The following is a 214,288-nucleotide window of genomic DNA, read 5'->3' as shown; positions in this document are numbered from 1 at the left end:
CTAAGATTCCAGAGAGTGCAAGGGTCAGCCCATCACTGTGATAAACTACCCTGCCCACCCACTGCTGCCATGGTGGTACCAAGGCTGCACAGAGGTTGGCAGCATAAGGGGCAGTTCTGAACTTGCCGTCTTTTCTTCTTGTCAACTTTCAGCATGGAAATATACCCCCCAGACTGGGCAGCTTGTAAACAAAGGGAGCCGGGGAGGTTGAACGTTAGAGGCTGCTCTTTGCGTCTGCTGCATTGCCCAGCATCACAACCCAATCAGATCCCTCTTATTACCTTTTACCTCCCAACCTTACTCACCCTAAGCCCTCTTTACTCCTGTTTGCTCCCAACCGTCCCAAAAAGTGGGGCTAACTGCTCGCCCTCTTCAGGTCTCTGAGTGCAGCAGTAAAACAGAACGCCCCAGGCCAGACTGGAATGCAGGCGTGTGACTGATAAAGTGTTGCGATCCCCAAGGTCTCTTGTAACAGACAGATGTTGGTATGAGATACAGAGAGTTAACTTGCTTTGCAGGTTTTTGTCTGTTTGTTTCTAACAGCTGCCTCCACCTCTCGAATCTGGGGCGGTGTAGGAGGAGGGCGAGGGAAGGGATCTTCAAAGACATCCTGGAGACCTCTGACCAGGGAATGGCAGTGCTGTGGCAGCAGGAGAGGGATGACTGAAAGCAGTTGAGAGATGAGAGGCACAGCTTGAGGGCAGCACAGATCCATCTCGGGCCAAGCCACTGATGGACTAGTCTGGTCACTAGAAGAGGCAACGGGGTTAATATGCGCCATAGCCCAGGCCAATAAGCGGCAATGGGAAAATTTACCCCATCTTCAAAGCCAACCTAAATCCGCTGCCAATACCCCTCAGCGCACCCCACTGCACAACCTGCCCCAGCGTGTTGTCTCCCTGGCCCCACTCCCCTTCCCAAACCACTCAACCCCCCGCCCACCACAGCTTTGAGCAGGGAGACAGCTGTGATCCTTCACCTCTTCCCTCTCTTTCCAGTACCACCAACCCTTACCCCATTGTTGCTGAGTTTTAAGTTTGCACAGCTGGGTTAAAGAAGACAGCAGCCTGTATTCAGTACCTTTATTCTTAAAACTAGTTTGGGGAGCACAAGCAACAGGCTCCGGGAGGTGAGGGGTGTCACCCAACCTCACCTACCCACAAATCCCACAATAATCTGTGTTCATCGTTGGTAAAGTGGTCCTCCATACCTCCATGATATTAATGACTGCTTTATGGGCTGCCTTGACATCATGAGCCCCTGGCTGTTCAAATGCCAATGTCCTTCTCTTTGAATCTTTCGTTATCACCCGTGTCTCACATCCGTACAACGTGCTGCTGGATACACACGTTTTCAAGATGCTCGGCGTCATTCCTAAACTAATCGCTTTGCTTCTCCAGATCTTATCCATCGCCTTCAAACTCGCTCTTGCTGTTGCTATTCTAGTCTCTATTTCCTTCTTACAGTCTAGATCATATGTCATGGTGCTCCCCAGATACACGAACTTCTCTGTGTTCTCTATTTCGATCTCATCTGCACTGATCTTCCTTCCTATTTCCTTATCTCCAGATACCATTGTCTTCATTTTATTGGTGTTTCTACTGCTTCTTTGCCTCATTTAGCACCTGCACCATTCTCGCTAGCTTCTTTTCATCTTCTTCAGTGATAACTATATCTTCCGCAAACCTCAAGTTGTTAATTCTTATCCTGTGCACAGCTATCCCTTCTGCCTTTTTGCTGATCTTGTCCATCCCTCTCTCTCAATGCATAAGATGTTCACCTTGTCTCGTATCTCTACTCATTCTAAACCAACTTCCCAACTCTCCGCATGTTCTCACCACTGCCTCCGCATTGTCAGTGATATCCTTCAACGCCCGGATCAGTCTGCTATGCGCTCTGTACAACTCCAACACCGCCCAAGTCATTTTCTGATATATGCTGTCAAATGCCTTCTGAAAATTGACGAAGCAATTATAGATGTTCTTGTTCTTTTGCCAAGCTTTCTCCACTATCAATCTGAGTGCCTATTTCTGCTGTGTGGTATTTCTATCTTTCCTGAATCCTGCTTGCTCGTCTGCTAGATGTTCTTCTATCTGTGATCTCAGTCTTTCCCTCAGTATCATCTAAAGCACCTTGCCTAGATGACTCATTAGGGCAATCGTGTTGTAGTTCTTGCACTCCAATGCGCTTCCTTTCAAGTGTATTGTTACTAGCACAGATTTTGTCCATTCCTTAGGTTCCTTCCCTTCTTTCCACGCTCTGTGACGTAGTCGGTGTATTTCCTGAATCATACTTTCTCCACCGTATTTGATCATCTCTCATGTGATCTGATCATTTCCAGGGCTCTCGTTTTTCAGTCATTTCACTGCGCTTTCTGTTTCTTTCTTCAAGATACCGGCCTCAGCCTTGATGCTCGGTGGTGATATATCAGTTCTTTGATTGGTCTCTCTGAGATGCTTGGGTCCAACTGTGCTTTGTATAGATCAGTGCAATATCTTGTCCGTCGCTGCACAGCCTTCTCTTGTTCATGAGCACCTTGTCATTCTCATCTTTGATCACCATCTGCTTCAGCTGCCACGTCACATTAGTATTCCTGATCATCTTTTACACCTCCCTGGTCTTACGTTCACTGTAATAGCCTCTCTATAGCTTCACATTGCTCCTCTAACCATTTCGCCTTATCCATTCTGCCTGCTTTTCTTACCTCATTACATTTCACTCTGCATTGCTGTTCCGCCCTCTCGGAAGCATCCCTTCTGATCTTCAACACTCTCTTCTCTTGGACCAGCTAAAGAGTTTCCTTCGTAGTCTACTTCTTATTGATCCTCTCTTCTTCTGGAACTGTCTGCTCAATTGACTTTTCTATCACCATGGTTCTCCCTTCGGCTCTCTTATCTAGCTCTTTTTCTGTGCCCACATGCCCTAGTTTTTCCTCACCTAGCTTTGCCATGTCTCTTTGTTTCTTGAACTGTGTCTTATTTCACTTGAGTTTCATCTTGATGTTCGCAATCACTAGACTGTGGTCCAAGTTCATAGCTGCTTGTTGGAAAGTTTGGCACTGTTGTATTGATGTTGCCCATCTTATTATCAAAATCTTACCTATCATGTTCTTGGACTTCCCAGCATTCGATCACGATGTCCACTTCCTACAGTCCTTGTATTGTAATCCCATATTGCAGATCACTATCTCGTACACCCGCAGCAAACACTAGTAGTTTCTCACCTGGTTCGTTTCTTTCTCTGTATCCAAACCTTCCCATGACTCTCCCCCAACCTCCATTATCTTTTCTGACCTTCGTGTTCCGATCTCCTCCAGCGTCTTTGTAAAGCCTGTACAAAATAGTTGGATCTCTTCCTCCGTGCCATCCGACATGGGTGCGTACACCTGAATGACCAAGGTGTTGAACGGTTTCACTTCGAATATCGCTACCATCATTCTCACACCCACTGGTTTGTATCCTAACGATGCTCCTCTAACTCTTTTGCTAAGAAGAAATCCAACTCCTGCCTCATACTTCATTTCATTCCCTGACCAAATGACTTCGCAATTGCACATCTCTCCCGATGCCATCCAACGCATCTCCACCAGTCCAAGTATATCGCATCAGTATCTGTCCATCTCCTTTCGAAGCAGCTCTAACCTTCCAGTCACCCACAGCATACGGACATTTCACATTCCTACTGATAGTATATGTGTTAGTTGTAATTCTCTTTTGGTAGCCAACTTACTGACCCAACCCCGATCGCGATTGGTGTCACAGACCTTGTTTAGCCGGGCGATGTCCAAACCAACATCTGTTATCAGTTAGTCGTACTGGTAACAGATTTTATTTGTGTTGTTTTATGATCAACTCGTCGACACTCATCTGACCAGTCCTCCTCCTTTATCCAGACTTGGGCCTGGCATGGAGAAACAGGTGCATGAGCATAATCTAAATGAGGGGTCCCTAGTGTGGCAGATTGGCTTTTCAGGAGCAGGGAGAGGTCTGTATGTGGCTGATGACACCGAGGAAGAAAATTGTCTCCTGCTGAAAGGTGTAGGGCTCTGTTTCCTATCCCATATGCTGGGCCTTGATAGGTTGTCACTGCCGGTTGGGCCACAGACTTTCCGTAGCTCCCGAATACCTTCAGTTTCAGCTCATGAATCGGGAGTGGAGCCTGTGTTAGAACAAAGTCTGAACACCGTGTATGAAGCAAGCAGGGGGATTTATTACACACAGCGCTGGTGGAGTGCCACTTTGCCAATCAGGACTCAGTGAAGCACTGTCAGACAATAGATTACAATTGATTAAAGAGATTATTGGTGGGCGGGGGGGAAACTACGACAGGGGTGTCACCCACGCCTGGAGAGGTTCTAGCAGCAAGACGAGATGAGCACAGTAAGGCAATAATCTAAAAGGGTTACAGAGTATCCCTGCCCATAGCTTATAGAACATCTTATCTCTAGTACAGGTAGTTTCCTCTTCATGTTAAACAAAACAGGTACACAATGACCAGTTCATGTCAAGATAGGATAGGGGATGTGGCAATACCTCCACACTGGTGCATCCAGGGAGTTTACCTAGAAGATTTAAAGCACAAATCACTAACAGCACTAACAATTGGTTTCCACCTGCAGGGCCTCTCCTGGGAGTGTAGTTGCTGAGGCAGCTTTCTCCCATCAGACTTCAAGGCCCTTCCTGCCCTTCTCTGGGTACTGTGAGGGAGATGAGGGAGAAGGGGGCCCAGCGAGGTATCTGGTGAGAAATAAGGAGAAGGGGTCCCAACAAGGTATTTTCCACTCATGCTAGCTGGGTGTCTATATTATAGGCCTACTCCAGCCTTTGAGAATTGAATAGGGGGTCTTTAGTACAAACCACAGCCTGCCTGAGGAATTTTCTCCCTACAGCCTGCAAGAGTCCTGTAATTAGCAGGCCCACAAGGACGTAGGAAGGAGGAGTAAGTGGGGTGACTTTATTAGTCCTGTTGTATTCAAAGATCTCTGTTCTTAGCCCACCAGCCTGCACTGTGCGGAGGAGAAAGCCCCAGGTGAAGGTGGAGCTGTGCGTGTTGATCCCTGGAGAGTGATAGTTCCAGAGTCAACATTTTTCTTGCCTCTGTTGAGAAATATTCCTGTATTACCCAATGCCACTTCCAGGGCTTTTTGTGCTTGAAGCCCTCAGGCTTTCCCTCCAATACCAGAGCCACAGTGAGCAGCTTGTCACCTCTGTTTCTCTGTAGTACCGGCGGCAGTTGTCTGCTGAAAGGCGCTGTGGCGAAGTGGCAAATGGAGCCTTTGTGAGATTGTATCTAGGCTTGGCAGTATTGTGTGTGTGTTTTTAATGTGGGCAATTAATGTAGGTTTTTAAGGGTTTTTTTTTTTTTTTTTTTTTTTTCCAGTTTTTAACTGTTTTTCACAGTTCTTGGAAATTAATGGGGATCTGGGGTGGAATACAGCAGGGCTGCAGCAGGCTCCCTGCCCTGCCGAGGGGCCCAAGATACCCAGGGGCAGGGTTGAGAAGAAGCTGCCTGGTAGAGTAGAGATCCCCCCCCGGATCAGGGCCACAAGACCCCCAGGAGAGATGGAGGCTGCCCTGCTGGTGAGCGGTTCCCACTCGGGGATGGCCAGCATGCGGCCAGTCTGTGAGACATTGGCGCTGAGGAGCGCTCTCCGTACAGCCCTGGGGCTAGTGACAGTGCTTGCCGGCTGTTATTGACGAGTATCGTTCCTCAAGTTCTGTCTGTCAGTGAAACTAACTTCTGTCAGTGACTCAGCATTTAAATTTAATCCTGCCAAGTTACGTGTTGAACACGCTGTGGGTCCTCTCCTCAGGTGAGTGTCTCCATTCTGTCACTGTGAACTCTCTGGCTAATATTTTCTGTTCCTTTACTAATGCTTCCCACAGACACAAGGCTGTCCAGGATGTTACTTGCTCTTCTGGAAGGCGATTAGCTGTCCGCCACTCTCCTGGCACTTGACACTGACCCAACAGGCAGCCTCCCAGATGCAGAGAGCCCTGCTTACCATGGCGGGGTGCTGAGGGATGAGCTGCTGACTCGGGCGTGCGTCTCTGCAGGACACAGGCTGGTGTCTGTTGTGCATGAGTTTTATAGACAAGCTCCTGTTGCAAGAAGGATGGGAAACTGCAGTGCCCTGCTGGCTGGCTGAAGAGGGTTTAGTTAGAGCTGAGCCAGTCACTGGTGTTTTGGTTCATTGTTGAACCAAACACACCCACCCACCCACACCCCCCTGAAATGGAAACGTTACGTTTGTCTCACCAAAAGAAAAACCAAAATGAGACAATGCCCTAGTATTCCCCCCGCCCTCGGTGTGTTTCTGAAACACTTCGAGTTGCGTGTGCGAGAGAGACGCTGGTGCAGTGGGACGGGCACAGAGGGCACGGGCCAGTTCACGCCTATTGCCCTTTGGAGGAGGGGGCGTAATTTCAGGGCGTGTGCATGGTGGAGTCATTGGCTGCGGCAGGTTCTCCCGGAGGCACAGTGGGGCTGAGATTCCCTCTGCGGTGGAGCTGTAGGTTTATTCCCTGGCGTTTGTCACCGCTCACAGGGACAGCGGATAATCAGGGTGATGGGCACCGAATTACAAGCAGTGGGTGCGGCTGTGTGAGGGTTTTAAACTGAAGTGCTAGGGTAGAACTGCAGGGGGCTGAGTCTGGCATCTAGCCTGCCCCCTGCCACAGGCTCACTGCCACCCTGCCTTTCTCAGGATGCACCGCCTTAGTCTGACAGCAATCAGCCAGCTCCCTTGGAAGCAGTAGCCTGGCCACCCTGCACGCCTGATTTGCTCCTGAGACGTTGGATCCTTTCCAGCGAGTGCCCGGAGCACCCGGCGGTAAACACAGCAGCTGGCCTGCCCTGCTTTGGCTTTGTGGGCTGGCCATGTCCACGGGGGTGAGGTGGGCAAGATGAAGCTGGCATGAAAGATCTGACTTGGTTGGTTTGGTTTTAGCTGAGCCCACATCAGTCTCTTCCCACCGAAGCAGACCTGTGCAGTGAAACGGAGGTGCTAGGCAGTGATTTGGGTGTGTAGCCGGTGGGGGCTGTGCAGAGATTTGGGGGTGCCAGAGGTGGGAGCTGTGCAGAGATTTGGTGCAACAGTTGAGCAGACTGCAGAGATTTGGGGGTGCACGAGGGGGGCTCTGCAGAGATTTGGGGCTGCAACAGTTGAGCAGGTTGTGCAGAGATTTGGGGGTCGAACAGGAGCAGGCTGCAGTGATTTGGAGGTGCAGCAGTTGAGTGGACTGCAGTGATTTGGGGGTGCAGCAGGTGGGGGGCTGTGCAGTAATTTGGGGGTGCAGCAGTGAGATGGAGGTGCTATGCAGCAGGTGGGTTCATGTCCTGAGAGGTTGGGGGGGTGCTCCCAGCAGAGGGCTGCAAACCCAGCTAACGGGCACAGCAGCAGGCTGGTCTGTGCAGCCTGCCAGGGCCCAGAAGAGCATCCCATTGGGCAGTGGGAAGAGAGTGTGTGACAGCCAGCCTGGCCTGCTGTCAGCGCCATGCCAGCTACACTGCTTTGTGGCCGTGGCGGGTGTCATCTTACACTTCCCTGGCACGCCACCTTCCTGCCAAGCTCCGCTCGGCCCTGTGGGCAGGTGGCCTGGGCTGCGTAGGGCAGGGCTGCCCAGCAAACAAAGGCTGGCTGCAGTGAGCCTCGGAGCCAGGCTGACACAGCGGGGCAGAGGGTTGGGTTTGGGCAGCAGCCCAAGCTCTGAGCCCCTCCCCACTTGCCAGGTTTCCGATGTCGCACTCGTGTGTTGCCAACAGAACAAATACGCACAGAAGTGCAGCCTGGTAACTCACGACGGTTCGTGTGCCACGAACCCCTGCAGATGCAGGTCAGCGTTCCTGGGGGTAGCACTGGGAGGGTGGCCACCTTCTGCAGCTGCTCTACCAAATGCCAGGGTTCACCCCGGGGTGGCGATCAGGGGAATCCAACTGGCTGTATGCGTAAGCGTGACTGCTCTGGCTGGTGGACAAAGAGACCTGCAGGCAGCTGGCACGCAGAGGCAACCACGCCCTGGCTAATTACCCTCAGGAAGCAGGGCTCAGGTCAGCAAGTCTGAGCACTGGACCCCTGGAACAGCCCCGACGGGGCTAGCAGTGAGCGGGGGGCGTGTCAGGATCCGGCCTTTTTCTGCAGCCCTGGTGTGTGGCCTGTAACCTCTTAAGGCCTGCGCCCTTTGTCTGCGGCCAGACGGAAATGCAGCGGCTGATAATTGTAAAGCAGGGAGTCCGTCACCGCCGTACGTCCCGCCTACCTGGCATTAAAACGGTGTAAGGCCAGGCTGCCCAGGAGACGCCATCCTCACAGCCGCCACTGCCGCCAGGGGCAGAATCAGCCTTTCCAGACATTTGAAGAAAAGGTGGTTTGACAGCGTTTTGTCAGGCGGGATCTCCTTAGCAACAGTCAGGGCTGTGAAATCCTCCCTCCTTTATTCTATTACCCTTCCCGCTGGGCCCTGCCGTTGGCCTGCGTAATCTGTCTGGTTTTCACTGGCTTCTGTCAGCTGTGTTAGTTAAGCTGGCTAGGTGGAACTCAGTGAGGTGCTGGCAGTGTTACCCGCGCAAATTTCTCATCCCTTCCGCACTCAGGCACGCACGCACCTTTACCCAATCCGTAGGGCTCAAGGCGTGACCCTGTAAATCAGGCAAGCAGACTTCCACTGTTGGGACAGGCAAAGTCACTCTCTGCTTGCTGGTTGCTGCAGCTCAGGGTCTTGGGGGTGAGTCCTTTAGTTGTTCCTTCTTCCCTCCTGTTGGATCTTCTGTTCTTTTTCCCCCTTTGATGTTCTGTTCCTCTTTTTCCCCCTTTTCCTGATCAGGCAGGCAGGCTCCCACTGGTGGGACAGACAGCAGGTTGAACTGGTGAGGTAATTCTGTGGTAGTGGGTTAGGGCTGATCTTAGAAATGATGGGCTATGGCCCAGCTAAGCAGGACTCAAGCTGCACTCTATAACCTGGGGTGCACAAGGAGGTTCTTTGGGAACCCCATCCAGGACCCACCTCCAAGCCCAGAGCTGCCAGTCACCATCCCTGTGCCATTGACACTGCAAAAACTGGAGTCCCCCAAGTGGGCCTGATCCCAACGGGCCATCAAGACAAGTTCCTCTCAGTTGGAGCGGTGCGTGTTGTGAGCTTAGCATGGCTTCGGTGATTGTTGACAGCCAGAGGGTGACGTAGGCTAGTGCTGTGTAAGGCCCTTTCGCTGGTAGAAGGCCCCCCCCCCCCCCCAAAGTGCAAAGGTCATGCCTGAGCTCTAGAAATGGGTGACAGCGGGCGCCCCTAGAGTGTGGGAGTGACAGAGAATTTTGTACGGGTCACAGTCAGCTGAGCTGGGTCAAGCAGCTGAGTAGAAGGTTGGACATGGGCAGGAATCTGGACTCTGAGCCCCTCCGTACTTGCCAGGTTCCAAGCCCAGCTGTTTTTTCGAGCCTACCAGCCTGAGCCAGGTGAGCTGGGCTCTCTGACTCCTTTTTGCTGCATAGATAAAAATTCAGAGCTGCTCCCTGTGGCACTTCACCCACCTGTGAGCCGGGCCACTTGCAAGCTGCTCCTTTTGGGCCAGAACTTCTAAGGGCTCCCAACTTCATGAAACCAATGGGAGTTACGCACCTAAACCCCTTGGAGGATTACAGAACACTAGAAATGGAAGAGACCTCAAGAGATCATCAGGTGCAGTCCCAGCACCAGCAATATCGTCCCTGTTAGATATTTATCCCACCTGTTCTTACATATCTCCAATGATGGAGATTCCACAACCACCGTAGGCAGCTTATTCCAGTAATTAACTGTTGACCGGAAATTTTCTTAATGTCCAACCTAAACCTCCTTTGCGGCAGTTTAAGCCCATTGCTTCTTGTCCTAGCAGCAGCAGCTGAGGAGAATAATTTTTCTCCCTCCTCCTTGTATGCACTTTTTTAGGTACTAAAAAGCTGCTTGCATGTCCCCTCTCAGCCTTTTCCTTTCCAAACTAAACAAACCCAACTCTTTTTATCACCCCTCATGGCTCATACTTTCTAGACCTTTCATCATTTTAGTTGCTGTTCTCTGACCCCTCCCGAATTTGTCCTCATTCTTCCTAAAATGGACACAGAACACGCAAGGGAACTATAGGCGGGTCAGTCTGACATCAGTCCCTGGGAAAATCATGGAGGGGCTCCTCAAGGAAGTCATTTGAGGCACTTGGAGAAGGAGAAAGTGATCAGGAATAGTCAGCATGGATTCATGAAGGCCAAGTCATGCCTGACCAATCTGATTAGTTTCTACGATGAGATAACTGGCTCTGTGGATGGGGAAGATCAATGGATGTGATTTATCTTGACTTTAGCAAAGCTTTTGATACAGTCTCCCACAATGTTGTCGGCAAGTTAAAGGAATGTGGATTGGATAAATGGACAGTAAGATGGATAGAAAGCTGGCTAGAAGGTCATATCCTGCGAGTAGTGATCAAGGGCTCGATGTTGGGATGGCAGTCAGTTTCCAGTGGAGTGCCCCAAGGTTCAGTTCTGGGTCCTGTTCTGTTCAACATCTTTATCGGTGACCTTTGTGAGGGGTTGTTTTGCACCCGCAGCAAGTTTGCGGATGACACTAAGCTAGGGGGAGAGGTAGATATGCTGGAGGATAGGGACAGAGTCCAGAGTGACTTAGACAAAATGGAATACCGGACCACAAGAAATCTGATGAGGTTCAATAAGGACAAGTGCAGAGTCCTGCACTTGGGCCGGAAGAATCCCAAGCATTGTTACAGGCTGGGGTTCGACTGGCTTAGTAGTAGTTCTGCAGAAAAGGACCTGGGAGTTGTAGTGGACAAGAAGCTGGACATGAGTCAACAGTGCGCCGTTGTGGCCGAGAAGGCTAATGGCATATTAGGTTGCATCAAGAGGAGTGTTGCCAGTAGATCCAGCAAAGTGATTGCTCCTCTTTATTCGGCTTTGGTGAGGCCGCATCTGGAGCACTGTGTCCAGTTCTGGGCCCCCAATTATAGGAAGGATGTGGACACACTGGAGAGGGTCCAGCAGAACCTGAAGCAAATCCTAACCAGCAACCATACACCGCACCACAGTCACTCTAACTCAGGGACCCATCCATGTAAGAAACCTCGTTGCCAGCTCTGCCCACATATCTACACCAGCAACACCATTACAGGACTTAACCAGATCAGCCACGCCATCGTGGGTTCATTCCGCTGCACATCTACCAATATAATTTATGCCATCATGTGCCAGCAATGCCCCTCTGCTATATACATCGGACAAACTGGACAGTCTCTACGTAAGAGAATAAACGCACACAAATCAGATATCAGAAATGGCAATATACAAAAACCCGCAGGAGAGCACTTCAATCTCCCAGGCCACACAGTAGCAGACTTAAAAGTAGCTATCCTACAGCAAAGAAATTTCAGGGCCAGACTACAAAGAGAAATTTCTGAGCTACAATTCATCTGCAAATTCGACGCCCTCAGCTCAGGCTTAAACAAAGACGGCGAATGGCTGGCTAAATACAAAAGCAGCTTCCCCTCCCTTGGTGTTCACACCTCCAGATCAACTGCTGGTAGTAAGCCTCGTCCTTGCTGACTGAGCTAACCTTGTTATCCCCACCCTTGCTCTGGCTTATTTATACCTGGCCCTGCAGATTTCCAAGACCAGCATCTGATGAAGTGAGTCTGTGCTCATGAAAGCTCATGCTCAGAACTTTTCTGTTAGTCTGTAAGGTGCCACAGGACCCTTCGTTGCTGTTGCAGATCCAGACTAACACGGCTACCCCTCCAATGCAAAATAATTAGGGGGCTGGAGCGTATGACCTATGAAGAAAGGTTGAGGGAATTGGGTCTGTTTAGTCTGCAGAAGAGAAGACTGAGGGGGGATTTGATAACAGCCTTCAACTTACTGAAGGGAGGCTGCAAAGAGGCTGGAGAGAGGCTGTTCACAGTGGTCACGGATGGCAGAACACAGAGCAATGGTCTCAAGCTGCGGTTGGAAAGGTCCAGGTTGAACATTAGGAAAAACTTTTTCACTAGGAGGGTGGGGAAGCATTGGAATGGTCTACCCAGGGAAGTCGTGGAGTCTCCATCCCTGGAGGTGTTTAAGTCTCGGCTCGACAAAGCCCTGGCTGGGCTGATCTGATGGGGTTTGGTCCTGCCTTGGGCAGGGGGCTGGACTTGATGGCTTCTTAGGTCTCTTCCAGCTCTATTGTTCTTTGATTCTATGAAAACCACCTGAGGCCTGATCAGCGCAGAGCAGAGTGGAAGAATGACGTCTCACATCTGACTCAGAACGCTTCTGAGAATCAGAATGCATCCCAGAATCAGGTTTCCTCTTTTTGCCAGTGTCATGCTGTTGACTTAGACTCAGCTTGTGGTCCACCATGACCCTTGGATCCCTTTCTGCGGACGCCTTCCTAGAGCATCACGTCCCATTCTGTATGTGTGACACTGACCGTTCCTCCCTAAGGGCAGAGCTTTGCATTTCTCTTCATCCTGTTTTCCTCAGACCATTTCTCCAGTCTGGCCAGATCTTTTTGAATTCTGACCCGACCCTCCAAAGCACTTGTAACCCCTCCCAGCTTGGGATCATCTGGGCCTGGTGCTTTCGTTCTTGTTGTCGCGAGTTAGTCTGAATTGGACTCTGCCTTCCTGCGGTGCTGTCCCGGGGGGGCGTTCTGCCTGGCTACTGCACCGCCTCTGGTGAGCGAAGGGCAGCTTAGCCCCACCTGCAGGAAGGACTCCCGGTGCTTTTAGAGACTGGGTTGTGCTGCCCGTCTGCACAGGAGGGGTGTGGGAGAAATGGGACTCTCTAGCCACATTCAGTGCAGAAGAAATAGGGAGGGATGAACTCAAACATCTGATGAGCAGCTGGAGGGTGGGGATCAGACTTGCCCCTGTGGTGTGAATTGTCCCTGTGAGGCCAGCACTGGACGGGGGCTGTGAGGTCGTCCCAGTGCCACCGGCAGAGCAATCCAGCTCAGTCTCTGGCCGCTGTTCCAGGGCCCACGCGCTCTGCACCGTGGCTGACGCTGGCGCAGGTGCAGCTCCATCAGTCCCAGGGACTCTCCCTGCCCTTTTGGGCCAGGCCATAGTGCAGGTCACCCGGAGACAGGGGCTCCTGGCCGATGTTCAGTGCCATGGACGGAACTGGCAGGTCTGAGGCAGGAGTGCAGGTGGCCCCCGGCTCAGGCTGCAACAGGCCGAAGGGGACGGCCAGAGCCCTGCTGCAGCCCCGAGGTGGCCGTTGCAGCCATGTGATGGCAGAGGTAAGTGAAACGACCCTGCGCAGCTGAGAGCAGGAGCCCTGGAGCAAAACAGAAATCCACACCAGTAGCCTCACGCCCCACCTCCGCGCCGGTAACTGGAACCCCAGACAGCGCCGTGTCCTTGCGCAAGGCCCCAGCAGTTTGTCTTGCTGCCTTGCCTAGACACGCCTGCGAGCACTGGCTCCTGGCTGCACGGGGGCCCGGAAGGGGCAGGAGGGTTTGTGGCCTCGGTGGCCCACTTAGCTTTGCTTTCCAGCCTGCTGGGCCGGGGGCATTTCTGGGCATTAGGACGGGCTGCAGGGCACATGCTGGTTTTCCATAGCTTCAGCCGATGCTCTTGCAGCTCTCACCCACACCTGGGCACAAAACAGTCACTGAGAGGCATGAGCCCGAGACCCAGCTGTGGCCCCCTTTATGAGATTTCATGTCCTCCCCTAGGCTGAGATGTGCCCCGGTGAAATACGGTCAGCTCACATCCGGCACTGACAGCAGAGCACAAGCACAGCCCCGCTACTGAATCCAGGAAGTCCCGACCCGCCCAGCGGCAGAGCAGGTGGCTGCTCAGGGCTGAATGTGACGTTCAAAGCAGACGAGCGCGAGAGCAGCCGCCGAGCCTTTCCCGGTGAGTCGCAAGTCCCGGAGCGAGGCCCTGCCGGGCGGTGGCGCCATGCCAGTCACAGCTGGCACTGGGCAGGGGGGCAGAGGACCTGAGCACTCAGCCACCCGAGCACTCTGATTCCCGTCCTTGGTGGGGACCATGCAAGGTCACCGCTGGGCAGCACGAGCCGCAGAGAGGCTGCGTCTGCGCACTGGGAAGTGGGGAGAGCTGGGGTCCCTGCCCCTCCATCGGGTGGCTGAGGCGTAGGGGGAGCTTGGCTGCAGCAAACCTTGCCGGAGGCAGGGGAGCTGCTGCTGCTTGTGTCTGGCTTTGAGGGCAGGGTTGGCTCAGAGGCGGGTTGTCTACAGCACGTAACGCGGCGGTTGTAGGTGGGAGCTCGATGAGGCACGTGGCGCGAAGCCCTCGGAGAGTCTGTCCTTACGGGGGTGGGCCAGGCCCGGCCCACCCTGCTCTGTGCGGCCGTCAGTGCCGTCTGCCGGGGGTTTCTCTTCCGTAGCTCGGGGTGGGCGCCGCTGCAGTGCGAGCTGTCAGGATGAGCGGGGTGGGGCGGCACCGCCCCAGCGGAAGCCCTGCTCCACACAGAGCAGCGAAGCTGCCCCCCATGCAGGCTGCTGGCACAGGCTGTGTCTGCAGGAGAGGGCTGTGCCGCCAGCGTGCCAGCCAAGCGCCCGCCAGGTGCAGCGGCAGAGCACCCCCGAGGGGGGAGAGGAGGGCGGGCAGCCAGCCCAGGCTGAGTCCAGCGAGCATCGCGGTCCGGCCCGCACCAGGAGGCCAGCGGGGTGCGTGGGCCGGGCTCTGCTCCTGGGCTGGCGTGTGGTCTAAGCTGGGTCCCTCCAGCGCCAGGAGATTCGCGGCCAAGGCCACGGACACGTTCCGGCTTGTGGTGGGGCCACGGCCGTGGTGCGGCCTGTGAACACGCCGCTGCCCTCAAGCGACGCCCGTCACGACCGCCGGGCTGGGGCGGCAGGCGAGCCGCTCTTCGGTCCCCCGGCAGCTCGGAGCATCCACGCCAGTGGCACAGCCCAAGCAGCAAGCGGGACCCGACGGTGCCTGGGACACAACCTCGCCGGGCAGAGGGTCACCCTCCTCCCACAGCCTGCTGGGTGGCTACGTGCAGCCTGGGCCCCTGTCCGGCTAAGCCTCTCTCCTTTCGTCCAAGAGCAGGGGCCTGGGTTTGCTGGGTGGGGCAGCCGACCCCAAGGCTGTGTGCACGAAGCCCTGGCTCCCCTCCGTCTGCGCACAGCCCTTGCGCTCAGACACTCCCCTAGGATGGGCCGGGAGCCAGGGCTCTGGGTGGGGCTTGTGCTGGATGAAAGCACGGGCACCGAGCACAGGAGAGCAAACGGGTGAGCAGGACGCACTGCTGAGGAGCAGCAGCCTCCAGCAGCCTCCATCCCCGGGCGAGGAGCCAGCGCAGCCGGTCGAGTGAGTCCTTCGCTGGGGCTGTGTCACGGGGCGCTGCCTGGGAGACCCCCGCCAGGAGGGGCCCAGGCCCTGGAGGAGGGAGCGGTCTGGCCCATGCCCCACGCGGCCCCACCACGCAGGGTTTGCTCGCCTTCCCCACCCCTGGAACAGGTGAGCGTTGCCGTGCCAAGCGAACGGGGCCCCTGGAGCCAGTCACCGCAGGCGGGGTAGGCCACGGGGGAAGCTGTGGCAGACGTCACTCGGGGGTGTGAGCGCTGCCCCCCCGCCCAGCAGTGCGAGCGTCGCCCCAGCCGAAGGGGAGCAATCGCGCCGGAGAGCGGGACGTGCTGCGGCGGCATGGACGGCGCGAGGCTGCTCTGCCCAGCGTCCATCGGCTCTGCTGCCTGATTGTCCCGACGGTCTGTTTGCGGCGTGAACAGGCTGTGGGTTTGCTGGGGGTTAGGCGGCAGCAGCAGCAGGTCGCTGCTGGGTGCATGTCACATACTACGATTGCCCCCTTTTGGGGCCATGCCTTGGGGGACCCCCCTGCTCCCCCCACCTCTGCACGCTCCGCCTCGTGGTGCGCTCCTGCGCCAGGAGGTGGGAGGAAGGCGCCTGCAGAGGGAGAGGGTGGTGGTGTGGAATTTGGGGAGTCCCCCCAACGCATAAGGGTCCCCACAAGCACGCTGCAGCTATGCCAGGGACTCCTCCAGCACTGGGGTGCGAGTGTACTGCACAGAAAACAGGCTCCTGGGGCAGAGAAGGGCCCTGAGGGCACTGCACCCAGCTCTGGGTTATGAATGGGCTCTGACAGGCTACTCCATGCAGAGAAGGGGCTCGCTCAGCCCCAGGCCTCCCTGGTGTTGGTACCTGCCTGTTTCCCTGTCTCTCGCCTGCCTGTTGCTGTGAAAGTGACACCCCTGCAACAGGGCTGGAATAGACTGGCCATCCAGCAGGGGAAACCGAGGCAGGCTCGGCACCCGGGGTTGCCAACAGCCCTTTGGGCAGGGTACGCCTGGTGTTGGTGGCACCAGGGTGCGTGATGCCCCTTTAAAGTAGCTGAGCTCCCTGAGGTCGGCCCATCTGGGGAGCGAACCCCCTGAGCTTTGCTAACCACTGCCCCAGCGCCTGCCTCAGCCCTCTGACTAGCTCCTCCCACTCTCAGCTCATTCGTGAGGGGGTCGATCCACTTGCCAGCAGGGCTGCCCCCCTCCAACACGGCTGCCAATGCCCAAGGAGTTCCTGGCAGCTCACCTGCAGTGCCGTGCCCCAAGGGAAGGTGGCAGAGCAGGAACCGAACCCGTAGCCTCTGGCTCTGCCCTAGGAGCTGTGGCCGAGGAGCCAGCTGTCGGCCTTGGCTGTGTGCGCTCACACCCCTGGCGGGGAGCACAGTGCCTGCGGGTTACACCTGGCAGCGCTTCTGGGCTTCAGCTCCTGGAGCCGCGTGGTTACCAGACCGTAGCTTCTGCTTTCAGAGATGTCACTTGCTCAAACTCCAGGGTGTGGTGAGAAGCCTGGTAAGGGGAGTGCAGAGCCAGAGAGCACCCAACACGTACTGGGCTGGGCTGTGCAACCGGCTGCTTTTTGTGGCGAGGCACATCCTTCCTGGGGACTGTGACTCTGAGGTTAACTGCTCATTAATAGCAAGAAGAGTGAGCTGGGCATGGGCTTTGCTGCTGCAGCCTGCTCCCTGCTCGCCTCTCCCGGCAATGGCTCTCAGCCCCTTTCCAAACCTCCCCCAGAGGTGGTGCAGGCAGCATTGGCTGGCCAGGGCAGCCTGTGGCTGAGAGGTTAGGTGACTTGCCCAAGGCCTGAAAGGCAGTCAGTGCCACTGCTGGATTTGGCCTAGGGCCGCTGCTGCACTCACCCACTAACTTCGCTCCCACCCTTTGCTTACTTCTGACACCCCATCAAGGCGAAGAGCTGCAGACAGCCCCTGTTGCTAGAAAACGGTCCCCACCCACCCAGCTTCCTGCCTGCAGCCAGATATTGCCGCCGCCTTTCCCAGGCAGCAAGGCAGAGTCTGCATCATTTCCTCCAGCTCTTGGGGGGGCAGGGGCCTGCAGCCAGCTTTAGGTATGCTGGGAGCTGGGCGTGATGGCACAGACCCGCTTGTGTCTTCTACTTAATGGCCCCCTGCCCCTGCAGCACCCCCAGGCCTCCTTCTGCCTGTTTCCAGCTCCCCCGCATCTGGGCTGACCTGTCTTTGGCGTCTCCCAGCTCTGCCTGGGTCCTCAGCGCCTCCCACGCGTCCCTGGCACAGCAGCCGCAGCACCTCCTCTGCACCCTGCTCGCCACTGCCTCCTGCCTCTCAGCTGCTCTTTCCTGCGCCCTTCCCCGCTACCTTGGCCAAAAGCAGGAAACAAGCCCTCAGCCGTCTCCTGGCCATCCTTCCTGGCTGCCCAAGGGCTGGCTCGCAGCCCAGCCCTTGTTTGTTCCCGCACTGCCCCCCAGCGAAAAGTGACTTCCTCCTCCAGGCCTCCTCTCCAGCCCTGGCTGCCAGGTGCCAGGCACTCTCTGGCATTCTTTGACCCAGGCCTGTCCTTGAGGCCCGTGCGTACAGCCCCGCTGGCTGCCAGCACCATCTGGCACAAGGGCCCTTCCCTCGGGGCCTGGCTGATAGCTGCTGGATGACGTCAGGACGGTGGCCCCGAGTCACCCAGCAGTCGTGTGCCCAGCTCCCATGGATTGAAACGGGACGTCACTGGGCCCAAGGCGTTTTCTCCACCACGGCAGGCGAGGCCTCCGAGCCAGAGCTCCTGGGCAATGTGCGTTCAGCAGAGCAGCCGCCCGCTGAGCTCTCTGAGTCCCACTTCCCTCTAGGCTCCAGATACGCACCTGAGCCTTCCCAACCCCCTAGCCTATTGCAATCAAGAGCAAGAGGGTCCACAGGCGGGGCCAGGGGGAGCCGTCAGCGGCTCAGCCACACCATGCTGCAATGAAACCCCTGCAGCACGGCCAGGGCAGGTGTGGAGTGGCTGCTTGGCCTGCAGAGCTATGGCTCCAGGGTAAAGATACAGGCTCAGGCTGAGCCCAGGTGCTGAAACCCCTCAAGGGGGGAGGCTCTCAGCTCCCACCTGAGCCTGTGGTCAGCACCACTGTTCCGAGTCCTGCAGCCAAGCCCTGGGACCCATCTGTTATGCAGGCTGCGCATCGCAGTCAAACCCCTAATCCAACCTCTGCTGCAGCCTGGGCCCCAGATCTTCCCAAGGAATTCCCAATCCTGCCTGGATTGCAACCCCCCCCGTGACAGTGAGCCTACTGCGCCTGGGGGCAGCTGTTCCAACAGGTTCCTGCAATCCCGGGTCAATATTTCCACCTCCATTTCCAATCTGCACCTTCACCTTCCAGCCCCGGGGTCACGTCGGCCCTTCCTCTGCTTGTTCCCCGAGACCCCACCGCACTGGGCACACCACCAGGGTCTTGCATGAGCATCTCATGCCTCCTCTCTGGCCTTCTCCTGCGCGTCTAGGCTGTCCAACCAAACCGCAGACGGGGCAGGTGTCACGCAGCCAGACGGGGTCCCTGGTTCAGCCCCCCCAGGTATCTCAGCTGCTGGTGCTGCTAGCACAGGAGACGAGAGTCCTGGGGACATGCATGCTGGGGTTCCGGGGTGCTTGTTTAATGGGGTCTGTTGCCTGCTGGTTTACACCGGGGGTTGCCCACTGCGCTTCTCGTCCTCTGCAGTGGCTGGAGAAGTCCAGTAGCACTGGCCCCAGGGCGCTGGTGGCACCTGGTAACCGTTAGCTGGTCTGTGCGGCACCAGTAGCAAAATGCTGCCGGCTGCGGGCAAATCAGCTAGATTGCACCTGACTCTCCCGAACAGCTGCCCAAGCGCTCAGCTTCCGGGGAGCGCTGGTCTCAGTTAAACCAGGACCTTTTTATTTTCTTCCCACAATTCACGCCTGAGAAGGAGCTTCCAGGGGGCCAAGGCAGCTAGATTAAGGCAACTGCTGGGCTGGGTGACAGCTGCCCCTTTCCCACTGGGACCCGACACTGAAGTTTGTGCGCTGGTCGATCCGGGCTGATTTGAACTTGCTGTTGCCCAAGATTGTTTGGTCATTGTAGGGGCTTGACCACCCCACCGTCGGGTGCTCCTGGAGGTAGTTTTCCCTGGGCTTAAGGATTTGTTTAGGAAGCCGTATTCGAAACCAAGCAGCCGTGCCAGGTGGCGGCTTCGGGGGAGAGAGCTGCTGCAGAGGTGATGTTTTTCTAAAGCGCACGTGCCGGAGCGGCACTGCAGCCTGGTAACCATTGCTTGAGAGCCCTAGTTAGGCCCTGCGCGGCGGGGAGAAGGGAATGGGAAGGGCGGAGGAGGACTCTGCCCCGGGCTGTGGGGTTTTATTGCGCTGCCGTCGCTAATGCAAGGCCATAGGAGCCGTGTGTCATGTGCTGGCAGGGCTGGTGGTGCGTTACGGGAGACGCCGTGGGAGTTCTGAGGGCGTGTGACTGGCAGGACTGGGTGTTCAGCTTTCACGTACCCTGACGCTTCTGGCTATTGTGAGCCGGAGTCAAAGCCTGCTGAGTTTCCCATTGAGCTTTGGGTGAGGCCTGACGTTCCCTGGGTGGTTGTTTCTTCGTCAGCCACCCTAGGAGAAGTCCCCAGCGGATACCCTGGACCTCCTAGCGTCCGTGGGCGCTTGGCACTGGCCTTCAGCGGGCTCAGCCGGAGCCGGGCGTTGTCTGGGGCAGGTGCTGTCTGTCCCCACGGATCAAGGGCAGCAAAGAGCAGCCACGGCAGCAGCTGCCACTTGGCTCTGCTGCTGCTGCCGCTTGCGGGAAGCTGCTCCCGCAGGCACGCCAGCAGGACTAGGGAGGCCGGCCGCCCGTGAGTGCCAGAGCTGGGCTGGTAGGGGGGGCGCGGCTGAGCGGTGAATCAGGGAACTTCGAGGAAATACCCGGGGGTGGGGGGGTCGTGCTACCCCCTGCAGCTCAGGCCTTCCCTCAGGGCCTGCAAGGCGCTGCCCAACCCGGGGCAGTCAGAGGCAGACAGCGGCAGAGGGGAGGCACACCCACGCTGGCTTTGCACTGGCGAGCTCCAGGAGCAGCGAGGCCCGAGGTCCTGCTGCCAAGGCTCATTCCCGAATGCTCCAGTGCCACCAACACACAGCCCTGCCCTGCCCTGCTGCAAATACCAGCAGGCAGGGCTAAGAGCCTTCCCTGCCCAGGTCCTTCAATAATACATGAACGCTGTAACAGCAGCCAGTCTGGAGAACTGCAGCGGTGACCGGATAGAGCCAGGGATCCTGGAGCACAGGAGGAGCCTCGGTTAACCCTGCAGAGCCCTTCTGAGCATCGCCGCGTCCTGGGCCTCTCGGGCAGCCTGGTTCTGCTGCTGCAGGGAATTCCTGGCATGGTGAGTGGAGGGGGCCTGGTTAGGCCCTGCTGTGTGGGTACTGCCCTGGCCTGTGGGCCCTTTGGCACTGAACAAGAAGTTCAGGCTCTGTTTGTGAAGGGGCTTTTTGAGCCGCCTGCGTTGTTAGCCGAACCTGAAATTCAGGTTCCTGTCGGCTCCCTTGGCCGACTGCACCTTCCAGGCGGCCACTGGAAGGGAAGTTACTTGGTCAGCGGGTGAGGTCGGTTCGATAATCCTTCCTCTTGTAGGCGTATGTCTGGCTGCAAAGATAGTCTCAGTCGTGACGGACGGCAGAACAAGGAGCTTCAGAGCAAGAGAAGTTGCAGAGGGGGAGGAGGAGGTTGGATATTAGCAAAAACTTTCCCCAGGAGGGAGGTGGAGCACTGGAATGCGTTACCGAGAGAGGTGGTGGAATCTCCATCCCTAGCGTCTTCTACGTCCTGGCTTGACACAGCCCTGGCTGGGACGATTTAGTTGGGGTTGGTCCTGCTTTTGGCAGGGGGCTGGACTCAATGACTCCTGAGGTCCCTTCCAGCCCTCGGATTCTGTGACCTTGTAGGTCTCGGGGGGCAGCAACGTTTCCCAGGCGGGGAACCCAGCTGTGACCTCCATGCACAGTCCGAGTGCCGGTGAGACTTTTTAAAGTCGCTAGTAGCCCAGCTTGCAACAGCTCCATGAACAAAGACGTGAAGACGCCGAGCTTCACCAGTCAGGTGGAGGCTGGCAGCAGTGGCTGGTCCCGGCTGCACGGGGAGGAGAGGCGGGTCTGGGCTCCCCAGCTAGTTCCTGTAACCCGAGGAGAGCCTTTGGCTCTAGGGAGCCCAACATCGCAGATATGGAATTGGAGACGCTTCCGCCATGGGGCGTTTGAGAGCACGGCTCTCGCTCCCCCTGCTAGGCGGGCTGGGCTGCTCTCCCCGGGGGAGCTGGTGTATGGGGCCAGACGCCCAGACCCTCCATTGCCTGGCAGCCAAGCCCCTAGCTGACAGCCCCAGTTCACGCCATGATGCTGGGGCAGAGCTGGGGATTACACCCTGGTCTCCCACGTGCCACACTAGAGCCCTGACCACCGGGCCATCCTGCCGTCTCTGCCTGGGCTCGGCCTTGGGGCTGTCCTCGGCACCGGCTTGGGGGCGGCTCCCAGCAAACGGCCCAGGTCCCATCCCGGGAGCTGCCGTGGAGTCCTGGGGGTGGCACACGGAGAACCCCCCACAGGGCCTACTGGCAGCGGGGCGGGTGGGTGGGCAGGAGGCCACTGCACTGCCGGTGCCCATGGGGCACTGGCAATCACCCAGGAGCAGCAGGCGGGCTGGGGGACACCGGGGGGGGGGACATGGGAGCAGCACATGGAGACCTCCTGCCCCAGCCCCCAGGAGCTGCTGCCACGGGGGGGGGCATTTAAGCAGAGCACCCCTCACCCCGTCTTCCTTGCACACTTTCCTCCCAGAGCCTGCGCCCCACCCCCGTCCCCCCTTCCCTGCCCCAGGCTGGAGCCTGCGCCCCACCCCCGTCCCCCCTTCCCTGCCCCAGGCCGGAGCCCGTGCCCCACCCCTGGCCCCCCTTCCCCGCCCCAGGCTGGAGCCTGCACCCCCCTTCCCCGTCCCCCTTCCCTGCCCCAGGCCAGAGTGCGCCCCCCCACCCCCGTCCCCCTTCCCTGCTCCAGGCCAGAGCCCGTGCCCCCACCCTCCTTCCCCGCCCCAGGCCAGAGCCTGCGCCCCCCACCATGGCACCCTGCCCCTACCCCCCACCCCAACTCCCCAGGGCTGCGGGCCGGCAGCCTTGCACAGGGGAGGGTGCGGGCTCTGGGCAGTCAGGGGGTGCCTCATTCCCTGCGAGTGGCCAGCCCTGCCCGGCTCACTGGCGTCTCTCCCTCAGAGCGGCCAGGCGTAGGCTGCTGCCCGCGAGCTGCTGCCATGAGATGCTCACCGAGGCGCTCGGTCACCACCGCCCTGGTGCTCCTGCTACTGCCGCTGCTGCTGATGTACCTGCTCGTCCCCAGCCGACAGCACCCCGAGGACCCACTGGGGGTGAGTACCAGGCGCCTCTGCTCCCCAGCAGCTGCCCGCACCCCTTCCCTCTCCTGCCCCCAGGCCCCCCAGCTCTGGCCCTCTCTGGGGGCTGTGCTCCCCGGCTGCTCGAGGGCTGCCATGCATCCATACCCCACTCCTCCCCTGGCCCTGCCTCGGGGCTGGCTGGGATCCTCTGCGGTCCTGGAACCCCACCTCCCCTCCTTGACTCTGGGCTCCCTTGTCACAATCGGGGGTGGGGAGGCACGAGCGGCGGGTGGGGGGTTCTCCAGCCAGACCCCCTTGTGCAAAGGGGGGCCCAGGGCAGAGCTGCACTGCTGGGGGCGGTTCTCCAGCTAGACCCTCTTGTGCAGAGGGGGGCCCAGGGCAGAGCTGCACTGCTGGGGGGTTCTCCAGTCAGACCCTCTTGTGCAGAGGGGGGCCCAGGGCAGAGCTGCACTGCTGGGGGGGGGTTCTCCAGCTAGACCCTCTTGTGCAGAGGGGGGCCCAGGGCAGAACTGCACTGCTGGGGGGTTCTCCAGTCAGACCCTCTTGTGCAGAGGGGGGCCCAGGGCAGAGCTGCACTGCTGGGGGTGGTTCCCCAGCCAGACCCCCTTGTGCAATAGGGGGCCCAAGGCAGAGCTGCACTGCTGGGGGGGACCCCCTTGTGCAATAGGGGACCCAAGGCAGAGCTGACTTCACCTGGTCCCCAGGCACACGTGGTGCTACGGGCCACCCCAGGGCAGCTAATGCCGGCGTTTCTGTGGCCCCTAGGACGAGGTGAAGCGCTGGGCTCAGGAGGTGGTGCTGCAGCAGCTTCAGTCCGACGGGAACCTGCGCAGCCCCCTGGAGCTGTGGAATTCCTCCGCCTCCCGGAGCAGCCCCCGCTGCTGCCTCGCCGGCTCCCCCCCAGCCAGCAAGAGTGAGTACCCTGGGGCCAGCCTGCCCCGGCGCAGCAGGGTGGGCCAGAGCCGAGGGGCTCCCCACCGGTACCAGGGACGGGCTTGTTCCCTGTGGGGAGACCTCACCCCAGCCCCGGTCTGGGCAGCGGCTTCCCACCGTTTTGAGCCGGGGACCCCTTCTGGCAGTCCTGTAAGACTTTGTGACCCGAGGCAACTCAAAACCAGGGGGTGGGGTGGGGAAGGTTCTCCCCTGAGAAAAATGCTCCCCCCGTCCCCACCAGCTTAAACCCCTGGCAGCCCCAACCCCTCCACCGCCATGCACAGCCACTTCGGCTCCTTCTCTGAGCCGCTGCTGCCTCCTCTGCGTGGCTCTCCCCAGGCCTCCTACTCCCTTTCCCCACCTGCAGTGTGGAAGTTCCCTGCCCTGCCCTGCGGAAATGGGACTCAGGGTAACTGGTTTCATGGCTGGATCCCTCCTGCCAGCAATGAAACCAATGACATCGAGTTCCATTTAAGGGCAGCAGGGCAGAGACTGGGAGCCAGAGGAGTGAGCCACAAATGGTTCCTTAAGGAGCCACGTGCATCCCAGAGCCACCCAGCCGGTGACCCGTAGATGGCGACCCATGACTGGTCTAGAGGCACTGGCCGGAGCCAAGACACTTTTGGGACCTATTCCTGCAACGGCTGCGATGGTGCCGATACAGAACGGAGGGAGGTGGATACAGGACTGGCAGCTGGACCAAGGGGCTTGCGGAGTCGCAGCCACAGCACGAGTCTCACAGAGCAAGCGCCAGGTCAGGCTGGGTGAAGAGAGGCGCAGTGTGCAAGGCGTGCGGTGAGGGTGCCGCTCTGCTCGGCGGTGGTGAGGCCTCGCTGGCAGTGTGCATCCAGCTTCGCTCACCAAGGTGTAGAAAGGGGGGTAGGGAACCTGGACAGGGCCCCAAGGGGAGTGACAAGGAGGCGCCCAGGGCTGGAACCGTATGAGCCCAGGCTGCAGGGCCCGGGTGCTGTCAGTCTGGAAAGAGGAGACCCCAGAGGGCCCTGACACCAGGCTGGGGTCCATCTTGGGCTCTCCCCAAGACAGTGTGATGCGGTTCCGTGGTCCGGCTGCAGGCAGGAGTGACTCTCACTCAGCAGGGAGAACGGGAAGTTTATTCAGTGACAGAGGCCCAGCTCAGCACAGAGGTGTCAGTGCAGCCGGCAGAGACAGTCATTCCAACCCGTCCTGGGGAGAGGAGCCCGAGGGGTGCCCCTCTGGGGTGTAGCTTCCCACCACTGCCTGGCTGGCTGCCTTCCAGCTCCCTCTCCCCCAGCTTCTAACTGCCGTCTCCAATTCCAACCCAGCTCGGCTCCTCCCTTCTCTATGTTCAGGACAGAGGTGTTACCTGCCAGCCTAGGTTCCAGCCCCAGGGGTCATCCTTAGCCACTGGGAGCTGCTCTGCCTGTCACACACAGCCAGCCTGAGTCTCACACATGCACTCCCCCCACTCCATCACAGATGGATGGTACCGACGGCTGGGTCCTGTGCTGACCAGTCTGTGCTACGCTGCGTCCCTGTCGCCTCACAACCTCCTGTTCTCCCTGTGGAGTGAGTCATGTCTGACTGCGGGTGGGGGGCAGGGCCTGGGACCCCCCCCCCACTCCATCACACTTGTCCTGTCTCATGTGTTTGTGGAGAGGTTGTGCTGAAGTTCTGAGCACATGTGTTCTGACATGTGAAGTTCTGACCACAAGTTCTCATGTGCATCAGTTTGGCAGTGCGGTGGGAGCGGTTGGGTCATCCGGGACCGAGGGGGATGGGAACTATTTCACTCTGCTTAGCCACGTAGGGGTGGAGCTGTGCTGTGAGAGAGATTAGGTCGGAAACAAAGGGGGGATTAACAAGAAAACATGATAAACAAGCCAGGGCTGGCAGACACCCACATTTCTCCTGCCACTACCAGAGTCGTTAAACAGGTTGCATTTACCAGTGAGCTAACTGGGGTGGTGAGAGGTGTGCCTGACTCCTGAAGCCGCAGTGCAGAAGACAGACGCGCAGCTGAGGACGGGAAAGCGCTGGGGAGCTAAACCCTGGAGAAATGAAGGGCCAGACGTTCAAGCCAGCTCAATGTGCTGGGCACTGAGCGTCCTGTGACAATCTGGCTCTTAGTTCGGTGCCTAACTAGCCGCTGCGTTTTGCTGAGAACTTGCTGCAGTCTAACGTCAGGCAGGAAATGTGTGTCACAGCCAGGAATGGACCCAAATCTCCTGAGTTCCAGCCATGGGCTGTAGCTCACAAGACCTGTCAAAGAGGATCCAATAATGCCCCCGTGGCTGAAGAGAGTAAGGGAGTGGGTGGAGACAGTAGCCCATCTTTGAAGTCAGATTCTCCTGGGGGGCGTTGGCAGAGCACTGGGTCCTCTCTTACAAAAAAGGCACTGGTTGAAACTGTTGCGAAGAACAGAATGCCCAGTCAGTTAGACGAATACGCTGGGTTTGGTAAGAGCCAGCCACAGGGAAATCACGCATCGCCACCCTATTATAACTCTCTGAAATGCTCAATGTATGTGGGTGATAGTGATCCAATACATAACTTTTCAAGAAAGGCACATGCACCCTGGCCAGTCCAGTGTAAAAGTACAGGTAAGCAACCCCCTAAAGAATTTAAAGACCAGCGAGCAAAACCCACAGAAACAAACAGCACTTTTTTAAAAGTAACAGAGGGGAAGCAGTGCTAGTCTATACACTATCAAAACAAAAAGTAGTCAAGTAGCACTTTAAAGACTAGCAAAATGGTTTATTAGGTGAGCTTTCGTGGGACAGACCCACTTCTTCAGACCATAGCCAGACCAGAACAGACTCAGTATTTAAGGCACAGAGTTACGATCCAGTTACGTGGACTCCCTCCTCAAACCCTATGCCACCAACGGTCCCAGCTATATCCGAGATACCACCGACTTCCTGAGCAAATCACAGAACATCGGAAAAGTTCCTGATAACGCCATCCTTGCCACAATGGATGTAGAGGCTCTGTACACTAATATTCCACATAAAGATGGATTACAAGCAATCAGGAACACCATCCCTGATGCCACCACAGCCAATCTGGTGTCTGACCTCTGTAACTTTGTTCTCACATACAGTTATTTCCGTTTTGGGGACAATTTATACCTCCAGATTAGTGGAACTGCTATGGGCACCCGCGTGGCCCCACAATATGCTAATATATTTATGGCTGACATGGAACAACGATTCCTCAGCTCTCGTACCCGATTACCACTCCTCTACTTAAGATACATTGATGACATCTTTATGATTTGGACCCATGGTACAGAGGCTCTAGAGGAATTCCACAGAGACTTTAACAATCTACACCCCACCATCAACTTATGCCTCGATTACAACATGCAAGAGATACGTTTCCTGGACACTACAGTACAAATCAAGGATGGCCTGATCAGTACCACACTGTACCGAAAACCTACCGATCGCTATACTTATCTACACCCTTCTAGTTTCCATCCTGCACACGTGACTAGATCCATTGTTTACAGTCAAGCTGTTACGTACAATCGCATTTGCTCTGATCCAACTGACAGAGACCAAAAACTACAAGAACTTTACCAAATATTCATAAACCTGAATTACCCACCAGGAGAAGTAAAAAAACAAATCGACAGGGCCAGACACATACCCAGAGACCAGCTACTCCAAGATCGGCCCAAAAAAGCCAAGAACAGAACACCACTGGTCATCACCTACAGCCCCCAACTCAGACTTCTCTGTGCCTTAAATATTGAGTCAGTTCTGGTCTGGCTATGGTCTGAAGAAGTGGGTCCGTCCCACGAAAGCTCACCTAATAAACCGTTTTGCTAGTCTTTAAAGTGCTACTTGACTGCTTTTTGTTTTGACACTTTTTTAAAAGAATGTCAGAAGCAGGAAACTGCCAAACTATTAACATGGCGATTGCAGGATCTGGGTGGTGAAGGAGCACTCAGGGACGATGAGGCCACTGCAGAGAAGTAAATGAATTCTTTAAAACAGTCGTCACTGCAGAGGGTGTGAGGGAGATACCTGCACCTGGGCTGTTGTTTTTAGGTGACAAAGCTGAGGAACTGTCTCAGACTGAGGAGTCAATAGAGTTGTGTTTTGAACAAAGGTATAAATTAACAGTCACTGGAATCAGTTGGTGGTCACCCTGAGGTGCTGAAGGAACTCAGATAGAAAATTGCAGAACCACTAACTCGGGTATGTAACCTATTGCTGAAATCAACCTTTGCACGAGATGGCTGGAAGATAGATAATGTAATGCATGTTTAACAAAAAAAGGCTGCAGAGGGGATCCTGGCAATTACAGATTAGTAAGCCTAACTGCAGGCAAACTGGTCGAAACTAGTGGGTTTTTTTTGTGCTGGTACCTTGGCAGCCTCAGCCGTGGGATTGGCTGAGGTGTGGGAGCTGGCTGAGTACCAGCTCCTCTTTTTTTTTCCCACAAAAAAGGCACTGGTTGAAACTATTTCAAAGAACAGAATGCCCAGTCATTTAGATACACATGCTAGGTTTGGTAAGAGTCAGTCATAGGGAAACCATACTTCACCAATCTATTATAACTTTTTGAGGTGATCAACATGCATGGGCCATGGTGATCCAATGCATAGGTTTTCTCCAGCGCCAGAGAGATGCATTAGAATTAGAAAAGTGCAGAGAAGAGCAACAAAAATGATTATGGGAGGGGACGGCTTCTGTCAGAGGTGCGATTAAACAGACTGAGACTGTGTAGCTTAGACAAGTGCTGGTTAAGGGAGGGTCTGGTGAAGGGGTGTACACTTGGCAGAACACAGCGTCACCTGGTGACGTTAACAGGAAGCAGGATTAGAACAAGCCACAGGAAATACTTCTTCTGGAACTGTTTGCAAAGGCCGGAAGTGTAACTGGGATAATAAAAAGAGCTATGCATGTCCATGGACAATGGGTCCTTCAGGGGCCATTAGCACGCTCAGGGTGGCCCTAATGCTGTGGGTGTCTCATAGCCTATGACTGCCAGAAGCTGGGAGTGAGCGACAGGGGATGGGTCCCTCGGTAGCTGCCCTGCTCTGTTTGTTTCCTCCGAAACCCCTGGCACCAGCCACTCTAGGAGGACAGGGGGCTGGGTGAGATGGACTGTCGGGCGGACCCTGTCTGGGCATTCCTACGTCTGTAAGACCTTCTGTGGGCGGCTGCCCAGGCTGGGTGGATCCCACCCTGAGAACAGCTGGCCTGTTGCTCGGGACTTCAGCTTTTTAGTTACCACACAGGGCTAACGTAGCACATCAGCCATCCCTGCCCCTACCCTGGGATCTCCTTCAGGGACCTTCCTATTCCCACAGGGCCAACTTACAGGCTACTTGCCTGGGGTCAGATCCTGCCCCAGTGCCTCACCTGAGCCAACCGGCTTCTTCTAGCACCTACCTTGGACCCAGGGCCTTCCTGGAAGTTCTCCCTCCAGCTGCGCCACCTGATGGCTTTGATGATCACCAGATCCCCGTGGATCTGCCTGCGGTGGGATAAAGCTGATCTGTCATACGTGAGGCTGGGCCCAGCTCCCCACAGAGGGTCAGCCACCCCGTGAGACTGTCCTCGAGACTACAGGGCAGGGTGTCCCCCGAGCTCAAACCCACCAAAGTGCAGCTGGCTTCTTGGGAGAGCCGTGAGGCTTGCGTGCACAGGGGTACTCTGGTGCCCGGGTTGCACAGGGAGTTAGGTGCTTACAGACCAGGAGGGGCTGGGCCTTACTGACACGTCAGTGGTGCTCATGGTCTGTCCTTTCATCCCTCCCTGTCCCAGAGTTCCTCACCGTGGGGCTGTCGTCTGTCAAGCGGGAACGAGGCGACTATCTCCTGGACACACTGACATCCGTCTTCAAGCAGTCCACCCCGGAGGAGCTGCAGGAGATGGTGGTGGTGGTGCACCTGGCCGACCTGGACGCAGCATGGAATGCCAGGATGGTGGCGGACATAACCGCGAGCTTCGCTCCCCGACTCCTCTGGGGCCAGCTGCTGGTTATCCACGCCCCTCCGGAGTTCTACCCTCTGCTGCGAGGCCTGAAGAGGAACTACGACGACGCCGAGGATCGAGTGTACTTCAGATCCAAGCAGAACGTGGACTACGCGTATCTCCTCAGCTTCGCTGCCAACCTCTCCTCCTACTACGTCATGATTGAGGATGATGTGCAGTGCTCCAAGTCCTTCTTCACCGCCATCAGGAAGGCCGTGGCCTCCAAGGAGGGCTCCTCCTGGGTGATGCTGGAGTTCTCCAAGCTGGGCTACATTGGCAAACTCTATCACTCCAGTGACCTGCCCCAGCTGGCCCAGTTCCTCTTGCTCTTCTACCAGGAGATGCCATGTGACTGGCTGCTGAGCCACTTCCGCCAGCTGCTCACCCAGAAGGAGGTGATTCGCTTCAAGCCATCCCTCTTCCAGCACATCGGCCTCTATTCCTCCTTCCAGGGGACCGTCAACAACCTGAAAGACGACGACTTCGAGGTGGATTCCTTGGACCTACCGGATAACCCGCCGGCCGCGATGTTCACAGACATGGAGGTCTTTGAGGACTACCGGCCCGACAAGGCCTACAGCACCATGCCGCAGTACTTCTGGGGGAAAGCCCCGTCTGCCGGCAGCCACTTCACCATCGTCTTCCACCAGCCCACCCGTGTCTCGCGGCTCCAGGTCCACACGGGCTCTGAGGGGCGCCACACCGACTATCTATGCGCTGGTTCAGTGGAGCTGGGCAGCCAGCGGCAGGAGGATGGCCGGGGCTGCTCTACCTACGTCTACATCGGAGCCTTTCGGGAGGGGCAGTTTGAACGCCGGGGCTTGGAGAACAGCTTGGCCTCTGCCCCAGAGTGCGTGCGGATCTTGGTGACAGAGAGCCAGAGCGAATGGCTTATCATACGCGACATCAGCATCTGGACCAGCCCCGGGAGCTAAGGGGGGCCCAGGGGGCAGAGCGCTGTCCTCCCTTTCTGGGGGCAACCAGGCCCTCGTAGGGCTTCGGTGCAGAGTGCCGAGGGCAGCTCCGGGCCGGGACACCCTGCCCGCTATTCCGCCCTTCTGACCAAGCCTCTGGGCTCCTGGTTTGCACGGCCCCTCTCCCGGGAGCCGTTCCAGAGGAGGGCAGGCTGCCGGGGCTGTCCAGTGAGTGTGACGGGAGGTGGGTTGTGGTGCAACAGAGGATAACAGAGCGGGTGGCCCAGCCCTCCCTCCAGGCCATGAGCTGGTTCCGGGCAGGGGACGCGCTGTGAGGGCGAGTGGGGAAGGAAGGTGGGGCTGTGGGGTGGGGGAAGGCACTGGCTTGGCAGTGGGGTGGGCTGGTGCGGTAGGACGGGTAAAGGGCGCGGATGCAGCTCGTTCGTACACTGGCCTATCAGGTGCTCCACATCCTCAGACGCGAGCTGCCAGTGTACGCCGGAGCCTGGCCCCCGCCTGGCCCCACAGAGCTGGCCGACTCCTCTGGCCTGCCTCCTGCGGGGCGGGGAGGCCGCTCCAGGGCTGGGGAGGCCCCTGCCTCAGGAGCAAGACCCGGAAGGGTACCCACAGCAGACCCATGGGACTACAGAGAGGCCCGGAGAGACAGCAGCGCCCGGCGCAGGCAGGTTTGTCTACTGGGGAGCGCTAGCCCAGACCTGGGCAAAACCGGTGCCCCTGTGCCCAGGGCAGAGGCGGCCATGGGAGAACCCTCAGCTCGGAGCTGCACTACCCACAACAGCCTGGAGCTGGGCAAGAGCCTCTCCAGCCTGTGAGCCCAACTGGCTCCACTCAAGCAGGGGAGGGACAGGTCCCTTGCAATCACCTTCCTGCTGGCAGTGCCTGGGGCCAACTAGGATCCCGGCCTCGTTGTGCTGGGTGCTGTGCAAGCAGAGCACACACACTGCCTGCCCTCGAGCACCGAGTAACTAGAGCAAAGTGCCTCCTCTCTGCCCCCTCCTTGCCTCTGACTACTTCAGAAACCAAACTGAGCCCCTAGAAGTGGGGCCCTGGGCAACCCCAGCACCAGGATGCCGAATCCAGGGGCCAGATGGCCTCTGTTCTGCAGCAGTGTTAAGATTGTGTGTCCAGGGTTCGAATTCAGCCTTAGACAATCCCAAAATTGGATTACAAGCCATGAGATTTTTACAGAATGAAAAATATTTGTTTCTTGTCACTTGCCTGCTGGTGTCTCAGCTTTGAGGGTCACACTGGGCTCACAGTTTTAAAATTTGCTCCAGCCCCGGAAGGCTAAAACCCCTCATGTCTGTTTTAAATGCCAGCCGAGAGTCTCCGGTGTTCACCTGACTCCAGGACCTGGAGCTTCCGGGAGTATCAAATATCTCGACCCGATAAAAGCATGGGGATTGGCAACATGGTGTGTTCTGTGACCCGCTCTTCACTGCCAGCCCAAGTGCACATGGCTGCCTCACCGGGCGTGGGCTGGGAGCATCCTGCCTCTTCCCCGACTCCTTGCCTACAAGCTAACCTGTTTCCTGACAACCAACCCCCCAGCCTGCTCTCAGAGGCACGTCTGCCCTGCAGTGTGAGTCCAGTATTTGGGGGATTCAGCTCTGGGGACCCTGCAGCATCCACGTGGAAGTATTCAAACCACCTCACTCTAGGCTTCCTAGTGCCCTCTCCAGCTTTGGCTGCTTCAGCCCATGGTGCAGGGTGGGAAAACATGACTGTCACCCTGCACGTGGCAGGAAGTTGGCGTGGCCCACTGAGGTTCCACCAGATCCCACCAACCATCCTTTGTGTCTGTATGGCTACGTCTACATGTGTATGCTACATCAAAATAGCTTATTTCGATGTAGCGACATCGAAGTAAGCTATTTCGATGAATAACGTCTACACGTCCTCCAGGGCTGGTGCCGTTGACGTTCAACGTCGACGTTGGGCAGCATCACATCGAAGTAGGCGCTGCAGGGGAGCATCTACATGCCAAAGCGGCCCACATCGAAATAAGGGTGCCAGGAACAGCTGCAGACAGGGTCACAGGGTGGACTCAACAGCAAGCCGCTCCCTTAAAGGGCCCCTCCCAGACACACTTGCACTAAACAGCACAAGATCCACAGAGCCAACAACTGGTTGCAGACCCTGTGCATGCAGCATGGATCCCCAGCTGCAGCAGCAGCAGCAGCCAGAAGCCCTGGGCTAAGGGCTGCTGCACACGGTGACCATAGAGCCCTGCAGGGGCTGGAGAGAGCATCTCTCAACCCCTCAGCTGATGGCCGCCATGGAGGACCCCGCAATTTCGATGTTGCAGGACGCGAATCGGCTACACGTGCCCTACTTCGACGTTGAACGTCGAAGTAGGGCGCTATTCCCATCTCCTCATGAGGATAGTGGCTTCGACGTCTCGCTGCCTTATGTCGATTTCAACTTCGAAATAGCGCCCGACGCGTGTAGACGTGGCGGGCGCTATTTTGAAGTTGGCGTGGCTACTTCGAAGTAGCCAGAACGTGTAGACGCGGCTTATGTTGCCAGCAGCCAGAGCCAGCAACAGGGACAGGGGCTGTAGCCCAGGGCAGGGATGCCAGCGTGGCAGCCCAGAAGGGGCTGGGAGCCACGCTCAGGGGGCAGCATTCTCTCTAACTTTCTCCATCCGGGGTGTAATAAATTTTGTTAAGTACACCAAGGCGCGTGCAGATGTCACCACCCGTAGAGAGCCACACTGCCGGCGCTCCAGGCGCTCAGCTTCTGGGGAGAACTGGCTAAAGAAGCCCAGTTCCCATCTGCAGATCTCTGGTTGGGCTTTCGCGCCTGTTTCAGTAATGGGCAAGGGAGGGCCAGGCACAGGAATCTGACTGACTTTGGAGGGGCCGTTAACTGTTCACACATTACAGCCCATCGCCACATGCACAGACATCCTATGCATAGAACAAGAGCAGTGGCGTTGCGGTGGTAAGCCGTGTGTTGTGCAGCCAGCTGAATAAATGACCCCGTAGCCTCGTCTGTGTTCATGCTTGACTAAGCCAGTCTCTGCTGCAACAGTTAACAGGTGCTGAAGACGAGTTTCCCTCAGGCAGTTGTGAACTCCATTACAGCTGTGCTTTTCAGCCAGAAACCAGATTCTGCTGTTGCAGCTGGGCTGGGTAGTGGTGTCAAAACCATCAATAGGTTCAACCTCTCAGGGTGCAAAATTCCAGGTCAGATTCTTTCCAAACCTTCCTGAGTTCCGAAAAGGAATTGCCCTCTTGCATCCCTGAGTCTTCGACAGGCTCGGCGTGGTGTACTGAGATATCACATTGCATTGTAGGAACTCTGCATTGCAGGCTGCCTTCAGTTTCACAACTACTCTTTGGGTAGCTTAACATTTTTCCGGTTTTGTGCTGTGAGCCAGGCCATGGCTGAGAGTAGTACTGGGCTGTGCCGATTAAATTGGCAATTGCAGCCTCAGGTGCAGGGAAAAAGAGATGAAGTTTATAGTTGTCTTCTAAAAATTCCACGCTCTTACTGTACGTGGGGAAGAGCCAGGTTTACCTCACCAACAACAAACAGATCTCTGGCTTCTTAGAGACTAACACATTTATGAGGTCATCAGCTTTCGTGCGCAAGACCCACGTTTTCAGATGCTTACTTCCATTTCAAAAACAAAAAGCAGGCCAGTAGCACTTTAAAGACTAACAAAAAAAATAATTTATTAGGTGATGAGCTTTTGTGGGACAGACCCACTTCTTCAGACCAGAGCCAGACCAGAACAGACTCAATATTTAAGGCACAGAGAACCAAAAATAGCAATCGAGGTTGACAAATCAGAAAAATATTACCAAGATGAGCAAATCGGAGAGTAGAGGGGCCGGGGGCTGGGGAGGGGATCAAGAATTAGATTAAGCCAAGTATGCAAAAGAGTCCTTATAATGACCCAGAAAATTCCCATCCCAGTTCAAACCACGTGTTAATGTGTTGAATTTGAATATAAAAGAGAGTTCGGCAGCCTCTCTTTCAAGAGTTTTGTGAAAATTCCCCTTCAGTAAGACGCACACTTTTAAGTCATTAGCAGAATTGGCCCACTCCATTAAAATGCCGACTAACAGGTTTGTGGATCAGGAGTGTTTTTATGTCTGTTTTGTGCCCATTAATTCTTTGTGTAAGAGTGTTTGAAGTCTGTCCAATATACAAAGCATCTGGGCATTGTTGGCACATGATGGCATATATGATGTTAATTGAGGAACACGAGAATGTGCCCGTGATTCTGTGAATAACCTGGTTAGGTCCAGTGATGGTATCACCAGAATAGATATGTGGACAAAGTTGGCAGCGGGCTTTGTTGCAAGGACAAGTTCCAGGAACAGTTGATTTGTCCACCTTGATTACTATTTTTGGTTCTCTGTGCCTTAAATATTGAGTATGGCTGTTCTGGTCTGGCTGTGGTCTGAAGAAGTGGGTCTGTCCCATGAAAGTGCATCACCTAATAAATTATTTTGTTAGTCTTTAAAGTGCTACGTGACTGCTTTTTGTTTTGATGGTATACAGACTAGCCCGGCCTTCTCTCTGTGACTTCAGTTTGTGGCAGCCAGTGAGCGAAAGCACAAAAGTCAGTGAATTCATCTGCAGAAATACATAATTTTTAGATGGATGGGGTGGGCCGGTGCTCCGGCTTTCCCCGATCCCCAGCACACATCCCCTGGTGCATTCCGGTGGCATGCCGAAGGTGCCAGGTGCAGGACACAGGTATGGAAAACTTGGACTGGCTGACGGTGTGTCTTCGAGACGCTGTGCTGGTGGAGTGAGGCCAAATGCATTAACTGGTGGGCTCATGTCACGCAGGCCTAAGGTGACCAGCCGAACATTTATGGGAAGAAATCTGCGTTTCTGGAGCTTTTCCCAACCCATCAGGCTGGGGACACGGGTTCAAGGGCAGCAAGCGCAGAAGCACAGAACACTGGAGGGGACCTCGAGAAGACATTGACTCCATCCCCTGCCCTCCCGGCAGGACCAGCGGCAGAAGTGGTCGCTATAGCTGGCTGGGAGCTGGCTACCCCAGACACCCACAGGGCTGCTGTTAATCAGTTTGGCCTTGGAAAGTGAAGCCGAGCTGAAAGGAAGGGGATGCACCAGGTGAGCAGCTCTAGTGAAATCCATCCGAGCTGCGGCAAAAGCCCAGCAGGGAGCTACCGAAAGAGCTGGCGGGGACCTGGGCTGCAGTGGGGCAGGACCTGTGAGAAACATAAAGTGACTTTCCCCTGTTCACAAGGCAGTCAGGCGGCAGAGGGGACGAATACCCTGCAGGTTCCTTTGTGTGGCATGGGCGTTTGCTAAGCCCCAAACCGCTAAGGGCTAGAAGGCAAACTCCATGCCAGCCCCACGTTACACCTGGCTTCCACTCAAACCCGTAAGGGCTGGGCTCACCCTGACACCCCTGGGCAGAGCCCACTGGGCACAGTGGCCTTCAGCAAGCACTGATCCGAGCCCCGAAGGGGCAGTTAGGAGCTGGATTACACTCAAGGATCGGGGCCCTGATGTTGGAGGGGTGCAGAAGAGCTTCTGGCTTACATCCAGCTGGCTGTGCCAAGCAACCAGTGCTTCACAGCGCCCTGTCCCACAGACTCAGCACCTGGTACCAGCTCTCCCCCTGCAAGCCAAACCTTCAGCACAATAACTCTCCACACCCCAGCGGGTGTCAGGTCCTGGCCCAGAGCTTCCCAGTCTGCTTGGTGCAGAGGTCTGGGGCTGCAGCAGGGCAAGAGCTCTCCCCAAGCCCTGACGCTGCCAGGAACAAGGCGGGGTGGGCACCCCACCAGCAGCATTTCCTGCAAGCTGCCCTGGAGAGGTGCAGGTGCCACCCAGCTGATTACAGAGCACCCACAGCTGCCCACAGAGGGGGGCACTGGCAGGGCCCCCCCACCATTCCCACACCCCCTTCAGCTAGCACGCAGGCAGGCCGAAAGTGCAGCCTGAACGCGTGTGGAGGCTGGGCTGCCAGGAGCTGCCCAGCTCCAAGCAGCAGCTCTTCCACAAGCTTGCATTGCCCCTCTGTGCTTGTGGGGCCAGGACCTTATAAAGACAGTGGAGTTGCCCCATGTTGCACCAGTTCTGCCCAGAGCCTGGTGGAGTGAGAGGCTTTTCATTGTCTTTAATGGGCTGCGTGTATAGAAACAAAGACATTTCTTCTGGACTCCAGGGCTGGGTCTACACTAGGGAGTTTTGTCGATATAAGGGGCCGCCTGGCGACTTAACTCCCGGAACAGGTACACATGCAAAGCATTCTGTCACCAGAGTCTCAACAGAACTCAGCATTTGCCTCGACAGTATCATCCCTCAAAAATTCAAGGCACAACAATCTGTTGACATATTACTGGTGACAGGAGTGCAGCGTAGACAATTCTGTGGACAGAGGGGACTTCCAGTTGCCGGGCAGCCCTCTTTGCGGAGCTGCCAGTCTGCTTTCTGACACCAGAGGGCAGTGCAGTCCGGCGGGGCTCTGTCGACAGAGCAAGTTGGGTGCAGGTGTAGAAGACAGATGCTTCTAGTGTAAACATAGCCCAGGAGCAAAGTGCATTTGGTGCTGTACTCGTTTATTATTTCAACAGGCGTGTCTCACCTTACCTGATAAATAATCAACACCTCCTGCAGCGCTTAACTTTTTCTGAGCCTCCTCCCACCCCGTTACTAAATGTAAACCTGCTTAGCTTACAAGGGCTGAAAAATCTCGAGTAGTGTGGTTACAAAAGGAAGGCACTTTGCATTTAGTAGGAGTTTTGGATGTGCATGAAATAGAGGTCTCTCTTTTCTGCATGGTTACAGAACCGTGCTAAAGTGGAAAAAGTTCCAGCGTTTGTGACTGGAGGCCATCTGGACCCATGCTGTAAGACTGTCGCACATAATGAGGAAAAGTTGAGGTGCCTCTGTAGTTCTTTTAAGAAGAAAACTAAAAATGCTAATGGCTGTTGAAAATAGCAACTCCGGTCCTAGTTAGCTCTGGGAAGAAGCCAGCATTTTTTGCTCAATTTTATCCTATTTTTTTTCCTACAGTAAATTGCAGAAGATGGGTGTCTGATGTGGGAGAAATGATGTGACAGCTGCCCAAACTGAACGTGAGAGCTCCTGAATTCTGAGGCTGTTCAAAGCTGGAAGGCCAATGCTCAACTCCCTTTCTAAGTAGTAGAGAAATCTGGAAAGGAAGAGTCAATTTCTGCTTCCCTGGCTGTGGAAATAGAGTCAAGCCCTCCCGTGTGACAAAGCGGGGTGAGTGAGGATTTTATTCCCTTGGCTCGGGTACATGTGTTTCCCACTGTCCTGTAGCAACCTGAGGTGTGTGACTGTTTCCCTGTGCACCGTGTCAGTGCTTGGAATTTCAGTGGGTTGACTTCTCCCCATGTACACAACGGGCCTCCTTTGTTGTCTGTGACCCGGTGACACCTTTCTTCCCCTGGGGAAATAGGACAAAGGAGGGAGGAGGTGCTTGGCTGCTTTGAAGTGGAATTGGTGGGGAACACAGCTGGCTGGAGAGGAAGGAAGAAAGGCCAGCGACCCAGCTTGGGGCCCCCTCTCCCCAAGACGGGTAGTACTGACGGCTTCTGGTTTCTGTGCTGACCAGTCTGTCCTACGCTGTGTCCCTGTCGCCTGAGCACCTCCCGCTCGCCCTGTGGAGTGAGAGTCACGTCTGCCTGCAGGTGCGAGGCAGGGCCCAGGGACCCCCCACACTCCGTGACATCCTCTCTATGTGGGATTGTAGCTAAGGCTGCCCAGGCCCTCTGGCAGAGCATCCTTCCCATGCACGCCGAGTTACCCTCTCCTGGAGCAGGGATCACATACTGCCCTTGCTAGGCTCAGATCGAGGTGCACTGCCCGCTCTCCACCCCCTGGAGTTGGCCTGCTGGGGTCAGCAGCATCCCTAATCCAGCCTGGGAAGGCCTCTGAGGTGAGATCTGGGCACAGCCGCCTGCGCATGTTTGCTGTTCCCCGCACCCCGCCTTGGTGCAGCTGGCTCTCCGCTCACTGCAGGCTGCTCGGTTCTCCCAGTGACCCCCACTGCCCCCCGTTGCTAGCTGACAAGGGCAGGCTGCGAAATGCCGCCACTTCCCTGCTCTGGGGGCTGGCAGTGCCCTGGGCCAGTGTCATCTCTGATGACTGTCTTGGCTTGGTGTTTCTTCCCCTGGGGCCTTAGAAAAGCCCCAGAGCCACCCCCAGTGACAGCCTCAGGGGCCAGCCCTCTCCAGCATGACCCAGGCCAGTGAGCAGCAGATTGTCCAAGGCCCCCCATTCGCCCCTGCCAGATCTGCCCCTCAGAGCTCACACCACCCCTGTATCCTGCATGGGCTTGTCTGGGTGCAGGGAAGGTTGGAGGAAAGCAAGCCACCGCATCCCCGTCCAAGCTGCTGGCCTCAAGGTGGCCCCCGAGAGCCTCCCTTGCCCTGACAGTGGCTGGCAATGCTCAGACCAGGGTCTCAGAGCTCCCCTGAGATGACTGGGGCGGGGCCAGGGGTGGAATCAATCTTGCTAATTTTACCCCTTTACAGCTGAGCTCAGGCTCCCAGAGCGCCAGCAATGGACAGGAGCAGCTGCAGGGTCTCCCATCCCCCCACTAGTTCACCAGCATGTAGCTGTGGGGTTTTTCAGGGCTGGGTCTCAGTGGGGCAGCTGGCCCCCAGGCTGGGAAGCTTCCAGGGTGGGTGACATGAGCCGCGCAGAAGGGGTGCTCCGAAAGGGACAGGTTGGCCAGGGACTTCCAGCAACAAGGCCAGGCACTGGGGTTCTGTCCTTGACTGGCTGGATGATGTGGGGCCATTCGCCTTGTCATATGGGGCTGAGATTTCATGGCTTGTAAAACAGAAACAGGGATACTTACTTCCTCTGTCAAGTTCTCTCAGAGCAGGGTTAGTAAGTGCTACTGAAGGGCAAGGTACGATTGTCAGCTCTGCTATGGGTTTGGTCTATGATTCTCCAGGCCTCAGTGTTCCCACCTGCAAAATGGGGACAATATGTCTACGCCACCTTTCTGAGGTGCTCCGAAATGTGCAGATATAAGGCTCGCTCTAGGTGCTCACTAATATTATTGATTCATGATTGTAACACATCCAGACTTACAGGCAGTGCGGCAAACTCCAGTATAGGCCTGTTGTACCTCCTCAAGTACATCACTGTTTGTATGTGGATGTTTCCCCTGGTAACACGCAGGCCTAAGACAAGGTACCAGCTGTTTGTGTTAGCAAGTCCAGGATCCTATACAGTGTGAAACTCAGAACACGCCCCGTAGAATCCTCAAAAGGATGGGCTGGCAAGGATGAGTCAGCTAGTCCAGCCCCTGCGCTGCGGCAGGTCCATGTAAAGCTAGTCCAGCCCTGTCGGGGGTTTGTCCAACCTGGTCCAAAGCCTCCAGTGACAGGGATTCTACATCCTCGCTTGGGAGCTTCTTCCAGCATTTAACTGCCCTATGAACGACCTCCGTTCTCTGGCAGCCCTGGGTAACACCCTGTCCACCCAGCCCTGCACCCTGCTGCCCAGGATCATGAATTCTGGACCTGCAGCTGCCCGAGGGGTTCTGCTGGTGGCCCCAGGTCCCACTCGGCTGCTGGCCCCAGGCCTGGGGGCTTTGCTGGTGGCCTGAGGTCCCTCTTGGTCTCTGGACCTGGGAGCTTCACTGCTGGTGCCCAGCTTCCAGCTCTGCTTGCAGGGTCCTGGCCACCAGCTGGTTGCCAGCCTATGGGGCAGGGAGGGGCGCAGGCAGGAGTAAGGGGGGGTACAGCTCAGCACCCCCATTCCAGAACTAGTTGGAGGGAGCATAGGCCACAGGAGATGGGGGCTGCGTTCCTAGCTATGGATGGCGTGAACAACACTGCCGCCACCCCGCCCCACCTTTGCGCCCCCGTGCAGGGTGGCCTGGGGGAGAGGCTGCCAGCTACTGTCGAGGCTCTGAGTTTGGCGTGTGCTAGTCTGAAATCGGTATGTGACCCTGAGCCCACGGAGACTCTCCGGGTTCCCACCCTGGCACAGGGCCCAGGAGATCGGCTACGGCAAGACGCTGGCCCCGATCCAAGTGCCCAACTCACTAAGCTACGTGGTGGGGCTCAGCCCCCAACTCCCTCCATGCCAGGCTGGTTGGGTTCCACGTTCGCTGGGAGCGGGCAGGTCTCCCGTCCGTCCATGCAGCGCCCAGCAGGGAAGGCTCCCTGCACTGCTGGTTAACACCGACATCTGCCTGGGTGGGGAATGTTTGTCCCAACCAACGCAGGGCTGGAGGAGGCCCCAGCAAGCAAACCCTCGTCGGGAGAGGCCATTGCACTGGCTAGGCCGGCTGCATCAGCAGCAGCACCCCGCAGCCCGAGGGAGCACCGTTACACCCTTCCTCATCGGTGCCTGGGCCCCGTTGGGCGACACAGGCGACAGGTGGTGTTTACATAGCCCGAGGAGTCCTTGGGCTGCCTCCGCACAGGAGCCGGGACAGAGCTGAATGGGGCTGATGAGTTTCTCTCCTCCTATTTCCCTCAGGAAGTGGGTCCTTCACCCACTTCCCAACCAGAGCAGTAGCCCGGGAAGCAGTCACCGGCTGGGGCTAAGCTGGGGCCGAAGCAACAGCTGCTGAGGTTCTTTTGCTGTCTCAGGAACTTTGACAGCACCCGGGAGCAGAGATGTGTCTAATTTTAAACTCATGCCTGGTGCCTTTGTGTACGTGAGAGCAACTTCCAGCCCCCCGCCTCCCCCTCTGCACCAAGGAGACTGGCTCAGCAGGAGAAGAGAACCAGAAGGGGCTTCAGCCAGGAGCTGGGGGTCTCAGCCGTGGAAGGAGGGGAGGAGGGGCTGGGGGGAGACCGGCTGGAGGAGGCAGCTAGGGAAGGAAGATCATGGAACCTGCTTCTGCCCAGGATGATCAGAAGAAAAAGCAACAGAAAGAAAAGTCCAAGAAGCCAGTGCCTGCGGCAGCCCCCCGGCCAGCCAGGGCTCTGTTCTGCTTAACCCTGCAGAGCCCCCTGCGGAAAGCCTGCATCAGCATTGTGGAATGGAAGTATCCTTTCTGGCGAGGCAGGGAGGGGAGCCGAGACCCGCGCGGGTGCCTAGACTCAGGGAGACAGACACCCCGGCAGAGGACGGGGGGCTGTTGATCGGGGCGGCGGGAATGCCCTGAAAGAGCGGTGAGCTGGGGATGTGTTTGCCCCAGGCAGGGGGAGAAGGGGCTGAGTGATACGTGTGCGCTGGGTTTACGTTCTGTGAGCGAGAGAGCTGGGTCCTGCAGGGGAGCTGTTTGTGTGGCCCATCTTGCCGGGGAGATGGACAAACGGGGAGGCTAAATATAGAGGGGCCTGATTCGGCAGCGCTCGGTGGCAAGGCTGGCACTGGGGAGGGCAGGGTCTGGCCTGTGCACAGTGGAAGGGGGGATACTTGGTGACAGAAACTGATGAGTTAGGTCCAGGGACCCAGTGGCTTCTGCTCAGGATCTTGGTCATCATGCGAAGACAGTGTCGTGGGTTTCCCTCTCCCACGTGCCTAGTGCAGGCAGGCCAGGGGGGCAGAAGGCGAGATCTGGGCCAGGGACGTTGCTTTCGTTTCGCGAGGGAAGACACCTAAGCCAGGAAAGGCAGAAGCCACCTGGGGGAAGAGGTCCAGGAGCAGCCGCAGGGGCTCGGGGCATGGCGGGCCGATGGCGGGGCTGGGATTGGCGTGTGCGGGGAAGAGGAGGCAGGAAAGAGCAGGAGGAGGCTCGGAGCAAGGCTCTGGGGCCAGAATGCCAGGGCAGGACGAGTAAAGCAGGGGCTTGAGAGACACCAGGAGCTGCTTGGAATAGCTCAGCGCGTGCGTCACCCCTCACCAGCTGCCCACAGCTGCTGTCTGACATCAGACGGATGGCTGCTCTCCCCTCTGCCGGTCCCCTCCTCTCCCTGTCTCTTCCCCACTCTCTCTGCCCAACGCAGGCTCTCTGGCTTTCCCTCCGGCTACTCCCTCTCGCCAGCCAGCACCCCAGGGTCCCTCACTCTGACCCTGGCTTTGCTGTCGTTCAAAGAGCAAAGAGTTCGGGGGCGTCCCATCGCCTGAGTGGTACATGGGCCGGCCCCGACATTCACAACGGGTCCGTCTGCCAATCTATGAATACCTTCCTGTTCTTTCCCTCCATCCTCCCCTCTGTCTCTCTCCCCTTCACTGCCCCGGTCTCTCCGTCGTGCAGCAGCTGGGACAGGCCGGGTGGGTGATGGGCTGGGGTGCCAGCAACCAGCTGTAGTGCGGATTCTGGAGCTGGGGAGCCCAGCTGTGCTCCCTTGCAGCTCGATGGGGACGTTGCCCTGCTCAGCCCCACCGCAGCCGTCCAGCGTCAGCCGCAGTGCAGTGCTTGAACCTACGTCGCTCTCCAGCGGCTGGCTGGCCAGCCCTGTTCCATGAGACCTGCCTGTGCCATAACTAGCTGCCTCCCAGCCAGGAGTGGGGGTGTTGGCTACTGGCATGTGGTGAGAGCCTGAAAAACACGGTCTGAGCGAGCTCAGGACGTGAGAGGGGCCAGGCCTGGAAGTGGGGTCTGGAGGGGGTGAGGAGCAGTCTGGGACAGGAGCTGTAGCCCAGGGCAGGGATGCCAGCGTGGCAGCCCAGGAGGGGCTGGGAGCCACGCTCAGGGGGCAACATTCTCTCTAACTTTCTCCATCCGGGGTGTAATAAATTTTGTTACGTACACCAAGGCACGCGCGGATGTCACCACCCGGAGAGAGCCACACTGCCGGCTGTGGGCACTCCACCAATCAGCTGGGCAGCGCCTGAGTCTCTCCAGGCGCTCAGCTTCCGGGGAGAACTGGCTAAAGAGAAGCCCATGCAGGGTGTATTCGGATTCTTGTTACCGGAGGAGGTGACTTTAGTTAATGACTTGGCTGCGGGGCTGGGTCCCAGCACTACCTCTAGCCTGTGTGGGGAAAGCTGAGGTTGCGGGGGGGTGGGGGTGAGGGCACCTCAGAGGAGGAAACTGAGGCAGAGAGGCCCGCAGTGCTCCAGGGCAGCCGTGCCTGCGCCAATGACCCCCCGTTAAACGAACTGACGGACCGAGGCCCAGAAGTGGGAGGTATTTAGGCACTGCTGTGCTCAGAGTCAGCCTGCACGTCATTTGCAAAAGAGACGTAGGAGCCAAAATCCCATTGGCAGTCAGCAGCATTCTGGCTCCAGCTGTGTCGGGCACTAAACCAGGAGGGCTGGCTTGGCCTTCTCCCTGAGGCTGATGCTCTCAGGGTGACACCAGCCCCATCACAATTACTCCGGTGCCCTCACATTTCCCCACACTCCCTCTGCACCTCCCCAACCGTCATGTGCTCCTGAAGTTGCCAAATCATCTCCCCATGTCTGCTGAGCAGCTTCTCCAGCCCCACACCTGTCCTGGCACCCCGGCTCCCTCTTGCCCCCTGCAGAGGTTGTTTACTAGGCTGGGAGGGAGATGGGGTTAAGTCTTATTGAGGGCACAGGGACAAACCATCCCGATGCGCAGTAAGAAAAGCAAATGTGGAAGGCAACCAGCTTGGCTTAGCAGGGAAATCCTTGGTGAGCTTAAACTCAAAAGGGAAGAGTATAAGAAGTGGAAACGTGGGTAGCTGACTAAGGAGGAGTATAAATATACGGCTGGAGAATGCTGGGGGCAGTCAGGGAGGGAGTGAGGTCATTACTGGAAGTGGGAGGTAACGTGGTGACAGACAATGTGGGAAAAGCTGAAGTACTCAATGCTTTTTTTGCCTCAGTCTTCACGGACAAGGTCAGCTCTAGGCAATGCAGCATGGGAAGGAGGTGGGCAGCCCTCAGTGCGGAAAGAACGGGTTAAGAGCTATTTAGAAAAGCTAGATGCACACAGATCCATGAGTCTGGTTTTAATGCATCCGAGGGCACTGAGGGAATTGCCAGACGTCATTGCCGAGCCTTTGGCCATTATCGTTGAAAACTCCTGGAGCTCGGGAGAGGTCCCGGATGACTGGAAGAAGGCAAATGTAGGGCCTATCTTTAAAAAAGGCAAGAAGGACAATCCAGGGAACTAAAGGCCAGTCAACCTTACCTCAATCCCTGGGAAAATAATGGAGAGGATCCTCAAGGAATCCATTTTGAAGCACTCGGAAGAGGGGAAAGTGATGAAGATTAGTCAGCATGGATTCACCAAGGGCAAGTTGTGACTGACCAATCTGATTAGCTCCTATGACAAGGTAACAGGCTCTGTGGACATGGGGAAGTGAATGGAGGTGATATACCCTGACTTCATCAAAGCTTTTGATCCAGTCTCCCACAGCATTCTTGCTCATAAGTAAAGGAAGTATGGATTGGACACATGGACTGTAAGATGGATAGAAAGCTGGCCAGATGGACAGGTTCAATGGGTAGTGATCAATGGCTCACTGTCTGGCTGGTGGTCGGTGTCCAGCGGAGTGCCCCAAGGATTGGTTCTAGGGTTCAGCATTCTTATTAATGACCTGGATTGCTCCCTCAACAAATCTGTGGATGACACTAAGCTAGGGGAATAGATAGTTACACTGGGGGGCAGGAAAATGGTCTGGAGTGACCTAGACATATTGGAGGATTGGGCCAAAAGAAATCTGATGAGGTTCAACAGGGACAAGTGCAGAGTCCTGCACCTGAAATGGGAGAATCCCAAGCACTGTTACAGGCTGGGGACTGACTGGCTAAGTAACAGTGCAGCAGAAAAGGACCTGGGGATTACAGTGGATGAGAGCCTGGGTGTGAGTCAACAGTGTGCCCTTGTAGCCAAGAAGGATAACAATATATTGGGTGCATTAGGAGATGCATTTCCAGAAGACCAAGCAAAGTTATTACTCCCCTCTACTCGGTGCTGGTGAGGCCACATCTGGAGTATTGCATCCCCCCCAGTAAAGAAAGGATGTGGATGCATTGGAGCAGGTTGAGCAGAGCGCAACAAAAATGATTTGGGGGCTGGAGCACATGACCTATGAGGAGAGGCTGAAGGATTTGGGCTTATTTAGTTTGCAGAAGAGAAGAGTGAGGGGTGATTTGATAGCAGCCTTCAGCTTCCTGAAGGGGGCCTCTAAAGAGGATGGAGAGAGGCTGTTCTCACTGGTGACAGACGGCAGAACAAGGAGCAATGGGCTGAAGTTACAGAGGTTGAACGTATAGGTTGGATATTAGAAAAACCTATTTCCCCAGGAGGGAGGTGAAGCACTGGAATGTGTTACCTAGAGAGGTGGTGGATTCTCCGTCCCTAGAGGTTTTGAAGTCCCGGCTTGAAAAGGTCCTGGCTGGGATGATTTAGTTGGGGTTGACCCTGCTCTAGGCAGGGGGCTGGACTAGATGACCTCCTGAGGTCCCTCCCAGCCCTGGGATTCTACGATTCTATGAAATGGGGCAAGACCCAATGGGAGGGCAGCGTTCCCTGGGAGGTGGGGCGCTGTGACAGGCAACCAATCAGAGGCCGATTTCCCTTGAGACGAAGGGGCTGTGCCCCAGCGCTGTGAAAGGGTCTGAACTGGCGGGAGTGCTGACAGGTCTGATGGAACCAGCGCCTGGTCCCCCCACTCCTGGCTCTGCCCCACCCCTCCCTCCGGAGCTGCCGCCCGCCTCGCTGGCCCATTGCTGTGCACAAACGGCGGGCGTGAGGCGCTGCCAGCACAGGAGGTCGCAACCGCTTCCTGGCTCCATGTGTGTCCTTAACACACCTGCCGGCCCTTCGAGATCATCATCCTGCTGACCATCTTCGCCAACTGCATCGCCCTGGCCGTCTACCTGCCCATGCCAGAGGACGACACCAACGCTTCCAACTCCAGCCTGGTAAGGGACAGCCCCGTGCTCGTGTTCTACCAACCACCCGGCGCGTCTCACTGCCCCGCAGCCCAGCCGGGGTGGCACAGTCCCGGCTTGTGGTATATGATCCCCCAGTGCAGTGCGTTCCACCCCAAGCCCAGCCTGGTGTGGGACAGCCCCTTGCTTGTAGCGTACCAGCCCTGAGTACATCTCGCTCCCGTCCACGTCCCCTTAGCAAACATTTTCTTTCACTCGTGCGCCGGACGCACTCACAAACACGCCGAGCCCTGCGCCCAGTCGTGTTAGCGCCTGCCTGGCACTGAAACGTAGCACAGGGCGAACTCCGTGGGCCACAGCCTTGTATTAGGGAAGGTCTGAGTCTGTGAGCAGGGCAGGCAGCTGGCCGTTCCTTGTGGGGCCGGGGAGCGAGCGGCAGGGCCCACAACGAGCAAGGAAACCCAGCTGACTGTGGCAACATTAAAGCCTTCCGTTATCCCCTGGGCCCCAGTGGCTACTCGCAGCCTGGGGCCCTGCGGTTGTCTTTGTTGCAGTCTTGTGTGTTTGAGCTGCAAAGTTGCACTTCCCTGAACACAGATGGCCCAGACGACAGCAGCAGCCAGCTCGTGGCATCCATGCGGCAAACGCCCCACACGGTCTCCCTAGGCTTCCGCTATGCCGAGGTGCCAGCTGTTTGCCCTGCGTCCCTCTGCCTGTCTTTCCCTGGGTTACTCTCCGTGTCTGACACCCCTGCAAACAGCCCCCTATGCAACCTTTTGCCAGCGTGCGGCTGATTGCAGAGCGGGCCGGCCCCTCCCTTGGGGGGGCAGGGGGGAGGTCTAGGGCTGAATTCATTTTAGATGAAGGCTGGGGGTGAAGTGTGGGACCATTCGGTGCCCTCTGGGGGCTCATGTCAAGTTGCTGGGGTGATGCAGTGGGGGGTGGATGTGTGTGAGACAGACCAAGCAGCTGACAGGATGACCCGCTGCTGTCTGTAACCTTAGCTGGCAGTGACAGCGAGGCAGCTGTGGTCGTCTGTATGCTATCAAAACAAACAAGCCGTCCGGCAGCGTTTTAGAGACCAGCAGTAGTCGGCATCCTTCAGTCTACGTAGACTATGGATCACATTTTTGATTGTCACGTTTGGAAACCTTAAGCCTCGTGCACCCGGTGAGGCAGGTGAACTGTGGCGGGGCAGTACCCTTCTGGCTGGGGGCTGCTCAGCTTGAGGCAAGTGGTGACTGGCCAGTGAGATGCAACGATCTCTCCCACCGTCGGAGGCAACCCCTGGCGCTTGTTCTCTATGCCAGTCAAGCAAGAGCTTGTAACTGGTATCTGTTACCTCCCATGTTGGTTCAACGCTGTTAAGCGATGCTGGAGTACCTCTCCAGGCGCGAGCCTGGGCAATTTCTTTTGGGACCCTGGGCTGCCCAGATGCCAATGTCCCCCTCTCGGCTTTACTAATATCATCCAAAGGAGAGGATAACCTCTATGTCTGGTACCAGCTCAGCTGCAGGAGTTGCCAGGTCAATGCCAGAAGTTGGCACAGAACTGCCTTAGGACTCCCCTCTGGATTTTCTGTCAGGGTTTACTCCCTTAGCCTTGCTCCTTCCCAGGATAACCCACAAGTTAGTTAAAGACTAACAAAATAATGTATTAGGTGGTGAGCTTTCGTGGGACAGACCCACTTCCTCAGACCAGAACAGACTCAATATATAAAGCACCGAGGTCCAAAAATTGTTATCAAGATTGGCAAATTAGAAGAGAAAAGGGGTGGCGGGAGGGGTGTATGTGTGGGGGGGAGTTAAGAGTTAGGTAAATCAAAGTGTGTGAAAGAGTCTGTATAATGGGCCAGTTAATTGCTGTCCCAGTTCAAACCATGCGTTAATGTGTCTAATTTAAATATAAATGACAGTTCTGAGCATTCCCTCTGCAGCCGGTTGTTAAAGTTCCTTTTCAGTAAAACAGACTTTCAGGTTATTAACAGAATATCCTGCTCCATTCACATGCTGGCTGACAGGTTTGCGTGTTTGGAGTTTTTTGATGTCTGTTATGAGACCATTCTTTCTTTGTTGACGAGTGTTTGCAGTCTGTCCTACATGCATAGTGTGTGGGCATTGTTGGCATGTGATGGCATATACGATGTTAGCTGAGGAACAGGAGAATGTGCCCGTGATTCTGTGATTAACATGGCTGGGTCCAGAGATGGTATCTGGTATCTCCAGAATAGAGATGTGGACAAAGTTGGCAACGGGGCTGGTTGCAAGGAAGAGTTCCAGGATTCGTATTATTGTGGTATAGCCTGTGGTTGCTCGAGAATCCTCATAAGGTTGGGAGGTTGGCTATAGGAGAGAACAAGCCTGTCGCCTAGGGCCTTCTGGAGTGTGGCATCCTGATTAAGGATAGGTTGTAGGTCTTTAATAATGCGTTGCAGTGTTTGAGTTGGGGGCTGTAGATAATGACCAGTGATGTTCTGTTCTTGCCGTTTTTGGGCCAATCTTGGAGTAGCTGGTCTCTGGGTATTTGTCTGGCCCTGTTGATTTGTGGGTAATTCAGCTTTATGAATATTTGTTAGAGATCTGGTAGTTTTTGGTCTCTGTCGGTAGGATCAGAGCAGATGCGATTGTATCTACAGGCTTGACTGTGAACGATGGATCATGTTGTGTGTGCAGGATGGAAGCTAGAAGTGTGTAGGTAAGTATAGCCATCAGTGGGTTTCCGGTAGAATGTGGCAGGTAACACCTCTGTCCCTGAACAAAGAGCAGGGAGGAGCCCAGCTGGGGTTGAATCAGAGGCAGCAGTTGGAAGCTGGGGGAGAGTGGAAAGGGAGCTAGCCTGTGTTGAGCGGAAGCTACACCCCAGAGGGGCACCCCTCGGGCTCCTCTCCCCAGGATGGGTTGGAATGACTGTCTCTTCCAGCTGTACTGACACCTCTGTGCTGAGCTGGGCCTCTTCCCATTCTATCAGCTGAGTGAGAGTCACTCCTGCCTGCAACTGGGGGGGGCAGTGCTTGGGGCCCCCTGAACCCCATCACAGCTGGTCACAGCTCCTGTCCCAGCAACCCTCTCTGTCTTTCTCATGTTTATGAGGGACACAAGGGAGGGGCTCTCGGGGTGGGGTTTAAAGGCTTTGAACTGTAAAGGAAGGCTTTCACTTCCCCCATTGCCCACACTCCCGTTAGCTCTAGACCCTTTTCTGGGGGAAAACTCTGCTTGGCAGCCTGTTAGATCCATGGTCCCCAAACCTCTTGGGTCACCCCCCGCCCCAGCCACAATGGAGCCTGTCCATGTCCTGGTCCCAGGAACCAGCACTGAGGCTGAGGCCAGAGCTGCAGCTGGCCAGGTAGGCGATGAGGCCGAGCCATTACCAGATTCTACAATGAACATTCCTGTAACCGCCATCCTAAGTTTGCCCCAAATCTTGTGCCAGGTGGGCCAGATGAGGCGTCTAGTGAAAGCTGGTGAGTCGCTGAATCTGTGTATGCTGCTTAACCATCTACATCCTTTCTCTATGTGGGGTTAGAGGTATTGGCTCTGTGCTGGTAGTTGAGGTGAGTTTTGGAAGGACACAATAGGAGATGGGGCAACCTCCTGGAAAGAATTCCTAGCCGGGTGAAGCAGAATGGATTTTAATTCACATCTCAGGAGCTTAGCTGGGTTGTGTCATCCGGCATGCGGCCAATGGCAGAATGCCCCAAAGGGGACACAGACAGGCAACCTGATCATCTAAACATGCTCCCAACCAGGGAGGAACAACGGATTTCCATCCACATGGGCCAGGGTATAGCGAAGACCGAGATCCCTCCATCTGGTCTGCAATCTCCACCTTGTCTGCAAGTGCCAGTCTGCTGTTTGCAGGAATATTTCTGCTATGAGCGGAGCCTGAATGGGCTGCTGGCCCATCTTGACAAAGGTTGGATTCCAGAGACTATGAAGATAGCCGCCTATTCGCTCTGCTGCGGCCAGCGTCAGGGAACTTGTGATTGACGTATGTAATTTGAGCACTTTAACAACAGTGACTCCCACCTTATTCTTTCTTTTTATTGGGACTGTTTAGCCTGCAGAAGAGAAGACTGAGGGGGCACTTGAGAACAGCCTTCAACTTACTGAAGGGAGGCTGCGAAGAGGCTGGAGAGAGGCTGGTCACAGGTGGCAGAACACGGAACAATGGTCTCAAGTTGCGGTTGGGAAGGTCCAGGTTGAACATTAGGAAAAACATTTTCGCTAGGAGGCTGGTGAAGCATTGGAATGGTCTCCCCAGGGAAGTAGTGGAGTCTCCATCCCTGGAGGTGTTTAAGTCTCACCTCGACAAAGCCCTGGCTGGGCTGATCTGATGGGTTTGGTCCTGCCTTGGGCAGGGGGCTGGACTTGATGGCTTCTTAGGTCTCTTCCAGCTCTATTGTTCTATGATTCTATTAATAAACCTTTAGATTTTAGAGTCTAAAGGATTGGCACAGCATGTTGTTATGGGTAAGATCTACCTATATATTGGAACGGGAATGGGGCTGGTCCTTTGGGACTAGAAGAATCTGTGTGGAACTGATGAGGTTGGTTTTCATAACCTCTCATCTGCGTAAGGAAAGTTACTGATCAGGGCACCAAGGAAGCCGGGTAGCCTGAGGGATTTGCTTTTGTAACCTCCTGCTGGCCAGAGAGGGAGCAGAGGTGCCCTTGGTAACTGGTTTGTTTGCCTCATGGTATAGAAAACCCAGTCGGGGACTGTAAGTGGCCTTGTTTTAATCAATATGCCCAGGGCGTGGCTCTCTTAGCAGTGCCCGGGAAAGCTCCATATATTACAGTGGCGTATTCCTGCTTGGATCCACACAACCAGGTCAACCTAGCGTTGGGTCAGGACCCCATGCTGCTCTGAATTTGAATTTGGGGTTAGAGAGTTGATTGGTTAAAGTGCAGTTGCAATGAGTCAGCAAGAGCGTGAGGAGTCCTGGAGAAGTTGTGCTGTGAGAAAGGAATCACGTTTAGAAACGGAGCTACGAATCAAGACCTGAGGTTTTGTTAGTGGCTGGACATTACACAGAAGGAGTCAAGAGTGGCTGCTGTAATGAAGGCTGAGCTGGAAAGGGAAGGCCACGTTTGGCTCTGTTAGCAGTGCCCAGGAACCCTCATACATTACAACAGGTGTAAGCTAAGAGTACTCTGTGGAAAGCTCTCTGGGAGCACGATGAAGCTGCAGTAGGGTAGCAAAACCTCACTGTAACAGAGGTCCATAGCGGGGTGGCTCTTGCCTCTCCCAACACCCCCATCTGAGCCAGTGTGCGTATTTGCACTGACTCGAGTCAAAAGTCTCTTCAACAGCTCAGCCCACCCAGCTGAGTCACGCAAAGTACCTCCAGGGTATCGGTTTAACAGGGGCCCATGGAAGTGACCTCCCCGCACCCCCGGTAAGGTCCCTGTCTCGTTACTGGATTTTAAAGTCAATACGAAAGCCATGTCTCTTACCAGTGTGTGTAATTGGCACTGAACCTTGTACCAAGTGGCCCCAGTGAGGTGTCTAATGAAAGCTGGTGATGCCCTCAATCTGTCTGTGTTGCTTGTATGTCCGGGCCTTGTTTGCAGGTGAAGTTACAGCTAGTGGCTCTGTAGCTGTATCAGAAGTGTTTTAGAGCCAAGAGTACGTAATGGGAGACGCAAGCTCCTCCCCAGCCAGTATGATGGACTGCAAACAAAGGCTTAGACATGGAATACGCATCTCAGGAATTTGGTACCCATCCTTTGAAATGCAGCCCAGCTGGTCAGGTGATATGGGCTAAGCAATGACATTGAAATCAGATGTCCGAACGTCCATTCCACATCCTGCGTAAATGGGCTGGGACGCGCTGTGGAAACCAGCAACCAATGGCAGTTTGCCACAGAGGCTCGCCTGGGTCACATGACCCTGGCCCGCCAGTGCCTATGGGAAGAAGAAAGGACTTTTTCCCTCCACATGAAAAGCTACAAGAAGACCCTGGCAAGGACCATCTTGTCTCCAGTTCCAGTCTTTAGTTATCCAGTCTCCATGAATTAAGCCAATGTAACCTGGGATCACCGCTCCCTGGGGGTGTGTTTTCAGAGACACTCAAGAAATCAGCAGATAACATCGCTGGCCTGCATCAATAGCTGTAAATGATGTATGTCACGTATCACTTTAACAAATTTTCTCTCTCTCACCTATTCTTTATTTCTCTGTGAATAAACCTTTAGATGTTTAGATTCTAAAGGATTGCCATCGGTGTCTTGTATGGGTAAGATCCAAGTATATATTGACGGAGGACTTTGGCTGGACCCTCTGGGGCCTGGAAGAATATGAGCGGAGTTGGTGAGAGAGATTTAATAACCTCTCACCTGCGAATAGTGGGCTGTTGGTCTGGTCTAGTTTAGCAGCTGGAGAACCTGTGGGTTTGCTTGTGTGGCGTCTGGCTGGCCAGTGGGGCTGGCAGAGGTACTTTTGTGGCTGGTGGGATTTGCCTTAGTGAGAAGGAAATCCCAGCCTGGGCTCAACAAGAAGTCCTGTGGCACCTTATGGACTAACAGATGCCACAGGACTTCTCATTGTTCTCGAAGACACAGACTAGCGGGGCTACATCTCTGATACCAGCCTGGGCTGTAGGTGGCCTGGATTTAAGCAAATATACCCTGGGTTGGTTCCCACAGCTGTGCCCAGAAACCCTCTCTTATTACAGTGTCCCCACACTCTGTTCCCACACTGGGGCAGGGAGTGGGGCCCCAGGGCTCCCCTCCAGGAGGCAGAGTCCTCGAACAGAGATCAGGGCTGTAATGCTGGTGCGCCTACGCCTATCGACAGAGCTGTAGTACTGCCCTTGGAACTCTCCAAGGTGCTGCCACTTGCGCCAGCAGCCAGTCCCATGCGCCCTCTCTCCTGGCGGCCTCCCGCTGCACTGACGTGGCTCTAGACCTGGAGCTCCTCTGATTGGCTACTTCCTCCAACCAACACGCTAGCCTCACTTGGAGGGCTTCTCTATGGTTACAGGGACAAGGCCTAAAATAAGGAGCTGGAGTATAAACAGTGAATTGCCACAACGCGTTCTTTCTGTGGATCAAGTTGTCCAGTGGTTTTTCCATAACGATGTGAACTGTAAAGAACTTGACGCTTAAGGATAGCTTTACAAGAGCAAGCGCTTCCCCGAGCGCAGTGCCCTGGGCACATTTCTCATCCTTAAATGTGACTTTGAAAAACCAATGCCATCACCTTCAAAGTATTTCCAAATAATTGAAACCTTCTTCTGTTGTTGTATAATTCACATAATGACATACGTCCACCCATTATCCAGGAATCACAGCGAATTATTGATCTTTGAAAAACTCTCATAATTGCCAAACTAACTCAATGAATCATTTTTAAATATTCTTCCCGCCTCAGCCTCCCCAGGTCACTCTGCCCCCCCATCATGCTCCAACCCCTCAGTCCAGTCTCCTGAGCCCCATCTCTGCTCCTCCAAGGTTTCTTCACCTGCCTTCCCCAGGCTGGGGTGTTTGGGAGACACCAGGGACTCTTCATCCCTCTCTGCCTCTGCCCAGACCAGGAGCCAGAGTGGGAAAAAGTTCCACCCTGTCTATGATTCTCATAGGACGGGAGGAAGGAGCAGAGCTGGTCATGGCCCTGCTGGCTTCTGGCAGGTCTGAACTTTGCAAGGCATTTGCAGCGTCTTGCCTAAGCCTCAGACAGCTCCAGAACCTCCTGAAATCCCGTCGCCTTCCTATAAAATCACAAGCATTGGCAATTCTGCAATCAACTAACTGCACTTGGCTGAATGGTGGGCTTTGGAGGGTCCCAGGGCTACTGTGTTGTGCCCTGTTGCTATGAGTCTGTAACCCCCCTCACTCACTCACTCCCGCGTGTCCTTGGCCTCTCACAGGAGAAGATAGAGTACATCTTCCTGATCATCTTCACCATTGAAGCCATGCTCAAGATCATTGCCTATGGGTTCCTCCTCCACACGGACGCTTACCTCCGCAACGGCTGGAACGTGCTGGACTTTGCCATCGTCTCCTTGGGGTAAGGGGAGGCTGGCTTGGGGGCAGAGGGCCTGTTAGAAAATTCCCTGGATTTCCCTGGAGCAGGCTGCAAGGCTGAGGCTGGAAATGGGCGGCAGGGAATTGATCACTGGGTGATCACCTGTTCTGTTCATTCCCTCTGGGGCACATGGCATTGGCCATCACCAGAAGACAGGACACTGGGCTTGATGGGTCTATGGTCTGACCCCATGTGGCTGGTCTTGAGCCCAATGCCGACAGTGTGATTCAAAGCCTCGGAAACTAGGGGAGTGTTTCTAGTGACACTGGGGGGACCAGGCTCACTTTTGTGGCTCTTGTGCCTTTTCCCATGTGCCGCCCCTTTGCCTGGTTCAACTTCCCTGAGCTCACCCAAAGCCCCACCCCCTTCTAAGTCCTCCTTCGCAACCCCCGGGCTCTGAACACGGGCTGGGCTTAAATCTGAGCTGCAAGAGTAACCGACCGAAAGGTTCACTGGCCCTACGGAGAAATGGGGGAAAGCCCAGCCAAGGCATTGGGGTTGGGTGTGAAAGGAGCTCAGGGGTTGGCTGTTCTGCTGGGAGTGTGGTGAGAAACTTCCCTGCCCCGAGCCGGAGACTGACTTCCCCAGGTTGTATTGATTTTTTACTGTCTCCTTCCGCCTGTCCCCTCCCCGCCCCACTGTCCCATCCTTCTCTCCCCCCTTTGGCAGGCTGGTCACTGTGATCGTCGAACAGGTCAACGTGATGCAGGGTGCGCCGCAGACGGGGAAGGGCGGCTTTGACGTCAAAGCCCTGCGAGCTTTCCGCGTGCTGAGACCCCTGCGCCTGGTGTCCGGCGTGCCCAGTGGGTGAAAGCGCCCGGATGGGGAGAGCTTGCTGGTGGGCGGCACACTGCCTGCTGGGGTCCCATCCCGCTGGTCTCGGCCAGCCCCAGCTGGATCTCAAGGGAATTCCAGCCAATCAGCACCGTCTAGATAATCCCCGTTCTGGTGGCCCTCGCTGAGGCCTGGTGCCTTGCAGGCTACGGACCCAATTCCCTCAGGCCCAGCATGTGTCAGTCCCACCGTACTGGTGACGGCCGAATGTCATTACCGTGGATCTGGTGGGTCACCCCGTGTCTGGACATTGCCATCCCACTGGTGGGGACTCATCCTTCCCTGGTCCTTTGGGGGCAGCCTGAGGGACACCTGGAGCTGCTGCTGTCTGGACCAGACCCATTTGGCGGGAGTGAGAGGGTTTCAGTCGCTTCAGCAGGGCTTCCCTTCCCGCACGCGCTCCGGGGAGAGTAGTGACCCGTCAGCTCTACGGAGGTTGGTGAGAAAGTACAGCCTAGTAGTTAGGGCTCGTGTAAGAGAGCTGCGACCAGGTCCCTTCCCATGGGCAGCAGCCGTGAAGGAGCGCAGGGTATGCCGGGTGCTGCAGTGATTTGGTGGCAAGGGCCTGACAGTTCCCCTGCCCTTGGCTGCAGGCCTGCAGGTGGTCCTCAACTCCATCATCAAGGCCATGGTGCCCCTGCTGCACATCGCCCTGCTGGTCCTCTTCATGATCATCATCTACGCCATCGTCGGGCAGGAGCTGTTCAAGGGCAAGATGCACAAGACCTGCTACTACATTGGGACAGGTCTGGGACGCAGGGGGTCCGTTCCCTCCCTCCCGCCCCCGCCCCCGCCCCGAGCTGGGGGACAGAATGGGGGAAGGGAAACAGGGCACTTCTGCGGAGGGCAACAAAAACGATTAAGGGGCTGGAGCACGTGACCTAGGGAGAGAGGCTGAGGGATTTGGGCTTGTTTAGTTTGCAGGAGAGAAGAGTGAGGGGTGATTTAATAGCAGCCTTCAGCTTCCTGAAGGGGGACTTTCAAGAGGGTGGAGAGAGGCTGTTCTCAGTGGGGACAGCTGGCAGAACAAGGACAATGGGCTGCAGTTACAGAGCGGGAGGTGTGGGTTGGATATTAGGAAAAACTGTTTCCCCGGGAGGGAGGTGAAGCACTGGAATGTGTTACCTAGAGAGGTGGTGGAATCTCCATCCCTGGAGGTTTTTAAGTCCCGGCTTGACACGGTCCCGGCTGGGCTGGTTTAGTGGGGGTAGATCCTGCCTGAAGCAGGGGGCTGGACCCGATGACCTCCTGCTGCTCTGGGGTGTGTCTGTGGAGAAAGTCCATCGGCGGCCTAGGGAGGCCCAGTTGTGATGGACATCACTGGCTCTGCAGGCGCAGGAACAGGGCATAGGTGTGTGGCGTGGTGGGGGGCGTTACACAGGCTGTATGGCCTGGCGGGGGGGGTGGTATAAGGATATAGGACGTGCCTGGGAGGTCACCAAAGATTTCCTCTGGGCGGGGAGGGAGCAGAGACGCAAGCAGCAGCAGGCAGGTCGTGAGCCTTCTGTCCTCTGCTCAGCCTCCCCCCCGTGCTTTGGTTTCACCCTCAGATATCATTGCCACAGTGGAAATGGAGAAGCCGTCCCCGTGCGCCAGCACCGGCCACGGCCACCACTGCACCCTCAACGGCACGGAGTGCAGGGGCGGGTGGCCGGGGCCCAACCATGGCATCACCCACTTCGACAATTTTGGCTTTGCCATGCTGACCGTGTACCAGTGCATCACCATGGAGGGATGGACGGAGGTGCTCTACTGGGTAGGTGCCGGCCCCAGGCCTGAGTGGGCTGGAGCCACTAGCATTTCCACAGCAGAGCCTCCGACGGTTTGAGCTCTGTCTATGCAAGAGACGGGCTCTGTCCAAGAACAGCTGAGAAGCCCAAACTAATCCCCCTTTGCCTTAAAAGACAGAGGGGCCGGTGGGAGGAAGTTCTCCGACAGCTCCTCCTCTTGGAGTTTAGTTGTAACTGGCCTCAAACTTTCCCTCCGGCCACGATGAATGGCAGCAGAGGAAGGACGGTTGATGGCTCAGTTCCAGTCCCACCTCTGTCTCTGGCAAGCCCTTGGTGTGTTACCCTTCGGGGCGCCCTTTGTTCTCAGGAGCGTGGAAAGAGGGCTGTTTGAGACAAAGGAGCTGCCATCTGATGGATCGGGTGGCTTTTGTAATACCCCCCACTGAGCTCTGATCTGTAGCCCTTCTACCAGCCAGAGTTGTCAGCAGCGAGGGCCAAATTCAGCATCTCCGAGTTCAACAATACAACACAAACCCAGCTTGAGCCTCCACTCAGTGACCTGGGGAAATTACACCCCTCCCACCTCCAAGAGCCAATACTTCCCTTCTCGCAAGCACAGAATATGAGTGTAGCAAAAACAAATAAACAAAATAACAATAAAAGGAGGGAAGTAACCGGGTATTAATTGGGGGAGCTCTGCAAACCGGGTTCATAAACAGAAACTTCCACCCTCAAGGAAACTGGGCAATATTCTTTTTGCCTCCAGTTCTTAAGTCCAGCATCCCAAAAGATCCCTTCACGTGTCCGGCCCTTTTCTGCATCCCATTCACAGTTGCTGTCCTTGGTCAAGGGCAGACCCAGAGTTCAGGGTGCCTCTGCAGAGTTCACCTCCCACCCCAGGTAGGGATGGGGTAAAGAGGCACCTTACTCACTCCACTGCTCGTACATTGTTCTCTGCCCATCTCTGTGGGGCTCTTCTCTGTCACTTGCTGCCAGCCACCTTGCTGGCTGCTCACTGCATCTCTCCATCAGCCGCCGCGCTGGCTGCTCACTGCACCTCTCCATCAGCCGCCCCGCTGGCTGCTCACTGCACCTCTCCGTCAGCCGCCCCGCTGGCTGCTCACTGCATCTCTCCGTCAGCCGCCTTGCTGGCTGCTCACTGCATCTCTCCATCAGCCGCCCCGCTGGCTGCTCACTGCACCTCTCCGTCAGCCGCCCCGCTGGCTGCTCACTGCACCTCTCCGTCAGCTGCCCCGCTGGCTGCTCACTGCATCTCTCCGTCAGCCGCCTTGCTGGCTGCTCACTGCATCTCTCCATCAGCCGCCCCGCTGGCTGCTCACTGCACCTCTCCGTCAGCCGCCCCGCTGGCTGCTCACTGCACCTCTCCGTCAGCCGCCCCGCTGGCTGCTCACTGCATCTCTCCGTCAGCCGCCCTGCTGGCCGCTCACTGCACCTCTCCGTCAGCCGCCCCGCTGGCTGCTCACTGCATCTCTCCGTCAGCCGCCTTGCTGGCTGCTCACTGCATCTCTCCGTCAGCCGCCCCGCTGGCTGCTCACTGCACCTCTCCGTCAGCCGCCCCGCTGGCTGCTCACTGCATCTCTCCGTCAGCCGCCCCGCTGGCTGCTCACTGCATCTCTCCGTCAGCCGCCCCGCTGGCTGCTCACTGCACCTCTCCGTCAGCCGCCCCGCTGGCAGCTCACTGCATCTCTCCGTCAGCCGCCTTGCTGGCCGCTCACTGCACCTCTCCGTCAGCCGCCCCGCTGGCCGCTCACTGCACCTCTCCGTCAGCCGCCCCGCTGGCCGCTCACTGCACCTCTCCGTCAGCCGCCCCGCTGGCCGCTCACTGCACCTCTCCGTCAGCCGCCCCGCTGGCCGCTCCCTGCACCTCTCCGTCAGCCGCCCCGCTGGCCGCTCCCTGCACCTCTCCGTCAGCCGCCCCGCTGGCCGCTCACTGCATCTCTCCGTCAGCCGCCCTGCTGGCCGCTCACTGCACCTCTCCGTCAGCCGCCCTGCTGGCCGCTCACTGCATCTCTCCGTCAGCCGCCCTGCTGGCCGCTCACTGCATCTCTTCGTCAGCCACCCCGCTGGCTGCTCACTGCACCTCTCCGTCAGCCGCCCCGCTGGCCGCTCACTGCACCTCTTCGTCAGCCACCCCGCTGGCTGCTCACTGCACCTCTCCGTCAGCCGCCCTGCTGGCCGCTCACTGCATCTCTCCGTCAGCCGCCCCGCTGGCCGCTCTCTGAGATGGCTTTAAGGTCCACCACTTACCACAGCTCTCAGCGATGGCAGCAGCTAGTGGGGAGTCTCACTGCTCACATGCAAGGGGCAATCTCCTGCATCAGAGACAATGTTCCAAAGCAGGTCCAACCTTCAGGACTAGGAATCTGATGTCAGCTCTGCCGTGTGTAACAAGACTCTCAATTGAGTCTAAATCACGAAATCTTAGGACGAGAAGGGACCAATAGAGGTCTTGGCAGCACAAACTATCACCTAGACCAGAGGTTCTCCAAGGGGGGGCTGCAGACCACTGGCAGTCTGCCAGCTCCGTTCAGGTGATCTGCTGATAGTTCCCAGCCTTGGAAGGCCTTTGGGCTGAAAATGAACTGATTCTGACAAAAAAAGACATCGAAGAGCATCTTGTTGCTCCTAAGCGCAGCTGGAAGATGACTTTCCGGTAGAAAACGAGACAATCTCTCAATGGGGAAATGCCGAGCACAGCTCTGCTGCCTGGATTTGCACAAGGAGAATGAGCCATTACTACTCCTGCCCCAATAAGAAGGAGACTGGGGATCCCAACCAGCCAGGGGTGACCTTTTGGGCGAACTATCGCATCGTGCTGAGCACCTAGGTGGGGTGGGTGCGTCTGTGCAGCTGAGATCAGCTCCTGAAGTCCTTCCTCTGCAGCACCTCACCAGATGTCAGGGGAGAGCCCAGTCGCACTCTGCTTACATCTCTAACGCCCTTTACCAATGGATTTCAAAGCACGTCACTGTCCGTACTCTCACGCCCCACTGGGCGGCAGGGCAGTGCTGTTATCCTCATTGTACACAGGGATTTCCTGGGAGGAAAGCTTGCCCTGACCCATCAGCCAGCCTGAGACCTTTCCCACAGGCTCCCAGCGTAACCTTGGCCAAAGGGTGTCTCAGTTCCCCAGGCGTAAAGACCCGGAGGGGCCTGGCGATTCCGGTACTGGCTTACCTGTGCCAAGTGGATTGGGTTCCTCACCTGCCTCTGTCTTGCTCAGGTGAACGACGCCATCGGGAACGAGTGGCCCTGGATTTACTTCGTCAGCCTCATCCTGCTGGGCTCTTTCTTCGTGCTCAACCTGGTGCTGGGTGTGCTCAGTGGGTAAGGACGCACCTGCTGCTCTGCACCCCCCTTGCTCTCTGACCCCACAGGGACGTCAAGTCTGGGCTTCCCTGAGTGCTGGGGGATGCTCTGGATGGCTCAGGATTGTGGAGGGGGGCTGCTGTCAGCCTAGGGCAGGATTCACAGTAGGGAGAGAGTTTCTCCCCAGTGGTACCAAACCAGACTCTGAACATACTGGAATTATTTGTTTGTAGCCAGGGGGACACCTACCAGCCCCTATCCTGGCCCGGACCCCAAGGTGTTAGCCGCTGGGCGAACGCTGAACAAAGGGGCAGGCTCTGCCCTGATGTGGTTTCCCACAGTCCCTGTAAAATGTCTCTCCCTGCTCAGTGAACCGGGTGTCACGTCCTTGCTCCCTGCAGCAGGGCTGGATTCAAAAGGGGCTTTGGCGGCTGCAGCCCAGAGCCCCAGGCTTGAGAAGATCTCCAGGCCGCCAAAAGGGAGCTTGTTTTCCCAGCCCGGGTTGGGGGTGGTGCGGGTGGGAGGTGAAATGTGAAACAGGGCTCCGCACGCTGCCAGTCCCCATCCGGTCTGCGGCTGCCACCCATGTGTGTCCCTTGCCTGCAGGCTCTGCCCCGGCTGCACCCAGTGGCTGGGAATCGTGGCCATTGGAAGTGCTGGGGGCGGTGCCTGAAGGGGAGCTCTAAAGGGGATGGAGAGAGGCTGTTCTCAGTGGTGACCGATAGCAGAACAAGGAGCAATGGTCTGAAGTGACAGAGGGGGAGGAGTAGGTTGGACATTAGGAAAAGCTACTTCCCCGGGAGGGAGGTGAAGCTGTGGAATGTGTTACCTAGAGAGGTGGTGGAATCTCCATCCCTGGAGGTTTTTAAGTCCCGGTTTGGCACAGCCCTGGCTGGGATGACTTAGTTGGGGCTGGTCCTGCTTTAGGCAGGGGGCTGGACCTGATGACCTCCTGAGGTCCCCTCCAGCCCTGGGATTCTAGGATTCTATGCCCTTTCCCCTCCCAGGGGCCTTTCCACCAAAGGGAGCTGCCCCCAGGTAAGCAACCTTTACCCCAGCCCCCTGCTCCAGCCATCAGTCCCCTCCTGTCTCCTAACTCCTGCCCCGATCCTGCACCTGCCCCCAGCCTCCTGCCTGAGCCCCAGAGCCAGCTCCCACACCTGACCTCCGCCTCAGCCCCCAGTCCCCTCCCTCTCTCAGCCCCCACTTCACCCCCCCCGGAGCCTAGGGCCCCCCCAAAAATCTAACAGCCCCCAACCCCCAGAAGAGTTAATCCAGCCCTGCCCTGCAGTGCCACGAGGCTAGTTCACCAGTCACCCCCAGAGTCTCCCAGCTCAGACCAGACGTGTTACAGGCTTGCTGCACCCCTCTGAGCAGGGGGAGCAAAGGCCCAGCTAAGGTTTCCCTGCACAGGTCATGCGGGAGACAGCCCAGCTGGCAGCCGCTCTGCGCAGTCCGGCTGTGGGAGCTTCCCCTGCAGCTGGGCCATACTGCATGACTTCCTAGGTCGGACGCACCTGGGGCCCTCCCAGCAGCAGTGGGCACAGCCAGGCGTGCTCCTCGCGTTCCAGTCTGCCTGTGGCACTTGGTTTGGTGGTCTCCTGCGACAAGGAGTCCCACAGGGTAACAACAAAATCGAGGAATAGGAAATCAGCTCCTGTATTCCTCTCCTGACCCCCTCCCCTGAATTCGTGAAAGACGGGACTGATCCATTCACTGTCTTTGGCTGTGTGAGGCCAATAGTGGGCAGCAGTAGTAGGCTTTTATCCTTCCTGGGAACTAGCTGCTAAAATGGGAAGCAGCACATGCTCCATGAGCACATCCCATGATCTAGAGAAGTGGTTGTTCCCCTCTATTTGGCACTGCTGAGGCTACATCTGGAATATTGTGTCCAGTTTTGGGCCCCTGGTATAAAAAGGATGTGGATTTGCTGGAGCAGGGTCAGCAGAGGGCAACAAAAATGATTAAGGGGCTGGAGCACAAGACCTATGAGGAGAGGCTGAGGGATTTGGGCTTGTTCAGAAGAGAAGACTGAGGGGTGATTGAATAGCAGCCTTCAACTTCCTGAAGGGGGCTCTAAAGAGGATGGAGAGAGGCTGTTCTCAGGGGTGTCAGATGGCAGAACAAGGAGCAATGGGCTGCAGTTGCAGAGGGAGAGGAGTAGGTTGGGTATTAGGAAAACCTCTTTCCCCAGGAGGGAGGTGAGGCACTGGAATGTGTTACCGAGAGGGGTGGTGGAATCTCCATCCCTAGAGGTTTTTAAGTCCCGGCTTGACAAGGTCCTGGCTGGGATGATTTAGTTGGGGTTGATCCTGCTTTAGGCCGGGGGCTGGACTTGATGACTCCTGAGGTCCCTTCCAGCCCTGTGATTCTATGAGCAAGGTCTGGGCTGGTGCCCCCGCATGGCCGCTCCCTCTGTGCCTCACGCCAGCCATCTGGGTTTCCTCAGGGAGTTCACCAAGGAGCGCGAGAAGGCCAAGTCCCGGGGCACCTTCCAGAAGCTGCGGGAGAAGCAGCAGCTGGAGGAGGATCTGAAGGGCTACATGGACTGGATCACACATGCAGAAGTCATGGACAGCCACCGGGTCAGGGGAGAAGGTACCATACCCCTCTGGGCGAAGCCGGGCAGGACACGACCAGGCCTGGCTTCCGGTTAGATCTTCCACCGGGAGCGGGTGGGAGCTTGTGTGAGGACCATCCAGGGGCTGTGGGGTGGGGCGAGGAATGTAGGTCACTGGCTGAAGGAGGAGGCCCCTCCCTTGCTGTTCAGATTAGAAGTTGTTTAAGACCAGCCAGAGGCGAAGAATGTTTTGGAGGGGAAAAGCAGTCTGATGCCATAGGCCAGGCCAAGGCCTCAGGAAACCTGCTCCTGGCTCTGCCACTGACTAGCTAGGTGACCTCCAGCAAGTCACTTCACCAGTTTGTGCCTCGGTTTCCCCATGTGTGGTGGGATATATAATACTAGCTTCTTTGGGGCTGAATTCACTCCCATTTGCTAAGGGCTTTGAGAGCCTTCCATGGAAGATACTCTAGAAGAGAGTTACCAGCATCCTCGCCTTCCCCTTTCCCTGCTGGTTGAGCCTTTGTGTCCTGGTACCTGCTGTGTTTACTGCGGGAGGTGTTTTGACACAGCCTGGAGCCATATGGAGGGGGACGCTCTGAACTCCATTGCTGGTCCCCGCACTCTTGCCGCCAGTTCTGCTCCCCTAGGCTCCAGTGTCTCCCGTTACAGTGCCAAAAGCTCGTTCTGGCAGGTGAGGCCAGGCCTTTTGCAGAGGGTTCTGGTGTCCCCAGATGGGACCCCTCCGCTGCAGAGCTGCTTCTCAGGGTGTATCTGCAGTCACCCGAAGCTGCCCAGCTCGGTTACCAGAGCAGGTGACGCTACGGCAGCCCCGAGGTCCCTGCCGTCCCCGTACCTGAATTAGCCAGGGAGTGTGCCGACAGCAGCTGCAGTCGCTCCTTCCACCGCAGTGTTGCCAAACCCTTGGAGTGTTCCCTTGCAGAGGGCAGGACAGCTCCCTGCTGGGAGGTCCGGGTGCTTCCCCAGAGCGCTCTCTCTTTCACAGGCATGCTGCCATTGGAGGAAGGGGGCTCCGAGACCGAGAGCCTGTATGAGATTGAAGGCATGAACAAGTGGATTCTCTTCTTGTGAGTTCACACCCCTTGCAGCCTGTCTCTGCTCTCTCCCACCTCACCCGGTCTCTCTGGGGATCCATCCAGGTGCCAGAGACCCAATCAGGGGAGCAGGTGGGGGGGTGGATATGCCACGTGGCTTTGCTATGTCTAGCCAAGGTGGGACCCTGCCCCTTCTCCCAGGGACCAGGCACCAAGCTCCTCTCCCTCCTTCTGCACAATGCAGCCCAGGGCTGCGGGCGCTGCCTCTGGTGTGTTGGGGGTCAAAGATCACGCTGAGCCTGGAGTGAGACGCCAGTGCTCCTTAAGGAGCAGTGTTCTCTCCAGGGTACGCCCAGGACCAGCTCCCCTGCAGCAGGGAAGGCAGCTCATGGATGCTGCCCTAGGCGAGCAGCCAGGACACCTGGGTTCAATTCCTTGGGCACGTACCTCAGTTTTACTATCTCTAAAACGGGGGTAAATGATGCACGTGTCCCAAGGGCTTTGAGACAAGCTGCTCAGTAATGAAGCAGTATTCCTTCTGTTAGCCTGGTTCTGGTGGGGACTTAGACTGGGCTGAAGGAAAGGTGCCAGGGAAGGGCAAAGCAATACCCCTGCCTGCAGAGCCCCCTCCTGTGTGTTTGCATGGGTCCCCGGGGGCTGCTGGGCCAGGCGCTTTGCAACGACTCTGGGGCTGGGCGCTGGGGTGGCAGGGAGCCCCGAAGTCACCCTGCCCGCCCCTCTCTCCAGCCGGCAATGGAGGCGGTGGAACCGCCTGTTCCGCAGGAAGTGCCGCGAGGTGGTGAAGTCCAAGTTTTTCTATTGGCTGGTGATCCTGCTCGTCTCCCTGAACACCCTCGCAATAGCCTCCGAGCACCACCAGCAGCCCGAGTGGCTGACCCGGGTGCAAGGTGAGCAAGGCGGTGCGGTGCTGGGGGAGCACATGAGGGCGCTGCTGGCTCATGCACACTCACGAGCACATGCAGGCAGACACCCGCACAGGCGTGGGAGCCCCCGTGCACATGTCCACGCACACACGTGTGAATCCTCTCACACACCACACACAAGCGTGCACCTAGGCCTGCACCTGTGCACACCCATACATGCAGGCGTGTGTTGTTTCCTCCTGGTCTTGTGTTTGCACTCCAGCTCCTCTGCAGCCCCGTGCGGTGACACTGGGGGTTTTACCAGGCACCGCTGAGAGAGCCAAACCGGGCAAATGGCTTAAAACAGGGCTAGTGACAGCCCCAGACTGGGGGAAGGACCAAACCCATCACGCAGAGCACTTCTGTCGCCACGCTGGCCAGCCAGAAGTCCCACACAATTCCCTCCGACACTCCAGCTCCCCTTGGGCCACAGCCGGTCCCCTCCTCGCGCAGTGAAGAGGTTCTGAGAACCAGTCACACCAAATCCAAACAGGTTGTCCCAGTCCCAAAGGGCCAGCCACACCCCCAGGGCAATGTGTGTAAGGGGGCTCAGGGGTCCCCAAGCTCTGCACCCCGTCTGCTGGCAGGCGTGACTCTCTCTCAGCAGGAGAACAGCGTCGTACAGAGGAGTCAGTGCTGCAGGCAGAGACAGCCAGTCCAATCCATGTTGGGGACAGGGGGCCCCGGAGCCGGGGCCTTGCCCCCTACTTTATCTCTCTCTTTCCCAGCCCAGACTCACTGTTTCCCAACTTCCAGTTCAAATTAAAGCCCCTCAGGCTCCACCTCCTCCTTTGTCTGCAGCCCAGAGGTGTCACCTGGTCACCTCGGTTACCCTCAGCAGGAGCCCCCCACCCTCTGTGAGACACACAGGTATCCCCCACTCCATCACAATGTGCACCTCAGATCGTACCCAACAGAGCACACTGGGCTGGTCTTTTAGCTTCGAACTTCGAAAGGTTTATAGATAGAAAGAAAGAAGAGGGTGAGAGTAGAACCGTGGATGCAAGCCGATCACGCACACCCATCACAAGGTTCTTGGTGCAGGCTGCAGCAGAGGTGGAGTCGAAGTCTCTGGAGCACATCCTTCATTAGGACAGGTCAGCGATCCTTCCAGCTCGGTTCCTAGCCGAGATGCTCCTGAAGTGCTGAGCTGGACTGAAGATGGAGGAACCTCAGGGCCCTCATTGGCCCCTTGCCCCTGTTGGGGGAATTCCATTGTTCTCCCTGTGTGGACGCACGTCTGAGATGGAGCCTGTCACATGAGCAGGTCACTTGTCCAAGTTGTTTCTGCCATTGCCTCTCTGCTGGGTTGCACCTTGCAGCCAGATTCCTCAGATGTGGGCTGGAATCTAATGAGACCCTTTGTCAGGTAGGACTTCACCTGACCAGGCACCTTCACAACAGGTCGCCACACCTCCTCTCGTGGTCTCCCAGAAATTAACACTTCAGCTACCAGCCCAGAGCCAACACTTCCAACTCCCCACACAAAAATGCTACAATCACACGAGCAGAAAAAACAGCTTCAGCGAATCGCCAGCTTTCAGTAAGCACCTCCCTTGGCCCAGGGCCTGGTGCAGACCTAGGCCAGCGGTTGCAACAATGTTTTGCTCCTTCATCCTAAACCCCAAGAGCATCACGCACGCGTCTGGCTGGGGTGGGGGAGAGAGCATCCTGCTGCTGCCGTTCGGGGCTAGGAAGCGGCAGGGGGGGCATGAGCCAGCCCCTGCACCTCCTTGCTGCCCTGCCCTAGGCCGGGGAGAGGCAGGAGGAGGCTGGTCCCCTCCCTCTCCGCCTCCCCCCGTCAGCGCAGAGTCCTGACCGGCCGGATTCACTACTTTCAGACAGCGCCAACCGGGTGCTGCTGTCGCTTTTCGCGGCCGAGATGCTGCTGAAGATGTACGCCCTGGGCGTGCGCCAGTACTTCATGTCCCTCTTCAACCGCTTCGACTGCTTCGTGGTGTGCGTCGGCCTCCTGGAGATCATCCTCGTGGAGCTCCACGTCATGTTGCCGCTGGGCATCTCCGTCCTCCGCTGCATCCGCCTGCTGAGAATCTTCAAAATCACCAGGTGGGGGCACCTCTCCCAGGCCTGGGCCAGGAGCCAGGGCCGGGGCTTGCGCCGGAGGTGGCTGTCCTTAGCCTGCCGAGGCCACAGGCTCTGAGCTCTCTGGCGCCTTAGCTGTGCGGCCAGGGTCTGTTCACAGCTGTGGGTGGGTCCCCAGGGGCGGTGGGGGGCTGGGGGCAAGGAGGCCTGGGCTCTCTCCCCAGCTCCAGGAGGGCAGTGGGGCTGGTGGGTTGGAGTGGGGGGCCGGGAGCCAGGACTCCTGGGCTCCAGGAGGGCAGTGGGGCTGGTGGGTCCCACGCGAGAGGGGACGGGGACACAGAACTCCAGGGCTCTAATCTGACACTGACCCCCTGCCTTCAGCTTCCCCAGCACTCTGCAGGAGGCTGATCGGGCTGCCCTGCACGTTGTGGGGCAGGCAGACCTCCTAGCAGCGCCTGGGGCCCAGCTGGAATGGAGGCAGGGAAGGCGCAGGCGCTGAGTCCGTCTGCCATGAGACAAACCAGCAGCTCAGCTAGGCCCCGCTGCCCGGAACCGGATCCCACTCTGCCCAAGGGCTGCCGGAGACAGGGGAGCCCGGCGCTGAGTGGGCTGTGGGATTCAGGAACTCGCCTCTCCGCGCTGGGAATAATGAAGCTGCGGGGAGCTGGGTGTGGCTGGGGAGGGCTTCTCCCCAGGTCCGTCTGTGCAGGTACTTTCCTGCCTCGACCCGGCCACAGCCGAGCACCCCCAGAACGGCCCCTCTGCCTGGCAGGGCAGCTCTCCTCTCCCTTTGCGACGGAGATGCTGCGCCGTGCCTCCATCGCTCAAGCTGCCTGTGGTGAAAGCAGGAGCCGAGCGCTGGGCTGTGTTACCTAGTGGCTAGCGCACAGCAATGGGAATCGGGAGACCTGGGTTCAAATCCTCACTCTGCCTCTGGGCTGCTGGGGACCTGGGGCAAGTCCTGGCCCCACCCTGTGCCTCGGTTTCCCCTCTTGTGAGAGAGGGACCACGAGCCTGGCCTCCTTTCCAACACACGTTGAGATCTGCAGACGGGAAGCTCTCCAGGAGAGCCAGGCATTGTCAGCTTCATCTCCTGCTTAGCACCCAGCCCCGGGCCCACGCAGGCGACACATGGGGAGCCAAGGGTGTCTCTCAGCAGCACCCACTCCCCCACCCCCTGTTCCTGGTGGCGTGTCCCAGCTGTGCCCCTCCCCATCGGCAGCCGCCTGTGCGCCTCTCCTCACTCCAGGTACTGGTCCTCTCTGAGCAACCTGGTGGCATCCCTCCTGAACTCGGTCCGCTCCATTGCCTCCCTGCTCCTCCTCCTCTTCCTCTTCATCATCATCTTCTCCCTGCTGGGGATGCAGCTCTTTGGGGGCAAGTACGACTTTGAGGACATGGAGGTGCGGCGCAGCACCTTTGATAATTTCCCCCAAGCTCTCATCAGCGTCTTCCAGGTACGGGGGCGGGATGCCGTGGCCAGCAAGCTGCTGCTCTACTGCAGAGAGGAGGGGCTGGAGTCAGGACACCTGGGTTCTTCTGTGGGCTCAGGGAGACAGTGTAAGTTAGTGGTTAGAGCAGGGAGGTTGTGTTCTTGCTGGTCTGATGGAAATGGCCCTGCCCGGCTTGTTCCCTCGCCCTGTCTCCCAGATCCTGACTGGAGAAGAGTGGAACTCGATCATGTACGACGGGATCATGGCTTACGGCGGGCCCTCCTTCCCCGGCATGCTCGTCTGCATTTACTTCATCATCCTCTTTGTCTGTGGGAACTGTATCCTCTTCCTGGCCAGTGGGGCAGTGACAGTGGGGCGTTTTCCTGCCTTGTCCCTGGGGGGGGTTGACGCAGGACACATGGAAGAGGGGCCATGGGGCTGGGTATCTATGTTCAGATATCATAAAACCAGGAGCGGGGGAAATGGTGAAACAGGAGCGGCCTCTGAGAGGGCTGAAAAAATCAGATGGGGGAGCTCTCTTGGTCTTGTGGCTTCGGATCCCACTGCTGGCACCAATAGAGGTTCACTGGGGCAGACAAGAGGCAGCTGTCCTGAGCTTGTGACTGAGCTGGGGCTTTCCCCAGCTGCCTGAGTACATTGCACAGAGTACATAAGCTCATGGTAAGCAGCAATGGAAGGGGCTGTCTCCTCACAAGGGGCAGCCCCCACACATGAGCACGCGCCCTACGCTTCCTTACCTCCGTCCCCTCTCAGATATCCTGCTCAACGTCTTCCTGGCCATTGCCGTGGACAATCTGGCTGAGGCTGAGAGCCTGACATCTGCCCAGAAAGCCAAAGCCGAAGAGAAGAAGCGGCGGAAAATGTCCCGGTGAGTCGTGCTCTCTGCTCTGAGGCCAGGGCTTGCAAATCAGTGAGTGCCTCTGGTCTGGGCATCAGCTCCTCAGCATTCATTGCATCTCTGCCGTAGCCTCACTCCCCGCCTCTCCTCTTTGCTTCTCCCATCCAGCGGTTACCCCGAGAAATCCGAGGAGGACAAGCTCCTGCTGGCCAAGAAGCTGGAGCAGAAAGCCAAGGCCGAAGGGATCCCAACCACAGCCAAGGTCAGTGCTGCAGCTCTGCTGCACTGGCAGACCTGGGGGAGCTGGCAATGCTACAATCCTGCCTGGAAATCCCCACGCCGCTGGGCAGAGCCCTAGGTTGGTGATGACGTGTGACCCGCAAAGGTTAGGGGCAGGCCAGGCCTGGACTTCAGCTGCTTCTCTGGCCTGTCCTCTTGAGCCTGCAGAGTGCAGAGCTGCCTTCCTCGGGGGGCCTCCGGCCTCAGCCATGCGCTCCTCTGGCCACATGTCCAGCGGACCGTTCCCCATCAGCTGAGTGCGTTCCTGATGCGTTCCCATTCTTCAGCCGGTTGTGCATGAAAGATCAATAGCCAAGAGGGCAGGGAGATCCCCCTGGGCCCCCAGAAACTCTCAGGCAGTGCTCAGGGTGCTCAGGGGGCCCAGGATCAAGGGCCCTGTTCCATGGGGCTGCCAGGGGGAGTTTCCACTCAAGATCTTTATACACAGGTGACACCTGCCCCCAGCCTGTCAGGGCTTTGCGCTCCTGGCCAGTGGTCCTGGCTCCTTGCCCACGTTCTTTGTGTCGTGGTCCCGCCGAGGTTGGTGCCCCCTTGCACCAGGCGGCACAAACCCAGGACACAGCGATGGTCCCTGCCTGCAAGGGGCTGCCGCCCCCATGGCGGTCCCTGCCTCCCACCGGGCAGCTGTGGCCCAGTAGGGCTGGAGCACGGCTCCCGAGTCACCTTTTTCTCTCCTCCTCAGCTAAAAGTGGACGAGTTTGAATCCAACGTCAATGAGATCAAAGACCCCTACCCCTCTGCTGACTTCCCAGGTAAGGCTCCTGCCCAGGCCGCCAGAGAGCTACCCACCGGCGCCACTGCCCTCAGAAGGCTCTGGGCCCACGAGCGCAGCCAGCTCGGGGCTGACCCCAGTGCAGAGCTGCCTGGCTGCACCCAGCCAACGCCAGGTTGGAGTCAGCTCTGTGGGTTGTGTGGGGGGCGATCGGGGGGTGCTAGCGCTCCTGTGGGGGGGGGATCCGACGCTGCACTCACCTTGCGTCTCTGAGGCGCAAGGCCCACACCTGCTAGTGGGGTATTAGGAGCCCTGAGATGGGGCCCTCCCCACTCCCTGGGGCAACGGTAGCTGTGGCTGCGGTAGGAGGTTGGAGGTCTGTACTGGAGTGTCGGGTCCCCCCGGGGCTGTGGGTGAAGGGGGGAGCATCCGAAGTACAGCAGCCGCATGCTGCCTGTGGGGCGCAACAGGAAACGCAGCCAAGGGCAGGTGGTCAGCGCTGCCCTGCCGACTCACCCAGCAGCCGGAGGCCTCAGGCATCCACCTGGGTAAGAACCAGCCCCTTGGGCTGCCCAGGAGGGAGCGAGGCGGAGGGAGCCTGCTCCACGCTGAGGTTCAGCTGCTCTGAAGCTGTCTTGGCTCCTGCTGAGCGAAGGCCCCAACGCCCCCGGCTCCGAGCGACTCACCCTGTTCCGCCCTCACTCCCCGTGCTCCGCAGGTGATGATGAGGAAGATGAGCCCGAAATCCCCCTGAGCCCACGGCCGCGCCCTCTGGCAGAGCTGCAGCTGAAGGAGAAAGCCGTGCCCATGCCCGAAGCCAGCGCCTTCTTCATCTTCAGCCCCACCAACAAGTAGGTGCTGTGTCTCCCTGGCCGTGAGCTGCGGGGGCTGAAACACCTCTGGCTCTGCTGGTCACGGCCGGCCGGGCCCACAGGCTGTGCCGGGGTGTTGGAGAATCACCCAGAGCGGCTGTCGCCCCAGCGCTCACGCAGGGATCTGCCAGCTGCTCTGCTCCCCAGCTCTGAGCTGGGCCCTAAGCATCTCCCACGCCCCCTTTGGGGCCCCCTCGCCAGCCCCAGCGCTCCCTCTCTCCCCCAGGATCCGAGTGCTGTGCCACCGAATCGTCAACGCCACCTGGTTCACCAACTTCATCCTGCTCTTCATCCTGCTCAGCAGCATCTCGCTGGCGGCCGAGGACCCCATCCAGCCCGAGTCCTTCCGGAACCAGGTGCCCCGGGGCTGGCGGGGGCCGTTGGTTGGGGAGGGTGGTTTGAGCTCCCAGAAACATGCAGCTGCAGGGGAACTACTTGCCATGCTACGGCCCTGGTAGGGTGGCCCGGGAGTCAGGGCCCCGGCCCTGAGAGGGGAGTGGTGGCTAGTGGTTAGATCAGGGGCTACGGAGACAGACGCCCTGGTTCTAGTCCTGGCGGTGGGAGGGCTCGGCAGACCGCCCTGGGGGAGAACTGGTGAAGGGGGTTGGCTGAGGGTAGGGGATCCCCTGCAGCTGCTGCTGCTGTCGTCCGCCCCTGCCGCCCACTCCATGTGCCAGGTAATCCTCCCTCTCCCATCAATAGGGGGGGAAGCAGCCACTGTGGGTTCCCAGAGTGTGGGTGAATGGCTTAAAACAGGGCTACTGACAGCCCCAGCCTGGGGGTCCCCCACTGTAAGGACCACACCGGTCGCACTGGCCAGCCACAAGTCCCACGCAATTTCCTCCGACACTCCAGCTCCCCTTGGGCCACAGCCGGTCCCCTCCTCGCGCAGTGGAGAGGTTCTGAGAACCAATCGCACCAAATCCAAACAGGTTCTCCCAGTCCCAAAGGGCCAGCCACATCCCCAGGCAATGTGTGTCTCAGATCGTACAACGCTGCACCAGTCCTTGAGAATTTAAAACCCAAAGGGTAACTAGTAACAAGGAAGAAAGAAGAGGGTGAGGGTGGAACTGTGGAAGCAAACCGATCACGCACACCCATCACAAGGTTCCTGGTGCAGCTTGCAGCAGAGGTGGAGTCGAAGTCTCTGGAGTACATCCCCTGTTAGGCCGGGTCAGTGATCCTTCCAGCTCGGTTCCTAGCTGAGATGCTCCTGAAGTGCAGAGCTGGACTGAAGACAAACTGGAGGAACCTCAGGGCCCTCCATCCCCGTGCCGCTGTTGGGGGAATTCATTGTTCTCCCTGTGTGGATGCACATCTGAGCCGGAGCCTGTCACAGGGGCAGGTCACCTGTCCGTGTCCTTTTGAGGCAACAGCCATTGCCTCTCTGCTGGGTTGCACCTTGCAGCCAGGTTCCTCTGTCAAATACAGCTCAGCTTGCCTAGGAAGCTTCCACCATAGGTCACCACGCCTCCCATTGTGGTCTCCCAGAAACTAACATTTCAAGTGTAAACACGGAGCCAATATTTCTAATTCCATATGTAAATATGATACAAACATATGAGCCACATAAATAGATTCAGTGAATCACCAGCTTTCAGTCGATACCTCACTTGGCCCCCTTGCTATAATACAATTTGTTGCAAGCATATTACAGTGGTTGTAGCAACGTTTTACATCTTAAAATCCAATAACGTCGCACTCTAGAAATCTGGAACTTAGACTCCTGCTTCTGCCCCGGTTCTGCCACTGACTGCCTAGGTAATCATTGGCAAATCACTTAACCTACCTCTGTGCCTCAGTTTCACACCTTTAAAGCATCTCGGATGGTAACGTTTTGGATGCATGGGACCTTTTCTCTGAGGACCCCCAAAGCACTGTTGCTTGTGGGGAAACTGAGGCACAAAAAAGAGGCACAATTGCATGACCAAGGTCAGTCATCAGGATGCTGACAGATGTGGGAGAAGAACCTAATAATCCTGACCTGTTAGACCCTGGCTCTGTCCCAGAACCAAGCGCTGAACCCAGGATGTCCAGCTATAAGTCCCCAGTATTAACCACCATCTCTCCCAAAGCTGGCAGAACTAGCACAAGAAGCCCTGGCTCTAGCCATTGGGCTGCTGGTGTCTGCCAGGGACAGCCCTTTCCTTGCTGCTGGGAGGCTGCATGCTTTCGTGTCAGTAGATACGCTGGCATGAAAGAAGCAGGTGCAGTGCAAACATGTCTGAGTTATCGTGGCATTAATTATTTGTACCCGGTGTGCAGTTTCCACTCCTCAGGACAGTGCGCCAAAGCTCCTGCCCGTGCGACGTTCAAGTAGTGTCTTGTCTCTTGCGTCACCAAAACCTCCGCTTGATTTTTGTCTGCAGGTTCTGAGCTATTTTGACATCGGCTTCACCTCCGTGTTCACGGTTGAAATCGTCCTGAAGGTGAGTCACGGCCCTTCTTACGGGTGTGTTAGTTTTGCCAAAAGTGCAATGTTTTGCGACACGCTGTTGGTCTTGACAAAAATTCCAGAAATGCCCCCAAACCATCTCAAAACAAAAATCTAAGGTGAGGTGATTTTCCAAAACGCATTTGGAATGCCAGGTCCTTTCTTTCTCCAACTTTCCCTTGTTCCACAACAGGTTGCAATCGATACAACCAAAATCACTACGGTATCTGCCGGAAAGTCGTCCCATAGCTCGACCTGTTGTCATGATGTGTCAGAATATAACAAACTATCACTTTAGTTTCTTTTCAAACTCCTCCCAGACAGCCGCCCCCCTAGCCCGAACTGAAACATTTTCTCTTCAACTCCTCTTGAGCAAAATGGCTCCTGATTGCACTGCAACAAAGTAGTTTGCTGGTGGATTTGCAAAGCAAACAGGAAACGTTAATCTAGAAGAGAAAAGTTTTCAATCAGTGCCAAGTAGGAGCTGCCCTTCGTGGTTTAAACCGCCACAGGTTCAACGGCTGCGTCTGCAGGGCTCCTGTTGGTGATAAAACTTTAGTCATCTGGGGTGTGAAAAGAACATTCACCCCCTCCCGCTCCCACACACCAAAACTTTCAGAGCTGAAAACTGCCAGGATACAGGGCACTTCATTGCCCTTTCATTCAGGGTGGGGTGTTTTTTCTGCAGGATCTCTCTCCCCCGGTGGAAAAGCAGCAGTCCACTGCCCACGTCACGACCTTCCCGCAGCCACAGAGTAACATGGGCAGTGTAGATGTACTCAGAGATTCCAGGGCCGGCAGAGACCATTACTTGTGACCGTCTGGTTTGACCTGCTATGTGATGCGGGTCACAGAACTTCCCCACAACGGCTTCTAGAGAAAAACCTCCCCTGTTGGGTGACAGGTTGTCCGTCAGAATGCTGCTTGACTTCCCGCAGTGGTGGTGCAAGCTACAGACCTGTGTGAAATAATATAAAATTAAACGTAACTGCAAGACAATAAAATCTGGAACAATTGGCCAGTGTCCCAAATGTGACATTTTCCAAACCTTCCTTCTGCCGGGTATTTGGGGAATGCCGGTTAGGTTCCAATCCGGATCAAACCCAAATGATGAAACGTCCCAGGAAACAGCACTGCTGAGCTTGGGCCAGCTCGGCCCTCGAGCCCTGTGAGATGGCGCCGTTGCCAAGGCTGTGCTGTGGCTGGGTGGCAGCCGTTTGTGGCGCTCAGCCTGGTTCCTCGGCGTCTGTGTCGGCTACCACCATCCGGTTGGTGGCTGGTCCAAGAACAGTCTCTGGAGAGACTCTTGCAGCGCGGGGCTGAGGGCTGGCGGTACGCGATTAGCTTCTCTTGCTGTGCCTACTTTGTGGATCCAAAGAGGGGTTTGGTCTCCAGCGCTCCGGCCTGGCTTCCTGAGCCCAGCAGGCACTGAAAAGAGCATCCGTAAAGTCATTAACCCCCCTCCTCTGCCCTTCAGATGACGGCGTACGGCGCGTTCCTTCACAAGGGCTCCTTCTGCCGGAACTACTTCAACATCCTGGATCTGGTGGTGGTGGCCGTCTCCCTCATCTCCATGGGAATCGAGTAAGCGCCCGCTGGAGCTGCAGGTCTGCCCGTCTGGGACAGGATGGTGCCATCTGAAGGAGCAGCAGGGACAGAGAATGGGTCTGGCCGTTGGTCTGTCCAGCCTGCTACCTTGCCTCCGACAATAGCCAGCACCTGGGCAGAGATGCAAGCTACAGAGGCGGTGTGGGGAGTAACACCGACCTGACACCTCTTGACCATCAGCTGGTGACCAGACACATGCGAGCAGGGGATTCCCCTGGCATTAGCATTCATACACTGCGCAGTGCCCCAGAACCAGCTGGCCACACTGCCAAGAGCAAGGGGACAGCCCCGGGACTGGACAGGAGAGGCATATGCCACAAATTGGCAAGCAAGGGTCTGTGGGCGGGCAAGCACCCACCTCGGGCTGCACTCGCTGTCCCCATCCCCTGCTTCCATCAGGGTGCCGAGGTCCAGCTCCTTGTGGCACTTGGGAGTCTTGCCTAGCGGCTTGTACTCTGGGTGGGGAAATCAGAGGGCCCCTGTGTGGCTGCAGAGGCCAGAATCACTTCCAGTGTTTGAGCCCCTCAGTCACAATAGAGGTATAATCTGAGTACGTATTTTTATTTGACAAATCCTTTTCTAGCCCTTTTCTGTGCCAGGCACTATGAGCGAGGGACGTGCGTCTGAACGAGTTGTGCGAGGCACTGATGAGTGAGGGACGTGCGTCTGAACGAGTTGTGCGAGGCACTGATGAGGGACGTGCGTCTGAACGAGTTGTGCGAGGCACTGATGAGCGAGGGACGTGCGTCTGAATGAGTTGTGCGAGGCCCTGATGAGTGAGGGACGTGCGTCTGAATGAGTTGTGCGAGGCACTGATGAGTGAGGGACGTGCGTCTGAACGAGTTGTGCGAGGCACTAATGAGTGAGGGACGTGTGGCTGAATGAGTTGTGCAAGGCACTAATGAGTGAGGGACGTGCGGCTGAACGAGTTGTGCGAGGCACTGAGTGAGCGACGTGCGGCTGAATGAGTTGTGCGAGGCACTGATGAGCGAGGGACGTAGATCTGAATGAGTTGTGCGAGGCACTGATGAGCGAGGGACGTAGATCTGAATGAGTTGTGCGAAGCACTAATGAGCGAGACGTGCATCTGAACAAGTTGTGCGAGGCACTAATGAGTGAGTGACGTGCGTCTGAGTGAGTTGTGTGAGGCACTAATGAGTGAGGGTTGTGTGTCAAAACAAGTTGCAAAACTTATAACATGCCAAAAATGAACGTGTGTGTAAATCTGAGGCCCCCTTTGAGCTTGAGGCTGAGACCAAATGGCCCTGCTGGGCCCCCTGGTAGGCCCTGACTGCCGGCTCCGTCCAGTAACGTGGGAGGAGCCGCAAAATATGCTGGCAGTGGACAGCGCTGCCCTTGGGACGCTTGGTTAAACTCAGCGGGTTTGCTCCCCTGCCTCTGCTGCAGCATGGCCCCTGGCCAGCCCCCTGCCCCTGCTTCTCTGAACCCACTGCAGCCTGACGCCTCCTCCCCCTGCTAGCGTGCACCCCTGCCTCTCCTCTGCACCGCACCCCACCTGCTTCCTGCAGCCCGCCCCCTCCTGCCCTGGCCAGGTACGGCTCCCCTGCCCATGTTCCAGGGGCAGGGGCGTAGGCTGGCCCCCAGATGAGTCGCTGCAGGCAGGTCTGGCTCTTGACCCTGTGGGGAGCTGATCTGTGGGGCTGTGCCCCAAGCCAGGTGACTCACCCCATCTCTGCCCCCCCCAGGTCCAGCGCCATCTCTGTGGTGAAGATCCTGAGGGTGCTGAGGGTCCTGCGGCCGCTGCGGGCCATTAACAGAGCCAAGGGGCTGAAGGTGAGAGCGGGGCGGGGAGAAAGGTCCCCGGACCAGGGCCCTCTGCCGGGGTAAACACGGCACCCCCAGAGCCGCAGCAAGGATCCAGCCTCTGCCAGACTCCAGCCATCACTGCTAGGCCTGACTTCACTCGGCTGCAAGTGCTTAGCTTGCTCTCTGGGCATCTGGGAGGCAGCATCTCCCGACTGCATCTGAGTCATCCACTTGCCCTGCACGCTGGCGTGGGGCGTCTGGCCCGGCTCCCTGCCCTGCACGCCGGTGTGGGGCGTCTGGCCCGGCTCCCTGCCCTGCACGCCAGCGTGGGGCCTCTGGGCCGGCTCCCTGCCCTGCACGCGGGTGTGGGGATTCTGCGCCGGCTGTTCCGGCATGTACCGCTAGCCGGCTGCGGTGTGGCAGGCCCGGCCCACCTCTGCCTTGGCCTCTCTCCCCAGCACGTGGTCCAGTGCGTGTTCGTGGCCATCAAGACCATCGGGAACATTGTGATCGTCACCACCTTGCTGCAGTTCATGTTTGCCTGCATCGGGGTGCAGCTGTTCAAGGTGAGCGGCCCCAGCCCCATGCTGAGGAGAGCAGGTCCCGGAAGGGGTCCCCTCTGGGAGAGCCTTCTCCTGTGTCACTGACTCGGGGAGGCCATGTCCTGAGAAAGCCCCTCAGATGTACCAGGCAGCCCCGTGGGGCAGGTGGGGCTGGGCTCTAACACCTCTCATGAGGTAGGGCCCAGCCTCCCATGACTGGGACGGGCCATGGAGACAGCTCAGGGCTAAGCCGGGCCAGAGTGTACAGCAGTCACCCTTGATGTTGCTGCCCAGGTCTATGAGTCAGGCCTCCTGCGGCCACAGTAACATCCCTGACTCTTCTGCTCACACTAGGGGAAGTTTAGCAGCTGTACGGACCCATCCAAGATGACGGAAGAGGAATGCAAGTAAGCAACCCCACCCTCACTGCACACACACGGCAGCCGCAGCTCAGGGACCGGGGCGTCCTCGCAGGAGGGGCACTGCTGGGGAAGGTGAAACAGCCCCGGTTTTCTGCCTCTTGCGCTCCCAGCCTGTTCCCCGGATGCTGTGGGGCAGAGGAGCCCGGGCGTGGGTCTCTGTGCAGAGCAAAGCCTGCAGGAGGGGGGCCAGTTTGCTGTACGAGCAGCATGCAGAGGTTAGCAGTGACAGCCAGGGCCAGGGAGGAGCTGGGCTTGTAAACCAGAGGTGAGCTGGGTCAATGGTTAGAGCACTAGCTTGGGGCTGTCCCGCTTTTCCTGGCACAACCTGAAAAAGCTCTTTCAGGTCTTCTTCATTCGTCCCCAAAGCAGGCGCAGGAGACGGCGGCCCCCGGAGTTCTGTGTCCTTTGCGAGTCCCCTCTCAGACAGGGGAGTCGGTGCAGAGCTCTGGAGCAGGCTGGGTGCTGCCTGGGGCAGGAGTCTGCCTGGCTGTGGATGTGCAGTGGCAGTGTGGGGTGGGGTTTGCCAAGCTGCTCCAGCCTGTAGCCCCAGGCTGCCCTGGCTAACCCCAGGTGCCCCAGGGGGAGATGCCCAGCCCCACAGAACATGGCTTGCCGACATCGGGCTGCAGAGTGGCAGGAGAGCCCCGGGCATGGGCCCTGACACCGGCAAACAGGATTGCAAGAAACCACTCAGCACAATGGCCCATTTCCCCAAGGAATGTCTATCTGGCGAGCCACTGAACAGGCTGTATGGGGGAGCAGAGCCCTGGCACCCCCAGGGATCCTTCCTCCGCACGCCCCGACTGCATGAATGGTGAGGCCCGGTACTGTCAGACTCTCATGCTCGGCCATGCTGCTTGCTGTGACCAGCACTGGCCTTGGGCCTCCTGCAGCGGGGAGTTCCGCCGGTTGATTGTGGTGAGACGGCACCGTGCTCTGAGCAGCAGCATGCGCGTGAGGGTCATGGGCAAAGGGTCTGCAGCGTTTCTGGGCCCCGTTCCCCTCTTGCTCGCCCTGGTCCATAAACGCAGCGCCGCTTCCCTTCCCAGAGGCTCCTTCGTCGTATACGTGGACGGCAGCCCCACGCAGCTCGAGCTGCACCCACGCGAGTGGGTGCACAACGACTTCCACTTCGACAACGTCCTCTCCGCCATGATGTCCCTCTTCACCGTCTCCACCTTCGAGGGCTGGCCGCAGTGAGTCAGGCGGGGCAGTGGGGGGGAGATCCCAGCGCCCCCCGGCGCTGCTGCCTGGCTGGAAAATGCCACTTTCCCGGAGGTGGAGGGAAGGGTCAGGCTCCCCTCTCAGGGCGCAAAGAGGCCAGGGCAGTGGAAGGGGCTGCAGCTGCTCTGGGCTCGGCCTGTGTGGATTGGTGACCCGCCGGCTCTCGGCTGCTCCCACAGGCTGCTGTATAAGGCCATTGACACCCACACCGAGGACATGGGCCCCATCTACAACTACCGGGTGGGGATCGCCATCTTCTTCATCGTCTACATCATCCTCATCGCCTTCTTCATGATGAACATCTTCGTCGGCTTCGTCATCGTCACCTTCCAGGAGCAGGGCGAGAGCGAGTACAAGAACTGTGAGCTAGACAAGAACCAGGTACTGCCCAGGGCCCCTGCCACGGACCTCTGACCTCCTGGGCTCTTCCCATCCCAGCTGCCCAACCAGCGCCCTGTGGGGCTGCAAGGGGGGCAGGCTAAGAGCGACTGTGGGGCTGGAACCAAGCGGTCCCTTAGCTCTCAAACGAACTCGCACAGGAAGGTGGGCAAAACCAAAGCCGCCCGGTCAGCTGAGGGTGAGCCCTCACAGCCAGCCCTGCGTCCCTGTCTGCAGAGGGTGCTGTCCTGCATGACTGTCCCGCCGACCAGCCGGGGGTTTCAGTTCCTCCCGCTGCTCAGCGCTAAAGGCGGTGGACTCCTCAGTGGTGCGAGGTGTGTGGCTGGGGACAGCCGTCTGTAAGTGACTGTCGCCGTGGGCAGTCGTGTCTCGTGGGCTGGGAAGGCAAAGGCAGGAAATGAGCCGAGGGTCAGCGCCGGAGGGACGGAAGCCAGTCAGGGGATGTGTGAGCCACACGCAGAGCAGGGGATCGAAGCCGGAAGGGAGCAGGACTCACACTCATGAAGTGCGGCTGCAGGGTGAGCTGCGGTCACTCCACTGTGCGGGTCAGGCTGAGAAGCGGGGCAGCCGAGTCGGCAGTTGCTTGGGCGGTTCCCAGGCAGCAGTGCAAGGGGGGTTTGTCAGGGACCTGGCCAGCGGCTGGTCCTCGCAGGACTCCCTCTCCTTTCCGAGTCCTCTCCCTGGAGCGCTTGGGCAGGGTGGCTGGGGGAGGCCGAGTGGAAGGCGTGCAGGGGAAGCAGAGCATGGCCGTGTTCCAGGGGTTCCCACAGACGCTTCTCTGAGCCAGATCCCTCCTCGTCCCTCAGCGTGTGGAGCCGACCCTGGGCTCGGCAGGAGCCCTGAGCCGCTGGCCCATGCACAGTGAGGGAAGCGAGCCGTGGGCTGGGATTCTCCAGGAAAGGCTTCAGCAGGGAGAAGTGGAACGCAGGTGGGTCTTGAGGGATTCTGGCAGCGGTAGTCAAAGAGCAATGGGGTTACACTGGTCTGTGATTGCAGCTGGCCCTCAGTCACTGACGGACGGATGGTGAACCCCAGGGTTTGGGCAGACAGCTGAGCTCTACCTCCGACCTGGAGGCTGGGGATTGGCCAGGCGCTTGTACTCCATCTTAGCCTCTTCTCCCAGGTACCGGCATCCCTCCGTCGGTGCTGGAGGTCTGCGGCGAGGTCGGCGCGCTGGGCGGGTTTTCAGAGAGCGGGATCCCTGGTTCACAGAGAAAGGGCCTGCTGGGTCAGGGCTGCTGGACTCCCAGGCTAGTTCTAGGTACCAGCCATCGTCCTGGGGTAGCTTAGGAGGTAGAGTCAGGGCTCTCTCTGCCAGACCATCATTGCTCCTAGGGAAGCCGGCGAGGTGCAAGGCTCAGCACCAGAGAGGTGTACAAACTCCTGTCAAAAGCAGGAAATAAATAGGGGCACCGGGTGGGGGCTGCCCTTGCGGGCCGCCTCTGCAGGAAGAAGGGGTTGGCTTTGAGCAGCTGAGATAATGTTATCGGCGGGCTGGAGAAAATGTGCCGCTTTCATCGAGTGGTTGGCAAATGTACTCAGGAGAGGACCTGATGCAGGAGCCCACGTATCCCGGGCCTGGTGTGAGGCCTGAGGCATAGGCAAAGTCAAGGCTTTGCTAATATCACGCAAAATGAAGCTGTGAGCAAGAGGCACGGAGGTTGGCAAGAACAGGGCTGATATTACAGAAACCCTCCCCCCAAGGGGTCCTAGGCACAGGCTGGAAACACATGCCAGAGAGATGGCAACAGAACACCTCCTGAGGGAACATCTCGGTGCTAACACCCACCCAGCTAACAGGAACATCCCAGCCCAGGGTCAGGGCAGGGGCTAAGCTGACAGCAAGGTAGGTAATGACGGGGTCCCTGTGCTCTGCTCACTCTCTGACCTGACTAGGACCTGGGTCTAGGGAGCCCAGGATGACGGCTTTCCCCGCAGGGGCACTGCTTCTATGCACAATCTCCTACCAGAGCGGCTACCTGCTTCTGCTAAGCAATCTGCCCAACCTTGTATACAACAGTGACACCCAGAGGAGCTTTCCAGGCCTGCCGGGGGGGGAGACACTGTGCGTTCAAAAGTCTCTCTCCTTCCTCAGCAGAAGTTGGGCCAGTAAAAGATACCGCTTCCCCACCGTGTCTCTGCTACACTGAGTAGGATCAGGCCAGGCCAGCAGCTGCATGGGGGGGTCACCAGAGGGCTGTGAGTGGGTCCACAGGCAGTGCCCTGACCTGGTGCTGGGGGCACCATGTTGCAGGTATTCCCATGCCCTGACCAACTGGAGATGCTAGCGACCTTGTGGCTCATTGTACTAAAAGGAGGTTGTTAACCCAGGCCACTGGGGCCAGAAGGTACGGAAAGCCCAGGCGATGGCTGCTAACTGCATCCCCAGGGCAGCTGGGGGCAGAAATGTTTCATCATGACCATTTTCCAGGTTGCAATGTTGTCAAAACCGTGTCTGTTCTGATGAAATATTATTTAGAGCTGCCCCCTCAGACATGGCAGCCAACAACCCCACATTTCTGGAAGAGGACGGTTGGGGGGCGTGTTTTGATTTTTCATTCTCAAGCAAACGATCTGTGTGGCTGAAGTCAATGGAAACATCCCTGTTTCCTCAGAACAAAACGTTTCCATTGGCCCCAGACAAAACTCTCCCCGAATTCTGCTTCATGGGAGATTGCAAATTTTTTTGTTTTCAGAACAGGAGAAAACGTTAAAAATCGCAGGAATTCCCGCACACTGGGAAATCTGGGCTTCAGAACCAGGGGGAAAGTGTTCAAAGTCGCAGGAATTCCCGTGCATTGGGAAATCTGGGCTTGAGAACCAGGGGGAAAGTGTTCAAAGTCACAGGAATTCCCACGCAGTGGGAAATCTGGGCTTGGGAACCAGGGGGAAAGTGTTCAAAGTCACAGGAATTCCCACGCGCTGGGAAATCTGGGCTTGGGAACCAGGGGGAAAGTGTTCAAAGTCGCAGGAATTCCCGCGCACTGGGAAATCTGGGCTTGGGAACCAGGGGGAAAGTGTTCAAAGTTGCAGGAATTCCCGTGCACAGGGAAATCTGGGCTTGAGAACCAGGGGGAAAGTGTTCAAAGTCACAGGAATTCCCGTGCATTGGGAAATCTGGGCTTGAGAACCAGGGGGAAAGTGTTCAAAGTCACAGGAATTCCCGCGCAGTGGGATATCTGGGCTTGGGCTGGCTGTGCGGGAGGGCACAGGAAGGGGAGCTGGAGGTTTTACAGCTGGGAGTGTTTCATAATCACCTGCACTCCATGGTCCTCAAAGTACGACACTGTCCTCCTCTCGCCCCCAGCGCCAGTGTGTTCAGTATGCCCTGAAAGCCCGCCCGCTGAGACGCTACATCCCCAAGAACCCCTATCAGTACAAGATCTGGTACGTGGTGACCTCCTCCTACTTCGAGTACCTCATGTTCTTCCTGATCATGTTGAACACCGTCTGCCTGGGCATGCAGGTGAGGATGGGGCAAAGGAAGTGCCGTTGATCAGCTGTCTGTGGGTGTAAAGTTAGAGGTTTTTCTGGCCCAGCTGAGAGGGCCAAAATAGGACAAATAGCCTAAAACAGGGCTACTGACTGGAGTTCCTCCACTATAAGGCACCAAACCCGTCACACAGAACACCTCTGTTGCCACTCTGGCCAGCCAAAAGTCACACAAGCAATTCCCTCCGACGTGCCAGCTTCTCTCATGCCGCAGCTGGTCCCCTCCTCGCACAGATAAGAGGTTATGAAGACTAATCTCACCAAATCCAGACAGGTTCTCCCAGCCTCAAAGGACAAGCCACATTCCTAGGTCCATGTGTGCCTCAGATCTTACCCATAACAGAACTCTGGGCCAGTCCTCTAGAATCTAAAATCTAAAGGTTTATTAATAAAAGAAGAAAGAAATAAGAGGGAGAGAATAGAACTGTGAAAGCATCTGATCACACACACCCATCACAAAGTTCTTGGTGCAGGCTGCAGCAGCGGCAGAGTAGCTGGTATCTTGAAAGCCTCTGGAGCACACCCTTTGTTAGGCCGGGTCAGCCCAAGTTCATAACAGAGCCTGACGTACTTCTGAGGTGGTGAGCTGGAGCGAAGACAAAGAGGGAAGAACTCTCAGGGCTCCCTTGATACCCTTGCCGATGAGGAGGGCGATGGGGCAGGACACAGGGCTGGAAGAGGAAGGGGGCTGAGAGCCCTTGGCCAGGCTGTGTGTGAAACGGGGCAAAGTGTCACAACTTCCGTTCATGTTCTTAGCCTGCCTGAGCTCTCGATTTGTACATTGGTCTTGGGCTCTCACGTCTGGTCCAGCCCCTAGGCCCAGCCCCTGACCTGCTCCCCAAAGCCCGGGGTTAACTTGCACCTGTTCCCATCTCCCCAGCACTACAACCAGTCAGATGAGATGAACCATCTCTCAGACAACCTCAATCTGGCTTTCACCATCCTCTTCACCGTGGAGATGGTCCTCAAGCTCATGGCCTTCAAAGCCAAGGTGGGTGTGGGGTAAAAGTCCGGGGGCGGGCGCCTGGAGAAGGATGCTAGGGAGGACATAACGTGGTCTGGGGGGTGGATCTGGAGGAGATGGGGGTGTGAATCAGGGAAGGGGGGGCTCGCCTCAGGTGGCGCACGCGGCATCTCCTCCCCACGTGGCGTCTCTGAACATCTTGTAGCCTGGGGCACTGCAGAGACCTGCTCATGGTGCTGGGCCCCGTCGCAGGTCTGGGCAATGCCAACCGAAGTTGGCGGTGGGACTAGGCAGCTCCCCTCCCGAGGGGAGGAGCACGGCCAATCCAGCCCACAAGGGGGAGCCCTTCCTCCAGCTGCCTACCCCCCATTGCTGTCCTGGGCATCTCTCCCATGGGGCTGGGGGGCTAAGGGCCCTCCCTGGATCTCTGCTGGCCCCCTGCAAACCAGGGCAAGCGGGCTGTGTGCGCCCAGCCCCCCGGGAGCCCAGAGCCTCGTGAGCCACGTCAGAGGAGGCCGAGCTCCCTTCTCCCTCTGCACCCTGCTGTGCAGCCACGTCCCCGCTGCCCACGGAGAGCCCACCGAGCACCCTCTGGTCCTTGCCACGGGCACTTCTGAGCCGCTGCTCCCACGCTCTGCCCTGCCCTGTTCCCTGACCCCCGTGGCTGCGGGCTCGGCTGGCCGCTCAGCGGTACACACCCCAGGATGTGGCTGATCTCTGGGGACCAGCCCCTCCCTGTCATCTACCTGAGGGCAAGGGGGACTGGTGTGGTCTCCGGTCAGCCACATCCATGGCAGCCCCTCTCAGCCCCCCCAGCAGCCCCCTGCGATCCTAGCCCCACGCGGCCAACACGGCTGCCACCACCCGCACGCAGAGAGATGCGCTGGGCCAGCCACACTGCCGGGGACAGGTCCCCTCGCAGCTCCGTGGCCACGTACCTCCCGCCACGTCTGCCACCCCCTGCCCCGGCACTGCCTCCCTCCAGGCCCAGTCTGACAGCGGTTGGGCCTGCTGGGGCCTTTGGGTGCCCGAGGACCCACCCCAGGCAAGTTGGCACCAGCGAGGCTCGGCAGGTAAGTGGAGGGACGGCACTAGCCCAGGGCCAGACCCCTGCCCGCATGCAAACCTGAGCTCGGCGGTGCTGTGGCGCGCTCGGGCAGGGTGTCCACCTGGCTGACCCTTGGTTCCCCCTGCTTGGCTGCCCCCTCCCCCTGTTCCTCCCTCCTTCCATCTCAGGGCTACTTCGGGGACCCCTGGAACGTCTTCGACTTCCTCATCGTCATCGGCAGCATCATCGATGTGATCCTGAGCGAGATTGATGTAAGTGCTGCCCCAGCCTCCGTGGTGGGGTGTAGGGAGGGGGCCGGGGCCAAGGCCCAGCCCTCCTCGGGGCAGGACACCGGCAGGTGTGGGATGCCACCCCACCCTGGGCTGCAGGAGGAGAATTTGGTATGTTGTGGCTGTGACACGGGAGCGACGGGGTAACCTTCTGTTTAAGAGCTGGTGCTGGGGGGATCTCTCCTCAGCCCTCACACAGTCATGAAGGGCCCCGCGCCCTTGGTGGCCCTCACCCTAGCTCTCCTCCTGAATCTTTCTGGGGTGGTGCCCTGAGGAAAGAGGCCTTCTCCTGGGACACAACCAGACCCTCCAGCGGGCTCGGAAATGCACTGCCAGCTCCCTGGAGGTTTTACCCGCGCTGGGCCCTGCTCATGTTCTTCAAACACTTGCGCAGATGGCGCGCAACCCCCTCGCTGGGCCTGAGATCGCCACAGAGATGGTTGAGGGGTTCCCCTGGCCTCATGGTCCCAGGGGAAGCTCCTGGCCTGGGTTCCATGAGGACCAGGCGGTGTTTCAGTGAGCTGCTGCGTGTGCTTAGTGTGTTAGTGCGTGTGAGGATCGCCATGTATACGCCAGGCCCGCTCCATATATGCGTATGGGTCTAGCCAATATACACTGGGGCATATTTGCTATCTACACCAGTGATTCTTAAACTCCTGGAGACCAGGGGAACACCAAGCGATAATATTTTTAATGCGGAGCACCCAGGAAAATTTTCTTCCAGAAAATTGGCCTCAGACCAAATTAACACGAGCAGCAACGTGCGCAGCAAAAGCGAAAGGAAGGAATTGGGTGTTGTAGCCATGAAGAAGCACCATTCGACCCGGTTTTAATAGTAGAACATATCTCCCGTCGGAGCATTTTTTGCCAGCGCTTGTGGCACACCTGTGAGTTCACGGAAGGCCAGTGTTCCCCAGGACACGGTTTAAGAAACATGGGGCTACCCGCTGCTGCGTTTCTACACGGCGCTGTGTGGACAGAGCAGCCTGCGTACAGCAGCCTTGTTGAAGGGGCATGCTAGGACTGCAGTGAGCATCGCTGGGAGCTGCTAGCATGTGCCATGCAAGCCAGCTCCGTACACACGCCTGGGAGGGCGGTGCCTCTCCTAGTCCCGGCTCCAGTGGAGAATGGGGTTTGTGCATCTTTGCGGTTGAGCCCCATCTGGTAGCCGCTCTCAACCGTCTGGCTCTACCTGCCGTGTTCCAGAGGAGCACGTAGCGTGTGGGGGAACCCTGAGCAGGGAGATGTAGCCTGCAGATTAAATTCGACCCTCGCCTGTCCTTGGGCTCAGCTTCCCAGCCCCAGAGCACGCCAAGCCCACAGGGCAGATTGCTGCCTCCATGGCCCAGCTCCCACCTCCTGGGGTGGCTGCAGGATGGGCTGTTTCCTGGCTGAGCCATGTGCTGAACCCCAGAGAAGGGGAGCCGCCCGACTCGGGGTGTTGGCTCCATTCCCATGTCACCGGCACGGACAGCACCCGAAGGCTGTGTCAGCAGGACGATGCCCTGCAGAGGGGCTGTAATGCATCAGCTGCTCTGCTCTCTCTCCATTGCCCACCAACGTGAGGGGGAAACCTCTTCGGGAGCTGGCGGAGCTCTCCAAAATACCTGCCCATCTGGGCAGTTGCCAGCTGCTGCCAGGAGTTCCAGGCACAGCAGCAGCTCCCGGCCCCTTTCCCAAGCATTGAGCCACCCTACGTCTGGCCCCATGCCCACGGAGCGCTCTCAGTCCGCCCATGGCCCTGAAAGACTCTCTGGGCTGCGGTGCCCTTCCCAGCACCTCTCAGACTCAAGGGCCCCTGGGCTCCAGGGCACGTTATTGCTTGGGAAGGGATCTGCTGGAGCCAGCAGGCTGGAAAGAGTTTTGCAGTCAGCGGCACCAGTGCCGAGGTGCCCAGGTCACCCCACCCCCTCCTCCCACAAGAGAATCAGAACCAGCTTTGTTTTCCCCCAGAGGGTTCACGTGGCCACCTCACATTCCCTGGGACATCAAGTCCACCCTGGCAGCTGCCCATCACCCCCAGCGAGGGCCGGGGAGAGGGGAGATCCTGTCTCTGGCCCCAGGGGCTAAGGCACCCAGGGGACGTGCTGGTGACCTTGGTGAGGAGGCGCTAGGCTTAGTGAAACGGGGCTTTTCGCAGGGGACCAGCTCCACCCAGCAAAGCTTCTCTCTGCCCGGCATCGGGTCCGGGCCGTTGCAAGAGGCAGGGAAGGCAGATGTCAGGGTAGCTGCACCAGCCTCACCCGGCGTCTGTAGCCTTGTCTGCTCGAGCAGCGCTGGCTCTAGGCACTCGCAGACTGCGCGTTGGCTCGGGCCCCCAAGAGCTGATGGGGGTCCCCGTTGTATGGATTGTTTGAGAGGCCCTGGCTCTGCCATGCTGCTTCCCGCTGAAGCGCACAGCCCTGGGGGTGCCGGGTTTTAGGGAGACAGCACTCGCAGGGGATGCCGCGAACTGGGGTCCAGCAGGGCCACCAGGACAGCCGCCTGCCTGCGCAGGGGCAAGATGCGCGATTGCCAGTAACAAGGCGCTCCCGGTGGTGGTTTGCTCCCAGAAAAATCGGACCGCTGGTGTGCAAAGCCTGTCTCGTCTGTCCTCTCTCCGTCCTGGTCCCTTCTCTGCTGTTTCTGTGCACGGCTGTTCGTTGACTTGGGCTGGGTGGGGGGCACCCTTGCTTTCTGAAACCCTTTCCTGAGTCCCTTCGGCCTGACCCAGGGAGACATTGAAGCACATGCAAGAAGCTCCACTGACTTCAGCAGGACTTAAAGTTATGCAACGCTGCTGAATCATGCCCTGCGACCCTCCTCCCAAGCCCCCTAAGATGATTGCAAAACAACTGTTGACACCGCCGCCCATAGGTAGGGCCTTATGAGTGATGGTCCCCTGCACACAAGGCCAGCCTGGCATGACGATAAGGCGCACATGCCTTGCAGCTCTTTTGCTGCCTATGGGGAGACCTGCGCCCACGTGGAGTCACCTCTCCGCGGAATGGGGGTAGCTAGAACCCTGCAAACCTGCTTTGCATCCATGGCACATGGTTGCAGAACAGACACGGATACAGACCTTGTAGCCATGCAAGGCTCCAGGTAAAACTAGTCTAGTAACTAACCGGGTCTGCTCCTTGCATTTAGTCTTGCAAGTGACTAGAAAAATGCTAGGGAATATACAGAGGAACCGACACAAGCCAGGCCTAAGGTAGTTGAGGAAGCATCCGTCACACCTGTGTAAACTGGTGCAGCTTTGTGTGGGCCCTGTTGCGAGAGGAGCCCCCCGAGTCGATCCTGAAAGGTGACAGCCAAGTGCAGGAAAGTTGCCTTTCCGACGACATGGCATGGCAGCTTCAGAGTCCCGCCAGTTCCTTGGGCAGTGGTTTAAAAATCAGTTAAGGGATCCAGTGCAGCCCTCTTCGCGCAGATCTGGTCTGTCCATTTCAGCTGGCGTGCAACAGGTTATCCTGGGCCTGCAACTCAGCTTCAGATCCGATCTTTAGCTCGCCATTTGCATGCAGAGCAGGGCTGACAAGTTCAAAGGCAGCTAAATGACGCAGGAAAGTAAGTCCCATTTTCCAAATGGCTTTGGCACTTGAGAGTCTAAATCCTAGAGACACTGACTGATACTTAGGCTCCTCAGGGTCAGAGTCACAAAGGGATTTAGGCACTTAAAGCTGCTGTGGTTTTTCTATGGAGCTGGCCTGACCTAGGTGTGAGCTCCCATGCTGCAAAGCCAGGCTCGGGTGGGCCCACATACCTGTGCCCACACTGGCCCTGCATTGATAGGGCTTCTGGGGGCACGTCCCAGGGGTCTCAGAGAGAGGCTGAGTCCCTCTATGGTTCTGTCCCAGGGAACTCTGGGAGCACTTGTCTGTCCTTCTGGGCGCATGGCGGGAATTGTGGGACAGCAGTGGAGGACTGTGAGGCCGCCAGGGGGTTAGCCTGCATCCTCATGCACTGTGTGGGGGTTGCCAGCCTGAGCAAGCACAAAACAGTAGCCCAGGACATGCTGGCTGGCCCCGGTGTAGAGCCCTGTTTTTGTGTGTAGCCAGGAGTCATTAGTTTAGACGCCCACGAGCATACGACCTACTCTGCCCTCGCACTGTTCTGTATGGGGGCTAGAGGCATGCATGCCTCACCAAGGCAGTGCAAAGCTCTCCAATTCCCCTCATATACCTGCACAAAGCGCCTTCTATGCCAGTTTAACCATGTCCGCACTGTGGCAGGTCGTATGGCTCCAACTACCCTGGGGAGCTCAAGCAGAAACAGTTTCTAGCGTAGACAAGTCCTATGGCTCATTGACCGTTGCTGGGGGTGTAGGCCTCTGAGTCGTGCTGGCCCCTTGGCAGCTGTTTGCCCTGTCCTAAGGAGGAGGGAGAAAACTTGTTCTTCTTGGCCTCTGAGGATAGAACAAGAGGCAACGGGCTTAAACTGCAGCAAGGGAGGTTTAGGTTGGACATTAGGAAAAAGTTCCTAACTGTCAGGGCGGTCGAACACTGGAATAAGTTGCCCAGGGAGGTTGTGGAATCTCCATCGCTGGAGATATTTAAGGACAGGTTAGATAAACGTCTATCAGGGATGGTTTAGACAGTACTTGGTCCTGCCATTGGGGCAGGGGGCTGGACTTGATGGCTCTCGAGGTCCCTTCCAGTCCTAGTGTTCTATGATTCTGTGCCATTTCCCATCCATTCATAGCCAGTTCCTCCAGATGCCCCCGGGGATGGGCCAGGTCCAGATCTACCTCATTCTCTGCATTGGTGTTTGGGCCATCCTACCCCATCTCCCTTCCGTGTCTCTTTCTCCTTGTTTCCCATCGTCCTCTCCCCTCCCAGTATTTGTGGCTGGTGGCTCCCTCTGTAACCGCCCCCCCCCGCCTCCCCACTTGCCTCTCTGTCAGTTCTTGCCTCTCTGGTCACGACAGTTTCTCTTTGTTGACTCTCTTGTTCTCTTGACAGACGTTTCTTGCTTCCAGCGGCGGACTGTACTGCCTAAGCGGAGGCTGTAATAGCATTGTAAATATCAGCTGCATGTGCTTGCAGTGGGTCTCTTCATTTTCCTTCCCTCCTTACTTCTCCGCTGCACCCAGCTGCTGTGTTTGCGTGGATTGCATGTCGGGGCTCCAGAGAGCTTCTCTGCAAATGCACAAGTGACTCGTCCGCTGGGGGAAGTGGGTGGGAGCTCAAGACACAGATGATCTAGGAGTGAAACAAGCCCAGCTTCTACGAAATCCTCCAGTCTAACCCAACACTGAAGTGTGATCTCCGTCCGTCCGTCCGTCTGTCCCTCCATCCCTCCTCCCACCCAAACCCCTACTGACCTCCAGCCAGGTTTCGTCTACGAAATACAGAAAACTCAGGCGAACCAGAGACTGGGCCAGTTACCTCCGGCTGTTGTAGATTCGGGAAAGAGGCTGCACCTGCTCAGCGTATGAGCCAACTCCCTGTTATTTTGCAGACGGTCTCTCCCCGCAGCTACATGCACACGGCTTCTTACCGTATGACCTTTTCTCTGCAAGTTAGTGTCCCTCCTGGTGTTACAGGGGAGCTCCCACGGACCCTGTTCAGTTGTGCCTGGTACAGAGCCTGGGCTGGTCTCAGTAATAGCTGGTCCCCTGGTGAGGTCCCAGCTGAGGTTGTTTGAGACCCGTAAGCAGCCTCTGATAGCAGGCACCAGGGATGGGTCAGTAGCACTGTCTTGATTGGCTCCGTCCTTCAGCTCCCAGAGGGCGGCTGCCCCACTGGGCTGAGTTTTCATTGGTTTCCCTGCAGTCACCCCCTCTCTGCCATTAGCACACGCGATGCCCCCAGGATGCGCTTGGCACTGGGCTTGACACTCAGCGCAGGGAAGTCTTTCCCCGTCCAGGCTGGGCTGGAGCATCTGGCCCATGTTGGCTTGAAGTGGTACAGAGGGCCTGAGAGAGCAGGCCACACGGGCAGGTTGGACAGCAGGGCAGGCTGGGGCAGGACCTGATACACACCGCTCCTGGACGTGCTCTATGGGTGCAGCATTTCCCCTCTCCCAGACACACTGCCCCAGTAGCCCCTGTGATACAAAGGGCTCTTTTCTTACTGGAGGCCACTCTGAATGCACCCACCCGTGCAAGGTGCCAGCTGGCTTCCCTAGCAGCGCAAGGGTCTGGCTCGCTTCCCGAACCAGCTGAAGGGTTTGACTAAAGGTGGAATTTTCGGAACAGCCAAGGTGACTTAGGAGCATGTGGCACTTGTGCGCCTATGTCACATAGCCCCTTTGCAAAACAAAAGAGCAGCCCGGTAGCACTTGAACGACATAATGGATGAGGTGATGAGCTTTCGTGGGACAGACCCACTACTCCAGACAGGGCTGAAAGTGAACTGGCGCGACGAATATGTAACAGAGAGAGAAAACAAAACCAAAAAAAATTAAATGAAAACTGACAAATCAGCTGGCGGGGGCGGGAGGAGGGGGAAGAAAATTACTTGCTGCAAGTGTCCAGGAAGGGAAGTGTCCTGCCTAAGATCACTGGGAATATCAAAGATTGGGAAGCTGTCTTGCAATGCGTAAGACTATTGCTATCTCTGTTGAGACCAAGGCCGTAGTATTAAAGACCTGAGAATCTGCGTCCTACAGCAAAGAGACTTTAACACCAGGGCCGTGTCTACACGTGCCCCAAACTTCGAAATGGCCACTCAAATGGCCATTTCGAAGTTTACTAATGAAGCCCTGAAATGCATATTCAGCGCTTTATTAGCATGCGGGCGGCAGCGGCGCTTCGAAATTGACGCGGCTCGCCGCCGCGCGGCTCGTCCAGACGGGGCTCCTTTTCGAAAGGACCCCGCCTACTTCGAAGTCCCCTTATTCCCATCAGCTGACTTCGAAGTAGGCGGGGTCCTTTCGAAAAGGAGCCCCGTCTGGACGAGCCACACGGCGGCGAGCCACGTCAATTTCGAAGTGCCGCTGCTGCCCGCATGCTAATGAGGCGCTGAATATGCATTTCAGCGCTTCATTAGTAAACTTCGAAATGGCCATTTGCGTGGCCATTTCGAAGTTTGGGGCACGTGTAGACGTAGGCCAGATTACCAAGGGAGACGTGAACGGGAGTTTATTCTGAAGTTTGGCGCGTTGCGGCTTGGTCTTACCAGAGATGTGAAGAAGTGGGTCTGCCTCACAAAACCTCATCACCTCATAAATTATGTTGTTAGTCTTTAAAGTGCTACAGGGCTGCTTTTTTGTTTTGGGAAGATACAGACTGACATGGCAACCTCTGTGTGACTGTAGCCCCTTTCGCCACCCACCCCGCATGAAGCACTCTTCGGCAGATTTTCCAGCTGCCTCAGAACCTCTCCTCTTACTCCACCCCAACAGCTGAGATTAGCTGTGATGGAATAGGTCTGGGTTGGATATTAGGAAGGTGTCACTAGGATGGTGGTGAAGCACTGGAATGCGTTACCGAGAGAGGTGGTGGAATCTCCATCCCTAGAGGTTTTTAAGTCCAGGCTGGACAAGTCCTGCCTGGGATGATTTAGTTGGAGGTGGATCCTGCTTTGGGAAGAGGCTGGACTCAATGACCTCCTGAGGTCCCTTCCAGCCCTCAGATTCTTTGATTTACTATGACACCCCCAGGCAGCTTCAGTTGTGAACAGGTCCTGGGTGAGGACCCTGTCTCTGCAGTGTCACGCCCGCCCTTGGTACAATAGGGCCCAGGCCTGGTAAGCATTTGCCCATATTCTGTCTAGTTTTCTCTGGGCTTGAGGCAGAGCTGAGCTCTTTTGGGCAGAGGGCGTGGCACTGCGTCGAGTTAATTGTGCAGGTGTTGAGAGCAGCCACACGTTCCCGGAGAGGAGGTGGCAGGCGGTGTTAATGAACGGGGAAGCCAAGAAAGGGGGAAGAGAAAAGGAAAAATAAAGATGGGTGGCGGGAGGGAGATGAAGGCTCAGTGAAGCGGAATGGCACAGGGAGGCAGCTCGAGACAGCAGGGGATGCGGAGGAGAAGGCTCTTGCACCAGCAGATGGGACGGAGGCTGAGGAAGTGCAGATGGAGGGGAACGGAGATTGCCACGTTCCGTCAGTTTGGCTTCAAAGCAGAGCTGGGGTAATGGGCTCCTTCCCAGACCTGGTGCTGAGACTGGTCTGGGCATGCAGGAGCATGAGAGAGCCATGCACTAGCCATGGTTGATGGAGGCTGGGAGCCAAGGAGGGGCCAAAGTGGACCTGGGACAGGGGTGGTGATGGGCTGAGTGGGAACCTTTCCAGAGCAGGAGCCCTTTGGAGAGCAGAACTAGGGGCACCTCACTGAGCTGCCCGGTGCAGATGTCCCTGAAGTGAGCCAGCCCCTGGGCTGTCAGGACAGGCAGCTGGGCTTCTGCATGGCAGCCCACAGTGGTTGACGAGGACCACACTGTTTTTTTAGCTGGACCACTGCCTTTGGCACGGGCACAACTGCGGAGTTAAGGCCTGGCCAGTGAATGTCACACAATCATAAAATCTAGGGCTGGTAGGGACCTCAGGAGGTCATCGGGTCCAGCCCCTTGCCCAAAGCAGGATCAACCCCAACTAAATCATCCCAGCCAGGGCTGTGTCAAGCCAGGACCTAAAGACCACTAAGGACAGAGATGCCACCACCTCCCTAGGTAACACATTCCAGTGCTTCACCACCGTCCTCGGGAAAGAGTTTTTCCTAATATCCAACCTCCATCTCTCCCTCTGTAACTTGAGACCATCACTCCTTGTTCTGTCATCCGCCACTGCTGAGAGCAGCCTCTCTCCATCCCCTCTGGAACCCCCCTTCAGGAAGTTGAAGGCTGCTATCAAATCACCCCTCACTCTTCTCTTCTGTAGACTAAATCAGCCCAAATCCCTCAGCCTCACCTCATAAATCATGAGCTCCAGTCTGATCAGCTTCAGTGCCCTCTTCTGGGCTCTCTCCAATTTGTTCACGTCCTTCCCACAATGGGGGCCCACAGCTGGACACAATATTCCAGATGTGGCCTTACCGGTGCCGAACAGAGGGGAACAACCACTTCTCTGGATCTGCTGGAAATGCTCCTCCTCATGCACCCCAGCATGCTGTTAGCCTCCTTGGCTACAAGGGCACGTGGTTGGCTCATGTCCAGCTTCTCAACCACCGTAATCCCCAGGTCCTTCTCTGCAGAACTGTGGCTTAGCCGGTCGGCCCCCAGCCTGTAGCAGTGCTTGGGGTTCTCCGTCCCAAGTGCAGAGCGCCGCACTTGTCCTTGTCCAACTGTGATGGGGTACTGGGGTCCCCCAAGCTCTGCACCCTGTCCGCAGGCAGGAGAGTCTCTCACTTAGCAGGAGAACAGCGGGTTTATTAGCCGACAGAACACAGCATCGTACAGAGGAGTCAGTGCAGCAGGCAGACACAGCCAGTCCAATTCATGCTGGGGAGAGGAGGCCCCGAGGGGCCCCCAGAGCCGGGGCCTGGCCCCCTCCTTTGTCTCTCTCTCCCTCAGCCCAAACTAACTGCTTCCAACTCCCAGTTCCAATTCAAACCCCTCAGGCTCCACCTCCTCCTTTGTCTGCAGTACAAAGGTGTTACCTGGTTGTCAGGGTTACCCTCAGCAGGAGCCCCACACCCTCTGTGAGCCACACACACACAGGTATCCCCCACTCCATCACATCTCTCCCCCCTTCCAGACCGAACTGAGCGGGGTCACTCAGCCAGTGACCTGGGGAAGTTTGGGGCCCTCCCCTCGTGATTGGGCATCGGCTGCACCCTCAGTGCTCCCCTTGATGTGCACCACCTCCATGTCATAATCCTGCTGGGAGAGGCTCCAACTCAGGAGATTGGTATTGGCCCTTTTCATGTGATGCAGCTGGGCAAGTCCCTTTAGTTCCCTCAGGTTGGTCGGTCTCCCTGCTTCTGTCTCTGGTCCATCAGCCACGTTCTCAAGTCGGGCAGGTAGAGCCCATACAGATGCTGCAGCACCAACAGATCAAATAGTTCTTTTCTGGTCTGGGCCCTGCCCTGTCTGCCCACCAGTCCATACAGCTGCTCCAGCCAATGTTTGGAATTCAGTTACAGTCCAGTAACGGAAGGTACAAATGCTTCCATCCTTGGCATTTAGCCAGACGACCACAATGGCTGTGTGCCTCAGTTTCCCCTTCCATGCCACACAATAGGTTTGGAATGTTCCTTCTCATGTCAGAGGTTGCAAGACTAGTTACAGGGAACAATGGTGACATTTCAGAGTTACAGACTCCTTTAGCATACAATTTATGCTTCTACATCAATGTCATCATGTCACATGGCTCTTTTTAAACATTCAGTGCATGGTACAATTCTACAGCTTTTGGTAGCAGCACCCCTTGGTTACAGCAGTCAGCGTGAGTAACAGAACAAACCCATTGCAACTGCACATTTACGTTGCTCTTTGGTAGACCACAACTTTTGTGTTACCTCCTTGAGAATCTGGTATTTTGGGGATAAATGGCTGAGGCCTTTCTTAGCACCATCAAGTTCTAATCTTCTCTCTTGCCCCCTGGGGTGGAAATTTGATCTCTCTGGCTGTGCCCTCTCTTCTAACAAGAGCTGGGCATTGATGATCTCAGGGAGACGGCCCCCCCCACCAGTCTGGAAATTTGCAAACCAAACTGCTTTCTGAGAGTTGTTTTGTGAGTCCCAGACGCAGAATCCACATGAAGGAATCCCTGTTTATCCCTTACTGGCCCACCAGGCCCAAAGCTCCTTTGTCCTTCCACCTCCAACTACTGCCTCCCCATGGAATCAGAAGTGGAGTCCAGTATAAGAATATAAGTGTTTCCACCATCTGGAGATGGGGAATTGCTGGCGCTCTCCTGCATCCTACAGAGACTGACTGTGCAGCTGTTTTATTTGGTTCTCACAGGGCTGCTCACATTCCCTGATAGTTTTCACTTTACTTGCACCAACTTCCAATTCCTGAGAAAATTTTACACTGCCTGCTTTGGACCCTTCCAGAGCACAGCCAGTGGTTTCATACTCAGGCGGGTCCTAGCCATCAGGAGCTGAAACAAACTTCTCCCCAGGCAAAGGGCTGCTCTGGCTCTTACAGACAAGCACCTTTCCTGTTCACTCTCCTCCACCTCACTCCCATTTTCTGCAGTCCCCACAGACGGGTCAGGAAAAGTTTCAGGGAAATTCTCTTCCTCAAGAGCTCCCCCAAACAACAACTCACCCCTGTTTGGCTCCACAGGGGCACTGCTCACTTGAGCCACAACCAGCTCCTGGGGTTCACCTATACCCAGGATCACTTCTGGCCCATCAGGCAGATTCCCATGTAATCCCCCTCCAGGCAGACAGCCAGTACCACCGTAGAGAAGGTCAGAGTCCCTTTCCTCCCTTCTGCTACCAGCTCCTTTATCTTCATCGCTCAGCATAACTCCATTGCCCGTCTGTTCTTGTGTCCTGGCGAGAGGATGACTCTGGTAGGACAGAGTCCTCTCACCCCCTCCCAGTAACACCTCAGCATCAGGCAAAGAACAAGTACCAGAATCGTCTGGTCTCTGGGATTCCCTGATGATACTAACTGGATTAGACCACGTTAAAGCATCATCCCCCCTGAGAGACACAGAGGCAGGCCCACTTCCCATCTGGGCTTCAGCTGCCCTCAGATCCAGTTCTGGGATCTTGGCTCCATCTCGAGCCCCCACAGGCTCAGGCAAAGGATTCACTTCCCCAGAAGCAGAAGCACTTTTCTTGCACCAAGGACCAGTGTCCTTAGCAGGGATACCACTGCCCATCCCAGAGCCATTCCCTCTGCTCCAGCCCCCATGGCTGGATTCAGAGACACACCTGGAATGCTCTTTCCTGGTGGTTCCCTCTCCAGCCACCCCAGGCTGGTGAATCTTCCTCAGACAATGGGCTAGTTTCCTCATTGGCACCTTTTCCAAACGCAGGCTCTGCTCTCTCCCCAGGCTGCTGCTGCTGTTCAACACAGACAGACAATGGGAGACACTCTCTCCTTTGTCCCAGCCCCCCGGCTGGTCTCCACACACACACAGAAGGTGAAGCAGCTTCTCTCAGAGACAACTTGCCATTCCCAGTGGACAAGCTGCTTTCCTGCACAGACACACAGGCACCTTCCTTGGCCCAGGCCTGGAAAACTCTTCGCAGGTCTGTCTTGGCCACTAGTAGATGATGGGTTGGAATCGCTCCTTCCCTCCTTGAGCTGCGGCAGGCCACTCGGTTCAGAGCTCCATGCAGTCCAGGGTTCCCTGCCCCGATCCAGGCTCACCTCTGCAGGATTCTCCTTAACCCTCAGCTCTGCCACTGCACATCCACGCTGCCTTGTCCAGCTTCTTTAATCTCGATTCGGTTTCCAGGTGCTGCCACTTCACAGCGGAGTTGCTCAGCTTGGTTGCAGGCTCTCAGGCTGATGCCCTCTGCACCCCACAGTTCCTGGAAGAATCCCTTCAGTGTGCCAGGCTCCTTGCGGGTCACAAGCTGCCCGGGGTTAGGCCGTAGGCCCCTCCGCCCTCTGGGACTGACTCCAACAGACTCCCAGCGGAACCCCTTCTTCAGTGTGACACCCGCTCTCAGGGACCATGAGCACACTGTCTTGGGAAGGACTCATTCAGCGTCAGCCTCCTCAGGGGTCACTTGTTCCTGCAGGTTGGGCTCTTGGCCCCTCCACCTTCTGGGACCGACTCCAACAGATTCCCAGGAGTAACCCCTCCTCGGGTGTGACACCCCCTCTCGAGGACCACGACCGCAGTTGCTTGGGTTCGGCCGCAGGCCCCTCCGCCTTGGGGAACTGCACCTTACTGCCCTTCAGCACACCTGGGTCTCGCAGGCCCCTCTTCTTCTTCCGTGGCACCCGTCACTTACTACTAGATGCTCCATCCTCGGGGTGCAGAACATCCCACTCCTGACACCAGTGTGATGGGGTACTGGGGTCCCCCAAGCTCTGCACCCTGTCCGCAGGCAGGAGAGTCTCTCACTTAGCAGGAGAACAGCGGGTTTATTAGCCGACAGAACACAGCATCGTACAGAGGAGTCAGTGCAGCAGGCAGACACAGCCAGTCCAATTCATGCTGGGGAGAGGAGGCCCCGAGGGGCCCCCAGAGCCGGGGCCTGGCCCCCTCCTTTGTCTCTCTCTCCCTCAGCCCAAACTAACTGCTTCCAACTCCCAGTTCCAATTCAAACCCCTCAGGCTCCACCTCCTCCTTTGTCTGCAGTACAAAGGTGTTACCTGGTTGCCAGGGTTACCCTCAGCAGGAGCCCCACACCCTCTGTGAGCCACACACACACAGGTATCCCCCACTCCATCACACCAACATCCTCAGATTTTCGAGTTGCAAGCCCCATTGGGCAGCTGAGGACACTACAGTGCAGAGGGGAACCCTGGTTCACCCCACGGGCACCCAGCAAGTTGCTGGGGGGCTCCGGATCAGAACCCAGCACCTGCAGCTCCTCCCGTCAGGCATCAGATCACAGCTGCCTTGTGGGGTGTTGTGCTCTGATACACTCTCCTGCCTGCGACGTGGGCCTGGCACGTCCCCTGTGCGGGCTCGGCGCTGAGCAGCATTTGGCCGCTCGACTGGGCGTTGGGCTGTCAGTGGTGCGTCCGGGGCGCCTCTCCCCGAGCCCCTCGGCCTCCATACCGTGCTGTAGCTCTGCCCCGTCTGTGCGCAGGGCAGGGCCGTCTCACGGCGTGAGGCGAGCCGGCCTTCCGCCTGGCAGTCAGCTCCAATTTACACCGCTGTGCTGCGGAGCCATCAGGCCCAGGGTGTCTGCAGAGAGCGCCTTTCCCTCACCCGCCACGGTGCCGACTGGCCCTGGGGCCGCAGACCACCCTTGCCAAGAGCTGTCTCAGATCACTTCCTTTGCTGCACGGCCCCCTTTGGGAGGAGGGTCTGAGCCCACTAGGGGCACCGACGTCCTTCCAACGCTCCCCCCTCACCATACCCACCTGTTCCTTCCCTCCCCTCCCCAAGGCCACCCCGGCCTCCCTGCTCCCTGGCTACAGCAGCACCCCGGTGCTAAGCAACCCCATACTGAACCTGCCCAGCCAGCTCAAGCCTCTTTGCCCCAGCATTGACCTGCTGCAGCCAGGTGGCTCTTGGGCCCACGTGCTGGGAGCCAGAGGCGAAGCAAGAGGGCCTGGACTCCATCCTGTGAGCATTGCAGGGGAGAAGTCTCTCACCTGGATCTTCTGGCCGGTATGCCCTGGCTGGGTCGCCCTCCTCTCCGCTCACTGTAGCATGCAGCCCTCCTGAGCGAGCGGGCAGGTTCCTCTAACACATGTAACACCCGTGATCTCGGGCAGCCTGGCTGGGGCGGCAGCCTCAGAAACACCCGGGCTGGAGAGAACAGGGAGGGGACAGCCCGGGTTCTGCACAGTGGTGGCTCCTCCCTGCCACGGGGAGCCCCGAAGCACTCGGCAGGTCACCTGTGCCCGCCCCTGCCTGGGGCTGCTCTTCCCACGGGGTGGCTAAGGGACAGCTTTGCCTGCAGGACTCCACCGACAACTCCCGCGTCTCCATCACCTTCTTCCGACTCTTCCGGGTGATGAGGCTGGTGAAGCTGTTGAGCCGGGGAGAAGGAGTCCGGACCCTGCTCTGGACCTTCATCAAGTCCTTTCAGGTGGGTATGGCCCGAGCTGCAGCCCAGCTGGGCCGCCAGCTCTGAACAGGGGACCTTCAGCTCCAAAGCACAGGTCTCTGCTGCTCCAGAGCCCCAGCGGGCTGTAAACCTCAATAGGGACCAGTCCCGAGCAGGCACACCCTTTACATCGAGGTTGGCTCAGTGGCTGGCTCAGAGGGTCCAGGAAGGGCTTCCCCAAAGCTCATTCTTGCTGATATCAGCATGTCTCAGAGCTGCAGCCGTCCTCTCTTCCCCAGACTGAACCCGTAAGAGCACCCGCCCTCTGGGGCAGTGTCTGCAGCACTGGAGGGGCCCTGGGGGTGTTCTCCAGCTCCTGAGTCGCAGGAACACCCTTGGGCTGGGACGGCAGGTCCCCTTTCCCCGGCCCTCCCGCAGCTGTCCCAGCCCAGAGGCCGGGAGCGCCTTGTGCGGGCTGCATGGGGGGGGACAGTGCAAGGCTGCTGCAGAAAAGGCAGTCAAACGGGCAGCCTCCTGCCCCGGCCAGCAGCAGAGAGCCTCTGTCTTCGGCCAGCCCCCTCCAGAGGGTAACCCCAGCCCAGGCACCTCCTGTGCCTGAAGCAGGTGTGAGCCACAGCGGGGACAGGTCGCCCCCTCTCATCGCCTGCCCCAACGATCCCCGGCTCCTTTGTCTCCCAGGCCCTGCCCTACGTAGCGCTGCTGATCGTGATGCTGTTCTTCATCTATGCTGTGATTGGGATGCAGGTGAGGAGGCGCAGAAAGTGCGGGGCCCAGGTGGCCTGGCATGGGATCGCCAGGGAGGGTGGGTTCTGGGGGGACAGTGCGGGGCCCAGCTGGCCGGGTGTGGGATCGCCAGGGAGGGTGGGTTCTGGGGGGACAGTGCGGGGCCCAGCTGGCCGGGTGTGGGATAGCAAGGGAGGGTGGGTTCTCGGGGGACAATGCGGGGCCCAGCTGGCCGGGTGTGGGATCGCCAGGGAGGGTGGGTTCTCGGGGGACAATGCGGGGCCCAGCTGGCCGGGTGTGGGATCGCCAGGGAGGGTGGGTTCTGGGGGGACAGTGCGGGGCCCAGCTGGCCGGGTGTGGGATCGCCAGGGAGGGTGGGTTCTGGGGGGACAGTGCGGGGCCCAGCTGGCTGGGTGTGGGATAGCCAGGCAGCAGGGTTCTGGGGTCTCCTGCCACATGACAGACACAAGTCTGGAGTCACCCGGGCAGTGGTACGCCCAGGGATGGGCGTGTGGGGTGCAGGGGAGCACAGGAGGCCTGTGCTGGGTGTTTCTCGTCAGGCAGCTGGGACCTGACCATGCCATTCACAGATGTTTGGGAAAATCGCAATGGTGGACGGAACCCAAATCAACCGGAACAACAACTTCCAGACCTTCCCGCAAGCTGTGCTGCTGCTCTTCAGGTCGGTGTCTCTCTCTGTCTCATCAGCCCTTTGCTTTCCTCCCTGGGGCACCGGCACATCCACCCAGAGCCGTTTTTAGCTCCTAGCTGCTGCTGGCAGAAGCTGCCTGAGGCGTGGAGTCCCCCCCCGGCAGTCAGAAACGGGCCTGAGTGCACCAGGGGGTTGGCCTGGATCTCAGCGCACCAGGCCCCAGGGGGGCAACACATAGACCTGGGTCTCTGTACATGGATACCACATCATGGCACTGTCCTCATGGCCCAGGCTCTCCAGCGGGAACACAGAGTGGCACTAACTTGTGCTGCAGGCCTGAGACCGAGACCTCACACCGCCCTGACATCAGTGGCACTGAAATACCCTCAGGTCTGGGCATCAGCGCCTTAGCTGGCAGCTGCCTCAGGCCCTTCTGAGCTGCCAGGGCCCTTGCACAAATGAGGAGGAGTAACTCCCTGGCCAGTGGTTCTGGCTGCAGGGGAAATGCTCTCTGAAGCCAGACTGTGGCCTGCGTGTGCCTCCAGTTCCACATTGGCCCCTGAGAACCGAGAAGCTCACGAGCCCTGTTGGATACATCACGCCCAGGGCTCCCGGAAGCACCGGCCAGAGGGCAGCCGGGCGTGGCGCTGCCGCAGAGCTGGTGGAAAATCTTTGGGTTCCATCCCCAGCTGCTGCCGGGCTGACATGGAGAAGGTTGGCGGGGACATGTTGGTTTCAACCACCTTTCTGATGGCAAATTGTCTGAAAGCCCATTGAATTCCATGCAGGCTGGGGCCCGTTTCACGGCTCTGCGTTACAGAAATCAGCAGAGCGGTCATGCTTGAGATTTCAGAAACGCCACCCTTTGGACCGTCCATTCCCTACTCCATTCCCCACGCGCACTTTTCATCCAGAACTGGCGCCAGTTCCCCGTGGGAAGGAAACTCAGATTCTTCCCGCACTCAGCAGGGGCAGAACAACACGTCTGGTCCCTGGTGATTTTCACTTGAACAAGCTCAGAAGCATTATAACCCTCAGCTCATTAAACCCCTCCCTCTTGCGAGCTGTTATCTGGGAGGTGACTTCCACTGTCGCACGTGAGCCAGGAGCAGGCCTGGTGCTAGAAGCCAGGAGCTCTGATTCCCATCTGTTGTAAGGGCCGGATTTCTCTCCTCTCCCAAATCCAGGTGTCAAACCCAGGGCTGCTGGCAGAGTACCCTGAAGTAACCACTGCCCTGTACTCCCCTGCCCTCCCTGAGCTGGGCCTGGCACTGACTCCTAGTCCCCTGCCCACTGGCATCAATAATATTGAGTCTCAACCCCTGCTGTAACCACTAGATCCTGCTCCCTTCAGCCTAATCTCGTCCTGTATGCGCTGGGCAGGGCAGCCCCTCCCCGCAGAGCTCCTCTGGCATGCTCCCTTTCTCTCTAGGTGTGCGACAGGTGAGGCCTGGCAGGAGATCCTGCTGGCCTGCAGCTATGGGAAGCTGTGTGATCCCAAGTCCGACTACGCCCCAGGGGAGGAATACACCTGTGGCACGGGGTTCGCCTACTTCTACTTCATCAGCTTCTACATGCTCTGTGCCTTCCTGGTACGTGCCCGCATTCCAGGGCCCCCAGCCGGTCGGTGGTTAGTGCCTGGCCCCTCCGTTGCCCATAACTGGAGACGGTGAAAGTTGGGGTTGTAGGGCTGGGCCAGCCAGGGACCAGCCTGGCTGTATCCCATGGGCGCTCTCGCGGCAGTCCCCAAGCAGTCTGGGCAGGACCCGAAGGGCTCAGCATCGGCTGCACGGCGGGGCTGAGAGCACAGCACCGTTCCTTTGCCGGGGCAGGAGCCAGGCTGGGAAGAAGGACGCCAGTGCTGCTCCAGACATCAGCCAGCAGGCGATACCGTCCTGCACGCTCCAGCACCCACCCCGTGGGGAACCTGAGCTGCAGGGAGCTGGGGCCCTGCAAACGGCTGCGACTCTAGTCCCCTGGGGCAGCCTATGGCAGCGCTGTCGAGCCAGAGCCGCGCGGGGAGAGGGTTGAAATGATTGTTCTGCTGTGCAGATTGAGGACAAAAGCCAGCAACCTTCTGGAGGGGCGGGCGAGACCGCCTGGGGCTGTTGCAGGTTTTACCTGCTGCATATGAAACACTTCCCGGTGTCCCCGGCCTGGCCACAGCCTCAGGCTCTGCCAGTATCAGAAAACCCGCCCCCTAGCCCTGCTAGCATGGGGAGTCCCTCACTGCCAAGGCTGTGCCTGGCTGCTGGGCAGGGTCTAGCTCTCCTGTGGATGGGGCTTGGGAGAATCACCCCAGTGTGTTCTCCAGGCAGTAGTGCCACTAAACAGGCCGGCAGAGGTTGGCCGGCTTTGACAGGCTGGCCATCGCATAACAACAGGGGAGCAAAATCCTCCCTAGCCTGTGAGGCAGCCTTGCCCCTCACAGGAGAAGGGAACAGGTGTGCCAGGCTTTCAGGGTGGAGATCTAAGCAGCAGCACAGCAGAAAGGGTCCTCGGGATTATGGTGGACGAAAGGCTGGGTATGAGTAAGCAGTGAGCCCTTGCAGCCAAGAAGGCTAACGGCATATTAGGGTGCATTAGGAGGAGCATTTCGCGCAGATCTAGAGAAGTGGTTGTTCCCCTCTATTCGGCACTGGGGAGGCCACATCTGGAATATTGCATCCAGTTTTCGCCCCCCAGTATAGAAAAGATGTGGATGCATTGGAGAGGGTCCAGCGGAGGTCAGCAAAAATGATTCAGGGGCTGGAGCACAAGACCTGTGAGGAGAGGCTGAGGGATTTGGACTTATTTAGTTTGCAGAAGAGAAGAGTGAGGGGGGATTTAATAGCAGCCTTCAGCTTCCTGAAGGGGGGCCCTAAAGAGGATGGAGAGAGGCTGTTCTCAGGGGTGACGGATGGCAGAACAAGGAGCAATGGGCTGAAGTTACAGAGGGGAGGAGTAGGTTGAATATTAGGAAAAACTCTCCCCAGGAGGGAGGTGAAGCACTGGAATGTGTTACCGAGAGAGGTGGTGGAATCTCCATCCCTGGAGGCTTTTAAGTCCCAGCTTGGCAAGGTCCTGGCTGGGATGACTTAGTTGGGGTTGGTCCTGCTCTGGGCAGGGGGCTGGACCCGATGACCTCCAGAGGTCACTTCCAGCTCTCGGATTCTATGGTACCTATCTAGCAGGAGAGTTTTGTGCTAGGTGTGTCACTTGCCGGAGAAGAACAGCTGCACAGCTTGGGACCCTGTTGTTTTCTAGAGGCTCTTCTCCCTTGGGCCCCCCATGTCCTGCCCTCTCTGGGGCACCGGGGGACAGGCGCCCAGCTGAGTTCACTGGCACTGCTTTGCGCTCACTGAGACTGGCTCCACATCTGGTCCCCTTCACGCACCCTCCTCTCTCCCCAGATTATCAACCTCTTTGTCGCCGTCATCATGGACAACTTCGACTACCTCACACGGGACTGGTCCATCCTGGGGCCGCACCACCTGGACGAGTTCAAACGAATCTGGGCAGAATATGACCCGGAAGCCAAGTGAGTGAACCACACCTGGCCTGGGTCTGAGGGCAGACTGGGAGGCCGGCGGGTTATTCCCTCCAAAACGAGTGAGTGGAGCTAGGAAGGGGAGGTTGGCTGGGTTAACAACCCAAGAACCAACATCCCCTGGCCGTCCGCAGCTCCTAGCAGGGGCAGCGTCACTACCAGCGCCTGGGGCAGATGCTCCGTCCCTGGCTCTTTTCAGTCAAGCCTGCGTGGTTTTAAAGATGTGCTGCTCCCAAGGCCTCATTCAGAGGAAGCACTTTGGGGTCACTCTTCCACCGGAGTGTCAGCTGGCTCTGTGCCCTGCTGCCCCACACGCCCACGTTCGCAGACAGCGCTTGGAGCTGCAGAAGTCGGTTGTTTAGTCCCTGGCGCAGGGAGTGAGCAGTCCGCTGGCACAGGGCACAGGATGGGGTTAAATGCATGTGACCCCCCCACCCCCAGCCTTCAGTGCTTGCGGGAGAGAACAACCATGTTGTAAAGTCACTCGTTAGATCGTGTCCGAATCCTTCCCTGCCGCACGCTGAGGTTACTTCCCTACCCTAGACGGGCACCTCCTGGCATTGCCCAGCCATGTCAGCTGCTCAAGCTGATGGCTCTGGTTTTCACCCAGCTGCCTCCTCCCCGCCAGGCAGTGTCACACTCTGCCTGCTACACACTATGTCCCCGCCGGGGAGCTCAGACAGGGGGATCCCAGGGGCTTCTTTGGCCGCGGGCTCTGTAGCCCGCTGAGATGAGCATCTGCAGCGCTAGTTACAACACAGAAGCCATGAGAAGTCCTGTGGCGCCTAAGAGACGAACACGTATTGGAGCATCAGCTTTCATGGGCAAAGACCCGCTGCTCACGAAGTCTCTGAGGGGCCCCAGGACTTCTTGTTGTTTTTGCAGATACAGACTAACAGGGTCCCCCTCTGAGACTAGTGACAGTGGCGGCTCTAGGAGGCTTGCTAAGACTGGCCTGAGAAACACCAGCTCAGGCCCCCATGCTGCCCCCCTGGATTCCAGACTGGGGAGATGCCCTGTGCCCTGCAGCATCTGGTCCGCGGTGACGTACATCAGGCGCGCACAGCAACCCTGCAGTGGCCTGTGATACAAACCCCATCGACCTCTGTGCCCCCCACACCCGCCGCTGCCTGTCTGCCGACCCCCACACCTCTGTGCCCCCTGCCTCCCGCTGCCTCTCTGCCGACCCCCACACCTCTGTGCCCCCCGTCTCCCGCTGCCTGTCTGCCGACCCCCACACCTCTGTGCCCCCCGCCTCCCACCGCCTCTCTGCCGACCTCCACACCTCTGTGCCCCCCGTCTCCCGCTGCCTCTCTGCCGACCCCCACACCTCTGTGCCCCCTGTCTCCCGCTGCCTGTCTGCCGACCCCCACATCTCTGTGCCCCCCGCCTCCCGCCGCCTCTCTGCCGACCCCCACACCTCTGTGCCCCCCGCCTCCCGCCGCCTCTCTGCCGACCCCCACACCTCTGTGCCCCCCGCCTCCCGCCGCCTCTCTGCCGACCCCCACATCTCTGTGCCCCCCGCCTCCCGCCGCCTCTCTGCCGACCCCCACACCTCTGTGCCCCCCGCCTCCCGCCGCCTCTCTGCCGACCCCCACACCTCTGTGCCCCCTGCCTCCCACCGCCTCTCTGCCGACCCCCAACACCTCTGTGCCCCCCGCCCGCCTGCTCTGTGGGCCTCTCGCACAACAGTAAATTAGTGCAGCAGGGAAGGGCCCTGAGCACTTGCCCTACCCGGCAGGGTTTGGGGTCTCCCTGCTGGCTCAGGGGCGAAGCACATCTGTCTCTCGGCCCTGCAGGGGGAGAATCAAACATCTGGATGTGGTTACGCTGCTGAGACGCATCCAACCTCCCCTGGGCTTTGGGAAGTTCTGCCCACACCGCGTGGCTTGTAAGGTAACGGGCCCTTTGCGAAGGGAAGGGATCTGCCAGGCTCAGCCCCTGGGGTCCCCGACTCCCGCTGGCAGCTGATAGGAAGGGCCTGGGGAGAGATCCAGGGCTGAGAGAACGAGGCAGCGTGGGGCGGGGGGGGCACACGTTGCCTTTCCTCATTTACACCCCCCGGGCACAGCCAGTCCATTTAAACCAGCTGCCGAGTCTGGCCCCTTGGGTGGATTTGCATGTTGGTGAGAGGCCCCGATCCAGAACCCAGAGGGTGGATGGGCTCTCCTGCAGACCCTTTAGCTTCCCTGGCTGGCTGGATTTCACGGCCCCCTCCTGTCCCGGAGAGGTGATGTCTTCCCAATTCTCTCCCCTTCGGCATCGCCACAGCTGCCTATGTGGCTTGCCCCACGCCCCGACCCACCCACGCAGTGAGCAGCTCGAACCTCGGCGCCTCCAAGGGCTGTTGCTCCGGCCAGGGAGTGGCACCTCCTTTGCAGATGTAACCTGAGATGGAGAGAGATCTCCAGGCTCGGGAGCATAGAGGGGAATGGGGCTGCTGGATGCAGACGGACCGGGAGGGCCTCTCCCTCAGGGCTGGGGTGCTCAGTCCCACCCGTGCCTGCTGCCGGCCCGGGGCCTGGGAAGCCTTCTCCTGGCCAGCGGTGAGTGTGGTTGTGTTTGTTGTGCAGAGGCTGGTGTGCATGAATATGCCCTTGAACAGCGATGGTACCGTCACCTTCAACGCCACGCTCTTCGCTCTGGTGAGGACCGCCCTCAAGATCAAGACAGAAGGTGAGAGAAATGCTCTCTCTGCCTGGCCGAGCAGAGCTGCTCTACAGAGACTGCCTCCGGGTTCTCCTCTCCGACCCACCCAGCAGGGCTCCCCTGCCCAGCACCCGTGAGAGACGTGAGCAATCCGCTCTCTTCTCAGTCTCTGCTTCGCACACCTGGGTGCATTTCACCTGAGGACCTAGGGCCAGATCCTCTGCGGCTGCTGTGGTGGGGTTCCGGGGTCCCCAAGCACTGCCCCCCGGCCGCAGGCAGGAGTGATTCTCACTCAGCAGGTAGAACAGGAAGTTTCTTAGGCGAAAGAGACCCAGTTTCTCACAGAAGAGTCAGTGCAGCAATCAGAGACAGTCATTCCAACCCATCCTGGGGAGAGGAGCCCGAGGGGTGCCCCTCTGGGGTGTAGCTTCCCCCTCGCCCGGCTGGCTGCCTTCCAGCTCCCTCTCCCCCAGCTTCTCACTGCCGCCTCCAGTTCAAACCCAGCTCGGCTCCTCCCTCCTCTTTGTTCAGGGCAGAGGTGTTACCTGCCAGCCTAGGTTACAGCCCCAGGGGTCATCCTTCGCTGCTGGGAGCTGCTCTGCTTGTCTCACACACATCCAGCCTGAGTCTCACACATGCACCCCCCCCACTCCATCACAGCTTCAAATCAGCATAACTTGATTTCAGTGGAGATGTGGCCCGTTAGAATTTAGCCTCACGGCCCCCTTGCGTGGGTGAGGATTGTGTCAAGATCATTTCACCCCTCCATGCAATGCAGCCACCTTCTGCGAGTAGGGTGCCGTGGGGTTCACCATGCAGGCCCGCTAGCACCCATGCGCCTCTGACCAGAGATCACAGACTCATGGGGTTGGAAGGGATGGCACTCGGACATCTACATCACCCCCTGCACTCCCTCCAGACATCCACGTGTCCCACACTGCCTGCAGTTCCTTCCCACCCACCTGGCAACTGGAGACAGACATCTATGTTGCCCGCCTCAGCTTTGCTCTAGTGTAGCCTCAAGTTCCAGGGTTGGTGGAGTGTACTTGGCTCTCATTCATTTTATAAATGCCCCTCTGCAGTGAATCTGGGACAGTTCTGGTTAATAGTACCCACCTCTTTGGGTGGGGTTTGCTTTGGGGATCGTCCTCATCCTGATGTGCCGGGATGGCTGGGATTCAGGCACTGCCTCTCCCATGGGGAATCTGCCCCAGCCGGCGAGAGGCTTTCCCACTGTGTCTGCGGTCAGGCAGATGCCTGCCTTGCCAGCTAGCTCCAAGAGCTGATCAGCTTTTAAAAGCAGATCTGAGACTCCCGGAGACTAAACCTGGGCTCCGCGTGATGGAACATGCCTCCCACGTGCCTCGGATCCAGATCTAGGGACCTCCTTTACAGCCACCTCCAAGGAGCACAGGGCCCCTCATCCACCCTGTCCCACTCGCCTACAACTCGGTGGGGAGGAACTCAGAGGGGACTTGTAAGATTCCCATGTGAGATCCTGCTCTTCCAGCCTACTTCAGAAGACTGTCCACCAGGTCTGGCTCTGATGGCAAAGGACGCATACGCCATGTCAGGCCACCCAGCCTTTTCTTGATCGTCTTCCACTGGGGCACCAGGAACTGTCCTAGGCCATCTGAACTCCCAGCAAGGACATTGCTACGATGCAGCCAACGCCACGGCACCTGGGCTGCAGCTCTCGGGGCTTCCTGGGAAAGCCCAAAACGCTACTGAATCCCTCCTTTCTCCGGGCCAACCTTCGCAGTGAGTCAACAATGAACCTTCAGACGCCTGGATGGAGTCCAGGGTTGTCCGTGGGTGTCTCAGGAGACAGGTGCTCTCAGCATTGCTGAGCGGCCAGCTGAGGTGGGGCAGATGCAGGTGGGAGAAGGAGCTGCCTGGCATGGAAACAGCACAGGCTACAGCAGAGGCGAGGGAAGTTTGTCAGAACTCCTGGAGAGCTTGCTTGCCCTGGGGTCACCTGGCTGGGCTGTGGCCTGTGGGTTGGCTGAACCCTGGTTGAATGGGATGGAGCCGATCACAAGGCGTCTGCTGATGATGACTCATACTTCCTGGCTCAGAGATGACTGCTCAGGCTCAGAGGCCACTCCAAGGTGACTCATCACACACACACACCTCTGTATAATTATAGTGGATCTCAAGACGCCCGGGGATCCCATCCAGTCCAGTCCCCTGGCTTGACCTGCCATGCTGGCCGAGAAGAAACCAGTCCATCAGAAGAGTTTCATCTCCACCTCTTCCCCATCCCTCCTCCACTGCAGAATGTCTGGAGTGATGATTGGGTCAGGGCCTGGAACAGCTCTGGGACCTGCTGCTGCAGCGGAAACCCCAGAGACCATCTCTCCGGTTACCAGCCTGCCCAGGAGCAAGCTATACCTGACAAATAGGCTTTGGAGGCTACGTGATTGTCCCAGATCTCTCCCCATCTCCAGCCCCAGTTTACAACCCTTTGCGGAGAAAGGAAACCATCTCTCTTACAAGCAGTTCTCAGCCAGCACAGCCAGAGCGGTCTCTGTTCCAAGTATTTTCTAGTCCCCAAAGAGAATGGGGGATGGAGATGGGTATTCGATCTCAGACTCCTACGTGCCCTTGTGAAGTCACAGAACTCCAGGGCCGGGTCTCTCTAGCCACAGTTCTGTCAGTAGTTTTCCAGGCTTAGTCCGCAGCCTTTGACATCGGTGAGGGGGACACTCTTATGTCACCGTTCACCTCTCTCACAAGGGGTGCATCTGCACTAGCCGGCTACTTCGAAGTAGCCAGCACAACATCAAAATAGCACGCGTCGCATCTACACGTGCCATGTGCTATTTCAACGTTGAAATCGACGTTAGGCGTTGAGACGTCGAAATCGCTATTCCCGTCCGAATATGGGAACAGCGCCCTACTTTGACGTTCAATGTCAAGGTAGGGCGTGTGTAGACGATCCACATTCCACTACTTCACAATAGCGGGGTCCTCCATGGCGGCCATCAGCCGAAGGGTTGAGAGACGCTCTGTCCAGCCCCTGCGGGTCTCTATGGTCGCCGTGTGCAGCAGGGCTTCTGGCTGCTGCTGCTGCAGCTGGGGGTCCATGCTGCATGCACAGGGTCTGCAACTGGTTGTCAGCTCTGTGGATCTTGTGCTGTGCAGGCCGAGCGTGTCTGGTAGGGGCCCTTTAAGGGAGCGGCTTGGGGCTTTGCTGGCCCCTTATTTCGACAGGGAGCGCTTGTGTGTGTGTGTGGACGCTCCACATTTCCTTCCGGGGCGGCTCCTTTCGACGTTCTCCATCGCTACTTCGACATTGAACAAGCCCTGGAGTTCGTGTAGACAATACGCATCAAAGTAGACCATTTCGATGTTCTTACTTCGAAACAGGCTACTTCGATGTAGTGTGCTAGTGTAGACGTAGCCAAGAAGTTTCTTCCTCTCCTTGCTGGCCAGGATCACTCCTGGTGTCAGGTCCTCCCCTGCAGCCTCTCACATACCCCAAGAGTTTTCTCCAAAGTCCTGGCACTGGACGTCATGCACCTTTGCAGGTGAGAAATACTCCTCTTCCCTACCTTGACAACGAGCCGCTCAAGGACCGGCCGTCCATCCATGCCCCCTCTGGAGTACTGATTCCAGTTCAACAGATAAACTTCACAGGAGCTTCTCGGTCTGTCCCACAGAAAGACCTACCCTGAGATTCTGATAAACCCTTGGCAACAGCAACAAAGCGTCTCCAACTGCTGGGTCAGATGGTAGCTTATAGCCTCAGAGCAGGGCATGCCAGCTTCCCTCTTGCTGCTGCTAGGGCTGGCACAGAAGAGTTGATTGCCCAAACAGTCGAGACAATCTGGTGTCTGTCCCTCACTTTCATGTGCCAGACTCGCTCAGCGAAGGGCCTGTCCAAAGTCCCTGCAGGAGGTCCTGTGGGCCAGCCGCCTCTCACCATCACTGCAGCTTCGGATGCATCGCTCGTGGAAAGGGGGATGCAGCCGCTCGGTCCAAGGGAAATGGTTGTCTGATGAGTCTCTCCTCCACATCAGCCTCCTTGAATCAGGAGCAGTCAGGTGCACCTGTAGCCACTCTCCTGCCTTCCTCAGGGGCCCATCCAGGAAGGCCAGGACAGCCCAGGTAGCCTGCATGTTCCATGGAAATCTCAGGAGGCGAGATTCCCTTCACTTTGTGCTGAAGCCATAAAGCTCCAGAACGGACCTCAGGCCAGTCACACCCTCCTCCCGGCCTCTCGCCTTCTGGGCAGGCAGAGCACCGCGGCCCATGAGTCGAACAGATGTGTCTCCCGTGATGACCCTCAAACAGACCTTGCTGACCTGGGGCGTCCATTAGCGGACAGCTTTGCTACCAGCGTCAACAGCAAGTGCACAGAATTCTTCCCGAGAGGAGGATGGAGATCGATGGGCGACACCTTTCTCATTCCTTCGGCCTGTCCCATACATCTCCTCCGGCACCGCCGGTTCAGAGGGCCTGGAATAGGTCAAACAAGACGAAGCCAGAGCCATTGTACTTGCACCAGCTGGGCGGAGGCAGGTCTGAGATGCACGCCTGGCTCCCCTCCTTTCCTGTCCAGTACTGCAGCTTCCAGCCCCATCCTGTGAGCTGTCCCAGGGCTCCAGCCGTTTGCACCTCCGCCACCTGCCCCGAGCTTGGCTCCTCAGCGGCTCTTAGTGAGAGAGGTTTCCCATTCCCCGGCGTTCTAGCAAGTCACGGATAGCAGCAGGAAGGTCTCTGCGAGAAAGACCTTCCTTACAAATGGAACTTGCTCATCCTTCCCTCTCCTGCTTTTCAGTACCCATTGGACAGAAGCCAGGTCTTTCAGTGAGCTCCGGCTCAGGACAGCCTTCCAACCCCCCGCCCGCCGTGCAGTGATTCTCAGGCTTTGCTCGTCCCACGATGGCAAAGTTCACCAGGGAATTGGCTGATTTTTTTCCCCATAGCGCCTGGCCCCGTTGGGGGTTTGAACTATCTCATGGAATCTCCCTTTGTGCTGCTAATTCAGTGCTCTTTGGTGCACTTCTCTGCGAACACAAGAAGTCCTGGGGCGCCTTAGAGACGAATAGATATTTTGGAGCATCAGCTTTCATGGGCAAAGACCATATTGCCGCTCTCACATTCCAAGCTCATACTTAAAATATCCTCTGGTTCACTCATCAGCCAAGTTACCCTCGTCCCTCTGCTTCCCCCAGAACCTTGTGAGATGTGAGCTGGGTGTGTGATGGGCTTCGGGGGTCCCCAAGCTCTGCATCCCGGCCACAGGCAGGAGTGACTCTCACTCGGCAGGAGAACAGCGGGTTTATTAGCCAACAGGGCACAGCATTGCACAAACGAGTCAGTGCAGCAGGCAGGGACAGCCAGCCCAATCCATGTTGAGGAGAGGAGGCCCCGAGGGGCCCCTGGAGCCAGGGCCTTGCCCCCTCCTTTGTCTCTCTCTCTCCCAGCCCAGACTAACTGCTTCCCAACTCCCGCTTCCAATTCAAACCCCTCAGGCTCCACCTCCCCCTTTGTCTGCAGCCCAGAGGTGTCACCTGGTCGCCCAGTTACCCTCAGCAGGAGCCCCCTACCATCTGTGAGACACACACACCTATCCCCCACTACATCACATGGTGTCAGGCTGCTCTTGGGACAGAATCAAACCATGTAGCTAGTCTCCCAGGTGGCTTTATCTTGCTTCTGGACAGAGCCAAGGATTCAGTCTGTCTCCAGAGGCTTTCCTCGGGAGTTCTGTCTGCACGCTTGCTTTTTCGGGACTGCTGATGGTCGGCCCTTTCAGGAAGAAAAGCTGGCTCTGCCGCCTGCTTCCAAGGCGCTCTGAACAATGCAGCCGAGCCCCCCAGGCACGGTTTTTCCAAAGTCTTGTGAAGCGGCACATCCCTTGAAGAAGGAGCGGGGGCTGCTCAACTTGTGCAGTATCTGCAGATCTTCAAGGTGGCCTCGGTGGATGCTCCCCTCCCCACCCTCTCTCCTCTCTGCGTCAGCGCGCTGTCCCCCTGGACAAAGAAGGACCTGAGGGCAGTTTGCCTGCCCAGCCCTGTTTGCCCCCGGCACAGGCTAGGAGGCTGTTGGGAGAAGATATATGGGAATGCTGACTGCAGTCAGAGAGGCAGGAGGCTCATGTGTACCTGAAGCAGAGCACCCCGGGATGCAGCTCTCAAGGGACTCCCGGCACTGCCCCCCCGTTAGTAACATCCATCACTGGCCCTGGAGGTGCACATGGAACCGCTCACTCAGCAGCTGAGCCGGCCTTCCATCTAAGTCAGCGGCAGAGGGAAACTCAGGCGGAGGGGCAGAGGAGGAGGCCGGGAAGACGGTCAGGGTCAGCGTTTTCAGTGGCCCAAAGCATCGGTCAATTTTGTAGCCCAAACCCTACAGCCTGCGGGGAGCCCGAAAGCGACCACTTCCTGCAGCACCCAGGTGTGCCAGCCGAGTCTCCAGGCTGTGTGTGTGTCCAAGCCCACGCCCCCGGCTCAACAGGCTGGCTGAGCCCCCACCCGAGCTCACCCCTCCTCTTTTCCTATGGTTGTCCCAGTTCCAACGAGACTGTTTGACCTCCAGCTGTGGCTGGGCCGAGGACACTGCTCACGACACAGCGTTGCGTCAGGCGGCTCGGGTGTCCCTGCCGCGTTGGGTTTTGCAGCCCCTCGGCTGTCTCGTTAGCTGCTTGCTCTGCATGGAGGCCATTCGGGTGCAATGAACGTCTGGCTGGCTTGTCCCCCTCCAGGTAACTTTGAGCAGGCCAACGAGGAGCTGAGGACCATCATCAAGAAGATCTGGAAGAGAACGAGCATGAAACTGCTGGACCAGGTCATTCCACCCATTGGAGGTGCGTCTGCTGTGGGTCACCCAGAGACTGGGCTTTGTTTACCACTCTCCCTGGCTTATTTCTCCCCAGCACCTACCCCCACCACCTGCGCCCGCGGAGCAGAGCTAATGGCTGCCCTCGGCTTTCTCCCCTGCAGAGGACGAGGTGACCGTGGGCAAGTTCTACGCAACCTTCCTCATCCAGGAGCACTTCAGGAAGTTCATTAAGCGCCAGGAGGAGTATTACGGGTATCGGCCCAAAAAGGACGCCGTTGTTATCCAGGTGCGTGGAAACCCAGCCGCTCCCTTTTGCAGGCAGGTTGTCCCTCCGGCGCGAGGGCAGAGCTCGGGAGGCAAAGCTGCCTAGCGGATAGAGCACTCGCCTGGGACTCAGGAGACATGGGCTGTGCCACCAGCACTACTGGGTGACCTGGGGCGAGTCAGTTCCCCTCTCTGTGCCGCAGTTTCCTCCATCCGTAAAACCAAGCCAGCGGTAGTGACCTCCATGGTAATGTGGTAAAGCACATTGGGCTCTCCCTGGGAAAGGTGCTACCCAAGAGCTGGGGGTGGCGCGGGGGTTGTGCGCCAGGCAAGGTGGCAAAGAGGTTGTGCTGCTGGAAGAGGTGGGAGGCAGAGGAGTTCTCCCGCTGGGTGGCTGAGCAGGAAGCAGGCACAGAGCTGAACAAAGGGAGCTGCAGACAGGGACTGGTGGGTGGGTGGCAGCGCTGTGCCTGGGAATGGAAGAAGAGGGGCTGCATGCTGCTGGATGAGCCAGCTGAGGCCAGACAAGCTGCCCGCGGCGAGAGGAGCTGTCTCCGCGCCTGGCGGTCAGTCTCTGCTGCACACAGGTGGGACTGGGGCCGAGCCTAAGCTTCTTGCGATGGAATCGCAGAGCCGGTGTCCTCGACCCGCCCTTCCTGCAGCTCCTTCTGTGGCCTCCCTGGCTCTGGCTCTGCCGGCAGCCCGATCTAGAGGATGGAGCACGGTGGGGAGCAGCAGGACTCCTGAGTTCTTTCCCCGCTCTGCTACTGGCATGTTGAGTAGCCGGGGGCAAGCTGCTTCCCTCCTGTCTGCCTCAGTACCCACTTGTGAAATGGGGAAAAAGAGGCAGGGACCAGGGCTGGTACGAGGCTCACGTTGGCCTCCCTCCCCTTCTGGCTGATGGAACAAAAGCCCCACACAAGGGTCTCAACCGGCATCCAGCCTTCCTGTGTCCGTGGCTGGCAGCAGGTCTGGAGCGCAGAGGGCTCGTCCCTGGGAGAGGCGGGTATTTCTCTTGTCCAGCCTGGGACAGAGCCGTGCTCAGCCTCCACGGCCTTCTCCAGGAGTGGGGGGAACAGAGCCGGTCCAACACATGCAAAGAGGGCTGGGCCAGCGCCACATGGCCCTGCAGGAGGGGCAGAGTCCCTGATGCCCTAGAGACACCCCAGCTCAGCCTGTTTCCCCTCCAGCCCCATAACGTGAAGTCACTTCTGGGTCCCCCTTTCCTCCACTCCCGGGGCGCAGAGCTGGCGTGGTGGGAGAGGCTGCTGCATCAGCTGGTGCGGGAGGACAGTGTGGGGACACAAGTGGGGCAGTCCCGGCTTAGAGAAGGCAGAGCAGGGCAGGGCTGAGGTCTGGGGCTGCCCCCAGACTGTCCCGTGAGTGATTTCCCTGTCTCCGTCCGTCTGAGCAGGCCGGCCTGCGAAGCATTGAGGAGGAAGCTGTGCCTGAGATCCGCCGAGCGATCTCTGGGGACCTGACCGCCGAGGAGGAGTTGGAGAGGGCCATGATGGAGGCAGCGATAGAGGAAGGGATATACCGGGTGAGCACAGCCAGATGTATCTCCCGCAACCTCTACCAGCCCCACACAGAGTCCGGCACCCACAGAGCCGGCAGCCGTGATGCTGGAGATCATGGCCATTCTCATGCTGCTGGGTGCCTGGCAAGACGCAGCTCTGGGAGGGCGTGTTCGCTGGTGGGCCTGGACCGAAGCCACCGGCGTGGGAGATGCCATGGTCCGTGGAGACGCATCTGACCACAGAGGAGAGCTCCCGTCCCAAGGGAGCACGTCACTGACTGGCTAACGCCAGCCTGGGTCGCCCTCTGCTCTGGCCTAGGGAGAGGCAGGCTGGTGACCTGCGTGCTGGGGTTTCTGGGTGGGCAGGCACCCAGCACATCCCCCGGGCTGAGCTGTGGAGATGGTGCTACTGACCCACTGAGCGCGGTGCAGGGTAGGAACCCATGCTCGTAACCAGCAGGGGCTGGCTAGCGGGTGTGAGCAGCTCTGCCACTATGTGTCCTAGCCCCAACACTGCTGACAGCGACTCCCTCTGCACACACGAGCTTGGGAGCTTCCGGCTGGCTGTGTGTGGCGATAACCAGGGCAAGCGTGCGGTGCCAGGTCTCACTCCTCCGGCGGCCCGTGTGCTCAGAGCCGGCCTGCGAATGGTGCGGGGGGTTAATCTGGTAGGCGAGGCAGCGTTGCCTATTGGATGGGCTGGGGCTGGGCCGCAACCCTCGAGTGTATCGGGGGTGGCCGTGTTAGTCTGCACCCACAGAAACAACGAGGAGCCCTGCGTGCATCGGACCAAGCGGGGCTTTGCCCACAGCAGTGTATGCTCCAAAAAATCTGTTTGTCCGCCAGGTGCCCCAGGACTGGAGAGAGCTGCACTCCAGTCCCACCTCTGCCCTGCAGCTCCTGGGTGGCAGGGCAAGTCACATCCCCCCTCTGTGCCTCAGCTTCCCCCCTGCAGTGAGGTGCTTGGTGCTGTTCATGAAGCGCTTTGAGATCTGCCTGAGGCCCACTCTGGGAGAACGGGGCTGTTCTTGCTGCTGCCCTGCTGGGCCGGACTTTAAACGCAGCCGCCATCACTGGCCTCTGCCATGGGTCCAGCCCCTCGGACCGCCTGTGTCACCCGGCCCCGTCAGGGCGGCGAGGCCTCAGGGGAGCCCGCGGTCACGGCTTGCTTCGGTCTCTCCCCTTGGCTCCAGCGGACGGGCGGCTTGTTTGGCCAGGTCGACTCCTTCCTGGACCGGCACAGCCCCCTGCAGCCCCACGTGACCAGCCAGAGACCCCTGCAGTTCTCCGAAGCGGGGACCAAAGACTTGGACTCCCCCGTCTTCCTCGATGACTTCCCGCCGGCCAGGAACACCAACACCAACAACAGCAATGCAGCTGCCGGGTAATGCTGTGCGCAGGGCCGGGGGCCGGGGGCATGCGTGCATGGGTGCAGCCGCAGGGGCCGGGGGGAGGCGTGCATGGGTGCAGCCGCAGGGGCCGGGGGGAGGGGTGCATGGGTGCAGCCGCAGGGGCCGGGGGGAGGGGTGCATGGGTGCAGCCGCAGGGGCCGGGGGGAGGCGTGCATGGGTGCAGCCGCAGGGGCCGGGGGGAGGCGTGCATGGGTGCAGCCGCAGGGGCCGGGGGGGGCGTGCATGGGTGCAGCCGCAGGGGCCGGGGGGGCGTGCATGGGTGCAGCCGCAGGGGCCGGGGGGAGGCGCGCATGGGTGCAGCCGCAGGGGCCGGGGGGAGGCGCGCATGGGTGCAGCCGCAGGGGCCGGGGGAGGCGCGCATGGGTGCAGCCGCAGGGGCCGGGGGGGGCGCGCATGGGTGCAGCCGCAGGGGCCGGGGGGGGCGCGCATGGGTGCAGCCGCAGGGGCCGGGGGGAGGCGTGCATGGGTGCAGCCGCAGGGGCCGGGGGGAGGCGTGCATGGGTGCAGCCGCAGGGGCCGGGGGGGGCGTGCATGGGTGCAGCCGCAGGGGCCGGGGGGGCGTGCATGGGTGCAGCCGCAGGGGCCGGGGGGGCGTGCATGGGTGCAGCCGCAGGGGCCGGGGGAGGGGTGCATGGGTGCAGCCGCAGGGGCTGGGGGGAGGCGTGCGCGGGTGCAGGGGCTGGGGGGAGGTGTACACGGGTGCAGCTACAGGGGCTGGGGGCACGTGTACATACATGAGCATGTGTGCATAGGCTTATACTGGGGGGTCGACACTGCACATCCAACCCCCCTTTAGCTATGGGCAGAGCAGTTTCTGCCTGCCGGTCTCCAGAGACCATAGTCGTTGTCGTGCCGCTGGGTGCCCCATGCCTGGGTCTCAGTTACTGCCCCTGGAACACGCTCTCCATGGCCAGGCAGCCTCACGCCTTCTGCACTGGGCCTCCCACAGGGCCAGTGTGAGGTAGAGGAGAACACAGCCCCTCTTTAACAAGTGGGGCAGGGCGCCTGGGGCTCTCCCAGCACAGCCAGTGCGGGCCCTGTTCCCGCCAGCAGGGGGTCGCCCGCGTCCCAGCGCAGGCCCTTGGCGGCTGCCAGAGGTTTCCCATTTACCCCCGTGGCAGATCTGGCCCCGGAGGGTGTGTGGGGCGCTGCGGGGGGCAGAATGGAGCAGACTGAGTGAGACTGGCAAAAGGCGGCTCTCGCAGTGGGGAAGCCGGTGGCGCCGGGCCCAGCTGCAGCTCAGGCTGTGTAATTGCAGCCCCAGGCCAACGCTCTGGTCGCGGGTCTCATTCTGCGCAGAAGTGCAGCTGTTACGGCGCGCTTGGGGGCAGCAGGGCACTGAAGGAGGCTCGCTCCTCCAGCCCCCTGGCTGTTACCTACATCGATGCACAAGGGCCCTGGCTGGGGCCCCAAGCTGTGGGACTCCCTTGGCCTGCGCCCCGGCAGCGTCTGCACAGGGCTTGGTGGATCTGAGCACACCAGCTGCTAGCGCTCGGATCTAAGGAGCGAGGCCCTCTGCCAGAGCACCCCTTGCAGGGACGCTGCTTGGTCCTGTGAGCACCAGGATGTGCACAGGTCCCTCAACGTGGGCTTCCGACCCCAGCTCTGAAGACAGCCAGGCCCCTGCGTCCACCTCTGTGCTGCAGCAATGTCCATCTCAGGGGAGCACCGGCTGGTCTCGGCCCCAGGCTGCTGGGCCCCCTCCAGGTTGTTTCTGTCTGGAGAGCTCATCGTTTCGGATGAGAAAAACTCCATTGGTGTGGAGCTCTGCCAGCACCCACCAGCCCTGCTCAGGCAGCTGCAGGCTGAAGCCTGCCCATGGCAACGGTCAGCACCAGCCCCTCAACCTGAGCCACCCCCAGAGCCTCTGAGATCTCGCTACAGGACTGCACCCTGCTGCCGTCCCCTCCGGCTCCTGGAGGGCCCCTACCGAGCAGGACACGAGAACCCGCCCAGCACCTCGGACGCAGAGACGGTGGCTGTCATTGGAGCCTCTTCCTACCTCCTGTCAGCGGGGAGCCCGGGGGCCATTTTGGTGAACAAGTCTATGGAAGACCAAGACGAGAACGCAGGCACTCAATGGCCGCACCTCACCCGTGGCAGCCCTGTTTCCATCTCTGGCTGCGTGCAGTCCTTGCAGGAGTCAGCGCCTCAGCCTGAGGAGGTCTCACCTTCCGAGGAGACTTCTTCGTCTGCCCCAGGGCAGCAATGGCACCCCACCCTCCTCTGCGGGTGATTACAGAACATGCCGGGACTCAGGCTAGCCGGCTCCCTTCAAATCCTGCTAGAGGGAGTCCAAGAGTCTAACATGCTTCGGTGAACATTTTGAATATCCTCAAGGAAAACATGCTCCACCCTTTACTAAGGCACTGCTACCCCCGGTGCATACTTTGTGGCCAGCACTGGCCACAGCTCCACCCACCTGAAAGAGATCTGATAAAAAATGCTACATCCCACCAAGCACTTCCCTCACCCTAATTCCTTCCCAGCCGATAACTGGTCAGGCTCAGTCACACCCTCCTGGCCGGATGATCAACTTGCAAAACAAAACAGCAGAAACTCAGCACTTTAAAGACTGACAAAACGATGTATTCCGTGATGAGCTTGCAAACAGCCTTGTTTGTCAGGTAAGGCTAGAAGTGGTTGGTGCTAGAAAGACATGCGACCACACCACCTGGCACTGAAAGCCATTTTGATTCAGTGTTTTTCCATGAGAAGAGAAGGTTTGCAAAACAAAGGTTTCCAGCCTGGGGAAAAAAGATCATTTCAGCAATGGTTCTGACACACCCTAAGAGGAAACAAGGAACTACAAAAGGCTATTGACCCAAATGACAGAAAAAGAGCTCTGGTTGGAAGTTTTACCTGACATGAGAACAGTTCTTTAGGGTAAGAATTGACATGTGGTAAATTTTGTACTGGAGTCAGAACTAGCTGTGTGTTATCTTTTCATTTTCATTAAATAACTTACTTTGAGCTGTCTGCTTTTGCTTATAGCCACTTATGTCCTACTTCTTATGCGTAATAAAACTTTTGTTTCTGATCAAGCCCACCGTAAATTATAGTTATCAAGACAGGGGCACCGCTGTGCCTTTCTGTTGAGAAAGGGACTTACCTGATGAGTCCTCCCTGTACAAAACTTTGCACACAGAGAGACGGATTTATTGTGTGCTGTGCCCTAGAACTGCATCTTCCAGAGCTGAAGCAATCTGCATTGCTCTGCAGGGAAGGGGGGCAGAAACCCCAATTCTGTGCCTTGGCTGGGGGGGACCAGAGGGTCTAACCCAGCAGGATGAGGTGTTGGGAGCCCCAGAGAGCAAGAAGGTGGGTGTCAGTGGCATGATCAGCACCCTGGGGAACAGTCCCCCAAGGAGTCTTCTGTGACCGCTCCCCATTGCATTTGTTATTCCCTTATTTAGACACCTAGTTGATCAGGCATTGATCGCTCCAAGAGGCCCAATCAGCCGTGGGCAAGGCATTAACTTCATTCCAGTCTCTAGGTCTTCACATCAGTCACCAGAAATCAATCCTGGCTCCATGGTGAGAGGATGACCTGTACTGGAGGCACTCAGGAGCCCACAACAGCGAGAGGCAATCTGTTCTGGGTGAGCTCTCCCTCCCTATTTCACCCCGCAGCCATCTCCTCTCTGCTCCGTGTCTCCTTCAAATCTTCATCCCTGGGCACCATTACTTCGGGCAGACGGATGGGAGAGCTGGGATCAACCCTGGCCAGCCTGGCGTATCCCACGATCCCGGAAGGACAAGGCTGTACGAAGTCCCCATCCCTTGGATGATCGCCTTAACCCGGAGACCAGTGTTCTGCCCATGGCCTCAAGCCTGCAGAGAGGGTGGGAGCCTTCATCCACTGCATGGCAGGTGGGCTTTTGCCCTCTGTGTGCACAGAGCCACGTCCCTGAGGGCCTCTCCCCGACCACTTGTGTTGCTGGCTGAGTGCACGAAAGGCCAGCGGGCTCCCACACAGGGGTTGTCTGGGTGTTGCAGGTTGTATTTTAACCGGCTCTGACAGAATTGGTGTGTTCCGCTGCCAACCTCCCCTCGCGCCCTGGCGCCAGCACATTCCACCAGAGCTCGGCCCACGTCTCTATCCGGGCTGGAGGATGTGCCCGTGGCAGAAATCTGCACGACTGCGACTTGGGCTTGTGCCACTCCTGGGTCAAGCATGTGCCATCTCACCTGCTTCCAGAGAGGACACAGCCCCTGGTGGCTCTGCTCTCTGAACAGTCCCTAACTCGCCTTCCTGGCCCGCCTGCTCTGCACTACGGCTCCAGAGTCACCAGCGATAGAGGGCCACCAGGCCAGACGCTCAGCGAGGAAGGGAGGGCGCCATTCCTGGCAGTAACTGGAGTTCTTTGAGATGCTCCACCTCCCGGCCTCCTTCCTCTCTGCTGCGGAGGGCCTGGCTTCACCGCTGAGAAGGCGCTGAGCGGTCACAGGCTCACGTCTCCCTCGCGCCCTCGTTCAGAGCCTGAGATGTGACTGCAGAGCCATGCGCCCGCCGCCCGGCCGCAGCCTCCAACCCAAAGAGCACCGGCGTCTGCAAGCCCGGGGCCGGAGCCCCCTCGCCTGAAACGTCTCCAAACCTCCAGCTAGTCTCCTCTCCTTCGCGCCGAGTGATGCCTGGCCTGTCTGCCCAGTCCCATCCTCCACATCTGGCTGGCTGGCTGTCTAGTCCCCAGAGAGACCCTTCTGTGTACCCTTCCATCTCTCCATCTCAGACGCGTCCGTCCGTCCGTCCATCCTTCCATCTGTCCGTCCGTCCTTCCTCCATCCATCCATCCGTCCATCCATCTGTCCGTCCGTCCTTCCTCCATCTATCTGTCCATCTGTCCGTCCATCCATCTGTCCATCCGTCTGTCCCTCCATCCATCTAGCCGTCCATCTATCTGTCCGTCCGTCCGTCCGTCCATCCAGTACTTGTGGGCAACCTTCAGCCCCTCTCACCGGGGCTGGCCAATCATTGTTTCTCTCTCCACCACAAGTGACGTTTGTGCTGATTTTGTTCGGCTGCTGGGGGGCGGAGGGGGCGGGAGGGGATGTGCGCGGAGGTGCTGAAGCAGAGGACGAGGACAGAGGAGGGAGTGGCAGCGGAGCGAGGGCAGGAGGCAGCGAGTGTAGTGCCTGGCGACTGACACGCTTCGCGGGGTACCAGGCGGTGGTCCGTGCCACAGCCTGACCCTCTCTCCTGCCCCTGACAGGTTGCAGTATGAAGATGAGCTGGAGGGAGATCGAATGCTGCTGGCACCAGGTCAGCCTTGGCTGCACTCTGCTCTGGGTCAGCTCCTGCTGCGTCACCACGCTGGCCACTTCTGGCCCATGCCTGGTGTCCTGGGCTGGCAGAGCTGTGACCTGGGGAACCCCCTGCTCGCCAACAACGGGCGTGGGGCGGGCCCTGGGTTTCACCCGTGGCTGGGGAGATAGATCCTGCTTGGTCAGGGGGTGGGAGGGAGGCCCCTGTATTATTGGGAGAGTGCTGGAGGGAGGGCCCCCGTTATATCAGGGTGGGACCCCATTTTTCACCAGGGCAGCTGGGGGAGGGGGGCTGTTCCTTCTCGGCCCTGAGGATGAGCTGAGCAACAGGAAAAGCAGCCAACTCTGCACTGCCCTGCAGCAGAGAATCCTCTTCCCTGGGGGTGCCAGTTCTGGGGGGTCCTTTCTCCCGGCGAGCCAGGGCCCTGCCAGGGAGGGGAAGGAGGCGGCACAATTTCCTGGGGTGCTGCGGGCCAAGTTTCCCCCTCCGCCGGCGGACGCAGGACGTCGGAGCGGTGTCCAGGAGGGGTTGTCTGGGATCCCCCTTTCCCATCCCCGGGTGCTGGCCTGGGCAGGGGCAGGGAGAGCTGGGTGCAGGGCTGAAGGGAGGCCCATGCTCTGCTCGGACAGGGGATTGCTTTCTCATGAGCTAGGGGCCCAGCCGGTTCCCCTGCCCCTCTCGGCTGGCTGCCCTGTGCACCGAGGCCTTCTTGTGGGCACCCACCTGACGCTCCCCATTCCCTTCCTCTCAGGGCACAACTGTTCCTTCTGCCTGCAGCGGCGGCTGGACAGGACGCCGGCAGCCAGCGTCGGTGAATGCCCGGAGTCAGGGCTGCAGGTAAATGGCGCTGTTGTACCACAGGAGCCATCTGGGAGGCAGGGCCGGTCTCACACTCATTTTGGGCTACTCAGCACAGCCGAGCACCCTCAGCACTGGAGCCCCTGGGTGCCGCAGGGCCAGCTGTGCGGAGATCCCAGCCAGGCACCTCGTGTTGGGCGCTGCCTCTGCGTCAGCCTGGCTGGCCCCTGGAAGCAGGACGGAGCCTGTGCTCCCGGCCCAGTGTCTGCCACGAGGCGCCCAAAGGGCCCCGTCTCCAGCACCCATTCCTTCTTCCCACTGGCGCTGGGGTGACCTACGGGGCTGGAGCCTCTGCTGAGACCGCAGGCAGAGCCCTGGGTGGTTACAAAAGTGGCACCCACATCTGCATCTGAATCCAGGAAAAGGGGCGGTGGATATCTGCTGCCCCAGCCACAGGTAGAAAGCAGGAGGTCCAGAGCCACAGGAGCAGGTAAAGAGCTGGGTGTGGGAGCAGCCAGGGCTGGGGTGGCTGGGGGTGGAGATTTGGGGGCACTGGCGGAGCTGGGGGTGGGAGCAGCCAGGGCCAGGGTGACTGGGGGTGGGGATTCAGGGGCTCTGGTGGAGCTGGGTGCGGGAGCAGCCAGGGCTGGGGTGGCTGGGGGTGGGGATTTGGGGGCACAGGTGGAGCTGGGTGTGGGAGCAGTCAGGGCCGGGGTGGCTGGGGGTGGGGATTCGGGGGCTGTGGCGGAGCTGGGGGTGGGAGCAGTCAGGGCTGGGGTGGCTGGGGGTGGGGATTCGGGGGCTGTGGTGGAGCTGGGTGTGGGAGCAGTCAGGGCCGGGGTGGCTGGGGGTGGGGATTCGGGGGCTGTGGCGGAGCTGGGGGTGGGAGCAGCCAGGGCCAGGGTAGCTGTGGATCAGGATGGAGTGGCACTGGCGGAGCTGGGTGTGGGAGCAGCCAGGGCCGGGGTGGCTGGGGGTGGGGATTCAGGGGCTCTGGCGGAGCTGGGTGTGGGAGCAGCCAGGGCCGGGGTGGCTGGGGGTGGGGATTCGAGAGCACTGGTGGAGCTGGGTGTGGGAGCAGCCAGGGCCGGGGTGGCTGGGGATGGGGATTCGGGGGCTCTGGCGGAGCTGGGGGTGGGAGCAGCCAGGGCTGGGATAGCTGGGGATGGGGATTCGGGGGCTCTGGCAGAGCTGGGTGTGGGAGCAGCCAGGGCTGGGATAGCTGGGGGTGGGGATTCGGGGGCTCTGGCAGAGCTGGGTGTGGGAGCAGCCAGGGCTGGGATAGCTGGGGGTGGGGATTCAGGGGCTCTGGCGGAGCTGGGGGTGGGAGCAGCCAGGGCCGGGGTGGCTGCGGGTGGGGATTCGGGGGCACTGGCACAGCTGGATGTGGGAGCAGCCAGGGCTGGGGTGGCTGGGGGTGGAGATTTGGGGGCACTGGCGGAGCTGGGGGTGGGAGCAGCCAGGGCCAGGGTAGCTGGGGGTGGAGATTTGGGGGCACTGGCGGAGCTGGGGGTGGGAGCAGCCAGGGCCGGGGTAGCTGTGGATCAGGATGGAGGGGCACTGGTGGAGCTGCCCACAGGGAATTTACTGAGCTCCTGCCCACACTTTGCTGTAGGCCCCAGTTCTCCCGCCGCGCGATGGCTCCCAGCCCCACGCGTGCGTGCAGGCGGGAGGCCCAGGCACCAGCTGCCTGGAGGCCAGGGAGGGTTTCTCCACAGGCGGAGCAGTGAGGCCTTGACACTTTGTTCTGCCGCAGGAGCTGTGCTGCGGAGGCCGCGGGGCTCTGGCCCACGCCCCCCCCTTTGTCCCAGTGATGAACGCCAAGCTGGCCGCCGCCTGCCAGCTGGAGATGGAGGTGGCAGCTGAGCTGCTGGAGGGCAGGAAAAGCCCAGCAGGAGCAGAGCCCAGCTCTCATCAACATGCCTTGGCTACAGCCCTGCACAGCTCCCCTCGGCCCAGTACGCCTGGCTCCCAGCGCTGACCTCCAGATCCTGCCCGCAAGGCGCCGCTGGGCATCCCCCCCCATGCCCGGGTCGCCAGCCGGGAGGTGCCGGTCCTTTGTGTGTCGTGATGGGGTTACCATGGAAACAGTGCCGGTCCCCTCCCACGCACAGCCCTGACTGCTGCTCTCTGCCCCAGGCCAGGCCGAGGGAGCTGGGGATGGACTTGTCGGCCTGTTTGCGGAGGAGCTCCTGGACTCCAGGGTCATTTCCTCCAGGGGCATCCGGTGCCGCGTGGGCAGGACGTGCTCACTCTAAGTCCCCGTGACATGGAGATCTGCTGCACGGCTCTGGCCTTCGCTGCTCTGGCTTTCACCAGAGATGGCCAGTGGAGCCCCTGGGGGCCTGCCTGCAATGGGGGCCCTGCTGGTGAGCAGCAAACGAGCCACCTCCCAACCGTGTTACCCTGTACGTACAGACCCGCCCGGCCAAGGTCTGCAGGGACACCAGGGGAGTCTGTGGCCAACAGGGGACCTGAACCCACATCCGAGTCCCAGCCAGAGCCCTAACCCGAAGTGCAGCCGTCCGCTGGCATCGCAGCCCTTCCTCTGTGCTGTGCCGTCAGCCAGGTGCCCTCCGGCCGAGCCCGGAGCCTGCCCTTGGAGGGCAAACGTGCCCCATAGCAGGTGAGCCCGGGAGCCCCCGGAGAGGACCCAGCTGCTCAGGGCTCTGCCAGCTCTGGACACGCGTGTAACCCAGGGACGGATGGATGGTTCTCCCTTGCAGCATTCGCTTCACCCTGGGCAGGTGGCATTCCTAGCAGAGGAGTCAAATTACCTGTGTGTTTGTTCTCAGCAACCTAATAAAGGCAAGTGAGGTGCTTCCATGCCCGTCCTTAGCCGGGGGAGAGAGGGGTGAAATAAATTAGAACAACACTCCTAGTGGGGTGTGAGTGGCTCTTTCCAAAAACTATGCTCAAGCTCAGGGACAAGGCAGGGGCAATAGGTCGAAATTCTCCAGCCTGTGTTAGGTGGGAGGTCTGCCTAGGGTCTCGGATGGCCTGGGAACGTACAGATTCCCTGCTGGCGTAATCCCAGAGAGCTGTGCCACTCTGTACCAGCCAGAGATGTGGCTTCTCCGTGATTAGCTGATAATCCAGCCGCGTGCCGTCTATGGCAGCCCTTACCACATGGCACTGACCAGCACCAGAGTCATCTGTAGCAGGAAAGGACCCCAATAGGGCTTGGAAGTTGGGTCGGGGCTGGCTGCTGAATTTACCCTCTCCCCAGGCAAACCAGCCAAGGAGCCCGACGCTCTTGGGGAAATCGGACCCACCACGCTGGGATCTGGGACCAGGCCAGAGACGGCCCAGTAGCGGCAGGGATCAGGCTGTGCTGCCCTTCTGGCCTGGCCGTGGGTGTTAGCCGCACAGCACCCACTGTTGGCCAGGGCTGCTGCTGCCAGGCTGTCTGCCTGCGACCCCAGGCTGCACGCTCCGTTCTCAGGCAGCGCAGCAGACGCTAGCTCAGCCCTGGCTGCTTGCCGGCTAATCTAGATTAAAATGCAGCGAAGTGATGGGTCCCAGGGGAGGTGCTGAATCGAAAGAGCCCATCTGCTCGCACCCAGCCTGTTTATTTGTTAACTTAACAAACGGGCAGTGGCCGTGGCAAGGCGCATCTGCAGCCCAGCCCCGGCAAGTAGGAGGGGGGGCCAGAGGCCAGGCCGTCAGTGACTTGGGCGGTGCAGGATCATGGGCATGGCAGGGGAGCCAGGCTGGCAGAAACTCCAGGCACGGGTCCCTCGTGCACCGCCAAGGATGCCTGGGCTCAGCTGGAACATGGGGCTCTTCCCCCAGAAGCTGGGGGGCTTTAAGGGGCATCTGGCCCCTCTGCTGCAGGAGACGTCTGCCAAGTGTTTGGTCAGACCTCCGTGTCGGGGCTGGCCTGCTGCGTCGCTCGGGTGGAGAATGGGCCCCGCTGGCTCCAGCAGCCGGCTGGTGCGTCCCAGCGGAGTTAGCCGCCCCTGCCGGTGGTGGACACGTCCCTCCCAGCGCGCTGTTCCTTCTCCCAGGGAAATCGTGCCCCTCACCCTTCGCCCGGCGGGCTCCAGCTCCAGCTCCCGGCCCCGGCTCCCCCTCTGCCATCCCCGCAACACGAGCTTCACCCGCCGGGCACACCCGGCTGCTCTCATTCCAGCTGAGACCCAAGGGGGCGGGCCGGGGGGGGGGCGCTTTATGTGCAGCCCGCCCCCCCCCCGACAGGCCGTTCCCACTTCCTGTCCCACAATGGGGCTTTGTCAAGGCCTCCAGCTCCTCACTGGCTCATGTGACCCAGGGGTCTGCTCCCTGCCAGGGGTATCAAAGGGCTGGCTCTGCACCCAGGTGTCCCATGGGCTGGGACTGGCAGCATTCCGTGGGGGCGCTGGTGCTGGGTGGGTCGGGGGCACAGGCCAGGGCTGGTCTAGGGCCTCACCTATGTAGCTGAGAGGAGAAAGTTTCCCGCCGTCTACCTGGCTGGGCTCAGCTGCCAATTCAGGGCCAGGCAAGTCCACGGCAGCGCTTGTCCGTCGGTGCCCGTCGCCCAGCACGGTTGCCTCCTGCGGGGCAGGGCAGGGCCCGGGCAGTACAGCTGTGGCAGTTGCTGCTGGGTCAGCGGAGCCGTTGCTGCTTTCCAGGCGTGGCCACTGTGGCACATGAGCCTGAAAAGCTCCGCTGCAGAGGCCTTGTGTCCCTCGCACGCGCCAGGAGCTCTGGGAACAGCCCCAGGAGCGCAGCTGCTCTGCTCTTGCTCAGCAAACCACAGTGAGGACACCGGCCCAGCCGCGCCGGGCGTGCGAGAGCCAGCTCCCTTCTCCTTCCCCCGGGGCGTTCCTTTCTTCCTCCTGCCCCCTCTCTGCCGTCACTTCACCCGACCTGAGGCCAGCGGCGAGAGGAGACAGCTCTGCCCCTACACCTGCCCCATGCCAGCCCAGTGAGGGAGGGTGTCCTGCCCTGGTCCCCCCGCCCCCCCCCGGGAAGTGAGCAGGGGGCCTGACCTGCCGGTCCCAGGCCTCTGCAGTGACTTGTACCCTGAGGAGGTGGTGGGAAGCTGTATTGTCTCTTCTCCTCCAGTAACGGCGGGGTCAAACGCCTGTAGGGCAAGCCCCGCGTGCAGCAGCCCACCAGAACTGCAGCAGGCGAGCCAGCCCCGTCCTGGCCGCTCCGAGGGACAGAGGAGGTGACTAGCCAAGTCCCTGCTGGCCACGGGGTCGTTTCTCCTGCAGAGCCGCATGGCGTCTGCCGCCAAAGGCCTTGGGCTTTGGGTTTGAACCTTTTTCTCCTGTGATCAGTAATTCCCCGAACTCTCCAGCGTGTTTGCCAAGGACTAAGCCGGTGGATTTTCAGAGGGGCTGAGAGCCCTGAATTCTGCCCCTCGGAGCCTGGCCCTAGTGCCCCCTGAAGCAAGGACCCCTCCACCACACAGCAGCCCATGTGCGAGCTGGTCCCTCGGCCCTAGCTCAGCCCAGCAGTGTGGAGGGGCTGCCTGGCTCCGGCTAAGGGTGGCCACCTGAGCTCAGCTGGGGTAGTTAAAGGGCTGGGGGCAGATTTTCAAGTCCTCTGCACCCACACCTGGGCTGGCTAGTCTGTCGGGCAGTTTTCAGTCAAGACTAGCTGGGTTCCTGGAAGGTCTGCTCACCTGAGGTAGGGCTGAATCCCAGGCCTGTGCTACAGCGGGCAGGCCAGCAGCGCCCCCCGAGCTGCATGGGACAAGCCAAGCCCTTGCATGTATGCAGTCTAGGGCTGCATAAAGCCTTTGCAGAGGACAGGGCTGGAGACCAAGCAGCACCACAGCTGAGCTGACACAGCCCCGGGCACCGGTGTCCTGCAGGTGGCTTCCCTTGCAGGTACCCACAAAGACCCAGGAGCCCAACTGTGGGGACAGTGTGGCCCAGGCAGCTGCAGCCCGCAAGAAGGCCTGGGGGCTCCCAGGTCAGGGCAGCTGCCAGAGACCACCTGGACTCAGTAAGGCCAGAGCAGCGGCCGTGACTGCTAAATACGGCGCATGAGGAAGGCTGGTGGTGGAAGCCAGCTCGCCCCAAAGCCAACGGCAAGTGGCCCAGGATCGGATCCCTCAGGAGAGAGGCCATCTCTAGCTGGCTCAAGACTGGGGATGCTGCCAACTCTGAGCCTGGCTTTAATAAATATTCCCGAGCAGCAGGTTCTGCTTCAGCTCCAGCGCCGGCATGCAGGGGAAGGCTCCCGGGGGCTCCTGTAAACCAGGGACTTGCCCTGCTTTCCTGACCGCCAGCTCCCCCTCCGCAGCTGGCTCTCGGCTGCCCTTCTGTGGGGCTGGCCCTGCCCACAGCAGCTGGTTGGGAAGAGAGGGTGCACGGTCAGAGTTGGGTCACGCACAATGCTCTCCAGACACACCGCAAATGACCAGCAGCTGGGAAATGCAGCCACCTCTGGGGGGGCGGTGAGCACCACGCGCACTCCACCTGGAGCTACATCCCTGCAGACACCCCTCATCTTCATTCCCTCGGCGTCTCTCTCTCTTGCATGGAGCAAGCCGAGGGGTCAGGAACAGGGCAGCGGCTCTTCAGTGGGCCGGAGAGGCCATGGGGAAGGGCGCTTTGATCTTTCCAGCTGTCGGTCACTCTCTTGTTCTCGCCTCCGGATGCTCTGTAACGTTTGATTTATTTGGTTATTTTTCCGTCCAAGCCTGGCGGTCTCTGTGGTCACATCTCCCCAGCTGGCCTGGGGGCATGGTGCCTCCGTGAGAATGGGATCGCCTGGGTAGCTGCTGCTCTGGCCTTACTGAGTCCAGGCGGCCTCCGGCAGCTCCCTTGGCCTGGGAGCCCCCCCCCCAGGCCTTCTTGCAGGTTGCAGCTGCCTGGGCCTTACTTTCCCCCCAGTCGGGCCTTTGTGGGTACCTGGCAAGGGAAGCCACCTACAGGCCACCGGAATTCGGACCTGGGAAAGGGGCTGGGGCTGGACCCGGGCTGGTGGAGAGCAGCTCCGGTTCTCTGAGATGTGCCTGCCGTGGGATAATGCATGAGCCACTGTTAGGGGTGTGGATGCTGCCCAGCTGCGTCCACGCAGCCCATTCCAGGGGAGCGTGTCGGGGGGCGGGTCCTGCTCTCCATATGAACTAGAATGGCTTAAACCATGCAGCAGGCAGCGGGGAGAAACCGGCTCTGGGGCATTGTCCAGTCTGACGGCACAGCCCTCTGTGGGCTGCCCCAGGAGCAGGGGAGGAGAACTCGGCCCGGGTTCCTTCGCCTGTCTTGGCTCAGGCTGCAGAGCCACCCTGGAGGGAGAGCGGTGGCAGGTGGAGGTCTGTGCCCCACTGGAGCTGAGGTGCTACCATGAGGGGAGCCCCACAAAAGCAGCCAGACAAATTCTGGCCAGATTAAGAGATGCTGCCTCTGTCCATCCCCAGTCAGCGGGGCTATCCCAGCATCTCGGGTAACCACGGCAACAGCATCTGCCTGAGTCTGCAGCCAGCCTGCAGCCAAGGAGGAAGCCAGCTGGCCCACGAGCCAGCCTCAGAGAAGCCGATCTGCTTTGGGAGGAGGTGGCTCGGGGGTCTCCTTCAGCTGGGTGGGGTCTGGAGGGTGGTGGGGGACGTGGCAGGGTCCCTGCATGACTTTGATCCAGGCCTGCTTGTGCCCAGCTGGGAGGTCTCTGGATAAGATCTCTTGAGTGATCCAGACACCCCACCACCACCACCACCACCCCCGCAAACTGGGCACTGTCTGTCTTGCCTGGAAGCCAGGCGTCACTACGCCCGAGGGCCGTGGTGGGCGCATGCTGGCAGAGTGGGGATGGAAGATCTTATGGGGAAGGGCCTAGCTCCCATTAACCCATGATGGGGGTGGGAGCTGCCTCAGCCAGGCCAGTCTCTCTCACCGTCTTTGGGGGGCAGCGGGGCAGTGTGCTGGCTGTTACGCGCAGGAGGAGCCAGCTTACGCCACTGGAATTCTCAGGAGCCTGGGGCCCTGTCTGATGCTGCTGATTCCCAGCCAGGGGCTAAGGCGTGCGGGAAATGGTGCCAGGTCCTTGGCAGCACGGCACCGGCCGGGTCTCACTGATTTAGTATTGCTCCGTGCCCAGCTCTGGAGGAGCAGGCTGGGGGTTTCCAGCGGGACGCCGTACACCTCGTGCCATTCTTGCAGAGGTTGTAGCTGCCCCACGCCAGGAGCTGAGCCCTGTCCTGGAACCCACCACTGGTGTGGGCTTTCTAACAGGAAGGATAGGGGGCCCTTGGGATTCCCTCCCCTGTCCCAAGCTAAATAGCCATAGGCTGTGCCAACAAGCAGAAGGGAGACCAGCAGGGTGTCCTGCTAAGAGAGGCCAATACCTGCAGGGTCAGCTCCCATCCAGAGGCAGGTGCTGAGCTGCAGAGAGAACCCCCTTTTGGAGGTGCTATAAATGAGTAACCCAGTGTCCCCAGTGCTGGGAGTTGGCTGGGTTCCAGATAAGGTGGTGTGGCTGTGTCTTTTACAGTCCCAGCTTCTGCCCGTGAGTGAGACCTGCCTTCCAGCTGCCCAGCACCCTTCTTCAGGTCCTGGCTTGGATTGGTGCGGAGGGGCTCTTCGGGGACACGCAGCTGCCCCACATCACCAGCAGCAGGCACTCTTTGCAGGGATGGGGGCCTGGCACCCTCTGGCCTATCATGTTATTCTGGTACACCTCCGGTTGCCATGGAAACGATGGGGAAAGAGTTACCGCTAATGGTTAGTCCTCAAAAATGAGTCTCACCTTCACACCTGGGCCCAGCCCCTCTCAGCAATGCCCCCCCCAAAGCAGGGGGAGGCGACCCCTGGGGGGCTGCTGCCCTCCCCCTTCCCCAGGTAATCCCTGGCCAAGCTGACCGGGGTCGGGGGGGCGGGGTCAGGGGTCAGGGTTAGGGTGACCATATTTCTCAAGCCCAAATATGGGACACCTGGGGGTGGGGCTGCCCCAAGCCTCAGGGTGCTGGGAAGGGGGCTGCCACCCCACAGGGGACCTCCCCAGCTGCCCCATGCCTTGGGGTGCTGGGAACAGGGCTGCCGCCCCACGGGGAACCTCCCCGGCTGCCCTACGCATTGGGTTGCTGGGAACTGGGGGCTCCCTCCCCCAGGTGAGTACGTGCTTTCCAGCCAGCAGCTGCACCTGCGGAGGGGCCCAAATATGGGGCAAATAGCCCCTTTGTTAAAAAGAAGCAGGGACACCTTCCAGGTGCCCCAAATACAGGGCTGTCCTGGCCACAACGGGGCAGGTGGTCACCCTCGTTGGGGGGTGGAGCAGGGAAGGGGTGGGGCATGTGGCGGCGGGTTGCCTCAGATCCCACACCCCCGGAAGGCTCCACCAGCAAGGGCAGCAAAATATGGCCCACGGGCTGAATCCAGCCCACCAGATATGTGGGCCACTGGTGCCCTGTAACCCAGTGGGCCATTGGTCAGGTTCCCTGCCTTCCACCCCCCACATGCTGCGCAAAATGCCCCTTGGGGGGAGGGCTCTGTGCTGGCTCCACCCCCTGCCCAGTCCTCGCAGCTCCCATTGGCTGATTTCTGGCTGCTTGGGACAGCATGCAGCACTGGAGACCTGCTGCCTCTCTGGCCCCCGAGGGGCACAAGGCGCTGAGACTGGACCTAACAGCCAGACCCAAAGCTGCTATGGTGAGTGCCTCCTGGCTAAAGCCCGTGCCTTGAACCGCACCCCCAATCTTCTGCCCCTGGTCACAACCTCCTCCTGCCCCCAACCTCCCTCCCAGACCTCCACCCCCTGAACCCCAACCCCCTCCTATCCCCATGCCCCCACCCCAACCCCTTACTCCACCCCTCCTAACCCCACCCCTACACCCCAACCTCCTCCTGCCCCCAACCTCCCTCCCAGACCTCCACCCCCTGAACCCCAACCCCCTCCTATCCCCATGCCCCCACCCCAACCCCTTACTCCACCCCTCCTACCCCAACCCCCCTCCTACCCCCATGCCCCACACCTCAACCCCTTACTCCACCCCCTCCTAACCCCACCCCCCTCCTACCCCCATGCCCCGCACCTCAACCCCTTACTCCACCCCCCCAACCCCATCCCCTGCACCCCAACTGCCCTCCTACCCCTATGCCCCACACCTCAACCCTTTACTCCATCCCTCCTAACCCCACCCCTGCACCCCAACCCCCCTCCTACCCCTATGCCCCGCACCCCAACCCCTTACTCCATCCCTCCTACCCCAACCCCCTCCTACCCCCATGCCCCACACCTCAACCCCTTACTCCACCCCCTCCTAACCCCACCCCTACACCCCAACCCCCTCCTACCCCCATGCCCCACACCTCAACCCCTTACTCCACCCCCTCCTAACCCCACCCCTACACCCCAACCCCCTCCTACCCCCATGCCCCGCACCTCAACCCCGTACTCCATCCCTCCTAACCCCACCCCTGCACCCCAACCCCCCTCCTACCCCCATGCCCCGCACCTCAACCCCTTACTCCACCCCCCCAACCCCATCCCCTGCACCCCAACTGCCCTCCTACCCCTATGCCCCACACCTCAACCCCTTACTCCATCCCTCCTAACCCCACCCCTGCACCCCAACCCCCCTCCTACCCCCATGCCCCACACCTCAACCCCTTACTCCACCCCCTCCTAACCCCACCCCCTGCACCCCAACCCCCCTCCTACCCCCATGCCCCACACCTCAACCCCTTACTCCATCCCTCCTACCCCTACCCCTGCACCCCAACCTCCCTCCCCCATCCCGCTGCCGCGCGTGTCACTCACGCGTCACGCCCCGCCCCGCCCCCCCCTCCGGATTGGGCCGCAGCGCCGCTCGCAGCCTGCGCCGCTTGTCAGTTTCGCTGCGGAGCGCGGCCGCGCCGAGTGCAGCATCCCCGGCGGATGGAGCAGCGCCCCGCTCCGCCCGCAGCTCCCCGGGCCGCGCCGCTGAGAGCCTGCGGCCATGGCCGGCCACGGGGACTGCTGCGTGCAGGTGGCCGTGAGGTGAGGGGCCGGCCGGGGGTGCGGGGCTGCTGAGGACCGGGGGGCGCGGGGGGCGAGGCTGTTGGCTCCCGGCTCCCGGGGGGTACTGGGTACCGGGGCGTGCTGGGGGGCTGAGGGGGTGTTGGCTACTCGAGAGTGCTGGGCGTGAGGGGGCTGGGGGGTGTTGGCTACTGGGGGGTGCTGGGGGACTGCTGGCTGCCGCAGGGTGTTGGGGGGAAGATGGGGGCTGGGGAGCAGGGGATCTGGGTACTGGGGGTTGATGGGGGCAGGTGGGGGCTGGGGGGGCAGGGAAAGGTGCCATGTGCTGCCGCAGCCCCTCCCCCTCCGCTGGGGTGCAGGGTTACCCAGAGGTGCACACGCTGCAGGGCTGCAGTCTGTTGTGTGAGCCCTCTCCGGTGTCCGGGTGTGCACAGCTCAGTGGGGGATGGGGGCTTTGCACACTCCGTGCACGGCCTTGGGCGTGTGTGTGGTAGGCACAGATCGATGTGTCTGGGAGACCCCGCGGCTGCCCCCCGCCTGGCTCGCCGGAGCCGGCCGCTGACAAGTCAGAGATAAGGGGAGGAAATCCTGTATCCCGCACACCAGGCTGGCACTCCGCGGGCTTCCGCTCTGGCTGGCACGCGCCCCGCGCATTGTCCCCGTTAGATCTGTGCAGCCGAACAAAGCCGAGCAGGGCGGGGATGTCTGCTCCCCCCAGGAGCCCCTGAGCCCCATCGCCAGGCCTGACAGCTGGGGGGGGCGGCTGCTTGGCAGGGTTGGCGATAGCTGCTGCTTTGTGTAGTAATTTGTGTTTGTGACCAGGGCGCTCCTCCAGCCTGGGTCGGAGCGGCCTCAGCGGAGTGGGGGCTCCCCGAGCGATTGCTGAACGGCTCTACCTCTCGCTCATCCAGCCCTCTCAGGTCAGGGCCGTTGTTCAGCCCTGGTGCCCTCCTCTGCCAGTGCGAGCCCCCAGCTTCGGTGGGAGACAGGCCAGCCTCCTTTGTGTGCCCCCGGCCCCCTGGGCACAATGGGGGAGTTTGGCATTTGGGGCTGTTGTGGAGGCTGCGGGTGGCTCCAGGGGGTGCCAGGCGGGGAGGCTGGCTGGTCTGCAGTAGAGAGCCAGCACTGGGCTCGTGCGGCTTTGCAGAGCCCTTGTCTAATTCGGGGGCTCTTTGTTGAAGCCGCAGCAGCTGGGTGTGTTCAGAGCGTGGCCGCTGGGAGCCTGGCGCCGTCTCTGTCGCTGCCGAGCGGTGGGGTGCGGCGGGGAGACCCCCTGCAGAAATGCACCTGACTGAGCTGCCATGTGGCAGCTCCCCACAGCTCAGCTCCGTGGGAGACCACCGCTGGAGCAGGTGGCAGGGGATGCAGGCAAGTCCTTGGCAGACCAAGCCGCTGTCCAGGCGTGCAGGGCTGGCCCTGGTTGCTGGCTCAGGGCAGCACTTCCCCCTCGGCCGAGTCTGCACCTGACCTGCCCCCTAGCATGTGGTTAGCAAAGCACTGGATCACCCTGTCCCGGTGACCTTGGCCTGGGCTCGCAGGCCCAGCCCTGTGAACACCTGCACTAAAAGTGCCGAGGGGCCCAGGGTCTAACTGGGGCGGGGTTCAAGGCTCTGTTGTTCACTCCTGGTGGTCCCTGGGGAGCAGGCCCCCAGGAATTCTCCCAAACGAGGTCCAGCCCAGTCGGGAGGAATCTGACGTGCCCTGAGTACCCAGCCTGGGCCAGACAGCTTGTACAAATGCCTGTCCCTGCCTCTGTTATCTCTCTGCTCCCTGGTCTAATCCTGGGCTGGGCTGAGTGGTGAGATCCCTGCCCCTGGCCGGCGCTAGGCTGCCGAGGCAAGAGACGATTCTCTGGGCAGGGCTGGGTGTGCCTGAGAACTGCCCCCCCACCCCACCCTGCAGCATGCTGCCCCGCCCAGGCCCCCGGGTCTTTAACCCAGAGGCAATTCTTCCCTTCCCCAGCCCAGGAGAGGGCGAACTGGGGGCCGGGTTCTGACCTGGCTGGAGCAGGTGTAAGTGCGGAGCCGTGGATTGGACTCCGCGCTGACTCGCTGAGAGCCGGGTTGGGCCCCTTATCTGGAGCAGGCAAGTCACTGATGTCGGGGGGGGGCGGGGGCTGCTTGTAGACCTTGTCTGCTGTGGACCTGTGCTCCAGCTGCACTGGTTTAACTGGTCTTGCGGCACTGGTGCCCCTGTGCTGTGTGAGAGCGTTCCTACTGGTCAGAGACCCACCCCCTTGCGTTTCTGCCTGGACCCATCCAGTCTGGGGTGCTGGGGGCTGGGGGAGATGAGAAGGCTGTAGTGCTGGGCGTGGAGAGCTGTGGGCCTGGGCCTGTCGGTTGGGAGGGTTATTTTAGCTCTCAAGCTGGCGCAGGGGCACCTTAGGAAGGTGGCACGGGAGGGACAAGGGCATCGGAGTCCGATGCTTGCATTCTGGGGAGCATCAGGGACCCGGGGCTTTGACGGAGGCTTAGGTAGGAGGCGGGGTGGGAGCTCGGCGGGGTCTCCGAGGGATCCACCCCAAACCGCCCTGCGCTCCATTGTCTCGAGAGCTGAGCCTCTCCTAGCTCAAGCCGCTGGTGCAGGGGCGAGGCGTTTTGCAGCTGCTCTGGCCAATGGAAGCTGGCGGAGGGGGGCAGCGGGGCGCAGGCAGAGGGAGCTGGAGGTGAATTGGCAGGACAAAGGAGGGGATTTAGAAGTAACAGTACTAAGGAGCTGGACGCCAAGGTTCCCACACGCTGGCTGGGGCCGGGGAAAGACCTAGCCTCTTTGCCCCACGCAGACAGGACTGACTGAGGCTTCAGCGTGTTCGGGGTGGGTTGGGGAATGCTTGTCCGATTCTCACCAGACCAGGCCTGAGCCGGCTGGGCACTGGGCACTCTGCCAAGAGCCAGCCAGACCCTCGGGCCTCTGTCCCCATTGCGAGTCAGCCTGTGGGACGACAGCTCTTGCAATGGCTCTCAGGGGCTCCCCCGGCCGGCGGGAGCAGCCGGGCCCTGGCACTCCCCATGCAAAGGCAGCTCTACAGCAGCAGGACCCTGCCGGGGTATTCTGGCTCTGTGGAAGGCTTTAAAGACACTCCCCTGAGCTGAGCCCAGCCCAGCCCAGCCCAGCCCAGTGTCGGAGCTCCCCCAACCAAGGGGCTCAGCAGCCTGGTGCAATTAAGTTGGATCAGTTTCATGGCTGTGGGACAGCAGCATCCAGTCCAACCGCCCTGCCTCCCTGGCGCACCAGGGGCACTGTGTGGAATCGAGCAGGACCTGCCCCCCTGGCCTTCACGGCTTGTTTCTGAGCACGCAGGCCTCATCCCGCAGATCCACCCTGACCTGCATCCACGGGGATCTTTGGGCCGCCACTCAGTTCTGCTGTGCCACGCGGTCCTGCCGGCTCCCAGGGATCCTGGCGCCACACCGCTATGGAGGCCTCCTCACCTGCTCTCAGGAGCTGTGTGCCGTGCCTGGCGGTGCGGACGCAGAAGTGGGCGCGTGTGCGTTGGGGGAGGTAGGCAAGTCCTCTGGCGTCGGAGGTGGGACCTGGGGCTGTTAGTCGGCGGGGGCGGTGAAGGGGGGGAATCTGATCAATGTAATAAGAGCATAAGAACGGCCATTACTGGGTCAGACCAAAGGTCCATCCAGCCCAGTGGCTGTCTGCCAACAGCGACCAGTGCCAGGTGCCCCAGAGGGGGTGAAACGAAGACAATGATCAAGTGATTTGTCTCCTGCCATCCATCTCCCGCCTCTGAAAATCAGAGGTCAGGGCCACCATTCCCACCCTTGGCTAACAGCCTTTTATGGACCTAACCTCTATGGACCTAACCTCCATGAATTCATCCGGCTCTTCTTTGAACTCTCTTCCAGTACTGCCCATTGCCTTTCAAACAAGGGTTACTCATCTGAAATCACCACGTGGGGTCAGAGCAGCAGCACCTGGGAAAGCTGCCCCAGGTTCGCGGCTGTGCTCAGGACCAGACTGTCCTCCCTTTATGCCCAGCAGAGAGCAGTTCGTTACGACCGGCTGTGCTGGAGCGAGGGCTCCCTGTGGGAAGGTAAGGGGCTTTGCAGACTAGCCCATCAGGGAGAGTCCGTCAGGCTGGGACACAGGTCGGTAACCTGCGGCTCTGGAGGTGCATGCGGCTCTTTAAAGATTTCTTTGTGGCTCCCGACGCTGTAACTGCAAAGTAAAAAAAAAACCCCCAAACCCTCCTGATTATTTTCGCTAAACTGCGACCGTCCTGCAGTCAACCCGTACCGCGTTACAAATCATTGTGCACGCTGCTCTGAACAGAGGGGTTGCACAAAGCACGGTTTGGCATTACTTTTTAACGACCGTCTCGTATTCGCGTGCATTGCGGCTCTTCAATTATTGAGGATTTTTATCGAATTTTAAAAAAGGCTCTTCTTGCCCTTGTGGTTGCCGACCCTCGGGCTAGGCTGTCGGGGTGGGACTGCACAGAACCTGTCCAGCATCTGTTGGGAAAGCCCAGGCCTGTGGAATTGGTTTGTTGTCAGGGAATCCCGCTACTGTCTGCAGAAATGCAGCAAAAGCCTTCAAAATAAACCCCAACAGCTGGTCCAGATCAAAGACCAGAGTGTGCAAAAGCACTCGGGGGAGTGATGGGTCCTTCCCATCCATGCACTGTGCGTATCAAAGCAAAATCCAGGTAAGAAAGACAATGAAGCAGTAAGGACTTGAACCCGCAGCCTTCAGGCCTTCCAGCTGAGCTGTCTTCTCTCCCCAGGGTATGGCAGGCAGGGAGGTGGCTGGCTTCAGCTTGTGTGCATGGGCTTTCCTGCACATGTGGAAGGGGACAGAGAGGGAGCCGTGCTAGTCTATGTTCTACCAGAACAAAAAAGCAGTCCAGTAGCACTTTAAAGACTAACAAAATAATTTATTAGGTGATGAGCTTTCGTGGGACAGACCCACTTCTTCAGACCAGAGCCAGACCAGAACAGACTCAATATTTAAGGCACAGAGGACCAAAAACAGTAATCAAAGTGGACAAATCAGAAAAAAATTATCAAGGTGAGCAAATCAGAGAGTGGAGGGACCAGGGGTGGGGGGGGAGTCAAGAATTAGATTAAGCCAAGTATGCAAACGAGCCTCTATAATGACCCAGAAAATTCCCATCCCAGTTCAAACCATGTGTTAATGTGTTGAATTTGAATATAAAAGAGAGTTTGGCAGGCTCTCTTTCAAGAGGGTTGTGAAAATTCCTCTTCAGTAAGACGCACACTTTTAAGTCATTAACAGAATGGCCCACTCCATTAAAATGCTGGCTGACCGGTTTGTGGATCAGGAGTTGTTTTTATGTCTGTTTTGTGCCCATTAACTCTTTGTCTAAGAGAGTTTGAAGTATGTCCAAAAAACAAAGCATCTGGGCATTGTTGGCACATGATGGCATATATGATGTTAGCTGAGGAACGTGAACTGGGATGTGAATTTTCTGGGTCATTATAGGGGCTCTTTTTCATACTTGACTTTATCTAATTCTTGACTCCCCGCTCCACTTCTGCCCCTCTGCTCTCTGATTTGCTCACCTTGATAATATTTTTCTGATTTGTCAACCTCGATTGCAATTTTTGGTTCTCTGTGCCTTAAATATTGAGTCTGTTCTGGTCTGGCTGTGGTCTGAAGAAGTGGGTCTGTCCCACGGAAGCTCATCACCTAGTCAATTATTTTGTTAGTCTTTAAAGTGCTACTTGACTGCTGTTTTGTTATGTGGAAGAGGACGTGACCCTTGTTGTTCTTCCTTCTCCGAGGCGACCTTTGTGCTGGGGCTGTTGTAAGTTACGTGACTCTGCACGTGGGTGTTGTGGATTTCCTGTTCTCGGCTCTAGCAGACTTTCTGAATTCAGCAGTGGACATCTCCCATTTGCTGGGCCCCAAGTGCCGGCTTTCCCCAGGGTCTGAACCCCCAGCTGGTTCCGATGTTGTCATCAGCAAACCATCAGGAGCCTGGCCTCCCAACTGAGCTAGCGGTGGGGCTGTTTGTGGGCAGCCTCCAGGCCTGCTAGCAGACCCAGCTTCCTCTCCCATAGTCAGGCTGGCCCTCCAGTCTTGTTGAGTCCCTTGGGAGAGGACGCTGCTAGGTCAAGGAGGCAGATTCATGTGAGGGCTGGCTTGGGTTGATCGACTGCACAAAGCCTGTTGTTTCTGTGTGTGCCCCAGGTTTGTTGGGGCCTCTGGAGAGGCGGGGGGTGGGGAGAAGGCTGGCCCTTCCCTGGCCTGCTGGTGAGTGCGGCCGGGAGCTCCTCACAAAAGCATCTGCGCTGGGTTTCCGAGACCTCTTCAGATACAGCGCAACCCAAACCGACCCCCGAAGTCCCTGGCCAGTGTTTACGGCAGCAGCTGCCTGCACCCGAGAAGGGGCAGGAAATGGAGCCGGTGAAATTGGGGAAGGAAGTCGAGTCAGATTTCAAGTTTATTTAAACCTTGCAACCTCCAGACCTCCGGCACTCGTCTAAACACCCTGCTGCAGCGCACGGCCCTCCCCGAGCTGGGCTGCTGGGTCGCTCCTGCCAGGCACAGCATCTCTTACCCCTCAGCTGCTGGGCTGTTCCCCTCTGTCCTGCCAGCTGGGGTGGGTGCATCCTCCCCCCACCAGCCAAAGGGGCTGGCTCTGGGTCGAATTTGCCACTCACCACTTTGCAGGTGGGCTGTAGACATGTGTAGCCCGTGGGAATAGCCCCGGTCTTGTGGGAGTGCGTGGCCCTGGGCCATGCGAGTGAGAGCTGAGAACCTGGCCCCTTGGGGCAGGGCTGCTTGTGGTGCCATCGGGCGCAGAGAAGGTAGCAGAAGCACTGCCGGTGGTGCTGGTGCTGCCCGCAGAGGCCGGCTGGAGGCGAATCAAGGCCCGGGCATGGCTGGCTGTGATGGCTGAGATCTCCTAGGAGACCAGCTGGCAAACCAGAGAGGCTCTTGGCTTTCTAAGGCAGCGAGGAAGGAGGGTGAGGAGCTGTACTGGCCTAGCTCCCATCAGCTTCATGAGCAGGGCCCTGCCCCAGCACCTCCAGCCACATGGCAGGAAAGGTGACCAGGCATTGGGTGGGCAATGCCTGGCTAGGGTCTGAGTCTTTGTGCTCATCACAGAGGTTTGTTACAGGGGGAAAGGCTGAAAATGTTGGGTACACAATGCGTTTAAAAAAAAGATGCCAGGCCAGTTTGGGCATGGACACCAGTAACAATCTCAGGGTTTTCAAACTGGGAGCAGTGGTGGAACCTGGCCCTGAGTGGGTGGTAAGCCTTGGAGAACTGGCGTGCGTGGGCAAAGCACGGGGTCTCACCACGCTGCCCGAGGGGTGGCAGGCTGGGACCCCAGCTTCAGAGCCAGCCCCGGTGGTTACCACAGACGAGCCCCTGTATCTGGGGCAGGGCGGGGGCATAGCAGCTGGTGATGGGGACCCAGGGAGACGATTGGAAAAAGGGAAATGTAGTGCCCATCTTTCACAAAGGAGAATACAGGGAACTACAGACCGGTCAGCCTCCCCTCAGCCCCTGCAAAGTCCTGGTGGGCATCCTCGAGGAATCCCTTTAGAAAGCATTGGGAAAGTGGGAAGTGATGAGGACCAGTCAGCATGGATTCACCGCAGGTACATCCTGCCGGGCCAGCCTGATTGAGGTAACTGGCTGTGGGTGACGAGGCAGACGTGATATACCTGCGCGTCAGCAACGCCTTTGAGACGGTCGCCCGCCGTGGCCTTGCCAGCAAGCTAAGGAAGCGTGGATTGGAGAAAGAGGCCGTGAGGGGGACAGAAAGCTGGCTTAGCCAGGTGCGCTGCATGGCCCTGTGTCCAGTTAGCGGCTGGTAGCCAGTGGAATTCTCCTGGGGCTGCTTTTGTTCTAGGGCTTCGTTACTGATTGGAATGGTGGGTTAGATCAGGCGGCACTAAGCTGAGGGGGCCTGAGCCGCAAATCCTCCAGCTGAGGACGCTCCCCCGGTCCCCCGCTGGCCCCGGGGACATGGGACAGGATGGGCTGCCTCTCTGATCTTCACTGGGAGGCCTGAGGGCCTCGCCAGCTGTCGAAGCAGCTGGCTGTTGTGAATCCACGTAGGGCCTGGGGTCCGGGAAGTCTTGCGGCAGCGAGTTCCACCGGCCAGCCACGTGTGGGAGGAGACGCATTCCCGTCTCCTGTAAATACGCTGTGTTCCCACTCCATCGCCCGTCCCCTCGGCCCCAAGGAGGTGGGGCTGACTGGTCTGTGCCCCCAGCACTCCCGCGGCAGCGATAACGAGCTGAGGCCAATGGCTTTTCCAGTGCCACCTAAATAGCCTCGAGCAGCCCGGTCCAAGCTGTGAGTGGCCCGTTTGGCTGCATTCGGAAGACCCAGTCCTTTGTGGGCTCGGGAACCAGAGCTCTAGGGGCCGGCTCAGCTTCTGCGTCTGCTCTTTTCCCTGATCCGCTGTGACCGCCTGACCTGGATCTCTGCCAGGGGTTCACGTGGGCGTCTTGTCCTGGGACAGGTGGAAACAGAGCACTAATGGCCTGAGACCATCTCTGGTGGTTTTGGGGAGTCCGGCAGCGGCGCTCAGGAGGGGGCGAGGCTGAGAACGGTGCACTCGCAGGCTGGCGCTGCTGCGGGGGGAGCCCTGGAAAAGTGGGAGTGGGGGGGGTCTGCTATTGGCGATGGGAATGAAAGTGACGTCCCTTCTGCTTGTTCTCCCCAGCCCCCCCGTGCGGTGTGGTCCACCCCCTCCAGGCCCGCTCTGTGCCCCCGGGGTTCTGCTCCCCCACGCCTGGGGAGCTGCAGCCAGTCTCTCTGGGTTGGGACGGGCAGTGAGAAACCGGCAGGAAAAGGAGCAAGACATAGCAAGAGCTCCTCTGGCCCAGCCAATGGCAGAGCCCAGGCCAGGGCAATAGGCGGGGGCACCTGGCCTAGACTTGGCTCGGGGGGTGGATGTTGGGAGCTCCTGGCCATCTTGCAGGAGTGGCTGCAATCCTCCTCTGCCCTGCCCCTGGGGCCGATGCATCCCCTGCCCGGTCCCCATGCACGCGCAAGCAGCCAGGGCCTTGGCAGAGGCCTGTGGGTTATGAACCGTCAGGGGGTCGGGAGCACACACGAGCTGGGGGTGGTGGGAGGTAAAGTGGGGTGAGTGGCTGCGGGAGATGCTGGCGGAGGGGGAGAGGGCTGCGGGGGACCAGCTGTCCCGCCCTGGGCTCAGGACTGTTGGCCAGTGCCTGGGCTGGGGGCTGCCGGTTTGCAGAGAGCTCAGGGTGTAAAGGCCCAGTGGGAAGGAGCCGTGGTCTCTGCCTGTGGGTCTCAGGCCGCGGTGCCACCTGCCAGTTAGCTTCTGCTCGGGTGGGATGGCCGGGGGCCGCGGTTCCCAGCTGAGACAGGCTAGTGGAGCTGCGGGGGAGGCCACAGCTGGAATAAGAGGGGGGCTGTGGGTTGGCATGGAGCGGAGGAGGGGTGTTAGCCAAGGCTTTGCTCCGCTCCAGCCAGTGCTGCATGTCTGCATTTTCACGGGCACGAGAGCAGCGGTGTCCGAAAGGGATGTAAGGGATCGCCACAGCCCCTCCCACCAGCCAGGCACTGCACGTGGCGGGCGGGGACTGTATTGGGCACGGCTGCCCTAGAGTTCGTGCAGAATTGGGTCTCCGGACTCCCAGCTCCCATAAGGGGGATGCAGCTCGAGTTCCCCGAGGGAAGGGGCCCAGGGCTGCAAGCACTAAAACCTCCACGTTACGAGGTAGAGGATCAACGTGAGCAAGGCTTGAGGTTTGCAGTGATGTGACTCATGGAGCAGAGTGCGGACGTAACCCCCCCACAAGTCCCACCGTGCCCAGGACAGCCAGTGTCCAGGGCTGGCCACGTGAGCCATTGAAGGGAGCAGCGTGCAGGTGGTGGGAGCCCCCTTGCCAGGTGCGTGGCTCGGGGAGACCTATCCCAGTAGCACAGCTGCAGGAAGCTCTGGTGAGGTCTGTTGGGTGCATTTCGCCCAGGCAGGGCCCAGCCATGAGATCACAGAGTTTCTCTCTCCTGGCTAGTCAGTGTCACTTCCGGTCCCTGTGCCCTAGCAAAGGGCTGCTGTGTGTTTGGCCTCCATTACCCGCATGGAAGTGGTTTAAATCCGCCACTTAAAACTGTCGTAGGAACACACCGGAGCAGGCGCAGTGCCGAGTCACCCTCCCTTTCCGCTGGCGGCTGGAGGGGCTGGTTGCTCACTCCGGCAAATGCAACGACAGTGGAAAAATGAAGTGTTCAGTGCAAAGTCACTCGCCTCCAGCCTGTGGCTGAGCTGGGGTTGTACTGGGCTGGCATCAGTCAGCTGTGTTTTTATAACCGACGTAAAACCGTCAATTAAAATATCTCATTGGGTGTTGCTAACTCTGCACCCTGGGGCTAACATACTGGACGATGCCCCTGGGATTTCAACCGGAAACATGCTCCTTGGTCTGCAAGCTTCTCCCCAGGCTTCCCTTCGTGGCTTGAGAGTCAGTCTTCCAAAGTGCCAAGGGGTTTAGGAGCCCACTGAAAGTCAGTGGGATTCTGGTCTCTAAGTCCCTTTGGTGCATTTGAAAATGTTTCTCACCTGGAGTGTTGGGAGTTTCCTGGACTCGCTCTGTCCTTGGACGCTTCAGCGTAAGGTCGGGCAGGTTCTGTCCTAAGTGCTCTGTCTCCTCACCGTGCGCGCCCCCGCCACTTCTGTGTACCGGTGACTCTAGTTCCAAAGCGCAGCCAGTCCCCCTGGCACTCTCAGGAGGACTGACAGCTTTCAGGTGCCTAGGCCGGGTTAGGGAACCATCTGTCTGGGATGATGCAGGTGGTGCTTCGTCCTGCAGGGGGTGGAGGGGACGGGGCTGGGTGACCTCTTCCGTTTTCATTCTGTTCTGTTCTAGTCCTCTATGTGGGCCAACCACCAGAGGGAACAAAACTTACCTCCTCCCCCAACCCCCCTGGAGATTGGTGCTGCTCTGTGGGATTCACCCCGCCGGGTGGGGTGGAAGTCTCCTGAGATCAGGGGAGAGTTTGAGGTGACAGGACTGTTGGGCTCTGTATGCTCTAGACAGGGCCATCCCGGAATCCATCTTCCCAGAATCGCAGCGTCCTAGGGCTGGAAGAGACTCGAAACATTTGAGAGAGAGGAAATTGATCGGGAATAGTCAACGTGGCTTCACCAAGGGCAAATCATTCCCGGCCTCCCAGATTGCCATGGGCGAGGAGGTAACTGGCTCTGCGGATCTGGGGAAAGCGGCAGATGGGATATACCTGGACTTTAGCAAAGCTTTGGATCCAGTGGCCCCCAATATCCTTGCCAGCAAGTTAAAGATGTGTGGTTTGGGTGACTGGACTATGTTACTGGGGTGAGCAAACTTTCTGCATTGGGCTCCACTTTTCATCCGTCCCTCCACCGCCACCTGTCTAATGTCATCCAAGTGAATGGAAATTTTGGTTATGTTCATAAAAAAAAAAAAAAAAGCCCTTTTGGCACGTGTAAGAGAATAACAACAGCGAGGGAGCCGGGTTAGTCTGTGTACTATCAAAACAAAACAGCTGCCCAGTAGCACTTTAAAAACTAACAAAATAGTGTATTAGGTGATGAGCTTTCATGGGACAGACCCACTTCTTCAGACCATAGCCAGACCAGAACAGACTCAATATTTAAGGCACAGAGAGCCAAAAACAGTAATAATGTGGATAATATTTATGTACCTTATATATATTACCTTGATACCTTATTATTGTATTATACCTTATATATAGAATACCTGGATAATAGTTTTCTGATTTGTCATCCTTGGTTACTATTTTTGGTTCTCTGTGCCTTAAATATTGAGTCTGTCCTGGTCTGGCTATGGTCTGAAGAACAGGGTCTGTCCCACGAAAGCTCATCACCTAATAAATGATTTTGTTAGTCTTCAAAGTGTTACTGGACTGCTTTTTAGTTTTGTAAGAGAATAAGTCTGCAGAATGTAAAAACGTTATGAATTGGTACATAAATGTGAATACACCACCATGCAAACAGTAACAGATTTCAACATTTTTAATGAGGTAGATGAGCCTGAGACCCAGCAGCCGATCGGGCTGTGCCGCCCGTTATGAAATTTCATGCCCCCTCAAGGGGGCTTACCCCCACTTTGCACACCCCGGACTGTAAAGTGGACAGAAATCTGGCTAGATTGTTGGCCTCAGCGGGTCCTGATCAACAGCTTTTTGTCTAGCTGGACGTCGGTTTCAAGCAGAGTGCCCCATGGATTGGTTCTGGGGCTAGTTTTGTTCAATGTCTTTATTAATGAGGTGGATGAGGGGATGGGTTGAATCCTTAGCAAGTTGGCAGATGACACTGAGCTAGGCAGATACACAAGAGAGTAAGGATAGAATCTAGAGCGACCTAGACCCGTGGTGGCCAACCAGTTCTGAAGCAATAGTGACGAAGGTGGCTACCGCTATAGGGAGTGAGCCACTCTGTTCTGAAAATATATTTATTGTTCAAGTCAACTAACCACACTCATCTGGGTAAATGCACCTAGTGCATTGGACACCACGGAGCTAGGCAAATTGGAGGATGGGGCCACAAGAAATCTGAGGAGGTTCAACAAGGACAAGTGCAGAGTCCTGCAATAAGGATGGAAGAAACCCAAGCACTGCTACAGGCTGGAGACCGACGGCCTAAGCCACAGCGCAGCAGAAAATGGCCTGGGGGTTACACTGGATGAGAAGCTGGATATGAGCCAACATGTGCCCTTGGAGCCAAGAAGGCGAATGGCATATTGGGGTGCTTTAGGAGAAGCATTTCCAGCAGATCTAGAGAAGTGATTCATCCCCTCTGGTCGGCTCTGGTGATGCCACATATGGAATATTGTGTCCAGCTTTGGGCTCCCATTACAGAAAGGATGTGGACCAATTAGAGGGAGTCCAGCAGAGGGCAAAAAAAAAAAAAGTGATTAAGGGGCTGAAGGACAAGACCTATGAGGAGAGGCTGAGGGATTTGGGAAGAGTGAGAGTTGATTTGATAGCAGCCTTCAACTTCCTGAAGGGGAGCTCTAAAGAGGATGGAGAGAGACTGTTCTCAGTGGTGATGGATGGCAGAACAAGGAGCAATGGGCTGAAGTTGCAGAGGGGGAGGTGTAGGTTGGATATGAGGAACAACTCTTTCCCCAGCAGGGTGGTGAAGCTCTGCAATGGGTTCCCTAGGGACGTGGTGGAATCTCCTTCCCTAGAGGTCTTTAAATCCTAGCTTGACTGAGCCCTGGCTGGGATGACTTAGTTGGGAGGGGCCCTCTCTAGGCAGGGGGCTGGACTTGATGACCTCCTGAGGTCTCTTCCCGCCCTGGGACTCTGTGATCCTGGTGGTTTAGCAATGTTAATTATGGTAAAGCAGCATCATTGGGGCAGAGGGACGGGAGAAAATTACACTAGGTGGAGCCTGAAAACATACCAGCCTGCTTGGAAGGCGAATCTGACCCATCTGTTGGGGGGAGGGGTGCTTTTCCCAGGGGTCCCTGGTGCTAATTGAAAAGCAGGCAAACCCCTTGCTTTGCCAACCCTTCCCCTGTTGGCGGGCAGCCCTGAGGGGCTATCGCCTTCCAGAGGCTGTCAAAATACATCGCCTCGTTACAGGAAACAACCAAGCACCTCGGGACCTGCCTGCCAGCAAGGGGAGACCAGACAGGTCTGGGCCATAGAGCTCAAGGGAGGGGCTGTGCGCTGTTGGGCCGTTTCCGCCTGTGTTAAATGCTCACAGGTTTCTCCCCTAGCCCCTGCTTTGGCTGGAAGTTAAGCCGGTGGCCCTGGTGTAGCCGGGTGACTCTCTCAGCAGGCCTGTGCCATGCACTGCACAGGGGCTAGGGGCTGCTTTCCCAGAGCTCAGATGGGTTTGCTCCGGGGGCAGTTGGCCCATGGAGCAGAATGGCTGAGGTCTGGCAGGTTCTGTTCTGCAGACGCTGTAGGGTTTTAACTGGAGCTTGCACCCTACCCGCTGTGACTCTCTGCTGTCTGAGAAGGCAGGGCTTAGACCCTGGCCGCTTGGCCAAGTCCCCTAGGTTGCTGCACTGGCCTTGTTTTGGGGTGCTGGCCGCCGAGCGCAGTTCCCTTTGAACCCACTGTGCTTTTGTTTTCTGCAGGCTGTCCCTTTAAATCTGCAGTCAGCTGCTTATCTTTGCTCACAGCCGTTTCCAGGGCAGGGGGTGATCTGGCCTTTGCAGGTCTGTGGTCCTCTCTTGTGTGGTATCTGAAGCCAGCAGGGCTTTCACTAACTTTATCCCATGACACCCCTGCGAGATAGGGTGTAGATAGCAACGGCTTAGTCCTTCATTAGTGCTTGTAGTCTATAGAGCTCAAAGCACTTGACACAGGAGGCCAAGTAGGATTGTTCCCATTTTACAGATAGGGAAACTAAAGGGCTCGTCCACCGAGGGAACTCGGCCAGAGCAGCTCCCCACGTGGACGCTCTGGTTCTGGGCTAAGAGGATGTTCTGGTTTCCAATCACAGCCTACCTTAATCTGAATTAATTTCCCTTTGTGGAGAAGAACTAAGCAACTTACTGTGGTTACAGGGAGCAAGGTGTTGAACCTAGTCTCAGGAGCTGCAGGTCAATGCCAAGCCTCGGGTCACCCTTCCTCTTTGTCCTGTCTCGTTCCCCTCCTCCCCAGCAAAGGGCCCTTCAGGGTGGTGGGGTGATTTTTTTTGTGTGATGGCCGTGCCTGCGCTCTGGCACCGAGTCGGCCACGCAGCCTGGCCCGTCTGCCCCTCCACCTCCGGCGTGCGGCTGCGTGAGCGGGCGCCTCTCCTGCTGGCGCTTTCCAAGCTCTGCCCCCTGGGCTGGAGCAGGGCGGGAGGATGCGGTTGCCCAGTTGGATGCCGCCGCAACATGACGGGCGCGTTTGACTTGAATAATTCTGGCCCTTCGCAAAACAGCCAAAGGACAAAGTTGCAGCCCCTTCCTTCGCCCCGCTCCACCTTCAGCCATGTGGTCAGCAGGGTTCCCCATAAGCTGAGTGCCTGGGTGCAGCCCAGGCAAGTCAGGTGCACACAGCTGATTGGCAGAGCACCCACAGCCGGCAGCATGTGGCTTCATGGGTGGTGCACATTGGCATCTACCTCCGTGCACATAACAAAATTTATTCTGCACGTGGATGGAGACGTGAGAGGGCACGTTGGTGCCCAGGGCGCTCAGGTGCGGTGTGAAGGACCCAAGTTCTCCAATTCACTGACAAGTCCCAAAAGCTTTGGTTTCAGTTTGGCACAAACCAAATAGCAGTTCTTCTCCCAGCCCTGCTGCGTCCCCCAGTGGGGGAGCACCCTGAGGCCCTGGCTGGTCATTCCTCGGTTGTTCTCACCACGTGCTCTGGCAAGCCTGCACTGACTCCTCCCGCTTTACTGCCCGCAGCCTCAGCACTGTTGCCAGCCTGGCCATCCAGCAGTTGCTGCCGTGGGGTGAACTGAGTCCAGGACATGGCGCCTTCTTGCAAGGGGGCCCCTGGGGCCGTCCGGTAGGCGCTCTAGGATCCCATGGGCCCCAGGGGTGTTTTCACTGTCTTACAGGGCTTCCTCCAGAGGCCCTGCTGGGGCAGCGCGAGGCTCCACGTCCCTACCCAGGGTTTGCCGGCTGCAGGCCCCACCCCACCATGGACTCAGGCCGAGCTGCCCGTGGGAAAGGCCTGGGCTGGGCTGGCACCGCTTTCAAAGCAGCTCCGAGAGCGTGGGCAGTGCATGGGCGCAGCGCCCCGGGGCAGTGACTGCAGACGCCAGCTGCCCAGTGAGTGATGTGCCCCCAGCCTCTCCTGCATCCGGGCTTTGCTGCAGCAGGTGGGTCGCACTGAGGAACCGGGGGTGGGGGTGTCACCGTGTGGTGGGCCCATCCCCTGCTGGGCGAGGGAGCATTACAGCTCAGTGGCCTGACCTTTGCCAGTGAGGGACGAAACTCTCTGTCCGGCAGCCGCTGGGTCCCTTCCCCTTTCTCACCCGGAGCAGCCCGAGGTCTGGCAGGTGCAGAATGAGTCTGCCCTGTGTTAGTGCCTGGGAGCGGCACCTGGCTGGTCCCTGGCTGGAGCCTGCCTGGCAAGAGAGCGAGCTCGGAGCTCTCCCACTGGGATCTGACACCTCATGGGCAGGGTGTGCGTCGGGTTCACCGCCGTCGGGCTGTCCCCCAAAGGGCTTTCACAGACACCCTGCAGAGGAATAAACTGCTCATGGGGAAAGCTGCTTCCTGGCCCCGTCAGTCAATATCAGGTGCGTGTCCTGATGCAGGAAGGTCCGTGTCCTTTCGGCATGTGTGCCCGGTCCAGCAGACCGGGGGGAGCAGTGTTCATAGGGGCCTGCCCCGGCCAGAGCTCTGACTCCCCCGTTCCTTCTGGGCTTGTGCCGGCAGGCAGGCTGGCTGGCCCCGGGGGTGAGCGTGGCTGTGTAGGGTGTGAGCTCTGTGGGGCAGTCGCTGTGAACTAGAGTGTGTCTGTACAGCACCTAGCACAGCTGGTCGGCGCTCCCTCACGCGAACTCTCAAATGGGAAGGTGCAAAGGGTCTGAGCCCAGGGGCGCTTGTGTGCACTGGGGTGAAGAGAGCTCTGTGCCCATCCTGTTTGCCCCACAACAGGCCCTGGAGCAGATCTCCGCAGAACACAGGCCGCTCTGATGTTAAAGCTGCCCGGGCTGGAGAACCCGCAGCAGTTCAGGGGTGGGAGGATGGCCCAGTGGCTGGGGCCTTCGCCAGAGCCTGGGGTTGAGACCCGGACGTCCTGTGTGACCTCGAGCAATGCCTGGGTCTCTCTGGGCTCCACCGCCGTCTGTCTCGTGGAGGCGGTGGCGCTATCTCAGGAGTGAGTGTTGGGCCCACGATGAGCAGCCGCGTACCTGTGTCTACCAGTGCGCTCCACTTCTCACTGCTGACCTACCCAGGCAGCGAGCTGAGCGTCGGAGCCGCCAGGGGCTGCCTGGCTCTCGGCTCACAGAGTTAACTGACCTGTGGCCATGGGGGTGGGCGAGCGCCCAGGGTCTGCAGGGGATTAATGATCTTCGTCTCCTCCCTCCCGTGGGAGCGGCAGCCCCTAAACCCACATCTCCACTGCCCGGCGAGCGAGTCTCTGGCCTGGTGGACAGACTCGGGCCGGCACGCTGGGTGGGTATTGCAGCTCAGGTGGGAGCTCCCAGAGCCTCCCTGGCCGGGACACAGCCTCCTGCAGGGCCAGAGCCCGTCCTTTGCCCTGCTTGGCTCTGGATGGGACCGCGTAACTTACAAGCACCTTTTGTGTGCCCCTTGCATTGTCTCCTGTATAGCCCCCGGGGGATGAAACCCTGCATGGACTGACAGCTCCTGGGGGCAGGCAGCAAGTCTGGGAGGGTCTGTCCTGCGCCAAGGCTGGTACGTGGCCGTGGCTCCAAGGAGCGATTGCTGTTATACACTCTCCTCGCTTGGGTCCGTGTGTAGCCTGGCTGGGAATGCCAATGCTGGGGGGGGGAGTTGTCTCTTATCCCATTCACAGCACAGAGGGAGAGCTCGTCTCTTTCCCTGGGGTGCAGGATGGTGGGGGGAGGCAGCCCAGAGAACAGGGGAATCCCGCCCGACTTGGTGAGCCCCTTGGGCTCTGGTGACCCCAGCTCTGTTCTGTGCCTGCAGCTGAGCACAGCTGGTTAGTTATGACAAATGGGCCCCTCTGGAGGGTCATTGCCGGAGTCTCTGCTTAGCTGTATTTCTTGCTAATAGCCCCTAATGGCTTTAACAGCCCCTTCCTTGCTCTGTCCTGCGTGTCCCCATTGCTTTACGCAGGACAGCCTGTAGCCGGGAGCTGGGGTGCAGGGCATCTCTTCTGTCCAGGTCAAGGAGTCTTACTTTTTGCAACCCCTCTTTTCCGAACAGTGCACACACTTATCCCACGATGCGCTGCGTGTATTACAGGGGGAGTTAGCCAGTGTTTCGAGATCTCACGTCGTTTGCTCTTTAGAGCGGGGTTGTTCATTGTGGGGCTTTTAGACGTTCACCGTTTAGTGAAAATAATCGGGCAGGTTTGGGTTTTTTGTAACTTTGCAGTTACCGTGCCGGGAGCCACAGAGAAATCCCTAAAGAGCCGCTCGTGGCTCTGGGGCCGGGGGTGGCAGAGCCTGGCTCTTGGCAGTGCAGGCAGCGTCTGTCAGCCAGGGAGCCCGAGGGACCCGGGAGATCTGTCTGTACCCAGTTGCCTAAATAAAGCATTTCCCGTGTGTTCCCAGACACGGCCGCCCCTCTGCGCCCTCCTCCATGCGTTTGTCTCAGCTCAGCCCTGCCCGTCTTGCACTGCTCTGCAGTCCCAGCCTGATGGGGCATCTGGCAGGGTAGGGGATAGAACCAGCTCTGCTGGGGCTCAGGGGAGAAATGTCTTTAAAGCTTTGAGCTGGGGAAAGGCAAATATCCCAGAGCCCCTTCCAACCCCCTGGGAGGTGGGTGGGGGGTTCCCCACTGCCCTGCCCCCTAGGTGCCGCGTTGCCTTGTCCTCGAACCTTGCCCCCAACCCTCAGGTAATCCCATGTGCTTGGCTCAGGTCTTGCAGCCCCAGGCCGGGGCACCGTGCGCTGAGCGAATGCTGGGCTGTGGCCGTGGCGCTTATTTCCCGGAAACCGTTGGTCTCTCTGCAGTGAGCAAAGCACATGGAAACCGGTAGCAGCAGGTGGGGCTGTGAGCAGGCGAGAGCCAGCGGCCGTTGGGCCGTGCCTTGTGGCTCTTAAGCTGGGCAAGTCCAGCAGTGGATGGGAGACCTTAGTGGCATGCCTAGGTGCTGGAGGAGAGGGTGCTGGCAAGGCACTGGGGGGGCTTTTTCAGGGGGACCGCCTGGCACCCGCCCTGTGGCAGTGCCTAACCCCCAAGTAACTGCTGCTTTTGCTGCTCTGGGGTGTGTGTGCACACGGCCTCTCTGAAGGCAGCTGCCCGGGAGAAGGAAGCCCAGCTGGGACGAAGGAGGGGTTGGACAGGGGCTAATTGGGAGTGGCCCACGAGGCAGTGATGCTCCTGGGCAGTGTCTGGGTGTAACAGCACCGGCCAGTCTCTGCTTTCATGCTGAGGTTTGCTGTCCCACATCTCCCCTTGGGGGGGCAGAGTGGCACGGGGTCTGGGTCCCCAGCTCACAGGTGCGTTAACGCCCACGGGGAAGCAGCTGCAGGTAGGTGTCCCGCAGGAGGCCAGCGAGCCCAAGGGGAGCACGCCGCCTGCCAGGCCCCATGGTCCTCACTTGATTTTCTCCAGGCGCCTCAGCTTCCGTCCTGCTGCAGTAATTAAATGCGTCGCTCTAGCTTGAACTGGCTGCAAGCCAGCTGGCATGCCCCACGAGCTCCCTGCCCTGGCAGCGGGCTGCTCAGTGTGAATGTGTGGGCCCAACCCAGACCTAAGCCAGTGATGACAACGATGCTCCCACCATGTGAGAATTTGGGCCCTTCCTTCCTGAGGACAAAGCTTCCCCAGCGTCCCCATCCAGAACGCCCCAGCAGAGGCTCAGCTGCGGTGCCGGCTGCGGGGGAGGAAGATCGGTGGCTGGCCTGGAGCTCTGGGTTCAGTTCTGTGCTCTGCCACTGATGCTCCATGTGCCCTTGGGTACTTCCCTTAGCCTTGCCATAGCCTCAGTACTGTGGGGTGCAGGATATTCTTCAGCACCACGGTGGTGGGGTGCGTGTGTGTTTGCAGATCAATGCGTTATTGTGAGTATCCTCCAGTAATGGGACTACTAGATAAGTACCTTGGAGAGAACCCCCTGAACATGTCCACTGATGCTCTCCCGCCAGGGGAAGCTGGCAGCCTTCTCTCGCTGTAGCTGTGCTGGCTTAGTCCTCGGGGGTTCACGGTGGCAGGAGGGCAGAGAGGCTGAATGCCACTCGCTGGGGGAGGCGCTGCTCTCTTGGGTGTGTCTGCACTCGCGCTGTGCCCTGCGCTGGGAAGTTGGGCCCCAGCAGCGGCAGCTGTGCCGCCTGGGAGTTGCTTTTGCTTGACCTGACCAGTGCCGGGACGAGTCCTCGCTCTCTTGGCTCTTGAGAGGGGAGCGTCCCATCTCCGTGAATCTCTGGCACTCTGCAGTGTGACAGACCGACCTGTCCAACAGGGCCCTGCAGGGCCCAGAGGACACTGGCAAAGCAGTGATCCCAGTGGGTCCCGGCCAGCGTTCCCCCAAATCTTTTCCATCCATGTGTGAAATAAATTTTGTTAGGTGCACCGAAGCTTGGCCATGTGCACCACCGATAGAAAAAAAAAAAAAGACCCCTGCTGTGGGCGCTCTGCTAGTCAGCTGGCTGCACTGGACTGTCCTGAGCGGCTGCCCATGCGCCCAGCTTACGGGGAACGTGGCCTGCCTATTGCATTGTGTGATGGAGTGGGGGATACCTGTGTGTGTGTGTGTGGCTCACAGAGGGTGTGGGGCTCCTGCTGAGGGTAACCCTGACGATCAGGTAACACCTTTGTACTGCAGACAAAGGAGGAGGTGGAGCCTGAGGGGTTTGAATTGGAACTGGGAGTTGGGAAGCAGTTAGTCTGGGCTGGGAGAGAGAGACAAAGGAGGGGGCCAGGCCCCAGCTCTGGGGGCCCCGAGGGGCCTCCTCTCCCCAATATGGATTGGACTGGCTGTCTCTGCCTGCTGTACTGACTCCTCTGAACGATGCTGTGTCCTGTCGGCTAATAAACCCGCTGTTTTCCTGCTGAGTGAGAGACTCTCCTGCCTGCAAACAGGGTGCAGAGCTTGGGGGACCCCAGAACTCCATCACACTGGTGTCAGAAGTGGGATGTTCTGCACCCCGAGGATGGAGCATCCAGCAGTAAGTGACCGGGGCCCCGGAAGAAGTGGGGCCTGTGAGACCCAGGTGTGCCGAAGGGCAGTGAGGTGCAGCTCCCCAAGGCGGAGGGGCCTGCGGCCGAACCCAAGCAACTGCGGTCGTGGTCCTCGAGAGGGGGTGCCACACCCGAGGAGGGGTTACTCCTGGGAATCTGTTGGAGTCAGTCCCAGAAGGTGGAGGGGCCGAGAGCCCAACCTCCAGGAACAAGTGACCCCTGAGGAGGCTGACGCTAAATGAGTTCTTCCCAAGACAGTGTGCTCATGGTCCCTGAGAGCAGGTGTCACACTGAAGAAGGGGTTCCGCTGGGAGTCTGTTGGAGTCAGTCCCAGAGGGTGGAGGGGCCTACGGCCTAACCCTGGGCAGCTTGTGACCCGCAAGGAGCCTGGCACACTGAAGGGATTCTTCCAGGAATCGTGGGGTGCAGAGGGCATCAGCCTGAGAGCCTGCAACCACGCTCAGCAACTCTGCTGTGAAGTGGCAGCACCTGGAAACCGAATCGAGATTAAAGAAGCTGGACAAGGCAGCGTGGATGTGCAGTGGCAGAGCTGAGGGCTGGGGAGAATCCTGCAGAGGTGAGCCCGGATCGGGGCAGGGAACCCTGGACTGCCTGGAGCTCTGAACCGAGTGGCCTGCCACAGCTCAAGGAGGGAAGGAGCGATTCCAACCCATCATCTACTAGTGGCCAAGACAGACCTGCGAAAAGTTTTCCAGGCCTGGGCCGAGGAAGGTGCCTGTGTGTCTGTGCAGGAAAGCAGCTGATCCACTGGGAATGGCAAGTTGTCTGTGAGAGAAGCTGCTTCACCTTCTATGTGTGTGTGGAGACCAGCCGGGGGGCTGGGACAAAGGAGAAAGTGTCTCCCATTGTCTGTCTGTGTTGAACAGCAGCAGCAGCAGCCTGGGGAGAGAGCAGAGCCTGCGTTTGGAAAAGGTGCCAATGAGGAAACTAGCCCATTGTCTGAGGAAGATTCCCCAGCCTGGGGTGGCTGGAGAAGGATCCACCAGAAAAGAGCATTCCAGGTGTGTCTCTGAATCCAGACATGGGGGCTGGAGCAGAGGGAATGGCTCTGGGATGGGGCAGTGGTATCCCTGCTAAGGACACTGGTCCTTGGTGCAAAAAAAGTGCTTCTGCTTCTGGGGAAGTGAATGCTTTGCCTGAGCCTGTGGGGGCTCCAAATGGAGCCAAGATCCCAAAGCTGGATCTGAGAGCAGCTGAAGCCCAGATGGGAAGTGGGCCTACCTCTGTGTCTCTCAGGGGGGATGATGCTTTAACTCGGTCTGATCCAGTTAGTATCATCAGGGAACCCCAGAGACCAGATGATTCTGGTACTTGTTCTTTGCCTGATGCTGAGGTGTTACTGGGAGGGGTTGAGAGGACTCTGTCCTACCAGAGTCATCCTCTCGCCAGGACACAAGAACAGATGGGCAATGGAGTTATGCTGACTGATGAAATAAAGGAGCTGGTAGCAGAAGGGAGGAAAGGGACCCTGACCTTCTGTCCGGTGGTACTGGCTGTCTGCCTGGAGGGGGATTACGTGGGAATCTGCCTAATGGGCCAGAAGTGATCCTGGGTGTAGGTAAAACCCAGGAGCTGGTTGTGGCTCAAGGGTGCAGTGCCCCCGTGGAGGCAGACAGGGGTGAGTTATTGTTTGGGGAAGCTCTTCAGGAAAAGAATTTCCCTGAAACTTTTCCTGACCCATCTGTGGGGACTGCAGAAAATGGGAGTAAGGTAAAGGAAAGTGAACAGGAAAGGTGCTTGTCTGTAAGAGCCAGAGCAGCCCTTTGCCTGGGGAGAAGTTTGTTTCAGCTCCTGATGGCCAGGACCTGCCTGAGTATGAAACCACTGGCTGTGCTCTGGAAGGGTCCAAAGCAGGCAGGGTAAAAGTTTCTCAGGAACTGGAAGCTGGTGCAAATAAAGCAAAAACTATCAGGGAATGTGAGCAGCCCTGTGAGAACCAAGTAAAACAGCTGCACAGCCAATCTCTGTAGGATGCAGGAGAGCGCCAGCAATTCCCCATCTCCAAATGGTGAAAACACTTATATTCTCATACTGGATTCAACTTCTGATTCCATGGGGAGGCAGTAGTTGAAGGTGGAAGGATGAAGGAGCTCTGGGCCTGGTGGGCCAGTAAGGGATAAACAGGGATTCCTTCATGTGGATTCTGCGTCTGGGACTCACAAAACAACTCTCAAAAAGCAGTTTGGTTTGCAAATTTCCAGACTGGCAGAAAGGGGGCCGTCTCCCTAAAATCATCAACGGCCCAGCTCTTGTTAGAAGGGAGGGCACAGCCAGAGAGATCAAATTTACACCCCAGGGGGAAAGAGAGACTATTAGAACTTGATGGTGCTAAAAAAGGCCTCAGCCATTTATCCCCAAAACACCAGATTCTCAAGGAGGTTACACAAAAGTTGTGGTCTACCAAAGAGCAACGTAAATGTACAGTTGCAATGGGTTTGTTCTGTTACTCACGCTGACTGCTGTAACCAAGGGGTGCTGCTACCAAAAGCTGTAGAATTGTACCATGCACTAAATGTTTGAAAAGAGCCATGTAACATGATAACATTGATGTGGAAGCATAAGTTGTATGTTGAAGAAGTCTGTAACTCTGAAATGTCACCATTGTTCCCTGTAACTAGTCTTGCAACCTCTGACATGAGGAGGAACATTCCAAACCTATTGTGTGGCATGGAAGGGGAAACTGAGGCACACAGCCATTGTGGTGGTCTGGCTAAATACAAAGGGTGGAAGCATTTGTACCTTCCGTTACTGGACTGTAACTGAATTCCAGACATTGGCTGAAGCAGCTGTATGGACTGGTGGTCAAATGGGGTAGGACCCAGACCACAAAACACCTGTTTAATCTGTTGGTGCTGCAGCATCTGCATGGGCTCTGCCCGCCCAACTTGAGAACGTGGCTGACGGACCGGGGCCGAAGCAGCGAGACCAACCAACCCAAGGGAACTAAAGGGATTTGCCCGGATGCATCACATGAAAAGGGCCAAGACCAAGCTCCTAACTTGGAGCCTCCCCCAGCAGGACTATGATGTGGAGGTGGTGCACATCAAGGGGAGAACAAAGGGTACAGCCAATGCCCTGTCACAAGGGGAGAGCCCCGAACTTCCCCAGGTCACCAGTTGAGTGACCCCGCTCAGTTCGGTCTGGAAGGGGGGAGAGATGTGATGGAGTGGGGGATACCTGTGTGTGTGTGTGTGGCTCACAGAGGGTGTGGGGCTCCTGCTGAGGGTAACCCTGACGATCAGGTAACACCTTTGTACTGCAGACAAAGGAGGAGGTGGAGCCTGAGGGGTTTGAATTGGAACTGGGAGTTGGGAAGCAGTTAGTCTGGGCTGGGAGAGAGAGACAAAGGAGGGGGCCAGGCCCCAGCTCTGGGGGCCCCGAGGGGCCTCCTCTCCCCAATATGGATTGGACTGGCTGTCTCTGCCTGCTGTACTGACTCCTCTGAACGATGCTGTGTCCTGTCGGCTAATAAACCCGCTGTTTTCCTGCTGAGTGAGAGACTCTCCTGCCTGCAAACAGGGTGCAGAGCATTGGGGACCCCAGAACCCCATCACACATTGCTGCAGGTCTGCTGCACAGACAGTAGCAACAGCCTGTGGAGCAACGCGTGCTAGGGAGGCACCATCCCGAGTCCTGTCCTAGTCAACGTTTTCAGTTTGTGACCTGGAGACTATTAATCGCATTGGCGGCGAGTGGGCTCCCCCAGGGGCCATACAAAATCAGGAGTGACTCCTCGCCTGGGCACTGATGGGGCTGCACCGTACCCACTTCTCGCTGGGGCTGGGGCTGGAGCAGGGCCCCCGTACTGCAGCTCGTGGGGAAAGCCGGTGAGAGGAGGGGCCTGGCTGGGCAGGCAGTCGCGCCACCTGGGAAGCTGGGGATCGAAGCAGGTGACAGACTCAACGTGAGTCATCCGCACCGCAGCGGCAGGAATAGACGGCCGCAGCCTCTGCTGCTGGTGCGGTGATGGGAGCCCATGGCAGCAGCGCCAGTGCAGGTTACGCTCAGGCAGGGGCTGCTCGGCCCCTCTGAGCGGATAAATGGCACCTGGGACGTGTGGCTAGGACCAGAACTGCGTTTCTCCACATTGCTCTGACCTCCTTCAGCTTCCTGGCACGGCACAGCAGTCAGAGCTGTCCCAGGTCCCCTCTGGGCCGACCGTGCAGGACAGGAGCAGGGCTCTGCGTTGGCTGAGGAGGCAGCTCTCGCCTGCGGTCCTGACTGCCCGAGCGGAGCTACAGGCCTCTTTTGTTCTGTAGCCACAGCACCACACCTGGCCTCCTCTGAACTTACCTGCCTTCGCCGCCACAGCAGCACGCCCCAAATTCCAGCTGTGCCCATGAAAAGCCAAGTCTGAGTGGCCTGGGCTAGAAACCCCCAGGGACCTGAGCAGCCTGGCCACCCAGCTCAGCTAATCCCCCTGGGAACATGGGGCTGGCTGAACCGGCAAAGCCACTGCCCGAGGAGCGGCCGCTGCTGCAGGGTCCCAGAGACCTGTCCGGCCCCCCTGAATGCAGGGCATCCTGCTCCCCGACATCCTCTGCCAGAATCTTCTGTCCTTCAAGGGCGCGTCTGCCGGGGATGCTGATCAGCATCAGACTGAGGGTTTTCCTCCTAGACAGGGATGGCTCGTCGGTCAGGTGCTTTGTGTGGTAACTCGTGTGTGTGTGTGTGTGTGTGTGTGTGTGTGTGTGTGTGTGTGTGTGTGTGTGTGTGTGTGTGTGTGTGTGTGTGTGTGTCTTCAGCCACACCGGGGAGCGTCCGGGCACCTGAGAGCTTGTGGACAGTGACTTGTTTTTGCATAATGACTCTACCAGTTCTGCCTGCGGCTGGGCGCCTCTGCAGAGGGCAAGGCCCTGCTGTTCGACATGGGCTGAACCCTGGAGCTCTCAAGTCGCACCCAGACAGCAGCGGCTCTGTGCAAACAGCATGCGCAGGCCCTAGAGCAGCTACCTACCAAGACCCACATGGATGTGCATCCCAACGGACCAGACAGCAGAGCCAACTCTGTAATGCCCCCGGTGGCACAGCCCCGTGGGAACTGGGTGGGATGCTAAAAACGGCCTGTCAGTGCTAAATAGTTCCCCCATCTCCCACCCGCCTTGTAGGGCACTTCTCGTAAGAGCAGAGGGTTTGTGTGATGGGGATCGGGGTCCCCAAGCTCTGCACCCCGGCCGCAGGCAGGAGTGACTCGCACTCAGCAGGAGAACAGCGGGTTTATTAGCCGATAGGACACAGCGTCGTACAGAGGAGTCAGTGCAGCAGGCAGAGACAGCCAGTCCAATCCATGTTGGGGAGAGGAGGCCCCAAGGGGCCCCCGGAGCCAGGGCCTTGCCCCTTTCTTTGTCTCTCTCTCTCTCTCCCCCAGCCCAGGCTAACTGCTTCCCAACTCCCACTTCCAATTCAAACCCCTCAGGCTCCACCTCCTCCTTTGTCTGCAGTCCAGAGGTGTCACCTGGTCACCTCGGTTACCCTCAGCAGGAGCCTCACACCCTCTGTGAGACACACACACCTATCCCCCACTACACCACAGTGTGCCCAAGAATCTGTGGCTGTTTCCCTCTTCCCCCACTTGCGTTGCATGCAGCATGGGGCACTCTGCCCCAGAAGTGGCTGCATTTTGGCGTTGCTGGGCACTTACCTCACGGGGGGGTAGGTAGAGATTTAATTTAGTGCCAGAATTTCAAAGCTGCTCAGCGACCAGTGGCCCAGTGGGGATTGGGGATCTGCTGGGGGCCCAGATCTCTTGGAAAGCCTAGGCCAGGTTGCTGTCTGGCAGGGCTCTTGGAGCACCAGTTGGCCAGGCGCTGCCGCTGGAGTGGGGCTGGATCAGTGGAGCTGAGCGCCCAGTCTGAATTCACAGCCTTCAGAAGACTCCAGTCTAATCCAAGGGCGCTCAGCAGGCCCGGCTGAGCTCAGGGTGGCAGGACATGGAGCTATTGTGAGGCAAGAGCCCCAGGCGCTGCACGCCATCACATGGTGCTGGGCCCCAGCCTGGCTCTGTGGCAAGGGGGCGGGGGCTTGCGATGCAGCCTCTCTTTTGCAGCAAGCGAGGCAGGGGCCGGCTCCCTGCCACCGCTGGGACCATGGACTCATGCTCAGGCCAGTGGCCCTTCCATACATTGGCCGCCAGCCCAGCGGCTTCCCCCTCTGTGAAGCTTGGCTCCCAGCGACAGAGGGGAACAAGCCGCCCATTGTGCCTGCTGGGGCCACCGGAGAAACTGACCGAGCAGTTTGTGTGTCTGTCAAAGCATTGCACCCCTTGGGCTGGTTCCTGCTCCCTCCCCTCTGCGGATGCTTGGTTGCCATGGCAATCGTGCCATGACGACGGCTGCTTTCACATCCTGCCAGCAAAGCCAGAGTCGTTTCCAGTGAGGGAGCCCCCTGTGATGCCTCTGTTGCTGTGTAAGCCGGTCTCTGTCCCTCGCCTGGGCTGGGCTGGCTCCGCTGCAGGCTGGACGTAGGCCGGGGGCTCCCTGGCACCACGCTGCTTTCAGCAGCCTCCTGGCTCTGGGGCCCAAACACCGTCAGTCACCAGCCCAGGGAAAGGACAGGGTCTCGCCCTGCCTGGGTCACTGTCTCCCCTGCTGTGTTGGTTGGTTGGCCTGGAGCTGTGTGCCTGGCCCCCCTGACCCGTCCCTGGCACGCTCAGCTGGCCGGGCCCAGGGCTGGGAATCAACCAGGCCCGCAGGGAGCCTGCAGCTCCCTCCGGCCACGCCTGGCAAGCCCGGCTGCGCCAGCGTCCCACCCCAGTGCCTCCAAACAGCTCAGCACTGGGCAAGGGGGGGTTCTTGTCCCCTTGTCTCCCCGCAGCTGCTGGCACATCCCTCACACACCCCGGGGCAGGGGGCAGGAAGGGGCCAGCCTGAGCAGCTGGCAGGATCGGGTGCTCGGACTGACCACAGTGCAGGGCTCAGTTTGTCGCCTTCCCCTCTGTGCTGTCACCGGGGAGCCGGGGGGGTGGGGGACAGGCCTGGGTCTGGGCTCCTCAGCCAGTCAGGCTGCACCCTGCCCTGAGGGCGGCTGTGCTGCCGGGATGCATTGCCAGGGCCCCCGGCTGCGGCTGGTGTTGGGACGCACGTGGGCGCCTCTGGAGCTCAGCAAGGGCTGGTGCAGCCCCCTCTGCACCAGGAAATGTAGCTCAGCCGTTGCTGTGGGGTGGAGGCTGGAAGAAGCCCCGTGTTTGCCCCAGGGTGGCAGACCTGTCTCCAGGCCAGTGCAGGAGGCGGCTCAGCTCATGGCTGCAGCTGGTAGATCTACCCCTTCATGCAGATGGGGTTGGATCCCTTCCCAGCGCTTCTGCCCCGGCACAATGAACTAGTCCTGGCCTGCGGAGCCAGGTCTGCTGTAGGAGCTGCTCAGTGATCGGGCGGAGGCATCTGGGCAGACGAGCAGCGCTGGGTGTGCTTTGCAGCAGCCCCGGGGGGTTCCGGTGGGCCCTGTTCGCTGGATGAGCCACCTTGATTCTGATGGGACCTCGCCCCCTTCCCACCATCCCACCGCTCCTCAGCCAGCTCCAATAACCGAGATGGAGCCATGCTGAGCGCTCACGCCAAACTCGCCCTGGTGCAGCTTTGCTAGGAAGGCTTCCACGCCTCTGGTCCCAGGGTGCTTTGTGAATGCTGCTGGAGCCGGTCTCCTGGTCCCCGGTGTGATTAGCCCCATTGTGCAGATGGGAAGACTGAGGCATGGTGAAGTTGAGGCCGGCTCACATGGTGTGGTCAGTGGCCGATCTGGCACTACACCCCTCAGTGTGGATTTGTAGTGGTCTAGTCCCTGGCTTTCTGTTAACCTAGCCCACCCATGCCTCATCAAACCCACCTGAGGCACAACAGTAACTGACTGACCTCATTAGCACTGTAATACTGTCACTTTAACACGTCGGCAGGCAGGTTCGTTAGTTATAAGGGGTAATTGAGGGGGAGGGGGAGCTATTTCAGGCTCTGATTGGCTATTGGAGCTCTCAAGGATGCAGATGAGATGAGGCGAGGAGTGAGCATTACAGTACAGGGGCTGTGCCAGGTTGCCCTATGTGCACAAATCAGTGTGTTCGGCTCGTCCTCAGGGGGGTTCTTCCATCTCTAATCCCAGTAGGTGCAGCCGTGTCCTGCAGTCGCTGGGGTTTGCCATGGTGCAGTGTCCCCATTGCAGCAGGGGGTGGCACTGGGCTTCAGAGGGAAAGTCCCAGAAATCCTCTAGCTGGGAAATGAGGGAGTAACCTGCCCACCTCCGGTTTCTTCCTGACCCTCCTCACTCAGCAGTGGGCTCATGCCCAGAAGCATGAGGATTATAACTTTGTCAAATAAAAACCTCTCAGCCTCTGATGATCTTTGCAACTTTCTAGTGCTTGTTCGAGGACAATTAAACTTTAGGCATCAAGGCTCTGTCACGGCAGCGAGTGCCGCAGGGGTAAGAAAGGCTTATTCTCTTCTTTGGATTCGCCGTTCATCGCTCTGCGTCTCCTGGGTTCGGTTTTATCCCTGGTCTCCTTGCTGTCATGTTGTCTTTCCGTGTTGCACCGAGCACACCCTCTGACTCTTGATTTGACACTGCCCTTCAAGTCTGCTCGGCTGTTGACAACACCTCTTGGTTTAAAAGGTCTCTGGGAGAGGGTTCTGTGCTCAGTGCATTTGCCCAGGGAAGTCGTATGGTGCCTGCGTTTGCCTATCGTGTTTTCACCCAGGCAGTCCAGGTGTTGATTTGTGTGCCTGGGTGCCATTTGACAAGCCCTGGTGTTGTTTTTCAATCTGGGGAAAAGAGGTGGTGCAGGGGGCGTGGCTTTGGGGAAAAGGGGTGGAGCATGGGTGGAGCTTTCAGGGAAAGAGGCGGATCGGGGTGGCGCTTTGGGGAAAGAGGTGGCTCGGGGCGGAGCTTTGGGGAAAGAGGCGGATTGGGGCGGAGCTTTGGGGAAAGAGGTGGAGCAGGGGGTGGAGCTTTCAGGGAAATAGGCGGAGCAGGGGGCGGAGCTTTGGGGAAGAGTAGAGTCGGGGAGAGGCTTTGAGGTCTGGTTATCAGCTATTAGAAAGGTGGCAAATCGGATCTATTTGGACTCGCACCTCTAGGCCCTCCCAGAACTTTAGGGTTAGGTTACGCTGCGGTTTGTCCCAAGGCAGGAGGACTCTGTGGCTGAGTATCTGGCAACGTTCACTCTAATTTTTTCCATCCAGGTACGTCCTAACTGTTGTTCTGTGCCCCAAGGCATGTGCCGATGTGCCCCACCAATAGAAACTCAGGCTGCTGGTTGTGGGAGGCTATGGGTGCCCTGTATATCAGCTGGGTGGCATTTCAGTCTCCTGGGAGGCTACCCCAGGGCACAGCGTCCAGGGGACACAGACACCTGATGAGGTCGGGTCGGAAGGCTCAGCCAGGACGGGAGAGAGAGACTCTGCCTCTGCGTATTGCTCCAAGCATGGGCTGCGCACCGCTGTGACTTCTGTCTGCCCCCTGAGCACCAACGGGGAGCTGCACACAGCAGGCAGGGCGCCCGCTCTCCCAGCTGTGCAGGTGGCGGCGGGGAGGTGCTCTTGGGCAGCCGGGGGAAAGCCAAGGCATTTAACAGTAGCTCCTTGTGGGAGAGATGTCAGGGCGATGCAGCTGTCCTTGCAGAGTTACTATGGACCAGGATGCCCCGAAGGGCTCAGCTGGGGCTGGCTATTCAGGGGCACCCTGTTCCGGCTGCTCCCACTGGGATACTTGCAGGCAGGCGCTCCTGTGAGGTGCACACAGCTGCCTGGGAAATGCCCCTTATTTCTGCAGGAAAGCTGTGTTTTACAGTTCCTAGAAATATTTCAATTCTTTTTCTTTTCAAGAAGCAATGCAAATTTTGCCAAAAAATGTCTGGCTGGTCAGAGAGTGCTGTATTTGCTTCCCACCCGGCCCCCCAGCCTTGTGTCAAAAAGCCTTTCTTCTGGTGCAGAGCATGGGGAGGGAAATCTCTTTGGGAAAGAGAAACTTGGGCCGCTCTGGTGTTGAGCCCTGCTGGAGGTGTGAGAAGTTCTGGCCCAGAAATTGCCCAGTCGGGCTGTTTGAGTCTCTTTGTATGTGTTAAACAAAGTTCCTGTTTGTGAACCCTGGAGGAAAAGCCCCGTAGTGAGTGTTAGTGTTGGGATAATCTGGCATCCCTTCCGGCCCTCAGTATGATATGCAGACCTCTGCCAAGGTGCTTCCCCAGCGTCTGCAGCTGGGTCTTGCCCACATGCTCAGGAGCCAACCAATTGCCAGATTTGGGGTTAGGAAAGAATTTCCCCAGGTCACCCTGGTAGAGACCCTGGGGGCTTTTCATCTTCCTGTGCAGCACAGGACACAGGTCGTATGCAGGTTTAACCCACTCTCAGTGGTGGATTCCCTGCAGTTGACTGGCTTTAAACCCGGACTTTAGGACATCAGTAACTCAGCCAGAGGCTCAGGTCCTGTTGCAGGAATAGATGGGTGAGAGTCTGTGGCTTGCAATGTGCGTGAGGTCAGACTAACTGATTATGATGATCTTTTAAAGCCTGTGTCTAGAACGCTGAGCTCTCCATGGGACCTGTTATCCAGAGATTTCAAGGAGCTTTGCGAAGTTCGTGGGCATCATTATTCCCACTTTACAGATGGGAAAACTGAGGCCCAGAGGGCCTGTACAGGGTTGGCTTTGCCCAGCTGCTGCTGCAGAGAAGTGTGGCAACTGGTGTCATTTGTTTCTCCTGAGTGTGCACTGAGCCAGTGGCTGAGGTTAAGAAGGCACACAGTGTGGTAACCCCCCCGAGGGGGGAGATATTGAAATGTGCTCCAGTCTCCCAGCTTCCAGGGCTCAAAAGGAATTAACATAAGTATTTATACGGCAGCCAACGAGAGCCGTGATTTGGTCATTAAGTCGCCACAAAGAGCTTTTATCAGGGTATTTGGTGTCACACCCCGATTTGTTCCTGGCCCAGCCAGCTGCAGAGCCGCTGAGTCGAGCCCTGGAAAGGAGGAAAGTGTAAAATTTCAACAAAAGCAGCTGTGTCTTACCGAGCTGCACTGCAGGTTACCCTGTCAGCAGCCCGTCTCTCTACGCTGGGCACTGAAAAGACGTTACATAGGGCGGGGTGACGTTTTGCCTGGCTGGTGATCGGCTTTGGGCTGTTGGGTTTAGCGTGCCCCTGCTGGGGTAGCCCCGGAGGCCTGCGACCTACACAAGGGTGGGCTGGCTGGCTCTGGCCTTCAGCACTGCCATGTTGAAGGCGACGCGAGAACTCAGGCATGAGTTCCGAAGTGACCTTCAGCTTCCAGGCTCAGACTAGCCCTCCTCTCTGGCGTCTGAGTTTCACGGGGCGGGGAGGCGGGTGTGTCGTACCAGCCCTTTCCCTAGTCTGTTCTGATCAGCAGAATTGGTATTTCCAAGGGGGTGGTTATTTTTAATGACTGATTTGGGTGGAAAATGTTTAAGCCTCAAATGTGCGTGAGAGGGACCTGATTCGAGGCACTTTTCATTGTGTGGCTTGCCCTTGCGTGCCAGAGTGGTCTGTCTCACAGAGGAACAATGAGTTTCAGCTCCTGGGAGCTGATGCCAGATGAATTCCGGCTGGAAAGAAAGCCCAGGTTGAGTTCTCTTTTTGCAGCACGGGTTGGTAGACCCTGGAACAGCCTACGTGGTGGAGGGGATGCTCCTTCCTTCCAGGCTTTGAAATCAAGAGTGCGCATCTCTAATCAGTCTGCTTTAACTCAGCCTTGGGTTATGGGAGTGACCCCAACTTTTTGGGGAAAGCTCTCCCACCTGTGGTATGCCAGAGGGGAGATCAGATGATCAGAACGGCTCCTCCTGGCCTTAACGTCTAGGAGTGTGCAGGATTCTTCCCGATCCCTGGCTGGCCGGGGGAGCAGTTTTGGGGCAGCACACAGCTGCGGGGACTACCCACATATACCTGCACCTTGTCGATCGCATCTGACGAAGCGGGGCTTTGCCCACGAAAGCTGATGCTCCAAAATATGTTAGTCTCTAAGGTGCCACAGGATGTGGTGTTGTTTTTGCAGATACAGACCAACACGGCTCCCCCTCTGATACTTGTGGATTGAGGGCCGCACCTCTGAACCAGGTGTTCCGTGTCCCAGGGGGTTGTACGTGCCCAGGTCATTCAAACTCCTATGCCGGTTTGCAAACTCGGATGGTGAATTAGCCGCTGAGACCCTTGTGTATCGAATGGGGTGAGGGGTTCCATGCAGCAACGGCAAGAGCGAGGGACTTGAGGGGGAAATAATCTGCTCAAGGACCCAGGTTGCCCCTGGAAACAGCCTTTTGTGACCCTCCAGCATTGTCTGACCTGACCCACTTATTGTGCAAATGACAATGGAAGCTGGTCCGCCCAGGCAGCCAAACTTTCAGGAGCAGCCGTGGATCTGGGGAGCCACTGCTGCTGGGGGGACCAGCTGGAGATAGCAGGCACCTTGGTTTTCCCATATGGTTTGAGCACTAGACAATACAGCTGAAGTCGGTGCAGGACAGTCAGTACCTCTGGGAACTGGGTCCCATTGTCCCGAGGTGGGTTCCCCTGAAATAGGAGGTGGGTTCCCCCGAAATGGGAGGTGCTGCAGAAAACATGGATCTTCCTTTTTCCTGCAGAATGGGAGGCGGAGGGAGAAGCAAAATAATTGCAAGGAAAATATTTGACAAAAATAACCAATTGCCCTTTTGGACTGATTTTTGCTTTGGGGCGTGGAGCTGGGAACCAGCTTTCCCAAGCCGTGTGCACCAGACTTTCCCGGGAATGACCCTCCGGGATTCTCCAAAGGCTTGAGAATAATCTGCCTTTAAACGGTTTTCTAACCCGACTCCCGTTGGGCAGTACCAGGCATGGGAGTCGAAGCTCTTAGATGCTGAAATCAGCGTTCTTGTTCTTAGCACGAGTTCATCTCCAGCCTGAAATACATCATCTTTCGAAAGGACCTGGTTCCCCCAGGGCCTTGTGCGGTTACTTACAGCTGGGGGAATTGCTTATCCGTGAGCATTAATTCTGTCGTCTTGGTGTTAAACTCAATGGCGCTCATCTATTTCAGAGAGACGGTCTGGGTTCAAGGGATGGGGGAGACATCACCTGTTTCCCAGTCACTGGGCACTTGGAAGAAAGTGTTCTCAAATGCTTGCAGATCCAGGCGCTAGCAGATAAAGCCTACGATGTGGAATTAGCTGCTGTCTGCTTAAAAGTCTCTGGAGTGGGTGAGGCTGATTTCTGGCACCAGGGCACTGTTTTCCACCAGGAACAGCGGCGCTGCACTCCTGGGTGTAATGCACGGCCAGCAAAACTCATGGCAAGCGCCTTGTTCGCTGAAACAGAAGCAACTTGTTCACCTGGCAGGGGTGGGTTAAAAGGGGCCTGCCTGGAAGCCAGCCTGGGCTTGGTGCTGCGCTGGGGGCCGGCTTGGCCTGGCCCGTAAATCTCCATAGCGGTGGAAAGCAGCACCCTTGTGGGCCTGTTAGTCATAGGGCTTGGTACCTTTGCCCCTCTTGGTGTGGGCTAGCCAGGCAGAGAGTTCGTTCAAGGGTCCCGCCCCCAGGGCTCCACAGCTGCCGTAGTTCTGTGCCAGGTTTGCTTCATATGGAGCTCTTTGATAGGCTGGCTTTAGAGGGGTTGAAGTTTGCCAACCTAAGTCTCTGTAAGCGGGTACATCTCATGGCCCACGGGCAGACCCGGACCTGGCCTGCCTCCAGCCCCTGCTAGGTGCGGTCAGTTCGTGGCCCGTCGGATGGGTGGCGGTGACCCATGTGGCCAATGTCCCCTCTCCTCTTTTCCATTCATGTGCAGATTTTTTCCACCCATGTGTGGAATGCATTTTTCTACATGTGCCAAAGCAAGTGTGTGCGCACCACCAACAGAAACAAAAAGCCTCAATGGGGCGCTCTGCTAATCAGCTGGGTGGCATTGGAATCTCTCTGGAACAGCTGCTCAAATGCCCAGCACCCTCACGTGCTATGAACCAAGCAGCCATCACATGGGATTTGCCATTAGTAGTTGCTGGCTGGGGGAGCTGAACCAGCAACCTTGAGGTTTGACAAGGACAAGTGCAGAGTCCTGCACTTGGGATGGAGAATCCCCAGCACTGTTACAGGCTGGGGGCCGACTGGCTAAGTAGCAGTGCAGCAGGAAAGGACCTGGGATTACAGTGGATGAGAGGCTGGCTATGAGCCAGCAGTGTGCCCTTGTAGCCAAGACGGCTAATGGCATATTGGGCTGCATTAGGAGGAGCGTTTCCAGCAGATCTAGAGGAGTTATTATTCCTCTACACTCAGCACTGGTGAGGCCACACCTGGAGCACTGTGTCCAGTTCTAGGCCCCCCAGTATAGGAAGGATTTGGACTCATTGAAGCAGGTTCAGTGGAGGGCAATGAAAATGATTTGGGGGCTGGAGCACAGGACCTAGGAGGAGAGGCTGAGGGTTGTGGGGTTATTTAGTTTACAGAAGGGAAGAGTGAGGGGTGATTTAATAGCAGCCTTCAACTTCCTCAGGGGGGCTCTAAAGAGGGTGGAGGGAGGCTGCTCTCTGTGGTGTCAGATGGCTGAACAAGGAGCAATGGTTTCAAGTTGCAGAGGGGGAGCGGGAGGTTGGATATTAGGAAAAACTCTTTCCCCAAGAGGATGGTGAAGCTCTGGAATGTGTTACCTAGAGAGGTGGTGGAATCTCCATCCCTGGAGGTTTTTAAGTCCCGGCTTGACAAGGTCCTGGCTGGGTTGATTTAGTTGGGGTTGATCCTGCTTTAGGCAGGGGGCTGGACTAGGTGACTTCCTGAGGTCCCTTCCAGCCCTGGGATTCTCTGAAAAGGCCTTGCGTGTGTAGCACCATGGTCCCTACCTTTTGTGGTCTCTAATTCCCTCGCTGGATTAGTCACAAAAGTCCTGGAGGTCAACCCTGGCTAAATCCCAGCTGCCTCTCCAACACCTGCTTCCTGCAGTTTCACCTGGGTGTGCTTTTCCTGTTCTGTGCTGTTCCTTGTGGTGGTTAATTTGCTGCCATGTTCCGGCCCAGAGGTGGCTGCGTTTCCCTGGTAGGCAGTCCCTTGGTGCAGGGCGTGCAGAGTGAGGTAAGCTTGTTGTATCCTCACTTATTTCTTTTCTCCCGCTGGCAGGATCCGTCCCCAGCTGCCAAAGGAGAAGATTGAAGGATGCCACATCTGCACCTCGGTGACACCTGGGGAGCCCCAGGTGCTGCTGGGAAAGGACAAGGCGTTCACCTACGACTTTGTCTTTGACCTGGACACGTGGCAGGAGCAGATCTATACCACCTGTGTCAGCAAACTCATCGAGGGCTGCTTTGAAGGCTACAATGCCACTGTGCTGGCGTACGGCCAGGTACCGGCTCCCCGTGCCGTGGTGCTGATCTCGTGCCCTGTGCCGACAACAGCCTTTTGCAAGCAGTTGTGGGCTGTCTGGCCAGCAAAGCCATGCTGGAGGGTGCAGGGCAGGGCTGCAAGGGGGAGCTGAGGCTCATGGGCGGAGGCCCAGCGCAGGAATATTGGGGTGCTGCAGGACGGGATTTCAGGCATCAGCATTGCTGCTGGGGCGTAGTTGGGGAGGGGAGGCTGCAGGTTGGGATCGGCCGCCTGGGGCTGGTGCTGCAGGGGCTGCCCTCAGCCTGGTGCTCCAGGGGGCTGTTTCAGCACCCGTCCTGTGCCCTTTCAGACCGGAGCGGGGAAGACCTACACCATGGGCACCGGCTTTGACATGAACATCTGCGAGGAGGAGCAGGGGATCATCCCCCGCGCCATCTCCCACCTCTTCAGTGGCATCGAGCGGCGCAAGCGGGCAGCGCAGGAGCATGGCACAGCCGTGCCCGAGTTCAAAGTCAGCGCCCAGTTCCTGGAGGTGGGTGTGAGCGAGGGGCAGGGCCGGGGCTGGGGATCGGGAGGAGCTGCCATTCCCATGCCAGGGAACAGGGAGGGGCCTGTCAATGTCCCCTCAGAATGTTTCCATCGGGTGGAATAAATTTTATTATTTGCACTCAGGAACGCATGGATGTGCACCATCCATAGAAACACACACTGCCACCTGCGGGCACTCTGCTGATCAGCTGGGCGGCCCCTGAATCTCTCCCGGGCGGCTGCCCAAACACTCCACATCCAGGGAGTATGGGTGTCTGTCCCCGTGATTGCAAACTGCAGCTGCTCATGTCCTGCTGCAGTGGGGTACCTGCTGTGGGCTCCAGTCCCAGTGCCGATGGCTTACGCTCTGGCTCCTCAGCGAGGCAGCGGAATTGGGTCGCTCTGCCCTCGCCGTGTCTGAAGCAGTGTCCTTGGAGCTGGAGACCTGGCTCTGCTGTGCGCGCTCTACACCCCCTGCCTGCATCCAGACTGGGGCCAAAGCCCAGGAGCTGTGCCAAGGGGGCAGGTTCCCCAGTTCCGGAGCTGAGCAGGTGCTCCAGTGATCTTCCAGGCTTCCTCACCGGCTGAACCAGAGGAAGTGATCGCCCACATGCGGCTAGTTCTGGGGTGCAGCCTGAAAGACACTGAAGGCAGCATTAAGCATCTGTTCAGGACATGAATGGGTTGAGACTGCTCGTCTGGCTGAATGCAGGAAGGTCGTCTATAGATTACCCCACTGTTCTGACACGGTTTTTATGTGGTTAGCGCCCCACCTGCGTGCAAAAATCCCGGAGATCTTTCACGGGCTGGCTTTGCATTTTGCTTTCAAATCACATTGCTAGAACAGGGACCGCCATGTGTGGCGTAACCCACCCAGGCCGTGCCAGCGTGGTGTGTAGCAACTAGAGCTGGCTGAGATTCTCCTAAACTCCCGGGAAGTGGCTGCCATGTTATTTTGCCCACTCCCTTTTGAGGGACGTCATGGGACCCTGGCATGTTCGGGTTTTTTTGCACCAGCAGAATCTCAGCGCACCGAAAGCCGCTCCTGCTTCGCCACAGAAACGCCTCCTCTGTTGGAAGAAGGCAGCGGCGAAAGTATTTGCTTTTGGGCGATGCAGGAAGGGCTGCAGAGGTGGCGGGGAGCAGGGTAGTCCTGAGTTCTAATCCCCTTGCCGACGCTCCATGCCATCCGGGGTCCTCGTACATCCCTTCAGGGGTGTGTTTTCTTGGGCTTCTCAGCCCTGGGATGAATTCGATAAATCCCAGTGGTCCATTTTGCAGGGGAGGCGCAGCTTGCAAGCATGGGTCGGAACCGTAAATGGACGACCCGTCTCTGGCCCAAGCGCTTAAAAGAGCACAGAGACCCCCCCTGTCCCCAGGCAGTCTTGGGGCGTTATTGTGTCCAGCTGGAGGAAGACTCCAATGCTGTGTGACTTCAGCCTGCTGAGCGCGGGTGGGTGAGTCACCCTGGGATTGCAGCTTGGGACACCTTCCCAGCTTCCGTGCTGCCCTCTGGGGCAGTTCTGCCCCCGGTCTGAAGAAGCTGGCAGCACGGCCGTGCTCCCAAGCGTCTCTAGGCTTGGCAGGGGTTGGCCGTCCCTGAGAGCTGGCGCGGTCACAGAATGCGGCAGGACAGTTGAAACTGCAGCTGTCAAAGGATGTGAAGGGGAACGAGAAGGGTTCTACAGGCATGTGAACATTAAGAGGGTGATCAGGGAAGGTGTGGGGCTGTTACTGGATGAGGGAGGTAACCTAGTGACAGATGATGTAAGAAAAGCTGAAGTACTCAATGCTTTCTTTGCCCCCGTCTTCAGGGACAAAGACAGCTCCCACCCAGCGGTGCTAGACAGTGCAGTACGGGAAGGTGGAGGGCAGCCATCTGTGGGGAAGGAACGAGTTCTGAGCTATCTAGAAAAACTAGATGTGCACAAGTCCATGGGTCTGGATTTAATGCACCTGAGGGTACTGAGGGAATTGGCAGATGTCATTGCCGAGCCTTTGGCCTCTACTTTTCAAGACTCTTGGAGATCAGGAGAGATCTCTGGTGACTGGAAGAAGGCAAACGCAGCGCCCACCTTTAAAAAAGGAAAGAAGGACAACGCAGGGAGCTACAGACCAGGCAGCCTTACCTCAGTCCCTGGGAAAATCATGGAGGGGATCCTCAAGGAATCCATTTTGGGGCACTTGGAAGAGGGAAAGTGATGAAGAGTAGGCAACGTGGATTCACCAAGGGCAAGTCCTGCCTGACCAATCTGATTAGTTTCTATGACAAGGTCACAGACTCTGTGGACATGGGGAAGTCAGTGGATGTGATATACCCTGACTTCAGCAAGGCTTTTGATACTGTCTCCCACAACATTCTAGTCCATAAGTTAAGGAAATATGGATTGGATCCTTGGACTATAAGATGGATAGAAAGCTGGCTTGATGGTCGGGCCCAGCGGGTAGTGGTCAATGGCTCAATATCTGGATGGCGGTCGGTTTCAAGCGGAGTGCCGCAAGGCTCAGTTCTGGGGCTGGTGTTCAACATCTTTATTAACGACCTGGATGAGGGACTGGGTTGCACCCTCAGCAAGTTTGTGGATGACACAAAACTAGGGGGAGGGGTAGATACGTTGGAGGGTAGAGAGAGAATCCAGAGGGACCTGGATAAACTGGAGGACTGGGCCAAAAGAAATCTGATGTGGTTCAACAAGGAGAAGTGCAGAGTCCTGCACCTGGGGCGGAAGAATCCCAAACATTGTAATAGGCTGGGGACTGACTGGCTCAGCAGCAGTACAGTGGAAAGGGACCTAGGGGCTGTGGTGGATGAAAGGCTGGATATGTCTCCTGGAGCCTGGTCTCCTTCTGGGGCTGCGGCATGGGAACAGTCTGTGGGGTGCGGGATTGAGCTGCACCTACCTAACCTCTGTACCTCAGAGATGAAGCCAGCAGCCAGGTCCCTGCTTGTGGGGCTGGTGCCCAGGACCTCAGCAGTTGGGTGGGATCCCTCAGGTGAGCTCCTACACGTGGGGCCAGCAGTCAAGCGCGACCCAGGGCCAGCCGTCGAGGCCCATCACATGCGGCCAGCAGCCGAGCCGGACCGGGGGCTCCCTGGTGAGCAGCCGGGCCAGCAGTCAAGGCCCCTTTGCACAGGGTCAGCAGCCAAGCAGGACACGGCCCTCCAAACTGGTGATGTCACTTGCCCCCTCACCCACTTGTCTAGCAGGTCTGGCATTTGGGTAACAGAAGTCACATTACTTAGCTCAGCCCCTGTCTTGATGGTGCTAAATTTCACCCTGCAAGTGGCAGGTATAATCTGAAACTCCCTTAAAACCAAATCTTTGAATTTGCCGTAGTTGGAAGCATCACCAATAGGCGGCTGATGGACTATGTCCCGTCCAGTTTTGCAACCAGAGCGGTCACTTTCTGAGCCTCAGGAACTGAGTGGAGGGTGCGCAGGCTTTCAAAGGGGATGAAATATTCAGCCATGACCCTCAACTGGGCAGAGTCGAGCCCACTGATGGGTTTTTGGAGTGGTAGGTTCTGCAGCATTGAGGTGCTGCCTCATCCAGGCCAGCACAGCCAATTCAAGCTGGCTCTGTCCCCATCTCCGCTCGAGCAGCCTTTTGCTCTAGGTCTTTCAGCTCCAGGGCTAACACCTGGGCTTCCAGTTCTGTCTTTTTCAAGCTGTTCCCGCTCCTGGGCTCTCCAGCAGCGGCTCACCCTTCTGTCTCGAGCCTCTTGAATTCTGTTTGTCTTCTGCCTCCTCTTCTGCTGCTTGGACCCTCACGGTTCTGCTTTCTTTGGCCCCCACTCTCACCCATTTGGCTGGTTTCCTGCCCCAGTTTCCCTTACCCGAGACCAGAAAATAACAAGGCCACACTCCCTTTGTCTGTTTTCATGCCACCAAACGTAGCACACACTTAAAATCACTCTCGGCATTTGGAGCACCTAGCTGTGTACATCGCCTTGTTCATGGTGCCCCTCTGATGGGCTGTGGTCACAGCAGACCCCTTGGGATGTTCCCCAGTGTGCTGTTCATACCATTGACACCCACCTTCTTGCTCTCTGGGGTTCCCCCAACACCCTGTCCTGCTGGGCCAGATCCTCTGGTCCCTCTGAAACAAGGCACAGAATTGGGGTTACTGCCCCCTTGCAGAGCAATGCAAAATTTGAACCACTTCAGCTGTGGCAGGATGCAGTTCTAGGCCACAGCCCCCAGGAAACCAACCCCCAGCAGGGTCAAAACCCCAAATAAATCCATCTCTCTTGGTGCAGTTTTTTTTTACAGAAGGGCTTCATCAGGTAAGTTTCCTTTATCTTTGAATGGGAGGTCTGCAAAGTGGTGCCCACCAGGCCGGGAAACCAACTCCCCTTCCCATTAAAAAAACACTGGATCAAAAGGGCTTTCTCTACCCGGTGGTATGGTCATATGTCTTTCTAGCACCAGTTACCTTCTAGACTTACAGGACAAACAAGGCTGTCTGCAAGTCATTAAGTTGATCACCCAGTCATTAGGGTTCCCAAGCACAAGTAATGGCTCCATCCACACACTTATAACTATAAACAGCATTACATTTCATATTTCTAACTTCGCTTAGAAGAATGGTGTTGTCTGAAAACACCCACTCAATGTGCTGCAGCAGTCAAAGAGGCAAACAGAATGCTAGGAATCATTTAAAAAGGGATAGTGAATACCACAGGGAATATCTTATTGTGTCTATATAAATCCATGGTATGCCCACAGCTTGAATACTGCATACCGATATGGTCACCTCATCTCAAAAAAGATCTACTGGCATTGGAAAAGGTTCAGAATAGGGCAGCAAAATTGATTAGAGGTTTGGAACAGGCCCCATATGAAGAAAGATTAAAGAGACTGGGACTTTTCAGCTTAGAAAAGAGGTGACTGAGAAGGGATATCACAGGCGTCTATCAAATCATGACTAGTGTGGGGAAAATGAAAAAGGAAAAGTTGTTTAAACTTGTTTCTATTAAAAAAAAAAAGAACCTGAAATGAACAGGCAGACAGTTTAAAACCAGCAAAGGGAAGTATTTTTCACACAATGTGCAGTCAATCTGTGGAACTCCTCGCCAGAGGAGGTTGTGAGGAGCAGGACTTTAACAGGGTTCAAAAAAGAGCTAGATAAATCCATGGAGGTTCAGACCATTAATGGCTGTTAGCCAGGACGGGTCAGAATGGCGCCCCAGGCTCTGTCTATCAGGCTGGGAAGGGGTGATGGGAGGGACCACACCTGTTCCGGTCGCTCCCCCTGGGGCACCTGGCACTGTCCACTGTCGGCAGAAAGGACATTGGGCTAGATGCACCTTTGGTCTGACCCAGTCCAGCCGTTCTTGTGCACCAAAATGGGATGTACAAATGCAGCAAATTGTAACATTAACAGCTTACGGGGACCGGGGGGATTTTGTCCAACACGTCTGAGTTATGCATATCCATAAGTCAGTGCCCATAAAGAGGGGGTGGGGAGGAACTACCACACCATGATCCTCCTAACCTTGGGCAGCTCCCTTTTTGGGGTCAGGGCCCCAGTTTGACACACACCGGTGTCCCCGGTGCAATCGGTACAGCACCCAAAAGGCCAGATTTTGCAGTCTGTGAAAACGCCCTGAATTGGGTCGGGCCCTAGGTCTAAGCCCACCTGCTGGGCTCTGCAGCCAGCTCCCACTTCCCCGTAATCTGCTGCTGTCTCCCTCCCCTGCAGCTCTACAACGAGGAGATCCTGGACCTGTTCGACAGCGCCCGGGACCCCGACTCCCGCCACCGCAAGTCCAACATCAAAATCCACGAGGACGCCAGCGGCAGCATCTACACCACCGGCGTGACTGCCCGGCTCATCAGCTCCCAGGACGAGGTGGGGCACCTGCGGGCACTGCTGCGGGCTGTCTGAGCGAGTGGGGAGTGGGCAGAAGGGAGGACTGGGTGCTGCGAGGGGCAGTGACCCCCAAGGGGAGGCAGGCACTAGCCTAGCCCAGCCCCAGGGCGGATGTGCTCCTGCCCACTCGCCTCCCCAGCCTCCTCCGGGCCTGGGGCTCTGACTGCTGCAGCCGGCCTGCGACAGACCTCCTCTGTGTGGCTTTGACCCTGGGCGGCATGTGGGCACCTGGGGAGCTGGGCAGTGAATGGATTTTCCCTTCCTCCCCCCAGGAGGGGAATTGTTCCCTAGCAATCCCCTGCAACAAACCGGGGCTCCAGCTTGGGCAGGGTTACCCCTCTCCCTGCCAGCCCCAAGAGAGGCGGCTTGTTACGCTTACCCCTTCGCTCTGGGCGCTTGGGCCGTTCCAGGCGGTTGGGCAAAGGGGGTGGGAACTGGCCCTGCAGCCGTGTGAGCTATTCGGCACCCAGGTGTCACTGCAGGAGGGTCTGAGCCCAAGGGAGTCGAGTCAGGTGCCAAGGCAGGGCTGTTTCCCTCCTGCTGCATGACGTGGGTGTCACCAGAGCGGCGCCCGCCCGCCGCGTCACATCTGTGAGCAGGAGCTGTCCCGCCGGCCAAGGGCAGCCGGCCCCGCTCGCGGGACTTTGGAGTCAATCCCCACCTCTGCTGCCTCTTGCGTGTCCAAGAGCCGGGGGCAGCGGGTCAGGCTGTTCCCCATCACGCCGTGTGCGGCGTGTGACTTTGCAAGTCCCGCCTGGGTCAGCTCAGTGGGGCTGGGGCCGTCTCGCTGCGTTCGTGCAGCGCCAAGCACCCAGGGCCAGGCGCTCGTGGAATTTGCTGGCTTTGCTCGGGCAGATTCCCGACCGTTCTCCTCCGAGCACGCCGAGCCCGAGCGAGCCTCTGCTATGGCCTCTTGCCTGGGGTTGGCTTTCCTGCTAACTCGCGAGCAGGGCTGTGCCAGGGTCACCCTGCGGCACCTGTTCCCTGTCGGGGGGGGACACCCCTGGTGTGAGTGGGCGGTGGGGACGGATGGCTCAGCAGGAGAGGCCATGCAGATGAACTCTGTGGAGCACCTTGGCATGGAAGGAGCCCCCGGCACGCTGGGCTGGCATCTCCCTGATCCCTTCGCTTGGGCTTGCAGCTGATCCAGTGCCTGAAGCAGGGAGCTCTGTCCCGCACGACGGCCAGCACCCAGATGAACGTGCAGAGCTCCCGCTCCCACGCCATCTTCACCATCCACCTGTGCCAAATGAGAGTCTCCGCCCGGCCAGACCTGGTGAGGCCGAGCGAGCGGGGCGGGGGCGTGAGCCGGTGCCGGTGCGCCCTGGCAGGCTGGGGCTGGGGCTGGGGCGGGGCGGCTGGCAGAGGACGGTGCCCTGCTCCCCTGCGGGAGGTGCTGACCCTGCAGCCTGTCTGCTTGGCAGGTGAGCGGCCTGCCCGAGGGCTCCCAGGCCGCCAGCGAGTACGAGACGCTCACGGCCAAGTTCCACTTCGTCGACCTGGCCGGCTCGGAGCGGCTGAAGCGGACGGGCGCCACGGGCGAGCGAGCCAAGGAGGGCATCTCCATCAACTGCGGCCTGGTAGGCTGTGAGGCGCCCGCTGGTCCCAACTGGGGAGTGACAAAGCGGCAGCCGGACCCTGCGGGGCTCTGCCGCGGCCGTGCAGAACGGGGCACTAGCTGCGCTCCCAGCCCGTGTCCGAGGGGGTTGTCCAGACCCCAGCCACAGGACGCTTTGGGGCAGCTGCCCCAGGCCCTGCACTTCAGGGTCCTGCAGCAGCCACCTCAATTGTCTTATGGATGAGAGGGTCCCCCAGGTTAGTTGTGGGGCCCAGAGCAGCCTGGGGGCTACCGGGGAGTCCTGGCACAGAGTGGCAGCAGGGTCCCCCAGGCCCTGCTCTCTACCTCAGCACTGCGGCGGGAAGCAGAGCGCCCTGGTCAGCTCCCTGCGGTGCTCCAGGAAGGGGGCTGGGGCATGGTGCTTGGGAGAAGGGGTGGAGTGGGAGTGGGGATGGGGCCTGCAGTGATGGGAGAGGGGGTTGCCCTGGGCCCCAGGACCCCCTAGGGCCGGCCCAGCTCGCATGCGCCCCCTGGAGGGTTGCACTCCCTCCCAGGGCAGGGGGGTGAGCGGAGGGATTAGAACCCATGTCCCAGGCAGGGGCTGCCTCTCTCGACTGCAGCATGGCCCAGGCCCGTGGGCACAGCTGGCCCACCTGCGGGGTGGCCCCGGCAGGGCAGATCCTGGGGCTCAGAAGCGGCACCGAGGCAGGAGAGGGGCAGCGCCCTGTGGAGCCTTAGCAGCTGCACGAACCTCTGGGGTACGGCCCCCCCAGCTCTCTGGAAAGAGGAGCTCCATGTTCTCAGCAGTGAGGGGCCTTGGCACGGCCGGGGGGGCTCACGGGCCCTTTGTCGTCGACAGCTGGCGCTGGGAAACGTCATCAGCGCCCTCGGGGACCAGAGCAAGAAAGCAGGGCACGTGCCCTACCGAGACTCCAAGCTGACCCGGCTCCTCCAGGACTCCCTCGGGGGGAACAGGTAGCCAGGGCGGGCGGGGGTCCCCCGGGGGGGGCGGTGTTGGCTGCTGCAGCAGGGCAGATCCCAGACTGAAGGAGCTGCAGCTTCGTTGGGGCTGCACCCGCGATGGTGGGGGGTTTCCGAGCAGCAGGGCGGCCTGTGGAGCAGTGAGATGCTCTTTGCCTTTGCTGGGCTGGGGAGTCGCCAGGCTCCGGTGGGGTCTCCTGACTCCGTTCTCCATCCCGGGGCCCAGGCACAACTGGGCAGAACGAGCTCGTGCGAAGTGCGTCTGATCCAGGCCCTGGCAGCCCAGCTTTCCGGCAAGGGGCTGCTTTAATCCGCCCTCCCCCTGCCCTGTCTCAGCTGCACCCCGAAGCCCCAGGGGTGACTTCCCGCAGGCTGCCGTGCAATGAGCAGGCGAGGACACCACACACTCTGCAAGGTCTGCACTTAGCGGGCTGCAGCCCAGGGTAGGGGGGCCCGAGGCTGGATCCCAACCCTGGTTAGAGAGCAAGGACAGGCCTAACGGGAGCCGCCCGTTGCCTCCCGGCCCCGTGCCAGCATTGGAACTGTCTGGCTCTGATGGAGGCGGGGTGCGGGGGTGAGAGTCAGGCTAGATGTGTAATGTACAGAAGCCCTCGGGGGGACGCTTCAATCTCCCTGTATTAGAGAGGGAGTCGTGTTAGTCTGTAGCTGCGAGAACAACAAGAAGTCCTGTGGCACCTGAGAGACTAACGAATATTTTGAGCATAAGCTTTCATGGGCAAAGACCCGCTTCAGCAGATGCACGAGTTGGGGGGTGGTTCCAGAGGGGTATTTAAAGAGTGGGGTCCCAGTAAGAGGGAGGGCCAGAGCTGACAAGGTCTATTCAGCAAGGTGGAAATGGCCCAGTATCTCTCTCCCTTTGATTTCTGAAGTTTGATTGTCTCCCTGGACACTCAGTGGCAGATTTAAGGGTGACAGTTCTGAAACAAAGAAACTTCAAAAATGGAATGCAGAGAGAAATCTCGGAGCTGCAATTTATTTGCAAATTTGACTCCATTAACCGTGGATTAAACAGAGACTGGGAGCGGCTCACAGCTTACAAATGCAGCTTCTCTGCTCCGGGTGCTAATGTCTCCCCATTAGACTCCGACAAAGGCTCACAGCCCCCTGTCTGATCTGACTTGTTTTTTCCTCTTGTGATAAGTGCTGTTGATACTGGGCCATTCCCACCTTGCGGAATAGACCTTGTCAGCTCTGGCCCTCCCTCTTACTGGCACCCCACTCTTTAAATACCCCTCTGGAACCACCCCCGACTCATGCATCTGATGAAGCAGGTGTTTGCCCACGAAAGCTTACACTCCAAAATATCTGTTAGTCTATAAGGTGCCACAAGACTTGTTCTTGTTGTTCTGAAGGCTAGGGGGGTGTGTGTGTGTGTGTGAAAGAGAGAGAGAGATGGGCAGAGCAGCTCACAGCAGCTAAGGGTGACCCCCTGGGGCTGTAACCTAAGCTGGCAGGTAACACCTCTGTCCTGAACAAAGAGCAGGGAGGAGCCCAGCTGGGTTCGAATCGGGCGGCAGTTGGAAGCTGGGGGAGAGTGGAAAGGGAGCTAGCCTGTGCTGAGGGGAAGCTACACCCCAAAGGGGCACCCCTCGGGCTCCTCTTCCCAGGATGGGCTGGAATGACTGTCTCTTCCGGCTGTACTGACACCTCTGTGCTGAGCTGGGCCTCTGTCGACTAATAAACTTCCCGTTGTCCCTGCCGAGTGAGAGTCACTCCTGCCTGCCGCCGGGGTGCAGTGCATGGGGACCCCTGAACCCTGTCACACTGCTCTCCTGCGGCCCATCTGCCTGTCGTCCGATGGCAGCTCCCGCTGTCCTTCCTCCTTAGCCAAACCATCATGATCGCCTGCATCAGCCCCTCAGACCGGGACTTCATGGAGACCTTGAACACGCTGAAGTACGCCAACCGAGCTCGCAACATCAAGAACAAGGTGGTGGTGAACCAGGACAAGACCAGCCAGCAAATCAGCGCTCTGCGGGCTGAGATTGCTCGCCTCCAGATGGAGCTCATGGAGTACAAGGCGGTAAGGGGCGGCCGAGCGGGCAACCAGCGCGGCTCAAAGGCCGGTGCCGGCCCAGGGGACGAAGGGAGTAACTCAGAGTCTGGGTGTGGGCCAGGCTCTTGTACTGTCCAGGGCTGGCTGCTAGAGCTAGGCAGACACCTGGGGTCCTGGCAGTCACAGGTTCAAATCCCAGCTGCAGCAAGGCAGCCTGGAAAGGGGCTGTTGGGAGCCAGGGGGCTCGGAGAGGGGCGGTCTAAGCCCTCTCTCTGCGGATGCGGCGCCAGCTGGATGTCCTACCACATGATGGAGATGCGCTTGGGGGGGATGGCGCACAGGTCAGTGTCCTCGAAGAGCCCCACCCGATTGGCCTCGCTCGCCTCCTCCGGCACCGTGGCGGCTGAACTCTGCAAGCGCAGGTCCGTCTTGAAATCCTGGGCACTCTCCCGCCCCAGGCGCCGGAACGGCAGCTGCCAGAGCAGCAGCTCCCTGGACGTCTGCTAGCGACGGATTTCCCTCAGCACCCCAGTCCCGGGGAAACAGCGAGGGGGTTTCTTCACCCCGCCGGGAGCGGGGGCGTTTTTCTGGGCAGCTTTAGTAGCCAGCTGCTTCCGAGGCGCTTTGCCACCGGTAGACTTGCGAGCTGTCTGCTTGGTGCAAGCCATCTTCGCTGGAGGTCACAAAGAAGCCCCTACCAGAGCCAGCCTGGGAAGGTGTGGGGCAGCTATTCCCGGCCTGGTGCGTTTACGCTACTCCGCTGCTGGCCTTGCCCAGCCCCACCCCTCCCGGCTGCGGGGTGTGCTGGCACCGGGCACCGCCCCGGCGATGGTGCTGAAGCTAGTGGTTAGAGTCGGGATGGTGTAGGATGCATAGGGCTATGGTGACACTGGCTATTGAAGGACCCCATGTCGTGCTGTGAACAAGAGACGACTTGGGGTATCTTTCAGATCTGGGAAGACACCGCCAACTCAATAACCCGTCCCACACGGCGCAGCACAGACACCGGAGCTTCTCCGGGCTGGTTTCCCTGCAAGCACCAGCCCAGCCACAGCCAGTGGTTACTGCTGAGCTGATTCAGGATGGCCCAGGGGTCCAGGCACTGGCCTGGGACTCAAGAGCCCTTGCTCTGCTACAGACCCTCCATGTGACATTGGGCAAGTCACTTACCCTCTGGACCTCAGTCCCGGTCTGTCCAGCGGGGGTAATTGTACTGCCTGCTTCCTGGGGGTGCATGAGGGTAAATGCATCCCCCCAGGAGATGCTGCTGGGGGCGGGGGGGCTCAGGTCGGCACCTTAGCTGAGTAAAAGGCGTTGACATCGTAGCAGGCTCTGCCGTGTCCGATAACAGCCTCCCGGACCACGCAGGGCTGGGGGGAGTCTGAATTTTCCCTGCCATGGCCGGGCATCACCTTGCCCTGCTCTGCATGGTCAGCTGGGCTAGCAGAAGCTGTGGGTCTCTCCCCCGCGCAGGGCAAGCGCGTCATTGGGGAGGACGGCTCCGAGGGCTACAGTGACCTGTTCCGGGAGAACGCCATGCTCCAGAAGGAAAACACCACCTTGCGCATGAGGGTGAAGGCCATGCAGGAGGCCATCGATGCCATCAACAGCCGGGTCACCCACCTGATGAGCCAGGAGGCCAACCTGATCCTGGCCAAGGCAGGTAAGGCTGGACGCCTGGAGGAAGATGGGGAGGGTGGACTGATACCACTAAAACCACCACCAGCCCAGAGCTCGGGGCTGAGGTGGCCCAGCCGCTCGGTGTTACTGACCCAGTCTGTGATCTGAAATCTGTCGCCCCAGGTGACGGCAACGAGGCCATCGGCGCCCTGGTCCAGAACTACATCCGGGAGATCGAGGAGCTCAGGTGGGTGCAGCTGCCTCTCGGGGGGCTGCGTTCGGCTCGACTGACTCCGCAGCACTGGATTGCCTGCCTGGCTCTAGGCTGGTCTTGCGGATCTGCCACCGCCCTTGGGCAAATCACCTGGCCCCTCTCTCCTCTGTGGTCTGACTTGCCCACCGAGGGAGCCCCCAGCACAGCGGGGCCCCGGGTTCAGCTCTCCCGGTGAGGCTGAGCTGTTAGGAGAAGCCCCCCGCTGCAGGTGGAAATGCTCCATCCTGCAGGGTGTCCCACTCCCACAGGAGGCCCCTCTCGGGGCCGGGGCTGAGACACATTGGCTGCCTTGAAGGAGCTGGTTGCATGCAGCCAGAGAGCCAGCGCTAGCGAGCAGGTGGATTTTGTGCCGCTGAACTGACAGCCCCACACAGAGCTTCTCGCTCCGGCCGGGCCGGAGCCTCCGCTGGCGTCACGTCAGCGTTGCCCCCGGGGTCCGTGGGTGAGTGGGTGGTGCCCCTGCTGAGGGCTGGAAACCGTGGGGTCCCCCACCCCCCGGGCGGCCTGCCCAGCGCAACCACTGCTCCAGCTGAGCCCGCGGGCTGTCGGGGTGGCCCATTGCCAATGCCCGGGGAGGACGACCTGCGCCCTGCAGACTCACCGGGCTAGGGCACGTCAGGCTCCAGACGCTCCCTCCCTGAGAGGTCTGGGGGGGTCTCTTCCCTGGGGCTGGGGGGGCTCGAACATCTCCCCTGGGTGGTGGCTCTCTGGACCCCAGAGCCCCTCTGGTCCCCAGGACGAAGCTGCTGGAGAGCGAAGCCATGAACGAGACGCTGCGCCGCAATTTGTCGCGGGCCTCCGCCCGGCCTCCCTACTCCCTGGGCTCCTCTCCTGGCCCAGGCCTGGTGGGGCTCAGCTGCTCCATGGAGGCAGAAGCCTCGGAAGTGCTCCAGCGGGCCAAGCAGGACCTGGAGCGGCTGAAGAAGGAGACCAGGCAGCAGAGGAAGAGGTGACGGTCGGCTCCTTGGCTGCGGGGGGAGAGCGGAGGGGCGGGGGTTGTTCCGGGAGCTCCCACCCCTGGGTCTTCATTGCCGTGGCAGAACCACGTCACTGGGGTGCTTCCAGGCCTGGCACCCACCAGCCCCCATAGCCTGGTTGGGCCATACATCCTGCTCCCTCCCCTGCATCTCGAGGGGCAACCAAAGCCGACAGCAGAGAATGAGGACTCCTGGTTTCTTTTCTCAGCTCTGCCACTGGCTTGCCATTTAACTGTGGGTGAGTCCCTTTGCCACACCGGGCCTTGGTTTCCCCATTGGTTGTCAGTCCCTCTAGCCGGAGGCCAGCAAAGCTGCATTCACAAAGGCCTGTGAGGGGCACTGGGGACATATGTTGTAATGTGCTGGGGTTCACCAGGGCTCTTCCCACTTCCCTGTCCCTGCAGCCCGGAGAAGGAGGCATTTAAGAAGAGGGCGAAGCTGCAGCAGGAGAATGGGGAGGAGACGGACGAGAACGAGGAGGTGAGGGAGGTGTCCCTGGGGATCCGGATCCCCAGCCAGAATGCCAGCCACCTTCTCTGTGCCTCGCCAGCGCGAGGGGCAGCTGCGTCCCACCCTGCCCCCAGGAGGTGGGGTAGAGCCCATTCTGGCTGTGGGAGATGCTGGAGTTCTGGGGCAGGGGTACACACCCAAGTAATACTGGAGGGTTCTCCAGGAACAGCTGAGAGCCAAACCAGGCAAATTGGCTAAAACAGGGCTACTGCCAGCCCCAGCCTGGTGGTCCTCCACTACAAGGCACCCAGCCAGTCCCCCGGTTGCCACGCTGGCCAGCCAGAAGTCCCACACAATTCCCTCCGACGCTCCAGCTCCCCTTGGGCCACAGCCGGTCCCCTCCTCGCGCAGTGGAGAGGTTCTGAGAACCAGTCGCACCAAATCCAAACAGGTTCTCCCAGTCCCAAAGGGCCAGCCACATCCCCAGACAATGTGCGCCTCAGATCGTACCCAACAGAGCACGCTGGGCCCGTCCTTTAGCATCGAACATCTAAAGATTTGTTAATAAAAAGAAAGAAGAGGGTGAGAGTAGAACTGTGGAAGCAATCCGATCACGCACGCCCATCACAAGGTTCCTGGTGCAGGCTGCAGCAGAGGTGGAGTCGAAGTCTCTGGAGTACATCCCCTGTTAGGCCGGCTCAGCGATCCTTCCAGCTCAGTTCCTAGCCGAGATGCTCCTGAAGTGCTGAGCTGGACTGAAGACAAACTGGAGGAACCTCAGGGCCCTCCATCCCCGTGCCGCTGTTGGGGGAATTCATTGTTCTCCCTGTGTGGATGCGCATCTGAGCCGGAGCCTGTCACGGGGCAGGTCACCTGTCCACGTCCTTTTTAGGCCACAGCCATTGCCTCTCTGCTGGGTTGCACCTTGCAGCCAGGTTCCTCAGATGTGGCTTGGAATCTGATCAAGCCCTTTGGGCACATCGATACTTCTCAGTCGAGGGATGTGTGATGGTCGATCTGCTGGTTCAAACGTGGCAAAGTCAACCTCTCTGGGCTCGGCCGTCAACCCCTGCCCTCCACACTACTGCGTGGTGAAAAGGACCTTGACGCGAAACTAGAGAGGCTTGGACTATACTAGGGAAGTAAGTCGGCTCTGATACGTCGCTTCTAGCGACGCCAATGCCGTGGCTGGAATTGCATGTGGGAGATCGCCGTATTTCCCTAACACAGACCTCCCCTTTGTCGGTCAAGTATGGCTCCTCCTAACCAGGAACCTCCCGTACAAGGTCACCACGCTTCCCGTTGTGGTTTTCCTGAAATTAAAATGTCAAATACCGGCCCGGAACCAACGCTTTCAACTCCACGTGCAAAGATGCTACAAACACGAGCGGTGCTCACAGATTGAGCCGATCACCAGCTTGCAGCAGACCCCTCGCTGGGCCCAAGACCTGGTGCAAACCGAGGACGGTGATAGCAGCAATGTTTTGCCTCAAGAACAACAAGTAGTCCTGGGGCACTTACAGACTCTCAGGTGTTTCGGAGTGTGAGCTGCCCGGGGCAAAGCCCCGCTTGGTCAGATGCTTGGGGAGGGGGGGTTCCAGAGGAGAATTATCGGAAGATGTTTCATCTTAAAACCCGCTAACGTCACACCCCCGTAGGGCAGTCAGCTCCTCTTTCTGTCCCCCACACCCGCTGCCTCCAGGTGTGGGGAGTGTGGTGGAGTGGGGGATACCTGTGTGTGTGTGTGAGGGGCTCACAGAGGGTGGGGGGCTCCTGCTGAGGGTAACCTTGACGACCAGGTAACACCTTTGTACTGGAGACAAAGGGGGAGGTGGAGCCTGAGGGGTTTGAATTGGAACTGGGAGCTGGAAGCAGTCTGGGCTGAGAGCGCGCGAGACCAAGGAGGGGGCCAGGCCCCGGCTCTGGGGGCCCCTCAGGGCCTCCTCTCCCCAACATGGATTGGACTGGCTGTCTCTGCCGGCTGCACTGACTCCTCTGTACAATGCTGTGTCCTGTTGGCTAATAAACCCACTGTTCTCCTGCCTGCGGACGGGGTGCAGAGCTTGGGGGACCCCGAACCCCATCACAGGGAGTGGAGCAGGGCAAGGGCTGGGAGTGGAGAGTAAGGTGTCTCCGGCTGCCCCCTGTGCCATCTGACACTGGCAACCAGCTCCAGGCCTCTCCATGCAGCCGGGCTTTGTCCTGTGAATGTCCTCAGGCCCTGTGTTGAGCTGCCCCCCTGGGGTCCCTTCCTTTGCACCCCACGTCCTGAGTGATGTAGGGTTAGCCCAGGGCCGGGGTGTGAGATGGAGGCCCCAGCTCACCCGTCGCATCCGCCTGTCCCCGGCTCCTGCGTGAGTTCAGCCCCGGTGGGGGTGGTGGCTGGGGGAGGAGGGGTGCTGGAGGGGCGAAGGCGCTGACCCCCCACCCCGGTCCCCAGGAGGAGGAGGAGCGAGAGGAGAGCGGCTGTGAGGACGAGGATGAGGACTCGGGCAGCGAGGAGAGCCTGGTGGATTCGGACTCGGATGCTGAGGAGAAGGGTAAGGAGCAGGGGCTGGCCGGGGTGTCTGCAGTGCCATGGGGCTGCGCCCCCGAGGAGGTGGGACACGGGCTGCGGTAGGGCGAGCGGGGCAGGTCTCAGCTGGGCTGCCTGCGAGGTCCGTCGGGGGCTGAGGTGGGCCCCCAGCTGGGCCCGAGGCTGGAGTGGTCCCCCCTGCCTCCCCCCGGCTTTTCCTCCCAGCACCCGAGCTGGGCTGGGACTGTAGGGGCAAAGGATTGTCCGGCTGAGTCCTGCCTCTTCTGCTTCCTTCCCCTGCCCGGAGAGAGGCCATGCGTCCTGCCCAGGCTGGGCCTGAGGCTGCCCAGCTCTCCCCTGACCTCCCAGGGGAGGAGGCGCCTGCCCCGGCTGACCAGCTCTCCCCCCGGCCCCCAGAAGTGAATTTCCAGGCGGATCTGGCCGACCTGACCTGCGAGATTGAGATCAAGCAGAAGCTGATTGACGAGCTGGAGAACAGCCAGCGTCGCCTCCAGACCCTCAAGCACCAGTACGAGGAGAAGCTGATCCTGCTGCAGAACAAGATCCGCGACACCCAGCTGGAGCGGGACCGCGTGCTGCAGAACCTCAGTACGGGCCGTGTCCCTCCACCCGCTCCCCCGAATCCCACAGCACTGCAGGAGAGCCGGGCTGGGGTCTCCCGGGGCCCAGAGAGCCCACGCTGAGGCTGTGGCTGTTCCCCCTCGCACTCAGCGTCCGGCTTCTCCGTTCGTGGGCTCAGTCCCTCTCCAGTGCCCCCCATGGGTGCCACGTGTCCCACCTCTTGATCAGGCTGGGCCAGGTGACCCCAGAGCGGCTCGCTGGCTGTGGAGAGCCCAGAGGTGGAGGGTCCCTTCCCTTCTCCATCACCTTCCCTCCAAGGAGCTCCAAGCTCTGCCCCCTGGAGACGCAGCAAAGGGTCGTTGGCCTTGTGGGGAAACTGAGGCACCGAGCTGTGCACAAAGCCACATGGCGCCTGGGGCCAAGCTGGCTGCACAGCCCAGATCTCCAGCTGCTCCAAGCGTCCTGCCGGAGACTTGAGGCTTCCCCATGCAGGAGCTGCCGTGCAGCCTGCCCACAGGGCGAGCCTGACTCCAGGGCCTCACTCGGGGGCATCTTCCTCAAGGGGCAGCTCATGCTGAACCTGAGATCTCAGTGAGTGAGGTGCCTGCCCTGAGCTGAGTGTCTCCAAACTCCTCTCAGCTGGGGCCCCCCGCCAGTGCGGCTCCCTCTGGGGAGGAGCAGTGCTGGCTGCTGGAGGAGAACAGCCCAGGCCCCGTCCCTGGAGCGGTGCAGCTGCTGGCACTGCTCAGCTCTGGCGTCACTGGTCTAAAATAGGTTGCAGCCCTGGCTGGGCCAGGCTCCTGGCTCGTTGCACGTCTCCTGAGCCGCTGGCCCAGGCCGGCCGGTCCCTGGACCAGCGGCTCAAACCACTGTGCTGCCCGGTGAGGGAGGGCTGGAGCGTGAGGGACACCACCCCGCCCGGCGCTCAGAGCCTCCCTGCGCCCCCTCCGCAGGCACCATGGAGTGCTACACAGAGGAGAAGGCCAACAAGATCAAGGCGGACTACGAGAGGCGGCTGAAGGAGATGCACCGGGACCTGCAGAAGCTGCAGGCGGCGCAGAAGGAGCACGCCCACCTGCTCAAGAACCAGTCGCGCTACGAGCGGGAGCTCAAGAGGCTGCAGGCCGAGGTGGCCGAGATGAAGAAGGCGAAGGTACCTGGCTGGGCGGTGGGGGGGAGGCGTAAGCTCCCCACACTGGGGCGGGCTGCCGGGGCTGCGTGGGGACGCTGGGCTGGCCCCAGGGGAAGCCAGGCAGGGGGAGGGTGGCTGTTGAGGCTCACCCCGCTCTGGGAGGGGGTCGTGGGACCCCGCAAGCACCACGGCCCGCCTGGCCTTCCCCGCAGGTGGCGCTGATGAAGCAGATGCGGGAGGAGCAGCAGCGGAGGCGGCTGGTGGAGACCAAGCGGAACCGGGAGATCGCCCAGCTGAAGAAGGAGCAGCGCAGACAGGAGGTGAGAGCCCAGCCCGGCGCGCGGCTCCTGCGCCAGCTGCGGGTTCCCCAGGGGGGCTGCGCCGGGCGCCTGGGGGGGCTGAATCGGGAGGGTGCAGGTGAGTCCTTGCGGATGTGTCACCGTGCACAGGTGGGGCCAGCCTGTGCCGGAGCCGCTGACGTGGGGTAGGGCAGGCGAAGGGGGCAGCAGGCGGGAGGGCTGAGCTGGGTAGTGGGAAATCCTATGATTCTGCTCTCCCATCCCCTGGTGTAAATCCGGAGTGCTGGCTCTGACCTCAGGAGAGGGGCTCCAGATTTACAGGCTGCAGCGATCGCCTGCCCTGTCTCCGGGCTCTCCCAAGCAGCAGCGACAGGCTCAGGGCCCTGCTAGCCCCAGCCCACTCCTCCTGGAGCTCGCGCTGGGCTGCTGGCGGGCCATGGCCTGCAGGCTGAATCGGGGTGGGGTTGGGGGCTCTGTGAAGCCAGGAAAGGGGCCAACAGCACAGACCAGGCTGAGACCCTGCCTGGCTGCAGAGTTGTGTGTGGGGTGCCCTGTCTGGAAGCCCCCGACCCCCTAAAGTCTGGGGAATCAGACAGCCCACAGCACCCATCCTCCTCCTCCGAAGGTGCTTCACATCCCTGCCCGCCACCAGAGTAAATCCCCATCAGTGCCTGTTGCTCCAGGTTTCACACCATTGCTGGGGGGATCAGTGAGAATGCCCCCTTTCCTGGCCTGGGGCAAGCGGGCGGGGGAGCCTGGTCCCCTCCCCATTCTCCCATAGGGTCCCCCCAGACCCCGGGTCCCCCTTTGGCAGCTGCTGCTCAGCAGGACCCGACTGAGGCTGGGCTTTTCTCCCTGCCAGTTTCAGATCCGGGCGCTGGAATCTCAGAAGCGGCAGCAGGAAATCGTGCTGCGCCGGAAGACCCAGGAGGTAGGTGCCAGCCCCGGTGCCTGTGGGGTCTGGAGAGCCACTCACAGCTGGCCCAGGGGGCACTCGGCCCTGGCTCCTGAGCCAGCCCCAGAGAGCCAGGTGGTGTTGTGGCCAGGAGTAACCAGGCAGGAGATCTCGGTGGGGGGAACGCCGGCCTCCCTCCAAGGCAGCTGATCTCCTGCAGTCAGGACGGAGGGTTCTCTCCATGCCATGTGGAGCCTCGCCCAGCAGGCTGGCTGGCTGTCCTCTCCCGCCTCAATTCCTGGGGCAGGATCCTGGCCCGGCTCCAATCCAAACAAACACCAGCCTCCTCCGGGTCCTGGCAGCGGAGCCGGTAGCCTCCCTCACCGCTGGCTGTGTCCAGGCTGCCTCCAGCCTGGACACCGGCACAGCTTGCGGGCAGTGCTTGGGTACCGGCTTGGCCCTCGCGGCTTGGAATCCGGATGCTTCCCCAGCTCTTCCTGAGACGTTCTGGGAAGCTGCTCCCCAAGGGGCTGGGCTTCCCCCCAGGTCTCTTGCAGGGTGCTGCCGGCCTCCTGGGAAAGGCGGGAGTCACTCTGGCTCTGGGCTGGCTGTTCCCCAGGAGGCCCAGCCCTCAGGCACGGCTCCCCCCGCAGGTCTCTGCTCTGCGCCGTCTGGCCAAACCCATGTCCGACCGGGTCGCTGGGAGGATGAGTCAGAAGCCAGCCATGCTGGACTCTGGGGCAGAGGTTTCCGCCAGCACCACCTCCTCGGAACCGGAGTCCGGCTCTCGCTCGGTCTCCAGCATCGTGCGCCAGTGGAACCGGAAGATCGACCACTTCTTGGGAGACCCTTCACCCTCCATGAACGGGGCTCGTCCTGTCAGGTGAGAGCCGTGCATCTCAGTCTGTGGCCCCCGCAGCATCTTGGCCCTGGGGCCCTGTGCTCCTGGGTGTTAACCGGTGTAGGGGGTTTCTGAGCCAAGCTGAAACAACCAACCCTGGGTAAATTGTTCAAAACTGGGCCACTTACAGCCCAGACTGGGATCTGCTTCTCAGTAAGACAAACCAAACCAGCCGCAAAAGTTCTGGCCAGCCACAAGTTACACAAGCAAATGCACAGATTCTCCAGTCGTTACAATGCCCAAACCTCCACCCCCCTAACTCAGGAAAACCGATTTCACCAGTTCAGTTTGGAAGAGAGAAGATTGAGGGGGGACATGACAGCGGTTTTCAGGTATCTAAAAGGGTGTCATAAGGAGGAAGGAGAAAATTGTTCTTCTTGGCCTCTGAGGATAGAACAAGAGGCAATGGGCTTAAACTGCAGCAAGGGAGGTTTAGGTTGGACATTAGGAAAAAGTTCCTAACTGTCAGGGTGGTCAAACAGTGGAATAAATTGCCCAGGGAGGTTGTGGAATCTCCATCGCTGGAGATATTTAGTAACAGGTTAGATAGATGTCTATCAGGGATGGTCTAGAGTGTACTTGGTCCTGCCATTGGGGCAGGGGGACTGGACTCGATGGCCTCTTGAGGTCCCTTCCAGTCCTAGTGCTCTATGATTCTATGATGAAATCCACACAGATTTTTCCAGCCCCCAAAGGGTCCAGCCACACTACTAGGTCAATATCGACTTAGACCTTACCCAAAACAGTGCGCTGGGCCAACCCTTAAGCGTCTGACGGTTTATTAACAAGAGCCTCGGCTCTGCGCCGCCTGGCCCAGACTAGGGTGAGAGAGGAAAAGTGGTTAAATTACGGACATCAATCCAAGCTACTGATGCAGGCCACAGCCGCTCGTAAAGCTGCTATCTTGACAGTCTCTGAAAATACATCCTCTGAGGGACGGATCCCCCAGCCCGCACGGGCTCTGTTCATTGCATCGTAGGCAGTCCGTCGTGTCCGACGATGACTCTTGAGCTTGCAGAGGTTCATCGGTTGTGGACTCGCATGTGGCTGAGGAGTCCAAGCTTTGACCGGCATGGGCGTTCACAGTGGGGGCAAGGGAATTGTCCTGGCTCGGTTGGTGCGGCTGCTGCTGTTGCTTTCTTCCCCTCACGAGCATCAATGAGGCGTGTGCGTCGCTGCTCTTCAAAGCTGTCATACGCGCGTCGTGCGAGAGCACGCCAGCCTCTTCGGTCTTTTGCACGCTGCTCTCGCTGATCTGGTTTTAAACCAGCTTGAGCAATGCTGGCCTTCACACAGTCTTTATACCTCTTTCAAGGCCTGATTCCTTCTGCCCTGGGGGAGCTCACCATAGAGGAATTGCTTCGGGATTCTCGCCTCCATGGGCGACCCTGTGGCCCGAGAGCAGATCCCTCCGAAACCCACAATGGACAGTCCTGACCTGCCCCCCACAATGGATGAGGTCAAAAAGGCAATCAGCCAGACCAGCTCTGGCAACGCCCCTCAGATGGATGGTTTCCCTGCTGAAATTTTCATAGCATAGATGCTGTAGCAAACTGCTCCCCAGATGAAGGCTTAGAGCGGGGTTTGAGGACTGAAAGACGAAGATGACCAGGGCCAGAATCATCTTTATAGATGAGCCTTTTGTTCCTCAAGTGGACAATGGAGAGTTACACACTTAGGTTACAAGTATCAGAAGTAGCCGAGTTAGTCTGTGTCTTCAAAAACAACCAGAAGTCCTGTGGCACCGGATAGACTAACGGATACTTTGGAGCATGAGCTTTTGGGGGCCAAGCCCTGCTTCGTCAGATGGTTACCTTACCTTACCTTAGGTTACCTGTCCTCCTCCTGTTGGGGCCTCTTCCTTTGCCCAATTCCCAGAGGACATGTCTCAGTCAAATCCATGAGATGGAGATTTGAAATCAGAGTCTCTGTTTTGCCTGTCTTCCTGGCTGGAGGTGACCACACTTTCCACTGTGATCCTTAGCCCCAAAGCATTTCTAATACGGGTGTAGAGCCACTGTCTGTAACTTCACACGCACACACGGCACGAATATACAAGTAGCATAAAGAGATTCAGCGGATCACCAGCTTTCATTGGACACCCCACTTGGCCCAAGATGTGGTGCAAACATAACCCGGTAGTTACAGAATATTTAATTTGAAATCCAGTAATGTCACAGCCAGCAGCGGAGTTCTGTGGCCAAGGAGCACCCAGGAATGAGCACTCTGGGTTTGGGGGTGAATGTGCTGGTTGGTTTGAGATGTGGGCCCCTCCCCAGTGGCTGTGGGAAGGCACCTTAAGTAAATGCCCTGTTAGAATCATAGAACCCTAGGGCTGGAAGGGACCTCAGGAGGTCATCTAGTCCAGCCCCCTGTCTAAAGCAGGATCAACCCCAACTAAAACATCCCAGCCAGGGCTGTGTCAAGCCAGGACTTAAAAACCTCTAGGGATGGAGATTCCATCACCTCTCTCGGTAAAACATTCCAGTGCTTCACCACCCTCCTGGGGAAAGAGTTTTTCCTAATATCCAACAGACTCTTCCCGCTCTGCAATTTGAGATCATTGCTGCTTTTTTTGCCATCCATCACTACTGAGAGCAGCCTCTCTCCATCCTCTTTAGAGCCCCCTTCAGGAAGTTGAAGGCTGCTATCAAATCACCCCTCACTCTTCTCTTCTGTAAACTAAACAAGCCCAAATCCCTCAGCCTCTCCTCACAGGTCTTGTACTCCAGACCCTTCATCATATTTTTTGCCCTCCGCTGAACCTGCTCCAGCACATCCACATCCTTTTTATACCGGGGGGGCCCAAAACTGGACACAATAGTGGGCAGGGCAGCTGGCTCTGTGGGTGAGAGCGCCCTGACCAGGGCCCGTCCTGCTGCAGGAAGAAGTTCCCCAAGAAGGGGGTGAGCCAGACCTTCAGCAAGGCGGCCCGGCTCAAGTGGCAGTCCCTGGAGCGGCGTATCTTCGACATCGTCATGCAGAGAATGACCATCCTCAACCTGGAGGCCGACATGGAGCGTCTGATCAAGGTGCGGGGCTGCGGCGGGCAAGGCCTGGGAGGGGCAGGGCGGCGCTGCGGCTCTGGGTGGCGCCGGCTGAGGCGTGTCCTTCCCGCCCCCAGAAACGGGAGGAGCTGGCGTTGCTGCAGGAGGCGCTGCTGGGGAAGAGGGGCAGGCTGCAGGGCGAGAGCCCTGAGGACCACAAGGGCCTGCAGGAGCTGAACGAGGAGATCGAGGTGCTGGCCGCCAACCTGGACTACATCAACGACGGCATCTCCGACTGCCAGGCCACCATCATGCAGCTGGAGGAGACCAAGGTGCAGGGCCTGGTCTCCCGGGACAGGGAGATGGCACTGTGTGAGAGGGGGGCACCCTGGAGGCTGGGCGATAGTGGGCATTGGGGGGTGCTGGGCGTGGGCAGCTGGCTGGGTTCTTCCCCTGGACGCTTGAAGCAGAAGGGTGCAGGAGGCAGGTCTGCAGGTTCCTCTGCTTTCCAAGCCACAATCCCCAGCAGGCAGGTTGGGAGGCTGGGGTCCAGGAGCTGAGCTGCTGTGGCCTGGGTCCTGCAGGGAGCTGGGGTCAGCCTGGCTACCTGCTCTTACCCTGCAGAGCTCCCCTCCTTCCTATGCAAACTCCACAGGGCCCCTGCTCAGAGCCGTTCCATCCACAGGACGGTTCAAGTGCCTGCCCCAGGCCCTGAGCTGAGGGTCCCAGGATGGGTGGCTGGGTCCCCGGGCAGCTTGGGGGACTGAAACAGGGCGGCAGCAAGAGTCCCCCCCGAACACACACCATGGCGGCGAGTGGAGAGACCCAGCAGCCCCACCCTGCTGTGCCCAGCTTCACCGCAACGCCTGGAAGCAGAGCACCCCGGCCCTGGCCCCTGCCCCAGAGCGTCCCGCACCCCCCACGGTGGGGCAGGCTGGGAGAGGGTGGTGGGGTGGAAAGGCTCAGGCTGCAGTGTGGTGGGTGGGGGAAGGCCTGTCAGGAACAGGGCTGGAGGGAAATGCAATTTACATTTCCTGAGCTGTTTTTTTTTTTTTCCTGGGCACTGCTGAGAGAGCCACACCGGGGCAAATGGGTTAAAACAGGGCTAGTGACAGTCTCAGCCTGGGGTCCTCCACTGTAAGGACCACACTGGTCACACAATTCCCTCCGACACTCCAGCTCCCCTTGGGCCACAGCCGGTCCCCTCCTCGCGCAGTGGAGAGGTTCTGAGAACCAATCGCACCAAATCCAAACAGGTTCTCCCAGTCCCAGGTTCTTCCAGCCACATTGCCAAGTCTATGTATATACCTCAGGTCACACCCAACAGAGCACACTGGGCCGGTCCTTTAGCATCGAACATCTAAAAGTTTATTAATAAAAAGAAAGAAGAGGGTGAGGGTGGAACTGTGGAAGCAATCCAGTCACGCACGCCCATCACAAGGTTCTTGGTGCAGGCTGCAGCAGAGGTGGAGTAGCTACTCTCTTCAAAGTCTCTAAAGTACGTCCTTCATTGGAATGGGTCAACAATCCTTCCGGGCTTGGTTCATAGCCGAGATGTTCCTGAAGTGCTGAGCCGGACTGAAGACAAAATGGAGGAGCCTCCGGCTACGTCTACGCAGCAAAGTGATTCTGAAATAACTTTGCTGTCATCTCCACTAAATAAATTTGAAATAGTGGCGGCGTCCTGCAGTAAACCTCACTGTGGGAGGAATAGCACCTATTTCAGAACTATTTTGAAGTAAGCGCCATGTGCTTAGACAATGTATTTCTGAATAGCGAAGTGCTATTTCAGAGAACGTTCGGGGTGCGTCTACGCTTGCATTCCTCATTCGAAAGAGGCATGCAAATGAGGGGAATCAAAAAGGCAAATGAGGTGCAGATTTACATATCTGGCACCTCATTTGCATATTCCTCTTTCGAAAGAAGAAAAGCAGTGGAGACGCTGCTCTTTCGAAAGTGGACCCCGTCTTCGAAAGAACCCTTCTTCCCTTCTCTTTTTTATGGCCTTTTTTTTACGGGAAGAAGGATTCTTCCGAAGATGCTGTGTCTACGCCGCTTTTCTTCTTTCGAAAGAGGAATATGCAAATGAGGTGCCAGATATGTAAATCTACACCTCATTTGCCTTTTTTGACTTCCCTCATTTGCATGCTTCTTTTGAAAGGGGAATGCTCGTGTAGACGCAGCGTCTGTGTGCAGCAGCATTATTTCGGAATAAGAGCTGCGGCTCCGGAATACCTTATTTCGAAATAGGACTGCTGTGTGGACGTAGCCTCAGGGTCATTGTTATACCCGAGCCCATGTGGAGGGAAAGTGTTGTCCCTGAAATGGAGCGTGTCCATGAGCAGGTCACCTGTCCAGGGCCTTTCTTGGGCATTCTGCCATTGCCTGTCTCCCAGATGACCCGTCCAAAGTTAAAGTCCTGAGATGTGGCTTGGAAGCAATTACAGCTTTGCCTGGCTGGGGAACCCTTTTGCAAGAGGCTTCCCCGTCACCTACTGTGGGCTCCCAGAAACTACAATTTTTACTACAGACCGAGGAACTCCACCTGTGAAAACGATACAAAGGCGTGAGCAGCATAAACAGGTTTATTGAGTTACCAGCTTTCCTTGGACCCCTCCCTTGTCCCGCTTGGTGCGAACCTAGGGCAGTGGTTGCAGCAAAGCTCTCATGGTCATTTTGCAATCCCGTAAGATCCCGTCCAGCCCGGCGGTGCTGGACTCTGGTTCCTGCCCTTTGCTGCCCCAGGGTCTTCTAAGCTAACCCCCGCTTGGGCGCTCTCCCACTCCTTAGGAGGAGCTGGATTCCACCGACACCTCCGTGGTGATCAGCTCCTGCTCCTTGGCCGAGGCGCGTCTCCTGCTGGACAACTTCCTCAAGGCCTCCATCGACAAGGTGCGGCGCGGGGTGCAGGGCGGGGTCATAGTTGTGGCAAGCCTGGGCCAGGGGCATCTTCTCTCCTGTGGGCCGGGCAGACTGCCCTGGGCTGCGCGCTGCTGCTTCTGGGGAGGGGGCTACGGTCCAAGGTTGGCCTGATTGCCCGACTCACCCCTAGCCCATGCTGCGTGCTGGGCCGAGGTGACCTCCTGCTCCCTCCAAGCAGGGGCTGCAGGTGGCTCAGAAGGAGGCCCAGATCCGCCTGCTGGAGGGGCGCCTGAGGCAGACGGACGTGACCGGCTCCTCCCAGAACCACGTGATCCTGGACGCCCTGCGGGAGAAGGCAGAGTCCCACCCGGGGCTGCAAGCACTCATCCACAATGTGCAGCAAGGTGGGTCCCTCCCCTGGGTGGCGGTGCTGGCTGTTCCCACCGGGCACCCCGAGGGTACCAGGCGTTGGCTGGTGAGGGAGCAGCCGCCCTGGTGCGGGGGCTGGCGGCAGCTGGGAAGGCTGGGGATACACGCGGCCTATCTGCCCCCCGGGCCTTGGCATTGCTCTGGGCCGTGGGCCCCGGTGTGTCCACTCCCGTGGTCACAGCCTGTCCGTTGGTGAGGATTCACTGACACGAGAGCGGTGGTCTGGGAGCTCCCCGGGGCGTGAGGCTGCTGCTCCCTAAGTGCCGTAGGCAGATCTGCGAGCGCCTGCCAGCTGGCCCCGGGAGGTGCCGCCCCGTCACCCTGACACCACTCCTGGCTGTTCCTCGTGCAGAGAACGGTTATGCCAGCACCGACGAGGAGATCTCGGAGTTCAGCGTGGCCTCGGATGGGAGGTGAGCGCACCAGGGTGCGTGTGGCGTCCCAGCCCCAAGCAAAGGGATCTCTGGAGTGAGCGGGCTCGGTCCTGCCAGGTCTGGGTTGGGGGGGCACGCCTCCGTGGCGCTCGCTGTCGAGGGAAACCAGCCCCGTTGGCGCTTGGCAGCTCAGTTCTGCAGGGGCTGTCTGCACAGAGCACGCTCCGGGCGCTCAGCGCTCCTCCGGGTGACTGCAGCGTGCGCAGGCTCCCCTCGCAGGATGGCCATCAAAGGGCGGGACCCTGGGGAGAGCGGTGCTGGGTAATGGGGGGAGGAACCTGAGTGGGCTGGAGAAGGGGTGCAATGGGGTGAGGCCAAGGGGCAGTGGGTTCTTCCTCTTACGCAATGTTTCTCAAACTGGGATCTGTGGGCTGTGCACGGACCCCTCCAGGGCTCCTAGGGGGGTAGCCCTCCCCCACCCCAAGCCATGCCCCTGCTTCACCTCTTCCTGGCCCCTTTGCACCCCTTATCTGATGCCCCCTCCCCTGAGCAAAGCGCTCTGGGGGGCAATGGGGAGGGGTCTGGCACAGGGCGGTAACTGCTGCTGGGATCCCACATCCCAACCCAGAGCCCCTTCCTGCACCCCGAACCTCGGCTCCTCCCAGAGCCACAGCCCCCGGCTGGAGCCCTCCTCCCACCCTGCCCCAGCTGAGTGACAGTTAGTGAGAGCTGGGGGACAGCAAGTGCCAGAGGGGAGGGGGATGGAGCAAGAGGGGCCTCAGAGAAGGGGTGGGGCAGAGGATCCCCGAAAGCTTTTAATTAAACTGGGGGTCTTTGGGTTGCTGAGGGGTAAGTGCTGCTGCTCTCGCCTGTGTGAGAGAGTGGGGTTTGTGGGCACAGCTAAGGAGATCAGTCCAGGTACCTTTGCTTACAACTGGGCCACTCACAGCCCCAAGCGGGGGTTTTCTTCTCACTAAGGCAGATCCAACCAGCCACCGCAGCACCTCTGCCAGCCCCACTGGCCAGCCAGAAGCCCCACCAGCAAACCCACAGACTTCCCAGCTGCTGCACCAGCCCAGCCCAGTAACCCCAAACAGCTGAGAGGCTTTAAAACCCGTTTCACCAACTCCGCCCAGATTCTCCCAGGCCCAAAGGGTCCAGCCACAGTCCCGGGTCCATATATACTTACCCAAGCAACATGCAAATGTCCAAATCCTTCCGATCTGAACACGTAAAGATGTATTTACAAAGCGGGAAGAACAGGGTTAGAGTGAAAAGGGGCTGAAGTGATATGTTCCATACATCGATTACAGTTATTGATGCAGCCAGCAATGGTCTATGCGGGAGGGATAGCTCAGTGGTTTGAGCATTGGCCTGCTAAACTCAGGGGTGTGAGCTCAGTCCTTGAGGAGGCCGTTTAGGGACTGGGGCAAATAGAAGTCAGGGATGGGGCTTGGTCCTGCCAAGAGGGCAGGGGACTGGACTAGACCTCCCAAGGTCCCTTCCAGTTCTAGGAGATGTGTGTGTAATTCTTGAAAGTCTCCAGAAGTCCTCCCCATCGGGGGCATGATTCCAGGTTACATCATCTTAGTTACTGGAGAATTGGAGATCTGGCCAGCTGGGGTCAGGCTGCAGGAATATGGATCCTTGGGACAGGACCAAAAGAAACAGACTTGCTTCTGCTAGGCCCCTTCTTAGAGTTTTCCTCTGTGGAGGGGAAAAAAACCCACCTTCTTCCCATCAGGCACTACCCAGCTGAGCAGCAGTGGCCAAGTGCCATGGGTGGCCGGTTTGGCCAGCACACCCCCGTCCTTTACATGGCAGTAGGGGTGCGTGTCTGGACACCTGATTTCAGTTCCTTTGCTCAGCCCAGGACACCTGCCCAGTGGGCTGCATTCCAGGGACGAGCCCCACCTTTCTGGGATGTGCATTCCACACCGGAGCCTGGGTGAAGCCCAGTCTCCTGGCTGGGGTTGAGTTCCTGGCCCCATTGGGAAGCTCAGCTCCAAGACGTCACTAACGCAACTGCAGAGCTAAAGCCCAGAACGCTACCGACAAACACGGCACAGACGTATGAGCGGCACACACAGGTTCAGGGTCTCCTCGGTTTTCATTGGACACCTCGCCCGGCACGCTGTGTGGGGCCAATCGATATGTGGGGACCGTAAAACAGCTTCCATACCCAACATAAAAGTCCAGCCACGCGGCCGCCTGTCTAACCCTTTCTGTCCCTGCAGCTTCTCCCAGTCATTTACCATGAAGGGCTCGGCCAGCCAGGACGACTTCAAATTCAAGGTCAGTGCACGACCCGCCGATAGAGCAGATCGACCTGGGGCTGCCGGCGCCAGCTGGGCCTCAGGCCATTGGAGACCCTCTTCCTTCATGCTCACCACGGGGCTGGTGATGGCCCCAGGCTGGTGGAATGCCTCCAGGAGCCAGGTCTGGAGCTGAAGCAGCCTAGGGTCTGGTCTGTGGGTGGCATCTGTGCCTGGCACGTTACCTCAGCCCTACCAATGGCTCCTTGAGCCGTCGCACGGGCTTTCCACCCCCAGCTGCACATCCCTGGGCTGCGCGGGGCTTCTGTGCACCCAGGCGAGTCGTCTGGGGGCTGCCGATCCCTCCTCTGGCAGCAAAGGCAACTCACACGACGCCCTGGGGCTGTGCGCCCTCCCAGTTGTTAGCTGGCTGGCCCAGCCCCTCTGCATGCCCAAATCCTCCTGGGCTACGCAGGGCACCTTCCAGCCTGGCATGGGGCACCTCCAGCTGCCCTGGCTAATGAGCTCAGGCAGCAGTCATGCCGGCATTCAGGGCCCAACTGAAAGGCTGCCCTGCATCTGCCGCTGGTGGGTGCTCAGCCCCTGGGGCTTCCTGGGGCCCCTGCCTCCCAGCCTCGCTCAGCGTCTGTCCTCAGGGCAGTGAATGCCTCCCCTCCTTGTGCCTGGCCGCAGGGGGAGCCCAAGCTGTCAGGCCAGATGAAGGCCGTGTCGGCCGAATGCCTGGGACCTCCGCTGGACATCTCCACCAAGAACATCACCAAGTCCTTGGTGTCCCTCATGGAGATCAAGGAAGATGGGATTGGCTTCTCTGTCCGGGATCCCTACTACAAGGACAAGGTCTCCCGCACCATCAGCCTGCCCACCCGCGGCAGCACCTTGTAAGCCCTGGCGTGCGTGAGCCCCACGCGCTGACAGGCTCTGGGGGGGCGAAGGGGGCAGGGCTGGCGGCCTTGAGTGGGGACCACTGGGGCCGCTAGCATGGGCGGAGGGAACGCGGGCTGCTGCGGGGGAGTACGGGGGTGGTGCCTCCTGTCGGAGGGAGCGGGGTGTCCGGCCCCTTGCCCGTCGAAGGCATGGGGCTGCCGTCTCCGGCAGCAGCGTCTCGCTGGCGATGCCAACAGGGCCCACGCTTGCTATGCAAGTGGTGAGGCATTGCCTGCCCTTGTGCCCGGGACGGGGGGCGCCTGCTGGGCCAGGGGTCTCGCGTGCTCTGGGGCCGGCCTGTCCCGTGCTGAAGGCCCCAGGGAGGGGCGACTGCTGACCTAGTCGCATGCTGCTCCAGCCCTAGGCAGTCCCGAGGCCCGGACACCTCGCCTCTGACCCGGAGAAAATCCTACGATCGGGGCCAGCCCATCAGGTGAGCAGGGAAGAGGCTGGAGAGCTCGTGGGCCAGCGCCACGGGGGTCAGCTCCATGCCCAGGCACAGTGCTGGGCGGTGGATTCAGCGGTGCCGGGGGCTGGCGCTGTGCTGGGCGGAGGTGCAGGCCAGGCTAGTGATCCCGGGTCTCTCTGTCTCTGTCCACCCCGGCTCAGGACTTCGGACGTTGGCTTCACGCCTCCCTCATCCCCTCCCACCCGGCCGCGGAACGACCGCAACGTCTTTTCCCGCCTCACCAGCAACCAGAGCCAGGGCTCTGCGCTGGACAAGTAAGAGCCTTGGGGGCCAGGCGCCCGCGGGTGGGTGTGGTGCATTTCCCGGTGCGCAGCCCCCAGGGCAGTGACGGCTGCACAGACACTGGTTCCCACGGCTTCCCTAGAGCCAGCTGCGCCTTCCCTGTCCTCCTTGCCCCCCTGCTGTGCCCGGGTGGGCACTCCCAGGTCCCTGGTACCATCCCCACTGGGCCCTGGGCTCTCGCTGCCCCGCTAGCGTTACCACCCCGCCCAGGACCTGGCAGCCTGTGGCGCGAGCAGGGCGAAGTCAGAGAGAAGCCCTGGGGGCAGCAGCCCCTGGAGCAGGGCCCTGTGCCAGGCCTGCATCTAACTCCATTGACAAGGGGGGCGCTTTCAGCTCCCCTCTACTGCCTGGGCCTGGCCAAGCGTCCGGCCCTGAGCTGCCGAGCTTGGGCTGTTAGTTTGCCTCCAGCAGAAGCAGCCAATGTTGAGTGCCCTCCCTTCCCGTGATGCAGCCGGAGGCAGAGCTGAGCCCTCGGCATCGGCCCCGAGGGCAGCCTTGTCCTGTAGCCCAGCGTGCGCACGCCTCCGTCCCCTGGGCTCTCGCAGGCCCCGCCAGCAGAGCAGCCCTGGGCCTTCCCTTCCCGCATGTAGCTCTGCAGGCCCTGGCAGTGGTGGGCAAGGTGGTGCCCGTCGGGCTGGCTGGCAGCCGAGGTGGCGTGGTGCTGGTGGGGGGCGCTGGCGGCGCGTGTAACCTGGGTGAGGTGGGCCCAGGGGCTGTCGGCAGAGGGCATGGAGCTGCTGTTCCCGACCCACCACGTGCTGGCCTTGGCGGCGGGCAGGGGAGGCCATTTGCGGCAGGTCCCTGAGCTCTGCTGCGGCCGGGGGCTGGGACCCTCTGGGACAGGGGGCCCCGCCGGTGGCAGCCTGTGCGGCGTCCGCGGCGGAAGGCATCCACCGTAGGAGTGCCTTTGACAGTCGCGGCCCAGCTGCTGGGCCCCGGAGTCTCTGTCCCCTGTCTCCCCCAACCCGAATCGCCGCACTTTGCTGCCGCTGTGTTTGGAGGCGATGCTCTAACCGGGGGGACCTGGCGTTCCCGGCCTCTCAGGAACAGCCCCCGGCCACAGGCCTCCTGCCAGCAAACCTCACGCGAGCCCAGAGCCAGCCCGCGCAGAACGCTCCGCCCCATCCATCCCGAAGCCGGGCTGGGGAGCGTGGGGCCGGGCCGACCCCCCGACCAGAGACCCGACTTGGGACGAATGGCACCGGCGGTCTGCGGCAAGACTGGGCAAGGCCCCGGCCTGCTCCGTACTGGGCCATTGTACCAGCCCCAGCCAGTCCACCCGCCGCAATCCGGGGCGTGAGCCGCAAACTTCTTCCTGCTCCTCTGCCCCCTTCTCACTGCTCTTCTGCGTCTGCTCCTCCTGCTCTGCCCGCTAGCGATAACCACGCTCCCCACTGACTCCGCTCCTGCCTCTCCGCTGGAATGGTCTCTCCCGTAATCCTGCTAATTTTCTGTCCCTAGGTCTGACGACAGCGATTCCTCTGTCTCGGAGGTGCTGAGGTACACGCCCCTTTCTGTTGATTATAACTCCCTGCTCTCTCTCCTGGCCTCCCGGCTCCGGCTCCTTCCCCTGCCCTGCCTGCTGAACCTGCGCGGCCCACGCTCTGGGCCTTGCTTCCTTGCTAAATCTAACGGGACTGTCCTGGTGCCGCTCTGGCTCGCTGCCTGTCCCTTCTCTCGGCTGCCCCGCATGGCCCCGGCATGCTGTCTGGCTGTGGAAGGCCCCTGCACCTCTGGCCTTTTGGGCCTTGAGGTCTGAGCCCCTGTCTTGTAATGCAGCACTGGGCGGGCGTTGAACCGGCTCGCGTGTGGTGCTTTGACCGGTCGGGGAAGCTGCACGCGCTAGCTGCCTCGGCCGGTAGCGACGAGATCTCGGCGTGCCGCGATGGCTTCCTTAGTGACGCTGGCTGCGGAGCGCGTCGAGGCAGGGCAGCCCAGCTGCTGGAGCCAGCGGCTGCTTGGAGGTGTTGGCTGTGATACCTCATCCTTTTCCCTCTCAGCTTGGCTTCCAACATCTCACAGCGCTGAACAACGGTAGCTTCAGCTTCCCAACCCCCCGGCGAGGCTGCTCAGGGTCATTGACCTCGTCCAGGCACCAGGACTAAATGCCTGGGCTGCAGCCTCTTGGCACAGATGATCCCAGGGCTGCTGCGGAGGCAGTGCAGTCTCCCCCGTGTATTAGAGCAGCCTTGGGGTTGCTCTAATTCAGTGCATCCTCACAGGAGGCTGTTTGCTGGCTGGGCCGCAGCCCGATGCTCCCGCGTGGGATGTGCGTAGGCCCTGGGTTTCCAACATGTGCCCTGTAGCACCAGTTCCGCTAGCCCACGGCAGTATCTGCGCCAGGGCCACGCTCCCTCTCCTGCGCATTGCCCTGCAGCTGCCGGAGGAGGGGGCACACAGCACCCCTGGGAAAACCCATTCCAGCCGTGCTGCAGGTGCGCCAGGCGACCCTGGGCAGTCCCCTCCCCCACTTGGTGCCTCAGTGTCCCCACCTTAACCCCACCCCGCTGAGGAGGGGTGGGGTGGTGCAGGGAGGCCCTGGCTGGAAGCAGCTTCAGACTGACTGACTCCCTCTCCACCGGGGCTCTTGAGTCTTGTGTGCTTGGTGCTCTGGAACCTGACTCAACTCCCCTTCCGGCCCCAAGTGGTCGTGGCTGGGTGAAGCCCAGAACTGGTGTGAGACAGGGAGCCAGGACTCCTGGGCTTCATTCCCAGCTCTGCCACCCATCAGAGCTCCCTGAGTGGGCTGGAGGGAGAAAGGGCACTTCCCCACACGGCCACGGGGTGGCACCCGTCTGCCGCACCCGGCACAGCCGGAGCCGGCCCGCCGCTGGTCTCTGACTCCCGTGGGGCTCGGTGTGTGCCGTGCAGTGGCCAGGGCTCTGTCCTGCCTCACGCAGCCCATGCCTTGCTGACACCCTGGTTCTCTCTCTCTCTACCCCCCACGCCAGGGGTCTCATTAACCCAGTGGGCAATGCCAAGGGTGCCCGGACGGCCCCGCTGCAGTGCATCTCCGTGGCCGAGGGGCACTCCAAGCCCGTTCTCTGTGTGGACGCCACCGACGAGCTGCTCTTTTCTGGATCCAAAGGTGCGCGCCTCGAGCGTGCAAAGAGTCACAGAACACTAGGACTGGCAGGGACCTCGAGAGGCCATCGAGTCCAGCCCCCTGCCCCAATGGCAGGACCAAGTACTGTCTAAACCATCCCTGATAGACGTCTATCTAACCTGTCCTTAAATATCTCCAGCGATGGAGATTCCACAACCTCCCTTGGCAATTTATTCCACTGTTTGACCACCCTGACAGTTAGGAACTTTTCCCTAATATCCAGCCTAAACCTCCCTTGCTGCAGTTTAAGATGCAGCTTGTGTGGGATCGCTGGGGAGCGAGCTGCAACTCCGGGAATGGCCTTACAGCCCCGTTAGGGCTGAACAGCTGTGTGGTGACATCCATGAAGCGAGTTGGTGGGGCCTCTGCCCACCCTCTACTGGTCAGGTGTTCACCTGGCACTAACAGATCCTTTCCCCGTACAGCGGATGTGCTGGGTGGGATGGGGCCTGAGACCCTGGGTGGGGAAGGGAGCCAGGGGGTTCCTGTCAAAGGATGGGAAGGTCCTGCTGTTTCACTGCTGCAAACTCCTCCTGCAGACCGGAGCTGCAAAATGTGGAACCTGGTGACGGGCCAGGAGATCGCCTCGCTGAAGGGCCACCCCAACAACGTGGTGTCCATCAAGTACTGCAGCCACTCGGGGCTGGTGTTCACCGTCTCCAGCTCCTACATCAGGGTGTGGGACATCCGGGACTCGGCCAAGTGCGTCCGCACCCTCACGTAGGTACCTGGAGCTTGGACGCTGCCCTGTGGGCCCAGCCAAGCTCACCACACTGCTATGCCGTGTCCTGCACCCAGCAGGGCTGCGGCACTGCGGCTGGGTTGGCCGGACTGGCCGGCCTCGCCTGGGTTGGCTTGCAGAGGTGCCAGGGCTTAGTGCTGTGTGCTCGGGGCAGCTGCGTCTCTGGTCTCTTCCGGGGACAGCGTTAACCCCACCTCCTACGGCTGCTTTGATCAGGGATGGGAAATGACCTGCAGGTGCCAGACCAGTCCTGCAGTCCTTCCCCAGATGGAAATCCCACTGCTGGGAGCCAGCCTGGGCTGCCTGTCCCCATCAGCTGCTTGCTAGGGGTGGGCTGGTGTCTCTCCAAGTGGGTGCACACCTGCTGGCTGCCCCACCAGGCACCTCCCCCCCGAAAGTGCTGCGTGGGCCCCCTCGCTATGCTGCAGGTCCTGCTCTGAGGAGGGGCCCTGAGCTGGTGCTGGGTGCTTAGCACAGAGCGCTTTGGGGCTACCGCATCCCTGGGCACCAGGGGTCGCAAGCCTGGCTTCGGCCTGGGGCAGGGAGCTGGGCTCAGGTGCCGTATGGCCTCAATGCACCAGCCAGCTGCCCTAAGGGTGCAATGCTGGGTCCGGCTCTCACCCCGCCTTGGGCCACCCCAGGGACCTGGCCCAGCAGGGCTGAGATGGGTCCCCTCCTGGCACCATGGGGCTCCGTGCAGCCAGGAGGCAGCTTTGCTTTGCCCTCTGGATGGCCAGGGACGGCCGCTCTGCACCCATCGGCTCAGCCCGTGGTGGAGCAGATCTGCCGTTCCGCTCTCCCCCGGCTCTCTGTTTGAGGCTCGCCTCTCGCTGCGTCTCTGGCGTAGGTCTTTGGGTCAGGTGATCTCCGGGGACGCCTGTGCCGGTACCATGACCCGCACCGTCACCAGCGTGCAGGGCGAGCTCCAGATCAACCAGATCGCGCTCAACCCTGCCGGCACCATGCTGTACGCCGCCGCCGGGAACGCCGTCCGCATCTGGGAGCTCAACAGGTCAGGGCAGGGCGGGGAGGTGGGGCTGGGGCCTGGGGGTGATCAGGGCTGGGGCCTGGGGCCCACTGACTTACCCCTGGAAACCTTGTTGTTGAGGCAGGGCCGGATTCAGCCTAACACCGCGGGCCTTAGTGCCAAGGCTCCTCGGGGGAGAGCAGGAGGGGGGCTTCTCGCGTACTCAGGCTGTGGGGCCACGGCCAGGGCTGGCAGGGGGGCAGCTGCCCTGGCACAAGCCCTGAGCAGCTTGGCCTGTCTTCGCTAGGGCTTGGCACTGTCCCGCTGCTGGGGCAGGTCCCTGGGGTGGCCCAAGGTGGGGTGAGAGCCGGACCCAGCACTGCACCCTGAGGGCGGCTGGCTGGTGCATTGAGGCCATACGGCACCTGAGCCCGGCTCCCTGCCCCAGCCAAAGCCAGGCTTGCGACCCCTGGTGCCCAGGGATGTGGTAGCCCCAAAACGCTCTGTGCTCAGCACCCAGAGCCCCTGCTTCTGCCCCGGGGTGGTGGAGGGGGGCCTTAGACAGGCTGGGTCCCTGCTGGGCGCCCTGGAGCCAGCCCTCCTGTGGAGCATGGCCCAAGCCCTCACGCCCCCGGTGCCTCTTCAGGTTGCAGCCGATCGGGAAGCTGAGCGGCCACATCGGGCCTGTGATGTGTCTGACTGTGAACCAGACCACCAGCCGCCATGACCTGGTCGTCACCGGCTCCAAGGATCACTACGTCAAGGTACGTGCGACCCGCCCCGGCTCCCGGCTGTGCAGAGGCCTTTGAGCCTGGGCTCGCTGCTGTGCCGGCCCTCCCCACCCTCCTGCAGCGGCACCAGCCCTAGGGGCTCTGTCCCACCAGGGCCTGGCGAGGACGGGACATGCTGGGCGGGGTTGTCCAGGCACTCGGCGCTGCCCTCTCTGCTCCCTTGGCGAGAGGCTGCTCCCCTGTTGGCCGGAGTGGTGCAGGGGGTCTGCCGATGGCAGCCAGGGCTGCTGACGGGCCCAGAGGCTGTGTGGCTGGCGTGCCACTGGGAGCAGGTTTCTGCAGGGCCCCTAGGACGTCCCAGCGCCCAGAGCCAAGGGCTGTTGCAGGGGCTGCCCGGTCTGGAGGTGCTGGGCAGCTCGGCAGCCCTGGAGCCCCGAATTCCAGGAGCCCTCCTGCATCCCCCACCGGCGAAGTGGGACTGTCCGTCCCCTGCTCTGCGGGCCTCTGCAGTGCCTGCCGCCCAGGAGGCTGACTGCTCTTTGCCACGCGGCCCCTGCCAGCCGGGCACTGAGCCGCGCCCGCTTGGTGCCGCCAAACCGCTGCCGGGGCCGCGATTTCCCGCACCTCTGCAGTGCGCCGGCGTGTCCCACGGGTCTCCCCGAGATCCTGGGGTGTTCTGAGCAGGCAGGACCCCACTGCTGCCAAGCCCCCTCTGTGGCCCTGGTTTGGCTGCTCCCGGCCTCACTGAACGGGCAGCTGCCGGCCGGCCGGCCAGCCTGGCATGGCTGGGCTTCCCCACCCGGCCTCACGGCAGCTGCCCACCGGGCTCTGGCCTTGCAGATGTTTGAGATCGCGGACGGCGTGGGGGGCACCGTCAGCCCCACGCACAACTTCGAGCCCCCCCACTACGACGGCATCGAGTGCCTGGCCATTCAGGGCAGTACCCTCTTCAGCGGCTCCCGGGACAACGGGATCAAGAAGTGGGACCTGGAGCAGCAGGAGCTCGTCCAGGTAGGGAGCAGACGAGCAGCAGGCCCTGCCCTGGGCGGGCGGTGGCAGGGTGGGCCGAGGCCCGACACGTGTCTTTCGTGGGGCTAGGGGGGTTGTGCCACGGCCTGGAGCCAGGCTCTTGACCCTGTGCAGGCAGGCCCACTCCCCGACCCCACACTGCATATCCTCCACCCCAGGCACCTGCCCCAGCAGCCTCTAGGCACTGGGGGACCCGGGCGCTGCAGACCACAGGCCAGCACGGCGACAGGCAGCCCTGCAGGGGCTCTGTGGCCTCTGGGAAAGGGGCCCAGGTTGGCCGGGGTTGCTGGCGCTCAGCGTTTTCCCCGTGTCCGACCCCTCTCCCTGGGGAGTCTGTCTGCCTGGCTCTGCAGCTCAGAGCAGGTGGGCAGGGTCTGCGGTCGATAGAGTGCCAACGAGGCCAGACGCCAGCGCTCCCAGGAGCCCTGGCTCGCTCAGCCAGAGGCCTCCACTGTTGTGGAGAAGGTGCTGTGTGCTCTGTGGGAGTCCAGGGGCTGTCAGGGCGGCCCCGAAATGGAGCTGCCCCCCCCAGTCGTTCCCCTCTGAAATGGGGCTGAGGCTGACGCTGACTCCCAGGAGAGCAGGCAGGGCTGATGGCAGGCAAATAGTCCCAGAGGTGGGGGCTGGGTTTAGGTTTGGAGCAGCTCCTTTGGGTGCCCTGGGCAAGCCTCCCAGCCCTGTTGGAAGAAGAACCCTGTGGGTTTGCAGCCTTGTGCCCGGCACCGCCCCAGATAGTGCTGCCATAAGCCAGATTCCCTCCCGCACCTGGTGCGTCCCAGCCTGAGCCGGCCGTGCGTCCATCAGAGCTTGGAGATCCCCCTTGTCCCGGAGGCACAAGCAGAGTGCGGCTCTTTGAATCTAAACCCTCTGCTGCCGTTTGGTGAGAAGCTGAGTGGAGCGTAACCATCCCGGCTTCAGTTGCAGCCAGCGTCCAGCTCTGCCGAGCTGCAGCCCCCTGGCGCTGGCCTGGACCTCTCCGGGCGCTCGGGGGCCCGGCTGGCAGCGTGGGTCGTGTTCCGTTGTCAGGAGGGTGCTCACGAGCCCTGCCCTCTCTCTGTGCCCACCAGCAAATCCCCAACGCACACAAGGACTGGGTCTGCGCCCTGGCCTTCGTCCCCAGCCGCCCCATGCTGCTGAGCGCCTGCCGGGGGGGCGTGGTGAAGGTCTGGAACGTGGACAACTTCACGCCCATCGGGGAAATCAAAGGCCATGACAGCCCCATCAACGCCATCTGCACCAACTCCAAGCACATCTTCACCGCCTCCAGGTGAGCGTGTAGATGGGGCGCAGCCTCAGGGGGTGCCGGGCCCCGGGGGGCAGGTCTGAGCCCCAGCTAACCCCTGGCAGCACTGGTCCAGGAGCAATCCGAAGCCACCCCTGCTCCCGCCCCATGGAGAGGGGCATGGGGGGCAGTGAGGGCCAGGAGCAGCACCAGCGCTGAGGGCAGTCTGGGGCAGGGGAGCAGGCAGGGGGCCCTGGAACCCTCCAGCCTCTGGCCTCTCTTTGCTCTCAGCCATTGCCAGCCTGCCTGCCCCACAGCCAGGCCCCCCCGCTGTGTGCGCGCTGCCCCGATCTGCCCCCGCCCCGCTTTGCCAGGACTAGCCAGACCCGGGGCCGCTGCCGGGCCACCCTCGGCGCAGAAAAAGGCTCCCTGCCCACTGGGCACCTTCTCCTCCTGGAGGCCACTTGGGCACCTCCAGGGCCAGCTCCATGGCCCTGTCCCCCAGAGGCTCCCTGGCTCTCGCCCATCCTCTGTGGTGTCGCTGGCGCCGTCTCTGATCTCCGCCCTAGTCCCCGTTCTCCTGTGCGCTCTCTTCCCCTCTGCCGCAGTGACTGCCGGGTGAAGCTATGGACGTACGTACCCGGGCTCACCCCCTGCCTTCCTCGCCGCGTCCTTGCCATCAAGGGCCGTGCCACTAGCCTGCCTTGACCCTCCTCCTGCGCTCTCTGGCTCTCTCGCCCGCGCGCGCTCTCGCTCTTTCCCTCTCTCGCCCCCTCTCTCCGCTCTGGTCTCAGCTGCTGCTTCACGGTACGAGATTCCTTTGGCTTCTCCCCCTACGGAGCCCTCTGCTCTCGGCCCCTCTCTGCCCACCTGGGCCTGCCCCCTCGGAGCAGCAGGGGCCACGTGCGGGGCGGCGGCCAGGCCTTGGCAGCTCCCCCGGCCCCCCAAGCTCGGGGAAGGGGTGGTTGGGGCCAGCGGCTGGCTGGTGCTGCATGGGGCTTGTCTGTCCGACTGCTGCTGCTCCCAGGGCACTGCCCATCCCACCCCCACTGCATCGCTGGCCATTGCCAGTGTGGTGCCTACCAGCCCAGGGCCCGATTCCTGGCATCCTGGGGGCATCTGGGCACCTCTGCTCCCTCCCTGTGCTGGGACCTGCCCACCACAGCTGCTTGGGGTAGGGACAGGGCATGTGCGTCCTCTCTCCGGCTGGGCTGGCCTGGTGCAGGGGGGCAGCCCTGGCCTCACCCGCTTTCCCTCTGCTCCCTAGCGACCTGACAGTGAAGCTCTGGAGCAGGAGAAGGTACCTCAATGGCCCGTCCTAGGCGTGGGAAAGGCAGGAGCCCTGGCGGGCGAAGGCCCCCGCCCATCCCTGGCCGTAAGCCACCTCGTCTGCCCGGCCTGTGTGTTTGCTGGTTCCCGGGTCTCTGGGCCCACCGGCATCTCCGCTGGGGCTTTGGACCCTGCCGGCTCCCAGGGCTGCCCCAGGAGGAGCCCGAGCCGAGAAACCCGACGGGATCGTTCCAGCCTGCCCTGCAGCCTGTTTGGCACGCCATGCCCCGGAGCCTGGACCTGCACCCTGCTGCTGGCTGCTGCGGCCTGTGGTGCCTGGGGTCTGCTCCCCCCGGAAGTGGTGCCAGAGCCCCCCTCCACGCCTCGTCAGTCAGCAGAGCCGGCCGGTACCGGCACACGGGGAGGACTCGTGCCCTGCCTGCAGACCCCGAACGGCCTTGGTGCGATGCCAGCTTGGCAGCAGGGTACATGGAGCACCCTGGGGGAAGGAACGGCTCCCAGGCAGCCTCCCAGCCCCAGCGCCGTATGGGCTCCTGGCAGCTCTGTCCCTGGCTCTGGACCAAATCCCCACACTGCCTGGCCATCGCCCAGCTTTGCCTCTGTGCCACCTCCTGCTCAGCCAGGGCTTCCCCTTCTGTCCCAGGCGGAGAGGAGGAGGCCAGAAATCCCTGTGGGCATTTCCAAGGCCCAGCAGAAGCTCTGGATCTGTCCGCTGTGGGCACCTCCTGACCGGACTGCACCGGGGCTGGTTGCTGTCTCCGTGGTCCCCTTTGGGCAGATGCTCGGTGCCCTCTCTGCTGGGCATGGGGCTGGCTCGTTCCCAGCTGCTGTGGGGAGGGAGCGGAGCTGCAACGGGTGGGGGTGGGGGGTTAGGCACCCCGAGAACAGATCGAGACCTGCAGATGTTTCATTGCCTGGAAAGTTTTCATGCTGGGAAAGGCCTCAACTGTCTGCAGCATCTCACAGGAGGTTTTAGCTTTGCTTGGAGCTGTTCCTGCCGGCCTGGGAGGCCTGGAAACTAGGCTGAGAGTAGTCGCAGCAGGGAGCGGGGCAGGGTGAGAATGCAGCTTGGCCTGGGGTCGCAGGAGGGGCCCATGTGAGGTGTATTAGCAGAGCTGGAGCGCAGTGGGGGTTACCCAGCCCTTACCCGCGCTCTGCACTGCTGGTCTGGCACCAGTCACTAAATCACCCAGGGTCGCCCCACGTTTGGGGTTTACTAAGGTCACAATTCCATCAGCTCTCTGGCCGCCACCGGCCTCCCCGTCACGCTGCCCTCCCCAAAGCACATGGACTCACTCTCCCCGGGGTCCCCTGCTCCGGTCACGCCTCCCTCCCCACGGCTGACTGAGGAGTCCCAGGCCCATGCTGCCAACGCCCAGGGCAGCCGGGACCTTCGTCAGCCAGTTCTTGCTGCTACTTGCCGTGAAACGGGCTGGCTGTCATGCCACATGGCATATAGGAGGCAGTGGTGGGCCTCCACTCTTACGGTGTGAGCCCTGGTGCTGTGCTGGGGACGGTAAGGAGCTGGCTTTTCAGCTTGACTCCCATCAGCAATGGACTGGACGTTCTCAGCAGGGATTCAAGACTTCCCACCTCCTTGGTGAATGGCGAGTCCCCCCCCGCCCCGGTTTTCTTCTGCACGGCCGTTCCCAGGGCACCCCCAGGAGGTTCTTACCCTGGATGTTTGACCTCTTTTAAAGCTGTGGCAGATGGGACAGGATCTGTTTGCACTTCCTAAATAGCCGCCACCTCTTTATTTATTTGCGTGGCCTTTGGCTGATCTGGCTGGCCTGTCTTGGAGTAGCAAACGCTACAAACCCCGTGACTGATCGCCTCCTGCTGGACAAAGTAAAAAACTGCCTCCGATCCTGGCTGCGCTCCGGAACCAGAGCTTTCCCTGATGTGGGGAAAAATTGTTCATTTCCACCAAGCTTCTGAGCAGCTGGCTACCAGGCAGGAGGGGGAGCCTTGGAGTCTTGAGATCCAAACACTTGAACTTGGTTTGCTCAGCTACACATCTCCACAGCCACTTGTCCGCTATCCCAGCGCTGCCACCAACACCCCCAGGGCGCTGCCAATTTCCTGGTGGCGGGGCGTGGGAATGCAGGGTGAAGTGATGCCTTTCAGCCATGGAGAGAGAGGGGATTACCCCCGAAATCCCCTGATGGAGCAGGATTGAATTGGCTGGAAAAGAAAAGATGGATTTTTCTATTTAGCAGAAAGCGGGACTGGTCTGAGCTGAGCTGAGCTGTGAGCGAGGGACTCTGGGATGCTACTTGTGTCGCTGGTAGGTGTACCGGTGGCTTGTACCCTGGAGGAGGTCTTGGAGCTCTCGCTTGTGCCAACAGCTGTCAAATGCTGCTACTCTGTTGGGATAACCCACTCCCTCCTGGTAGCTGTGACCAGCTCTGGGCGCAGGGCCAGAGGGAGCTGAGACTTGGCCTGATGGGAAGTGTCCCACTGACTGCTGTGGGTTGCAGATTCGGAGATCAGTGAGGGTGCTGCACGACCAGGGCCGATTTCACCTGCTGGCCACCGCGGAGATTCCTGGGTCTTTCCTTGGGGGGCCGCTCCCAGGCAACTCTGCTCCACTTGGCTCCAGTGACCACAGCAAGTCATGGGATTGAGCACGTTTGGTGCCTGGGCCTCGATCTATCCCGTGGCCTTCTCAGACAGCGCAGCCCCACTGGAGGGTGGTGGTGGTGGAGGTTCAAGCAGGTTGAAAGAGGAAATTTCCCTTCCAGTTGTCCTGGGACTTTGGCTTGGCCCAGCCAGCCGGCTCCTAATGACCCCAGCGTGCGCCCACTGTCGGCTCCCATGTGCTGGGCCAAGCTCTTCCCAGGCAGAGCCCCCGGCGAGGCTCTGTGGGTGGAAGGGAGGGCAGGCCTGGGCCATGCTGTACTGTGCCTCTGTGTCTGGGTGTGTTCGGTCCTCTTCGGCTGGGGGAGGGGGTCTCGGTTAAGCTACCTCGCGGTCTGAGCCTTTTGTTTATGACTTTGAAACTTGAATTTGTCCTGGGAACGCACAGGCTGCCGAGCTCTGCATCGCCAAGCCGCTCGGGCTCGCCCTGCCTGTCGTGGGGCAGCGTCCTCCCGAGGCAGAAACGCTGCCCTTCCTCTGGCTGAAGAAAGGGCCGGGGATTGGTGAAGGCCCTACGTGACACATTCAAGGGCCTGATCGCCGGATGCAGAGCGCTCTGGCTTTTCTTTAAGGGGTCCCGGGCTGGGCAGCTGGGACAACCAGCCGCTTGGCGGCCCCTTAGTTTCATGTGGGGGTCCTGTCTGCAGGCGGTCAAAGGGAGCTGCAGACACCGCCCTGGGCCAATGGCTGCCAGGCTGCAGCGCCGGAGTCGGAACACCTGGAGCCCACAAGAACCCTGGGCGAGCCCAGAAGGGCCCAGGCCAGTTCTTGAAAGCTCTGACCTTGCTCTGGAGTGGTTGGGCACTAATTCAGCCAATGCTGCGGGGCTGGGAAGTGGGGCCCACTGTGTTTTAGTGAAATCCCAGTGCCTCCCAGACCCTCCGGCTTCTGCGGCTGGCTGCAGCCACCTGGGAACGGCTCCTCTCTGGAACCAGTCAGAGGCTGATTTTACCAGGCTCTGGCTGCTCCTGTGGCGTGGTGTCAAGGAGCCGTAGGACCCCAGGGCTCTGAGCTCAGGCTGTCTGCAGCTGGTATTCAGCAGAGACCGTCTCCTAGCCCAGTGTCCTCCCCTCTCTCGGGCCAAGTCTGCAGCTGCTGCAGGTGGTCACAGCTTCACGGACGAGGCTCGGATGGTTTTCACCCGCTGGGGATCTGCTCCCGGGGCTCTTAGCCGCAAGGCTATCGTTCCTCTTCTCCAGGGTACCACTCCCGGAGCAGCCCCCTGGAAAGCACAATGCTGCTGCATCGTGGGAACGAGGAGCAGC

The 214,288-nt window shown here is 59.0% G+C and overlaps 3 protein-coding genes and 1 pseudogene across 10 annotated transcripts; 3 read left to right on the top strand and 1 right to left on the bottom strand.

Annotated features, from left to right (window-relative positions):
* Window positions 1–13,563: 13,563 nt before the first annotated feature.
* Window positions 13,564–30,786, top strand: LOC142001869 (alpha-1,6-mannosyl-glycoprotein 4-beta-N-acetylglucosaminyltransferase-like). Of its 8 annotated transcripts, none has more exons than XM_074977490.1 (5): window positions 13,564–13,872; window positions 20,473–20,629; window positions 22,505–22,656; window positions 23,410–23,557; window positions 29,340–30,786. In XM_074977490.1, the coding sequence occupies exons 3-5, from the start codon at window positions 22,543–22,545 to the stop codon at window positions 30,482–30,484; spliced, it is 1,407 nt and encodes a 468-aa protein (XP_074833591.1). In that variant the 5' UTR covers window positions 13,564–13,872; window positions 20,473–20,629; window positions 22,505–22,542; the 3' UTR covers window positions 30,485–30,786. The 8 variants fall into 8 exon arrangements, with proteins under 8 accessions (XP_074833591.1, XP_074833595.1, XP_074833594.1 ...); XM_074977489.1 differs by lacking the exon at window positions 13,564–13,872 and adding an exon at window positions 15,223–15,294; XM_074977491.1 differs by lacking the exon at window positions 13,564–13,872 and adding an exon at window positions 15,396–15,444 and having other exon boundaries at window positions 20,476–20,629.
* Window positions 30,787–41,209: 10,423 nt separating this feature from the next.
* CACNA1S (calcium voltage-gated channel subunit alpha1 S) lies at window positions 41,210–126,005 on the top strand. Its single transcript, XM_074977324.1, has 42 exons — window positions 41,210–41,472; window positions 46,109–46,213; window positions 54,054–54,193; window positions 54,881–55,014; window positions 55,639–55,791; window positions 56,596–56,801; window positions 60,020–60,123; window positions 62,555–62,703; window positions 63,672–63,753; window positions 64,468–64,628; window positions 66,485–66,710; window positions 67,936–68,143; window positions 68,337–68,457; window positions 68,894–69,008; window positions 69,147–69,240; window positions 69,961–70,030; window positions 70,709–70,841; window positions 71,089–71,218; window positions 73,232–73,291; window positions 74,774–74,880; window positions 76,611–76,698; window positions 77,130–77,237; window positions 77,568–77,620; window positions 78,685–78,831; window positions 79,039–79,240; window positions 82,566–82,724; window positions 83,631–83,741; window positions 84,951–85,034; window positions 99,472–99,600; window positions 100,258–100,323; window positions 100,893–100,984; window positions 102,387–102,546; window positions 104,347–104,474; window positions 106,283–106,379; window positions 107,057–107,159; window positions 113,848–113,949; window positions 114,086–114,210; window positions 115,603–115,731; window positions 116,901–117,091; window positions 122,333–122,382; window positions 123,137–123,222; window positions 124,940–126,005. The coding sequence occupies exons 1-42, from the start codon at window positions 41,311–41,313 to the stop codon at window positions 125,162–125,164; spliced, it is 5,295 nt and encodes a 1,764-aa protein (XP_074833425.1). The 5' UTR covers window positions 41,210–41,310; the 3' UTR covers window positions 125,165–126,005.
* Window positions 126,006–133,961: 7,956 nt separating this feature from the next.
* On the top strand, window positions 133,962–210,467 carry KIF21B (kinesin family member 21B). Its single transcript, XM_074977298.1, has 35 exons — window positions 133,962–134,094; window positions 169,885–170,107; window positions 170,438–170,620; window positions 176,322–176,471; window positions 177,634–177,768; window positions 177,917–178,072; window positions 178,910–179,025; window positions 180,880–181,075; window positions 182,522–182,711; window positions 182,852–182,915; window positions 183,679–183,891; window positions 184,324–184,399; window positions 186,810–186,909; window positions 187,302–187,493; window positions 188,420–188,619; window positions 188,811–188,918; window positions 189,760–189,828; window positions 190,446–190,675; window positions 193,578–193,725; window positions 193,818–194,012; window positions 196,471–196,572; window positions 196,781–196,946; window positions 197,324–197,384; window positions 199,583–199,640; window positions 200,294–200,499; window positions 200,904–200,978; window positions 201,155–201,268; window positions 202,758–202,796; window positions 204,248–204,384; window positions 204,942–205,122; window positions 205,992–206,156; window positions 206,758–206,875; window positions 207,683–207,853; window positions 208,939–209,138; window positions 210,361–210,467. The coding sequence occupies exons 1-35, from the start codon at window positions 134,054–134,056 to the stop codon at window positions 210,413–210,415; spliced, it is 4,833 nt and encodes a 1,610-aa protein (XP_074833399.1). The 5' UTR covers window positions 133,962–134,053; the 3' UTR covers window positions 210,416–210,467.
* LOC142001928 (histone H3-like) lies at window positions 181,308–181,716 on the bottom strand (annotated as a pseudogene).
* Window positions 210,468–214,288: the final 3,821 nt, after the last annotated feature.

This window comes from Carettochelys insculpta, chromosome 26 (genome assembly GCF_033958435.1).
Source record: "Carettochelys insculpta isolate YL-2023 chromosome 26, ASM3395843v1, whole genome shotgun sequence".
NCBI classification, from domain to species: Eukaryota; Metazoa; Chordata; order Testudines; family Carettochelyidae; genus Carettochelys; species Carettochelys insculpta.
Note: the sequence above shows the minus strand (reverse complement) of the source record. Positions and strands in the feature narration are given on the sequence as shown.

Excerpts from the sequence above, each read along its gene's own strand:
- LOC142001869 (XM_074977494.1), top strand. The coding sequence starts at position 22,543 with ATGAGATGCTCACCGAGGCGCTCGGTCACCACCGCCCTGGTGCTCCTG. Across the intron at positions 22,657-23,409 it reads ACCCCGAGGACCCACTGGGG|GACGAGGTGAAGCGCTGGGC; the intron begins GTGAGTACCAGG and ends TGTGGCCCCTAG. Across the intron at positions 23,558-29,339 it reads CTCCCCCCCAGCCAGCAAGA|AGTTCCTCACCGTGGGGCTG; the intron begins GTGAGTACCCTG and ends TCCCTGTCCCAG.
- CACNA1S (XM_074977324.1), top strand. The coding sequence starts at position 41,311 with ATGGAACCTGCTTCTGCCCAGGATGATCAGAAGAAAAAGCAACAGAAA. Across the intron at positions 46,214-54,053 it reads ACGCTTCCAACTCCAGCCTG|GAGAAGATAGAGTACATCTT; the intron begins GTAAGGGACAGC and ends GGCCTCTCACAG. Across the intron at positions 70,031-70,708 it reads CCCCTCTGCTGACTTCCCAG|GTGATGATGAGGAAGATGAG; the intron begins GTAAGGCTCCTG and ends CGTGCTCCGCAG.
- KIF21B (XM_074977298.1), top strand. The coding sequence starts at position 134,054 with ATGGCCGGCCACGGGGACTGCTGCGTGCAGGTGGCCGTGAG. Across the intron at positions 190,676-193,577 it reads AACGGGGCTCGTCCTGTCAG|GAAGAAGTTCCCCAAGAAGG; the intron begins GTGAGAGCCGTG and ends GTCCTGCTGCAG. Across the intron at positions 207,854-208,938 it reads AGCAGCAGGAGCTCGTCCAG|CAAATCCCCAACGCACACAA; the intron begins GTAGGGAGCAGA and ends TGTGCCCACCAG.